Source organism: Balaenoptera acutorostrata, chromosome 18 (assembly GCF_949987535.1).
Source record: "Balaenoptera acutorostrata chromosome 18, mBalAcu1.1, whole genome shotgun sequence".
Lineage (NCBI taxonomy): Eukaryota > Metazoa > Chordata > Mammalia > Artiodactyla > Balaenopteridae > Balaenoptera > Balaenoptera acutorostrata.
The window spans coordinates 60,264,335-60,532,518 of record NC_080081.1 but is presented as its reverse complement, the minus strand read 5'-3'; the positions used below and the strand labels follow the sequence as shown (position 1 = coordinate 60,532,518).

The 268,184-nt window shown below is 40.2% G+C and overlaps 2 protein-coding genes across 7 annotated transcripts; one reads left to right on the top strand and one right to left on the bottom strand.

The window, feature by feature from the left end:
• The first annotated feature begins 26,274 nt into the window (after positions 1-26,274).
• Positions 26,275-48,353, top strand: ESD (esterase D). Of its 2 annotated transcripts, none has more exons than XM_007186839.3 (10): positions 26,275-26,379; positions 29,566-29,614; positions 31,937-32,011; positions 32,610-32,698; positions 35,351-35,449; positions 36,903-37,027; positions 38,093-38,212; positions 38,865-38,963; positions 40,936-41,103; positions 48,123-48,353. In XM_007186839.3, the coding sequence occupies exons 3-10, from the start codon at positions 31,944-31,946 to the stop codon at positions 48,201-48,203; spliced, it is 849 nt and encodes a 282-aa protein (XP_007186901.1). In that variant the 5' UTR covers positions 26,275-26,379; positions 29,566-29,614; positions 31,937-31,943; the 3' UTR covers positions 48,204-48,353. The 2 variants fall into 2 exon arrangements, with proteins under 2 accessions (XP_007186901.1, XP_057389143.1); XM_057533160.1 differs by having other exon boundaries at positions 31,937-32,026.
• A 13,924-nt stretch (positions 48,354-62,277) lies between these two features.
• LRCH1 (leucine rich repeats and calponin homology domain containing 1) lies at positions 62,278-261,961 on the bottom strand. 5 transcript variants are annotated; one of them, XM_057532870.1, is made up of 20 exons: positions 261,291-261,961; positions 170,562-170,706; positions 149,063-149,189; positions 137,025-137,130; positions 131,721-131,857; positions 130,800-130,927; positions 129,541-129,604; positions 126,353-126,455; positions 123,775-123,902; positions 119,425-119,492; positions 117,609-117,695; positions 113,011-113,100; positions 112,873-112,909; positions 108,899-108,952; positions 108,096-108,168; positions 105,108-105,212; positions 90,255-90,364; positions 85,696-85,833; positions 82,906-82,983; positions 73,024-74,094 (listed from the first exon to the last, which is right to left on the bottom strand). In XM_057532870.1, exons 1-20 carry the CDS (start codon positions 261,595-261,597, stop codon positions 73,888-73,890), a joined length of 2,292 nt encoding a protein of 763 aa, XP_057388853.1. In that variant the 5' UTR covers positions 261,598-261,961; the 3' UTR covers positions 73,024-73,887. The 5 variants fall into 5 exon arrangements, with proteins under 5 accessions (XP_057388852.1, XP_057388851.1, XP_057388853.1 ...); XM_057532869.1 differs by lacking the exons at positions 73,024-74,094; positions 105,108-105,212 and adding an exon at positions 62,278-62,959; XM_057532868.1 differs by lacking the exons at positions 73,024-74,094; positions 105,108-105,212 and adding an exon at positions 63,525-66,051.
• Between the last annotated feature and the right edge of the window lie 6,223 nt (positions 261,962-268,184).

Sequence of the window (268,184 nt, the reverse complement as noted above, 5' to 3'; positions counted from 1 at the left end):
CATCTTAGCTTCCCTGTACACTGGTTCCATGAACTTGGACAAGTCATTGAATAACCCTGTGCCTCAATTTCACTGTCTCTAAAATGGAACTACTAGTACCTGTCCTGGCTAACAATGTTGCTTAAATGAGATCATGGCTATGGCTGTGCTTGATAACCTGTAAAACACTGTATAAATGTTGTAAATGTGTTGTTATTAAAAAGAAAAAAAAGCCTCTATACATTATTAGCCATCAGAGCAAATTCTAAACAAAACTGTGGGATAAGCAACATTATTATTCAACAGCTTCTATCCTTTCTCTGAATGCTTCTCATTTTTTACAACTAGTTGCTTCTGCTTTGTTCTCACCATAATGTAGAGTTCCCTTCATTGGTTCTCTGCTGCTTAACATCAAAACCTATTTACTTTATGTGCCACTCCCTCAGGTTTCTCCTCTTTGCTAGATCACTAATAAGTGATTCAAGCTGGTAATCCATTGTCTCTCACTGAGATCCCTTTAGCTGTCCACCATGAAGATGAACCAAAAGGCAGTAACCAAAGGCAAAAATTTTAGGCACCAGAGACACAAGTGAGAAAGAAATTGGGGGGCAAGAAACATCCTCCTGGTATTGCTCAAATGACTCGCAAAAAAACAGGTGCCTTCAGACACTTCATAATTTATATAAAGTTTTATAACTTAACATTGAATTTTAATCCACAATAATAACGATGATTTTGAAAGAAATATCTGTGACTTTAAAGATTTCATTCTAAGCTGAGGACGATAATAATATTACTAAGCTTTCTTTCAATGGATATTTGCCCCAGTAAATATGCAGTAAGACAAAACTTCTTTGTTAATTTTTGATTATCTTTGCAGGCAGCTTGCAAAAACAGAGCTTCCTTATTTTCCCTTAATAGTATTCATGTGAATCTTAGCTCTGTTCTTCCTTTTTGATGTTTAACACCAGTATGTACACCTGAGCCAACACGTTATGGGAAGTTTTCACATCCAGTTGGAGCCTCAGGATTTGATGCGATCCCACTGGAGCAGAAGCCTGAGGCAGGAAACCTAGGTCTGCTGTTGCTGTCTGACACTGGACAAGTCAAAACCTGTTTTCCCTCAAGAGTATTGTGAAGGACTTAGAGTCAATGATCCTTTCAGGGTCTAAGTCTATGCTTCTTTGAGTGCTAGGGAGTCCAGTCAAGACAGCTTTGATGAACCTTGCACATGAAGACAGCTTCATGTGCAAGGAATATTCTGGAACCCACAATTCTCACATTTTCTTAAATTCTTTAGATGAATTTCAAATAAACGACAGCTTTAATTTTATATGGGAATCTTATGAGAAAAATCAAGTTGTTAGTGATTTAAGGAGTTTCTAAGATATGAGACCAAGAGTCAGATATCAACAGGTGGGATTCCTGCTGTGGCGTTTTTCTCAAGGTCAGCCTTCCTTTTGTAGTTTCTAGCTGCTCCAAGATATCGGGTTACTCTTTTTAACAGCCTCTAGGCTTGCTGTAGAACAAATGTTCCCATTATCTGAGTCCTTGAGCAGTTAAAATTTAAAAGCCCAAATAGATTTAGAATGCACACTGCAGAGAAAATCTTTTTCAAAAGCTAAATTTTTGTTGAAAGTGAGCCAAGGTTATTTAAGTTTTTATTTATAATTAAGATTATGAGTTCTTACAGGGGTGTTTATTCTGGCTTCTAGAGAACAGTACAATTTGTACTTCCTATCCTACATTTATTTCAAATGTTGAAAGGTAATAATATGTTATTATTCAGATGATCTTGTCTTAGTTGGGCTGACCCCAAGTGCAGAGCTGAGACAAGAACTTGAGCGCAGATTATTTTATGTTGGAAGTGATCCCAGGAAGCAGACAGAAGTAAAGAAGATGTAAAATTCTAATTAAGGGTGTGGTATCAAGGGTACTGCAGACAGTTAGGACCCAATTCCACCAGCAGTAGGAGATGACTTGGAACTCTGCACCATGGGTACAACTAAAATCAAAGGTGAGCCAACAGCACCTGGTCAAGATCTTGCATGAATGTTTTATCCAGCTGGTAATTAATCATGGTCTTAAAAATCATTATGCTTCCTTAATAGAAAGTGGTATTATTATGGTTAGTAACAACTTTTAAATAAACATATGTTCGTATCACACAATCACATCTAAACTTACATTAAACACTTAAACACAATCACATCTAAACTTATTTCTCTGATCAGCATACATGTTTCATACAGAATCAAACTCAGAAGCATGCTGCAGATAATTCTTTTCAGCTCTGCTGAGATGGTTACGGTCAGCCAATATCATTCCTACCGGAGCTGTAGAAGACCTAAAAAAAGCACTGTATAGTCTGAATATGTAAATGATAAATTCTTTGTATGAGTTCTATTTATTTAGCCCCATTTTTTGTATGAGTTCTATTTATTTATCCTAAGTGATCGATCTAAACTATTGAAATGGAATGAATAAAAAGAAACATAGTCAGTATATTTAAGAGCTAGAGGAGCTTAAACACCAATTAGTCCAGGCTCTTCATTAGTGGAAGTGGTGATGAAGAGCCAGGAAATTTAAAGAAATTATCCAAGGTCACCCGGCCTACTAGCATCCAAATCAGCTATGGGATTCAGACCTCCCTCATGGTACCCAATCTCTACTTTTCTCCTTTTATATGAAAAATGGGTCTAAGAAGGGCCCATTGGTTTATGGACCATATGGCTTATTTGGTCATATCACCAAATATATATTTAAATCAGGTTGAGAGACCAGGATTGCAAATTCACTTATTCTCTCAACAGGTTTATTAGCAAGGGTCTACTATGTGCATGTTATACCTAAGACATTATTAAGTGTGGGAAGTCTGGGGATGTGGGAAGTCTTTTTTTAAAGAATAGAAATAAGATGTTTCATGAGGAATTACCCTGTCTTCTTTAAAAAATTCATGTTGATTTTGCTGAACTCACTACATTTGTCAAAAATTAGCCTAATTAATATGTTGGTAACTTGACACACCTACCCAATGATGCCTCTTGAGAAACTGCATCTGATAGAGGTCCCCTGAGGCAATGCCACCACCTTTGGCAAAAGTGTTAAGAACATAGCATTTGGAAATTAGTTTTAAAGGGAAAAAAATTTAAAATTAGATAAAATGTTCAATATCACCATCTCCAGGCTCCACTACTAAAGTTCTGCATTCTAAGACCCAGGGTTCACAATGGGGTATATAAAAAAGAATATCCAAAAGACGGGAATTAAGTCAACATAGAAAAGTAAACCAAGAAGAATTTTTTAAAGAGAAGAAAAAAAGAAATTAAAAAACAATGATAAAAAAATCAAAACTAATTTGCTCAGCATGCACACATTTAATAATATGCCTCTCTGACCTCTAAAAATGGGATATATCTACAAGTATTTAATTTCTAAAAATGATGTGTTTCTTTTCTGAATTAGCAGGAAGACAGGAAGTAGTTATTCATGAGTGATTTTGAGTATGACAAATTTAGGAAAACTAAACATTTTTAAGACTGAAGAGAAAGAAGAGTGATTTGCATGAAAATGTCACGTTACAGTCAGCCTTTAAATATAATCACCAGAGAACTCGACTATGATTAATTCATCCCTGCACTTGTCTGCAGTAGAAAGTGGAAGCTATGACCACATTTGTTCCTCTACCCATTCACCAGATGGATCGGACCAAGTCCAGTAACCCATTAGGACCACTCAAAAGGAGTAAGCTTGTCAACCTTAGAATTCTAATCATAACTATGATGCAAATATCAAGTTATCTCAATTTATATTAAGCATAATGAATAAATATTGAAGCTATGGGTGCATTTATCTAATGTTCTTTAAGAAATTTGTTTTAATGACTTTGAAAGACAAATTATTTTCCCCTTGGAGAAGAATATTTTTAATTTAAATTTAGTAACAGCTTATGCTGCTCATGGCTTTGAGCAATCCTACTTGGTTCTAAGAATTCAGATGAAGTACAACTACCCACTTATAGGTAAATGATAATGTGTACATAAAGCATAAATTAGCAATGTTTTGACCTTTTTTTTTGGAAACAATTAAATTAAACCCAGAACCATCAGCCTACCTTCCTGACTACAGGAGAGAAATGCAGAAGGAATGTAAAAAGAAGATAGGGATGTAAATATTTATACACATTCCAACAACCATATGTAATCACAGTAACATCTATTTATGTCTCATTGTAACCAATGAGGAAACTGAGTCTCAGAGGGAAACTTGCCCAATTTCACCAAACTAAGGGGTAGAATCAGAACTCAAGAGCAGATCTGTATGACTGTTAAGTTTTTACTGTTTCTTGTTTCTACTACGCCAAAGATCAGGAAACATTTTCAGTAAAGAGCCAAACAGTATATATTTCAGGTTTCGTGGGCCATATGCTCTATCCCAACCATTCAACTCTGCTGTTGTAGGGTGAAAGCAGTCACAGACAATGAGCAAATGAGAGGATGCAACTGTCTTCCAGTAAGACAGTATTTCCAGAAACAGGCCAGACAAATCCCATGGGCCATAGTTAGCCAATCTCTGGACTACGCTAATAATTACAACTAATACAACACTGTAACACATACAACTACTACCTTCACAACTATGTATCTGAGCCCTTATTGGATGCCAAGTATTGTGTTAGGTCCTTTTATATATCATTTTATTTAATTCTCACAAAGCAATACTACATGCTTAATACTACTATCATATCCATTTTGTATATAAGGACAGTAGAGATTAAGTGATGTGCCCAAGCTCACACGTAGTAAGTTTTAGAGCCGGGTTTTGAATCAACATTCGTATTCTCTGTTCCTTGCCCTATTTCTTGCCTCATTCAGAAATGCAAGAGCACACCACCATCAGGCCTGCATTATGTCTGAGTCTGCTTTGCCTCGGTTAAACTGAAGAATGAAGTTCAACAGAACTCTAACCTTGTGAAGGTACAGTTTCTCCCAAAGTCCCTGACTTACAACACAGGTTAAATTAGACTTTGCTGAATAAGCATAATTTCAACCCATAAATATAGTTCACCATCAACATGATTAATTCTCTCTATAAAGGATCGTTCCTGATCTTATAAGATACAGTCATGATAGATTGATTGCTGTCTTTTCTCTTGATTTACCTTCTTGCCCGGAGAATATAACTAACATTAAGTTCCTCTTAAATGAAGGGAAAAATGAGTAAACTCTATGCCCTTCAACCAGTAGAATTATGTTCAAAAGTAAATTTCTGATATATCCTTTCTATTTCTTGCACTAACAAATAAAAGAATAAATTTGGGCTGAGGGTACAAAGTACCATTTAAAATGAGTGTTAGACCTGCCGCTTTGTTGAAAAATCTCCATCAAGTTCCTCCATCAATAAATGGAGTTTATTGTCAGGATATACATAGGAACGAGCAAGTAGGAATCACTGATGTCAAAGAGGCCCCGCAGAAGCCTGGAAAGAAAAACACAATCAGCTCTGTACCAAACCTAAGGCTGCCTGAGGTTACACAGGTCCAAGTTCCCACATCCTCACTCATGGTCCACCATGACCTCATTCATCTTCTACACCTGCCACTCATTACTTGATCTTTTCTATACTCCCCTGTTCAGATTTCTAAGAGAGGGTAATCAGGTTGGTCCAGGTTCTCTCGGTTTGGGCAGAGATTTTGTTCTGAGCCCCTCTTATAGTCTTCTCACCAGATTATGGCCAGTTGCTGCAATCCAACCAGCTGTGGTGAGTGGGGCAGAATGTTCCCCCTGCTGGATCCCTGGACAGAAAGAGTTTTCACACAAGGGGCTAAGAAGGGTCAGCACTGTGTCTAGTCAACACCTTCTCAAAAAAAGAGAGAATCTATTGACTCACTCTTCTGGTAAGTGTTGCTGTCTCTTTCAAATAGCACTCCCATTTCTTACTTTACATTATTTTCCTTCCAGTACAACTATTTCCAGTTTCCTATCTGTTACCTAATCTATAAAACAGAAGATTCACACTTTAAAGAATGTCACCAAAAAGTGAGCCAGCCAGTTTTCTTTTACGGCACAATCTGCAAAAGAGTCATTGCTTTAAAATACAGAAGCTTAAATATGAAATCCGGGAAATACAATGGACAGGAAATAAACCAAACTCAGGTGACGCTTTTCCAACACTTGCCCTGGGAATCGTGATTTGATGACCTCAACAAGCAATCACAGTGTACTGTGATTAAAATAGCCATGTTACAATCTAAAGAAAATTAGACAAATCAGGAGGAAAAATCTGCAAAGACTGAGAGAGAAGAAAATCATTTAGTATTTGAATTAGAAACATTTATGTCATGGGGCCGACATAGGCCTCCAACCACTTGATCCCCCAATGTTATGAAGATATACCTAGGAGAAGAAAGGCACAGAATGATACATGTACCTGCAGCTCTCAGGAAGATGCTCAATTTACACCTGTAAGTAGAAAAGAGCATGGATTTAATTATCTACAAACCAAAACTCTAAGAAGAAATGAGAGAATTAACTATAGGACATAAGTAAAAATAATCTAATAAAATACTTCCCCCTGCAGTGCAGCAAGAATTGTTTGAGTTGTTCCATACTCCTTAGGTTCACAAAAACAAGAAGTTACATAACAGAGCTTGTGAACTTTATCTTAGTGAATTTTGCAATGAGTTAAAGTTCATGGTAAGGCCATTAAGGGAAGGTTGTATTTTAAATCTCATACTAAAAGATTTAGGAACATGCTTGAAATTTCATGGTCTTTCAAGAGTTACATAGACATTACTTCAAATTCTGCCTCTGCAGGACATTCCTGGTGGTCCAGTGGTTAAGAATCTGCTTTCCAATGCAGGGGACGCAGGTTCGATCCCTAGTCAGGGAACTAAGATCCCACATGCTGTGGGGCAACTAAGCCTGCACGCCACAACTACTGAACCCATGTGCCACAATTACAGAGCCCACGTGCTCTGGAGTGCCACAACTAGAGAGAAGCCCATGTGCCACAACTCAGACCCAACACAGCCAAAAATAAATAAATAAATATTTTTAAAAAAAGAACAAATTCTGCCTCTGCCATTTACTGGAAATATTAAAATGAAAAAATTACTTAAACTTTTTGAGCCTCATCTTTTAAATGGAGACAATAATATCTTGTGGAGTTGTGAGAATTAGAGGTAGATCCTTGAACAGGATTTGGCCAATTATAGAACACTTGACAACTATTAACATTATTAACTAAAGAGCAAAGAGGTAACTGCTTGTTAGGAGGACCTGCGTGACTATATCCCACAGAAAGGGGGACAAAAATGTAGGCAAAGGAACCTCCAGAATTAAAAACCATAGGCAGGAATTCCCTGGTGGCGCAGTGGTTAAGAATCTGCCTGCCAATGCAGGGGACACAGGTTCGAGCCCTGGTCCGGGAAGATCCCACATGCCGCAGAGCAACTAAGCCCGTGTGCCACAGCTGCTGAGCCTGCACTCTAGAGCCCGTGAGCCACAACTACTGAGCCTGCACTCTAGAGCCTGCGAGCCACAACTACTGAAGCCCATGCACCTAGAGCCTGTGCTCCACAACAAAAGAAGCCACTGCAATGAGAAGTCCACGCACCGCAACGAAGAGCAGCCCCCGCTCGCTGCAACTAGAGAAAGCCCGCGCGCAGCAACGAAGACCCAACACAGCCAAAAATAAATAAATAAATAAAATTAAAAAAAAAAAAAACACAGGCAAAATTTACACGTGAGGTCTGGCAGCCTGTCAAACTAATCTATCCCCATCTTGGTTTTCCCTTGGTGTTCATATAATAGGAAAAAAACAACAACAATCTACTATTGTTTGGGACTCTTTTATCAATATGGACTTAAAAAGGAGGCATCTCCTTTCCTTACCTGCACCTGTCTCTAAAGGTCTGAGGTTCCTTCCCAGAGGGGGCTGGTCCATAGGCCTGTTTCAGGCGCACTGAGGGTGTGTCACTTCACATGCAGAGAGGCTGGGAACGATCGCTTTAAACTGCAGTTGGGAGTGATGGCTTATGCCAAGGTTTTCCTGAAACTCAGAAAGTAAAGGGGTGAGTACTTCTACAAGTGCGAAAGATCTGCCAGTTAGTAAGGCCTCTGTTAGGCGCCTTGCCAAGAGCACTCCAAGCCTGATGCTGGCATAGAGGGAGTGAGCTTCCCAGCCTCCCTCCACTGCACAGCCGTAGACACGAGCATCTCAAAGTTTCTGGACTAGGACCTGGATTCTTCTAAAGTAGGGGGATTGTTGCTTCCTGGCATCAGTGACAAAACTGGACTTTCACCAACTTCTGACAGGGGAAATCAGGCCCAGATTTATTTTTATTTAGAAAATTAGGTGATATTTTTCTCTCAAATGTTATTGTATAGAGAGGCAATAAGAAGGAAGAATGAGGGAAAGTTACATTTCCTTTTCAGATCTGCCTTCTGATGATAGACTATCAGTCCTGCCTGCCTGTGCAGAAGGCAGCCTCGTTCTGTTCTAGGTAAGCCGTCCCTGGGCAGAACGATCCTGTTCTAACAGGGAAATTCTTACACCATGGCTGACACTTTCTTAGCATCGGCTGTCCAGCAATCTCATCATTCTAGAACAGGGCTATGAATAGAAATGACTAAAAAGAACTTCTGAGTAGCTATAGACCAACTCTGCCCTTTATTCCATAGAAAATGCCCTCAAACGCTGAAGCAGAGTCACTCGATCGAGATAATGGGCAAAATTCTCTCACCCACAACTTTTATAAACTTGAAGTCCCAGGCGCCTCGAGATTGTTGTGAGGAGCAGGGGATAATCAAAGTCCACTGGTCCCTTGTTACAAAGTAGGTAAGAAACAAGAGATGGGGAGATAGAGAGGAAGTCAGATCTAAAGAACAGTTGATGAATTGGGAGATTGGGATTGACATATATACACTAATATGTATAAAATGGAGAACTAATAAGAACCTGCTGTATAAAAAAATAAGTAAAATAAAATTCAAAAATTCAAAGAAAAATAAAAATAATAATAATAATAAAGAACAGTTGAGGTATGGGACTGCCATTGAAAAAAGTAGGCAGAAAATCTACAAATTGGTGCCAGTGGAAAGCCCTCTGTGGAAGGTGGAGTTGATGATGGTTACAACCGAACAGCCCAGTTTTATCGAAAACAATGGTAGCAAAGGTGAAGAAGCACAAAATGTGGAAATTGTTTGCTAATATAAGGGATGAATCGGAGATGGGAGAACTGTAGCATCAAGCCCTCTGGAAACCATTACACAACAGGCTCACAACCTTTTAACCTCAATTCCAAAATCCTTTATCCTCAATTCCAAAGCCCAAAAGTTCTGGACACTAAAAAATAATTCTTAATAACTGATTTGGTAACAATACCTGACCTGATCTAAAGTCTTTTGTGGCAAAATCTGCCCTGAGCTATGAAACTATGCATAATTTTTAGTTACCCATTTGGTGTGACTACTCATGTTTCACTGCAGAAATATTAAAGTATATGATTCCTGGGAGCTGTTCTAGACCCTGTTGGAGACATGTTTTCTGGAATTATAGGGTTTAGATTACCTTTCTAAAACCCAAACAATCTGAGTTTACAAATACATAGCATCAGAGAGAAGAGGAGATCAACAAGACTTAGCCGTGAACATGATGGAGAGGAAGAAATTTTGTTTCTGGTTTGGGTTTAAGACAATAAAGATTATCACTATCCAGAATGAGGAAGAAGGAGCCTCCCAAATTAAGGAACCTTCCCTTGGAGTTTAGGAATTTTCCAATTCAAATTATTCATTTTTTAAAACCAGTGTTTAAATGCATCATTATACATATCTAGAACACCATGTGTCTGGAATATCTCAAACCTCTTCAAAAGTAGATAAGTGAGATGGAAAACAATGCCTTATATCACTGTAGTGCTTTAGAACTTACGGAGCACTTTCCTATAATTATTGCACTGAGTCCTCTGAACTGCAAGGCGTTTTTGTATGCATGTGCTCACACTTAGCTAAATCTTAATTTCAAAAAAAGCATTCAGTTTATTTTTACATATGTTATGTTTCAAAAATTATATTCAATACCAGAAAAACCTCTCTGTTCAGAGAAAGGCTTGATATTCTGGGAAAAAGAATCTACAGAGCCACACTCATTCTAATTAGTTGTCCTTCCACATCAATATGAAAAATGTGGAAATATATACTGAATTTATCAAATAATACTGCACTATGGGACTGCTGTAAAAAAAAGGGGGGTAGCCTGTACCTCTCTCCCTTCAAGCATTCTAACAATATGGTTTGACCACTATTTTCTTTTCAATCAGTAAACTTTTCTCCCTTCTAAACAAATGCACCACGATCTATAATCATGTATCTGTTAACCTCAATTGTATTTACATCTCAATCTCCTGAGTCAATAACAAATATAATTGTTCCATTCTTGATTGAATTTTTCTTTCTAATGCTATATTTATCAGATGGTTCGATGGCACTTTGCAGTGCCCTTGCTAACTGTAGATGCAAACTATTTCTCTTGATTAACCTGCATATCTGTAAAGCTCATGTTAAAATGGCATACATGTTGCATAAATGAAGAGAAATGTGTCCTTGGTAAAAGTTGTCAGTCTTACCCATAACTTTTAAAAAACCTATGCGAGTAACATAAAGCTATATTGTTGTTGTAAAAGATTCAAATATACAGCTGCACACAGCAAAATGGGAAGGTTCCTTTTGCAGCTGTTGAGACTCTCCTACTTCACGCCATTGACAATAGTTTTGTGTAAGCCTCCACACCCTCCACACCTGTTCCTATGCTCCAGGAGTAGTTCAAAGGGAGAATTCAATTGTTTTTCCTTTTATATTTACATTTAGAGAGAGAGAGAGAGAGAGAGAGAAGAATACATTTAATATCTTCTCCATCAGGAAATACCATTGGCTCAATCTGCAAAATATATCCATCACCCCACACTGCTACCACCTTTGTCCAAACCATCATCTGTCACCTGGATGACTGCAATAATCTGCTTCCTGGTCTCCTGGCTTCTGTTCTTACCCCACCCTAAACAACTGTTCACACACAACAGTGAGAGGGATCCTTCTGGAAATAGTCTTCTGCTCTCAAGCGTCCAACGGCTCCCCACCTCATGCAGAGTAAAAGGCCCAGTCCTTTGGGGCCTAGAAATTCCTGTACAACCTGCCCCAGCCCTGTCTCTCTGAGCTCATGTCCTGTAACTCTCCTGGCTCTGTCCAGCCACACCGGCTTCCCTGCTGGTCTGGGTCCGAATCCACTTAGGGTCTGAATCCACTTAGGGTCTCCAGAATAACGCATCTCCGCCAACACCTTGATGTTAGCCCTGGGGGACTCATTGCAGATGTCTGACTGCCAGAACAGGAAAATAATAAATTTGTGTTGTTTAAGCCACTAAATTTATGGTAATTTGTTACATAAGTAATAAGAAACTAATACATAATCTGCCCTTCATTTCATAGTAGTCACAAAAAGCACTCCTTCTACACACAAGTGGTAAAAGTGCTTCAAGGTGCAAGGCTGAGATGAGGAGGAGAGTCTCTACACACAAACCAGCATTCTTCTCAACAGTCCATTGTTAACTTATGCATAAGAAAAGACATGTTTCTCGGTACTTATGTACTCTCTTGCTAACCTAATGTGCAGAAGAACAATTCATTCAAAAAGGTTAAAGAGTCAAGGGAATAAAAGACCTGGCAATTGACAAAAATTCATAGCCCAAAGTAAATCTATTTCCTTCTTCAGTAACTGGTAGCATTCATTTCCTGAATCAATCATTTATTTTCTTTGGAGAGAATAAAAAGCTGGGATACAAAGATTGGTTATTTAAAAGCAAAGATGAAAGAGAGGGGATGTATGTTCATTTTCATCTAAAATAGAAAAGCAAGTGGAAAGCTAAGTGGCAGATAATTTTAGCAGCACAAGGCCATCTTTAGTCATAGCCCTTGATTCAACTATGAATGAACAGAACTTTTAAATAAATGATATATTTGTTTTACAGCTAAGTACAGAATATAAATGTTTTCATTTTGCTTTAAAATTCATTTTATAGTTAATAGATTCATGTGTTTCAAAATCAAATGAATATAATTAGGAATCTCACTGCTTCCTGTTCCCTCATATCCACTCCCTATAATTTATTTATAGTTAGCACACTTTAGTAGATTTGTGTATTCTCCCAGTATTTCTTTACACAAATACAAATACGTATTTGTATTTTTTCACTTTTAAATACAAAAGTTAGCATACTACATACACTGATCTATGCTTGCTTTTTCTTTGAACTAGAGGTCATTCTACATTTGTACAAAAAGAACTTTCTCATTCTTATATAAGGCTGCATAGTATCCCATTTTGTGATGTAACATGGTTTATTTAACCAGTCCTTTACTGATAGAGATTTAGGTTGTTTCCCTTGTTTTGATATTATAAACAATACTGTAATTAATAACTTTGGATATATAGTATTTCATACATTTGCAGTCATATCATGGGGTTTATAATGTATGTAGATAAAATATCAATCATAACAAGAGCTAAAAGGATGAGGAGTGGGGAAATGGAACTATACTGTTACAAAATTCTTATATTTTTTCATAAAGTGGCATAATATTAAATCAAGATAGGCCATGATAAATTAAGAATGCATATTGTGATTCCTAGAAAAGCCACTTGAAAAATATAAAGAGGTAAAACTCAAGGGCCAGTAGAGGAATACTGGCCAAATACTGAAAATGGAATACTGAAAAATAGTTAACAAACCTGAAAGAAATCTAGAAAGAAGAATTAGAGAAATAAAAGAACAGGACAAATAGAAAATAGATAGCTAAAGACCAAAATCTAATCACATCAATACTTACATTAAATATAAATAGACTAAACCTTCCAATTAAAGGACAAAGACACTTCATAATGACAAAGAAGGTATAATAATAATATCAGGAAGGTATAATAATAAGAAATGTTTACATGCTTAATACCAGAGTTTCAAAATACATGAAGCAAAAACTGACAGAACTAAAGGAAAAAATAGATAAATCCACAATCACGGTTATACATTTAAACATTCTTTTCTGAATAATTAATAGGACACTTTTAAGACTAGACAAAAATTAGTAAAGATATGTAACATCTGAACAACATTATCAACTAACTTGACTGCATGAATATTTATAAACCGTACAATCAACAACCCCATGATACATATTATTTTCAAGGGCAGATGGAATATTCATGAAGATAGACATTATGCTGGGTCACAAAAATGTCTCAGTAAATTTCAAAAGATTGCAGTCTTTCACAGTATGTTCTCTGACTGCAAGGGAATTAAACTGAAAATCAGCGACAATAGATAGAGAAGATGAAAAGGAGAATTACAAGTACAGAAAGTGGGGAAGACTAGACCTATGATGTCGGATAGGTATTGGGGATCTCAGTATGAACCCATTAATTTTAATATGTATAGAGAAAAATATAGAAATAAGTATAGGAATATATACAGACAGGAAAGTGTGTGTGAGTGTGTGTGTTTGTGTGTGTGTGTCCATCCTAGTCTGGTCTCCTGAAAGGACCCAGAAGCTATTACATACCGGAAGCAACAAGCACATTTAGCTCCCAGATCTTAATTTATAGATACAGGCCTCCTTGGAGAAAAGTCTAATTCTAGCTCTGGGACAGGGATAAGCCTACAACATCTTGTTACTCCAGAAAGTAAGGAATTGCTTAAAGAATGATGGGAACATATCAAAAAGACATGGGAGCTGCTTGCAAAATCTGGCACAATTCAAGCATTAAAATAAATAATCTTAGTTGTGGATTACATAATCCACTGAAAAATAAAAATTAATGAGTACAATATGATAAAAAATAGTGAATGAATGAATAGACAAACAAATAAGGGAGAAGGGAAAGCTTTTCTTTACGGTAGAATGGCAGCTAATAAATAGAGAAGAAATAACAGAGTTAGAAAAGCATCAGTGAGTACTAAAACTAGTGACTAAAAGCTTAATAAGAGGAAAGTTAGTCTGGTGGATGCTGTGACGTGCCTCTCAGATCCTACTTCAGGTGTGAAGGACTTTTTACCCCAGCTGCTGGAGGTCTGTGAGCAGGCCCGACTCCAGCTGTCAATAAGCCCTTTTTGGAAACTGCTCCAACCAAAGAGACCCATCTCACCCAAGGTCATACCTTTTATTTTGGGCACCTGACAATCAATATCTAATCAATGCAAGTGTATAAAAGCCCAGCCCTCTCAGCAACTCAGGACAGCACTTCACAGTCATCCCATCTTCAGAATATCCTGTAGGATCCACTGAGGCCCATTTGAGACTGCACTGCAGTTTGACTTCTCTCTGCCCAGTCCTGTATCCTTCCCTTCCTTTCCACAAGTATTATCCCAAGAGCATTCTCTGTTAAAACTTTTGCAGGCTAGTGTCCATCTCAGAATCTGCTCCCTGGGGAACTCAATCTTTGACATTTACATAGTCACAAGGCATACATTATTTCTTAATTACAAAGGTAAAATTATTAACTTTATAATCGAGAAACTTGGAGAACACCAACTTAACGACATGATCAACATTAATCACCGATATTGGAATAAACAAACACTATGTGCCTCTGTGCCTTCTGGTATGATGCTCTAAGGATACAACATTATTTCAGAGAGAGTTCTGCTGAAAATAAGAAGAAAAAAAGCCTGAGTATAATCATGAGATATCATCAAAAAATCCAAATTACAGGATATTCTAAGACTAAAGTAACTGGCCTGTATTCTTCAAAAATATCAGGATCAGAAAAGACAAACCTGAGGAACAGCTCTAGATTAAAGGATACTAAAGAGGGCTTCCCTGGTGGCACAGTGGTTGAGAATCTGCCTGCCAATGCAGGAGACACGGGTTCGAGCCCTGGTCTGGGAAGATCCCACATGCCGCGGAGCAACTGAGCCCGTGAGCCACAACTACTGAGCATGCGCGTCTGGAGCCTGTGCTCCGCAACAGGAGAGGCTGCGATAGTGAGAGGCCCGCGCACCGCGATGAGGAGTGGCCCCCACTCGTCGCAACTAGAGAAAGCCCTCGCACATAAACAAAGACCCAACACAGCCAAAAATAAATATAAATAAATAAATTAATTAAAAAAAAAAAAAAAAAAGAGAAAGGATACTAAAGAGATGTGGCAGTTAAATGCATGATACTGGACTGAGAGGGGTAGATACACACTCACACACACACACTCACGTACGTACATGCATACACACTTTGAATAATCAAAGGGAAAACTGACAAAATTTAGATGTGAACTGTGGATCAGATAATAGAGTTATTATCAATGTTAATTTCTTGATCTCAATAATGGTACTAGGTTATTTCAGAATTTAAGTACTAAGTGTCCTTGATAAAGCAAAAGGAGTAAATGATACACAGGAGTTTCTTATATTAATTTTGCAATTTTTCTGTAACTTTTAAATTATATCATAACAAAATATTACCGAAAATGAATATCCCAAGTTGCTAAAATTCTTTTAAAATCTCTTCTGCCGCTTTTGCAATGCACCTCCTTGAGACTGGTTTCCCTGCCTTGGTGCCATTAAAACAAAACGTAAAAATAGTTTAGACATCCACTGTCCCCTGTGTGTAACATGGTTATCAATTCATCCTAGATTAATAAGGTAACACACAAGAACCAAACTCACTTGCCACATTGAAACTTTTAGTATTGATATGCATTATGTTCATTCAAAGTATGCATATAAGCATTTTATAGATGGAAATCACTATTCGATTCAACTTTTAATTTACTTATGATTGTGGAATTAAAAAAAAGTTATTAGTGATTCTATTATCCACCTATAGCAACATATTCAAAAAAGAACATTTTTCAGGATTATTTTCTTTTGGGCTCTTTGTTGTTCGGATTATATTGACTGAAATGTAATTTACATCATTGAATATAATAATTAAAAATTGGACCATGCATTTTGGCCTTTGTGGGTTTTTTGGTCTCATTTTACTAGAAAGTCATTTTTATTATATTGGTCCATGACACTGGAAGTTATATATGCATAGTTAACCACAGACAGTTTCAGAGGTACTGGTTGGTTAAAGGGCTGATTAACGCATAAACAAGCCAGCCTCTCAGGGGTATTTGCTTTCTGAAAGGACCTGATCTCATTCACTAAAAGGACAAAGCATCCAATGAATTGGTAAGGATTTTTATTTGTTTATTTGCTTTATTTGAACAAGTATCCCCACTATAACTGAATTATGCCGTCAGTAGTGTCCATTTTAAAGAGTGGTGCTGGGCTTCCCTGGTGGCGCAGTGGTTGGGAGTCTGCCTGCCGGTGCAGGGGACACGGGTTCGAGCCCTGGTCTGGGAGGATCCCACATGCCGCGGAGCGGCTGGGGCCGTGAGCCACAATTGCTGGGCCTGCGCGTCTGGAGCCTGTGCTCCGCAACAAGAGAGGCCGCGATAGTGAGAGGCCCGCGCACCGCGATGAAGAGTGGCCCCCACTTGCCGCAACTGGAGGAAGCCCTGGCACAGAAACGAAGACCCAACACAGCCATAAATAAATAAATAAACAAATAAATAATTTTTTAAAAAAAAGAAAAACCACTAATATGCTTATAAAAAAAAAAAAAGAGTGGTGCTAAAAGAGCCCAAATGTGTGGGTTTCATTTTTTCTTTTTTTAATTAATTAATTAATTTTATTTATTTATTTTTGGCTGTGTTGGGTCTTCGTTGCTGCATGCGGGCTTTCTCTAGTTGCAGCGAGTGGGAGCTACTCTTCCTTGCAGTGCGCAGGTTTCTCATTGCGGTGGCATCTCTTTGTTGCGGAGCACAGGCTTAGGCGCATGGGCTTCAGTAGTTGTGTCACATGGGCTCGGTAGTTGTGGCACACGGGCTTAGTTGCTCCACGGCATGTGGGATCTTCCTGGACCAGGGTTCAAACCTGTGTCCCCTTGCATTGGCAGGTGGGTTCTTAACCACTGTGTCACCAGGGAAGTTCCAGGTTTTATCTTTGAAAGAATCAGCTACCCTTGTTTACAAAGATATCGTTCAAGACCACGAAATGTACACACACCTGTACAGCCATATGCAGTTATTTTCAGGGGACTGTATACTTAGCTCAGTATTTGGGGGCCTGAGGAATGAGAAGTGGGGTACTGTTCAGAGGTTAAAATCATAGACTATTTAAATCTACATGGAAATTTATTTTTAATTTTGTTTAACTAGAAAAAGTTTTTTCTTGCAAGTTCTCGTTAAAAGCCTTAAAACTCTTAAATCTAGTGGTACTGTGCTAGGCCTTTGCCCTGGCAAGCTAAACCCAGTGGAGACTGGGTATTGTCTAAGGACACTCTGGGTATTATCCTATTTCATGGGGATGTGCATCTGTGATTGATGTTCTCTTGACTAGGCTGTTTTACAACCCTATACAGGTAGAATTTAAACTATAAAAAACTTACAGCAATGCAAAGAATTACAGTTAATAGCAATGCAAATGACTCCTGTTCATAGTAATTAATATGAATTGATTTTATCTAGCAGAAAACATAAATCTCTGTAACTCAAGCTCCCATTTGAACAGTTTTAACATCTTACTGGTCCCTCATTTAATGAGTTGAATAAAATCTTTGATTCATGTGCAGTTTTTATTTGTATAGGAATCATGCACATAACCTTCTTAAAATTACATGGGAAGTACTATAAGGTAACAAGTGTTTCCTCTAAGGAAACCAAGGACAGCAGCATGGTTGAAAGAAGAGGGAGGGGTGACACCTTTAACAGTAACAAAAAAAAATTTCCATGCAGAGAAGTTAGGCTTATTGAAAAGGCTGAAACAGCCTAAGCATGTGTTGATCAAAGCCCCTAGATGAGGATGTAAGTCCAGAAAAATAAAAAGTGAGAAATATTTGTGAAATTCTTTGAAAAAAATGCATCATGACTTGGCAATTGATGGGGGAGGTATTGATAGAATAAAAAGCAGTCAAATGTAAAATTGCTTGGAGTTTCTTGTTTGAGAAATGGGTGATACTATGGTATTGAAAACTAAGATAGAGACCTCAAATGATTAAGGGAACGTAAAGAGTTAAGGACTTTATTAACAGAAAAAGATTATGATTGGGTCTAATTCAATGGGAACATGACCAACCCTAAACTAGATCAATATTTCCCAAATTGTGTTCCAGACGACACAAATCTATCAGAATGCTCAGCAACAAAAACGGTACCATACCTCTCAATGGGAGATTCATAATGCACACTAGCACCTTAAATTTTCAGGGAAGCCTCCCTTGTTTAGCCTACCATTCTCATATTTAATCACAGAAACATGAATCTAAATAAAATCCTATGGAATTAGAGTTTCTTAATGTCACTTTGAGAAATGTGGGACCAGATTTATAAAGAAAGTCTGTTTATTAATCAAGTTTTATCAAGTGATGATAAAATTTACAGTGAGATATAAATTCTTATGTGAGCTCTGACTTCACCTAAGTGTATTCCTGAAACATCCTAGCCTATAATTTTATATAACTAGTTTGTGAAAATACCAGAAATCTGTCAGTTTTGCAGGAATAGTCTTTTGTATACCAGGTAATCCAAATGTAATAATAAAATTATCACTGTTTTCCTTACCATTTATAATAAGTTCAAAACGGTCCTGGCATTTTTCTAGTTCTTTCATTTTGAATCAGGTTTCAATCTATAAAAATCTCTCCTATTCACACATCTTATTGTCTTATTACTCTTACTCTCCACTCATTTTGCTCACAGTTTTAAAAACTCCTCTCTTCTTCCCTTGTTGATCCCAATAAAAACATTTTTAGAACTGGCTCATTCCCCCTGTTTCCTATTCAGAACATAATGTTTCTAGAGTGTTTATATAACATTGCTGACTTCCATATTCTATGGTTTAATTTAGTTGGAGGTAGACTGGAAAAAATCAGAATTTAAAAGAATCAGGAGATACTGGCTATGTCTTCTCAAATTCAACTGAGCTAGTCTGGGCTGAAAGCAATGGTCATTTACAAACACTTACCAGGTTTCATTCTGTGGGATTGATTTTGCCTTTCTTGTAGATCTTGGTCTGCTCCAAGCTAACACATACTAATAGAAAGATAAAATTCCAAACACAGTAATGTTTCAAAAATATATATTTCAGGATGTCAACCTAGGGTTGCTAGATCTATCACTGCTATAAATGCAAAATGTTAAAATGTACAAAACTTTCTTCTACAGATAGTTTTGTGTTATAAAAGAATCCATTAGATGTTTTATTAAATATAGTTTATGAAAACAAAATTAGATTAAACCTAAAATAAAGCCTTTTATTAATCCCAAATTCCTATATTCTTTTGCCAGGCACAGAAAGGTGAATAGCAAAATAACTCACACTCTAACTTTTTAAAATTATTTTTTTATTGGAGTATAGTCACTTTACAATGTTGTGTTAGTTTCTACTGTACAGCAAAATGAATCAGCCATACATATACATATATCCCTTCTCTTCTGCACTTCCTTTCCAGTCAGGTCACCACAGTGCATTAAGTAGAGTTCCCTGTGCTCAACAGTATGTTCTCATTTGTTATCTATTTTATACATAGTATCAGTAGTGTATATGTGTCAATCCCAATCTCCCAATTCCTCCCACCACCCCCCTTTCCCCCTTGGTACCCATACATTTGCTCTCTACATCTGTGTCTCTATTTCTGCTTTGCAAATAAGATCATCTGTACCATTTTTCTAGATTCCACATATATGCGCTAATATATAATAATTGTTTTTCTCTTTCTGACATACTTCACTCTGTATGACAGTCTCTAAGTCCATCCACGTCTCTACAAATGACCCAATTTCAATGCAATCTCTATCAAATTACCAATGGCATTTTTCACAGAACTAGAACAAAACATTTTACAATTTACACGGAGATACAAAAGAGCCCGAATAGCCAAAGCAATCTTGAGAAAGAAAAATGGAGCTGGAGGAATCAGGCTCCCTGACTTCAGACTATACTACAAAGCTACAGTAATCAAGACAGTATGGTACTGGCACAAAAACAGAAATATAGATCAATGGAACAGGATAGAGAGCCCAGAGATAAATCCATGCACATATGGTCACCTAATCTATGACAAAGGAGGCAAGAATATACAATGGAGAAAAGACAGCCTCTTCAATAAGTGGTGCTGGGAAAACTGGACAGTTACATGTGAAAGAATGAAATTAGAACACTCCCTAACACCATACACAAAAATAAACTCAAAATGGATTAAAAACCTGAATGTAAGGCCAGACACTATAAAACTCTTAGAGGAAAACATAGGCAGAACACTCTTTGACATAAATCACAGCAAGATCTTTTTTGACCCACTTCCTGGAGTAATGAAAATAAAAACAAAAACAAACAAATGGTACCTAATGAAACTTAAAAGCTTTTGCACAGCAAAGGAAACCATAAACAAGATGAAAAGACAGCCCTCAGAATGGGAGAAAATATTTGCAAATGAATCAACGGACAAAGGATTAATCTCCAAAATATACAAGCAGCACATGCAGCTCAATATCAAAAAAACAAACAACCCAATCAAAAATGGGTAGAAGACCTAAATAGGCATTTCACACTCTAATTTTTAAAGTGCTTCCAAGTTGTTCTAATACAAAAACAAATACATATTTAGCCCAACCTCCAAATCATCTGTATTACTAATTAAAGATGTAATTTTTACCAACTGATTTATAATTTGAACTTCCCTCTCCATCTTCTAAAAATTATTGAAGGTAGATTAATTGTAGTCAGAGCCGAAGATTCCCAAAAGAGAGAGAGAAATAAGAAATAAAGAAAAAGAAAAGAAAATCTGTATTTATAAAAATCTTGATTAAAGTAAACAGTGCTACAGTAATTGGGTAAAACTTAGTTATGAACATCCTAAAAAACAGGACAAAGAAGGAAATACAATACATAGCTCTTACTGATGGACAGAAGTATAGTAGTTTATTGGGGATTTTATTAAGCAAATTTTATTAAGACCCCTAGTGCTAAGAGAAATACTTACAGGAGACTTTGTAAGAGGGCATTGAACTGCTTTATAAATATTATATAAAGCCATTTCAAATGTTACATGTTTTCATTTCAGCTATCTGTATAAGAAAATAATGCCAAAGCATCATTCTGAAAATGCAGCTATAGTGGGAGCAGGGAGATAATGACAATGGTGTAGTCTAGGTATTAGGTTTTCTAATTTTTTTAACACATGGTATGCAGCAAAGAGACACTCTATTCATCAAAACATCCCAATCATAAAGAATTACAACTAGACAGTTATTCTATGTGATTTCTGAATTCACATTGGGAATTTGTAGTGAAATGTGCTTTGGGTTATACATTACAAAATGCAAAATATCCCACTGTTGAAGAACATTGCCTAATGGGGGAATTCCTTGGTGGTCCAGTGGTTAGGACTCCATGCTTCCACTGCCGGGGGCAAGGGATCAATCCCACAAGCCGAGCAATGTGGCCTAATGAAAGGAGTATAAAGAGAATGGAAGATGTTGATGGGAATGTAAAATGGTATAAAAGTTCTGTTATTTTGGCACTACATATCAAGAGACTTAAAAAGGAGAATAAATTTCAACTTAGAGATTCCACTTCTAGGACTGTGTCCTTAGGAAATAATTAAGAAAGTGGGCAAAGGTTTACTTACAAGGATATACATCATCAATTCTTTTATAGTAATGAAAAATTAGGAACAATCTAAACATGCAAATGAGAGTGGTAAAATACATTATATGGAAAACTGTTTACCCATTAAAAATTCCTTGATAGAAAAATATTTTTACCTTGGAATGTTCAAATACAGGTTGGTGTAATAAAAGGGATAAGGAAACAGTTTCTTTCATATGCTGAAGGGTGCACAAATTTGGCAAAGTCTTGTAGGAGTGTTATTAGGTAGATTTATCAAAATTCTAAATGTGCATGCCCTGTTCATGGGAAATATACCCTGTAGGAATCCTTGCAGTGTGCACACAGGTATGGTATGTACATGTGCATTGTTCTAGTGTTGTAATGAACAAAACCATAAAGAGTCTACATGTTCATAATAGGTGTGGTGGTTTTAAAACACATCCAAAAATTCTTTGACACATCAAGAGATGGGGGTCTATGTCCCCTCTCCCGAAATTTAGGAAGGCTTCTGACTACTGTGACCAATAGAATGCAAAAGTGGCCAGAAAAGGGGACGCAGCTTCTGCCTGATTCTCTCAGGACAATCACTTTTAGAGCCTTCAGCCTTCAGTAAAAAGTCCAACTTCCCTCTAGTTGTCATACTGTGAGGAAGTCAGACCACATGGAGAGGCAGGAGCTCTGGACAAGAGCCAGCACCAGCCACCAGGCATGTAAGTAAAAACGTCTACTGGTGATTTCATTCCCCAGTTACTGAGTCACCTCAGCTGTTAGTTCTCCCCAGCTGAGGCCCCAGACATCACGTATCAGAGACAAGACATCCCCACTGTGCTCTGTCTGAATTCACAGAGTGAGTGCAACAAAATGCTACGTCACATGACTAAGCTTTAGAGTCATTTTTATGCAGCATTGATAACCAGAGCAATAAGGCATTGGTTGAATAAAATATGGTATATGCACAGAATGAAACATTATACAGCTGTTAAAAAGAAAAGATGGGGAATTTTAGAACAGTACATATAATATGACCCTGGTCTGTTTTTTTTTTCCAACTTTATTGAGGTATAATTGGCAGTTATGACCAATATATGAAAGGGAGAAATAAAGATAAACAAACGCTGCACATAAATCTTAGGAACTTTCTAGAAAGCAATTTGGCAGTATATTTCAAGAATAGTAAGAATCTTCAAAACAGTTGACCCAATAATCCCTCTTGTAGGAATACATTTTAAATTTCCATTTAAAAAATTCATACACAAATCTAAGTATTGTTCTTTGGAAAGGCCAACTAAAAAGAATCATCTCTGAATGAAAGAAGCAGGCTAAAAAGAGAAAGAACCCAAACACTCAGCACTAACAAGGGGAAAAGTGTGATAACCACAGGTGTGGAGATTTTTATTTTTTTAAATAAAATGCTACAAAAAATATAAAATCTGGATGAAAGAGATTACCTTTTTGGAAAACATAAATTATCAAAATTTACCTTAAAAACTTAAAAAGTCTAAATATTCATGTTAGAAAGTGAAAAAGGTGTCACTACTGCTTCCAAAAATTCGTCAGCCACAAAAGTTTTGCAGGCAACTGTTTTCAAACTTTAAATGATCAGATAGAGACAGGCTGGGACCTGGGACCCATGCTGCAGTGCTGCAGGGCTTCCACCTGGACACACCTCTCTTCAAGCAACAAAATACAAAGAAACTATATGGGACTAAAAATAACTGCATGCAAGCTGCAGCTAGGGCAAATTTTGGACAAAAGATACAAAGAGACCAAAAAACCCAACTGCCACTTTTGAAGAGTCTGGAGCAAAAGCAGGGGGTTGGGAGCAAAAGCAGGGTACTGCACATGCCCCCTGCACACAACACCGCCTAAGCGGTGGGCAAAACACCTAAGCCACCCTTCCGGCCGACCCCTGGACACACCCCTACCCTCACCCCATATAAGGAACAAGCTCGCCTCCCCCCCCCCCACCCCCACTCGGGGAGCAAGCAAGCGAGGGAAACCATTGTTTGTTCTCACTCCCCCCTGCTGCAGCAGGGGCCCCAATAATGCCTTGCCTGAATTTCTTGTCTGGCCTCTGATCAATTTCTTTTAAGAAGGCCCAGAAACCTGGTCCATAACAAAATGACCTATCAGAAAAATTAAATGAAGTTCTCTCTTAAATAGTAGGATTATTGGTGATTTAATTTTTATTAATTTCTATATTTTAAGTGTTCTTTTCAAATATATATTTGTATTAATATAATCAATACTGTATTTAATAATATAATTAAAATTTATTAGACCTTGGGATGAATCTAACTGAAATCATGAAAGTGGGAATATGTAATTTTTACTTTGTGAAGCTTTGAAATTAGTGAAAGACAGGTAAGGTGGAAGTGGTATCAATTTGGGGATGTTGAGATGTTAAGAAAGAGAGGAGAACAGCATTTTGGCTCTCATTGTTTTCAAAGCCAGATGTTTGGGAGACTCATTTCTCAGATGCAGGTCTTAAAAGTTGGAGTGCCTGAAGCAGGGGATAACCCTTCACTCCTGGGGAGAAGCTCAGGGTCTGTGAGGTCCCTTGGGATTGCGGGCTGCCATGCCAGGGGTTGGGTTTATGGCGAGACTCTGTCTCAGCCTTTCCTACCTGCTTTGATGTGTTTGCTGATGTGAAGGAGTTACTCAGCTAATTTTCACGTCTTTTTCAGAGTGAACTGTACCATAAGTAGCTGTAGACTTGGTGTGTCTCTGGGAGGAGGTGAGTTCAGGCTCTTCCTACGTCATCATGTTGAACTGCTTTTTAGAGCCTACATATAAATGAAATCATTCACTATTTGTCTTTGTCTGATTTATTTCATTTAGCATAATACCCTCAGGTTCATTCATCTTGTAACAAACGGCAAGATTTTCTTCTTTCTTAAGGCTAAATAATATCCCATTGTGCACATATACATAAAATCTCACATTTTTTCATCCATTCATCCATCGATGGACACTTAGGATGTTCCCTTGTCTTGTCTATTGTAAATAATGTTGCAATGAATATGGGGGGGGGGCGCATACTTATATCTTTTCAAATTATATATTACAAAATTATATATATAACATTAAAGAAGAAACAGAAATTTATTGGAGCTATATATTATAATTGTATTTATGTTGGGTAAAATAAATTTTAAATTTTACTTCTGGTTGTCATCACACTGTATCAACACAAGAACGTTTCAGTAGAAGACTTCATCTCACAGTTCTTAGGCTAGTCTGCACCCCACAGCACTCAATTTATTAAATAAATCCCCTTTAAGTTTCTCCAAATATTTCCTATCAGTTCTAAGTAACTTGCAAACTTGGGTATTCTATTTTAGTTGTGAAACTCAGTTTGAAGAAAATTCCGTTTTCAGTGATTTGTATTAAAAAACAGCGCACCACAAGGAAGAGTAGCCCCGTATCGCCGCAACTAGAGAAAGCCTACAGGCAGCAACAAAGACCCAACGCAGCCAAAAATAAATAAAATAAATTAAATTTTTAAAAATAATTAATTTTAAAAAATAGTAGAAAGTAAAATGAATTTTTCACTTCAATGCTTCCTCAGAATAAAAATATTATTTTGATTAAATAAATACTATCTTCAGCCCGAATTCCAGTCAATCCACAGCTCCAAAGATTAGTTCAGTCCATAGGTCACTATGGCCAAATGGGCCTGGGCCACGGGGACAAATGCTGACAGGTAGCCTCCTGAGTGGCATCTGTATTTATAACATCGGTTCCAATAGAGGTCACTTCACCTATTACTCCTTTCATTAGATCGGCCACAACATTTGCAGAGCCCAGTGCAAAACGGAAATATGTGGGCCCTTTCAGAATTTATTAACAGTGCAGCACAGGAAAGAAACTAGGACCTCAGACTCCTTCTGAGGTCCTGTTCCCCTGGACAGGTTGCATGCCCACAAAACCAGCCTTGGCTTTCAGAAGATGTCATTTACAATATGTCTGTTTAGCTGCTGGTTCAAAAAAAATTTTTTTTTGTAATCATGTTTAATTTTCTCAACAGGCAAAGTACACTCACAATTAATTTCGTTAAATCAAGCAACGGAAGCAAAAGGGCAAGCATTTGTTGTTAAGTCAGCAACCAACAACTGTATTGCTCAATTCAACTAACATTGAGAGAAGGGAGAAAAGAGGACACTGGGGAAGCTTCTACTATGTTCCCAGCACAGGAGATTTTTAAATGGCTCCTATTTCACTCCAGCTACCAAGTAGGTGAACTGGAACGACTGGGGAGGCGGGGGGGAGGGGATTTGAAATTATGTCCTGGTTTCTAAATAACTTCAAAAGGCTACGTGGAAACATATTCCACGAGTTAGCGGGGCCAGAGCTCACGTTCATTCAAGGCTGGGCCTTATCCCGCGCCCGCTGGTAAGAGTCTGGGCCAACGCGACTGGCGGCTCCTTGACGTACGACTCGCGTCAGGAAAAGGAGGAGCCGCCCACAAAGCGCTGCGGGGAAGTGAGAGGCGAGGGACGGGGCGGGGACTGTGGGGGGCGGGGCCGATGAAGGGCGGGGCTGAGGAGAAAGGACTCGGGAGTTAGGATCCCGGAGTGGGCGGGTCTGGGGGGGCGGACCCTAGAGGGGCGGGGCCGAGACGGTGGCCCTGGCGGTCATGTTGAGGCCCCGCCTTTCCCTTGCGGCTGCTGCTCCTCTTCCCTACGCGGCCCGAGGTAAGACTAGGTCTGGATAGAGGCCCAGATGTCCTCGGCCCATCTGGGTCTCGTGCTGCCCCGGTGCCACGACGGGGCCCGGTCGGGGCGCACGCTGAGGCCTGCGGCGAGTCGCGTGGGTGCGATCGCGAAGAACGCGGCCCCGGGCCCAGAGCGCGACGAGCCGCGGCAGGAGGCCGAGGGAGGGGCGCTGAGCCGAGGACTTTGCCCCGAGGCTCGGCGCCTCTTCCCGAATCCCTTTTCCTCACTGAGCTTCCAAGAATGTGTAACCCGGGGCGCTCGGGCGTGCGGTCTCGGAGGGCATCTGCCGGTTTATCAAGTACCCCACTACGTTTGCGTAGCTGTTCCTGCGTCAGGTGGATGGGTACCTCGGTCGTGGAGGAAACAGACCCCAAAGCGTTCGCAGCCTCCACGGGCGCCTGGGTCAGGGGGCCGGGCACCTGGGGATCCCGCTTCTCCGCACACGCTCGCAAGCACTTTGGAAGGCTGATCGTATTTGTAAATGCGCTGTCAGTTGTGTAGGGGTCTGGAGGCCGTCCGTGACTGGGTCGTCAGGGCGATGGCATTTGCGCGGACCTTGGAGGGCATTCGAGGTTGCAGGAATAACAATAGCTAACATTTGTGTGCATATCATGGCCAGCAGTGTTCGAAGTACGTGAATTAACTCAGTCCCGGGAACAACCCTATCAAACTGATCCTATTAATATCCTTACTTTACAGATGGGGAAATGAGGCATAGAAAGATGACGTAGTTTGCCCGAAGTCACTACCACTACCAAAGAACTACCGTGTAATAGTACGTGGTGAAGCCAGAATTTGAACCTGGAGGGTCTGGCTCCACAACCTGCTCTAAAACCATTGTACCATGACACCCAGTAGAAACATCAGGGCTATGCTAGAATCATACATAATTGGGTTTGACTAAATTAAGATAACAGAAAACAAGGCCAGACAAATACTGTGGGACCATTGAAGACAATTTTGAGAGCTAATTTAAGGTGCTTGGAGTTCATGGATGTTATGTTTTTCCCCAGGGTGGATTAAAAATTCATCTATGGGCAAGCCATGTGAATTTTTATGAAGGAAAAGCGATTATGCTTAATACACAGTTAATAATGTGACCAAAGTATATATAGAGTTATGTTCATCCTTTTTGTCAGTTCATAGTTTCAATTTTGTGAAGTTTTAATGGCATCAAGCTTTTAAAAAAATCACATAATTACTGACACTATCTTCCATTTCAGTGACTTATTGGTTTTCAACTTCTGCCCTGACAGCAGAGTGAGATTAGTTCTGGACACCTGTAGCAGCATCCTGGAAGTGGGCAAGCATTTTTCATCTGCTAGTTAATGTGGGCAAGCTAACCAGGTTTTAAAATTGACAATGTGCTTAACACTACTGAACTATACACTTAAAAATGGTTAAGGCAGTAAAGTTTATGTTACGTGTTTTTTATCACAATTTTTAAAATAAAATTAAAAATAAATTTAAATGACTGATAACTCCAAGTAGATCATGTTAGGCCTGAAGATGTGTCGTGTATAGGGATCCATTGAGCAGTAAGTTAAATGGATTAAAGCCCTAGGCCTCCATGCAGGATTGATTTTAGTGAGACATACAAGAAGGAAACAAAGTAGGAAGGAAAATTTAATTTCTTGCGTATAATTAGGATGGTGGCAGTGGGAATTCAGAGACGGGGTAACTTTAAGACATTTCAAATGTAGGTTGGCCAAGACAGGCATAGATGAAAAGAGAAGCAAAAAAAGCAATAGGAACACTTGGTTTGAAGGTAGGAGACAGAAGCTTAACTTCAGATGCGTTGAGTTTTACTAGCCTGTGGTACATCCTGTGAGAAGGTTCCAGCAAGAAATTTAAATTCTGGCACCAATGCCTGAGAACGATTGAATCAAGAGAGGCAGATTTACATTGTTTCAACGCAAAAACAGAGCAGAAACTTAGGGAATGGAATCCTGTTTTTTCACTGAGGAGAGGATTTGAACAAAGAAGTGACGGTCAGCAGTTCCCATAATCGGGTGATGTTGGGAAGACCTGTGTAGGTCATTGAGAGCCAGTGGGGTGGGACACGTTGCAGATGGAGAAATGGATCAAAGTCCATGAGAGAATGAGAACAAAAACCCAGGTAGAGATAGATTGAAAACTTTTGAGGCTCATGGGAAGAAGGAAAGAATGGGTGAAATACAAAGAACACAGACTTCTGGAGATAAATAACACTTAACTTCAATAAGTAAAGGGAAGAAAAGTAAGATTTGACAGTTTAGGCTTTTGGGGGAATGGATGCTTTGTGAATAAAGATGACTTTAATACTTTTTACCTCATTGGCTTTCTATGTACCATGCACTGAGAGAAACTTTGTTCTCTGAAGACTATTGATGTACATTTCATTGACTTTCTAGGAAGACTGGCACTGTGAAATTTTTTTTGCCTTTGTTTTTGGTTTTTCTCGGGGGAGGGTGTTTATTATTATTCTATTCTACTCTGTAACTTCATTTCTCTCCCAGAATCTGTTCTAGAACCGAAATGAAACGTGTCAGACAAATGACACATTTGGTGTCATTTGGTGCACACTACTACGTACATTTCTATTTATTTGTTTATTTCTGTGTATCAGTAACTTCACCATCATTCATAAGCCCAGTCAGTTTTCTCACCAGTTCATCCTTTCTAGCCAGTCAGCCCAGTAGTCCTTAAACCCTCATCTCTTCCCTTCTTTATCCTCCCCGCATAACAAGTTTGACCTACAACTCTTAGGTGATGAGTCTAGACTTCTTATCTTTCTCTACTTTTCTAGTCTCCACTCCTGTTTTCTTCACTCAGCAGTTGACTATATATCTCGTACTTTCAAATTACAATCTAAAAGTTTTTCTATTTATTTAAGAGAAAAAAAAAACTGTCTTCATAGGACTCTTATTCCAGGAAAAGTTTTTAACCAAACACAAGGCCTTGTGGCAAAATAGGTGTTAAGGTACTTAGATTATGGGCCGAGGTAAAGCGTTGGTGCTGTTCCATCAGCTGCCCTTTTGACACTGCCATACCCAGAGTAGATAGTCATCTACCTCACAAGGGGAAAATGTCTCCGTTGAGAATGTGTAGTGTACTATACATGTCTGTATAACCTTTGTTGTGAAAAGTATGTCCCATTTATACACCATTTGATCTTTTTTTCAGGATCACCTACCCTTCGGTGCAGATAAAAAAGCAAGTAGCAATTGGACAGGTACATTAAAGTTTTATTTTTATGTATTACTTTGGAAGTTGAATGAAAAATCTAGTAACTTGGTTTAAAATATGCTATTTTTCACATAGAAAAATTTTAGTGAAAAATGTAATCACCTAGTATATCATTTCACGTATCATAGTATATCATATCTAGTTCTTAGCTTATGTCTTATTTTTTATTGAGCCTAACTTTCTTAATTGACAATTGAAGATAGTTTCTAAAATGGGTAGTTAGGGGGGGTAAAAAAAACTTTAAAAGCTTTGATTTTATTTTTATTAATTCATTCTACCATTTTAAAAAAACAGTATTTTAACTTTGTTTTCTCTGGCCCAATGGAAAGTGTTTGATTTTGAATTTTAATTAAGAACATTCAAAGAGCAGAAGAAATAGACTAGTTACGGATTACCAAAATAGATGAATAACAAAGTATAAAAACAATAGAGGTAAAGAATAAGCTAATTTTTAAAACTTTCACATAACTGGTAGTTAGAAGTTAAAAATTTATTCATTAGTTCAACAAATAATTATTAGGTACCTCTCACGTACTAGATATATGCTCAGTGTACCATGTTTTGGGAAAGCAGACATAGTCCCTGCTAGATCTAAAAAAATAGGATTTCCTTTAAGAATAATTCAGGTAAATTTTATTCCTTAACACTACTGTGTATATATTTTGTGTGTATATTTTGTGTGTGTATATTTTAAAAGTATACATCTATCTCTGTTAATTCATTATTTAAGATAGTGTCATAAACAAGAATAGCTGAAGTTAATATTCAATAATTAATAACATTTTGTGGGCAGTTGTTTAAAAATTGGTCTTTTAAAGGTTAAGAGCATAAACCTGTGAATAGAAGGTAATGCTACCTCTGTGTATAATTGTAATACCCTAATGCTATAAAATTAGTGAATCTTTTCCGAAAAAAAAATTTTTTATGAGTATTTAAAAACCCTCTCAGGAGGCAGGAAAGCATAGCAGGAGAGTAGGGGCTCTGATGTCAGACCTTCTGGTTCACATCCCAGGTTTCCAATGCAAAGCTCAGTATTTGGATTTACCGAGGAGATTACTTAAGCGTAGGATTGAAACTAATCTTATTTAGAATTTTGCAAAGACGTTACCAAAATAAGCTTTCTAAGATTATTGCTACATATCTTTTTAGAGTAACCTTAACACCACAACTGATCAGCATACAGTAGAACATTCACTGAGAAGACCACCAGAGAGGTCATACCTGTTCCTGGTATCTGAGGATTTTTTATTTAGTGTGTATGATTTAGTGATTTGTAATAAGGAGAGGAAGGGAGTCCTGCCTCGAGAGATACAAATCAGAATCAGTCTGGTTTCTCTTTGCTCAACAGGTATTTACCATAAAGATGGTGTTCCAGTTTTTTTGGTATTTATTATTAAAAATTAATAATGTATGGTATTTTAACATTTAAGTTTAAAATTATTTATGAACACTTTAAAGATGTGTTAGAGAGAAAAGAATTACCAGACTTCAAAATTTCCCCATGACAAACTGTACTTTTAATTCACTCAGCACAGGCTTTTGTTTTACTTGCTGGTTTGTTTTAAAAGGAGAAATGTTGATCTGAAAATTGTATATCACTTTCTCTGAAACACTCCTAGGATGAGTAATTTGATCTCGTTCAACATGTAGGAAAGTGCCTGTGACACTGTGTTCAGTAAATGTTACCTGTTATTATTATCAAAATCATTATTGTTGCACCATTTTCCTCCCATTTTAATATCAACCATAATGTCATACCATTGCCTCCTTTGTTACAGTTAACAGGTAAACTATTAACAATTTTTAATCTTCTAAGCTAAAGTTAATAACTTATTTATATTCTGCCTCTTTCTGAAAAGAATTTGGAAAAAAGTAAAAAGGAAAGGGACTTCCCTGGCAGTCCAGTGGTTAAGACTCTGTGTGTCCATTGCAGGGGGCATGGGTTTGATCCCTCGTCGGGGAACTAAGATTTCACATGCCACGCGGCACAGCCAGAAAAATAAATTAAATAAAAATAAAAAGAATTTGGGGCAGTCCACAGTCATACAGACAAAAAAGCTTGTTAATAAATTAGTAATGACATTCCAAAGTACTAAAGTTTCCTAAAGTGAGTACCAAGTGTAAGTGTATGTATCAAAATTAGTCAGTTTCATAATATTATTTATGAGAGTAAATTAGCATGTGAAAAAAATTCAGGGTGGCAGACAGTTGCATATTTAGATAATTTATCCCCAAAACAGTTAGTTTTGTTTCAAATTTTTTAGGAACTGGTTCTCTAGAAATTAATGAGATTAATCTTCACTAATAGGAGAAGAATGGCATTGAAACAGATTTCTAGCAACAAGTGCTTTGGGGGATTGCAGAAAGTTTTTGAACATGACAGGTAACTACTAAGAAGGTACAATTTTAGATATCTGTAATTCTGCTTCTGTCTATTTGATTCTTTAAATAAGCCCATGAAAGATCACTGTTGCATGAATTACTGTTTACCTGTAAAAAATACCTGTGATTTTTATCAGCTTTATCTTATCTAGTTTTGATATTGGTGATGGTAATAAACTCTTAGTGATAAAAAGCAAATTAAGGATATGATGCATTGCAGTGCCCATGAACAAACATGTAGTTTAAGAGCTTTAGAATTCATTTTTTATAAAAGCTGATTTATTATTTCATATATCTCTTTAGAAACAATTTTTCTTTTAATAATTTTAGTGCTACATTGAGGATGTTACATTTATTCTTTTAATTCAGCCTGCTCAGAATGACTGTGTACCATGCACAGCCTAGGCTCAGTTTGGTTAATATCAATAGATCAGTATGCTAAATTGGCCTCATTCTTTCTTTAAGGGCTATGGTATATTCCTTAAATGTTGGTGGAATCACTTACTTTGGACATTAAATCACTTATTTTATGTTTCTGTCTTGACTGATGGGGGGGCAACTGATTTTTTTTTTTTTTTTTGTGACTGTTAAAATTATAGTGTTGAACTGAAATGCAAAATGAAATTTGCTATCTATTTACCACCAAAGACAGAAACTGGAAAATGCCCTGCACTATATTGGCTGTCTGGTAAGTGTTATGCATTTGAGTTTTATAAAGGAGTTTCTTTTTCTTTTTTACTAGCTTATCTTATTCTTTAATCTTTACTTATTGGTGTGCTTTCTGAACCATTTATAAAAGACCTTAGGAGCCTGTCATAGTCTACTCTTACTTTATCCTGAGAATAATTTCAGACCTACTGAATCACATTTGTTATACTTCTTTTTCAATTAGACCAAGTAATTCAGCAGAGAATATAAAGTTCTAGACTCAGTGACAAGAGCTTAGAAAAGTTGTTTACTTTGTACCTACTCAAGCGTTTCTTAGAGACTTTACCACTCAAATAGAACAGTATCAGGTAAAACCAGGACACCTGTGATATGCTAATTAGAAACCACAGCCAAGGGGCTTCCCTGGTGGCGCAGTGGTTGAGAATCTGCCTGCTAATGCAGGAGACACGGGTTCGAGCCCTGGTCTGGGAGGATCCCACATGCCGCGGAGCGGCTGGGCCCGTGAGCCACGGCTGCTGAGCCTGCGCTTCTGGAGCCTGTGCTCCGCAACAAGAGAGGCCGCGATGGTGAAAGGCCCGCGCACCGCGATGAAGAGCGGTCCCCGCACCGCGATGAAGAGTGGCCCCCACTTGCCGCAACTGGAGAAAGCCCTCGCACGAGCCAAAGACCCAGCACAGCCAAAAATAAATAAATAAATAAATAAATTAATTAATTAATTAAAAAAAAAATTAAAGAAACCACAGCCAAGTAACTTCTTACAGTGTTCTCTGAAATATTTTAATTGGACTGACCTTCTCTGGCTACAATCTGGAACATCACAAAAGAATACTAATGCTTCTAAATCAGAGGTGAATGTTAAAGATTCTTGAATGGGCTGTGAGAGAGTAATTTTGAACCTCTGTGCTAACTTTTCTTTCACAGGATGTTGGCACTTCATCTTTAGAAGCAGACGTTATAAGAGACTCATAGAAACCAAATTATGTCATAGCGTTCTATTTTTGTTTCTTTAAAACTGCTTCTTATAACTTTGATTTAAATCCTCCCTTATGTATGTCTCCTCAAGGATATGCCCCAAATACCAGTCTTTAAAAATGAGAATAATATTTAATTTTAAAAGGTAAAAATTAAGTGCCTAGTTTTTTTTTTTAACATCTTTACTGGAGTATAATTGCTTTACAATGGTGTGTTAGTTTCTGCTGTATAACAAAGTGAATCAGCTATATGTATACATATATCCCCATATCCTCTCCCTCTTGCGTCTCCCTCCCACCCTCCCTATCCCACCCCTCTAGGTGGTCACAAAGCAACGAGCTGATCTCCCTGTGCTATGTGGCTGCTTCCCACTAGCTATCTATTTTACATTTGGTAGTGTATATATGTCCATGCCACTCTCTCACTTCGTCCCAGCTTACCCTTCCCCCTCCCCGTGTCCTCAAGTCCATTCTCTATGTTTGCGTCTTTATTCCTGTCCTGCCCCTGGGTTCTTCAGAACCATTCTTTTTTTTTTTTTAGATTCCATATATATGTGTTAGCATACGGTATTTGTTTTTCTCTTTCTGACTTACTTCACTGTGTATGACAGACTCTAGGTCCATCCACCTCACTACAAATAGCTCCATTTCATTTCTTTTTATGACTGAGTAATATTCCGTTGTGTATATGTGCCACATCTTCTTTATCCATTCATCTGATGATGGACACTTAGGTTGCTTCCATGTCCTGACTATTGTAAATAGTGCTACAATGAACATTGTGGTACATGACTCTTTATGAATTATGGTTTTCTCAGGGTATATGCCCAGTAGTGGGATTGCTGGGTCGTATGGTAGTTCTATTTTTAGTTTTTTAAGGAACCTCCATACTGTTCTCCATAGTGGCTGTACCAGTTTACATTCTCACCAACAGTGCAAGAGGGTTCCCTTTTCTCCACACCCTCTCCAGCATTTATTGTTTGTAGACTTTCTGATGTGCCTATCTAGTTTTAACTCAACAACTAATTTCTTTGATTGGAAAAAGCAAACCAATTTTGCTAGAAGAGCAGGGTATTGCCAAAAGCAACAACAAATTACATGTTTGTTTTAGAAACATAGTATTGTGTAGCTAAAGATGCTCTTAGAAATCATGTAACCTGTAGAATAGGAAACTATTCTATAGTACCAGGGAAATTATATATTACCCAGGATCACATAAAAGAGTGAACAAGTTTTCTGATTCATGGTCCAAAGCTGTATTCATTCTTTTCTCCTGTTCTTTTTACATTTTGTTTCTGGTGAGAGCTACTGCAGTCATATCTCTTGTTAAAAGAATAACACACCATTAGGGTTGTAATAACATTTGTTTTATGCACCATATTGCCATTCTACAGTTTGAATAATTCTAAATTCCCAAACACACCTGGTCCAAAGGATTTCAGTAATTGAAATTTTAGTGAGTGACTTTCAAAAGACAGCTATGGGAGCATTTAACCTAAGACAGTTCTTGGATTAATACTGTTACATATTTTATGAGAAGGGAAACTTCAGTGTCTTTTTCAGCATTATTTCTTAAAACAAACAAACAAAAAACTTTTTAATAAGTGAGCTTGTTTTCCTGTGTTATAAGAAGATTAAAGCTTATAAACCATTCACAGGTCACAGCGTTATCATGAGATAACAATATTTTTGATCTTTAGGTTTAACTTGCACAGAACAAAATTTTATATCAAAATCTGGTTACCATCAAGCTGCCTCGGAACATGGCCTTGTCGTCATTGCTCCAGATACCAGCCCTCGTAAGTGTTCTTGTTCCAGAGGTCCTTTGTAAAAATATAAATCTTTAAGACTTAAGTTACAATATATACACAATTCATTTCATTTTTTTGCTATTTATTAATCTTTCAAGCAACATCATGTCTCTAAAATACCATGCTGTAATTTTCCTCACTGAATTTTACTCATAACGTCACCCTTACGAGAGGGGACAGTTTTGCTATTCCCATTTTACAGATTAAGACACTAAGACACTTTAAAACAGAGACTGAGCAACTCAATTAATAATGTATCATATTGGCACTAGTGCCAAAATAACCTACAATGCATAGGAAATAATTATTTTTATTCCCTGGGTAAACTGCCTTGTCACGTGGTAATTATCTTTTCTCATTTCTGTTAGTCATCAAATAGTCGTACAGTTAAACAAGTATTAGTTTTAATGTAAATGATTATAATGTTTACATTAGAGAAATGAGAATATCAAATATTTGAGAATTCAATCCATCAGATAGTTGAAACTTGTTTTGGGACCCTATAAGGGTCAGGAAATGGAATTTAAATGGTAGCTAAAACTATCTGGAAGTTGAATGGCTGGCCTTGGAAGTAATGCATTTCCTTTCACAATCCATATTATGTAAAAGTAAGACGTGTCACAGGAAATGTAATAAAATGTTTAATTCAGAAGAGCATCAAAAATATAAAATGCCTTGGAATAAACTTTTAAAGTATGAAGATTTATTTTAAAAGAAAACGTAAAATTTCCTAACTGTTGTAAGTGGAAGAATGCCATGTTCCTGGATGGGTAGACTGACTATTATGAAGAGGTCATTTCCATCAAATTACGTATCACTATAATTTTATTCAAAATCCCAGTGGTTGGCTTTTTAACTGTATGCAAGGATATAAAATAAAACGTAATTAGTTAAAATAGAATATAAGAAAATCCCATTGGGGGGGGTGGGTAAATAGGGGAAACGTGATGGAATGATTCCAAAGTACATAAGGAGACATCTTCAGTTCAAAATAGTGAATTGAGCACAAGCATTTGTTCCCCTTCCCTTCTAAGATCACAGTGGTACAGAGAAGTAAAGAAGTGTTGGTAATGAGGAGGGTCATCAGAGAAGGAATCTTAACACATTTCTGAAAGATAAAAAGAGAGTATAAGCCCTTTGACAGGTAAAACAGAGTGAGGAAGGATATGTTCAGAATACATAGGGGGGAGCTTCGTCAGTGAAGAAAGCCAGTGAATACCCCAGCCTGGAGGGCCATTCCCTCTCTTGCCTCATTGGCTAGAACTAGTCACGTGACCCCACTCAAGGGGGCAAGGAAGTATGTGCCCTAAAACGCAGAGAGCCCACAATACTTGGTGAACAGCTCTAATGCAAGTGAAATTTCAGGTTCATTTTAAAGTGTGTTATTAAACATGGGCCATTACTACAGAGTAGATGAAACCACAAGATTTGTCCTTCATAGGTGGCTGCAATATTAAAGGAGAAGAGGAGACCTGGGACTTTGGCACTGGTGCTGGATTTTATGTGGATGCTTCTGAAGATCCTTGGAAAACTAACTACAGAATGTACTCGTATGTAACAGAGGAGGTAACTTAATTTACAGTGTAATTATTAATTGATAGCTGCCAAAAGTTTGATTTTGGACACAAAGTCTTTCCAGTCCCGAGAATTTTAAACTAGGGTATGGTATTGATGAATCTATTTGGTACATATTTATTAATTATCTTAGTAAAAATTCCAACGTTTACAAGTACTATAGTCCTATTGTCTGCAATTTAAATGAACACTAAGTACAATTTTAAAGAGTTTAATAATTATATTGATACCTGTATACACTACACAGGTTATACAAAGAAAATAGTATATGAAAAAACTGTATTTTCTGGCAGCTGGTTGGTTCATCCAGATATATTTCATAGTGATTAAAATCAAAAAGGATAAGTGGTAAAGCATTGCTTCTATTAATAACATTTGTGTGCAGTTTATGCATTTTTCTATGATTTTAATTGTTAATGTGCACATCATAGAAACTCAGAAACGATAATATAAAATTTTAATCACCCATAATTCTGTCACCCCAAACAACAACTATATTTTGGTATATTCCAGACTTTTTCTAATGACTAGTTTTCATATAATAGTAAAACATTTTTATCTTGTTCTTTTTTTAGTTGTATAAAGTAAATATTTTCTAATATTCTGATCTATTTGTAACATAATTTTAATAATTGTATAGTATTCTGTCATATGCCGTGATTTACTTTTTTCTAATGGAGGCTATTTATATATTTACATATATTTTTTTACCATAATACGTATTACTGCATTGATTATCTTTGTTTATAATTTTTTACCCATAAGGACTTTTCCCTTAGAAGAGATTCCAGGAAGTGAAATTTCTAGATCAAAAGTTTACAACATTTTTAAGTTTCTTTCTGCATTATCTTCTTCAAGTTGCTTTCTAAGGAAGATGTAACATATATTCTCCAGTGATATATTAATGATCATTGTCTAGCTGACTTTTTTTTTTTAATCTTTACTAGTGTAAACCATTGTAAGACTGTGAATATGGAAGTATTATTTTAGATGACTTTGAAAAAGTCTAAACTTATTTCTGTCATATCTCTTGTCCCACTATTAAATTCTCTCTAGCTTCCACAACTCATAAATACCAATTTTCCAGTGGATCCCAAAAGGATGTCTATTTTTGGCCACTCCATGGGAGGCCATGGAGCTCTGATTTGTGCTTTGAAGAATCCTGGAAAATACAAAGTAAGATTACCTAAGCTTCTAGTGACAAGATATTTCTCTTGAATAGTATAATATTAGGAACTTTCAAAGACTGAAATTAAGATACTGTTGTTTTAGTATTGGGACTAAACTTTTCTAGTGTTGGGAATTTCAAGGGGTTTGTGGGGAAAGAGTATTAAATTTGACCATACAATATATGCTACAGAATCAGAAGTATAGGAATTTTATCCCAGTGGTTTCTCATTGGTCTATGAGAGGTATTATAAAGCAATTTTCATTGCTTCTATTCAAACTATAGTTTTCTAGACTTTTTTTCCTAAAAGTTATTATTGATTAATGTTATTGTGACAGTATGTTATCATTTACTTTTACCGGGAATATTCTTGTAAAGTTGACTTTGATTTTTTAAGTGGAAAAAATGAGTAGAAACGCTGAACATAAACTTTCATTTGTGCCTTATTTAATGAAAATGTAGCTCTTTTAATAGAACACACAAAGGATGTGGTATCTTGGAGAGGCATACAATCTAAGCCCATAATATAGCAAAAGGAAAATTGTTCACAGGGATTTTCATGGCAAGTCAGAGTTTTTAAGCAAGTTGTAAACACCTGTTCATATTCAGTTTAGCAAAGTATAACTTGTTTTTAATTTGTTTGTTCGTTTGTTTCTGAAGTCTGTGTCAGCATTTGCTCCAATCTGCAACCCAGTGCTCTGTCCTTGGGGCAAAAAAGCCTTTAGTGGATATTTGGGAACAGATCAAAGTAAATGGGAGGTAGGTACCAGATGGCGGTCTTCATACTCATTCTTAAGTTTTCAAATTTGTTAAAAAAGCTACACACTACAGATGTTACATTCTTAACTTACTCAAGTTAAGGATCCAAAGCAAAAAATAATTAACTAAAGTGTATACATATAACAATAAAAACAACAACAGAGAACAATTTTTCAGTTGCATTGAATTATGGCAGATAATTCTGCGGCTACATTTTTTTTCTGCTAATGATTCATTTATATGTTTATTTTCTAAATTAACATTACAAAAAATACCCCATATTACTAAATTTAGACTTACCTCATATTAACTGTGTGCTTAATTGTGTGATAAGAACCACGAGGCCTGGCTTTTCATTTCGTGTATCTGTTTCAAAGTCTAGCATCGCTCAGATTTGGATTTTAAATTCCAGACTTAAAAGCTCTTAAAAATAGATATTGTGTATGTAATATACATTTATGAGAATATTTCCAACAGTAAGATTGCTTTTTCAAGCATAGGAGCAGATGCTTCTAAATGAAAATAAAAATGGTAAAAATGGCCCTTTTTTCCTGAGACTGATTTGTGCACTCTTGTGCAGAAATGGGCTATTTGAAAACTCCACCAAGAGTTTGAATATTTTGCAGATGAACTCATCATCATGTGCATGTTAGCAAGTAGAAAATCGAGTGGGAAAAAAAACTTTTTTGTCTTATTGCTGTTTATTCAAAGTCATTTACACATGGACCCCTATTTTATTTAAGATTGGTCATTGAAATTCTGACAAATTGGAAGGTTAATCTTTTAGTCATTAGAGTTTTGTTTTGCTTAGGCTTAGATTTTTATTATATTGGAAGAATGCTGAAAATTATTACTATTAGTTACTTCGGGGCCAATGCATTGACAATGCTTGTGCCTCAGTGTTTTGAGTCCTCACCATGTGCAGAGTTTGTGTGGGGTTTTGAGATCTTATGTCAAGAAGGTGATGACCCTTTCCTGTCCACAGGGGCCTTATGGTCTAATAGAAGTTTTGAGTAAAAGACCAACTGATTGGGAGAAGTAGGGGAGAGGTACCCTATAAAGGAATCTGTATCATTTTTCTCCAAATGGCAGTAGATTTTACTATTTTAATTATGCAGTGTTTAGGCTATCATTTAATTTACTCTTGGAATAAGGAGGCCATGCAAAATTATGAAATCGTGGAACTTTGAACTAGTTGGACTTTATAGGTGTCCTTCCACTCTCTCCTTTTAAGATTAAAGAAAGCAAGTCTTAAAAAGCATGCTACTTTAGAAGGGGAAATCTTTTGGTTTTTGTGTGTCTTGATCAATGCATAGAAGTTGTCATTAGTGAATATACATGACTAATCAATATTTAAAGATGGATGTAATATAGAAAATTGTAACTAGCGGCAGCTCCTCACATAATAAATTTGAGTTGTTAATATGATTCAGATTGTTCAAATCAAGTCTTCCTGAAAGTTCCTGGAGACAGTAGACATTTGGTGCCATTCAGCAGATAGCAAAAGAGAGATTTATGTCTGGAATTAGTCAAAAAGAAGGGACAAAAAATAGACTATTTGAAATAGAGAATATTTGGAAATAGAAAAAGGTAATGGAGTTAGAAGAAATAGTCAATTTGTAAAAGGATTTACAAAGAAAACAAATTGGTTTTCTTGGAGTTGAGAGGTGATTAAACCTTAAAGGTTTGGAAGAAAAAAGGCTATATACTATGAAGAATACTTGAGATATAGAATTCTTGCCGTTGGTCTAGGACTGGTTGAAAGTAGAGAAGAAGCTGTAATTGAGGATAGAATTCTGAAGGCCTGTAAATAAAAACCAGACAAGCCAACTTAAAAGCATGTTTTCAATTTAATCAGCCTTAGAGCTGAAATGACTTTAAATTTCTATTCAGTTCTAGTATAGGGTATTCTGCAGAATATCTTTCTGGGCACTTTGAAATTTATTTTTCATTATTTCTCCTCTTTTTATAGGCTTATGATGCTACCCATCTTGTGAAGTCCTACCCAGATACTCAGCTGGATATACTGATTGATCAAGGAAAAGATGACCAGTTCCTTTCAGATGGACAGCTATTACCTGATAACTTCATAGCTGCCTGTACAGAAAAGAAAATCCCTGTTGTTTTCAGATTACAAGAGGCAAGTACTGGGAAACCTTAGCTTGTTCTAAATTAACTATTAAAAAAACAAGATTCCATAGTACTTTCTTAATTTTATTTTAGAATTTGAAAAGCTACCTCTAGTAAAGTATTTTTTAATTATAATATGACATTTAAAGTGAAAGCCTTCCTGTTAAGTTAATGATATCTAAGACCAAATTCCATAGAAATAGGAAAGCTTTTGACAGTGAAAAGTATTTACAATTTTCTGTCCCACTGTAAAATCAGTAAATAACACGAATTTAACGCTTGAATAGTACTTAATTGTCAACATTATCGGGTATATCTTTCTTGACACATGCGGCTATTGTTGCAGTAAAATAAAAGGACAAGCTTCCACCTTCATTACTCTTCACTTTATGTACACATCTTAGCCTCAGAAGCTGTGTATTATTTGTCTCTCTCACACACACACACACACACACACCACTTTATATTGTTTGAGTTAGATGCTAATCTATTTGTTGTGCTACTTGCTAGTTGTTTAAGAATAATTACTGAATTTCAATTGGTTCGCAAATTTTCCTTGACTAAAATACTTTTGACTATTCACTACTCACCTAACTCTATGCTAATACAGCTATAATTAAAGAAATTCTACCTTTATTTTTTTTTAATTATGTATTCATAAGCTTCAGAACATAATAAAAACAAAATTTTTATTTCAGGGTGAAAAGTGAACACTGAAAAGTATATATGGTTGTGATTTTTTAAAACATTTTTATTCATGTTTAAGGGTAATATGTCAGGCACATTGATCTAAAACCTATACTTATGATGATAAGTGTTCAGATAAATCTAGATCAATGTGTAATGTGGTATATTTCAATTTACAAAAATGTTTTCACAGCATGAGCTCATTTTAGCCTTATATGACCAGATAAGAGACCATTCCTAGCCTATCCACCTGTTTGGGTTTTTTTGGTTTTTTTTCAACTTTTTTTTTTGTTGTGGTAAAATACCACAATACCACATAAAATTTACCACCTTAACTATTTTTAAGTGTACACTTCAGTGGTATTAAATACATTCATAATGTCATACAGCTATCACCACCATTCATCTCCACGATTCCTTTCATCTTGTAAAATTGAAACTCTGTTCCCATTAAATACCAACTCCCCATTTCTCCCTGCCTTCAGCCCTTGGCAACCACCATGTTACTTTCTGTCTCTCTTACTACTCTGAGGGTCTCATATAAGTGGAATCATACAGTATTTGTCTTTTTGTGACTAGCTTATTTCACTTAGCATTGTCCTCTTAAGGTTCATCCATGTATCATGCGCCAGAATTTCCTTCCTTTTTAAGGCTCTTCATTGTATGCATATACCAAATTTTGCTTATCCGTTCATCTGTCAGTGGACCACTTAAGTTGCTTCCAAGTCTTAGCTATTATGAATAATGCTGCTGTAAACATGGGTGTACAAATATCTCTCAGGATTCTGCTTTTAGTTCTTTCGGTTATATACCCGGAAGTGGGATTGCTGGGTCATATGGTTGTTCTATTATTAGTTGTTTGAGGGACCTCCCTACTGTTCTCCAGAGCGGCTGCACCAACCACTTTGAAGTCCCACCAGCAGTGCACAAGGGTTCCAATTTCTGCACCTCCTCCCCAACACGTCTTTTCTCTTTTTTCTTTCTTTCTTTTCTTTTTTTTTTCCTGGATAGTAGCCATACCGGTGGCTGTGAGGTGGTAATGTGGTTTTGATTTAAATTTCCCTAATGATTACTGATGTTGAGCATCTTTCCGTGCTTATTGGCCATTTGTATATCTTTTGAGAAATATCTATTCCAGTCCTTTGCCCATTTTTCCATTGGGTTGCTTTTTGTATTGAATGCTATTTGTATTGAGTTTTATGAGTTCTTTATGTATTCTGGATACTAATCCCTTATCAGATAAATGATTTGCAGATATTTTTCTCCCATTTTGTGGGTTACCTTTTTACTCTGTTGATGTTGTATCTTGATGCATAAAATATTTTAATGTTCACGAAGTCCAATTTGACTATGTTTTATTTTGTTGCATGTCCCTTTGGTGTCATATCCAAGAAACCACTGCCAAGTCCATTGTCATGAAGCGTTCGTTCTATGTTTTCTTCTAAGAGTTTTATAGTTAGTTTTGTAGCTTTAGGACCTACATTTAGTCTTTAATCCAATTTGAGTTAATTTTTGTATATGGTGTTAGGTAAGGATTCAACTTCATTTTTTTGCATGTGGATTCCAGCATCATTTGTTGAAAAAACTATCCTTTCACCACTGAATGGCTTAACACTCTTGTCAAAAATCATTTGACCATATATTCCAGGGTTTATTTATGGGCTCTCTATTCTATTCCATTGGTCTATGTCTGTCTTTATACCAGTTACCACACTTTTTGATTACTGTAGCTTTGTAGAAAATGTTGAAATCTGGAAGCATGAGTTCTCAGGTTTTTTTCTTCTTTTTCCAAGATTGTTTTGGCTATTTGGGCTCCCTTGAGATTCCACATGAATTTTAGGATGGTTTTTTCTGTTGCTGCAAAAATTGCCTTTGGAATTTTGATAGGGATTGCATTGAATCTATAGATTGCTTTGGGTAGTCTTGACACCTTAACAGACCATGAACATGGGATGTGTTTCCATTTATTGTGTCTTCTTTAATTTCTTTCAGCAGTGATTTATTCATTGTACAAGTAGTTCATCTTCTTGGTTAATTCCTAAGTATTGTATTCGTTCTGATGCTATTGTAAATGAAGTTGTTTTCATAATTTTCTTTTCAGATGATTGTTCATTTTTAGAATATAGAAATGCAACTGATTTTTGTGTTTGACTTTTTATCCTGCTACTTTTGCTGAATTATTAGCTCTAACAGTTCAGGGTTTTCTACATACAAGATCATATTATTTATGGACAGAGATAATTTTACCTCTTCCTTTCCAATTTGGATGCCTTTCTTTCTTTTTCTTGCGAATTGCTCTGGCTAGAACTGCCAGTACTGTGTGGAATAGAAGTGATAAAAGTGGGCATCCTGTCTTATTCCTGATCTTAGAGGAAAAGCTTTCAGTATTTTACCATTAAGTATGACATTTGCTATGGGTTTTCATACATGACTCCTGGCCATCTGTTTTACAGATGAGGAGACAAGCTCAGAAAAGTAACCTACTTATCTAAGGTCACACAGCTAGTTTATGGTGGAACACGCCTGGAAGCAAGGTAGTCTGATTGCAAATACTATCCTCCTGTTATCTGTCTAACCATTCCAAAGCAAGGCAAAGCAGTACTCCTGAGGAGCCAAGGGATGGAATTAGAGCTAACATAAGGGGAAGTTGTGCATAACCTGCTACTTGTCTAACTCATGCAGCAGATCTTAGCAATTTCCCTGATGTCTTTTTAATCTCCTTGATATTTTTAACATGGAAACAATACATATATCATGTGGGAAAATAAGTCCAAAACCAATACATTATGTATACCTTGTTTGTGGGTATCCATCATATAGAAATAGATTTTTTTAGATTAATTTGAACATTTATCATCAGAATTACATTTTAGATCAATAATCAACCTTATGAAATTTGATTATAAATATAATAGTATGTTTAACTATATTAACTATTGCTATAAGTGATGTAACAAAGCATGTTTTTTCCAAATGACGTTAACTTCTTGGCTTTAGTGGTGTTGTTGCCTCTTCTGCTTCCCTTGTGTCTATGCCAGGAAATTTCATTGTTACCACGAACAACCAAGTTTCAGCCTGCCAACAAAGACTGAAAAAACTCTAGAGTTTGTTATAAAATCAACAGAGTTAGAACACTGGTGAAATTCTTGGGGGGAGAAAATAAATCAACTTATTTCTAAAATGACTATATCCCAAGCAACTGAAAAACGTAGTTGTCTGTACTTAATGAAGAGTCAGTACAAAGCATTCAATTCCTTAAAAAAAAAAAAGTGAGAAAGTATTGAAATCATCAGTCACAATTTTTAGCTCAGGCACAATTTTCTGTTCACTTTCCTTCCAGCATGGACAGGTTAAAAGTGAACTACACAGTCTGAAGCAGATTATGTTTAGGTTTGTTGTAATTGAATGAGCAACTGAATGGACATACCTGGGCACTGGCTCCAGGGAAGCAACTTTTCAGATTTTCAAGCCAACTTCTGTTGACTTCAGATTACCTCGGGTCTGAGGGCACTTGATTATAAGTACAGTTTATCTGTATTTCTTTATGAAATGGGAGCTGTGAAGGATTAAATAAGCTGAAAATAGTAGGGGGTAATATAAATAAGTGATCTAGGGAGGGAAAAAAATTATTGCAATCATGTACATGGTTTACCCAACTTCATTCATTTTCCTCTTTTTAATGGTGTTAAATGCTCACAATCTACATTTCTATCAACTGTCAAAAAAAATTGAGGGGGAAGTGTGGTCCATAGGGATATTTATTTGGCTTTTATCATACTTCATAATTTTTCTTTTTCTATTTTGAATCTAAATTGAAAATGCACAAGGTAGCAGAATTCTGAAAGCTAATATACACAGATCAAGTCTTAGTCTGAAGAGGAAAGGCCTAGTATGTCTTATTATCAGTTATTGAAGTAATATAGTGAAGAAACATTTTCAGTTTCAGACCTAATGGAAACTTCCAGAAACCAACATTGAAGCAAGGCTATAGTACCTTCTCAAGTCTCAGGCCCTTTTTGAAGATTCAGAGGTTGTTTTGGCCTCTGTGCCTCCCTGTTAGAGAAGAGTACGAACATGGCACAGAATTCTAGAAGTGCAGGGCTCTCTCACTCATCTGTATCCCCATGCTTAGCACAATTACCTGGCACATAAACTTTCAGGAGGTGCTTATTGAATCAACAAATGAGCAGCTTTCAGCCATCTTCTTCTTTGTACTCTGAAGAGACTTCATAACTCGGGAATTCATATCTGAGCTTTGCTAATTGGGTCTGGAAAATATGTAGGAAAATACTGCCTGTAAATATGTAGGAAAATACTAGCCACTGAAGCACTGCTTCTTTTTTTGAGAATTGAGCAAAGAATAAAAGAGTGAGTTCGTTTATTTTTATACTCTAAGAGAGTTGTGCTACCAAGGATTTTTCCATTTCAAGTGTGAGGTAGAAGAGGAAAGGAAGGCCCTTTCAAGTGTCACTAAATGAACGTAGTCACACAAGCTGCTTAACATACAAACCAATTCAAAGAATTTGATGAAAGGAGCTACCCCCGTTTAATAATATTGACCAGCAGAACCTGAAACTAATCAAGAATGACACAGCTCTAATTATATAAACGTCTTACATCTACCAGAATGGCAGTAATTCAAATGTATTCTCTCTTTATATTGACATTTTAAAAAATCTTTCTTTCTTGGTCCCTCATGATAGGCATTTTCTATTTTCTCGTGAAGGTAGACCTTCAGTTAAATATCATTATGGAAGGACATTTGCTTTGTATTTTAGATGAAATACACTGTTATCTTGCAATACACCCCTGAGAGCTCAAAATTGTCACTTTGGTTTACTCTGGGACTTCTCTGATAAAATAGTAATAATAATAAATAATAACAATAATAATAGTGGCTACCCAGTATGTGCCTGAAACTGCAACACACTGAACATACGTGCGACGAAACATGAAAATACAGCATACGCAGTCGCGTTAGGATTTTTGTTAACAAGTGTTGCGAGGCATTGATTTCCTTGCATCTACACCTGTTTTCAATCAGATCCGTCTTCCATCTGTGAAAAATGGCAGGTACTTGGTACTATATTTCACAGGTTTTGTGGCCTGAAAATCACGGGCATATTTAACCTCTTAACAACTCAAGAATTCCATGGTGGAAAATGCTTTTCTTTAACTTTCTTTATGTAAGAAACTGTCCTTCAGCTCTGAATTTAACTAATTTAACTGGGACTGGTCTGATCGTTGAGAGATGTGAAACCAAATAATTCCAAGGCTCAGCCTTATTTTGACAACATTCCTATCAGATTCACTTCCACAGTTTGGCCACTGAAAATAGAAGACAGATTGCTTTTAAGTTACTTTGATGATTTTAAACTAGAACTCTTAATTAACTGCTGTTCCCAAGATACGCACTGCATACCCCTGCCAAGTAAGAGGTAGAGAACATTTACTGATTCATCAAAACCTTAGGGACTTTACCTTGTTCCCTGAAACCCAGGTGATATTTTTATTAGGTTTTTTTGTTTCTTAAGTGCTTAGAAAAATTCGTTTTTCCTCCCATCAGAGACCATTCGCTCTATCTTAGACTTTCATCTTTCTCAGATTATTCTATTTTGTATTTTAATTGTGTTTTGGCAGGGTAAGGGCTGTCCCCAAAATTATCTGGTTTTTAACACTCTCTGATTCTTCCCACCCTATTTTTCTTTTCTTTTTCCTTTGAGAGCTACTTATTTTGTACTCAGAGGACACCCCGAGAAAGGATTGCCTCTCCATTTACCACTGATTACCTACCAATGATTTTATTTGACCAGATAGAAATCTGTTTCAACTCAACTACTTGGCACATTTTCTCTCTGCTTCATGGTAGTTTTCAAAAGTTTACTGACTTTTTACCCAGTTTGATTTATTGCTGAGGGATGTCAGAGTGTAATGAATTATTCCTTTTTCCTCAAAGATACGATATGCTTTTACCGTGCAGGAGGTCGAATTCTTAACGTGATTTATGATGGCTGTGTTTAACTTCCCAGTGATAGGGCATTTGGGCGTTCTTCATGTTCTTTCTCTGTATTGTTTATGTGTGCTTATTTTGTATCTTAACATTCCCTTATTGATGGTGGTGCATTGCTTTTGTGAGTTGAAACTTTTTTCAACTACTCTTTTTTCAGTGAAAATGTTGAAGTACAAGTGTAATAAGCTTTACTTTGATTATAAACCTTCCACATGTTGTGATAGTTTGATTATTTACAAGCAAATTAAGTGACATGCAAGATATATTTAATGTCCCTAATATCGATTTTTCTGAATAGTAGATAAATGTCTTATCTCTATTTTGTCTTCTAGGGTTATGATCATAGCTACTACTTCATTGCAACCTTTATTACCGATCACATCAGACATCATGCAAAATACCTGAATGCTTGAAAAACTTCGGATAAGAGAATCTCTTCAGGATGATAAAATTGTAATAAACAGACTGGCAAGGAAAAAAGATTTTAAAACATTGGATTTTGTAGTGCTAAAAATGCTTCATTCTGTAGTTGAATCACCCTCTGAATAAATATATCAAACCTGCTTCTGATTTAAAAAGTTACTTTACCATTGTTCACATGGGAAATATTTAATACTTCACAGTTTTTTCGAGGTAATTTGGAAATCATTGTTGTGTTGACCTCAGGACACAGAATTTGAATATAATCCCATTGAAATCATGAAATGCTAACTCTGGAACAGAGAGTTTAAAGGTAGTTTAGCCTAAACTCCTCACCTTTCCAGACTTTAAGCCCCTGAAGGCGTGGACTGTCTTCTTCCTGTTCATTGTTACACACCTAGTGTCTAGCAACTGCTTGGCTTCTAGTAGTCATTGAATTGAATAACTATTTGTTAGTTGTTGAATAAGCAAGTAGGGTCAGAAAGGTTAAATGAATTCCCCATCATTACACAGTTATTTGTGGGAGAACTAAGATTAGAAGTCATATTTCCAGAGCCCAATCAATGATATTTCTTTTCTTATCTGTTGAGTCAAATAGATTTGTGGACATTGGTTTATGGACCTCTCTCAAGAGACAGGAATTAAATACTAGATTCAATCTGAAATTAGATAAGGAAACTTGTTTCATATGTTACTGTAGAAGATATTTTCCTTTAGTTACATGCAGAAATTTAGCTTGATGAGCTCGCCAAGAACTTGTAAATACCAAAGTGTGTTCCTTTAAGAACTTAAATGGACACTCCCGATGACCAGGGATGGAACCTGGGACCTCAGCAGTGAAAGCACCGTGTCCTAATCACTGGACCGCCAGGGAAGTCCCCTGGTTGTTTTAAAAGAAATATATTTTTCTGTTAAAGAGCACAAAAGTTATACATTTTAAACATTCAGTAAGAATGTGTATTACATGGTAATTGAGGAAGACATCAGGTTCTTAAAGTTATAAAATAAGTACTATGTAAATGTGAATTAGACAGTACTAAAATTTTTTAATTCGTACTATTTAAATTATCAGTAGTCAAGGGACTTCCCTGGTGGTCCAGTGGTTAAGACTTCACGCTCCCAATACAGGGGAGCCGGGTTCCATCCCTGGTCAGGGAACTAGAGCCCACGTGCCACAACTAAAAGATCCCACACGCGGCAACGAAGATCCCGCGTGCTGCAACTAAGACCAAATAAATAAATATTAAACAATAAAAATAAATATTAGTAGTCAAGATTGAGCCCTACAGTGAGCTACACACAAAATGGTTCTAAGTCTAAACAGACTTGTGTCCTCTAACAAGAAACATTTTTTAATTCACAAATTTTTTGCACGTTGTTGGTAATTCCTTTGTAAAGAAAAACAGTTGTGTGATCCTGTGATCTTTGTATTAGTTGAGGATTTAACCAAAGAAACAGAACTAGTAGTAGATATGTAGGTTAAGAGATTTTTTTACAGGGACTTGGCTTATGTGATTGTGACGGCTGGCTAAGCCAGTCCAAAATCCGAAAGACAGGCCATCAGGAAGGGAAGTTCAAAAGCAGGATGAGACTCCACGGGCAGGGCTGAAGCTGTTGCCCATAGGTGGAACTTCTTCTCTCAGCCTCATTCAGTCTTGCTTTTAAGGCCTTCTAACAGTAAGGCCCACCAGATTATCCAGGATAATCTTCCTTATTTAAATTCAGTTGATTAGGGACTTTGATCATATCTGCAAAATCCCTTCAGAGTAACACCTAGATTGGTGTTTAATTGAATAACTGGGAACTATTACCTTGCCAAGTTGGCATATCTTTATAAGAAAAGAGTTGCTTTGCCTTTTTGCAGGGTAAATGCAAAAACATTTAAATACTCAGTAAATAATTGCTAACATATAGCCAATGATAACTAAGACAAAAGCCTTCAGTTACAATACAGAATTGACCATTGAGGATATACAGGGAGCCAATAAATTTTAACTTGCTTTTATGTGGCACAAATACTGACCTGGGGAGGTATGACTTCTCATATATACCTGTAAGATGTTTCCCCCACCAGAAAAAATTCTCAAAGTCTCTCACATAATAAGGAACCATCTCAATGACTTTATAATAAACAACAAATAACCTACAAATGAACCCCTAATACTAGTTTTGTTTGCTTCCAAAAGTCACCTGACAGAATCAGATATAAAAGGAGGCAAAGGAATTGACAGATTTCCTGGATCACTATAAATCTAAAACCCTCGTTAAGATCCCTTTAAGAAACAATACGATACAGTAAAGCCACCATTACTAGTAGCGGCAAGCCATGAAGTGGGTGGAGGTGCTTACAATATAGGTATCTGAAAGAACTTGTATCTAGAATATATAAAGAACTCCATAAATTCATTTTTTAAAAGATAAACCAATAGAAAAATGGGCAAAAGATTCAATTAGGTACTTAACAAAATAGGACATAAGTATGATTAATAAATACATGAAAATGTGCTTAACTTCATAAGATTAGGGAAATGCAAACAAAAAATGCCACTACAAACCTACCTGAATGGCTAAAGTTAAGACAACAGAAATCCCAAGTGTTGGCCTGGCTGTATGATGACCTGCTAATGGAAGTGTAACACGCAGGGTTTGCTGAGATCAAACATACGGCCCTTCCTAATGATTCCACCCGAGGTTTACCCAACAGAAACGTGTATGTAAAACCTACATGAGAATGTTCAGAGCAACACTGCTCCTAATAGCCCAAATCTGGAAACAACCCAAATGCCCATCTACAAGAGAATGGGTAAAATCAGAGTATTCATACAGTGGAATAGTCCACATTAACGAACACACTAAAACTAGATGCAGCAACACGGAGGACGTCTCAAACACAATCTTGAGTGGAAGAATCAAATACAAAATATAAACTGTATAAATCATTTTGAACCATTTCATATAAGGATCCAAGCCAGGCAAAACTCATCCATGATGTTAGAAGTCAGGATGGGGTTACGGATACCAGGGGGAGGGGTGGGGCCCTAGACAGAGGTGATTAGAGAGTCGCATGCAAGGTCCTTTAGGGGACTAGTGACGCTCTCTTCACCTAGGTACTTGTTGCATGGGTGTGTTCACTTTGAAAATTCATCAAGCCATATACTTAAGATTTATACACTTTTTCATAGGTGTTATACTTTAGAGAAGTTTATGTTAAAAATCTATTCAGTAGTCATGATGTGGAGATCGTAGATATACTACTGCGTGAAGAAGAAAAAAATCCTTATGTTATACCAGGATGTTTATCTAAGAGGATACAACTTCCAGTGGCCACATCATTTACAGATTCAAGTAATGTTGTATCTCACTTAGAAACCACTTAGATGTGAAGGTGATGCGTGATGGCTTGTGAGTTCTCTAATTTTGAAGATCGCAAGTGAAGAGTCTGGATAAAATTATTTCTTGAAAACTTACAGTGGAAAAAATTCCAAGCTGATATTTTTAAAAATATTTTTAATACGTGTCATAATAAGCTGTGACAAATAGACACGAATTTTGTATTGAAGTGTTCATAAACATATTTCAAATTAGCCAAACAACTTTTTTTGCATATTCTCATCAGAAAAATGCAGACTTCCTCCTGTTCAAGGTTGTCTTGTATTTGGCCACGTTGGACATACACGTTGGATGATAGTCAAAGGGGGTTTACTTTTGATGGATGAGATCATTTTCACAAACAAGTTCTTTGTGTATATTTTGAGTTGTAAAACATGAATTTTAAACATTAATGTTTAATAAATGTTGAAAGCCAAGAAGATGAAACAGTGCTTACACCAATCTGTGTCAACATCTTCGTGCTTCTTACTTTCTTTACAGTCTTGAGAATTTAAGTTCTGATTCAAAAACACTTTAAAAAAAAAGAATTATTATAATGATACTTTCAGAAGAAGAAAACCTGATATGTGTCCCACTTCCGTAGGTACCTTCGGCAGCTCATTTCATCCTTATCAGGCTGATTCCTCATCTGAAAATGGCGTAGACAAGAGCCCCTTCACCCTCTAACTCACAGGACCGTGGAGCATAGCAAGACAAGATGCCCGTATGAAATCACTCTCTTCCTACCCAGATGTTAGTGACCAGTGCTTTAGTGCCAGTGGACTTCAAAGCGAGGAGTGCTAAGGAGAGTGGACAAGACCGTCCACGGGAGTGTAATTGAGCTTCTGCCTGTGTTAATTTTTATTTCATTCCCTCCTGCTAAGATGTGTATTTTTCTGCATCCTTTATAATATACATAACACTGTGGTACGTTAATACATACAATTATACAGAAAGAGTTCATACGCTGGGGATACATGTGGCAAGTGTGAGACCCTCAAAGGTCCCTACCACAGCTTTGTGTGTAAAAGAAAAGAACCTGTGAGGACCAACACAGAATATCTGCTGTGCTATTAATTTGTACTTTGCCTGTTCCCAGGCTGCTTGGCTGTAGAAATAAAATATTTTCCTCCAGGAAAACACAGTTCATAAACTTCTTCACATCTTTTAGTAGCCCTGGCCAATCCAGAGAAAATGACCTTTCGGTCTTCAAAGATAAGAAAAGGAACCTAGATCCTTGTAGTATTTGGCCTGAGTCCGGGACTCCAATCCAAGAGCACTGAATTTCCCATTTCCTTCTCGTCTCTTTAGCACCAGGTGTCAGTCTTCCGTCACCGGTGATGCTTAATGAGTGACAGTAGGGGTGAAGAAGAGAATCCTAGCACTTCCTCTTTGGGATGATAGCAGTACGTAGCCAACCAGTCAAATAAATTAACATTTTCATCTTATTGGGTTTGTTGGACAAATTCAAATATGAATGGAAAATGAGGCTTGGAGGTGGGAACTGAGTGAGACAGGAGACTTTTTTTTTCTTTTTTAAATTTATCAAGATGGTATTTCAGAAAACTTTCTGAAATCTAGCTAGGGATGTGTGTGTGTGTGTGTGTGTGCGTGTGCCCCTGTGTGTTTAACCCCTGCATGCAGAGTTGTAATATTGAGCACAGGTTGTTCAGGTGATGGATTGAAGGCGTATTGCCTTTTCGGTCATTGCTGGATAAATAGGATTGTTATTCTCAGAAGACTAAAACCTAGTCCTTTTGGCTTTCTTCTAAAATCATTTCAGTAAAAACACTGCCACCCAGTGTTTTGATTAGGAGAAGCACAACAGACCACACGCTAAAAAAAAGTTTTCCAGAACAAATAGCAAATAGCTCTTTTTTTTTTTTTTTTTTTTTTTGGTTATATATAAAGAAAACCTGACGGACTGTAGAAATTTGCTGCCTTCAATGTAGAATAATGCAGCCCATGTCTTACTGCATGGTGCAGAGAAGCTGTACACAGCTGCTGGAATGATCCTTTCGATTTTTAAATATAAATTCTAAAATAATCCTCCTAATAGTCCAGCCTTATTCAGTTGTTCTGATCTGGCTCATTGTACGAAGTCCAGGCTGAGGGATTATTGTAGGTGCTCCCTCACGGGGTAGCTGTGAGACTTACAGTACAAACCTTGAACAGGGCCAGTCAGGTCAGAACTACTCAATAAGCATCAGCTGTTGTATTTAGTTTTCTTCATCACTTGGATCTGTGACTACTCTGATTATTAAGTTTTCTATAAGAGAACAGATAAATTATTGTGGGTCTTATTATTCCCTTTTCCCCACTGAAATTATTATTTGTCTAATATGAACTTGATAAAAGAGGTTTATTAGGAAACAAACATTCAACTACAGCAGAATGGATTCTTTTTTCAGGAGTGCCAAGGAGAAAGAAATCATGTGGAGGGGGAGGGGAAAGCTCACCGAAATGAAAAGCATTGGGCCTACGTCTTCAAGCCTGGGTAGCACTTTGCAAAGTCAAGAAGAGGTGAGAAGACATTCTAAGCAGCAAGCATAGCCCAGGAAACAAAGACATGGGAGACCCTGGCAGGGTTAGGGGGAGAGGAGACTGGCAGAGCTGCACCAGACGACGTTAGCCGCAAATTGTCAATAGGTTGGAAAGGCATCCATGGCACTGAAACCTGTTGAACAAGTAATAGTGAGGTACTGAAGGTGTTTCCAGTAGGGAAGAGGCATGCTAAGACTTGTGCCGTATTCACATTATTGTGGTCGAAGGGGAAGGTAGTAAAGATGAGGGAGACAGGGAGACCAGATGGACCTCATCTCAGGGAGAGCGGATGAGGGCTGGCACTAAGGTGGTAGGGACGAAGAGAGGGTGCTGGGGCTGAGAGACATTTCTGGATCTACATGGTTTAGTGACCAACTGAAAGGGACACACCAGTGTCTAGCCTGGGAGGCTGGGGAGGTGGTGAAAACACTGAATCAGGAAATACATGAGAAAAAGAAGAGGTTTGGGAAGGTAGAGAGGGAGTTCAGTTTCAAATACATTAAGTTTGAAGAACCTCCAAGTGGATGACCTTCACAAGGACATCCAAGTGAAGACACCCAGAGCTACATCATTCTGGATCTCAGAGAGGAGGCAGGATCTAGAATTGTAAAGATATGTAGATTTATACATCATTGCCGCTGTTGATCACCACCAGATATCTCTGGCATGGATGCAAGAGTGCCAAGCATTCCTCCTTAAAGAAAAAAAAAAGAACAGAAAGTGGAGACTATGAAGAAAATGGGGGGGAAAAAAAAAACACTCTGAGAGAGAAAAATAGCACCAGGAGAGAACTCTTGGGTTTCAAGCAGTAAGGGCTCAACCATCCCAAATTCTACAGGAGGGTCAACTAGAACAAGGACTGAAAAGAGCCCACTGGATCTGGCAGTTGGGATGGGACCCATGACGTTATTATGAGTGTTTTCAATGGAGTGGTGAGGATAGAAGGGAAAATGAATGGAAAGTGAAGGCATTTGTTCATTTATTCCACAAATATTTATCAAGCACCTATTATGTATCAGGCACTGTCCAGGCCTCAAGAGTAGGGCAGTAAACAAAACACAGACTCCTGTACTCATGGAGCATGGACGCCAGTACTGTTCACAGACTACTCTTCAAAGAACATTCCCTAAGGGTCTGGGAAGACAAGAGACTAGATAGTTTTTTGAGCAGAAAGGTGAAGTCAAGGGAAGTGTTTCTTACAGGCTGGTAAGGCTTGAGCTTGTGGCTGAATCACGATAGATGGAGAGGAGAGGTTGGAGAAGACGGGAGGGAGGAGGTAAGAGACAGAGAGAGACAATCACACAAAATCCCCTGCAGTTGCGGAGTGGGTGTTTAACCTTGGAAGGGTGAGGGGTCATTTTTTTCCTCCAAGACAGGAAATGATTTGACAGTTCACATCTGATGGCCTCCATTTTCCCTGTAAATGAAGAGACAAGCTGAGGGCAGATTGAAGGAGATGGTAGACAGCAATTTGAAGAACTGAATCAGGAAGTAGGAAAAGAGCCAAAGGACACAAAGTCAACCTTAACTTCCAAGCAGAGTTGTATCCAGTTAAGCAATAAGAATATGTAGCGGTGTGTTTGCTTAACACACACCTACACATTCATGCTCAATAGAGGCTGCACTGAGCCTTCCTCAGGCAGCAAAGGCGTCTTCTCCTCTGTCCCCAGCCCCCAGCTCTTGTGACTATAGCAGATATTTATGTGGGGATCAAATTCCAAGAGATCAAATACTTTCTTTTACTTCTCAAAGAAAAGCAATAGTTGTTAGGGAGCATTTATTGGCCACGTACTCAATTTTATTTACTTCGGCAGGTCTAATCACAGGGGAAAGCAGGCAGCCTACCCTTACCCACTATTCCTCCCTAGTCCTACCCCACCCTACCCGATTTGATCCTGCAGAAATACCAATGACTGCCCCGCCGCACTCTCTAAATCCTCAGCCACTTTTTTTCATGAGTGTTGTTGTACCAATTGACCTTCAAATCCAGCGTTTGAAAAGCACAGAGAATAGTAGTAAGATGGACTTTCTCTAGGTAACTGCCTCCCATTCCTTTGGTCTCATCACCTGAGTCAGGAAAGGCCTCTTCGCCCTCTTCCTGAGGACGTTTGTCTCGCCTTCTCAGTGACCCTGTGCTCAATGCAATGATTCTCAGCTCCAGACCTGCCTGACAGGACAGTGTCCTCTGCCCATTAATATGTGTACTTCTTGGGCTTCCCTGGTGGCGCAGTGGTTGAGAATCTGCCTGCCAATGCAGGGGACGCGGGTTTGAGCCCTGGTCTGGGAAGATCTCACATGCCGCGGAGCAACTAGGCCCGTGAGCCACAACTACTGAGCCTGCGCATCTGGAGCTTGCGCTCCGCAACAAGAGAGGCCGTGATAGTGACAGGCCTGCGCACCGCGATTAAGAGTGGCCCCCAATTGCCACAACTAGAGAAAGCCCTCGCACAGAAACGAAGACCCAATACAGCCAAAAATAAATATAAAATAAATAAATAAAAGATTACTATTAAAAAAAATATATATGTGTACTTCTTAACACCAAGATCTTTTGGTTGAACACAGCTGTCTTAGCCCTGGGTGTATATTGACACAGATTTCCAGTACCACTGCGGGAAGGTTCTGCTTACCTATTTAGGTGATTCTCCTCAAGTGCCTTTACCAAGTGGACTGATCACCCATTAGCAGGCAGCACTGAGAAGCCTGGGCTCTTGACGACAAGGGAAGCCATCTCAGCCCTGGCAGCTCACCTCTGGTCTAGGACTTCTTTTACATGTAAGAAAAATAAATTTCTATCTTGGTTAGGCCACTTGAGTGTTCTGTCCTTTGCAGCCAAATTTAATCCTTTTTTTTTTTTTAATGTCTGAAACATTTATATTAACATATTTCCATACATATTTCCATACAAATACAAATATAAGATTTTTAGAAATTTCATGTAATGTCTGAAACATTTATATTAACATATTTCCATACAAATAACCCAATGAAAGTTTAGTATTAGTTGTTTTGTTTGATTTTTTATACTGCAGGTTCTTATTAGGCATCAGTTTTATACACATCAGTGTATACATGTCAATCCCAATCGCCCAATTCAGCACACCACCATCCCCACCTCACCGCAGTTTTCCCCCCTTGGTGTCCATATGTCCATTCTCTACATCTGTGTCTCAACTTCTGCCCTGCAAACTGGCTCATCTGTACCATTTTTCTAGGTTCCACATACATGCATTAATATACGATATTTGTTTTTCTCTTTCTGACTTACTTCACTCTGTATGACAGTCTCTAGATCCATCCACGTCTCAACAAATGACTCAATTTCGTTCCTTTTTATGGCTGAGTAATATTCCATTGTATATATGTACCACATCTTCTTTAGCCATTCGTCTGTTGATGGGCATTTAGGTTGCTTCCATGACCTGGCTATTGTAAATAGTGCTGCAATGAACATTCGGGTGCATGTGTCTTTTTGAATTACGGTTTTCTCTGGGTATATGCCCAGTAGTGGGATTGCTGGGTCATATGGTAATTCTATTTTTAGTTTTTTAAGGAACCTCCATATTGTTCTCCATAGTGGCTGTATCAATTTACATTCCCACCAACAGTGCAAGAGGGTTCCCTTTTCTCCACACCCTCTCCAGCATTTGTTGTTTGTAGATTTTCTGATGATGCCCATTCTAACAGGAGTGAGGTGATACCTCATTGTAGTTTTGATTTGCATTTCTCTAATAATTAGTGATGTTGAGCATCTTTTCATGTGCTTCGTGGCCGTCTGTATGTCTTCTTTGGAGAAATGTCTATTTAGGTCTTCTGCCCATTTTTGGATTGGGGTGTTTGTTTCTTTGATATTGAGCTGAATGAGCTGTTTATATATTTTGGAGATTAATCCTTTGTCCGTTGATTCATTTGCAAATATTTTCTCCCATTCTGAGGGTTGTCTTTTCGTCTTGTTTATGGTTTCCTTTGCTGTGCAAAAGCTTTGAAGTTTCATTAGGTCCCACTTGTTTATTTTTGTTTTTATTTCCATTACTCTAGGAGGTGGATCAAAAAAGATCTTGCTGTGATTTATGTCAAAGAGTGTTCTTCCTATGTTTTCCTCTAAGAGTTTTATAGTGTCCAGTCTTATATTTAGGTCTCTAATCCATTTTGAGTTTATTTTTGTGTATGGTGTTAGGGAGTATTCTAATTTCATTCTTTTACATGTAGCTGTCCAGTTTTCCCAGCACCACTTATTGAAGAGACTGTCTTTTCTCCATTGTATATCTTTGCCTCCTTTGTCATAGATTAGTTGACCATAGGTGCGTGGGTTAATCTCTGGGCTTTCTATCTTGTTCCATTGATCTATGTTTCTGTTTTTGTGCCAGTACCATATTGTCTTGATTACTGTAGCTTTGTAGTATAGTCTGAAGTCAGGGAGTCTGATTCCTCCAGCTCCATTTTTTTGCCTCAAGACTGCTTTGGCTATTCGGGGTCTTTTGTGTCTCCATACAAATTTTAAGATGATTTGTTCTAGCTCTGTAAAAAATGCCATTGGTAATTTGATAGGGATTGCATTGAATCTGTAGATTGCTTTGGGTAGTATACTCATTTTCACAATGTTGATTCTTCCAATCCAAGAACATGGTATATCTCTCCATCTGTTGGTATCATCTTTAATTTCTTTCATCAGTGTCTTATAGTTTTCTGCATACAGGTCTTTTGTCTCCCTAGATAGGTTTATTCCTAGGTATTTTATTCTTTTTGTTGCAATGGTAAATGGGAGTGTTTCCTTAATTTCTCTTTCAGATTTTTCATCATTAGTGTATAGGAATGCAAGAGATTTCTGTGCATTAATTTAATTTAATTTTATTAAATTTAATCCTTTTATAAAAGGATAAGTCATTTATAAAATGACTGATCATTTTTGTCTGACTTTAATATAGCTTTATTGGCTTTCTTTTTATTTATGTTTGGAACACAAATACAAATCAATGTGTGGGCCTTTTACTTTCAACTATTATCCTTACATTTCAATGTGTCTGTAAACATCATACAGTTGGGTTTTTAACCTTTTAGCTATCTAGTACATTAATATTTACTGTGACTGCTGATATATTTGGGCTTATTTCTACTCTTATCTAGGGCCACTCTGCTTCTTCATCTTCTTCTTCCCAGTCCACTTCCTTACGGTGACTTTTGGAAGGGACTTTTTAACTTCATATTTTCTTCTTTACCAATATAAAAGCAATAAACTCTCTTTTCTTACATTAAAATGTCCACATTTGCATTTAACACAGTTGAGAATAAATCTCTCTACCCTCCTCCAAAGCAGTACCAGGAACTAGAATGTTTGAACCCCCATAATGCTTTCTTGTCTTGTGTAATAACCAGCTGGTACTTTCTTTCCACTGTGCTTTACTTAGCAACCTCCTATTCCAAATCAAACAGTAATATATCATTGTTCTATAGCCAGTGTGTATTTGGATATGCTTACATAGTTATATATTTATTTTTCAGCCATCCTTTTTTGAATTTTAGACCTTTTTCTCCCTGAAATACATAATTCAATGAAGGTGAGTTGATGGTAAATTCAGTTTTTGTCTCAAAATATGAATAGTTTTCTCTCAGCACTTTATAAGGAGTAATCTCCACTGTCTATTGGCTTCTGATTGTACTATTAAGAAGTCTGCTGTCAATCTAATTGGATTTTTCTTCTTTTTTTGTAGGTAATCTGTCTTCACTTTTAGGATTGCCTTTGTCTTTATCTGTAGTTTCACTGCAGATATGGATTGGTTTTTACTTATCCTGCTTGAAATGTGTTGTCTTCCTCAATCTGAGCATTCAAATGCCTTATCAGTTCTGGGAAGTTCTCAATCACTATCTCTTTATATACTGCCTCTCCTATATTATATCTGTTCTCCTCTGAATACTAAGAGGATAAACTAAGAGGATTAAAAAAATGTTCAAATAGCTTCCGGCCAGTTCAGATCACTTGCCAGCAAATAAGTTGCCAAAAAAGCTTCCAGGCTTCACATTTCAAAGCTTATTTTGTAACACTGGATGGTAAACCCATGCATGGTTGGGTATAATCCTCAGGAATTTGTGGGGTCTGGGTGGTGGATACCTTCCTTCAGTAAGGAACTCTTTTTCATCTCCCTGGTGTCCTGGAGTGTGACGAACCTGAGAAACTTTAAGTGAATATTCTCATCTTGGGGTTTCCAGATTGTATTTGTGGTAAAATTCAAATCTTAAATCTATGGTAGATGAGAGCTGTTGTGACAAAGTCACAGGAGATAATATTTCCCCATCTACTCTCAGCCAACAATGATGAGTTTTCTTGTCATCTCCCTTTGCAGACAGGCAGATTTTTTCCCTATGCTTTCAATGAACATACAGCTTTTTACAGATCCTAGCTTTGCGCAGACATGCTTCTAGGTGCTTCTAGAAGAAGCCTCTAAAATATCCTGTTAATGCCTGTTAGTGCCCACAATTTCTTTCAGCAAACAGTACTGTCCTGGAAAAATGCGTATGCTCTACCATTAACAAGGGGGAGAAAAAGGCCAGTATATAAAGTTGTACTGCGTAAAAATGCATAGGAATATCTCAAAGAAAATATTTCAAAAGTTTAACAGTTACCTTAAGGTGGGATTATTGGTGATTTTCCCGTACCTCTTTATATTTTCCTAAGTTTCTATGATGAACATGAATCACTTTGATAAACAGAAAGAAAAATTCCCAAATTAAAAAAAAATTACAGCAATGTTTTATTAAATTGGGAGAGAAAAATGGCAAGGAAACGAGAGGCTTCTTCCTGGACCTCACATCAAAGTGAGGAATGTGTCCTCTCACTGTGCTTGTCCTGTAAGTCTTTTTTTCCTGCACTTTTTGTTCTCACCTTGACCTGTCTTACAGCATTTGAACTGGTCCCAACAAGCTCAGCTTATCAGGTTTTATTATATAAATATGCTTTCTTTTGTATCTCCAAACATCTTAAGTGTTGTTGACTTTTTTTTTCTTTTAACTCTAGAAACTTCACCTGGGTTAGCTCTGCTGGGAAGCCCTTCTGTATGGTGAAAAGGACATAGGCCTGACATAGCTGAACTTGACTCTGCCTTGCTCTCTCACCTGCTGTGACCTTCAACGAGTTACTTGAATACTCTGAGTCTCAGTTTCTCCTTGTTAATTTGCACTCTTAGATTAGAAGTGATAGAAGCCCAGTTCAAGTTGATTTGATGCAAAGTCATAGCCTCTTGGAAGCACTCATGGAAGGTTTGACTACCTATGCTCCAGAAATACAGGACTCTTTACTACTGGATCCAGGAATGCAAACAGCAGGGTTTTCTTTGCTACTTCTCCCTGCATGTCAGTTTTATCCTCTAGGTGTTTTCCAGGTTTTATGACTTCTGTCTTCAGTCACCAGGAAAGAATTAAAATCCTGGAAGAGACTTATTGGTCAATTGTGAATAAGACGGCTGCTCCTGAACCAGGTGGGCAGCATAAGTTAAGAACCACATAGAGAGGGCTTCCCTGGTGGCGCAGTGGTTGAGAATCTGCCTGCTAATGCAGGGGACACGGGTTCGAGCCCTGGTCTGGGAAGATCCCACATGCCGCGGAGCAACTGGGCCCGTGAGCCACAACTACTGAGCCTGCGCGTCTGGAGCCTGTGCTCCGCAACAAGAGAGGCCGCGATAGTGAGAGGCCCGCGCACCGCAATGAAGAGAGGCCCCCGCTTGCCGCAACTAGAGAAAGCCCTCGCACAGAAACGAAGACCCAACACGGCCAAAAATAAAAAAAAAATAAAAAAAATAAAAAATTAAAAAAAGAACCACATAGAGAATGCCCTGGCAGTACAGTGGTTAGGGCTCTGAGCTCCCACTGCAGGGGCCACGGGTTCAATCCCTTGTTGGGGAACTAAGATCCTGCATGCCACGCAGCGCAGCCAAAAAAAAAAAAAAAACATACAAAACCTCATGGTATACGATGCAGGGTTAGTTCCTAGAAGCATGTGGTCTTAGGGGGCAACCCCACGGGTGTCTACTACAAGTCCCTTCCTTATTGCATTTTGAGATAATGTATGTAAAGTTCATTAACTCTTCTAACTGGCATCTCTCCAATGCCTACTACATGGTAAGTACTGTTCTAAGCAATGGAGAATCAGCAGAGAATCAAATAGACAAGCAGCCTTGTTTTAATGGAGCTTATAGTTCAGAAGAAACACTTGACTCACAGGAACCACTCAATACATACTGGCCATTAAGGTGGCCCATTAGTACATGAGTGTGGGGAGTAAAGAGAGTTCTTTAGAGTGAAATCCTGCATACACATATCCACCCTCAAAGGGACCTGATGTCTGCTAGCTGACTTCCAATGGAAGACGGAAGATTAGATAACCAGTCCCACTGGGGTCATTGCTGTCCTGTCTCTCAGGTTCACTCAGGAAGAACCAGGAAGTCCCCAGATGCAGCTGTTGGCTAGAATTCAGTCTCTGGGACAGTCCCCAGCTGTGGCCTATGCCATATGGCTGAGCTGCATGGGCGACCCTAATGCAAACATGCCCCTGCCCGGCTCCCCCAGTACTCCCGCTGCCATCCCTTCCCTTGTCCTTCACACATTCCCAGTTGCTCCAGCCAACTTACAGTGCAAAGTGTCTGTGAAGCACTGGACTTCTGTAATGTGCAGGAGACCAAGAGGGCTAAGCTTTTGGAGGTGGGCACAGTTGCAGCACTTCTAGTCAGAACATCACAGGCAAGGCATAGCTCTTCCTGACTCCGTAGATATGGGTCTTAAACGTAGAGGCCATGACACTGGTCCCTGCTGTCCCTGCTCAGGCTGTGAATCTCGAGTCTTGTGTGCTCTGTGTGGGTTGGGACGAGAAGGCAGAAACGACATGTCACTGTTTTCCCTTGAATTCCTCAAAGCAGCTGCTCTTCTACCAGAGGTGGGCGGGACGTGTGGGGAAAATGGTAACACCGACCCGGATTCATGGGAGCTATAATCAGGCAGCCACTTTACTCCCTGAGGGTCAGATTCCACAGGACACAGTTGAGAGGGAGGACCAGACCCTGGGGTTTCACAACGTGTACCACAGAACCTTCAGGTTTCCTTGAAAACACTTCTGGAACCACCACCCGAGGGACAGGTGGTGACACCTGACGTACACCTGGACCCCACTCCGCCCCCTCCACCACAGCAACTCTGCTTTTGAGTGCTGCTTGTTCATGGGTCCAGAGAAGATTTTAGTTTGAATAAAAATTGTCTTATCCTATATATACATATTATATGTATATTTCATACACACACACACACACATAGATGATTGCTACAATCTGTTTCATCAGTGACACTCTTTGTATGATTTCTTTTCTGCATCAGATGGGTAAGTCAATCAGAAGATGGTTTGTACAAATTCAAAGTTTTAATGGCTGTCAAATCATAAAAGGAAGGGTATTTGCCCTGTGCACATTGTGTTCACTTAGGGCGCTGTCAGCCGACCATGAGCATCTTATTGCACGTATGAACAATGGATGAAGATCTTGAAGACGTCTTAGCCATACAGGGACTGCATTTCGAAGAAAAAAAAAGCCATTTTACAAAATATTGAAGCCATTCACATTATACAGCCAACCGCAAGAAAATACTGAAAATGAATATCAAAAGAAATATTTTAATTTTGAAAAAAAGTCTCTCAAAACAAGGATTACAGAGCTTCATGCTGCCATATATACATGTAAAAAAAAAAATATTTCAGAACCCTGCATTCTCAATGCCCATAAAGGTGCAGTCATCTAAATTCCTATTTCTATAATCAACCTTTGACTGTCGCTTACACTGAATACGCTCTTTGTTCAAAGTGTTTTCTTTTTTACATCATTATGCTATTGGACAAAACAGGTATTTGTGCAGTACAGGAAAATATTAAAATATATTTTAAACTCGGTTAAAGTGCACAGTACATTTGATAGGAAGTAACTGCTAGCTGCCAATCCAAACGACTATTTTCAGTAACCCCTCCCTCCTTGCCTAGACCGGAGGGCAGCCTTGGCGTTGGCTGATGTAAGTCTGTGTTCCATTTCAATGCATACTGTCCTCCTGGTGTCTTTTCTTTTGTGTTCGTCTTTACATTTGGCTTATAACTTGTGGTTGCTGCTCTAAAAACTTACAATGGCTTTTCACAGAGCTGACGATGCAGTCAGCATTCGCAAGATTTTGAAAGACGAATTACTGGGCTGTCTGTAACTGCAGGGCGAGTGCACATGCACGTAACTGCCTAAAATACGTTGTGTGTCTGTGAAGTCTTATGTGACTCTCTCAGACCAACACGGACGCCTTTCCTTAGCTGGGTTTTCTCTAGTCATTGCTTTCTTTGAACTTGCTCCCTCCTGGGCCACTCAGCCTCACAAACGCTACTTACTTCACCTTCTCCTGAGCCCGCCTTGCTCTTGCATGTACCTACTCCACCAATTTACTGACTCACTTCTGCGGTTTCACACCAGAGGCTGTGAATCTTGCCGTGTTTGATGGACTACTTTGAAAGCCACCAACTAAGCTGCCATAAAATAAGCACGTCTACATCTCAGAATAGTTTCCTCTTTTAAAACGGGCAGCCGCAGGAAGTGCTGGTTTCCTGATCCAGGTCCTATACGCCTTCAGTTAATTCTTGATCACTCTCCGCCAAAGCTGCCCTTAAAAAACTTTTCGGTTAAACGATAATCTTTTTCTCATCTCCACTTTCCTATACCACTTCCTTATTATCTACCTTTGGTGCTAGATTTTTAATTACCCAAGTTACAGTGCAAAATTACACTACAAGACACATGATGCCAACACTTGTTACTTCTTCGTGTTAAAACGTGAATGTTTTGTGCATAGCAAAATAAGTATGAACCCAAAAAAATAACTGTTCACATTTTATCTTCAAGTTTAATATGTCTTTTTTTCTCCATCACAGCTATTTACAAACAACTTTGGGGCGCTCTCTTGATTTCTGTCAGCTCATTATATCAGGGGACAACAGGGCTGCTGGAATGTAGGAAGCTGGATGGAATGCAGAAATATAAATAAGACCAATGTTCCAGAAACCAAAGTATAAATAATGCCTCCCCAGAAAATAGTTGTCACAGAAGCACCTGCTTTTTGCTTAAAATTTTTTTTTTTGAGTCATATACACCAGAAAACATGACTATGGAGACCTAGAACTACTTGCACACCAAAGAGGATAGAAAATAACTCAATATTTATAATATTAAAATAAAGTGTTTAACCACAAAAAAGCAGTAATAAAATAGTTTCCTAATTTACAATTTGCATCCAAAGGATGAATAACAACTCACTAATAAATAATATTTATATAAATATTTTGTATGTCGAAAATAGTTTTTTTAAAAGGCAATGGTCTCAAGAAACTTCTTGAAAAATTTGGTGGCAAAAAACCTGACTGCATGTTCCCCTCCCCACCCACCCCCAAAATACACATCGCGTTTGGTTTTAATAAAACAAATGCATCTTGCTGCGAACGGTTGTGCTTGGTGTTTTGGTAATGGCAGTGGGTGAGCATGGAAGGGACGAAGGAGGTTGTAGAAGGCATTGATGAGCTTCTTGGTCCTTCACAACCAGCTCCCTCATGGGGTTTTAGGCAAATACCTGTCAGGTCTTAATGTCAGAGTCAGTTATGAAAGGTAGAAAAATCTTCTTTTGTGTCCTCCCGTCAATTCAACTAGAGTCGGGGAACTGACAAGCAGTGAGTGGGAGGTTGGAGGGGGCAGGTGCTGAGAGGAGAGTTTAGGATCTCTGACCGGAAAAGCGTCTGAGCCACGACCCAAAGGACAGGAGTTGGTCTCATGTGAATAGAGCCTTTGTTACAGTTACATCTAGCAATGCTTGAACGGTGATGCCCACTTTGACCAGGCCTTTCTCTTCAAGGATGTGATGGGGCAGACACAGTTTTTCCTAAAAGGAAGAAGAACAAAGCATTGATTTTTAGATGACTGGAATCTAATTATAAAATCTCGAGACACCACTGGCTGGAGTTAAATCGAGCTCTGAAGTATGCCTATCTAATCACTTCAGACTGTGCTCTCTCCCTAGCTTTCAATTCATTTTGCAAAGACCTCTTCTGTATTTGCAAAGAAAACAATGATTTTCCACAAGTGAGGGTTGTTCTAGAAAGACTTCCAATCATCCTGAAATGTGCAAAAGAGCTAAACATTTTTTAAAAACCTTGACACTAGATAAGTGAGCTACATACCGTCAGTTGGAAACCACCCACCAAGAACATATTAGCTTATATTCTTATAAAGCAAAATTTCACATAGCCTCTCACACATTTTAAAGGAACTTGAATACTCATTTATACAGACCACACACCATTCTACTGACCATAAATCTTGATTTAGTTCATTTTATTTCCTGTGATCTCTGGAATGGAGGCATGCTTTCTTCACAGTTTATGAACAGCCTTGTAAATAAGTAATTTTAACCACAGCATTTAAGAGCCTCCCTTTTAAGACCCTTTTATAAAACTGTCAACGACACAAATATCCTGCTACTTTCTCATATTGTATTTTTGCTCGTGGGAAATGTCCAGCACATGCTACTCAAGGAAGATAATCAAGGCGACTCACTCCCTGTGTATGGTACCCTGCACGCTCAACCACCAGTTTACAAAAGAGCAAAAACAAAATAATTTTACACTTTTGTCATTTGACCCTGGTCTGATACCATACAAGGGAATCTCCTTCCAGAGTGTGTCTCCTTGGCTGGGAAACAACTCCACAGCGAACACTCCCTCTCATCTACCCAAAGATGGTGTGTTTTCCACAGTCCAATAACCACTGGTCTTAAGAACAGTTGAAATTGGGAGTTGCGTCAAGCCCCAGGCGGTGGACACAGTGCTTAACGTGAAGCCAATCAGGTCTCTCTGGTCAGCCCTGCTTCCTTGCAGTTCTCTTGCTGGAGCAATCAGATATTCCTGCTGCGTCAATGCACGACTCTCCACTAAGTACCCCAGATGCAGGCACTGTGCTCTTAAAAAGATCATCCAGAGACACATCATGACATCTCCAAGAACCTGTCCCACAACCTCGAAATGTTGGTGGGCTCTACGCTCGCAGTCTTACCATCCCCCATCCCTCCCACTTCCCTAATTTATGGTAAATTCAGAGTATCTCAAACTCTGACTCCAGGCCTTGAGAAATGGCCACTTGTCAATATAAAACAGCCAATCCTTTAAAATATAATTTTAACAATTATTTCAAGTGGCTGCTGTGTATCAAATAGGATTATCTTGTCATCAGTGGTGTGTTGAGGGGAGGCAAGTTTATGCTGCTTGCCAACTTAGCAGCCAAATGTCAGCCTGAGAAAGAATAGGAGGTTCTGCCTGAGTTGTGAACTGGGCACTAGGCCAGGATGGACGGTGCTTTCTCCTTCTGCCACAGCCAGAGGTCAGTGGGTACCCTTTCCTGACACCTCCTGCTTACCATGGGCTTGTGAAATCACCTGACTCTCATTTCATTGGTAAGGCTGGTCCCATGGGGGCAGGGATATATTTTCCTCATTCTTATGGCTTCCACAACACCCCAGTAGGATATTATAAATGGCTGCTAATTATGGTTAAGTACCTGGTACAAGGTATTACTTGGGGAGAAAAATAAGTCTTCACTTTATATCATATGCTAAAATCCATCTGAGATGAGTTGAAGAGTTAAATGTTAAAGTCCACAACATTCCTCCCAATAAAATATAGATACGTATTTAATATTTTCTCTGGTAAATGGATGGGGATGAAAAAGTGATATAAAAATCACAAAGGAAAAGATAAAAACAATTGATCACCTGAAAGTATACAGCTTCTGTGTGTCAAAAAAAAAAAAAATTAAAGGATAAACAACAAACTGTAAAAAAAATTATTTGCATCAAATTACAAAGGGTTTTATATTGACACATAAAAGCTCAACAAATCGGTGAGAAAAACACCAAGACCAACAATGGAGCACTGGGCAAGGAACGTGAATAGAAATTTTAAAGCAATAGATTTGCCCAAGGCATTCTGAACAACATATTTTGCTTCTTGACCTCAGTGGTCACCTATGTTTAGTCACAAACGTTCCTGAATTCTAGAATATTTGCACAAAGCCTAATCTCTGTGCAACATGGCTTTGAGGGGGCTATGCTGAGTCCTGCTTGAGCTGTGACATGTCTAAACTGATGAGTGGTGGCGCCAGTGGTCTGCAGAGTTGAGTTTCCATGCTCGCGGTCATGCCTGGGAAGGGCTGGGGCTCCAGAGAAACAAGGATGGGAAGATACTGAGGCCTTAGCCTCCTGCTAACAGGATGTTGGAGTTAGCTCAAGGTCATCCCCTCTCCCAGGTATTTCTCACCTTCCTGGTCTCCTCATTGCTAAACCAGGTGCAGAGTTCAAAATTCTCCCTTCCACCCTTACAGCTGGTGACAAGGAGTAAATAAAAGACATAAAAAGGTATCCCTTGCATCCTTTCTGGCTTTCTCTTTTCATTCAGACTTCCTAAGAAGCCCTGAGGTGCCCTCAGATTACATTATAGGGTTGGAGGTACCTACGAAGACTAGCGTCAGATCTTAGAAACCTTATGAAAACACGGCAGTTGTGGTTGTTCTGTCACAGGACTGGGAGAGAGACTGATGGGAATCGTGACTTGAGATGCTGGTTAACAAGACAAGCAAGGGGAGCCTGCCAGGAATACGGAGGGGCTTTGAGGATGGCCAGAAGGCCATTTCCATCACACTAGCCCTGTCACTGCATATTCCATGGGGGAGGGGATCCCTGAAGTGAGCTACAAGTCGTGATGGGGAAGGAACTGCTGAGAATTTATAGCTTGATGGGAAATGACAGAGGAGGGTCACCTCACCTTGTATATAATGGACCTAAGGAGAGAGGTGAATATTTACATTGAGTTTAAATGCATTAAAATTTCATTGTTAGAGGACATGAGTGGCTGTCACTGAGAATGTAGCAGCAGACTCTTCTAGGATACCCATGAGCTCCTTTTGTTGTGTTTTTTTAAAGCACAGAACAGAATCATAAAGTAGTATCCTGCATAAAAATATTCTGACCCCCCCCTCTGAAGGACTCGTCCTGTCCTTTGCATTGTTTCTCCAATGGCGGAAACAAATATTCACTCTTATGCCCTCACCCACCCCTCTTCTGAGCCACAACAAGCAGGGTTGGAAAAGGAAGCCATAAAGACTAAACTCCAACTTTGCAAGACGTCTGGGGGTACCTCCTACAGGCCTGGCACCAATGCTATGGAGTTGCATTGGTTTTTTTCTTTATGACAACTCTGTGAGGTAGATACAGTATCTCTGCTTTGCAGAGGAGAAAACTGAGATGCAGAGAGTTTAACTTTGCTGAAGTCACACAGCAGGTAAGTACTGCAACCAGGATTTGAACTTGTGTCTCATCTTACAGATGGGGCCCCTTCCACAACATCATGCTGCTTCCCATAAGGTCCTTGACCAACCAGCGAGCAGGTCCCCTCTGTGCCCAGGAGATAGGAAGAGGCCCCTGGCCCCTCGGAGTCCTCTCCAGGCCAGTCCCACCAAATTCAACGTCAGGTGGGCATCAGAGAACCCTCAACTCGGGGAAGGGCGTTAGCTCTGCCACTTAGCTCATTAGTTTCTCTTCGTAGTGAGGGCCGGACGTCTTGTTCTGGCGGTAAATGCCTCATGGGAGCAGGCAGATCGCCATCACCGCCTGGCTCTCCTTTTTCTATAGTTTCTTACGGTCCCCAGCAGTCACAGGCCTCCTGCCAGGCCACCCGCCAGACAAAATGAAGTCACCCGTGCAGCACTTTTCATGTTGTTCAGCCTGCTTCTAAAATGTAAAGTCCTGGCACTAACTGATTGAACCTTAAAACAAAACTGTCTGCATCATTTTAATGTAAGAGAACTTCAGTTCCTGCTTTGCTGTGTGAGGGCTCCGAGGTGCAGCTTCTTCCAATGTGAAATGCAGACCATGTCAACCTCTTCCAGACAGAGAGGATTTCTTGTCACTCTTCATTTGATTCTCTGCTTTCCAGCTGTGCTACTTTCTAGTCCTTCTTTCCACAACATTTATTCTCTACACACAACTACCCCTTCTCTCACCTCCCTAATCCATACACCCTTCACCTGGCTATTCCTACACATCTTTAAGGCCTCAGTGCAAACATCAAGGTTCTAGGAAGGCTTCAAAGACCACCCACTCCCATCAGGGTTGGGCCCCCTGTCCACGTGTTTCATATACAGAATCTTGTACCTGACCTACCACAGGACCTTATCACATTGAATTCCTCTTTATTTGTCCACTAGATCCACTACACAGGGTCCAAAAGCCTGCAGGCCAATCCAGCCCATAGCCTGTTTTTGTAAATAAAGTTTTATTGAGACACATTTACGAGTGTCTGTGGCTACTTTCACACTCTAGCAGCTGAGCTGGGTAGTCCTAACAGAGATGGTATGGCCCACAAAGCCTAAAATGTTTACTGGCACTTTACAGAAGAGGTTTGCTGACTCCTGATTTTTGAAGGTACAGGGTCATGTGTCATGGTCACCTTTTTAGCCCCAAGATGGGGTCTTGTACAAAGGGTGCTCATTCAGTATTCAAGGAATGAATGAATGAACACAATCATAAACAAAATCCAGTGAAAAAGCAAGGAACTGGACCCTCATAGTCTTAAGGAGAAAAGCGTACATTCTATTATATATACCTGATAGTTTATTGAGAACTAATTTCAAAATCTGAAGCCTAATTTTAACAACCTAATCTCCTGAAAGAAAATTGCATTAAAATATTTTTCACCCCATCCCGAACCACTTTCAAGCTCCTGAAATTTTAATCTACTGTCCATGACTTTTACCCTGTAGGTGAAACACCCTTTTTCCTTATGACAGAGACCAGCATGGATTTTAGAGAGACAATCCTAGCCACTATGCACTAAATTTAATTTCTTACTCACAAGTAACTAGTATCAGGATATCAAGTGCCTTTACTTATCTACTCATTGATGAAACTCCCACTCAGCTGTCTTGCTTTTGAGTTCTGTAGGGCCCTTCCCACCAGCACCGTTTTATACGTCTCTCCCCAAGTACAATGAGCTACATACGAACCACAAATCCATAACGAGAAGGAACTAATAGAACTTACTTAGTGGTCACATATTTTGGAAATCCTGACACAGAGTGGCAAGTTGCTACCAATTGGAAGAACTGGAGAAAGAGAACTTTCTATTTCAAATAGATCTTTCTATTTCAAAAAGAATACGTAAATAAATACTTGGTCATTTTTATCAGGCATTGTAAGTACTGAATAAAATGGTCTTTCTTGTGAGAGGAAGATTTAGTATGCACATATAAATCACCCAACCACGTCTCAGATGACAAGTGGGTTGGCCAAGTATCCCTAGTCACGTGGCAATGGCAGGCATCATGCTAGCCTATGAGTCGGTGTGTGGGTACCTTGGGGAAGAACCATGGGGAGGCTTAATAATATTCTGAACAGAAATGAGCAGTAATGGGTAAGACAGTTCATTCCAAGCTTTGCTTAAAGGGTTAAATTAATTGTGTTCTGCTTGTTACCAGACTACTTGATGAAAAAATACCACCTAACAGATCCCCAGAGGAGCAACACATTAGGGTACAGATACACTAATGACATGAGAAGTGAAAGTGCATCCAAAAAATACACTGGATGCCAGAACTGAAATATGAACACAGCCAAAGAACTATGTCAAGTCATCACTGAAAATTAAATCTGATCTCCCAGGATTGTGCTACTCAGTTTTCATTGACAGAATTTTCTTTCAGGTGGTCACCCAGTAAGTCATCTCTCTTCTTCCCCTGTGCCCCCCACCCGCTTCAAGAAGAAAAATCCAAACAGCAGTGATCTTTGAAGGGAAACCTCAATGCGCTGCAGAGCTGGACAGAAGCGCTGAGCGCGACTCTGGATACACACAAATTAACGTTATCGATGGGCCCATAAAAACTTGGATCTATCACCCAAAATGTGTTTATTAAGCAACTTATGGCTCAGGGTGCTCGTTAGACATCGTACAAAGGGATTTTATTGTGTTACAGATTGAAGAGTACAAGATAGCACCAAAGGCAATTCAGTACATCTGCGGGTTACTTATTACACAACTGACGTTAGATACTTCCACATACCCTGTATTTCACCAATCAACCCAAAATCAGGAGGGAAAAGCTCAGTTAACTCAAGATATTATCATGTAAAGAATATCTCCTGACAGAAAATCTGATCTGATTTACCAACAAAGGATCTTTATATAAATATATTCTTCTAACTATGTGAGCTTTCCACAACCTCAAGTCCCCTGGATTCATGGAAATGTTCAGAAAAATAAAATTATCTTCTTAGTAGCCATCTATAAAGACTGTTTCCATGTGAGTAAACTAGAAATTTATCTTGAGGAAGTGAACTCAATCATCCCCCCCACCAATTTAAGAAACAATATTTGGCAACCAGATGTAAATTGAAGCATGGGAGAGTCTGTCTTCACCTTGGAGCAGGGCCGTCTCATATTATAAAACGACATCCCAGAACCAGGAATATCTTGTCCTAGATAAGATTCTAATGTCTTTTTTCTTTAATTGCAAACTGATCACATCGCTCCGAAAGCAGATATAGTTATTAACATATAATCCTTTAAGCTTAAACATAAAAGCAGGTTGCTAATGTCACTGGAAATCAAAGATTAAACGGAAATTTCAAGTCACTGAAGAAACTACATTCTTCTAAAATAAGAGCAATCTTATTGGCTCCTGTCATAGTAACCCCAGCCCTAGACCCAAGAATGTTCCATGACTCATGGCTTTATTTGAAAATAAATACTGTCAAATCCATCGCATTCTAGACCTGAAGTTATGATGTGATGTAGCAAAAAAAAAAAAAAAAAAAAAAAAAAGCGAAATGACCCATTACATTATTTAAAAATAGAAACCCTTTTTGGAAAATGCTTTCTAAGAGCCTCCGTCAGAGTAGACCAAACAAGGAATAAGTAAAACTGTGCAGAAAGAGTGGTGTGCCGTGGATCCTCCAGGGGGCGCACTCTGACTGCGCCGGACCCTTCCTCCCCAGCGCCCTTCTGCACAGCTCTGTCTCAGGCAGCAGGGCAGAGGGGCTCACTCAGGGTGGAAGTGGGGGGGTCACCCTCCCTGGTGCCCTTCACAGCTCCCGCTGCGGGAAGCAGGGAGGAAGCCAACTGGATGGCCAGCAAAGCAGTCATTCTCCAGATGGTATTTTTCAACTTGGTCAATGGTGGCATTATTAAAGATTGTAATAGACCAAATTGGACCCCAAATGCTGGCTTTCTGTCTTCCCTCTACAGTTAAATTGCCCAATCCTGAATTAGGAGTCGACTTAAATACTGACCCAATGGAAAGATTTTCATACGCTAAATCCCCTCTGCTCCTGTTCTGGAACCTTCTTCGGCTCTACCCAGGGCAGCAAAGCTCACTGGGAGAGAGAAGAGGCACTGCAGAGCACCGCTGCTGGCACTATGGGGTGAGGAAGCAAGAGGTGTGGATACCCTCTGTCCTGTTTCTCAGCAAGTGAGAGAAACTATCTAATGGGAGCTGCATTCTATGAAGTTTGTGCTTCTGGAAAATCTGATGTGGAAACGTTCGGCTTCGAAACTCCAGAGACTACTGAAGAGATGACAGGGATGTAAGTTTGCAAGGCAAAGGCCCAGAGGGAGGAAGGACCCTGTCACGGAGCAGGGCAACAGAGCAGTGTGTAGGGATGCACATGCGGGCATTATGCAGACAGAACATTCCAGCGGTAAGTGATATAGATCAGCACTACAAAGAGAATATGGACAAGACAGAAGCTTATAAGGTCCCTGGAGCGGAGGGCAGAAGTTGGTTGTGGGGCTTTCTCCCCGAGTGCCAGCAGAGTGTCAACAGTCTTTCGAATGTGACGAAAATCCAACTGCAGGATGTCATACGGAGAGCAGAGGTCAGCCTATTCCGAGGGCAGCCATCAGAACAGAAAGAGACAGTGCATACAATTAAAAATACACAGAACAACGGCTGAAAAGAAGCACACATTTTTAGTTACTAGCAAATGGCAAGAGTAACCCCTTATTTCAAGCAGGTAAAACCCGTTCCACCACAGATTTTTTAATTAATTACAAAAAGCAGCATACCCAACGCAGTCTATGCAAATAAGACAAAGAAATTCCTCACCCAGAATCTCACTATCGAGGAATAGAAGGTTCTGTAATTTATACATCCTTCTGGTATTCAAACAGTTTTAATATTTAAGTGGTATCATGAGTCAGCAATGGCATAAAAATAAGAGCTTTGCACCTGGGACATTTAGGTCTTCACTTTACTAAAGGGAAAAATACAAACTTAAAAATTTAATCCCCACCTTTCCTCACCGTTCTCTTAGTGCCATTTTCTACCCTGGTCTATGAAGACTGAATATAAAGTATTTCTCTCCGAAAGGTAATACATGCGCCTAATTTGTTTTCCTTTTAGGATTATTGATAAACTCTGGGGAATGCTAGTTTTAATCATGTCCCTACATGTGCCCAAAAACTACATTAAATTTCACTTTTTTACAACTGGACATAAACCAAAAGTTTAAAAGAAGCTTCTTAGATCTGCAGTTAGAATAAAAGTACATTCCTGCATAGAGGAATTATGTAAATTTCTTCACCACTAAACAGGTATGTGCAGGGGGAGGGGCGGGGAGAACAGGCCTCCCCGTGTTTTGTCTACTTGACAGTCACCATGTAAGGAGGCAGAATTCCTACTTTATCAACTAAACACACAAATAAGATAGTCCTATGAGTTGACCTCTGGATGCCTACTGCTATCAGGAAGCAGACGGTTTTCTGATACCCTGAATTCCTGAACCAGAAATGACCGCAGCTTCAAATTAAAAATGATTATAACTGCTGTGTCAGTATGTACCAAAGTTCTGGCTTTGCTTCCAAATTAAACAAGGATTGAAAATATCTGTGATATATTTCATAAATGCAGCTTTATGTCCAAATTAGGCAAAGCATTTAAAATATATATATTATATATTTTATAATACACTTTGCAACAATATTGCCCTTTGTTTTAGCATCACTGCTAAGCAGATGCAAATCACAGAGCAACTGAAAGATGATTCTAAGATAGAGATTCTGTCTTGCCCGTATCTTCTGCAGTTAGCTTGATGCCCTCTGGTAAAGAGGGGTAATCAACGTAAGTGCGTTGAATAAGATTATAAACCTCCTAATCTTAATTTATGAAGATAGAGATCCTCTTAACAAAAGATTTTTTTAAGGATATTAATAAATCACGTTATATCTATTCAGACTGTGCATCTTTTCTCAGTGCATTTAGAGGAATCAAGCTACCATGGTTATTTTCTCAAGAATTAAAATAGCTACACATAGAATGGATTTCACTGTGACACAGATGCTGATCAGGAATTAACAGATGGGGAAACATCTACGAGAAGTAGTTTTCTATTGCATTAAGAATTTTCTTTTGCAATGGTGTGCTTAATCAGTGAATTCTGAGCAAAACAGACATAAGACAGAAGGCATATGCACACTAAAATGTGATTGTCACCAAAGTGGTATCTCCATGTTAAAAGCAAGTCATTTTATCTCCAGGATATATTTCAATACATTTCCCAGAACCCTATGGAAAATGTCTGGTTTGCTCCCCAGCAACTCCGTCAAAGAACTAAGAATTAGATTGTCTGCAGTCTCCAGTGTATTTATTCAGCAGTACACTTCACGCATGGGTAGGCAACACAGATCATTCTTCTCATTCTGGAAATAATTTCATGATGCCACAGATTCTGGGCTTTATTCAGATTAAAGTGGGTAAAGCCTAGACTCACAGCCCACAGCGGGTGGTTTAAATTAAATCACGATCTCTGAGGGAAAAAGTATGGGTCTAAGATTGGCTGGGAGGCAAAAATCTTAAGCATCATAATGTGTGGAGTGTGGGCTACTCTCTGATTCTACCCCCCGTCACACAGCCCATGGCCGTCAGATCAGTCCCTCAAGGATGCTGTGATGGGAACCAGGGCTGAAGTTGCCAAGGGAACCTGGGAGTTTTCTGGCCCTTGTGCTTTCCAAATTTCAGTCTTCATAAGAGGGACTTACAGATGATGCTTTATTTTTTTCTTATAATTAAAACAGGAAAACGCTAAAAAGGAAGGAAATTTAAAGAGGCCAAATTTCACCATGTATTTACAGAGCATTAGTAATTATTGCAAGGCATTTAAAAAACACAGTTAATACGCTCAGCGTCCCGAGAGGCAAGTGCAGATGCTAATTCCCGTTACAGTGAACAGAAATCACAATCTCCAGAAGTTAACCGATTCTCATACAAGTCAACACAAGAGTGTGTGACTAAGATTACTATTAAAGATTAACTCCGGTTCCCCAAATACAACAGATAGAAACAAAAATGTACACAGATCTATCAAAAGGTCTAATTTACAGGCATTCTGAGTATAATACAGACTAAATTCTAAGAAATTTAGAATATATTGTTTATTTAAATTTGACTTTGAAAGGCAGTATGCTTACAAATATTGTTTATTTAAATTTAATTTTGAAAGGCAGTATGCTTACAAAGTATTTTTAATCTAAAATGTCACAGCACAAGAATGTTGATGGTCATTCTGAAAATGTAAAGCCCTAACTGACAAGGTGTAATTTGGCAGAGAGTGGAGTGAGGTAGGAAAAGGCTTCCAGAGTTTTCTCCAGATATATAAGAACTAATCACCAATTTTATGCACTTAGTAACTCTAATATCAGTAAGCTAATTCATCTAGAAATGCAATTTCAAGCTCTTTGAAGATGCTGCTTCGAGAAAGTATTTGTTCTCAACCATGTACCAATGTCAGACCATTGACCGGAAGTGGCTCTACCACCAGGAGACACACAAGGGGAAAGGATTCTTACATGAATGGTGATACACACCTACTAACCATTGGAGATGACTGGTTTTACAAGCTAGAGACTGGCTCTTCTTAATGCATTAGGGATTTAAAAATTTACGTTAATAAAATAATAACTTGGTGTCAATCTGCACCTCTGATCATCCAACCTTGGAAGTAACCAATGTAAATAGAAACTTAAAATAAACCTTGTAATAAGAATCTCACCATCCCCCAAAAGTGTTTATTAGTTATGACTTAAATTGATACTAAAGTCATTGATTTGGGGGAAAAAAGAGACATAAGGTTCAAAGAGGCGAAGGAATTCATATCTCCTATTCTCAAGATTAAAACAAACAAACAAAAAAGGTAGCTTCAATTTATAGGATGTCTTTCAATTTAAAAAATTCAGATCATTTACATAAACTGTCCTAAACCCTTACAACAGGTATAAAGTAGGAAAAGTTTTGCAATTGCTTTCAAAAATAATATCTCCTTATAAAGGTCAACAAAATACAAATATGAAAGGCACTGAAAAGAAGACTCAGCCATAATCCCACTTGTATCAATGCAATCATCGTTAGCATCTCAGCGTACTTGAGGATTTTATTTTTAACTCCATCTGGCTGATGCAGAGGCTGGACACCAAGGGACCTGTCCTTGTAGATATGGAAGGAAAACCTTCCACCTCCCACAGTCTAGTGAGGACCCCTGGCCTCTGTGCTATCCGGCAGGCAAGAGCCCTGTACAGCTGATGGAGTTGCTACCCTGACCCTCCTGCCCAATTCCTCTCTGGAGACAGTAACGAACAGGAGGGGCTGGGCAGCTAGAAAACAAGGTGCATTTCTATTCCACGTTCCTTCCTCCTCTAAACAGGGCAAGTCTGTTAAATTAAGGACCTCGCTCCTTACAGAGATTGGAGGCCAAGGCTACTTACTTAACATCGAGTAGACAGACAGAGACCAGGGGGTCTATTCTCAGACAGAGACCAGGGGGTCTATTCTCAGACAGAGACCAGGGGGTCTATTCTCAGACAGAGACCAGGGGGTCTCCCCTCAGAAAGGGACCAGGGCATCTTCCCTCAGACAAAGACCAAGAAGGGACCAGGGCACCTCCCCTCAGACAGGGACCAGGGCAATTTCTCTCAGAAAAAGACCAGGGTGTCTCCTCTGAGAGAGCGAGACCAGGGGATCTCCCTTTAGAAAAAGACCAGAGTGTCTTCCCCTCCAAAAAAATAAAATCAAGGTGAAATACTTCCCTGGTGAGTAAAAAAATATATATCTATTTTCTAATACTTTTGATGCTTCACAAATGAGAGATTTCGCTCCACCTGAGACAATACTAATAAGAGCCCTAAAATAGCCCTAAATTTGGATCAAACTGGAGACCCCCAGTAGCCAATCGTAAATCCTCCACATCAAGATCAGAGGCCAGGAATGACCAAGCGGACTCAGAAAAGGCAAAGGAAGCCTCAGTATGTCCACAAATAGCCTCATGACCCCAAGGCTTAATTGAAGTCAGATTCCTGGGCGATACGAAGAGTATATAGTGAAGAATTTGGAAGCCCGCCAAGGGTAAGCCTGTGCTCAAGATCAAGTTGACACTTGCACCAGAGGTCAGAGACAGCTGCACAGTCTGACCACTGGCATCAACACTACCAGGGGCTATGGGATGGTGCCAGCAATATCACCTGACCCCCAGATTTGCCAGGGTGCCTTGAGGCACGTGGGGTAATTTTCCTGCCTCAGAGGAGCTGATGGGGGAAAGCAATCATGGCGCTGCGGGATGGAGCTGAGCGTCCACGGACTATCAGCTCAAAGAAACCTTAAGGGTCTAGTGGTTTTCAAACTATAATTAGCAACAGGACACTTTTCCCCCAAAGGAACTCTTAACTGGGAAGCCGATACATGCCACAGGCAAAAGAGAAACTGCCGTGGCTGAATCAAGGGGGTGGGAGTGATCTGCAGCCCCGGCTTGGCTTCCGAAAGAATCAAGGGCTCTGGAGAATGTGGTTTAATCCACTGCTGAAGTCCAACACCTGCAGTTTTTGCAGAGCAGGGAACTGCTCACATACCGAGAGAACCCCTGCGTGTGCCAGAAAGAAGGCAGGCGCTGGACGCGGACGGACCGGGGCTCGAACGCCAGCTCTGCCGCCTCCCAGCTGCGAGCGTGAGCTTAGGAAATTGTGTAACGTCTCTGGGCCTCATTTTCCTCAGAGCATGGTAATAAAAAATATTGGCCTCCGGGCCTCAACCGTGAGCATTTGAGAAGATGATGCAGCTGCAAGAAGGTCCCAGAGAGTGGTTCACGGCTCCAGGCTTTAATGGGCTTGCCTCAGGGCACATAACCAGTTAACAGCACAGGTGCGGCTAATTCACCCCAAACTTCGTGTCCCTCGCTCTGCTCACAGAGCCTCTGCACTCGCCCTCACGCCTCTCCTTCCAGGTGGCAGTCACTCAATCTGTCCCTTTAGTTAAAGAACTGGCCCCAAACAGAAAAACAAAATCAAAAACCCCAAGGCACTGGAAATGGGCAGCAGGAAGTGACCCAGGCTGAAATAACTACCTGAAGAGATATTAACTCTGCCACCAGAAAAGGAACTTGCCGGGGCAGGGGGCAGCATTTCTGATTCGTTTTTCAGGATCTGCCCTTGGTATTCTCATCAGCAAACCTCTACCTCTTCCCAGAATCCCTCACAGATGATGGCAAATACGCCTACTGTCGCCCTAACAGAATTTCTCCAGAAACCCAACACCGACTTCTTTCTGTGATGTCAACTCCTTTCTATAGGTGGCGTTGACTGCCAAGTCCTGTCTGCGCCCCTGGACTAAGAAAGGTATAGATCTAGCCTCATCCAAACGTCAGGAATAACAGACAAGAGGTCTAGAGCCGCCGTATCCATCTACTCTTGACGCATACTCTAACCTTCTGCAAATAAACTAGGCCACTTACACTGCGTGCAGTTCTGAATGCAGCCAATTCGAAGAAGCCACACTCACAGGGAAGCCACTCCACTCGGCACACAATAAAATGCTTCATGAACCTTGACCAACCCTGAGGCAGGTACCTGGGATTGGGTTCCTGGGGACTTCTAGAGAAAATATAATAAAAACTATAACAACTGGAACAATTTTAAAATTGCTTCCTTCCCATCGTATTAATTTATATGTAATCATTTGACTGCTCAGTGACCACATTCCACCCAGATGAACCTGATAAAACTAAGCTGCCGACCCTGACTTTGGGTTGTAGTTTCAAACTGTGATTCTATTACAAAGGGCAACAAACTCGGGCTGAGAGCACAGCTGTGACTTCTCAGTCTCTACAGGATGATTTATCATTGTCAATTAGCTATTTAGCTTAAAATAATACAGAATTCCAGATCTCCGTGACGTATCGGTATGTGTATGTAGATAAGTTATGGATGGAGAAGAAAGCAGGGCAAGCTTGCAAATTAGGAGGAATTCACTAAGCTGCCGGGAAATCAGTGAGTATTTTGTTACCCAAATATTAAGTTTGAAGCAAAAAAAGAAAATGTAACGTTAAAGGTCCTCCGCTTTTAAGTACCAGGCTTTTACAATGTCTGACTGCAAGGGGAGAACTCCTGCAACTAGAATTGCAGTGTGCCACATATACACTCAAATCATCAACCTTCTTAAGTAGTGGAAGAAGGGGTTATTTCCACCCGTCCCCCAACTTAGTATCGCATTCCTAGATGAAAACATTTCCTCATTTCCAATAATTTATGACTCATTTATTCCAAGAGATGAAAGCACGTTCCTTTGAGTATATATAGCAAGATTTGCCAGCTGCACTCCAATTGCAATTTCTGGTTTTCCACTAGAATACTCCTCCCTTCCTTTAACATATCTCATTAAAGACATTCAACTGCTAACCAACCAACAGACTTTTTCTAGTAGCAATGAACTTAATTTAACTCTAGTCACCAGTAAGATGCTATTGGATTATCCATCAGGATGGATATAGATGTACACACAATCACACACACACATACACAATGCAAACTTGAAAATCACCTCAAATCTTAAAAATCGTTGCAAAAATAGCCTTAGTGATATATTTCTTACTAAGCATAGTTAAGTTGGGACAGTGGCAAAACAGATGATTTACTTCTTGTAATTCAATTGTCTCTGGAATTATCAGTTGCCTATTAGTGCCAGGGGCATAATTCAGATATTAGGATAAAATTTTCTCTGCATTTTGATGCTAATTTAATTTCCTTTTCCTCACTTTAAAAGGAAATCATAATTACCAATCTTTACTCACAAGAAATGGTTAAGGGCATTTCCACTTCATTTTGTGTCATCATAAGCCAAGAAAAATGATGAGTTTTAAAATATCACAGGGGATTGGTCATAACTCATCAGCGCTTTTGAGTACAGACACAAATAATTTACAATCTGAAACTTGGTGTGATAATTTTGATTCACACATGGGGAATTTTATTAACCCATGACGGAATCAAATCATTAAAAATGGTAGGCGTATGAGAATTTCACGAACATTTGAAGCCAAGAATGTATGGGCAATAGTGAAATGCACATATATAATACAGATACACAGATTAACATTGCTGAAAGACATTTGGATTGATCATAAAGACATTTAGTACCATATATAAAGATTACACTCTATTTAAAAACGAATTTGAAAGCTTCTTTTAATTGGTACAGTTTTGACTTAAAGATGCTTTAATAATTCTCTCCTTTTCCTCAAATAAGATTAGAAGCCTACCACTTAACTCTCACCTTCAAATGTCACCAAGCTGAAAAATAGGAAGGAAGGAAGGGAGGGAGGGAGGAAAGGAGGAAAGGAGGGAAGGAGGGAAGGAGGGAAGGAGGGAGGGAAGGAGGGAGAAAAAGCCTTACTCAATTCCAATAACTAACTCCTATCAATGAGCAGAACTACATGAAAATGTAATTCCTTCACATACGCAAAAACAGTATCTCATGATAGAGTTTGTAGTTACTTTATTCCTGGAACATTAGAAAAGACAGAAGAAAATTTTAAGAAATGTAGTTTCTGTCTATTTCCCTTTATCACAATGATGAAAAGCTTGTCAACTTATCCCCAAATTCGGAGTGAACTATCTTTTATCTCCCTAAGAAATCCTTTTATGTTACTGATAGTAAAGTCATTAGAAGACCCAAATCAGCTATCTGGCTGAGGCTAAGGCTGGGCCTTAGCTTGGGAGAAAGAAAAAGTAGCAAATCATTGCTGGGCTGGCTACAGGGAATTGCCAATTGGGTCTACAGTGGACTAAAGGGGAAAATGTAAATGCAAACAGTTAACAAACTATAAAGTAATATACAAACATTGTTATTATGAATGGTTGTGATTAATGATAATAATAATAATTATAATATTTTCAATGCTTATTATTTTGAACTACATACCCCAAACCTACAAGGAGCGCAAATCAACAAATTAGTGGTCATCTACAGGTCTGCTCTGCTTAAGAGCTTTGGATAGGGAAACAACATTACCTCCAAAATTCTACCCTATGTAACCCACAGAAGGCTCACTGAAGCTTCAGCAATTTCTGCTCTTTGAGAAGAGAATCAAGCTGACTAAATTTTTTTTTTTAAGTTTGGAATTTCATATTTCAAAACCTTAAAAAAGTTATATTCCCCTTTTCTTCAGAATTGACCATACCATTTTAAGCCATTTTTATTTCACTGCAATAGAGTAATTGAAACTAAAATTTTATATAACTTATTCAACATTATTCCTCAAGAAAGACTGAGATGAAAAAAGATGGACAAAGGTGTATATCTATTCAATAGGTTCAAACACATATATTAAGTAAAATTTTTACTCAAACATAGTTACTGGAATTAAGTTTGATATTACCTCTGGTACTCCTAATTTTCGGCATGCTTCCAAAAAGTTTTCCACGTTTCTTCTGCATTTGGCCATGCTAAGTTTAGGCTATGAATGCAAATATTCAGAAATAAAGAATTATTAAGAGAAATACTTGTAATAACAGGTTAAATTTTAAACTTTCTAAATGGCAGAAGTACTACACGTTTATTGGAGAAAAATAATACATAAGCAAACAGAAGACAATAAAAAATTATCCAGAAACAGTCACCTAAATAAAGAGCTGTTAATATTTTGGATTATATTCTTCTAGACACTGTGTGTATACACAAAGATATGCATATATATATATATATATATATACACACACACACACACACAGATATGTGTTTATATGTAGAATTTCTGCATACATGTAAATATGTATATACGTGTGCAAGATTTTATGCACATGTATGTGAATGTATATGTGTGGATACACACATACACACACACACAGTTTTTATGAGATCATACTGTTGTGTAACCTGCTTTAGTTTACTTAAAAGTACACCATAAACATCACCTTTTCCCATCAGCAAATATATTTCTATATGAAGGGTTAAATTCACCAGGCCAATGACTCTCTTTCTCGCCAAAGCAATCGGTTTTATTAGAAAGCTGGTGATGCTGCAAGGCGAGAGATTTAGAGGCAGGGTGGGGAGCAGGTTAGAGTGAGCAACTTGCAAACACGGGAGTGGACAGTGAAGGCACAGACTGGAGATGCAAGCGGGTTCTACCGCTACGCCGTGGCTGGGTCTGGTCAATGGGAGCTCAAGATGCTCAGTGAAGAATTTCTGAGAAGTGGACATTTAGAAACATTTCTAGAAAGGAAAACTACAATATAATAACATAAGCTAAAATATTTCACAGTTGTTCAAATGGATATTTATGAAGAGTTTTAATGACTTGGGGAAATACTTAGGTTTTCATAAATTTTAAAAACTACTAAATAGTATATATGAGAAGCTCACAATTCAAAAACAACTTATATGTAGGAGGAATGTTAGCAGCATAAAAGCCAAAATGTAAACAGTGGTTGTCTTTGGGTGGTGGGATAGAACGTGATATATTTTCCTCCTGCATCTCTCCATTTTCTCCAAGCATTATTCCCATTATATTTTCAATTAATTTTTTTTATTTGAAAAAGATAAAAGGTGACAACCAAAGAACGTAGCATTTTTTTCCTGAAGAATTGATCAAATATACAAATGTGTGTAGATACATGATTCATAGTGTCCTCATACCTTATAACACAGTAACTGTATATTTAAATTGGAGGCTGAGGAATCGTACTTTCTTATAAGTTGGGGAAAAGTACTGAATGAGAATCTGGTACACAGCTCAAACAACTTAACAGTAGTTTGGACTTCAAAACTTTTTCATATTCAATTATAGGACAGAATTTACTGCCCAAACTAAGGCAGATAAAGCAGATTTGAATCAGAAGACAAATTGTTTTGTTTTGGGTTTTTTTCCTGTGTTTTCTGAGGCAAAAAAGTTGTCAGTCTTTGGAAGGGAAAAATATATTCAACTGTATAGAAAGAAAACTGACAGTTGAAATGCAATCATCAGCTAATTTTTCCTGCTGCCAAGAGAAAAGAAACTAAGAAAAATAATGCCACTACGATGTTTTCCTGGGCAGGGAGTGGGGCTTCACATGAGGCTTTCACTCCACACATTCTTCATATGGTATTTTATGAACACTGTGCCTTGAGGTTGGGGGCTCTGGCTTTTGAAAAATCTGTTCATAAACACTAATGATCACAATGGCTCACATTCACATTTATATCACATGTAGGTCCTCATTTCATCCTCATGGGAGCAGTTCCATGACAGAGAAGAGTCAATCAAGTTAAAGAAAGGTTAAATAACTTTCCCAAAGTCATACGGATTATATAGATGTGGAATTGGAATCCAACTCCTACATTCTTAGCCCCTAAACTCTTCTGCTTCACCTAATAGTAAATAGTATGGATAGAGGTTCTTCTCTACTTGTCTGAACCCTACGTAGGCTTCAAAGACCAGCTTATCTTTGATTCCCCCTCCCTCATCTGAATGACCATAAAAGATAACTCCATAGCTCTCTTCTGGATGGTGATATGGTCCATGATGTACAGGAAGAGGATGCCAGTGCCTGCTTTATCTCCCCCACATGGAGACGAGGATTTTTAGGGACTAATGGCATCTCACTCGGTCTCTTTCATCTTTCCCCAGTTTCCTTGGTATCTCCAACCTACCCCTGAGCACAACTAGTGATCAAGGAATTGTTGAATTAATGACCAGCTGACCAACCTCTGGCCTGACAGGTTACTAATGGTATTTTATACAGAATCCACATCTTTTCAGAGCTATCCTAAAATCCTCAATAATTAATAGAGGAAACAGTTGCCATTTAGAAGAGAACTCACCAACCAAAAGAAGTTTTCCAAAAAGACTTCTCACTGTTTAAATAATTCCTTGTGAGGAATGAATCTTTGTGTCTCTACAGTCTTAAAGTTAGCACCCCAAGCATTTCTTTAACGTGTTTTGCTTTATATTTGAAGTAAGTCCCTTTTCTGTCATTTACATACTTACTTTAAATATTTTCCCTTTTTACAGTGAAAATGTTGCTTCATTCAGAAATGCTATTCCTTTTCTGCTCTTCTAGTTGTTTGGGGCCCAGCACAGAGGATTTGAGCAGGGTCCTGGAGATCCCATTGGTATCTTTAACCAGCAACACTGTCCCAAAGGAGTTTGTTTGATGTAAGAGTTAGTTTCCCTTTATATGGTGTTACTTACGACTGCTGGTGAGGGGACATGGATGCTTGCGACGGATCGCGGGCGGATGTGGTTGACCAGATGGCAGAGGACGACGCCATCCATGAGGGCAGCCCCCAGGTCTTCGTGCAGGCTGACCTTGAGTCTCATCTCGATGCTCTGGGAAGGAATCAGAAGGAAGCCAATTGCTCTCAGGCAACTGAGGGTAAAATACAGTTATGGGTATTTATGAATTGAGACTTAAGTTTCATTATAGAGAAGGATAAGAACACGTGGAAAACACTGACATGATTTCAACCTTTTCGAAAGATATTAAAATAAAAATCCCTCTGTAGAAAAACAAATTCAGTTGTGTCTAAAATTTTTAATTAGTTGAATTTTTAAAAGAATGGGCTTCTTGGGACTTCCCTGGTGGTCCAGTGGGAAAGAATCCGCCTTCCAATGCAGGGGAACGTGGGTTCGATCCCTGGTCAGGGAACTAAGATCCCACATGCCGCGGGGCAACTAAGCCCACGCGCCACAACTACTGAGCTCACGCACCTCAACTAGAGAGCCCGAGTGCCGCAAACTACAGAGCCCATGTGCTCTGGACCCCACGCCACAACTAGAGAAGAGAAAACCCACACGCCACAACTAGAGAGAAGCCCATGTGATGCAACGAAAGATCCCACATGCCACAGTGAAGATCCCATGTGCCACAACAAAGACCTGAGACAGCCAAAAAAAAAAATGGACTTCTTAAGTTCAACATTGCCTCAGTCTTAGCCAACGAAAATAGAAAAACAGAATGAGCTGAACAATAAAAGCCAAATCCATAGTGATCGTTTTGCCATGTGTAAAAATATCACATCACTATGTCATACACCTGAAACTAAAATCGTATTTTAAGTCAATTATACTTCAATAAAATAAATAAAATAAAATAAAATAAATAAATTAAAAAACCCAAATCCAACTGGTTCAGACAGACTGCAAGGGGCAGAAAAGGGATTAAGAGATGCTTTTCTCTGAGACCATGTTTTAGTTCAAAAATCAATTTTTCTCTCTTTTTAAAAAAGTAAACACTTTGAGATAATTATAAATTCATATGGAGTTATAAGAAGTAATACAGAGAGATCTCATGTACCCTTTACCCAGTTTCCCTCTAAGGTAACAACCTTCAAAAATATATACTACAACTTCACAATCGGGACATTGGCATTGATAGAACACGTCCATCACCACAAGGATCTCTCACAATGCTGTTTTACAGCCACACCCACTTCCCTCCCACCCCCAAGTACCTCTTTGGCTCTACTCCCCTTCTCCTCTCCTTTCAGGACTCCCATGACATGAATGTGTATCACCTGTTACACTCCCACAGGTCCCTGGGGCTCTGTGCGCATTTATTTTCAGTCTGGCTTCTCTCTGCTACTCAGGTTAGGTAATCCCTATTGTTCTTTCTTCCAGTTCACTGATTCTTTCCTCTGTTACCTCCATTCTGCTGTTGAGCCCACCCCCTGGGCTTCTTCTTTTGGATAATGTATTCTGCAGTTCTAAATTTCCATTGGTCTTTCTTTATGTCTTCTATTTCTCTGCTAAGATTTTTTATTCCTTTGCAGAGGTATTCTATTTTTTTCTTCATTTCACCTGTGTTCGTAATTGCTTGTGGAAGCATTTCTATCACGAACAGTATAAAATCTTTGTCAGATGATAACATCTCTGCCACAATAGTGTTGTCATCTGTTGATTATCTTTTCACATTCATTCTGGTTCTTGGTAGAATGAGTGATTTTTTTGGTTGAAACCTGAACATTTCTGGTATTATGAGACTCTGGATCCTATTTAAACTTTCTGTTTTAGCTGGCTTTTTTGGACACTACTCTGGCAGGGAAAGGGAGGTTACCACCTTGTTACTGCTGTGTAAATGCAGATTCCCACTTACTGTCAGTGACTGGGGTGGGTGTGGAAATCCAGGCTCCCCATGTGGGCTCCACTGACACCACGGGAGGGGACAGGATCATTCTTAGCTCATGGGACTGAAATTCCTGGCTCCCAACTTGGCCTTCTCTGATACCGTCCCAGCAGAGGTTAAAGTCTAGCTGCCTACGCCATTTTTGCAGGCATGGGTAGGGGTGGGACCACGGGTTTTCTGTAGTGTTTAGCTGGAGTAGAGCCTTTAATGTCTAAAAATTTTCTATCTCACTAGGCTGCCCCTTTTCTGGTCCTTTGACTAAAGTAAGCAAGCTTTCATCGGGACTTTTTTTTCTTAATTTGTGCCCATTAGCATTTCCAGTTTCCAACTACTTCACCTTCAAGTCTGAGAAAGATAAGGCAAAAAAGAAATCCCACTGGACTCACCACCACTGTCATTCCTAGTCCCAAGGAGCCCAGCTAGTCTGAATTATTCTCTCCACTTTTCAGAGTGTTCCTATGCTTATTTTATATATAATCACCAGGGGTTTTAGTTGTACTTAGTGGGATGAATGGGGAAAAGTACATCAACTCCATCTCCTCAGAAGCAGAAGTAGATAGATCAGTTTTTAAAACTTCAAATACAAATTTCTGCTTTACAGCAGAAGCTCCTTGTAAATGGATAACAGCGTAAGAAAGGATGACTTTATTGGGAGATCTGCAATAAGTGAAGCACTTGAAAATCAGTGCATGTAACAGTGTTGCATAATTCTCTTTCAGAACTGTCTTGTATAGACACCTCATTTTTTTCCAAGCATGCTTTCAGTCTCTAATTTAACATCACTAAATTAAAACATAAGCTATCAATATGACCCAGGCTTTAAGATAAAATTATATCACTCTTTGAGAGGCATAGCTCAACTTCTGATCTTATTTTTACATATCTCTGAAAGTTCACCTCCCAAGTTTACAGCACATCCAAATATCCTAGGCAAATGACAGAGGTCTGACTTGCCCTATGTGACTGTTGAGTCAACCACAGTGGCTTAAAGTGGTGGTAAGAGGGCTTCCTTGGTGGCACAGTGGTTGAGAGTCTGCCTGCCAATGCAGGGGACATGGGTTCGAGCCCTGGTCTGGGAAGATCCCACATGCCATGGAGCAACTAGGCCCGTGAGCCACAACTACTGAGCCTGTGCGTCTGGAGCCTGTGCTCCGCAACAAGAGAGGCCGCGATAGTGAGAGGCCCGCGCACCACGATGAAGAGTGGCCCCCGCTCGCCGCAACTAGAGAAAGCCCTCGCACAGAAACAAAGACCCAACACAGCCAAATAAAAAACAAATAAATAATTAATTAAAAACTTTAAAAAAAAAAAGTGGTGGTAAGAGGTTTCTGGGTTTTTTTTCTTTCCTCCTGACTACATGCTAAACCGTATATAAAGTATCATCTGCAACAACAAAGATTCTGACCTACCTTATTTCAGCTTTAATTTTAATTATAGGATTCACTGCTCATTTGCAGAACTCATTGCTCTCTGAAATTGTGTATTTATTTGTTTCCTTCTTACTTACTCTGTCTTCTCAATAGACTACAGGCTTCATGAAAGCAGGGACCTTTTTGTTCTTTTCTCTATCACCTAGACTATACAGCCTGGCACAGAGAGCAGTCAATAATCATTTGCTAGTGAAGGGAGAAGATGTAGTATAAAATCCACCCCCTCAAGAAGCTTCTTATATTCGTCTAGTTCATGGCTATGGTACTTCTCTTTAAATATAAAGAACTTATGTAGTAATTCATGATGTACTGCCTTTAATAACTAATACCAGTGTGTTCTTTGGTGACTGACCCTTGTCCTGTTGTTTGATCTTCCACATATTTACGTACAATCCTCCTAACTAGACACAAAGACCATGAGGGTAGAAAAATACATACACAGTTCCCACTAGGAGCTGTGCTGGGGATAGAAACACAACAAGGAATAAGACAGCCATGGTCCCTGCCGTCACCAAGCTTGAAATCTTCCCTGGCACCCAGCACAAGACTTCACCCTTGGTAGGAACTCAAACGGTTTGCCTATTATGACATTCGAAAATTCTGGCCGGTTTGGGGTACGTAGTAAGGATAATTATAAATATCTTTAAATTCATGGGATATTATTAAGTAAATTAATAACAGCGCATTTTTAAAGTGTACCAGAACTGAAATAATACTAGCTTTTATACATAGGTATTAAGTATTTCTACTTACATTATCTCATATATTTCTCATAAAATCCCATGAAGGTAGACGGGAACTATTGTTTTTAATACATGAAAAGACTCAAACTCAGGGAGGTTAAGTGACTTGTCCAATATCAAACAGTGAGCTGGCTAGATTTGAAACTAGATATTCAGTCTGCAGTGCTTCAAAGTCTACTTTTTTTTTTTAAAGATTTTTTTGATGTGGACCATTTTTAAAGTCTTTATTAAATTTGTTACAATATTCCTTCTGTTTTATGTTTTGGTTTTTTGGCCACGAGGCATGTGGGATCTTAGTTCCCCACCAGGGATTGAACCCGCACCCCTTGTATTGGAAGGTGAAGTCTTAACCACTGGACCACCAGGGAAGTCCCCAATGTCTACTTTTTAAAAATACAGAATGCTGCTTCAATTCTGGAAATAATTATTCAGTTATACAATGTTTCCCGGTACCTCTCTGAGCTGTTCCACCAGTTCTTTTTCTTCTCTCAACTGTTCCATTTTCCGTCGAATTGTAAACTGTGGGTCTATAGATTCCAAATTTCTCTGTGGTCTAAGAAACACTGTAACAGAAAGGGAAAAAGGCCTTTATGGAGCGCCTAGTACAGGTTGCCGTATAGGGCTGCTCATATTTAAATCAAATAGTTTATTTATCCCAAATAATTCATTCACCACTCACAAAACAATAAATTCTGACTTCACATGAAAAGCTTGATTCGAATATTCTAGAGAAGATTATGTATTCAATTATTCTGGGTTGTGGGGACGAACCATCAGCTGAATCCAGGAAAGGGCTTGGTCATCCTTGGCACCATTCCAGACCCCTTCTCTCTCATTTTTCCACTGCTTTTATTCCAAGTTTTCATCTACACTCCAGGTTTCACAATCCTTTCATTAAATTTGGATACTCTGTTTCAACTAATAAGACAGAATTGCTTTACAGGTTACAAACAAGCACAGGTTAAGGATTCTGTTGGCTGAGGTTTTTCACCAGCCTGGGTTAGGAACTAAGTGATGATATACACTATCCACTCAGATAGGTATCTGAGTGTGGAGGGAAAAATTCTGCCTTCTATCATGTCACTGACAACATATCCCCAAAAGTCAGCTCTTCAGAGATGACCACAGACTCCTTTTAGAAAAGCTGGCAAGATGGGAGACAGTTTGAAGAGATCATCTCTGGCTGCAGGTCCTTAAAATTACAACCTCCAGAAACAGCAACTCACAGTGGCAACTCTGGAAGGAGTTAAGGCTCTGGCTGCAGAGAAAATGAATGCTCTCAACCTTTGAAGGATGACATCTTTTAAAGACTAACAGAGAAGGTACAAAATATGCTGTGTACGGGCAGAGTGATTATGGCAATTTTTATTAGGATACAAAGCCCGGGGCGAATTTAAACTTGAATCTTTTTCTTCCTTGAGATTCTTATCTTATGAAGACTGTCAACTTTCCATGCACACCAGAGGGGGCAAAGAACGGTTAAGAGCTGTAGTTGGTTCCCCGTGTCCCATAGATTTTCAGATTGGGGGCGGTGGGGGGACGAATGAGGGGGGCACTTCAGAAAATTTGGGGCAGAGAACTCCAATTTTAAAAATCAATACCACGTAGAAGGCGGCACTGACATACTGCAATTCTAGGAGTTTCAATCACCGTATCTTCAATAATGTAGAATAAGAAGATTATGTAACGTTTATTCTATTCTGCCAAACATTTGCTATGAACCACTTGAAAAGCATTTCAATTTGTTTTTTAATTAAATATGGTTTACAAATATACTTCGAATGAAAACAACTGGAGTCCACCATATAATCAATTATCCCATATTCACCCAACTACGTCGTTTTAACCTCAATTTGTATCTTTGAACCAAAACACTTTAATAAGTGTCTTGCACTATACTTCTCACATCTCAGTATTTTCTTTCTAAATCAGTTCTCGGATATCTGAATCAGCACTCTGGTGCTCTATAGAGGACCAGAAAGTTGACACATCTTAAGAAATCCGTGACTTACAGAAGTTAATGGAGCGAGGGAATGATCTATTGTATATGTTAACACCTTCTGGAACCTCAGAGAGAAGTCAGCCTGGGGCCTGGGCTTCTGCCTCAAGCCACCTAAGGAAGTCACAAGCAAAAAGAGCCAAAGTCTTGTCACCGAGACCTAAAAAACCAAACCCCACAGGAAGCGAGACCAATTGTTTCAAAAATAAAGGCAAGGCAGGCAAAGGAAGTAGGGTACACCAACCAGCAGGGAGAGATGAGAAGTTCACAGAGCAAAGGGAAATGAGGAAGAATTTGACAAAATAAGAAGCATGGAAGAAACTGGAAATGCATTAAATTTGCCTTTGCACCATACTGAGACCAACCAAAAAATCTATCCATTTAAACATAGTGACCAGAAGAGATATATATTAAAATGTAAAGTCTAGAAATAATCCACACCCCCAAAGAAAAAGTCAACCAAATTTACCAAAAAAGTCAAGGAATGTGGACTTAGCTGAGTAATACACACACTGGCCAGCAAGGGGAGCCCCAGAACCGTTTAAACAAATCTAATGTTTTCTTTGGAGGTTTTATTTTCCTTTGCCTTTTTTTCTGGGGGAAATCTTATCTAATACTACATGTTTAATATTTTCAGTATGTTTTTACTGGCAGATTTCATTCTGAATACGAAGCTATCAGGAAGTTAAATTAACCGTGAGCTTTTGGCTAACAGCACACTCTTCAAGTATCTATACCCTGTTAGAGCCCTGTGTATGACACCAAGATAATTCAGTGGTATCTGGGTTTTAATTTCCTGGCATTGCTTTTCATCTTAAATTCCCATACGTCTCAAAAAATACAAAATGCATGCTTGGGTATTTGCTTTATGAATGTATGCAGTCAAAAAGTGTTAAAACATATGTGAGCCATTATTTTTAAAATGAATACTTCAAATGTACATAAAATTACTGGAAACCTGACTATAATACTACTAGTTTTCTAAATAGATTAATTATTGTAGAATATATTAGAATTTAAAATGAACTACTTAAACGAATAATAAATCTACAGAGCATGTAAGTTTGTTATGACACAATAATTTTGATAGGACCATTATGGTAGCTCTGATTATTTTATCCACAGTTGTTTTTTTTTTTCTTTCAAGTCATATTTAAATAATAAATGCAGTGACCAGCCTGGTCAAAACTTCAGGAAATTGATCTATGGAGGAATTATTCTGGTCTTCCTTAATTTCATATCACTACATTTCAAGAACTTCCTTACTTAATTCAGGGGAATAAAAGTTTAGCTTGTGGCTGCAAGACAATATTAAGAGCCGCCCTGTTAGTAACTGTCTTTCACATCAAATGTCACACTGATTGTGTAAATAAGAAGAAAAAAAGAGGGGCAAGGGAGCAGAGTGAGGGTGTGTGTCAGTGTGTGTATGTGTACACACACATATGCATGCACAAGGGGTAGGAAGAGACAAGGAAATAGGTGATTTAAGATGCAGGAAAAAATGAGTCCTGCTTAGCTGTTTAATTACTGTATATCAAATATTGATAACATTCAAAGAATGAAAAGGACGATTTGTTCATATTTGCAATTTCTTTAGCTGAAGAGACAAATTTCTAAGAAAAGACTCTGCAGGGAATGGTGAATATGCTTATGCAGAATATCAAACGCATCCTTGCAGGTACACGTCCAACTCCACTGATTTTTCCGTTATCTCTACCTCCTCCTTCACCATCCTCCTCATCTTCATCCCTGACCTGGGAGTGGTCTGTCAGCTGTGAATGTACAACATGCTTTATCTGTGTCTCTCATGACACTCTTCACTTTCTGTCTTACAGGAGAGATCTGCTTTTCTCCATTAGGACTCTGTAAGAGTTTATGTTTATTTCCAATTTAAACCTCAACCCCTGCCCCACAAAGCAGTTTGTTAGATGAATAAACAAACAAGTGTTTCAAAAACTCCCTCATTCAAAGATCACTTTATATGGAGAACACCTTGTCAGAGATTACCCTACCCTGATAATCAGTCATCTCAGTTTTTTTTAACATGAAAAATCTCCTAAAACTTAGTCTCCAGGTCTGAATGCATTAGACTCTGAAATAAAAGTTCCACGAAGGCAGAGATCTAGTCTGTCTTTTTCAGATCTGTATCCACAGTAACGAGCATCATGCCTAACACACAGGAGGCACTCAGTAAATATTTAAGGATGTGCACAAGAAACTTTCTCTAAATGTTGTAAAAGTATCTTTCAGTTAAGCAAAGAAAGCTCCCTCCTCTAAAAATTGCCTGAAATGCTACTTATTTAATTATTAAGTGAAAGGAACTTTGCATAGAAATTAGCAGTCTATATTATTAACCTTTGTTATCTAAATTTAACTCTAGATTTCTTCTCTGTGGACACATGAGGTTTTGGAATTTGGCTCTCAACTTCTCCTTGGAAATTAAAAACCTGGACTGGGTGTGATGTTGAAGACATACAAATTCAAGGGCGGCAATATGGTGGCTTTGAAAAAGTATCATGAGCTGTAGATCCAGGTTAATGTGAATCAGAAATCTGATTAGTGCATTCATTTATTCCCTCTGGTGCCCAAAAATGAATTATGTAAATCCTCTGCCCTCAAAATGCTCAAATTTGCTTTCTATGGTCTTGGGCAGTTTATTCAACCCAGTGGTTTTCACCTACTTAAACATAACATAAAATCAGTAAAATAATAAGAATAATAATCAGTGCGAAGACTCCATGCTACTCCAAATAAATCAGCACAGGCAGTGTGGGGCATAGGCAGCTATTGTTTATAAAATGCCCAGGTGATTCTAATATGAAGACAGGTTGAGAACCACTGAAACACCTCTCATCTCACAGCTTCAGTTTCATCATTTTTGTAATGGGGAAAATAATACCTAGAAGTGCAAGATTATGGTAAAACAATTCCAGAAAATATCTGTAAACTGGCCCAAGATAGATGTGTCCATTCATTCACTTTCCAGTGATAGTTTAAAGATCAATTTTAAGTATAAATTAGCACCCACCAATTCACTGCAAATGAAAAAGGGAAAATAATTCAAAGGAAGATAGGAACGATTTTAATTTCAAAATGAAGGGGGAAAGGAAAGAAAGATGCAGAGTAGTAAGAGGGCACAAGAAAAGGAGCAGAAGAGAAGTTTTCAAGTTAAGAACAACTTGAAGTGAAGCTGCCCCATCCAGCTCCAGGGGTGGACAGACATACAGACACACATCCACATCCTTCCCCATCCATTTTAGGAGGCAGAACTTTGGGGACTGTGGGAATTCAAACTCCCAAGGACCTTCTAGCCAGTTTGCCTTTTTTTTATTTCTTTGAAGAATGAGTTTTAGGGAAAATAGGGAATTTGAAATGAGATATATTGGAAACAAAATATTAGAAACCTATGTTTATTATTTTAAATGTATTTCTTTAAATAAAATTTAAATTTTACTTAAATATTGAAATTTAAAAGAAGGGTAATTTTAACATAAAGCAAGACAGTGAACAAGGTATAAAAATGCCAACTTTACCAAAAATAATTAATACAAATATAAATGGAAGGCAAGCTACATTATGCTGGGTTGAGTTGGTAATATGATGCCATTTATTTACACAGGGTGAGATAGCTGCAGATATTGAATAATGGAGAAAATATGAGGAAACAGAACTGCTGGGGTAATCAGCTTTGAAATGCCAAGAGAGGCCACTGAATAGGATCTACTATTTCAGAGGAACCAGTAAGAACAACATAAAAGGAGGCTGTATTCCTCTTCCAACCTTAGCGCATATACTTGGGGATACATACAGTGCTTCTTCATTAATTTAAAAAATTTATTGGAGGGGGATTGGAGAAGATGGCGGAAGAGTAAGACGCGGAGATCACCTTCCTTCCCACAGATACAGTAGAAATACATCTACACGTGGAACTGCTCCTACAGAACACCCACTGAACGCTGGCAGAAAACGTCCGACCTCCAAAAAGGCAAGAAACTCCCCCCGTACTGGGGTAGGGCAAAAGAAAAAAGAAATAACAGAAACAAAAGAATAGGGACGGCACCTGCACCAGTGGGAGGGAGCTGTGAAGGAGGAAAGGTTTCCACGCACTAGGAGCCCCTTCGCGGGCGGAGACTGCGGGTGGCGGAGGGGGGAAGCTTCCGAGCCACGGAGGAGAGCGCAGCCACAGGGGTGCGGAGGGCAAAGCGGAGAGACTCCCGCACGGAGGAGCAGTGCCGACCAGCACTCACCAGCCCGAGAGGCTTGTCTGCTCACCTGCCGGGGCGGGCGGGGCTGGGAGCTGAGGCTTGGCTTCGGTTCAGATCGCAGGGAGAGGACTGGGGCTGGCGGCGTGAACACAGCCTGAAGGGTTTAGTGCACCACAGCTAGCCGGGAGGGAGTCCGGGGAAAAAGTCTGCAGCTGCCAAAGAGGCAAGAGACTTTTTCTTGCCTCTTTGTTTCGCGGCGGGCAAGGAGAGGGCATTCAGAGCGCCGCCTAAACGAACTCCAGAGAAGGGCGCGAGCCGCAGCTATCAGCGCGGATCCCACAGCAACAGGGGCGCAGAGGGAAAAACGGAGAGATTCCCGCAGAGAGGCTCGGCGCCGAGCAGCGCTCACCAGCCTGAGAGGCTTGTCTGCTCCCCCGCCGGGGCGGGCGGGGCTGGGAGCTGAGGCTCAGGCTGCGGTCGGATCGCAGGGAGAGGACTGGGGCTGGCGGCGTGAACACAGCCTGAAGGGGTTGGCGCACCACAGCTAGCCCGGAGGGAGTCCGGGGAAAAAGTCTGCAGCTGCCGAAGAGGCAAGAGACTTTTTCTTGCCTGTTTCGCTGCGCGCAAGGAGAGGGGATTCAGAGCGCCGCCTAAACGAGCTCCAGAGAAGGGCGCGAGCCGCGGTTATCAGCGCGGACCCCAGAGACGGGCGTGAGACGCTGGGGCTGCTGCTGCCGCCTCCAAAAAGCCTGTGTGTGAGCACAGGTCACTCTCCACACCGCCCCTCCCGGGAGCCTGTGCAGCCCGCCACTGCCAGGGTCCCGGGATCCGGGGACAACATCCCCGGGAGAACGCACTGCGCGCCTCGAGCTGGTGCAACGTCACGCCGGCCTCGGCCGCCGCAGGCTCGCCCCGCCTCCTCCGTACCCCTCCCTCCCCGTGGCCTGAGTGAGCCAGAGCCCCCGAAGCAGCTGCTCCTTTAACCCCGTCCTGTCTGGGCGGGGAACAGACGCCCTCAGGCGACCTACACGCAGAGGCGGGTCCAAATCCAAAGCTGAACCCCAGGAGCTGTGCGAACAGGGAAGAGAAGGGGAAATCTCTCCCAGCAGCCTCAGAAGCAGCGGATTAAAGCTCCACAAACAACTTGACGTGCCTGCATCTGCTGAATACCTGAATAGACAGCGAATCAGCCCAAGTTCAGGAGGGGGACTCTGGGAGCAGGAGATATTAATTCTTCCCCTTTTCCTTTTTTTTGTGAGTGTATATGTATATGCTTCTGGGTGAGATTTTGTCTGTATAGCTTTGCTTTACAATAGCTTTATTTTACTTCACTATATTATAGCCTCTTTCTTTCTTTCTTTCTATTTTTTCTCCCTTTTACTCTGAGCCGAGTGGATGAAAGGCTCTTGGTGCTCCAGCCAGGCATCAGGGCCGTGCCTCTGAGGTGGGAGAGCCAACTTCAGGACACTGGTCCACAAGAGACCTCCCAGCTCCACGTAATACCAAACGGCAAAAATCTTCCAGAGATCTCCATCTCAACATCAAGACCCAGCTTCACTCAACGACCAGCAAGCTACAGTGCTGGACATCCTATGCCAAACAACTAGCTAGACAGGAACACAACCCCATCCATTGGCAGAGAGGCTGCCTAAAATCATAATAAGGCCACAGACACCACAAAATACACCACCAGACGTGGACGTGCCCACCAGAAAGACAAGATCTAGCCTCATCCACCAGCACACAGGCACTAGTCCCCTCCACCAGGAAGCCTACACAACCCACTGAACCAACCTTAGCCACTGGGGACAGATACCAAAAACAAAGGGAACTACGAACCTGCAGCCTGTGAAAAGGAGACCCCAAACACAGTCAGATAGGCAAAATGAGACGACAGAAAAACACACAGCAGATGAAGGAGCAGGCTCAAAACACACTGGACTTAACAAATGAAGAGGAAATAGGTAGTCTACCTGAAAAAGAATTCAGAATAATGATAGTAAGGATGATCCAAAATCTTGGAAATAGAATAGACAAAATGCAAGAAACATTTAACAAGGATGTAGAAGAACTAAAGAGGAACCAAGCAATGATGAAAAACACAATAAATGAAATCAAAAATACTCTAGATGGGATCAATAGTAGAATAACTGAGGCAGAAGAAAGGATAAGTGACCTGGAAGATAAAATGGTGGAAATAACTACTACAGAGCAGGATAAAGAAAAAAGAATGAAAAGAACTGAGGACAGTCTCAGGGACCTCTGGGACAACATTAAACGCTCCAACATTCGAATTATAGGGGTACCAGAAGAAGAAGAGAAAAAGAAAGGGACTGAGAAAATTTTTGAAGAGATTATAGTTGAAAACTTCCCTAATATGGGAAAGGAAATAGTTAATCAAGTCCTGGAAGCACAGAGAGTCCCATACAGGATAAACCCAAGGAGGAACACGCCAAGACACATATTAATCAAACTGTCAAAAATTAAATATAAGGAAAACATATTAAAGGCAGCAAGGGAAAAAAAACAAATAACACACAAGGGAATCCCCATAAGGTTAACATCTGATCTATCAGCAGAAACTCTGCAAGCCAGAAGGGAGTGGCAGGATATACTTAAAGTCATGAAGGAGAAAAACCTACAACCAAGATAACTCTACCCAGCAAGGATCTCATTCAGATTCGATGGAGAAATTAAAACCTTTACAGACAAGCAAAAGCTAAGAGAGTTCAGCACCACCAAACCAGCTTTACAACAAATGCTAAAGGAAATTCTCTAGGCAAGAAACACAAGAGAAGGAAAACACCTACAATAACAAACCCAATACATTTAAGAAAATGGGAATAGGAACATACATATCGATAATTACCTTGAATGTAAATGGATTAAATGCTCCCACCAAAAGACACAGGCTGGCTGAATGGATACAAAAACAAGACCCATATATATGCTGTCTACAAGAGACCCACTTCAGACCTAGAGACACATACAGACTGAAAGTGAGGGGATGGAAAAAGATATTCCATGCAAATGGAAATCAAAAGAAAGCTGGAGTAGCAATTCTCATATCAGACAAAATAGACTTTAAAATAAAGACTATTACAAGAGACAAAGAAGGACACTATATAATGATCAAGGGATCGATCCAAGAGGAAGGTATAACAATTGTAAATATTTATGCACCCAACATAGGAGCACCTCAATACATAAGGCAAATACTAACAGCCATAAAAGGGGAAATTGACAGCAACACAATCATAGTAGGGGACTTTAACACCCCACTTTCACCAATGGACAGATCATCCAAAATGAAAATAAATAAGGAAACACAAGCTTTAAATGATACATTAAACAAGATGGACTTAATTGATATTTATAGGACATTCCACCCAAAAACAACAGAATACACATTTTTCTCAAGTGCTCATGGAACATTCTCCAGGATAGATCATATCTTGGGTCACAAATCAAGCCTTGGTAAATTTAAGAAAATTGAAATCGTATCAAGTATCTTTTCCGACCACAACGCTATGAGACTAGATATCAATTACAGGAAAAGATCTGTAAAAAATACAAACACATGGAGGCTACACAATACATTACTTAATAACGAAGTGATTACTGAAGAAATCAAAGGGGAAATCAAAAAATACCTAGAAACAAATGACAATGGAGACACGACGACCCAAAACCTATGGGACGCAGCAAAAGCAGTGCTAAGAGGGAAGTTTATAGCAATACAAGCCTACCTCAAGAAACAGGAAACATCTCGAATAAACAACCTAACCTTGCACCTAAAGCAATTAGAGAAAGAAGAACAAAAAAACCCCAAAGCCAGCAGAAGGAAAGAAATTATAAAGATCAGGTCAGAAATAAATGAAAAAGAAATGAAGGAAACAATAGCAAAAATCAATGAAACTAAAAGCTGGTTCTTTGAGAAGATAAACAAAATTGATAAACCATTAGCCAGACTCATCAAGAGAAAAAGGGAGAAGACTCAGATCAATAGAATTAGAAATGAAAAAGGAGAAGTAACCACTGACACTGCAGAAATACAAAAGATCATGAGAGATTACTACAAGCAACTATATGCCAATAAAATGGACAACCTGGAAGAAATGGACAGATTCTTAGAAATGCACAAACTGCCGAGACTGAACCAGGAAGAAATAGAAAATATGAACAGACCAATCACAAGCACTGAAATTGAAACTGTGATTAAAAATCTTCCAACAAACAAAAGCCCAGGACCAGATGGCTTCACAGGCGAATTCTATCAAACATTTAGAGAAGAGCTAACACCTATCCTTCTCAAACTCTTCCAAAATATTGCAGAGGGAGGAACACTCCCAAACTCATTCTACGAGGCCACCATCACCCTGATACCAAAACCAGACAAAGATGTCACAAAGAAAGAAAACTACAGGCCAATATCACTGATGAACATAGATGCAAAAATCCTCAACAAAATACTAGCAAACAGAATCCAACAGCACATTAAAAGGATCATACACCATGATCAAGTGGGGTTTATCCCAGGAATGCAAGGATTCTTCAATATACGCAAATCAATCAATGTGATACACCATATTAACAAATTGAAGGAGAAAAACCATATGATCATCTCAATAGATGCAGAGAAAGCTTTCGACAAAATTCAACACCCATTTATGATAAAAGCCCTGCAGAAAGTAGGCATAGAGGGAACTTTCCTCAACATAATAAAGGCCATATATGACAAACCCACAGCCAACATTGTCCTCAATGGTGAAAAACTGAAACCATTTCCACTAAGATCAGGAACAAGACAAGGTTGCCCACTCTCACCACTATTATTCAACATAGTTTTGGAAGTGTTAGCCACAGCAATCAGAGAAGACAAAGAAATAAAAGGAATCCAAATCGGAAAAGAAGAAGTAAAGCTGTCACTATTTGCAGATGACATGATACTATACATAGAGAATCCTAAAGATGCTACCAGAAAACTCCTAGAGCTAATCAATGAATTTGGTAAAGTAGCAGGATACAAAATTAATGCACAGAAATCTCTTGCATTCCTATACACTAATGACGAAAAATCTGAAAGTGAAATTAAGAAAACACTCCCATTTACCATTGCAACAAAAAGAATAAAATATCTAGGAATAAACCTACCTAAGGAGACAAAAGACCTGTATGCAGAAAATTATAAGACACTGATGAAAGAAATTAAAGAGGATACAAATAGATGGAGAGATATACCATGTTCCTGGATTGGAAGAATCAACATTGTGAAAATGACTCTACTACCCAAAGCAATCTACAGATTCAATGCAATCCCTATCAAACTACCACTGGCATTTTTCACAGAACTAGAACAAAAAATTTCACAATCTGTATGGAAACACAAAAGACCCCGAATAGCCAAAGCAATCTTGAGAACGAAAAATGGAGCTGGGGGAATCAGGCTCCCTGACTTCAGACTATATTACAAAGCTTCAGTAATCAAGACAGTTTGGTACTGGCACAAAAACAGAAATATAGATCAATGGAACAGGATAGAAAGCCCAGAGATAAACCCACACACATATGGTCACCTTATCTTTGATAAAGGAGGCAAGCATATACAGTGGAGAAAAGACAGCCTCTTCAATAAGTGGTGCTGGGAAAATTGGACAGGTACATGTAAAAGTATGAAATTAGAACACTCCCTGACACCATGCACAAAAATAAACTCAAAATGGATTAAAGACCTAAGTGTAAGGCCAGACACTATCAAACTCTTAGAGGAAAACATAGGCAGAACACTCTATGACATACATCACAGCAAGATTCTTTTTGACCCAGCTCCCAGAGAAATGGAAATAAGAACACAAATAAACAAATGGGACCTAATGAAACTTAAAAGCTTTTGCACAGCAAAGGAAACCATAAACAAGACCAAAAGACAACCCTCAGAATGGGAGAAAATATTTGCAAATGAAGCAACTGACAAAGGATTAATCTCCAAGATTTACAAGCAGCTCACGCAGCTCAATAACAAAAAAACGAACAACCCAATCCAAAAATGGGCAGAAGATCTAAATAGACATTTCTCCAAAGGAGATATACAGATGGCCTACAGACACATGAAAGAATGCTCAACATCATTAATCATTAGAGAAATGCAAATCAAAACTACAATGAGATATCATCTCACACCGGTCAGAATGGCCATCATCAAAAAATCTAGAAACAATAAATGCTGGAGAGGGTGTGGAGGAAAGGGAACACTCTTGCACTGCTGGTGGGAATGTAAATTGATACAGCCACTATGGAGAACAGTATGGAGGTTCCTTAAAAAACTACAAATAGAACTACCATACGACCCAGCAATCCCACTACTGGGCATATACCCTGAGAAAACCATAGGTCAAAAAGAGTCATGTACCAAAATGTTCATTGCAGCTCTATTTACAATAGCCAGGACATGGAAGCAACCTAAGTGTCCATCCACAGATGAATGGATAAAGAAGATGTGGCACATATATACAATGGAATATTACTCAGCCATAAAAAGAAATGAAATGGAGGTATTTGTAATGAGGTGGATGGAGTTAGAGTCTGTCATACAGAGTGAAGTAAGTCAGAAAGAGAAAAACAAATACAGTATGCTAACACATATATACGGAATCTAAGGGGGAAAAAAAAAAAAAAAGGCCATGAAGAACCTAGTGGCAAGACGGGAAGAAAGACACAGACCTACTAGAGAATGGACTTGAGGATATGGGGAGGGGGTGGGGTGAGATGTGACAGGGTAAGAGAGTGTCATGGACATATATACACTACCAAATGGAAAATAGATAACTAGTGGGAAGCAGCCGCATAGCACAGGGAGATCAACTCGGTGCTTTGTGACCACCCAGAGGGGTGGGATGGGGAGGGTGGGAGGGAGGGAGATGCAAGAGGGAAGAGAAATGGGAACATATTGTATATGTATAACTGATTCACTTTATTAAAAAGCAGAAGCTAACACACTATTGTAAGGCAATTATACTTCAATAAAGATGTTTAAAAAAAAAAATTTATTGGAAAATGTATTCAAATCAGAAGGCAATATTTAGCACAAAGAGAATGAAGATTCTCTTTGAAAGGTCAGATCTGGGAACCTACACAAATATTTGCAAAGATTTCTGTTGCCAGAAAATTAATAGATAATTAATAGAAAATCATCTCTTGCCCAGGGCATACTGTAGACAAATTGCAAATAGGGGAAAATAACAACTATCCAATATCTGACATGATTAACCCAGGTAGATGAATACTGAAAACAATCCTTTTATTATTTGTGTGTGTGTGTGTGGTACAGCATAATAGCTACACATGAATCCCTGGAATTTTCACTCAAACAAAAGCTACCAGAGAAGTACTGCCAGGTTATTTTATTTTCAGAAAGATTTTCACAATGATTATTTTTCTATGGAAATCTTAGGACTTTCAATAAAAAGAAGGCCATTTGGCTTAGTAGCTTGCACAAAGAACCCTCAATAAATAGCTGTAGATGAAGGTAGATATGGTGGAGAAGAGATGATCAGAGAGTTAGGAGCGCTGGGTGTGACCCCACCTCCCTCTACCTAACAGCGTGACCCAGCGTGACCCACCTTTCTCGTTTTATTTGGTTCATCTATAAAGATAGAAATCTTACTGCTACGTATGATGTCTAGATCTTACCCAGCTTAAAAAAAAAAGTCTTTGGTTTCAGATATCACTCCTAAGGAAATACCAAATCACACATAAATCTTTCATTCTAGGCTCATTTCCTTTAAACAACATCAGATCTATAAATAGCCATGCTTTCTGAAAAACAAAAATGCCTCTCTCCCCTTTTTATTTTTAAGTAAAGGAACAGGTTTATCAAGAAAGTTTCCATTTAGCCTTCCTCAACTTCCAGAATTTAAAATGGGATGATATAAGAAGGGACTTTGGTCTCCCTGTTGTTGTTGTTTAATCACACTTGTTTTCAGTTAAAAATTTTAGACATCTATGAAATGATGAAATTCCTTTTGTAACTAACCTGCCAAGATATACATTATCCTTCTACATAAGGAAGTCTGGAAAAGCAATTTTTGGTTGAATTATGACCAGAAATCACAGCAAATGTTTTAAATATATGGTTTCTATTTATTACATATAACATATTGATACTTAGATTAAAAAAAATAAGTATTATCAGAAAATACATCTTCTTATTGTGCTTGCATTGTGGTTTTACCCCACATATCACTTCTCTTCCCTATAAATCATACTCTCTATTTCATTTCACGTTACTTTTATCTTTTGGTATCTTGGAGTAATATGTTTAAAATCTGAAGTAACAGACCAGTATGGAGATTCAGATATCTGTGGTAAGTATATCTAAATAACTATATTTATTTTATTTTCATCTTTTAGGCTACTTCAGATATTTAGTGGCATGAAATCAAATGATATCCACATTAATCCTAGCTAGGTGTCCTCAATTTTTTATTTGCACATTTGGTTCTCAAGCCAAGTTACCATTCTTGAATATCATGTAGATGAAATTACACTCAAAAGGGCTGCAGGTATCAAAAGTCAAAATGTGCAAATAATTTGCAAAAAAGCAAGTGATTTCTCTTCATTTTTAGGAATTTCTCACTTTTAACTATTTTCAGTGCAGTCCTCTTGGATCAGCCACAGTATGTCTTGATTACTTTAAAAATTTCATATGGTAAGCATAGATGATAAAAGATGAAACTCCGAAAGCATTTAGTTCAGAAGCAGGAGCGGCAGAGATTATCCAAATGTACAAACTCCCATTTTTTATAAACAAGCAAACACACCAAAAAAAGAAACAAAACCCCGAAGCAGAAAGGATAGAGAAGAAATTATTGTACAGTCCTTCCAAAATTCGGAATATTCAAGATAATTAAATGTAGTTTGACAAACTGCCAGAGAACAATGCACATGCACTTTTCTGGACTTTCCAGGTTTACTATTATCTCTTATATCAGGCATGCAGGAGAATATACACTCTATCTTCAGCTGCACAGAAATGAATGTTCAGTATATTCATTCATTGGCTTATTAATGAGCACATCGAAGAATAGGTACAAAGCCACCTACCATTGTCACTGTCTCCTTCAGATGGAACACTGTAGCTAGAGTTGTCCCATGTTTGTGCCTGTGTAAGTTTGTTGAAGGAGATAGGAGGAAGAGTGAGGGCTGGGTCTGCAGGAGAGCGAGAGAGCCAGTCCGCGTATGGTTGCACAAGGACCAGGAAAAACCAAAGGGGCAGCAGCATTTCACAAATGGCATAAGGATTGTATGGAAATGAAGCGAATTTCATATTATGGAATTTAATTTCAAATGTACAATACAGGAGAATGAAAGATGGCGCATGGAATAAAAAGAATGATAAAAAACTGAGTGTTAGTACTTATCAATCATATACTTGGCATGCAGTTAATACCGTTAATCGTTAACAGTTCGCAAGCCCACAGACTTAGAGTACTAATGAATCATGTCAGCGGAAAGAAGGAGTACCCATAGATTATGCAGATAAAAAGCAGAAGACCTTCCAGATACCTTTTCCAAAGACCTAAATAACTAACAATCTTAGCAAATATGATTCACACAAAAAATTTGTTTACATAGAAAAAGCTTAATATGTATAAATATGTCTATTATTTAGAAATAAATCTATTATAGAATCAGTGTTTACCACTGGTGGATTTTTTTCCCAAGGTAATGTAAAATTTCTCTTTAAAGACATCTGTAAGTCTGCTGGCATGCTTTATTGATAACTGAATCTAGCCAACTCTGCTCAACCCTTGACACACAGGTATACCTCTCAATACTGTCTTAGATATTGATCAGTATAGAACCTATTTCGGACACTGGTAGAGTCTCTTTAACAACAAACCTAATTAACCAATAGATGTCAGTCAATTCAAAGCACTTCTAAATTGGTCATTTATGAAATAACATCTCTTTTTTTTTTTGTACTAACTATCCATATAGTAATTTTTGATGTTTAGGAAATATCTATACAATTTTGATTCAATCACAAGGCAGGGCCAGTAAAATACAGGGACATGATTCTAGTACTGCATATTTGGATATATACAGTTGTCTTTCTTGGGAGGAAAACACAGAAAAAAAAATTTCTTTTGAAGAAAACTATTAGCCTACTTTAAGAATCTAAGTTTCTATTCCCACTTGCTAATTTGAGCAATCTGTTTTTATTTTTAACACAGAAATCACATGAATTCATATACTTAACTTTAAAATAAAAATTAAATCACTTTTTAAAGTTCCAAAGCTACTCAATCAAAAATAATTTCGCTCTTTTTTAGTCATGTGATCTTCAATTAAGATTAGTATGTATATTATTTTCTAGAAAATGTGAAAAATACATACTGTAATATTTTAAAGTCACTAAATAAAAATTTCAAAATTCCCAATACATGATGCTAGTTTCATAACGTTCCAACATGCCACTTGATGTTCCTGAAGAAAAATCAGCATTACTTACGACAACCAAACTCCACAAAGCTTTCAACAACTGGCACAATTTCCACACTGGTTAGTCAGCATTATAGAAAGGTTGGAAGCTAGGAAAGGAAATTATCTTTGTTTCCTGCTATTCAAAATAAATACTTCATTTATTTTTCACCACCACAAAGAGTCTGAAATGGTTCAACAGTGTGGGTATGAGGTTGATAAGTTGAGCTTGGACCCCATAAAAAGAATTGAAAAAGTCACGGAGACAATTTTGCAACTAAATTGCAAAGATGCACATTTGAAAGAATATTATCTCTGGAGATTCATTCAACTTTTGATGTGCTCAATTATAAGATATTTTTAAATCGTGTAAAAGTGCTTGTAAGGGATAGGAGAAAGTCTGTAGCCCAATATGAAGTCCTCGGTGTATAGAGAACATTCCTGGCAGATCATCACTCAAGGCATGGAAGCCTCCATTCCTCCCAGCACGATCTGAGACCTTGGAAATGGAAGCCCAACCCAGATCTGGCTGCATACGCTCAGCTCCATGAATGGTGAGGCCAGCCATCTGAGTCCTATTTCATGCACAATTTGGTTCTCCATAAAACACCTCTTAACCCTTGCCACACCCAAGCATCTTCTCAAATGGCTTTGTCTTACAGCCCATTCAAAATGTCAGGAAGCCATTACACCTGGCCACATGTGACCCATCAATCAACTTTCTCCAAAAACGAAAAAACATTCCTTTATAAAAGAACCATCTTCATTTTTTTTCCTATGGGTACCCTTTTTCAAAATATACACATGTATAACTTCAACTGTTGCCAAATGCTTTATTAAAAAACCCAAGAACATCTGAGTTCTTTACTACCTTTTGCTTAAAGCGTCTGAGTCCTTTCTTAGCACTTACTGAAAAGCATTAGCAGTGAGTGTATGCAAAACACTTAAGAATCAAAAATATTAAAACAAAGAAGCACCTAAAAGAAGGTAGATAGAGCTAGAACTTTAAGTACGTGGAGAAATCAGAAGAACCAAATTTTTCTATACATAGTCCTTCTTTTTAAAATCAGTAGTTGTTTTGCACATTGCTATAATTTACATTTGTGAATATACTAAGTTAAAATAAAGCAGGTAATATAAGCAGAAATGCTCTTAAAAATGTCTCCTGACCACTCATGTGAGACTTGGAATGACCACCCTGTCACATGAGTAAATACACAGACCTTACCAAGGCCCAGAGAGCAAATGAGGGGTGTCTCAGAAAAGAGTCATCAGCCTTAATTCAGCAAGGTACCAGGAACCACCGGGGCAAAGGGGTGGCTATTTTATTAACAGAATATTTCTTTCCCACTTACATGTCCCAACATCTTTTTCTCTTTGCTCTGATTCAAAAGAAGGTAAGATAATCTATTACTGATAACATGGCGTTAATAGGTGATTCACGACCACAAGGCTCGAAAATATGGCCTCCCCACGCTGTAGTGGGGTTCTGATGCCATGATCATCGGAGTTGACAAGGCTGCTCGCACTGTAATGTATGCATTTAAAAGGCTAAAGAGAAACTCCTGAGCTGTTCACACATGCAAGAACACTAAGGTTTCAATTTACCTGATCGAGGCTTCAGGCCAAACAGAGCTGTGCTGGCATTGGTAGGAGAGATGGCAGGGGAGTTCTCTCTCATCTGTGGTGTTAGAAGGAAAGGACATTTTTTAAAGAACTGGAGCAGAACTAGGCATGCTTCTCTATGATCAAGGATTATAATAAAATCACGACCTCCTTGCATTTGCTGCTGTGAGGAAGTCCTAACTAAATGATAATTGACGCATCTTCACATTGCTAATGCTTTAAGTGGTAGATTCGACAGAATGTTGTTTTGGGGGAGATCCGTTCAATCGTTTATGGGCTCATTATAAAACCAGTTCCTAGTTGTGTGATACTGGCAATCCCTTTCTGCTCCCAAATGGATGCGTGCATTCACGTGCAGGCACGCACACACACAAGCACGCACTCACATCCACCTCACAGAGGGCACATGGGATAAAGAATTTCTAACACAATGAGATGAGAAAACAGGTAACACTGAACAGATGTCTCAGCTATACGGAAACCACACACTGAATCATTTATGGATAACGAGACATTCTAAACGTTGTCTACATGAGCTATTTTCACTTCATTTTCTATAAAAATGTTCCCACATTTGGTCTTCAAAATATGTCTTATAAAATGAGTCTTTAATTATGGATAGGGCCGGATCAGGCTATGAGAGCTAATAAGAGATTCCCTCAGAGATTCTGCAATACAATTAATTCATGAATCATCATGGTCTCAGATTATAGATTTCTGTACAAGATATTCCAATTCAGGCTTCACAAAATACCTCAGCTTTCAGTAATCTTCAGGAAACTTACCTCATTGGGAGAATACTCGCTCCCATTACTCTGTAATGTTAGATCATTTTGAACCTTAAGGAAGAAAAAAAATGCATGGTACGTTCCATCAGACTATAAAATTAGTGAGGCAAGAACTGAGTTTTTCTAACTTCCATCATATCCCTGGCACATAGGGTCACAATGAATAATACGCTGAATTAATTAATTAGTAGTTAAGTAGGCCATACTTACATTTTCTAAAAACATGCAACTATATTCACAGAAAAATACAACTAAAATATCACACAGACTAAGAAAAGGGATTTCCCAGAGCAAAGAGCTCAGTCCAAAGTACCTGTGAACACCAGCTTTCCTTGCTAGGTTACCAAGCAACCTGCAGGCTCCCACCTGCTGGGAGCATAAGGGTTTTTATAAATGGTCCAAGGCAGTAGTTCCCAAATACACAGAGTCTCATTGGGAGCTTTTTAATAAATATACATACCCAGACCTAGGAAAATCCTGCGCTGTCAATTCAACATCAGTTTGCTTTGTCAACGAGTGGGGAAACTCGACAGTTTATTTTACCCAGATCTGCCTTCTTTATAAGGTAATCAAGAACCCCACTGAGGGAATTCCCTGGCAGTCCAGTGGTTAGGACTCCACGATTTCACTGTTGAAGGCCTGGGTTTGATCCCTGGTCGTGGAACTAAGATTCCATAAGCCGGGCGGCACAGCCCACAAAAAAAAAGCATTGATCCACCCTAATAAAAAATTTGGTGATAGCTAATATAAACATCTTCATATATATCACCAAACTAGTATAAATTTAAGATGTCTGTCCCTATTCCTATTGTTGAGGAGTACTATTAAAAAATATTCCCAACTGTGACAAATCCAAGGGAGTAACATATTTTTAGAATAAACAGTCATTAATTTCCCTACTCAATTAAATGTCTGAACTGCTAACAAGTAACTTGCAGGTTTGATTCTCTCTGTAGGAAGCTCATTCCTCTAATTTTCCCTGTTGTCCCCTCGGCATCCTTCCCTATTGGATATTATTTACATATGAGAGCATAATTTGCAATTCTTCCTGAGTGGTTGCCAGCGCTGCCCAAACTTGATGTGGACAGTCATCTAAAGAGTGTTAAAAGTCAGATAATGTGATGTGCTGACAATTACAAACCATCTCATAATCTTGGCCTCACCTGTCTAACTGGGCACCAGCCTATCCCCCTCAGTGTTTCTTTCCGGTTCATGCTCTGTGCTGATTCAACCACGGCCAAGCTGCCTTGCTTGGCACAGCCTCCTGGGACCGATCCAAACCCTAGCTGCCCCCCAAATCTAGGTTTATTTCCCTTTCCTTAACCTCTTATCCTTTCCCCAGTTTCCCAGAGCACCTAAAACACTCAGGATTATGGACTATCTCATATTCTTCTCTAAGTTTTCTCAATATCTAAGCCTTCTTTCCTTCACAATTTTTAAAATGCCTTAAAAGTGAGGGCAACTTCATCTTCTTCCTATCCCAGTCTTCGACACCCCAAACAAGGCTGAATCCAGCACAAGGACTCAACAAACAGTGGCTAACTGATTCAAGACTATGCTATAGATACTGCTTTCTCCCTGAATGAGGTGGAAGAGAGAATATAAAAATAACCAAACCATGAAGGAGGGTCCCACTTAAGTTCCACATAATCATCAGCACTGGCCTTGCTAATCTAACACTTTCTTTGCCTCCTCCTTGTGACTTTTTTCCACCAGAGCCAGCAATTCCCCTCCCTTTTTAAAATCATGTAGACGTATGTCATGGACAGAGAATTGCCCAAAGAAGGAAGACAATGTGTAAGAATTCCTTACACTGAACGTGACTCCTCATTCAACCAAAAAGGGGAAAAAAAAATATTAACATTGTAAATCAGACATGGAATGGAGATCTTTTTTTCTAGAGGCTTGGTGTCTGCCTGATACTCCTGAAATCATGCACACAGGAGGGCATCTATTTTACTGGAATCAAAAGTGGGTCTGCAGCAGGATTCTAACATGGTCTCAAAGTACCTCTTCGCTGACTGATTGTTCATTGCAAGGGGAAAATAGAATACTTAGATGGTGGAGAAATCAGATTCTATCTCGATTGGGTAATCAAATTAACGTCACCAATGAAGCACAGATGTACACAATGTGCCTCCAAATGTGGTACCCTGAGAAGGACACCACATCACCTGTGCAGTATCCCAAACAAGAATGCAGGGACTCAATCTAATCATGAAGAAATATGAGGGATTTTTGTCCCACAAAATAAGGGGCAGTTCATTTTACAAAAAGAGGAGCACTATATTCTTCAAAATTTTATGGTCATAAAAAAATCAAAGAAAGGTTATGGAAATGTTCCAGAATAAAGCAAACTATAGTTACCTGACAATTATTGCCTCTAGACTGGATCCTACACTGAAGGGAAAAAAGTGCTACGAAAGACATCATTAGATCAACCTAAATGTTTGGAATATGGATAGCAGATTAGATGAAAATATTTTATCAATGTAAATTTAGGAAGTTGATAACTGAAATGGGGTTATATAGGATAAAAGCCCTATTCTTAGGAAAGGTACACTGAAATGTTTAGAGAAAAGGACTATGATGTATAAAACTTTTCCTCCAATTTTCAGAAAAAGAACTATGTGTGTGGAGGAAGAGAGAGATACTACAAATGTGTGAAAATGTTAATCACAGGTAAATCCGGGTGCTAGGTTATAATTTTTTTATAATCTTTTGTAGAATCTTGCAATTTTTTAAACCTTTTATAAATTTTAAATTATTTCCAAATAAAAAGCTAAAACTAAAAGTGAGTCTGTACAGAATCAAAAGCAGCATGTCTCTAAAGAAGAGCCTGAGGAAATGGGCCCAGGGCAGCCTTCACATAAGCGGCTTCCTGATGTCCCACTACTGGGTCATTCAGTGATGCCTACACCTGGGGAAGAGGGAGTGCAATGATTCTAAGGACCACAGTGATGACAATCACAGGGCAGAGTAACAGTAACAGCTACGTTAGGTGTCCTGGGTTCCAAGATGGATCCCAATTTATAGAAAATAAAGGTGAAGTTAGAGAGGTAGCCCACAGGAGCTCATAGTTATGGCAAGTCTTTGAGATAGGGCCGAAACTTAACATAATTCCAAGTCACTACACTCAACCATGAAACCACACTCTCTGGGAACATGGGTTTTTCGATTACAGTTCTTTTCCTCATTTAACACAGAGACTTAGCTAGTTAAGAGGGTGAAACTGCTTTACTATGGTACGTGTCCAGACACCTCAGGGGACATAAATTGGTTGTACTGAAATTAGTCATCCTAAGCCTATTCAGTAAGAAGGGATAAAACGGGTCGTATATAAACAATGTTTTACTCCCATGTCGCTGACTTAAGCCTCTCTCTATATGCCTGCTTCTTCGGGACCTTCCAGGCTCATCTCTAGTTAATTATGTTAAATCTGCTTTCTTTACAGACACCCAAATTTCACCCTCTGTAGCTAACTGACCTACCTTTACTCTGTCCCCAAACCCCCCCGCCACCAGTTTCTCTTTGCTAGAGTCACTTATTCCTCCTAGGCATATCCCAAATCACTCATTCTTGTCTCTCAAGTCTTTCCTAGTTTATGTTCATCTGTGGCTGTAAAACTTGCATCAGATGGTCCTACCTCCAGTTTTTGACAGAGGAGGTTTCCGTGTGGGTCTTAGTTGGAAGGGCCTGACTTAAGACCGACCGTCTGACATAAAAAATTTAGAGAACTTAATGGAAACAGCCAACTCTCATCTTTAATGGGAGGTGAGTATAATAGATAAGCAGGAAAACTAAAGAAGCCAGAACTATAAAAAAATTGAAAACTAGACCTTGAACAAATTTGAATATTGATCTCACTAATGAATGTCCCACCCCACAATAAATCTTGATAAAATATGGTGGCCACTCTTCTGTGGCAGAGTATAGCACCAGAGCTCTGGTGAATCCAAGAGAAGCCTTACCTCACATTCTGGAGATGTCTCCAACTGTATTTGACCACTGTAGGAATTAGAGAAAAAAAATGACACAAAGTGGAATTTAAAGCAAAAATATTTCAATGTAAACAGGTAAAATATATTGTTATAAAAAGGTCAACATACTTTAGTGCAGAGTCTTGTAATTCTAAGTCTTCTGCTGAGTCCACAGGGTAAAAGTTTACAACACTTCTCTCTGTAATATCTGTGCTTAATCTAAAGAGTAAGGGAAAAAAAGTGTTACCAAATTTATTAAACTTCTAATAAATTCTACTGCTTTTAGTCATATATAAAGTTATGTCTATTGTTAAGATTTAATAATGAAAGGTTTATGGTAGAAATTTCAAACTACATGGTATTTTCCCACCATGTGCCAAATACAATATAATGTAGTTTTAATATAATTTTCCATCTGCTTTGGTATCAAAATCCAACTTATTTGAAATATTCTAGTAATTTCTGATAAGGTCATAATATTCATAGGTAGCACACACTAAATTTTATTCTAGAACTTTATTAGTTTACAGAAGCAAGTAAAGTTGTTCTATACTATACTATACATGTACTATATTATGGTATATGTACCAAGGGCATTTGTTTTAACAGGAAGATCTCTTTGATAGACCCTAATACTCTCGATTTAAAAAATAAGAATTCATAAGCAATTTGATATGCATTTTTACTTCGGAAATTGTCTTAACAGTTTCTGAATTTCTGTGATTTTAAGAGCTGAACTTTTTTTTTAAGAGCTATAAAATAAGGAATTTCTATAAGTCATATACAATTTATAAAGCTATTTTAAAAAGTAGGGATAAGTTCATATTATACATGCCCATTGAAAATGGTATCAAACCAACAGTCAGAAATCCTTAAGAGAAGAAACCAACACAAAAGCAAAACAGGATAGCAATATTCGACTCAATTTTTTGATGTTAAGGTTGTGTGAAAGATAAAGCTCTAAAATTTAATCCTGTAATCAGCGGCTTGACTAAAACAAAGATCTGGATCTAGGAAATACGAGATAAAGGAAAACCTTAATGTGTACATAAACTTTTTATTACTATTATTCAAAAGCAGCTAGAAATAAGTGACCTCTTGAAGTGCCCTCTCTTTATTAGGACAAAAACAGGACTCTTTCTTTATCCCTATTACACTGGCACAAAGACACGTTATTATCAAGTTAGGATTGTCGTATTATAATATCTATTTCAGGATGTACAACAAAGATCTGCAGCAGCCAAATTAGTGGATTATTTTAGGGAGGAAATCAAATCCCTATAAAGTTTTACAACGTAAATAATTTAAAAACAGCAATCCATAAAGACGCAAATCAACTATCCCTTGGAAGGTTACTCAAGGCTGTTTTCTTCCACGCCCACCATGCTGACTTGCTTGACATCCTTGGCGGCGACTCTTTGCCTCCGACCTTTCCAAGCTGGAGAGGCATCTCCAGATCCTCAGTTCATCCCACTTCTCAGGACAGATGATGCAACTGAGGTCCGGAGCGGGGAGCCACGCCTTCCGGGTCACCCCGATCTTACACTTGGTCCCAGTCCCACATTCCTCACCGCTGCTATTTCCATCAAACAAGGCTGTTCTTTTCCACTTTGGGGCTCACATAGAAATCTCGAATTCGTAAGGAAAGTTTATTGGAAAAGTAATACAAAAATGTAGAAATATTAAAACAATATAAAGTTTGAGCCCAAGTGGGGCCTTCTCTCTGTCACATCATGTCTTCCAGGCTCTGTCCTGGACTCACATTCCCTTCCCATTGATATGCTTGCCCTTGGGAACCTCATCCCCTTATACTACTTCTGTTACGGCAGCACCTTATGAAAGTAACTTTTAAACCTAAGTCTCGAAGCCCCAGACCTAAACATCTGGCCGCGGAATGGACGTTGTCACATTGCCACCTTGGATTCCGCTCAGCAGGTGCTAAACTGACCCCAACATCCTCCTCCTAAAAACCTGCTGTTCCTCTTGGTTCCCCGTCTCAGATGGGGACATGAGGGGTCAGGTCTAAAACACCTGGGACCATTCCCTCCCACCCTCACCATCCACTTCAAACAATCACCAGAGAATTACCACAGTACCTACCACTGTGTATCTACAATATTTAAAAGTATAAAGAAAAGTAGTAATTTAGAAATACCCACAGAAAAAAAATCCATCTTAATATATTTCTTTCTAGTTTTAATTTTTCCTAAGCTTCTTATACAATTGGGACCTAATTCTATTTATATCGTTGGGATCAAACTTTATGCATTTTTTAATACTTTTTAAAGTTAACATTATATAATGAGCTATCTAAAATATAGTGGAAAGTTTAAAAAACATTTTATGGGTCACATATTCCATCTTATTAATGACCAAAATTTAAGTTATCTCCAAATTGTTAGATCATTTCCTTTTTTGCAAATATTTGCTATTAAAAACACCCCTCCCTCACAATTGCTGTTCATATCTCTTTGTCCCTTAGGATATTTTTTTAGAATTAATTCAAAAGTTTTATATCTATTTTTAGACTATGGCTACAAACTACAAGGATGCCTTCTGGAGTGGTTCTGCCTGTTTACCTTTCCACCAGCAGTTCATTTATTATTTCAAATCTTCACAACACTAAAAGATAAGTACTTATAGCCCATCTTATAGATGAGAAAACTGGGGTACAGAGAAGTTATATAACTTACCCAGATGAACTGGTATTAGAGCTGGGTTTGCAACCAGTATCTGGTTGATTAAGGTATGTTCTTCTCCAGCCATGCTATTTCCCCATTCCTTATAATTTCTGTCTCTCTCTCTTAGGATGTGAAACTCAGCTCTTTAAGGAATATACCTTGGTTAGGTGCTTACTAATAAGCCAGGCCCTGAGCCAAACATTAGGGAGAATTAACAACATGAATAATCATATTTTTAAACCATCATTACCTCCCCCTACATATAAAATAAAGTCTCAGCTCCTCCACACAGCATTTGAAGTCACACCTGCATCCCTCCAAAAGGTCTCTCTGGTAAGTCTCAGTCCTGGCTGCACATCAGAAACACCGGCAGAACTTTTAAGGAATAAAAACGGCCAGACCCCCAGCGCCACAGGTAGTGTCGGGCAGAGTGTCTGTGTTCTGAAACTTCTACAAATGATACTGAAGCACAGCCGGCATGGAGATCACCTTTGCTGCCTGAGATTTTCCAAGCTTGCTCCATTCTTTTTGACCTCTGTACCTTTGCATAAGCTTTTAATTCAATCCAGAATTTGCCTTCTCCTTGAAAATGCCAGCTATTAAAGGCCCAGGTAAAATACTCCAACCTTCAGGAAGGTCAGCCAAGCCATCTTCCTTTCTCCATCTGGGGTCAGGCATTCACTCTAGTTATCACTCTTCCCCTTCATTTCAAGCACTTAAATCAATTATACTTATAAATCACTACTCAAAGCAAAGTCTATTACTATAGTTTAAGTTCCTAGAAGGAAGAGATGTGTCTTGTTCATCTTTATATCCCCCAAGGCGCACACTGTAGATCTTTCCATGCTCTAAGCACTCAACTAATGTCTGCAGAATTGAAATGCTTTTCAAATCAATTGCTAAAGATTTCCAGCCATACTCAACCCGAGCTAAAACTATTCTTTTAGAGCCAGACAACAGTGGTGGTGTGCTCTCACCGGCACTCTGGGACTCACTCATCACCCTGTTCATAAATTCCCAGAATGTGGTGTGATTTCCACGCTCACCATATTATCAATACAAGACCACATTATCTTCACATTTAAATTCCCAGGATCCCTGAACAGTTTACCAGGGATAAGCTTCGGATCTATTTCTCTATCAATACGGTAGTTATTACCTGATACCAGGTATACTGCTTTACTGAAAAATATTTTGTCTGTGGGAATTCCGTTATCCTCAGCTAAGAAACCAAAAAATATACCTATATATAAAGTGCTTATTATTGATAATGACTAATTCAATTAAAAAATTATCTTGGGGCTTCCCTAGTGGCACAGTGGTTGAGAGTCTGCCTGCCAATGCAGGGGACACGGGTTCGAGCCCTGGTCTGGGAAGATCCCACATGGCGCGGAGCAACTAGACCCGTGAGCCACAACTACTGAGCCTGCGTGTCTGGAGCCTGTGCTCCGCAACGAGAGGCCGTGACAGTGAGAGGCCCGCGCACCGCGATGAAGAGTGGCCCCCACTCGCCGCAACTGGAGAAAGCCCTCGCACAGAAACGAAGACCCAACACAGCCAAAAATAAATAAATAAATAAATTAATTAAATTAAAAAAAAATTATCTTGTCACCCAAGTCTTTAGAAATATATGATTTAGTCAACATATATTTGGCACCACCAGAAATAAATATGGTAGTACTTGATAAACCAAGTCTTTCCTTTTTGGAAACTCTCTTATATTTCTCTATTCCAGGGGTTTAAACTTCAAGCTATATAAAATACGCACTTTTACCGTATTTCTGTTGTCTAAGAATTATACAAAAATTGCCCTGAATTCCATGAAGGGATGGAAAGCAGGGAATTGATCTCAGTCCCTCCAGAAGTTTGACTCTTTTATTTATGGATCTCGGCAAAACAGGCAGTTAAAATGACTTTTCTTTGTTAGTGATTAGTGGTTAAGCCCATACCGTGTGTATAAATATCTTAAAAACTGAGATAATGCACTCAATACATTAGTGTACATTACTGACACCTGAAACCTGGGCCAAGGAAAGACACACCTACCTGTTGGGATCTTGCAGCAAATCCACTGCTTCTCTCAGCTGTTCAATCATTGCTATATTCATGTCCTGGTCTTTGGATGAACTTATTCTGCAACACGAAACCAAGCTTTAGACTGAAAATGATCACTAGAACAGGAATAGCACCTAGGTTCTTAAGAACAAACTTATACAAATCCATCTGACACTGTAAAAATGATTTTTGACAAACTCAACATTTTAGTGAAGGTGTGTCAGTACCCTGTGGGGTGGGCTGCCAGAGTGTAGCAGGAAGAGTTGCTGGCTGCGGGGAGCCAGCTAGGCTGTAAAGCAGCTCACACAAAGTCTCAATGCCCGTGGGCACCGCTCATCTGTAAAATCAGGGCAATGGACCGGCTGGGTGGTTCTCACACTGTACTTTCCTGAGCCTTACGGGGATTCACAGGGGTGCTCAGCTACGGCGGGTCTGCACTACTTCCAATTCCAGTTCAACCAGCCTGGCTCAGTTTTATTGCTTTCATATAATATGGAACTTCAGTGTGGGATTCTGGTTCCCAGTTCAGGCTCTTTCAGCAGCAAAATCACCTATGGTGCTTAAGAAAATATGCCAGGTCTGATACTGCTAAGTAGATCTGTCTGGGGCTTGGACATTTTCTTAAGCTCTACAGATGATACTGATGTACAGGCAGGGTTGCGAACAATAGATATAAGCTTGAGAATGGGGTTTCCAAAGCTTTACACAGTTTAAAAACTCTTTCCCTATAAAATCCTTTTCCCTATAATTCTATGAGCAAGCTAGTCCTCCTCGGCATCACAGAAATATATCCAACAAATAGCTGGTTATACTGGACAGTGGTTTGAACGGAACTCTGCAATATTTTTAAAGGGCAGGAGAGATTTGATCACGGTTACTGCTTTCCACTACAGAATATAAGCCAATGTCTTTCTGTAAGTGGAGAAACTTTTTAACAATGGAGTAAATTCTCACTAAGGGGAAAACCCTCATGAGGTTTGATGGACGGTCCAGGCCTACATGCCAGATCATGGAAAACAAAATCCTGGGAACCAAAAACCTACCCTCTGCCATATGGTCCAAACTCAATCCCCCTGAGTGGTAAACCAGTAAAGTGGTTTACTGTCTGTTAGATGGATCACTCATACCCTCCTGTGTAAATCTTTATATGCAATAGAGTAGAAGCAATGTCCATCTGGTACGAGATCCCAGCCCTCTGTAACCCTGGGGCAAGATAATCAATCTCCCTGTGCTTCAGTTTTGTCATCAGTGAAGTGAGGGATAACAATAGGACTTATAGGATTGTTGTAAAGAGGAAATGAGTTACTACCTGTGAAGTATTTAGGACAGTGCCTGGCACGTGGTATTTAATAATTGTTAGCTATTACAACTATTAGACTTAAGACCAAGACATTGAGGTCTATGGTTTTCTCAGATCTTGAACTTGAAGACTCTGGGGAAAGAAGTGGGAACAGGACCACGTTATCACTTTAGGTCCAGTTGTCGGTTTGTTCAGAGAAAGGAAAGTAAGCTAGAATCTCTAGTCTAGAAATTCTATCTAACTTCCTGAATCACATTCTACCCACAGCCTCGAATCAGATAAAACTCAAGGCCAAGGAACAGGTATGACCTGGCACAGTATGGCCCCAATACTATGACAGTAAGCATGAGACAGAGGAAAACTTGCAACTTCTGATCAATATCGTTGAGTAAGGTATCAGCTTGCTCAAAGAAAAGTGGACCAAAGTTCTATGAGGACAAGGCTGCCATTCTGCTTGAAACATGAACTTCACAGGATGTTGGCTCATCACCAGCCTTCGGTACTCACATCCCCTCGGATGGCCAGTGCGCGTCCTCTTCTATCCGTAACAGTTCTTCACAGGCCTCAGTCCTTTCCTGTGGATGGAACACATGGGTCTTCTGAGAGCCACTGGCTGTAACAGTCAACAGTCTAAACCTGCCCTCATCCATATCCACAACAGCCAAAAGGTGGAAACAACCCAAGTGTCCATGAACGGATGAATGGAGAAAATGTGGTCTTTCCATACAATGGAATATCATTCAGCCTTAAAAAGGACAGAAATTCTAACACATGTTACAACATAGATGAACCCTGAGGACATTATGCTAAGTGAAATAAGTGAGTCACAAGAAGAAAAATACTGTATGATTCCACTTACATGAGGTTCCTAGAATAGTCAAATTCATAAAGACAGAAAGAAGAATGGTAGTTGCCAGAGGAGAGGGGGGAGGGGATTGGGAAGCTATGGTTTAATGGGGAAAGAGTGTCAGTTTTACAAGATGAAAGAGTTTTGGAGATGGATAGTGGTGATGGTTACACAACAATGTGAATGTACTTACCATTGAACTGTATACTTAAAAAACGGCTAAGATGGTAAGTTTTATGTTGTATGTATTTTGCACAATTAAAAATAAAATAAAATTTTTAAAAAGAAGAAAAGAAAACCTGGCCGAGGATTACAACACCTATTAACTTAGAAAAGAGTCAGAAATGCAAAGCTTAACTCCATTCATTATTGCCCTCTTAGCACCTCCTGATGTTGACAGGTTCCTCAGTCGGGCTTGTCAGTCACATGAGAACGTGCATTCTGATGTTGGTGAGAGGAGCAGTGTGTGTGTGTGTGTGTGTGTGTGTGTGTGTAGCACGCGCACCCGTACACACGCACACTGTTAACAAAAAAGTCTCTTAACGACAGAAAAATGCCTCAAATTGCATCTAATAGCTTTCACATGTACAACATGCAGATTTCACTGAAATGCACCCCCCTCTTAATATCCCAAAGAAGCACTGTGGTGGGAGTATTTAGAAAGGCACTTCTAAAGGCATTTAGAAATGTCCCACTGTTGGAACTTCCATGCGAGTCTTTCCATTTTGATCTCTGACACAGAGAAGTGCTGCTTTAACTCAGCTGACAGCTAAAACGGAAGCCATCCCTGAATGGGCAAACATTCCCCTAGCGAGGAAGGAACAACAGACAAAAGGACTGTTTTCTGTGTCAAAGTTCTGACACTTCATTAACTAACTCAGGCCCAGCCAATTCTCCAGATGTGTCACAGAAAATAAGTCTTTTTCTGAGGAGGTATCTAGCTGCATGATGTCAACCTCTGGCTTGAAAAACACTCAGACTTTTTCTATATAGATTATACTTTTAGTGCATAATAAAATCAATATATAAATTACTGTGCCTCTACCCAAATGCTAGTGAAATTCATGGGTGAAAATATACTACAAGAAACAACCAAGAAAACATGTTCTTATCTCTTCCTGTTGGGTTTCAACTATAGGAGCCATGGGTATTTCCTTCTAATTTTCAGTTTCATAATAAAAAGTAGCCAATAGTAGAAAATATACTTTTTTTCAGTATGCAAAATAGAGGTATACCGGGTTTCTTTTGCTAGGTTAGATGGTGACACAGTTGATACACATTATTCATGGATTCCGTATTTATGAATTTGCCTCCTTACTAAAATCTATTTGTCACCCCAAAACCAATACTCGTGGTGCTTTTGCAGACACACACAGAGCTTGGCGAAAAATTGGAGTTCCCAACCCCAAAATGCAATTCCCAGTTGAAGCTGAACAAGGTAGCGAGCGACCTGCTTTCTTGTTTCGGCTCTCAGACTGTAAAAAAGTGTCCTTTTCAGAGCCTATTTAGTATCCCATTTTCACACTTCTGTGCCTTTGGTTGGTGATTTTGCTGTTTAAAATGCCCCCTAGCACAGTACTGAAGTGCTGTCTTATCCTAAGCACAAGAAGGCTATGATATGTACTGTACCTTACAGAGAAAACACCTGCGTTAGGTAAGCTTCCTCCCCGCATGAGTTAACGGGGCTGCTGGCCGCAAGTTCAGTGTTAATGCACTAACAGTACATATTAAATAGGGTGTCTTGAGACAGAAATACACATAAAACCAGGTTGTGTATTGACCAGTTGACAAAAATGTGTGACCAGAGGCTCGTAGGAACCTAACCCTGTATTTCCCATGGGGGCAACAGTTCAGGATTGGATATTTCAGTGTTTGAGGAAACGCTATCGAATAGAACTGCTGTGAATAAGGATCAACCGTAGTTACAAAAGCACAAGATGCTTACTCAGCGGACAGAAAGCAGGATTATATAAAACACAGAACTCTTGATCGTCGAGGACTGAGTAGTTCAGCACAGTGGCTGACAGTCAAACACATTCTCACAGACTTTAAAAGTGATGCAAGTCAAGGGTAAAATGGGCCCGAATTGCAGCATACAACTTTTAATTGTAGATTTATGTTTTATTTTATGATCAGCGTTCTTCTCCACTTGCCAACGGAAGCCTCTTGTAGGAACTCAGGAAACATTTCCTGTAGATTTCTATACCCCATTTGCTCCCCTAGATTCGACCCACAGGACCCATGCTGTACAGCAGCCATTCCCACGGAGCCCTGTGCATCCTGAAATCTCTAAATCTAGAAGAATCTGCTTTTTTGAAACAACATGTTTTATTTTACTAATCACTTTAATTGCTTTCCTTCAAGGCTTCCATCTTTACTTTAGACCCTCAACTTAAGATAAACTCTTCATAAAAGAAAGACAAAAGCCCAATTTTCCATGTTTCGCTGACGGACTTGTCTCAGAGCTGATAGACAGGCATCAAATCTGGGACAGCCTTGTGAGAACCACTGGCTGGAGAGTCACAGGATGAAGTTATTTTGTTTTTTAATTAATTTATTTATTTATTTATTTTTGGCTGTGTTGGGTCTTCGTTTCTGTGCGAGGGCTTTCTCTAGTTGTGGCAAGTGGGGGCCACTCTTCATCGCGGTGCGCGGGCCTCTCACTGTCACGGCCTCTCTTGTTGCGGAGCACAGGCTCCAGACGCGCAGGCTCAGTAGTTGTGGCTCACGGGCCCAGTTGCTCCGCGGCATGTGGGATCTTCCCAGACCAGGGCTCGAACCCGCGTCCCCTGCATTGGCAGGCAGATTCTCAACCACTGCGCCACCAGGGAAGCCCCACAGGATGAAGTTTTTACTTTAGGAAAATGTCTGGCAGCAGCGGGGGCGGGATGCTGGATGCTCAGCTGGGGTCGGAGGGACTCCTGCTGTCCTAAGAATAAGCAATGATAAGGCTCCACTGAAGTCATGTCAGTGGAGGCGGAGGACAGAAAGGAGGCAGTGGGTGTGAGATATTCGGAAACAAGAACTGATGGATTTATGATGGATTAAATATACAGAATAAAGAATTAGGTTTTCTACAAATGTATGTCGTATGAGAGGTTCATTATTTTTGTCTTGAGTACACCAGAGTCTCCTACAGTGTACGATTCAGCTGTTTTCCTCCCAGTTCCCTTGAAGGTGATGCCCAGAGACGTTAGTTGAGACAGAGCCCAGCCATCCTAACACCATCCGCAGGAAATAAGAACCAGCACCTAGAGAGCCCGGGCCCGACTTCAACACAGTAACTCAGAGACCACTGTCTCTCACAAGCCACAAGGAACCTGAATTTTACCGGAAGGATTATCTTCGTGATCCTTGGGTGCCACGACCTGAACCAAAAGGACCGGCAGAAACATACCAAGGCACCTAATTGTGTCACAAAGTGGAACCTTAACTGCCAGGTTTATAAAGGGCTAGTTTTCCTCTCGTTTTTGCCACTCCTATGACGAAGGTTTGCCTGACAATTTAGTGACTTCATCTAAGATTTCAACACCTCAGCGCCACTATACCTGTTTATGAACGTGTCCTCAGAGTGACCCTTCTAAAAAGGGAAGACATTCATTTCCAGATTTTAAAAGTCTCCATTTTTCTTCTTTTACTATGAATATACTCCCAAGAAAAACCTACGTACCTAGAATATGTTGAAAAGCATGTGAAACTTTGTTTTAGCTTTTACTGGATGGTCATGGTAATTCTGATAACTTATACAATGCACTGACTACCAGAGAGCTGAGTAATTTCTGAATACAAAAGAAAATCATCCATATACACAGTCAAATAGAGAGGTACGGATGAAAGGGACAAGCTCCTAATATCGGCAAATAAACACATTGGACTTTGAGAAGATGTTATGAAGGCCCAAGGAAGGTGGTAGCAAGCTGACATTTAAGGTGATGGATTGGTAACCTTGAACATAAATTCTACTTATTTACAGAAGTAAATAAGTTAAAAAATTATTATCCTCCACTTGCCTTAATATAGTTTATAAATTCCGAATGGAGAACGTCTGTTCCGTGGGAAAATTGGTCTCTTTCTTCTCCTGAGTTCTCATTGTCACTCACAAGGGAAGGCGCTGGTTGAAATTCCTGATGAAATTCCCCTATTAGGAAAACACAGAGAAAGATAGAAAGCATGATTTCATAAGCAGATGAGCAAAACATAGATGACTCTAAAATACATCACCTAGTTTTTCAATCTTCTCCCTGACCTCTTCTGGAGGTATATGAATGACCCAAGTTTTCTCTTTCCGAAAGGATGTGAGGAAAAGGTGAAAAAAGGAGGAAGAAGAGGAAGAAAAGTAAAAGAAATGGAAAACCCCAAATCAAATGAACTTAAAAGTCAAGGCCCCTATATGGCTTAGTTCCTTATGAAAGAAATGAAATTTCCTCTAATTTTTTTTAAGGAACAGAGAATAGAAAGTATAAAAGAGGGCTTTATGTGCTCTCAGCAACGTGTGACAAGTAAGTATTTCAAACTCAAAATTCAGTAGTTACCGAACAACTACTAAATGGCAGGTATAATACTAAACATTTTGGGGATTTAAAAAATTAGTGAATGGGACTTCGCTGGTGGTGCAGTGGTTAAGAATACGCCTTCCAGTGCAGGGGACACGGGTTCAAGCCCTGGTCCGGGAAGATCCCACATACCGCGGAGCAACTAAGCCTATGAGCCACAACTACTGAGCCTGTGCTCTAGAGCCCGTGAGCCACAACTACTGAGCCTGCGTGCCACAACTACTGAAGCCTGCATGCCTAGAGCCCACACTCCACAACAAGAGAAGCCACTGCAGTGAGAAGTCTGTGCACCACAACGAAGAGTAGCCCCCGCTCGCCTCAACTAGAGAAAGCCCGCGTGCAGCAACAAAGACCCAATGCAGCCAAAAATAAATAAATAAATAAATTTATTAAAAAAAAAAATTAGTGAACAACTGCAAGAAAGAGTGTGGGAAAGGACTAAAATAAGGACCCCAAATCATAACAACAAAAGAAGTGACTATGATGAGGACCACATGGAGGGGAAAGCACAGTCAGAGCTCATCCAACACGCCTGTGTTCTAGATGATGCAGGAGAGGTGAAAGGAGGAAAAGCACATCTCTCCTCTCTGATCTGGACACTGGGAAAGAAACAAGCAGGACCACACCACCTTCAAGGACTCCTAGCCAGCAAAAAATACCCACTTCTAGAACAGAGGGGAGGAAAACTGGTGACAAATGATATAATTCTTTTATTTTAAAAAATTTGCCTAAAACACTACCTCTTACACTGCATATACTGTTACAAAGCTTATCTAAATTAATAAATTGGCAGTCATATTTTTGCATAACGTATACAGTTATATTTGGGGACAATGTATGGTTCCAATCATCATCTCAGATAAACAAATGCTAACCTTAAAAACCTGAGCATAAGTGAAAGCAAACACTAGAGTGTGAGTTGGTTTAAACAGTTCTCCCGTCACTAGGGAGAGCAAGTCAAACTATTAGGGAGATAATCTGCACATTAATCTAGTTCTATACTATCCACACGTCATCAAACAGCCTCTGCCACAAATGTAAACATTACATTTTATAATTTACTTAAAAGTCACTGAATAAACAGAAGCAGTCAAATTACTGTCATAATGTAATCGAAGGAGGGCTACTCACCAAGATATGAAGTGTATTACTAGGATTTTAAAGTAGGCAAGACGTAGTGTTTAGTGGTCATCTGGTGATTATCAAAGAATCACAGACTTTTAGAGCTACACAAAACATTACAAATCACCTCATCTAATCATCTCATTTACAGGTGACAGAATTAAGGTCAACTGACTTGTTGAAAGTCAAGTAGATTCCTGGGCACACATCCCAACTACATTTCCCACCCTTGCATGTAGTTAGATATGACCCCTGGGCCTGTGAAAGGCCCAGCCCACGCTTTCTGCGTGGCTGGTAAAGTTCTGTTTCTCCAACTGGGAGCTGGACCCTTTGTTCCCATTCCTGGAGCGAACCTCCATGCTCTTTCCCCTTTAGCTTGAAACAGATGGACTTGGAAATATAATTTAATATAAAGTAAAGATGGCAGAGTCACCAGATAAAAGGAACTTGGGTTCTTGAAGCACTGAGTGGAGGAGAGTTGCCTGGGAATCACTAACTCCCCTTTGGACTGACTTTGGATTGTGTTAAGTCAATGAAATTAGGGGATTTTATGTGTTACAATAGCTAGAGTTGTCCTAAATAGTATATCTACATATCAATATTTTTTTCCAATAATGGATTTAAAGAATCTTAAATAAATCTTCAGAATGAGAATACCTCTACTATTACTAGCTACGTGACCACTGGCTAGTTACTTAAACCGAGACTCACCTATAGAATGGAGATGATTAGAGTATCCATCTCAGAGTTTTGAATTTTAAATGAGATGACCTTCACAGATTAGCACAGTGCCTGGGGCATATGAAATGCTCAATAAACATTAACTATTACTGTTGCCATGTTTCTGCATATTTTAAACATAGCATTTGAAACTTAAAAACAAGCTCTTTCTCCCCATCCTTCATTCTCAGACCTTTAACTGGACTAAGGCGATGGCAGGAGTCCTCCTTGATCTGTTCTTCTTCCATGATATTTGACATTGGCACATTGAGGCTAACGGTGTCTTCATCAGAAGGCTGAAAAGAAACAGGACACTGCCTCATTCAAGGGAGAAGTGTTATCAATATAGATTAAGAGAATGCTATGTGATTAAAAAAAAACATACTGTGATTCTCACAAACATAATATTGAGTAAAAGACACCAAAGGACAATGCCACTTATATAAGTTCAAAAATGGGCAAAACTAATCCATGGTGTTTGAAGTCAGGATAACGGCTGCTCTTAGGTTAGGGGGGTGGGCGCATGATGGGGGCTTTCTGGGTGGCTGGTAAAGTTCTGTTTCTCTAACTGGGAGCTGGTTATGAGTGTGTTCACTTTGTCAAAATTCATCAAGCTAACACTCACGTACTTCTCTGTACATATGTTTTGAGCTGAAATTTTTTCAGGTACCTGATGATATTTTCGAACCTAAGACCTGAGAGAACAAAGAAATAACTGGAAATACACTACCATACCAGCCCTAAGTCTAATCGATCGCTTCAATAGTAATGGTGCTCTGAGATCTGACAACACAAATTTACCAAAACTATATTAAGGTTTCATGTGGCCAGTCACAGGAAGCAGGCAGTCAGCCTCTGGGACAACATCTCATTTATTTACAGTGCATCTTACACGCAACATCAAGCTTCAGTTTATTTCCCTGTCTAGGCTGAGGAAGCTGCTTTAAATATATAAGAAGCTACTTTAAATATATAATATATAGTACTTAAAAGGAACAGGGGTTCTGTGCAGTTTTCAGAATAATGCTTCGATTTAGTAATCAGAGTTAATTCTCCCTGGGGGTCTTGTTTCCCACACTAACTGATGAAGTTTATTCAGATAATCTATGATTCTGTCACAAATGAAATATGAAGCCTCATTTATTTTCCTATGTCTCCGTTTTAGCGTCGCTATTTCATGAAAAGCTTTTCGAATCACAGGGATCAGGAACCTTCACAGAGCACGTTTCTGTGGCTTGCTTCTAAACTCCTGAGGCTATAATTTTTCACAGTACAGTGTTCGTTTACTTTTGGACACGTGCACAGATTGTTCAGAAACTGGCAGAAAACAAATGTACATTTCATTCATTACACAGCTATTCACTGAGCCTCACATTTTTTTGCTTGTTTATCTGAGTGACAAATGCTAAATCAATCAGAGTGACAAATGCTAAATCAACCAATGGCAACAGCCAAAGAAAGGAATGAGGTGTGATTTCTGAACCCCACAATGAGATGTAAGTAGGAAGCAAGACTGACTGACCACAGATAATAAAATATTTGCCAAATAAAGTGAAAATAGAAAGCTACATAGAATAATCCAGAACCCTTATCCTTGTAAAAAAAAAAACACTTCTAGGAAGTGTTCTCAGGTAAGGAGGCCACAATGCAAGACAAAAAAAAAAAGCCAAAGGGAAAATGTATACACTTCATTCTGTTGAACATAATCCTTTCTGTCGTCCTTCCTTCCACCCTCCTCCCATCTTAAAAACTTATTAGCAAAATTCCAAGATATGCATCTAGTTAAAAGGGAGAAAATAAACCCTTGGCCTCCTCTGAGAATATTAGCATCCTACTTATACTAAGTGAGAACAAAAGGATAATGAAGTTCTTTGTGTAATGTTTTATTAATGAACTTAATTATCCTTAGAAGACAGATAAAGGATAAAGCAGAGTCTGTTTTAATTTAACAGAAAATAAGCTCGGGTGAGTAATTTCTGAAACAAAGGGCTATTTCAGGGGACTTATGAGTTTTAATAAAGTTAAGGGAGTAGAATTAAATACAACTTATAAAGCAATGTGTTGAGTACTTTCTCCCCCAGGGAATCATAGTAAACTATTCATGTAGGTTCATGAGGGTAATTTTATTTTATTGATACTGGCCTTCTTTTTCTGCCTACTACTCTTCTTCCTTTTGAAATATTCTGTATTAGAAAGATTTTAAGGTATCCTAGTGCTTTATGAAGTATTTTGTGGAAAATAAATTCAAATATCTTAGCTACATATTAAACCTCAAAGGCCTTAAGAGAACGGGGAAAAGGCAATTTTCCTGGACTTACATACAGTAAAAATGTGGATTTCTTAAGACAGGGTAATTGACCTACTAAGTACATCTTCAAAGAATATTACAATGTTTCAAAACTCAATAACCACAAAAACTCAATAAGTTCCCTCAAAAAAGGAAGGCCTGATAATATATACATACCCTACTCCAGCTATCCCTCCTAGCTCTGCTGGTCAAGAAACCCCATTTAATGGTTTATTAGTGAAAGATTTGGGGGAACCTAATAGACTATAAATAAGATAACAAATGTTCTAACTGAGCTATACATAACCACTTTACAAAGCTCCAGTGTGGGAGGCCTCTTAGCTCACAAATAACCAAACTGTTATCCAATTATCTGAAAACAACACAATCTAAGAATTTCAGGAAAACAAATATTGATATAAAAATTATGGCTACTCAAAAATGCATTTCCTGTGGGTAAAATGCAATGTACATTTACAGTGGGAAGCAGCCGCATAGCACAGGGAGATCAGCTCGGTGCTTTGTGACCACCTAGAGGGGTGGGATAGGGAGGGTGGGAGGGAGATGCAAGAGGGAGGGGATATGGGGATATATGTATATGTATAGCTGATTCACTTTGTGATACAGCAGAAACTAACACACCATTGTAAAGCAATTATAGTCCAATAAAGATGTTTAAAAAAAATGCAATGTACATTTGATTCCTTAACATTTATGCAGGCATATAACAACTTTTTCCTAAGTTACTCTGTCATTTAAAAACAAACATATTTATAAAAATGCCTTCCGGGTACTTGCACACCACTTAATCATTTCATAATATTTATTAAGCATGCAAGAATATTCCAGATAATGTGAGGGGTGTGGTAGGAGGGGAAGGAGATAGGGACTCTATTCTTGAGACATTTACAAAATATTAAAGATTCAGAAAAAGCTAACAACAGTTAATATTTACATAACAGAGGATTTCAAATCACTTTCACAAACATTATCACATGTTCTCATGCAACTGCCTTTTATCCGAAAGGAGTACAGCGAATGCAGGTAGATATATCTAGAAGCACAAAAGGAAAAAAATCTGATCACGAATTTACCTCTGTGGCAGATAATCGCTTGTCTCCATTATCACTCCCAACGCCCGAGTCAGAATCCTTCTTGCTGGGTTAGATGCCATCGATATTGAATTCATTTAGAAAAAATTAAAATCACAAAGTTCACAACAAGAGACATCAACTTATATTCAAATAATGACTTTACTAAACAAATTTTTATTATTACCAAAAGACAACAAATCCGCCCAGTACTGAAGGTTGTTAAGACAAGGGCCTAATGAAAATCAGATACTTGTACCATCTAAATATGGTACAAGATAAATTCTTTGTGTTCAGAGTTTCATGGATTTATACTCTACCTGAGTGGCCCGTTCTTTGAAACAGTTAATAATTTTCTTATTTTATTGATTCTAGCATATGAAAAAGCAAAAACTACCAATTGCTTTTACCTCTTATGTTATGAAATTTCCTAACTCTCAATAATTCTGTAAACTTTTATTCAGTGACTAAATAAATTTGATAGTATGTTTAAAACAATAAAATAATGAATACATATTTTAAGCATTATATAAAGGTACCATTAGGGTAGGCTGAGATTTTAAGTCACTACAGTATATTTACTTTTTTTAGTAAAAAGTTCAAGAAAGATTTCTGCAATGAAGACATTTCAAAAACAACCTGCATTTCTACAAGAGTGTTCAGTGTGAGAATTTTGTTCTCTGAAAATTCAAGGCCCAGTTTACACCACCAAATGGCCAAGGACATGTTAAACGATTCTAAAACTTCCATTCTGAACAGGAAATGGCAAAAACTATGAACAGTGCATTTTTAAAAGACAATTAAAAAAATAAAGTCTGCATTTTTTCTTAACAATGTTCTGGAAGCACATTAAAAATTAACTTAAAAAACCATGTCTCTAACACAACACTGTAAATCAACTATAACCCCAAAAAATTTTTTTAAAAAACCATGTCTCAGTTTGATGTGGTTATTTTAACTGATAGGTAAAAAATACATATATTTATATTGTAGATCTTATTTATAATATGTGCACACACACATATGTTGCACTCAGGAAGGACTGATTCTTGATTGGGAGAGGGTAGATGAAACCTGAAAGAGGCCAAAATGTTATCAACAGCATCCATTTTCCCTTTTTTGTTCCAAAAGTGTTCGAGACTCGGATGTATAAATCTGCATTAGCTGAGCAAAACAAAAGGATTTTTGGAGTTAGTTACCTGGAGCGCCTTGGCCTAAGCAAACTTTAAACGGGGGCTTCTAGCCGAGGGGGTCACACTCACCTGTCTTCCACGTGCTGGTGTAAATGTGGCCTCTCCATGGTGTGGAGATAAAGGGAGTCGGTTGTCTTAATCTGGCATGCTTGGATGCTCAGATACTTAAATATGTGCACTTTGCCCTTGGTGCAAATCTACGGAGAAATTAATAATAAATATATTTTTAACGGCAACACAAAATGTAAACACTGGACATCTCACTCTGTATATTTTAGTTTTTGCATTTTCACCTTAAGTAACACGTCAACAATGACCACCAAATTTGACCTCTCCAAAACAGGTTAAGATTTTAGGCAATCATTTCCTCCAAATTCTACTTCAATAGAAAACCACGTTCAAGAAATTTCTAGTTTCTCTTGCACTTATCCGCAAAATTCTAACAGAAATACATTTAAGTATAAATAGTGTAAAACGTATATACGTCAGATAACTAACCTGGTAACGTTCCAATTCTGAAAGCATATATACTTCATTCTGTTCTCACATAGTTTAATATTTGAGCTTGAATCTTGTCTCTAAATGACTGACAATCATATTTTAAAATGGTTAAACTCTATTTTCCAGCTGACTTCAATGTAAGGAATCTATTACTCCTTTTGTAATCCATAAACTCCATGAAAAAATTTCAAATGCACGTACAAAATGATAAACATAACTGAATAAGTGAAATCATCAAACATCATAATTCTGGGATTGCGGTGACCAGAACAGTGAGGCAAATGGTGGTAAACAGGTTTCATGTCACAGAAGACAACATACTGTAGTCAGATTCACCCGAGGTTTCATGTTTTAAGAGATTGTGACTGTTTATGATTGTATCCATACATTAATTCTGCAAAATATCAACAAACCAGTTCTGCTGAGAGTTGCTTAGGTGCTATTGATAGCGTATCCCCCCGGCAACAGCTTTGCTGTGAGACCCCTCACCTGAGCTGGAGGAGACTGCAAAGGGTTATTCTCAAGCAGTAATACTTGCAGCTGCTTCATCTCTCTAAAACAAATGGGAATCACGAGCACTTTATTGCAGGAAAAGTCAAACTTTACCAAGGGAAGATCTACTAGTTCTAAAAGAACAGAAAAAAAAAAAAAAAGAAAAGAAAGAAAGAAAAAAAAAACTCAGAAAGCAACAAGATTAAATGGCTAAACACATTCAAAAATTTTCTGCTTATCTGGAAATATATCATTTAGCATAATTAAAACCAAGTTGTGTATTAGGAATATGTTATGTATATATAATACTTTACTAAAGAGGAGAGGAAAGCTTTCATTGGGGGCCCAACAATTTTTAATTTGTTGTTATTTCTGGTACGAGCTGGAAACGCTTGACATACACAACACCTATTGTTTAAAAAGGCTTTTTTTCCAGTGAAACAATCACATAAGCCACACCACACAAGATATGCTTATGTTTTAACTTCAAACTGTTTTCAAACAGCTTGCTAGCTTATGAATAATATGTTAATTACAACATATTCTTATGCATTCCATGTATGTGGGCTGGCAGAATCTCAGAACGAGTTACTAGAAATATGTTCATGATTGTTTTAACTCCACTTTAAAAAAGAAATGCTATCAAATTTGGAGCTTTGCAACAGACCCTGTAATCCTGATTTGATTAGGCTTTATTGTACTGCTTTAAAAAAGTCTTCTGTAGCTCCACAAACAAGACAGAACATTATATTTAGCTTAAAATCCCCACCCAGTGGCATAGCAAACACTCAGTAATTTCAAGCATTCCAACCGACGTTGGCAGCTGCAAGAAACGAAGTCAAATATATTCCATAGAGCAAAGACGCTGAGCAATGCCAGAGTAGGGTGACACGGAGCAAGCCACCAAGATCTCCACGTGAGAGGCTACGGAGGGTTCATTTCAGAATGGGCCTCACCACGTTTGTTATGAAACCTGGTAAGGGAGGATACACGGTGCTTTCAAATACTCAAGGAATTCCCAAGCAGATGAAGGGCAGGGACTCTAGGAAGAAGAGGAAAGGAAGGCAGTGACCTGGAGAAAGAATTCATACCATCCCTCCGCTCCCCCTGTACTGCTGGAGGGTTTTCAGGTTACTCAGCTACTTACTCAGACTACTTCATGTTCCCCCAACAAAGGTTCACTTAGCAACCAGTCTCTGCAAATTCAACTCGCTCTGGGTGTGGAAGGGACTTTCCTTCTTTCATACCTTAGTGAACTACTTTGTATTAAAGAAAAGAGTCACGAGATTGAAATGCAAGGACAGAGACACAGGAGCATCTGCTCAGCAGCTCCCAAACTCAGGTCCATGATAGGCAGGCGGCTGTGTAAGAGAAACTCAGGATGTGTATTTTTTAATTGTTTTAATTGAAGTATAGTTGATTTACAATGTTGTGTTAGTTTCAGGTGTACAGCAAAGTGCTTCAGTTATACCTATATATGTGTATAGATGTTCTTTTTCAGATTCTTTTCCATTATAGTTTATTATAAGATATTGAATACAGTTCCCTGCTAGGTCTTTGTTGTTTATCTATTTTATATATAATAGTGTGTATCTGCTAGTCCCAAACTCCTAATTAATCCCTCCCCCGCTTTCCCCTTCAGTAAGCATAAATTTGTTTTCTATATCTATGAGTCTGTTTCTGTTTTGTAAATAAGTTCATTTGTATCATTTTTTTAGATTCCACATATAAGTGATATCATATATTATTGGTCATTCTCTGACTGACTTCACTTGGTATGATAATCTCTAGGTCCATCCATGTTGCTGCAAATGGCATTATTTCATTCTTGTTTATGGCTGAGTAGTATTCCACTGTGTGTGTGTATGTGTGTGTGTGTGTGTGTGTGTGTATACACATTACATCTTCTTTACCCATTCATCTGTCGATGGACATTTAGAGGTTGCTTCCATGTCTTGGCTACTGTAAACAGTGCTGCAATGAACATTGGGGTGCATGTATCTTTCTGAATTGGAATTTTCAAATTAGAATTTTTGAATTCTTATTCAAATTGGACGTGTATTTTTAAAATCGCCCCAAGTTAATTCTCTGCTCGAACTCAGCTCTCCCACCAATAGCGGGATAAGTGATTTGCCTCAGGTCTCCCTCGTCCTGGTTGCCTGGAAGAAGCACATGGAGAAAAGTGGGAGCTGGAAGAGAGGAGGTGAAGCCAGAGGATGGCACGGAATCAAGACAGTCAAAGGGAAAGGGAAAGTAAGATCTTTCCCTTTAATAGTTTGTTTTGAAAACAGGGCTGAGAATTAGGGGGACTCTATGTAAAAAGAATATCTCCTTGCTATAACTTCCAGAAATATGAATCCATCTCTCTGATGGCTAACGTGACTCCCTCAAGTTAGGCTGGCAAATCAGGGGTGAAGTTTAACTGCACTCTGGCTCTTCAGCAATTTGTCACTTAAAATGAAGACTTTTAAGCAAGACTAGAGAGCTAAGTGCTTGGAAGACATAGCAGGAGGGGAAGGAAGGCGACTTACAGTTAAATAAAGTAAGAAATGGTTTTTATAATGACAATTCCTTTTAGTGCCTGTTGGGGACACAATTACCATCTTAGTTTAGGAAAGCTAGAATCTGACATTTTCACAACAAGGAAATGAAGGAGAAAATGATAACTCCAGCTCCGAAAAAGCCAAAAGAGACAGAGCAGGAAAAAAGGGGTAAGAGAAAAACTAAAAAGAACAATGAATCCCACTCCTCTTTCTCCATTGCAAAGAGGGGCAATGAATGACTAATCTTCTGTCCATCTTGGTGCCAGAAAGAACAAAATAGAGTCTCCCCGTTGCATTAGTTGTAGTAAAACCACCACAAGATTGATGTGGGCAATTAGGCCACAAACTTTTCCCCCCTCCTCAAATTGAAAGCATATGAGGAGGGGTACTAAAGAGGAAAAACAAGTGAGTAAATATGAAAAGTCTTTAAATTCACTGCCTGAGAGCATTATCAATGCTCTTTTGTTAACAGAGTTCTCCAGAGTAAAGCAAAAAGAAACTTGATATTCAGGAAATTTTTTTTTTTTTTTTAAAGATTTTCCAGTAAACTGAAGTTTTAGCTCCAAGTGTATATTAAAATACGAAGCCTGAGAAAACATAATTATGAAAAGTATAGAAATTTGTAAGTGATCTTTTTAGGAGAAGGAATGCTTTTAAGTTAAGAGAGCAAGGAGTGATGACAGAAACAAATATCTTGATTTTACAGATGCACCTTCTTCCCACATGTTTCTAAAGCACTACAGGAAACTGTTAAATGATTAAATTAAATTTTTCTTTTGAAAACGAGAGTTCAATAATTTGTGATGACTTCTCAATAATTAACCTAAGAGCTTAAATTTCGATGAAAGTTTTCTTTAATGCTATGAAAGGCTATATGATTATAAATTTGCTGTTAGTAAGAGTTTTCTCTTTGTACTTGCTCAAACCAAGAAAAACAATTTCATCCATTCAGAACTGGAACCGCACAATGACAAAATGAAAAATCAATGTTTTTATACCAAGTCATCTCAAGTAATAAAGTAATAAATCTTTAGGCCGAGACAGTTTCTAATTCTTCTTTAAATACTAGCCAGCATGAGAAAGGTGAAGATGGCAGATGACACTTGAAATTCCCATCTATAAAGCACATTACATTTTATAAAGTTCTTTCCCTTTCCTGAGCTCCATTTTCTTGCCTTGAATAACGAAGCACTTCAAGCCAAAGATCATGAAGCAGGAACAGAATAATAAAAATCAGGCAGCTCTCAAATAGCTGCATTAGAGTCAGATTAACCAAATGCTGACTGTTCCCAAATATACGCTTTAGCTTATCAGGCATCCTAATGTGCTTAAATGAAAATGATAGAAACCAAGGTGATCTTTGAGAACCAGAGTACGTTTTGGAGAAAGCATTCAGTGTCCTGCTGTTCATCAACTCATTCCTGATTAGGTCCAAACGAGGATCCCAAAATGTGAAATTCAGTTCCAGCATGATCTACAAGGCTGCTTATCAACGTTCTTAATGGTATAACATTTCTGAATAAATATATCTTTTTTATTTTTAATTTATTTTTGTTTTATTGAAGTACAGTTGACTGACAATTTTTTTTTTTTTTTTTTTTTTTTTGGCTGCGCTGCATGCGGGATCTTAGTTCCCCAACCGGGGATCGAACCCATGCCTCTTGCAGTGGAAACACGGAGTCTTAACCACTGGACCGCCAGGGAAGTCCCTGACAATTTCGTTATTGAATACCTTTTTACTTTAACTTCAATGCAACATATCAGAGGGACACACTATGGAAGCCCAGAGCTGCAGGGAAGGGTTTGCCCGCATTTGGCTCCTGGGTGGGGCTGTGTGAGGGGCTCGGTGTTCGTGCTGTTTCAGGGAAAACGAGTCTCAATGCTGAGGCCCTGGAGCCATCCTTGCTCCAGGCTTCAAGAAATTCATCCAAACAACCAGTGATATCAGTTCAAGTTTCACTGCAGCAAAGGCATGCCCTCGCCTGAAGCATGGATTCGAGACACTCAGAGTTCCCAGTCAGGGCTCCCAGATCCCCAAAGCCCCAAACCCTGACTTCTGGATCTGCAGGACCAAGTGCCGCAACTAACTATTGGCTGGATGTTCCAGGACATCACACGTCCATCCATACCAAACGCAATTCATGTTGCCTCCTGTTAGGAGCTGAACTGTGTGCCCCCCAAATTCATATGTCGGAGCCCTGACCCACAGTACCTCAGAATGTGACTGTATTTGGAGATAGGGTCTTTAAAGGGTAAATGGGTTAAAATGGGGTCATTCGTGTGGGCCCTAATCCAGTATGATGGGTGTCCATACAAGAAGAAGAGATTAGGACACAGACACAGAGGGAAGATGCAGGGAGAAGACGGCCATCTACAAGCCAAGGAGAGAGGGCTCAGGAGAAACCAAACTGACCAACACTTTGATCTCAGACTTCCAGCCTCCAGACTGCGGGAAAATACATTTCTGTTGTTTAAACCACTCAGTCTGTGGTACTTTGTTATGCGAGCCTGAACAAACTTAATACACACACATACACACACACACAGCTTTATACAGGGGGAATGATTTTGTTACTGAACCCCTGCCTAAAATTACAACTTGAATATAACTTTTCTGTTATCAGCACATGACATTCAAATTATAATTAATATTAATAGGCACACACAAACATGACTAGAGCTACCTTCTTCACAAAGGTAAACAAAACGTAATAAAAGCCTCCTGTTTGATTCATTTTTCCCTCTTTCTTTTTTTTACCTTGTGGTAAAACTTTAAGGTAATTTCTTCTGACATTCAGTTCTCGAAGGGATTTCAACTGCCCTATCTGCTGAGGCAAGGCTGTGATCTCGTTGCAGCTGACGTCCTGCATTGAAAACAAAGAGAGAAATAGTAAACGCCTTTTGCTGGGAGATCAAGCATTTCATGTGAAATCTCCTTACGGAATTTAAATATTAGGACAACTACACAGGTACATTTTTATATTGGTCTCCGGGTCCGAGGTCAAGTGAGGCTTAGCACAGAGAAGAAAAACGAAAGTGCAACATTTGAAACATCCTCTGAGAGAAAAGGGAGAAAAGAAGCATGTCAGTAGCCTTCGGGAGCTACTCTACCAGCCTCGAGGGCTGCTCTTCTCACATGCTTCAGTCTTATTTCTCACAACAAACCCATGAGGTAAGATTACTGGCCTAATATTCACAGATCAGAAAACTGAGGCTCAGGAAAGTTCAGTCAATTGTCCAAGGCTTGCAAGTACCAGGGTTAACACCTGGAACAAATTTCCAGCCCACTGTTCCGCCACTACCTTAACCTTACCAAATGCTCATATTTTACAGCGTATACCTGTATATATTACTGCATTGTTTGGATGCATTATTTATTTAAAATGGAGTTCTTATCAGAAGGCTGGAAACTTTGGACCTGAACACCTTTACAAACATTTTACATGCAAAACTGTGGGGTATGCGGACTGTGTCTTCTTTGCTTTGGAAAAGTAATACTCTATTAGTAATCATTGATCGGAACCACCTCTTGACACATGCAAAATGGTGGCCGTGACATTTTTAATCTTCTATATCATTATTACCTCCCCTAACCCCACCCTCCCTCCTGCCCCTAGTAGCTCTGCCCAGCTCTCCACCTCCCTTACCCCAGCTACTCCTTTACTCCAGACCAGCAGTATCTCTCAGCTAGACACTATAATGATCTTCTGGTTGTTTCCAGGCATCAATCTCCTCCTCGGTTCCATCTTTCACAGAGTGAAGATTTACAGAGTGTGAATTTCACTCTATCATTCATCAGCTCAAACACCTGCAATGGCTCCTCAGGATAAAGTCCCAAACTCAAATCTGCTCAAATGTTTGCCTTCTCCTGTGAGCCTGTGAGCTCCTAGATGGAAGAGACTGTGTCTTAGTCACTCTGCCTCCTGTGAGGAGCAGAATGCCAGGTATAAGGTAAGGGATCAGGGGCTTTCCTGGTGGCGCAGTGGTTAAGAATCCGCCTGCCAATGCAGGGGACACGGGTTCGAGCCCTGGTCCGGGAAGATCCCACATGCCGCGGAGCAACTAAGCCCGTGTGCCACAACTACTGAGCTTGCGCTCTAGAGCCCGTGTGCCACAACTACTGAACCCACGTGCCACAACTTCTGAAGCCCGCGTGCCTAGAGCCCGTGCTCCACAACAAGAGAAGCCACTGCAATGAGAAGCCTGCGCACCGCAACCAAGAGTAGCCCCCACTCACTGCAACTAGAGAAAGCCCGCGCACAGCAACAAAGACCCAACGCAGTCAAAAATAAATAAAATAAATAAAATAAATTTTAAAAATAAATAAATAAAGTAAGGGATCAATAAATATTGGATAAGACTTATGAAGTCCTTTTATGTTGACGCTCCATAACGGTACAGTTTATTGTCTCTGGCTGGGAGCCCAAGAGGCCCCAACATACACACCAAATTTCTTGCAGGTCCTGCTCGGTGTCACAGAACCACAAATATATTTGGGCCACAAATGATCCCAATGAGATCAAGTCCTTAAACATCCCACATCACTGCTGAACCTGCAAAAACTCCCCTTCACTCATCCTTTTAGAAAGCAGCAAAGCCTTGTTTCAGAAATTGGTTTCATATTCGCTCAGATGAGAACTCACCATTGACCAATTCCTTGAAACCTCTGTGCTCCGTGTAAGAGCAGGGCTGTACAGAACACAGTGGATCACTGCCCTCTAACCTCATCTCTTATATATCCTCAGGTGACCTGCCAATCTGTCAAGGTCATGAAGGCGCTAAATGGATATCACTTGATGAAGAGGAATAACATCGCTCCTATTAAAGGAAATGAAGCTGTGATCTGTAAAGCCTGGGTGTACGCATTGGAATCAGCCCGCCATACTGTTCCATACTCAGCTGTCTGACTTGGGGTTGGGGCAGGGGGCTGGCGTGTGACAGGTGAAGGACATTAGGTGTTCAATGGCATCACCCGCAAGCTGGCTATTGCTGCATTGCTTCTGGCCTAGAAAAGTCACACCAAATTTTATGAAAGACATCCCTAATGTTAAAAAAAAAAAAAAAACGACAAGCGCATCTGCAGAGACATAAATGTCTAAGGAAGCAATTACATAATTAGGAGGTCCAGAGATTTGTTCAGTCACTCTTAGCCCCTCACTGAATCAGTAAATTACTCTGCCTTTCTGAATATACTTCCATATATGAGAAGTGAAAAGTAAAATGCCGCCTTTTCCCAGTTACTATGGCATTTCATCAGCCGCAAAAGTCAACAACCAAACCCTTTCAATTAAAGTTTTATCTTTCTTTGCTTCCACCAAGTTACCAATAAGCAAGAGGTACCATTTTAAAATCTAAGAGTCCTCACACAAATGGTACACAGGTAAGCCCTAGAAATATATGAAATTAAATCATTTTATTGGACTCAGGACCAGGCACAGTCATGTTGGTGATGGCTGAGAGGAGGAGAGGTCATAGGAGAAGAATTAGTGAGAATTATTTTCCACCTCTAAGGAGAATTTATGTTGACACCTAAAATGTTTTATAAGTCTGTGAGTGATAGCATGAGAAAGACCCTTTTGCAGACTACGGGAATCACATATTTTTCAATGTGAAACTGATGATTTTCAGAAGTTTTAAGGACATAATTTTTCAAAAAAACATTTCTCTTAAAAAAAGAGAGGTGGGAGAGGAAAGCTAAAAGAGAACAGATATATTTAGGCAGCACAGTCTCGCCATGAAATCTCCTGAGATGAAATGCATCTTTATTCTATTTTTTTCCTGTGTACTACACTCACCTTGCACGTTGTTGATTAACCCCGGCTAGCCATGAAATTAGAGTATGCTGTTTCCATAAATATAAGGTAATTTTTCCAACATATATTTCTAAATGGCCTTATCAAAGAAAATAGACTCCCCTCAGCTATATTTAAACACTTGTTTACCTGCAGGGAAATGTTTTCCTAATTTATTTTTTTTAAAGAACTTCACATAATGATAAAACAAGTTTTTCCTTCTAACTTACAAGACAGGACATCTGTAGACAATTAGAAACATAAAGTCCAATTGTCCATTCACATTTTGAAGGGTATATGGTGAAGGTCAAATTATTTTAATAGTTCTCTGCACTGCTCTCAGTTACTTCCTGTCCTGCCAAAATAATGAGGGAAAAAGCAAGATAAAGACTTTTCACTCTTGTATGATCAATATAGCAGAAAACTGTGCAAACTCAATGCCCTCCCAGCTATTGAACCTTGCCAAGTTTTAAAGAGGTTATGAATTTCATCACAAAAATAAAACCCCATAGGTAATTATGTCTTAATTAGTTGGGAATGAGGAGGAGTACAGAGAGGAAAATAGTCTAGATGTTTTCAGATAACGTATTTCAGGTTAAAAAGTGTAAAAGCAACATTCCTAGAATAGCCTGGTTCTCTAGAACATGTCTGTCCACATTTAGTCTAAAAGAAATAATGGCTTTTTTTTGTGGGGGGGGGGGTGTTCATTTTAAAAAGATATGATTTAGGAAAATAAATTTTAAAAATAAACAACATTAATGCCCCATATTTCTGCAATAGTGAGAATTTATCAAGCTATGAGTTCCAGATCCAGTAGCTTCTTAAAACAGTCAAATGAATCCCCTCTGAATTGTCTATTAGCCCTAAGCTATGTCTTGGAAAATAATTATTCCAAACCACGGTGAAATCAAATTACCATATATTCAACATTATGAAGTTATAAATATACAGGTAGGCCCAATTCTATTGTTTGATACAGAAATGAATCTAATCATTATGCATTATATAATCACATAAATACTCAAACTTAAGTTTTATGAACCAGCCAGTCTAATTTTGTCATTTAGATAAAAAAACAAAATAGAGAATTTTAGCTATGACTTAAAATACACTTATTTTCCACTGGTTTAATCAAGATGCATTTAAGCAACCAAAAGAAAAACTTTAGAAGTTAAGATTCTCATTTCATCACAACTCTTTTGGGCAATTAAGAAAGTCTCTAGAAGGGTTAAATGCATGTTGGAGATTAATACATTTTAGCTGACTGACTGCTAATTGCTGCCTTACCTTCAGAATGCAAAAATGACAAGGATTTAAAACATCAGCGTAGGTTCAAGGATTATTAAACTAGGAAATGTTCACTTTCAGAATATATTTTTTAAAAGACTAGACATGCTTTCTTAAGTCGTGACTTCTAATGAAAGTCAACATAACTACTGCGTCAAGATGATCTTGGATAGAGAAGGTTTCCAGTGAGACCAGGCTAAGCGGCAGAACTGCACATGGTATTCTCATGAGCTACCTTCCCCTGACTCTTAGGTTTTCAGAAACTTAGCGTGGTTATACTACAGCTTAAGTCGTATTTTAAAATCTACCTCTTGGTCTTCCCTGATGGCACAGTGGTTAAGAATCTGCCTGCCAATGCAAGGGACACGGGTTCGAGTCCTGGTCCGGGAAGATCCCACATGCCGTGGAGCAACTAAGCCCATGTGCCACAACTCCTGAGCCTGTGCTCTAGAGCCCACGAGCCACAACTACTGAGCCCACGTGCCACAACTACTGAAGCCGGGGCGCCTAGAGACCATGCTCCACAACAAGAGAAGCCACCGTGATGAGAAGCCCGCGCACCACAACGAAGAGCAGCCCCTGCTCACTGCAACTAGAGAAAGCCCACACACAGCAACGAAGACCCAGTGCAGCCAAAAATAAAATAAATAAATTTATTTTTAAAACTCTACCTCTTTATTTAATTGAAGAAAATGCAAACGTTCTAACAGGAAATACAAGCTATTAATACTGGCCTCCCATCATGTGACCATGTCCATTTTTGGAAATGTCTTTTGTATGACTCACTGTGTAACTTTAGGTAAATATCTTAACCTCTCTGTTCCTAGGTAAAAAGAAGAGGTGATATTATAAATAATTACAATTTCCTTCCAAGATCAGGAAAATCCATCTACCATATCAAAAATAATGAAGAGACTTTGTTTGAAAGATAGATACTTAACTGACTTAGGAGTAATGTCAATTTTGATTTTTCAGCAATCAAAAACCTAAATGCCTGTAGTGAGAACTTTAATTTTAAGACAAATCAGTATGTTCATTTAAACTCAAAACTTTTTCAAGCAACCTCTGCTATGGTAAATTATTACCTCTCAACACTTACTGAGAGTCTCCTTCTAGTATAAAACCCTACCTCACACTCTTTCACATACCCAGCAAGCACAAACCTTGCTCTTCATAAGAAACGCGGAGATAGAAGCAACAGAAAGGACCCTGCACAGGCCATGAGTTTCCAATTCCCTCACAGAAACCAGCGAGGTTAGGCGGCATCTCCAGAGACTAGGAATGGACCTACGATTACAGCAGACATGAATTCATGTCTCCATTACGCCTACCTCAGAGACTGGAATGCGACACATAAAAAAAAAAACGAAAAAGAGATTTCCATCAGAAGTTCCTCAATACATCCCGTGTCTATAATCAATCCCTGAATTCCAACTCTCCACACAACCAAACATTTCACAAAAAAGAGAAAAAAAAAAGTAGCATGTCTAGTCAGGGCCAGGAAATGCGCCTTCAAGTCAGTTATTACCTGAGTCAGGTCCAGTGAGTTTGGGGTTGTAAAAGCAGGTTTCTGAAACAGTGATATTATGTTCTCTTATATGAAGTCAAGAGCCGGAAGACACAATTTTCACACACGGCATGAGTTGGGAGAGGGCAGAATTGAGAAAAACCAAACAAGAGATGGACCCCAGTGTGTCAGCATGTACAGAGAACTGGTGAGAAAATTTCTAGACCTTTGGCAAATGCCCCATAAAAAGTTCTCAAATTTATTGTGTTCTTACTTAGTGTGCCTGTCTTCTTCAGAGCCGGCTGTTAATTATAACATGGCATTCATACGGTATTTCTTACCAAATATTTAACACACCTTATCCTTCAGGTATGATTTGACAAGTAAAAAAAAAAAAAAAAAAATGTTTCCAGGATGTTGACACCGTCTTTATGAGTAAAATGAGGTTTAGTCAACCCAAGAGAAGTCTGCTGACCCTCGGGCCTGGCTTGAGGTTCTTCAGTGAGGGAACTCTCAGACAGACATGGCCCATTTGTACCACACCCTACTTTTGTAACATTCTCCCTACTGTTCACAGCCTGCCCCAACTTGAATGGGAAAACCACTGCAAGTTGAAACAGAGCAACTGCACAGAAAGAAATCATGGCTCCTCTCCACGAGAGGCTTATGATCTAGATGAGGACCCAGTGAGCACAGCTGCACTGTACTCCGGAAAGGCCTTGGGCTTTCAACAGACAAACCTGGTTTTCACTCCACTCCACCACATCATAGCCCCACGTCCCTTGGGTGAGTAATTCTGAAACCCAAACTTGTCTGTGCAAGGTAGACAGGATATCCACCTTGCTGGGTTATTGTCAAGATCGAATGATAGAACACATGTCAAGTACCCAGCAGAGTGCCTGGCATACAGTAGGTGCTCAGTAAATGCCAGTGCTTTATCTCTTTCCTGGATAGAAAGAACATGCAGATACGAAGACTTACAAAGCAACACAGACACACAGCTACAGCTCTAAGGAGACAAGCGGTACAGAAGTAATTCAAAGTAGCTGAGGTCAGAAAGTTCTAGATCATTCTCATCAGAAATGACCCTTGAGGGGCAGCTCCATAGAGCTTAGGTTCCCCTAAGTTCTCCGGCACCCGAAACAACGTGGAAATATATCCTCGCCTCTCCTGTGGACTCAAGAAAAGACGTCTCAGAAGTGTTTCTTAATGAAAGTCTTCATGGAAGGAGGAAAAACTGCTCGTTCATATTCTTTGCACAATCACAATCACTAAATGGCAATGCTTTATGTTTTAAGATTCTTAGATAATTGTGATATATTCAAGAAAGTAAGATACTGTTTTCCAAATGCAACTCCTCTCAAAAATCAGAGAGGGCACCCTTCTTGCAGATGGCCACGGTGCTCTGGTGTTTGTTTTTTAAGCGAATGATGACTCTGGAACATTCGCTCATACTTGGAAGAGAAGAGAGTTTACAACTCAGTTTAGGATACTCTTTGAGTCTAATGTGAAAATTTCTCAAATATTTCTACCAAAATAGTTCAACAGGGCTCAGAGCCTAATAATAAGCTGAGAGATTTTATCAGCCCTACGTGACTGAAGGTACTCTGAATGCTTCTGGAGCAACCAAATGTTTTCAACAAGTCAGTTACTATGTAACTACAAAACATGAGCCTCCCACGCAATTCTAGAATTACTTCAGGCTCTCCAGGGAACTTTTTTTTCCAATTGATAGCTAAAAATCATCTGACATGGTTACCTGTAGTATCACTACTATTTTAAGCAAAAAGATATGAAAAATAAATAAGAATGGATGGAAACTAATCTTTTTTAGTCTGTGACCTTAAGCAAGGCCAGTCAGCCCTTGTGGTTAAACAATGGCAAGTTATTAAACATTCACCAACTTCACAAATAATTGCTTTTTGTGAAGATCACACTTGCCCATAGAGCAGAAAGAACACAAGCTACAGAGCTGCCCTGTCTGGAAGGGTGGCCACCAGCCCCATGTGGCTATTGAGCAGGAGAAATGTGGCTAGTCCAAACTGGGCTGTGTCAGTGGAAAACCTCAAAAACTTAGTAGGAAAGAAAGACTCCAAAATATCTCATTAATTTTATATTGTAGAGATGTTGAAATAATATTTTAGCTATCTAGGGTAAACTAAAATATAATTACTAAAATGAATTTCACTTGCTTCTGTTTTTTTTTAATGTGGCTACTAGTACATGTAAAATGACATTTGCAGAAGAACAAATATCATATGATATCGCTTATAAGTGGAATCTAAAAAAAAAATGGTGCAAATAAATTTTATTTACAAAACAGAAACAGAGTCACAGATGTAGAAAACAAACTTATGGCTACCAGGGGGGAAAGAGGGGGAGGGATACATTGGGAGATTGGGATTGACATATACACACTACTATACATAAAATAGATAACTAATAAGGACTTACTATATAGCACAGGGACCTCTATTCAATACTCTGTAATGACCTATTTGGGAAAAGGATCTCAAAAAGAGTGGAGATATATATATATATATATATATATATATGTATAACTGATTCACTTTGCTGTACAGCAGAAAGTACACAACATTGTGAATCAACTATACTCCAAAAGGGAGGAGATTTGGGGATGTATGTACATGTATAGCTGATTCACTTTGTTCTACAGCAGAAACTAACACACCACTGTAAAGCAATTATACTCCAATAAAGATGTTAAAAAAAAATACATCAAAAAAAATTTCTTTTTAAAAGGTAAAAACAAAAAACAGAAACAAAAAAATAAAATGACATTTGCCGTCTGCATCATGTGCTGGGTGAGGGACAGTGCTGGGTGAGGGTGTTTCTGCTTGGGTTGTAAGTCAGCTACGCCAGGGTGACCGACCCTCTGGGCATCGCTCACCGTCTCTCTGCCTTGGGTCTCTTCTTTTGTAAGATGTTGAGAGCTTGGACTAGATGTCTTTTTTTTTTTTTTTTTTAAAGATTGCTTTTTTTTGATGCGGACCATTTTTTCTTTTGTCTTTACTGAATTTGTTACAATAGTGCTTCTGTTTCATGTTTTGGTTTTTTGGCCCCAAGGCATGTGGGATCTTAGCTCCCCGACCAGGGATTGAACCCGCACCCCCTGCATTGGAAGGCGAAGTCTTAACCACTGGACCGCCAGGGAAGTCCCGGACTAGACGTCTTTTAAAACCACTATGGCTTTAACATTCTAGGATTCAAGCGTGCAAGAGTTATTGCTGGTGGAGAAAAGACACAGGACAGGCTGATGGCAGTGCTGGAACCAGGAGGCAAAGCAGCTTCCCTAGAGTTGAGCTCCGGACGGGGGCCTAAGAAAAGCCCAGGGCATCCCTTACAGCCACCCGGCAGCTCATGTGCCCCGAGCCGAGAGACAATGCTCTTCTGCCTCTGCCGCCTGCCACCAGCAGCTGACGGGAGAATTTGAGGGAAGCCCTGCCCCGTGTGGGGCTGGCTGCAGGGCTCACCGCGTGCACCACCTATTAGCAGATGAGCTGGTCTGTAGCAACACAGCCGATGGCCGGCACGCTGTCAGCTTAAGCCCGGGGTGCAGCGGGACAGAAACACATTACGGCTGCCAAAGGCTGACCTCACCGATGTACCACACATCCACTCCGCAGGAGCCCGACAAGGGGAAAAACACCAACGCTGTACTCATACAGTGTTTGCAAGACCTAACCCAAATTCTAGCAAACCCGGATTTGGGGGTTTATCACACTCCTGAAAGAAGCATTTTTTTTAAAAAGCAAATAACTATCAGTTTCATCCGAAGTGTTATTTGCTATATCTTTTGTTTTCCAGAAATCAGTTAAAATGGAACCTTCCGAATTAACTTGGATTGAAAGACAGAGTCGCCCCCTCACTGGCACGGCACTTGGGAGTCCTCGCAATCGGTCCCAAGCCACCTTCTTGGTCCACTGTCCACGATTTGACAGCAGCCTTCAGCAAACATTTTTTTGGGCATCTATCTTGTGCCAAGCACTGGCATAACACAGCAAGTAACATGCAGTTCCGGTCCTGAAGCAGCTTTCAAGGTGTAGCGGGTGTCGGCCTGGAGAACGCCAAGTGAGAAGACAAATGTGGTTCAATGAAAATTCAGTGATACGTAGAGGGTGCTGGCCTTCGGAGCACCCAACCCTGGCTTGGCGGATCTGGGAAGGCTTTCGGAGGAAGTGAAATCTACCTTGGCTAAGAACTGACCAGGAGAAGAAGAGAAGGAAGAAACAGTCCTTGTGGAAAGAGTGATGTGCTCAGAAGTCTAGAAGTGAAGATGAACAAGGCTGGAATTCAGAGGGTGAAGGGGCCAGGGACAAGAGACGAACCTAGAGAGGCATGCAGGGGCCAGACTCAGCAGGGCCTTGAACACTCTGGGAAGGAGGTGACGATGGCCTAAATCTAAGCCGTGGCCTCGAGGATGCAGCGCCCCGCCTCACTCCACGTAGCCTCAATGGGATTATACTGCTTCACACTCCCCAGGCATGCCGTGCACTGCCGGGCTGTCGGGCCTTTGCACAAGCCGTCCCTTCTCTCTTGAGTGCCTCCTCTGTCCCTTACATGGACTTATGTAAGGCGCCTCTCAAAGGTCTCTTCCTGTACAAACCCTTCCCAACCCCAAGACTGAATCAATCAATCAGTTCCTACGCCATGCACTTACTTCTTGTAATAGAGACTTTGTGGAGAGGAGGATGTCTGCCCAAATTAATATCTGTCTTCTTTCAGAATCACCCCTCTCGGTGGCAGCCGAGCAGCCATGTCCGGGCAACGTGACCATGTGCCTTGGGCATCGCTGGCCGAGTCAGGAGAGGACGCTGGAACCAGGTCTCGTCTCTCTCGCTCAGAAACCAAGGCCGAGACATGCTAGTAGGTCCTGCTATGTGCTTTATCTGGGGGGACATTTAAACTTGGGATGTATGGGCCAGGCGACCTCTCCACTGTATGGAGAAGTACAGAAAGCTGAGCAAGAAAACCAGTGGCTTCCATGGTTCTTGACAACTTTCCAGTATCTTGTTCTAGTCACTCACGATCCCTGACCAGATGTCACGGTGCTAGTGACGTGAAGACCCCTGTATCCTTATGACTCATCCCAACTCTTGGTGTGAGCTAGTTGGAATGGGTTTCAGATACTGCTGTCCTGGAAAAGGCACTCTTTTTAGGGCTCTATTGCCTTTATACAGAAATTACTCACTTCTGTCCTAAAATCAAAGTGGATACATATGTGTCATGGGGCTGTCACTTTCAGAGCCAATTCCAGATGAACACATGACCGTGGAGTCATAGCACTCTTTATCTGGGCCTCACAAGCCATCACCCCAGTGTTCCAGGTGGCCCTGAAAAAATTAACTGGAACTGGCACACAAGAGAAAAGTTATTGGCCATCAGCGTTCTAGATTGGAGTCTACTTGAAGGAAGGTTTTATCTCCTTTTCATGGTTGTAATCACAACATCCAGCTTTGTGCTTGACACAAGGGCAGTATGGACGAATGCTTGTCGGAGGATAAATTATGACTATTATGGTTTAGACCAGTTGCTCATTCTGGCCTCTCATTCACCCAAGATATCTTAGCTCAACAGAAGTACAGAAAGAACTCATTCTTTCCCATTTTAGAAACAAGGTCAGTAATTCAATTAGTAGTGAAGGAGCTGACATCTCGGCCTCAGGTACACACAAGCCATCTCTGCCTATGTATAACTTGTTCTTCTTTCTTCTCCCTGGGGATATGGACACATTTTTAAAGTTACATCAATTTGGAGCAAGGGTTCCTAAAATCCTTAGAGAATCAGAGCATTCTCTTCTTTCCAAGTTAATTATATACATTCATAAAATTTGGCCTACTAACTTATTTGCAGATTATTTTGCCAGTGTATCCATAATTTATCACAAATTTATTTATGCAATCTGAAAAAAAAGTGATCTAAATACCATAGGATAATCTGGAAACTTCAGGAACTGTAAATCCTGCAAACTTCAGGAAGTGTAAACTACAGGAAACCTGTAAATTTCAGGAACTCTGTCACAGCAAACGCATGATTATTCCTTTCCCCACTTAATGTCTCTATCCTATACAGACCTCCCACGACATGATCCCCTCCTTGACCCAGTGGAGCAAAAAGTCTTTCTGACTACCTTGATAGGCTACAATTAGCAAACAAACAAAAAGGGCATCTTAAAAATCAGTAACATACCAACTCCATTAACTGTTTGAGCTGACCTATCTCTTCAGGCAGCGATCCAAGTTTGTTGTTACTTGCAATGAAGACTTTGAGAGGCAGACCACACAGGCAGGCCGGCAGGGCGGACAGCTGATTCCGACTGCGAAGAAATACAAGAACTCTGGTAAACAGGCAGGCTACTTCATACTGTTTGTGAACATGCTTTTTTAACAAACAAGGAGAAAAGAGTGACGGAAGGAAACATTTTGCAAATATAAGAAGTCTGATAAGCTTTTATAAAAATGCAAATCCCAAGTGTATAAGAAAATAAAAAATAGTTTTTAAGAAAGAGAGGCATAGGCACTTTTGAGGGAAACAACTTTCTCCAGCACAAGGGACCCTATCAAGCCCCCTGCAGATGCTGTTGGCCAGCCCGAGGGCATATGGGCAACACAGGCTGTACCACCAATGGCAACGGGAAGCTGGTGCCAACTGTGCCCTCTCTGGCAGCGCGAGCGGGAGATTCAGCGAGGACGAAAGCAACCAGCCCGGCATGGGGAAGCGTCGTTGCGTCCATCTTAGCAGTGACGAGGAAGATCGTTTTGCTGTAACTCACAAAACCACCGGGCCCACTTCCAACATTTTGATTCAGCTTCCTTTTGTTAAAGCAAGAGCTCTGTGGTTAAATTCTGCTTGGGTTATCTGTGAGAGAGCCAATTAAAAAAGAAAAAGGAAAGTCGGCCTTCTGGCAAAAGTGCAGCTGGAGCCAAGAGGGGTTCAGTTGCACAGAGGAGCCAGGAAAAGTGTAAGTCCAGGCCTCACCTCTGCTCTTCATCAAAAGGTCTCTACTCTACTTAATGGTCCGCATTAAGAAGTCTTTAAATTTCCCATCATCAATGCTAGTTGACTGAGAGCCGGGAAAATATCGGGTAAGTGAAATCTATGAATCACCCATAAGTATATGTCGGCCATTTATTTACCTTCCCCTCCACAAGGAGTCCTTTTCCTGCTATCAAGTAAGGAGACAGATGGTTTTCAGTTTCCCTTTCTTTCTCAGCCATTCTGCTGAAGGAGCCAACCACCAGGCAGTGAAATACCTACAAATCTGTATTTGGAACTTCTGTGTGTATTCGCACACATGTGTGAGACTTCGGAAGCCGTGGTACCATGTGCGTATTTGTGGGTGTGCATATGTCTTTGTGTGTGAGAGAAAGGAACAGGCAGATAGACTGGAAACACACCAAAATGTTAGCAGTAGCCATTTTTTGGGAGTCGGTACGGTGAGTGGATTTTATTTTCTTTATTATACTTTGCTGTATTTTCCAAAATTCCTACAAAGTGCTTTCATAATTTGGGAAGAAATATCATTATAAAAAGAAACTTCACTTGGATACTGGTTACATGGGTGCTTCCAAGGTGTGAAAATTCATGAAGATGTACACTTACAATCTGTGCACTTTTCCACACGTATGTGATAGTTCAGTGGAACCTTTTACGCCCTCACCCTACCATGTGAGGGGGTGGGTATCTGATTAGGAAAGGGTGTCTCTAATGGACGGGCTCAGAAAAAGCAGGTGCTGTGCTGTCAAAATAGCCTTTCCAACCTGGGTGCCCCCCTGTGACCACCGTGACCAGGTGCCTGTTGCCAGGTAACCATACGTTAGCAAGAAAATGTAGAGCCATGTCTTCTCTCCCCTGCCCAGATGTGAAAAGAAAGCTCTTCGCAAAAAGCCACAGAAGGAAAAGAGCTTTCTCTCAGGGGGTCCACCAGAGGGGGAAGGAGACTGAGAGCCCTGAGGGTGGAGGTTGTATCCTGGTCCTGGAAGGACCAGCTGGTACTTAGCTTCCCCCCTGGCTAGGATAACAGGCTAGAATAGCGGCAACGGGCTCACCCTGACACTCTCTCCTGATGTCTGGGGGCAGCGGAAGGGGGGACCAGGGCTACCAGGCCGTCTTTCTGTGCTCTCACACCCCTCGCGCTGCCCCCTCTCAGCTGCAAGAGCCCACTGGGGCTCCTCGGTCTTGAAGAAGGGGCCTTCCCAGTGCCCTGCTGGGACAGCTTTCTTCAAGCTCCAAAAAAGTTTCCTGAGACACTCCCTCTGGAAAGGAGAACTCAGTTTATTAAAAGGCGGCAAGTAAATAATTTGGCATTTGTGGTTTAAAATATTTCTTAATATACAATTTCACCTAGTGAGGACGGGTAAATTAAAACGTTAATACGGTAATTCTCTTATTCTGGAGCCATATTTGAACTTCCTTTGGAAGAGAGGATAACGGGAACAAAGATAAGTATTTTTAGAAATTTCTACGCTCCTATTTTCCACAGAATCAACAATTACAGTTGGAGATCTTTCCTGTGTCTCTCTGCTTGGAAACTCAGATTTAAAGTATTCCCAGTCTCACTACCTCAACGCAGGCATCTAATCAGATTAGCAGGTATTGCATTGGGAGAGCAACTATATACCATTTAAGCAATGCAATGAAGTTTCTGCTCCTTCAGACACATGAGCATTTGAAATTACATGGGATTATTCCCACTGCAGTTCTTCCAGGATGGGTAACTAATTTAAAATAAAATTTAGGCTTGTGAAAGCATTTGGGGATGAATGCTTTTTATGCTTAAAGCAGCTGATGGAATTGCCTATTTATTTATGCCCTACACATTCCTCTATCTATACTGTAGTTAATCACCTGTAGGCAAATCGAGATGCCAGGACTAGTCATAATACATGCCACAGGCCTGGGGCACATTTCTTCTATTTCATCCATCCGTTCCCTCAGCCTGTACTTTGTATATTTTATCACAGGATGTTCCTGTATTACTGGTAATTTCCCCCATAGAAAAAGGAAATACATATGCACACAAAAACCCATTAGCTCTCCAGCAAATATTTATAAAGAAGAGGAGAAACTGCACGCCCTTTAATCCTCTCTCCACTAAAGACCACATCAGCAGCCTGAGCGTTTTGAAACTACTCATCTGGCAGCAATTTTTCTCAAGCAAGTAAGTGCCTCAGGCCACAATCCACCACTCCGGCCCCCACTTGTCTCTTGCAGCCCTCTGCACTATGAACAGGCCCTTGAAGGAAAGAATGGTTAAAAATAAAACCGTACAGCGTCTGATCAGGTAATGGCCAACATTTATTTTCAAATCCAGCCTGGGAGTCACATCTGAAAGCAATATTTTTTTTAAAAAAAAAATCTTTTAAACTCACTCATTACAAAAGAGTAAATTAACGGGGGAAAAGGGCCACTTATTCAGAAGTAGAAATTACAGATTCGGTCGTGGTGGCCTGAGTTTTCCTGCCACCACAGAGCAGGGCCTCCCCGGTGTCCCTCGTCACTCTCCTGCTCAGGCTGGTGGAGGACGGCGTGAGGAGGAAGGAGGAGGGGCAGGAAGGCAGTGGGCTCTTCCCAGTCTGTGATTACTGCTAACGCTTTGTCTTCTTTCTTTCTCGGCTGAATGACTTCCTACTAGACTTACCGGTCTGTTTCCTCATTTCAGGGTGAAACAAGGCAGCTCATCATAACCTGAACAGTTCTGACGGCCTAAGTTTGCAGGCTAAATTCCTCTTCAAGTATTACTACCCTCGCTTAACAAAAGTCCTAAATTAAGGAATTCACAAACCAAGTCACTTCTGCATGGTTTCACTTTTATTTATTTTTTAAATAAATTTATTTATTTTATTTATTTATTTTTGGCTGTGTTGGGTCTCTGTTGCTGCGCGTGGGCTTTCTCTAGTTGCGGCGAGCGGGGGCTACTCTTCGTTGCAGTGCGCGGGCTTCTCACTGCGGTGGCTTCTCTTGTTGCAGAGCGTGGGCTCTAGGTACGCGTGCTTCAGTAGTTGTGGCTCACGGGCTTCGTTGCTCCATGGCACGTGGGATCTTCCTGGACCAGGGCTCGAACCCATGTCCCCTGAGTTGGCAGGCGGATTCTTAACCACTGCGCCACCAGGGAAGCCCTGGTTTCACTTTTAGAGAGTCTTATTTTAATGTATTTTGACTATGGCCTTCCTTATCAATATCCATGCTTTCAGACTTAATTTTGGTATTTAACATTATTTATTACTGGTTTATCAGAAAGTTATATTTTCCTTAATGTATGTGATGATAAAAACATGCTATAGTCTTACATGTGATTTTATTATCAGACATCATATGAGTTTTTTATTCTACTGGAATAGATCCTTTTTGCAAGTGAATGGGTTCACTTAATAATGAAACATGGAACTCACTTAAAATAATTTATAGAAAGATTTCTATAACAGATTCACCTACTCAGTTGGTACAGAGATCACCAGCTGTGGAATTAGAAAACCTGGGTTCAAATCTCATCTCTGCCATAATTGTCCATAGAACTTTAGGTAAGTCACTTAACCTCTCTGACTCTGTCATCCATAAAACATAGATAATAATACCTACCTAACATGATACATGAGATTATGGATGTAAAAGTGCTTAGCCCAACACTAAATCCATATATTAAGGTTAAACCATTCCCAACACCACTAACGTGGCAAAGTAATGGGAGGTGACCAAAAAGAGCTTAATTAGGTTTCAGTTATTGATTTTATTTCCTAGCTGCTAACATTTGAACCACTCTTAAACTATGGTTGCACGTTCAATTTGTCGAAAACATATGCCAATTAAAGATGATGATTCGGAGGCATGTTGGGGAAAGCCAGGCTGGTTTCAGGCCAAAACAAACCAAGTAACTCTTTCCAATCTGGAGAACCAGGACTAGAACAAAAAATATCACACGAATGACATTTTCTCTCCCATCTTCTCTAATTCCAAGATCCTACCATTACTCTGGGAAAACATGAATACCCAGGGATCATCATCTCTATTTACTACTTAGTTTCCAAAAACTAACAGAAATAATAATGTGAAATCACAAACCTATTAAGAAAATGTCACAGTGTGCCTCTAAAGGGCATAGATAAGCAGGGCAGGTTTCATGGTATTGGCACCCCAGGCTCACCCTGTATAGGTCTCAGCCGAGGAAGGGAGTAAACAAGCACACAGGAGTTATTGTATATTGCTTGTTTGAATCACATTGTCTGTGCTTTTGGCACATGAACTACAGTGAAGAGCAGTTATTTTACTTGAGCCAAATAAGTTTCCTCTTGCACAGGGTACCTCACCTAATTTTGTTGTATGTTCTTTTTGCATAAGCTGTTCGCCTTTAATTACATGCAGAGTGATATTTTTCTGGTGTGTGTTTGCCACTTGACTGTTACTTGTCTTCATGCCCACACCAACAGTGAACAATATCCATAGAGAACTATTTCCTTTTTCCTGCTTGCTTCATTCTGAAAACCCACCATGGCAAAATTTCTCACCCTCATTTCCTCAAATGACTAAATACTTCCCCTGCATGGCCAGGCCTCCCCCTTCATTCCCACCATCCTCATATGCCTGAGACAAGGACCAAAAACAACCAGAGCCTGGCTTTAAGCTGCCTGGAGATATCTTGGCCAACTTCAATTTTGTAAATATAAATTCTATAAATATAGCTTTAAAATAATGTGTCACATGACTTTTCTAGATAGAAATTCTATTGAAATTATGTATACGCATAAAATCTGGGAGTCCACATCTACATCTAACTTCGAAAGCAGTTCTGCTACCTACAACTTGAGGGTGACAATCATTTGAAAACTTAAATGTTGCAAAACTAGAAACACAGAGTCATCATTTCAAGTGAATCTTAAAACCAGTTTTGCACCCTATACCAATCCATTTCACACACTACACAATAGGGCCATTCTTTGAGAAAGTAAAAGGCAACTTTAGAAAACTAAAAGAAAAGGAGGAAGCGAGCATCTAAAGCGGCTCAGAATTCAGGCAAATTGCTGCACCAGCCATTTTGCTGTGCATACCTGCACCATATTTGGCTTCTGCAACTGAACTGGTTTCCCACAGTAACAGTCTATCAGTCTTCTCTTGAGTATAAATAAACCCTTGCTTAAAATATTCTGGTTTTTTACACCCCTAGCAGTCAGCAATCACCACTACCAATGTCTATAATTAGATTTCAAAGTGCAGTTATTGATAACTTGTCCCTTTCTCAGCTATTTCCTCTCCTTTTTTCTAAGAGCTCTTCAATTCTATAAGGACAAGTCTCTAAAAACTATTCCTTAAAGTTTCCTCTGTAATATTTATCATTTCCTTCCTTCATTGTAAAATGGAGCTAAGTGTTCAAAATCAAGGAAGCTTTGGATTTGAAAGAGAACTCAACACCTGATACTAGTAAGAATAATAATTGGCCAAACACCTCCAGAGGCAACAATGTAGATCTGAGGTTTTAAGTGTTGAGACTGTAGAGGCCTGAGCCTTATGCAAAACATTGTTCCTGCCAAGTGGGAAAAGTACCACTAAATGTCTGGAAAAGATGTACTGGCACTGAAGAGAATCCTCCCACTTTCAGGAGCCATGTCCCAGGCAGAATGGACACCACCTTTCTGTTCCCAGGAAGCTACGCCTACCTTACCTGCCTTCTCCTCCATGTCACTCCACACCAAAGCCAGGGAAATAGATATTTTTTACTTTAACATTTTTCCCTGCCAAAAAAGAAAGGGCTATTGATACTGACTGAAATGAGAAGAGGCTGCTCAGATCAACTTCTACCCAGGGGGACTGAGTTAACAAAAATCATTCATAATAAAATTTAAGGTGCCTGAGCATTTTTGTTTATCATTTGAAGACGTGTGCCTCTCCATCCATTTCCAGGAATTTTTGAATGTGTAATGCAGGTAGACATGCATGAATATATTACTCTATATACATCCTCTTCTTCCCACGTATCCTTCCAAGTAAGTGAGCCTTCAGAAAGCTTCTCTCATGTAACTTGACAGCCAATAATAACTCAGTTCCACTTAACTGCTCTAAAACTTAAACAAATCAGAAGCATATCCTCTTTACTAAAAATGCTATAAAATCCATTTACTTTACTCAAATACTAGACCTCTTGCCACTATTTTTCTTAACCCATTTTGGAATCCATAAGATATAGTATGCCAGAAACTTCATTCAACAATTCAACAAACATTTCTTGGGTGGTTATTATGTACAAGGCACTGCGCTAGGCACTTAGACAACTATTATTTTATTTATATTCACAATAATCCTGTAACATTAAACCCCCTACTTTTCAGACACAAAAACTGATGTTATTCAGTGAATTTAAATCACTTGCTCCAAGTTGCCTAGCTAATGCTCAGATATGAAACCATGTGGGTTGGGCTTTAGATCAAAGTCTGTGGTCTTCCCTCAATACAATACAGCCTCTTCTCATTCTACTTTGGAATAAAAAGTACAGGTAAACCAGGAAAACAGTAGGAGGAGGGCTCTAAATTCCAAACGGAGGCAACTGAGACACTAGACTGACAATTCATATAAATTGACTGATTTATATAAAAAGGGATGGAGGAAAGGGTCGAAGATCATCTCTGAGATTCCAAGCTGGAGGATAGGATGCCGGAGAAAAGCAGTAGGAGCATGGCTAGGAACAAGGTTCCAAATATGCTCATTTGGGAAAGAAAAAAATGGGCTTAGTTTAGCCCATGTGGAACTTTGAGGTGTTCCATCTAAGAGGAATTGAATTTTAGGCAATTGGGAAAATAAGGACTAGTGTTAAAATAAGTCAAAGTGACAGAGAATGTATTGGGTACACACACATAAGGCATGAGGTCTGAGAGTGAAGATTTAAGGACCAAAGATGGGGCTTTGGGGAATACTAGCATTAAGGTGCAGGAAGAGAAAGAACATCGAGATACAGGAATAGAGAAGAGACAGAAAGAAGTAGAAAAGTGAGCAGGAAAGCATGTGACCAAATCAAGGGAGAAAGATGCTACGGTGTCAAACGCTGAAAGGAAGCCAATTATTTCCTACACTTACTGAGAGCCACTCTGCCCAAGAACCTGTTTTAAGCGCCGAGAAAATGTGAAATGTACATGAATCCTAAAGCTTAACTCCTACCAAGATAGGCAACATCCCTCAGAGCTGCTATCCCCTACCTCCGACTTGAACGTGGATCTTATATTTTAAAAGTGCTGGAGCAGCAAATATTTCCTACTGGGTTTCTCAAATTTAAGATAAAAAATGAGTGACTCTTCAGGAATAAAGAAAGTGAGACTTCCTTTATGGGTCTTATCCTGTAAGGTGGAATGAAGGACTCCAGGCTCGTCCTAAACAACTCTTTAAACAAGTGTCTGCAGATTTGGACACCACTGTCAGATGCTCAAAGGTTGCCTCTGCCGAAGTCCCCAGGTGTTCTCTCCAGGTACTGAGGTCACAGTGGTCTCTGGCAGGGACTAATGCACCAGAGGGGCCACCCCTCATATCAGTTTAATTAAATTCCCTGAAGATCATCCATTTAAATGGGCAAACAAAAGTGAAAGCAGTGCACTGCCTTCAAAGCACTCTCACTATATCCTCAGTCCTCCCTGCCCACCTACGTGCAAAGAGCCTCTCACAGTCTTTAGAACACAGAATCTGAAAGGAAGAGTTTCACAGTCCCCACTGAACACCTCTTTATTTTTTTCTTCTACCTACAGTCCTGTTCAAATAGTTTACAGAGCTATACAGTTCTTGCACATGGTGATATAAATTAAATTATCTGGTGTATCAGGAAAAACCGTGACTTTGAAATGAACAAAAACCATTACTGGGGGTCCTGTCTAGCACACCCTTCCAGATTATCTCCACTATTCATTGTCCTTGAGTTACTGTACAACTCTGTGTTTGTAGAAATGGATTGTAATGCAAATCATTTTTGTCCACAGAAATACAGATGAATCATGAAGAGTGTAGAGGAATTATAACTGACTACTGCCCTCTGGATACTGACCAGCTTTGCAACTATTTGTAAATTTACTTCAGCAAGCCCACTAATGTGTGTGTGTGTGTGTGTGTGTGTGTGTGTTGAATTCTCCTTTTAACAGGATATAACATTCTACTGGTTCCTTCATTAATTAATGGGTTAAATACAATCTTCGACAGATGTACATTTTAGATTTGTATGAGAGTCATGATTTTACCTTTTTAAAAAGAATTACCCTTTAACAGGTGATTAGTTTTAGCCATAGCGACTCTGGTGTTTCAACAATGACATTTCAGGGCAAACAATTTAATTTAAAGACCCAGCTGCTTTAGACTTTTGGTCAAGGTCATTCTTTTCCTCATTATATAATACAGAGCTCTCAGAAACTGAAAAAAATCCCCTCACGCCCTCCAGAAAAAGTTCAATCTTATTAAGGAGCTGGGGAGAAGAAAAAACCTTAAACTTGAGTACTAGTGAGTGATTGATATATTCTTTGCACTTTTCAGTACTTATTTCTTCTCAAAATTAACTGCATATTTTAATTGATCATTAATAATAAACAAAATTCAGATTTATACATATTTAAAAGGTGCTCAATAAAGAATAAATCAGCCTGGATGGCAGCTGTGTGAACACACTCTATGCTGTAGTACTTCCTGGGCCTTTCTCTTTTCTACTCACATTTCATCGTGTCTTTCAACACATCCAGTCCATACAGATATCTCGGCCTCTGAACAGGGCATCACGAAGGCACACACTTTTTAACTTCATCTTTTTTTAGACATGAGGTCAGTTCCTAAATCTTTAGGTGATAAACATTCTTCTAAATCAGTGTTTACAAAATGGTGTTCTGCAAAGCACATTCTAGGAGATGCTAATAGGCAGACCTCACAAAAAAAGGGAGGAGAGTTCTGATAGCACAATACCGTGGACTTTTTTTTAAAGCAAGCATACCTATTAACATCCAACATAACACTTTTCCATAGACTATACTTTTAGGAAATGGTGTTCTACTTACACCCTAATGTGTCTAATGGCATCAGTGTGGTTAGAAATATGTAACTTCTTTTCTCCTAGGGAATTTGGCAGGCAGGTTTTCTCCAGTTCTATTGCTCTCTATTCATGAACAGAAGGACTAATCATTCAGTAGAATGGATCAATTTTCTCATATTATTTTCCCATCCCTTTCTGTGATGGTTTGCCAGTTGCCACATGTGAGTTTCAGAAAAACATTGCCTGATGTCATGAGGATAAGGTAGATAAGCTGGGATTAATAGATAATACAGTTCCACACGATCCAACTCTCAAAATGACCCAAATCTTCTGGTTATTTGGATCTCACCATTCAGAGAGATCATCTCATTCCATCTGTTCTGACAGTCCGTCTGGTCCAGAGAGGATAAAGGTATTCCAAGAGATGACAGGAGATGAAAAAAATGCCTTACGGAATAACCTGCTCACCTCACAACCACTCCTTTTGTACCCTAAGCACCCAATCCCTTGACTCTTTCTAGATAAAGCACTACAGACTATGCATTGATTCTTGACTTTATTTCTCGTCCCTGAAAAAAAAATGTTATTTGGAACTATTACACATGTTGAAACTCCTGGCTACATTATTTTATCGAGATTTCCCCTCCCTGAGTTCTCAGAGCACAAGCATTCCTCTACAGAAGTAGGATAATATTTTTAACATAATATTCTGCAATTTTCTAGCCACTACAGTGTATGTTTTATTACTTTTGAAAATGAAGGGATGCATTTAGATCTGGATTGGGAAACTCAGAAAACCAATATTGCGTCTCTTTTTCTCAAAAGCAACTCTTATAAAAAACTTTATTTGTCCAGTTACTGTAATTGTTACTAACAAGCAACAAAGAACACTAAGAGAACAAAGGGATGCCCTGGGTTGGCCATTATACCTCCAGACTGCAGTCAAATCCTACTTCCTTAAAGCCCTAATTCCAGGGAAGAAGGTATGGAGGATGCTGACAAGATAGAAAAGGCAGAGTTCCACAAAGAAAGGATTGAAGATTAAGAAGTCAAATTCTCACAAACTTCAATTTAAGGTCGAAGGCAACAAGACTGATTCTCATCAATTTTTATAATAAAATAAACAACTCAAAGGAATTCAGGATTAAGTTGTTTTTAGGCAACCAACAAAGTATACTACTATAAGAGTAAGAGAGTGCATAAAATTTCACTAATGAGTCAAAATGTATAGTTCCTGTGCTACACATCTCAATCACTAAGAGTCTTTTCCATTAAGGAATCCCATGGTGCTACAATTTTTCCTGCTTTCAAAGTATTACTGTACTTTCACTCTCAATATGTTAAAGGCATATTCATGCTTGAAAAATACCCCAAATATAAAGAAATAAGAACAAAGAGACTAAAAAATGTGAAAGAATGAGAGGTCTAACGTATAACTAATAGGGAGTATACAAAGAAGACAGAAATGATAGAGAAATAGAGGAAGGCACAATATTAAAAAAATAAATTTTTCTAGAATAGATGAAAGACATGAATCTTCAGACTCAGGAGGCAAAATAAAGTGTATAATCAGGTAAATCAAAATAATATATGCCTATACATATCATAGTATAAAAGACAGAAACACCAAAGACAAAGATATGGGAAGAAATCAAATGGAAAAATATAGAAGATTTTCTACAAACTTAAAATATGTAGACAAGCAAGGATGTTTCTATAGCAAAACAGAGGCCAGAAGGCATAATGTCTTTGATATACAATAGAAAAGAACTGTCAACTTAAAACTTTATACTAATACAAATGAAAATTTTGTACAAATAATTGAATCTTCTAAGAATGAGGAAAGACATTTCAGAAAGAAGACTGTATTTATGTACCCTCACTGAATGAACTACTTAAGGATGCACATTATAAAGGAAGGAGAGTAAACCCTAAAATAAGTGAGATGCAAAAGCAACAGTTAAGTTATACTTAGTGGATTTACTAGAACCCAGTACACAACATTTAGCATACATTCTTTTCAAGCTCATGTGTAATATTTATAAATTCAACTATGCATAGACTATAAAGCAAATATCAACCAATCTAAAGAATCAATATCAAACAAAATATTCTCCAAACACAATGCAATTAAATTAAAAATCAATTTTAAAAGATAACTATAAAAATATATTCTATCTCCAAAATATACAAACAGCTCATGCAACTCAACATCAAAAAAACAAACAACCCAGTCAAAAACTGGGCAGAAGACCTAAACAGACATTTGTCCAAAGAAGACATACAGATGGTCAACAAACACATGAAAGATGCTCAACATCACTAATAGAGAAAGTCAAATCAAAACTACAATGAGATATCACCTCACACCAGTCAGAATGGCCATCATCACAAAATCTACAAACAATAAATGCTGGAGAAGGTGTGGAGAAAAGGGAACCCTCTTGCACTGTTGGTGGGAATGTAAACTGGTACAGCCACTATGGAGAACAGTATGGAGGTTCCTTAAAAAACTAAAAGTAGAACTACCATGTGACCCAGCAATCCCACTACTGGGCATATACCCTGAGAAAACCATAATTCAAAAAGACACATGCACCCCAATGTTTGTTGCAGCACTATTTACAACAGCCAGGACATGGAAACAATCTAAATGCCCATCAACAGAGGAATGGATAAAGAAGATGTGGTACATATATACAATGGAATATTACTCAGCCATAAAAAGTAATGAAATTGGGCCATTTGTAGAGACAGGGATGGAACTAGAGACTGTCATAGAGAGTGAAGTGAGTCAGAAAGAGAAAAACAAATATCGTATATTAACGCATATATGTGGAATCTAAAAAAATTGGTACAGACGATCTTATTTACAGAAATAGAGACACAGACATAGAGAACAAACGTATGGATACCAAGGAGGAAAGGGGTGGGGTGGGATAAATTGGGAGATTGGGATTGACTTATATACACTATTGATACTATGTATAAAATAGATAACTAATGAGAACCTACTGTATAGCACAACGAACTCTACTCAGTGCTCTATGGTGACCTAAGTGGGAAGGAAATCCAAAAAAGAGGAGATATACGTATTCGTATAGCTGATTCACTTTGCTGTACAGTAGAAACTAACACAACATTGTAAAGCAACTGTACTCCAATAAAAACTTTGAAATGTATATATATATTCTATAGGAAACTCATGGGTCAAAAATGAAATACTGGAAATCAGAAAAGATTTAGGAGTGATTTTTAAAAATACCGTACATCAAAACTTTTAGGCATCAGCTAAAGCACTAAGTACAGGGAAATCCATGGCCTTAAATGCTCTTATGAGAAAAGAAAAATAACTAGAAATCCCAGAAATTAGAAAAAGAATAAAGCTATAAGAAAACAGACCAAAGGAAATATGATAGATAATATCAGAAATTAATGAAAAGGAAAATATCAACAGTTAGTCGTTAAACTTAAAAGCTGATTTTTTTTAAAAAACACAATAAAAACAGACAAACTTCTGAAAAAATGAATAAAGGAAAAAACGAAGGCACAAATGTATAGGTGTTAGAAATTTAAAAAGGGAATCGAGCATGAATATAGTAGTATGAATATTTTTAATTTCCTTATTTAAATATTTAGGTTGGCCTCCTGGAAAATTCTGTAACAACTATGTTTATGATTCTGAAACGATTCAAAGGAGCATGGAATGCATCAGAGCACAGCGTTAAGCAAGATGACAACGGTGAAAGTGCGGAGCAAATAATAAATGCCATAGAAATAAGTTCCACTAATTCCTATTATTCTTATTTATGAAATAGTGTATCCTAGGGATAAATCACTTTCCTATTTCCTACCTAAAGTAAAGGGCTGTTGGGACTTCACTGATGGTCCAGTGGGTAAGACTCTGCGTTCCCAACGCAGGGAGCCAGGGTTCAATCCGTGGTCAGGGAGCTAGATCCCACACGCATTCTGCATGCCACAACTAAAGATCCCGCATGCCACAGTGAAGATCCCGCGTGCCGCAACTATGGCTCAGCGCAGACAAAATAAATAAATAAATATTTTTAAAATAAATAAATAAATAAAGTAAAGGGCTGTTGAAGGGCTCAAATATGATGGTGTAACAACGAAATCCTACTTAGCTATTAAGAAGTGATGATGATGATGATGATGGTGATGACGATAATGGTGAAAGTTATTTCAAACTTTCACATGTTTATGCTCTGTTTTTCTTCCTTTCCCTCTTCTCATCTACATTACTTGTTATAAGACTTGGTAAACTGTAATGCTCTTGGAGTAAATATAAGTTGATGATTGATTAAATGGCAATGTTTCAAAGGACTTTGGTCTGTCTAGTGAGAAAAATAAACGTAATTTGCAGCTTGCTCATTTGGAGCTTGCAGAAAAAATTTTGAGAATTTCCATAAACAAAAAATCTACACAATGAATTAGGAGTGAGTGTTCACCCTATTTTCAGAAAGCAAATCCGCAGCACAGAGATCTTAAAAACTATATTAAGATCAGAAGCAGAACTGAAAACAAAACCAACACATTCTGACAGCAGTCTGGCTATCAAAGCTATAATGCCCCTTTTGTGTCTCTCTGTTCTTTTTTTTCAATACAAACACTGATCTAAAGCAACGTCTGTGATCAGGTGATGTGTAGAATGGAAAAATCCCTTTTGGAAGTCTTGCCAAAGCACGGGTTATACTAAAAGGAATGGAATCTGATAAGAAATACCTATTACGAACTCATTCGCATTTAATAAAGCCCTTCAACTACCAACGCCAATAACTTCACAGGCACAGGAATTTATAAGTATACTAAAAATTTTAGGGACTGTTTACTCAAGGTTCCACCTTAAAAACAAATGCCCAGTGAGCACATTAGAAAAGGCGAGGCTTAAACCACAAGTTGCTGCTCCTGCAATGGGTGACTCTGGTGACCACTTCCAACTCCAGCATTCTACGAAAAATACCTTCAAATTTTAAGATGATACTTCCAAATTCCAACATGGTTCATTGTGTTCTGGTGCCTTCCTGCTGACTGTCAATTCACAAAGCACAACCTAGTCACCAGAAGCCAATTCCAAAATACATACACTAAAATATTCTCCCTTCCCCTTTGAATGTGATAAGATCTTCACAAAAGAAAGAGGGATACAAGTTTGAAATGAGCAAAATTCCTCCCCTTTTCCAGTTTAAGAAGACATCATCCATTTTCTCCATTTTTAGAAAGAAAAAAACACTGTCCTACAACTGAGACTTTCTTCAGAAAGGTCAGTCACAAGGAGAAGGTATATTTCCTAGGGATAAAAATCAAAATTCTTAGGAACAATGAAAATTAATTTTTTGCTCATAACAAAAAATATAAAATCTGTGCTTTCTAAGGCAATCCTAGCATGTAGGATGCTTCTCCCAAGTCCTGCAACTACAGAGCTATAGTCTGAGGATTAAAGATTAATTCTCCAAATGAGCCCCCAAAGGAATGTGGGGATACAGGTTATACAGCCATCAGGAAGTTGGCTCATTCTGCACATTGTTTAGCAGCCAAAAGGATGCCAGGCTTCAGAAAAAGCAGCCAAAAAGGATTCCTTGTATGGCATGGTAACATTTTGCTCAAGAGACGGCCCCCTTCTCTACAGACAAGGCCTCACCATCCACTCCTAGGAGGCTGGGAGAGAAAGGGGCTTCTAATGAATAAACCAGCTCCTGGCTCTGTGCGTTCCACCCCAGGAAAGTAAAACCACTCACTGAGAGTTCTGGAAGCACTTCGATCAAATGCTGTAAAGAACTTGCATTTCCTGGCTGCTTCTATTCCAGAACCTCTCTGAGATGAAACTTTTAAGCTAATCTCCCTACTCTTAGTTGCATTCATAACACCATTACACCTGCCAAAAGCCTCTCTGCTCTGGATTCTTCTATTTTTCTAAGGTACATTTTCTTCATGAGTCTCATCAACAACAATCTCTCCAACAATTTAAAACAGATTTTACATTTTGTGAGGTTTTCCTGTGTAACCCAGGTTCAAAGCGTTTGTTCCGATATAGGAACAAGTCTTGCTTAATCACTTTTATTGTTCTTGGCCACATTTCTTGGATTAAGACACTTTCTAACAGGAAGAGACACAGTAGCACATACATTAAATCAACATAACCTTTTGTTGTGAACACCAAGATGCAAAGATTAAAAGCCCAGTTCCTCAGACGCAGGCTACATAAACACCGATAAATTAATGTTTTCCACAAACAGGACATTTCTATTACGAGAGGAAAAACTAGAAAACACTTCAGTATTTTTAACTGTGTTTCACAGTGAAGGTTTTCTTTCCATGTGCTAAATAAACCCGTCTCTAGTCTAAGATGGGAATTGGGTTGCTGGTACCAAGCAGCCATCTGACATTTAAAGATAATGTTGCTGAGAGAAGCCGTCAGCCAAGAAGCTGGTGAGGCAGTGACTCACCATCACCACCACCATCACCTCCATTGTCATCATTATCACCAACACCATCAAGTATTTATGACTGTTTACTCGGCTGGAACATGCAATGTATCCCGGAGGGTGTAATCAATTTTGACTGGTTCCCATGCATTCAAAGTCACTTCACAGGATATCTCTCTTATTTTGGAACATACAAAATCAGCAATTTCTACCTGTGATTTATTTAAAAAGAGAAAAATGTTAAAAACACAGTGAGATCATGTTTAATTTTAAGTACAGAAACATGAAATCTGTGGAACCTGAAAAGCAGTTTCTCTGCACTATTTTATCGAGCAACTCTTTTTCTCTGGCTAATAGAAATAAGAGGAAAAATCCTAAGTACTACAGAAAAGAAAGTGTTCGGGGTATTTATTGATAAAGCCTACTGAACTTGCCTATTTGTTAAAGCTGTTTCACACCATGCTATATCTGAGCCAATCTACACTGTGTGCTCAAAAGTAATTTACAGTATTTCTTTAATTTTCTGAAATTTATACAGACTTCCCCAACACATCTAAATTAGTGACAATTTGATTAAATGCTTGATTTGATTAAATGCTTCTGTCTAGAAAATGTCTTTTCAAAATCTGTATGATATTGTTTATATGTGGAATCTAAAAAATAAAACAAACTAGTGAATATAGTAAAAAAGAAGGGGCTTCCCTGGTGGCACAGTGCTTGAGAATCTGCCTGCTAATGCAGGGGACACAGGTTTGAGCCCTGGTCTGGGAAGATCCCACATGCCGCAGAGCAACTAGGCCCGTGAGCCACAACTACTGAGCCTGCGCGTCTGGAGCCTGTGCTCCGCAACAAGAGAGGCCGCGATAGTGAGAGGCCCGCGCACCGCGATGAAGAGTGGCCCCCGCTTGCCGCAACTAGAGAAAGCCCTCGCACAGAAACGAAGACCCAACACAGCCAAAAATAAAATATATAAATAAATAAATAAAAGATTACTATAAAAAAAAAAAAAAAAAAAAGAAACAGACTCACAGATATAGAAAACAAACTAGAGGTTACCAGTAGGAAGAGGGAAGTGGGGGGCAATATAGGGGTAGGAAATAAAGAGGTACAAACTATTATGCATAAAATAAATAAGCTACGAGGACATATTATACAACACAGGGAAAATAGCCAATATTTTATAACTATAAATGGAGCACAGCCTTTAAAAATTGTGAATCACTATATCGTACACCTGTAACTTATATAATACCGTACATCAACCATACTTCAATTAAAAAATAATCAATCACTCAATCAAATGGACTACTAAAAAAGAGAATATGAGTTTTTTTTCACTGCCATAATATCTCATTTGTAACTATCACAGAAAAAAATTCGATTGAAGGGGACTCAGCAGCTCTCCTACAAAGCAGTCCTTTTGCAGCATCCTGAGTGCCTTGTTTCTTTTGCAATTAAATGGATTGGCAGTTTCTCCTCCAAAGGCCAAGAGTCAACAGAATTCCACCATGCCTCTTCACCATACCCAAGAAGAAATACCTTTTATTTTGTTGACTTAGTTTTCATGAGGGGTAGAAAAGACATGAAAAGGCCGCAGTGCTCAACCCTGGTTGTTATGAAGGGGACGTCTGTCATGATCACACACAAGCACAACATTCTAAATTCCTCCTGGTTACCCGCTTGGGGGGGAGGTGGGGTGTGGGAGTGGAGGTGGGAGTTTGAAGACAGGAAGAACTCACATAGACAACACGACTATCATGTGATGTTATTACTCAGCATATCTTAGAAGACTTACAATTTAATTAGATGGCACTGGTATTTTCTAGATATTATTATACATTTGGAGATAAACAGATAAGTCACCTACCATTTCACAAGCTACAAATAAATCTTTTACGCAAATATAACATTCCACCTTAAATTATTCCCAAACTGAGAAATAACTCAACTCCAAGGGTCCAATTCCTAGAGGACATGTTTCAACTAAACCCAATAATCAAACAGGAATTAAAGGCCTTATAACTGAATAAGCAAGATGGCCATCTCCTGGTCACTTTACACATTGCCCTATGTTACTATTTTATATTACACGTTTACATTCATGAAGTAAATTTGACAGAAGGCATCAAAAATAATTATATATGTATAGGGACTTTCACTGGTGGCTCAGTGGATAGGACTCCACGCTCCCAATGCAGGGGGCCTAGGTTTGATCCCTGGTCAGGGAACTAGATCCCACATGCATGCTGCAACTAAGAGTTCACATGCCGCAACTAAGGAGCCCGTGTGCCACAACTAAGGAGCCCATTGCTGCAACTAAGGAGCCAGTGAGCTGCAACTAAGACCTGGTGCAACCAAATAAATAAACAAGTAAATATTTTTTTTAAAACCTAGTGAATTTATTAAAAAAATAATAATAATAGTTATATACGTATATATAGTACCTGGCTTTCAAAGAGATTAGAGGACACACATACATTTTTCATATACCCTGATACAGTATCTCTGAAAAGTAAGAGACATACTTTTTCTTAATCTTCTCCATTTAGTTATCAATTCCTTTATAAAGAGTTCAACACTAAAGAATATGTCTTAAAACATGGTAATATTAAAGTAGGAGATGTGAGCAAAGAAAACCAAAACAAAATAAAAATGATCTATATAAATAGGACCAAAGATAAAGAGATATTAAACCCAATGAGAAAGCAAACCATTACAAGCAGAAAACAAACTTTAAAAAGTTGGGTGCTCGGGCTTCCCTGGTGGCGCAGTGGTTGAGAATCTGCCTGCTAATGCAGGGGACACGGGTTCGAGCCCTGGCCTGGGAAAATCCCACATGCCGCAGAGCGGCTGGGCCCGTGAGCCACAACTGCTGAGCCTGCGCGTCTGGAGCCTGTGCTCCGCAACGAGAGAGGCCCGCGCATCGCGATGAAGAGTGGCCCCCGCTTGCCACAACTGGAGAAAGCCCTCGCACAGAGACGAAGACCCAACACAGCCAAAATCAATCAATCAATCAATCAATCAAAACATACGCATCTGATTCAAGATCCTCATTAAAAAAAAAAAAAAAAAGTTGGGTGCTTAATGATACCTTTATTTCTTTCCTTTCCTTTACTTAGAAATTCATCACAAAACTTTGTTTACAATACTCCAAAGACTTCCTCTTCAACCATTGTCAGTTTCAACAAATTCTCTCTGTTCTTGAATTAAAGACTCCTGAGATTCATATTCCAATATAGTCTTTCTACCATCTGAAGACAGCAACATTATTCTACCCTCAACTAGGCTCAACATAAAAATCATCCTACCAAAACAAATTTTATTAATGCTTTTAAAGCAAAATACAAAGTTAAGAATAGATTCTCTAGTATTTGTAGAATTTTATAGTTTACATCATGCCAGAAGAAATATGTCATCTATATCCAAAAGCTTCTCAGTGTATATATATTTAAAACAACAATGCAAAGTTAAATCTATTTACTTGCTGCATGCAGGGCTGCTGGAGGTGAAAGTGTCAGGAGTAGGTAAGTGAAGTAAACACACCAACTACATAGCTCTTGGGTTATTTCCCCTATATGGGTTGGGACTAGAAGGCAGATGTTTTAGGGAGATAATGAGCCAATATCTATAGACACCACTCTACTGGTTCCATCAGGCAACAAGGTAATCAACATTCTGTTGCATAAGAAACAGAATGAATGGTTCTTACACAAGAAAACTCAAATGAACTAGAAACCTGGAAAAATGAAAGTTACATATGTTGAGCCTCTAGATTATCCTAATAGTAACCTACATCTTATTTACCAAAAATAAGTAAGAGCCACTTAAAAACATGACCAAGATTTATTTTTCACTCCCAAGGAAAAAGATATGCAGCCCTAACGAAATGCAATGGAAACCCATTTTTTTTTAATTATTTATTTATTTATTTATTTATTTATTTATGGCTGCATTGGGTCTTCATTTCTGTGCGAGGGCTTTCTCTTGTTGCGGCAAGCGGGGGCCACTCTTCATCGCGGTGCGCGGGCCTCTCACTATCGCGGCCTCTCTTGTTGCGGAGCACAGGCTCCAGACGCGCAGGCTCAGTAGTTGTGGCTCACGGGCCCAGTTGCTCCGCGGCATGTGGGATCTTCCCAGACCGGGGCTCGAACCCGTGTCCCCTGCATTGGCAGGCAGATTCTCAACCACTGCGCCACCAGGGAAGCCCTGGAAACCCATTTTTGACTGCAAAGAAAGCTGCAGAAGACTCCTAACTCTCAGTGGTCAACCAAAACAAACAAACAAACAACAAAAACTCTGAAAAAATAAATGACATTATTATCTATCATAAATTAATGCTATACTTGGTTTATTGGGAATTCTGCACTTTGAAGTTTGGCATATTGTTACACAGCACAAGCCTTGCTAGTTAGGTCTACTCTTTGCACATTAAGATAATGCAACTGACAAGAGTGAAGGCTGCACAAAGGCTTGAACTTTGCAACTTTAATAGTAGAGATAGATTTGATAAAACAGCTCCCCTTGTCTCCTGACATCCCAGATGTGAGTCAAGAATTTAGGAAACAAGGAGTCAAAATCTGGCCAGAGAAGTTGACAGTCACAGCAGCAAAGTCTAAAAGTTAGACCTTAAAATAGTTAGCTTTCTTAACTTCAGGGCTACTTAGTGCATTAATAGGTTACACTGTGTTGTGCTTAATCAGAGTCAATACAGACCACTGACGCATCCTCAGCAAACACTGACCTAATTTAATGGGCTAAAGACAGCAAACTTTATATCTTGCTGGAGTTGCTCAGTGCTCCTCCTTAACTTTCTCCAGTGGCCTAAAGTAAACAGGCTCAGTCAGTGCTGGGTAGCAAATCTAATAGCACCAATAGCCCCCCAAACCTGCAAGGCCCTAATTTGTCCCAACCCCCAAACCTTCTCCACTTCCTTCATCCTTCCTCCTCCAAAATCTACATCAATAACCGAAGAAAATATATCAACAAGTTTCCAAGTACCAAATAGTCACAACGCATAAATGATGCTGTATAAATTGTTTTAAGAAACCAAAACATCTTGTCCTATTGACATTCAGAGAAGTCTAGTGCCAAAACCGAAATTAACAGCACCACAAATGTATTAGAAAAGATATTTCTTCAATGATCTTCATGTGATTTACTTCAAAGGGTGATCAGAAAAGATCAAAGAGAAAAAAAGAAAAAAAAACTGATGGAAATGCAAGCAATTACTTTTTTTCATCGAATTTGATTATAACCTTTATAGTCAACCTACCTTAAATTTAAGTAAGTCAGCATCTGCAGATTAATGATGGCCTCCGGAATGACTCTGATACAATTATGATACAGATTAAGAATTTCCAGTGATACAAAATGGCACAATTCCATTGGAACTTCAACCAGTCTGTTTTTAGATAAATCTATGAGAAAAGGAAAAAATATCTTGTTAATAACTCTTCAACATAATCCAATACAATCTTATCAACTATCAATACTTTTTCCTTAACACATTTTAAAATAAACATTATCATCTACATTTAGATCAACACTATCATTTTTTGCACCATTGTTACTATGGCATTGTGATTCCCGTTTCCTAGGGTTGTATAGGCCAATTCCTATAGAAAAGCAAAAATACTGCTGAAATAGTTTTAGCTCTATTTTTTTTTTAATAAATTTATTTATTTGTTGCTACACATGGGTTTCTCTAGTTGTGGCAAGCGGGGGCTACTCCTCGTTGCAGTGCACAGGCTTCTCATTGCGGTGGCTTCTCTTGTTGCAGAGCACGGGCTCTAGGCACGCGGGCTTCAGTAGTTGTGGCACATGGGCTCAGTAGCTGTGGCTCGCCGGCTCTAGAGCGCAGGCTCAGTACTTGTGGTGCACGGGTTTAGTTGCTCCGCGGCATGTGGGATCTTCCTGGACCAGGGCTCGAACCCGTGTTCTCTGCATTGGCAGGCGGATTCTTAACCACTGCGCCACCAGGGAAGTCCTAGCTCTTTATATTAATTTGTAAATTCAGACCAGGTATAAGGGCAACCGAATCAACATTTACTTTTCGCTCCATCTGAAAATTATGTTTCCCCTGGACAAATATGTAAAATTGAATCCTTTAATATATCTGAATACACAGTTACCTTAATATTTCATTTATTTAATTCAATTTGGCATTCATAACATATTATCTCTCAGAACATGTCTTCTATACCTTTCCCAAACAAACACATAGTAGATACTAAGGTATTTCATTCACTAGAATTACTGAGCATGTACAATGTACAAGAAAGAGATAAATCAGTTGTGTCTGTGAAGGATGGATACTATGTCTGCCGCATGACCTTCAGTAAAACTGGCTCCCTTGCCAAGTGTACCAAAGACAGTAATAATGGTCTACGAGATAATGTAAACATACAGTACAGTTTACAGTATCACCATCTCAACAATAAAAATATGGAATTGTCCTTAACGTCCAAATCTGGGAATGGTAGACATGATTGTGAAATGCCATGAAACACTGAATATAAAAAAGAGCCACCAACTCTTGAAAACAGTAACTCAACAACAACAGAGCACCTCACCCTTATTTAGCAGGGGCTTAATCAGTATGAATTGAAGATGTTCAGTAAATAATATTTCAGATACACTTGAGGAATCACACTATGTGGGTGAGGGACTTAAATAGGTCAATATTATAATGAAATGTAAGTCAAAAAGCTACCTTGCTGACTGACCTTCCAATAGATAAACACATAAATCAACAAAAACAGGTCTAGATTGCTTCAGAGGGGGAATTCCAGGAAACTTTTAAGGGATAATTCTGATAATATTTAAACCATTTCAAACCATATGAAAGGAAGGGAAGTTTCCAAATTCTTATTTAAACAGCAAGGTATAATATTGATACCATCACCCAACAAAGAAAGTACACAAAAGGGAAACTACATATGAATCTCCTTTCTAAATACTGATGTGAATCCTAAATTAAAAATGAGCAAACAGAATTAAGCACTTACATAAAAAGATTAACATACAATGATTAAGTGGGATTTATTCTAGGAATATAAGGATTTTTAAATATTATTTCAACAATTCATCATATAAAAAGAGTGAAATATGAAATAGTATATGATCATCTCTCCACTTTCAACCTTGTTTTCCCTTCCCCTTCTTCTGTGATTCACACTGCAGTAAACTTCTTTTAAGGTCTCTCAGAATTTCAATAGGAAAATCACATGCAAAACTATCAGCTGTCCAGGGTCTGGCCACCAATATCGCCCTAATCCTTTAATTGAGCTATTTTGTATTTTTCCAGGAATTCTTTTTTTGAGAGTATTATATTATCCACTATAAATAAAGTTATAAGGTGTTAATGGTGGGCACCTGTCATGCCCGAACCTACAATGCTAGCCAAATGAACAGACCTCCGTGTCCACTGAGTTAGTGAGAACTTACCTATGCAATGCGCCCCTATCATCCTGGGTTTATGTACCAGTTTCTAAATTAAAAGGGAAGAAATTACAAAACCTACATGTAGCTTAGATTCTTTCAATGCCTGTATATCAATAGAAACAGTTGCCTAGATTAAACTAAAACAAAGCTGAAAAACAGAAAGAAACAAAAGTTTTCCTTTCCTGTTTGTTTAGGATCCTTTCCTGTTTACTACCCAGATTATTGACATTTTCAACAATATTTACTAAGTACATGATTTCTGCAGAAATGAAAAACACAGAGGGCTACTTTTAAAAAGTTTATCATTTGAAAGATGAAAGGCGCAAACCCTGAATTGAGCCATAAGGTAAGAGGTTCTAATTGTGCTTAAAAAAAAAGTACAAATAAAGAGCTAAAATCCAGATGGGTAAATGTTATCATCCCTTGAGCACTTCCATCAAGCCAGGCATTATGCCTGCAGCTTTGCATCTAGTACCTCATTTAAACCAACCAAGGAGCAGTGTCACCACCAACGTAAAGATGAGTAAACTAGGCTCAGAAAGCTTATGTGACTTGTCCAAAGCCACAGAAATAAGTAATCATACTCACACCTAAGTATGTCTAACTGCAAGGCCTGACTGAGTTCCCCACGTGAGACCACTCTGCAAGATCATGATGTGTCCCACAGCTAGATTATTAGGAAGATATGGTGATTAAATCTTCATTGCATTTTTATTTGCCCAAAATGCAATAAAAACAGAGTCAACATGTTCTGTGTAAAGACTCAGAGGATAAGAAAGTTACAAACATTAAGTTCAAAAGAGAAAGTAATGAAAACAATATGTCACCTGATGAGCTAAATTCTGGAAGTGGCTATAGGAAACTTGGTAAGTAGATTCTCTGGCTTCAACTGCCAATTATCCTAATGTTACATAAGCACTCTGTTTCACTAAAGAGTTTAGAATGAGTTTTCAAATACGTGACTTACTTTTCCTGCTTGGGTCTGAATATCATTTAATTCTCAACTAACTTTCTTATTGGAAGAGAAAAAGAGGGTGCGAAAAAACGAGCAGGTTTGCTTTCCTATAATTTACTTAGGCTCACGCAGAAATCATCTTGGATCCTTGGGCATCCACTAACTCGCAATGGGAAAGATGCCCAGAAAGGCTGGGGAAGTCAGTCTGGATTAAGATGTTTTGACTTTGATAATCCACAGTGGATAATCCGATTATAAACAATGGAACAAATGACATACCAGTTTGTTCAAAATTCTTCCTATCAGCTGAAAGCAAAGAACTAAAATGGGGTGTGGTGGAGGCAATTTGTATCTTTATTTTGAAATACAACCCAAACCAGCTTGGGCAAACGGGTCAGGAGCTGTGAAAAGCCCAGTACTTTCCGAGTGATAGAAAGATAAGTAAGCTTTTAAACTAGAGATAAACAGCCATGAGGAATTTGTGTTTATTTTTGTTGTTTATTGCTCTAATTTTGTTATAAATACATGGAGGTATAAATGAACCCACTTATGAGCTATTTCCCTAAATAAAGTATTTGCCTAGTATTTCTCAATCTCGTTGGTATACTGGAATCACTTTTAAAAATCCTGAAGCCTGGGGTCCATGGCCAGAAGTACTAGGGTGTGACTTGGGCATCCCTGTATATCCAGTTGATCCCCACTAGCCCAGGGGAAACACTGGTGGATCCACCCTCTCAGCTTCCTATCTAAAGCAAGACCCACCAATAGGTGGCGCTCTCCTAGGAACAGGCGATCAGGCCCAGGAAGGGTCCGGTTTAGACAACAGGCTTGGGAAAGAAAGCCTGTGCCAGTCCTGAGTTAACCACTGCTCAATTAGATTCTCACTCTAAATTCCAACTCAACTGTTTTTTGGATACAATCAGAGCAACAAAAATCCGATCTGCAGTAGAGTTTTCGTATCATCGGTTGGCTACGATCAGAGAAAATTTGGTTTTTTCCTCACTGAATCTTCACCATAACCTAGGGAGGCAGGTGCTGTTATAACTCCCTGGTATGTGTGGACACCAAGGCCCAGAGAGGTTAGGTCACTCGCCTGAGGTCACAGAGCTAGTAAGTGGCAGAGGCAAGAACTAAACCAGTAGGTAGTTCTGAACCACTGCTGGGTCAGCCTTGTAGGACTGCGATTAGGGAAGGTCAGTTGTTCTTGTGCGTATCTCTAATTTTAAAAAAAATAATCATAACAGATCTGTTTCTGATGCCTGATCAGGAGGCATTAAATGATCCCAAAGCTCTGGACTAAAAGTAAGTGATCTTGGACCAGGTCCTCATATTTTCTCCGGGAAGAAGAGCATGTGTCATGGTGCCCGGTTGCCTACCCCCGAGCTGGACTCCGTCCTTCCTTGCTGGAAACCTGCCCGGCGGTCTAGCCTGGCCCTGGGGAGCGGGGTCCACCGCAGCTCTGGGCAAACAGCGGGGCAGCAAACCGGAACTCCAGAATCACGGCCTCCTCGTGTCTGCTTCTTAATTGAAACGTTCACATGAGAGCAGAGCAGCCAGAAATAAAACAATAAGTTTCGACCCGGCCAAAACAAGCTTTGCAAAGCCCTAAAATAAAGTAGCCAAACGAATAAAAATGAGCAGAGGAGGGTAGAAAAACAGTCAGTGGAATCTGGGATGCAGTCAGCACCCTCAGAGGCACGATGTTGTTTTTTGTATAAAAAAGGAAAGTGGTGCCTCAGGAGGGACTGGACGGGGCCTCCCACTCTCCACCGACGACATCCTGAGCTATAAGCCGCCACAGCCGCCAGCAGAAGCCTAATGGACCAGCACAGCTGGCAACCTCATTTGCAACGTCTTGCTTTCTGGTCAGAAGAAAAGGGCTGATCACTGGCGGTCGAATCACGCCCAGTTCCGAAAGGACCAAATGAGACATGTTTTGAGTTGAAGGTTAAACATGTTATCATGGAAGTTTAATTTTAGCCTATTAGCACCTATCATGATGCCTCAATAATTGGGTGAAATATGTGTCCTTCACATATAAATCTAAACCCCTGACCCACAGACAAGCATATGGGACCCACTGTCTTCCTAGTACTGAAGGGACACTCTGTGCCAGGCCATCTGCACCCTCTTGCTTGGTCCCTCCTGGGTCCACTGTTCAGAGATAATCCTTGGGTGGAAGGATGGTCTGGGGCCACTTGCCCTGTCTGGACATTCCATATCCCTTTTCTTCTAGGTAGGCAAGGGTCTCTCCAGAAGAATCTCAGCTACATCCTTCTACAGGGGAGCGCTCCACAACGTCCTGGGTGTCGGACTGCCCCTCCTCTTTCAGCACAGACGCCCCATCCAGCCCCGTGATTCAGCCCCCACGGGCCACTCCCGGGACAACTGCACATTTGGAAATGCTCTGGAGTAAGGAAGCCTACTCCAGGCAGTGAAGCAGAGCCCACGGGCTGACTCATCCTTGACTCTGGAGACAAAACCACCAGACACTTCCAGTTTTAAACAGGCAGAACTAATAAGAGGATTCATAAAAATTTTGAGTGAGTCAACCAAGATTTCATGCCACATCTCTAAGAGATCAGTAAAAAAAAAATCTTGTCAAACGCTAGAGATTTGTTAAACAATTCCTCCGTGTGAACCAGGAAGTCTTCCCTGATTGCCTACTTAAAATGTCAGCATGTCCATCTTAACCCCCCTCCCTCTGTTCTACATTTTCTTTTTCGTCTTAGCACTTGGATAACCTTCTAAAATAGCGTACAATTTACTCATGTATTTCGGTTGTTAATTTTCTCTCTTCCTCTACTAGAATGAAAGTTCCACGAAGGCTGGGATCTTTACGCTGTTCACCGGTAGACAGTAAGAGCTTAATAAATATTCACTGAATGAATGTGGTAGGAAAGCAGATTCTTAGGTCAGACAGCTGGAGTTCAAGTCCTGATCCCACCACTTAGTGTGTAGACTTGGAAATAATTACTTAATGTCTCTATGCCGCAGTTTCTTTGCCTGTAATACGAGGATAATAATAGTACTGGCTCCGCTGAATTATTGGAAGGATTAAATGGGATGATACATATAAAGTCCTTACAGCAGTACCTGGCACAGAGGGAAGGACTCTAAGAATAGTCTCTATCATTATGTCAGCTAATGCTGGGTTCCAAATGCAGTATTTCTAGCAAGAAAAAAGGCCTGGGCTGCGAAGGAGTTTAAAATCTAGCTGACAAGCACATGAAGCACACCATATGTACAAATGCCTCATGATAATAATAAATCAGAGATGAAAGAATAGAAAAAAACAATTGTGTATTATGAGTGAAAAACCTGTGAGTTGGTTTGAAGGCTCCCTTTCCCAAGCTGAAGGAGGAAATAAGATACAGAAATTAGTCTTGGGAAATGCCAAAAAGGATATAATGACAGACTCTTGGCCTGGGGATTTTATTAGCAGCTGATACCTATTTAGCCCACAAAGTACTAAAGAGGTAATTACCTATAGGTGGCCTTTTCCTGAACAACTGCATTACTGAAACGTTGATAGCAAAAATTTCTTTCTTTATTGTACTTCTCCTATCCAAAGTGTTGCCAAAAAAATGAGGAAATAGTATTTTAAAAGACCACCGCAGATGGAATTGGCGGGTGCGGGGGAAGTCCTGTTCCAAAGTATAATCATTTTACTTAAAGAATCTCTGAAAGGCTCACTCAGAGGCTTTTACTCTTAAACACAATTCTAACAAACGCTATTATTGACTGTTTCAGTCCCACTGCACTTCAGAAGCAACAAATAGATTTTTTAAAGGGAGGTAGCCATAAGAAAGTGTGCTTCTAAAAAAAAAAATAGTAACAAAGAGTGAAATACACAGACATATTAAAATCTAAGGATTTTAAATGTAATGGTCAGAGCCCTTCTAAATATTATAGCGCGATGTACTAGTAGCACCAAAATAATACTCACAATGCTGAATAATCTAGCAATAGTTAACATATTTGGGAACTAAACTGTCTTTATTTATTTATTTATTTATTTATTTTTGGCTGCGTTGGGTCTTTGTTGCTGCTCACGGGCTTTCTCTAGTTGCAGTGAGCTGGGGCTACTCTTTGTTGTGGTGCATGGGCTTCTCATTGCGGAGGTTTCTCTTGCTGTGGAGCATGGGCTCTAGGCACGCAGGCTCAGTAGTTGTGGTGCACAGGCTTAGTTGCTCTGCGGCATGTGGGATCTTCCCGGGCCAGGGCTCAAACCTGTGTCCCCTGCATTGGCAGGGGGATTCTTAACCACTGCGCCACCAGGGAAGCCCTAAACTGTCTTTAAAATGTTCTGTTCAAGAGAGCAGGGCAGTGTCTATTTTTAATGTTTTTGTGTAAAATTACTCAAAACAAAAACATTTTAGGTGGTTACAGTTTCTCTGAAATGACCCATTCCCTAGTGATTCTGTTTAGATAATGAATCATTTCCCATTTGCTTAAACAAAACTTTCGCTCTGAGGCATAATAAAAACAGCCCATCAACAGTAATAATCTTTAAAATGAGAAATACTAATTTGAAAGGAAAACACTGATCTTCTCATGGAACATGGTTGCTTTAAGTAGCATTATTTGCAATAGTCAAAAGGTAGAAATAACCCAAATCTCCATCGAAGGATGAATGGATAAGCAAAATGTGGTCTATACATACAATGGAATACTATTCAGCTTTAAAAAGGGAGGAAAGTTTGCCATATGCTACCACATGTCCTTGAGGACATTATGCTAAGTGAAATAAGCCAGTCACAAAAAGACAAATACTGTATGACTCCACTTATACGAGGTTCCTAAAGTAGTCAAACTCATAGAGACAGAAAGTAAAATGATGGTTGCCAGAAGCTGGGGGAAGGCAGGATGTTAAGTTATTATTTAGTAGGTACAGAGTTTCGGTTTTGCAAGGTGAAAAGAGTTCTGTGGATGGACGACGGTGATAGTACACAACAACATGAATGTACGTAATGCCACTGAACTGGGCACTTAAACATGGTTCAGATGGTAAATTTTATGCTACATGTTATTTTATCACAATTGAAAAAAAAGAATGCTTTTTAAAATGGTCACAAAATACAAACATTATCCTGGAACTTACAATTTCCCAGAGTAACAGAAATTGCTAACCATGCCAGGCTGGAAGCCTGAGTGAAGGGGGCAACTTTGGGGAATTACACAGGGACAGATGGGCACATCTACACCATCCATGTTATTAGGCAGCTCTATGACCAAGTACCACTAAATCAGCACTTACCTTACCTAACGGTATTCTCTAGCTCCATCCACTCATCTATATACACATATACACTCATCACACTGCCAACCATTGTTAGGTGCTTGATACAACTGCACCTCATAAATGTTGGGAAGAAGAGTGAATAGCAGTGCCTGGAACTCAACAAATGACAGTTGAGAAAAGAAAGAAATTAGGGCATGGCTTCGGCTTTAACAATCTCACAGAGCAGAAAAGGAAGAGAGACACAGAGCCCAATGGTAAAATTCTAGAGAGACATGTGAGAAGAGGCACGGTCACAGATAACTGCAGGAACGGGGGTCCCCGTTGAGCAGCTGATGACAATCACTCACCAGCCAGTTCAAGGATAGTCTCTGTCACATTGTAACTAGAGGAAAACTAGTTACTAGTGATTAAGGGATCTGGCAAGTGCTGCACAACGAGTAACTGGGGAATGCAAAGAAAGTGAGTCCCAAGGGCTCTAAGGGCTCAAACTCACATGAGTGTATTGGAGTTAAAGGAAGAGAGTGGACTTTCTGTGAACAGAGTGGGGAGCAGGCAGGAAGACAGAGTGGCCAACCTTGAACTCCATGGCCTCAGTCTGGCTGGAGTTTACTAGCATTCCAGGTTTACTACCCAGAATGAAACAAGGCACAGTTGTGAGTTGATTACATAAATATTAAAACTCTCAACCAGGGGCTTCCCTGGTGGCAGAGTGGTTAAGAATCCGCCTGCCAATGCAGGGAACACGGGTTCAAGCGCTGGTCCAGGAAGATCCCACATGCCGCGGAGCAACTAAGCCCATGCGCCACAACTACTGAAGCCTGCACTCTAGAGCCCGTGAGCCACCACTACTGAGCCTGTGTGCCACTACTATTGAAGCCCGCACACCTAGAGCCCATGCTCCGCAGCAAGAGAAGCCACCATAATGAGAAGCCCGCGCACCACAACGAAGAGTAGCCCCCGCTCGCCACAACTAGAGAAAGCCCACGCGCAGCAACAAAGACCCAACACAGCCAAAAATAAATAAATAAACAAATAAATTTATTTTTTAAAAAAAGAAAAAAACGCTCAACCATAAAAGAAATGTTATTTGCTGGAAAGAAAGCCCTTTATAATAAAAATGACCTTACCATAATTTTTTTCCAGGATTTTTACCTTTGTTAGCTTTTGAAATCAAATATACTGTGAAAGAGTCTCCAGAACGTCAGAAAACCATAAGCATCAAGTAATTAGATTCTTTTATTATACATTTTAAAAATAGCAAATAAAAACATTAGGAAAGTTAATATTACCCCCCCCCAAGGTAAAGAGGATGGAATGCTTTTATATTTTTTATTATTGATTTGGTCTCTCATTAAAAGGAGGCTTTTAGAGGCAAATCAAATATTATCGTTTTTTGCAATGTTGTAAATAATCTCAGGCATGAGACCATGTAAGATCTTTAATTATCAAAGATAAAATTATTGACCCTCCAAGAGACTTCCTAACTGGTATGGAAACACATTAGTACATTTTTAAAGAGTTCTAAGATAAAGAAATGAATCTTTCCTTTTATTAACTCTGAACTAAATCACAGTTCTACTAGCCAGATAATCTATTATTCAAGTTCCCCCAAATACTTGTGTTAAACATCAAGGAGAGTGAGGGTAATAGCCATCACTTTGAAATAGAAATCATACAGAATTCAAAATTTATATCATATGGTGTCAATTATATCAGTGGTTGATTAATCTCAAATGAGACAAAATTTTAAAAGCTACCCACAAGTTCTGAGCCAGTTTCAACATATTGCTGATAATGTCAAAGGAGGAATCATTGCCACAGACTTAATTTTAAAAAAAAAAACCCTTAAAGATATTGCTAGTGATATTTTTAAGTAGATATGATTCAAGAAATCTGAAGTTACTATAATATTTAAATGTAATATTCCATAAGAAAGCCAGTCTTATACATCAGTCTGTTTGAAAATCCATAGTAATCTTCTGATACATAATAAAAATACTATTTTTACCACTAATGACATTTTATGTGTATAAAAATGCTCAGAGCAGCCTTAAATTATTGTTTCATTTGTCTGTCCTTTGAAAATAGACACATTATTTGGCGGACTTTTAAATTCAACTTTGTTATCTTTTGGATAAAATTGAAACTTGAAATTTCAAATGAAGCCTATAGTTTTAAGAGAGGAAAAAGGACAATTTATTATGCTTTTCTGTTTGGGAAAGCTTCTTCGCAACAGAGTCACTCAACAAATACTTTTTGTGCACCCATTGGGTACCAGGAATAGTTCTAAGCAGTGGGCAAACAGCAGTGAAGACTGGCAAAATCCCTGCCCTCCAGAGCTTACATTCTAGTGGGGTGTGACCTAAACAAAACTAATAGAGAAAAATAAAGTAGAATAAAGAAATAGGAAGTCTGGAACAGGGGACTGCAAATTTGAACAGGATGACCAGGGAGAATTCACCAATAAAGTGAAAATGAGTGAAGAGCTGAAGGAAGGAAGAAAAGAAGTCATGGGAACATCTGGGGAGATGAGCCTCTCCCCAGGATGAACAGCAAATGGAAGAGCCCTAAGGTGGGAGGAGGGGCCATACGGCAGGGACACCAGGGAACCTTGTGGGGCTCCAGCAGAGGGAACCAGTGTGATGATCTTAAGAAGGTGGAGGTGGCAGCCTTCCATAGGGCCGTGGACAATTCCTCTGCAGCAACGGAGGTAAGGCAGCAAGCGGATCCGGGCACAGATGCAGATAACTGAGCGGATAGGGTGGTGGGCACACAGCGAAGTTCCCTTCTGATTGCCTGCAAGCCCAAATAGCTGAGAGGGAGGGAGGGAGAAGATGTTAACGGTTTTAGGAGAGACAAAGTATGAAGTCGTCAATAAGAGAGCAGGAAAGTGACAGCACTAGAGAAACACAGAGTGAGTGCCGGGTGACTTGAAGACTGTGGTCATGAACTGAAAGTGAGATGGCTGGGATGGCCACAGGGCATACAAATGCCCGAGAGAAGGTGCATATTTCACTGTGTTCATTTGGTCATGTCCAACCTCAGTACCTTTGCCTATCAAAAAGCTCAACATAGAGATGAAAAAAAAAGTCTTGGCTTATAGTTTGCAGCTCTGGTCCCAGAGTACGTATCTAACTGGAGAGAGTCAAGCAAAGTCACCACAGGTGAGCTGACTCAGCAGTAAGTCCCAGATGCTGGCGAGGTGGGGGGGACTCCCAAGGCTGTGTGGCATCTTCCCTATCCCTTCCCACCACAAGTAAAACCATCTACACTCACTCAATCATTTACTGGATGTCTCTACAAGCTGGGCACAACATGCCAGATGTTGTATAGAGCAACATGAATTGAACACTCAATTCATAACCTCAAGTAACTCAGGGTCCAACAGGGGAGGAAGAGAAATCAAAGAAAATGTACAATGAATTAGATCTATATTTATCAGCATGGTTAAACATCAATTCTGTCTGAAAGGTGGAGAAGGGCTTCAAGGAGGCATTGACCTGTAAGCTGAGTCTCCGGACAAGTGTCTGGGAGACCACCAGAGGCAGAGTGGATAATTCACTCCAGACCAACAGGCGCAGCCCACTGGAAGAATGGAGGGACGGGGGTAGCTCGCTGGGGAACTGTCACTGGCATTATGGCTGGGGCACATGGGGTTGATGTTCAGCAGGGATGCATGGTTAAAAAGAGTGGCGACAAAAATCCAGGTGAGCAATGAGAAGGGCCGGAAGTGAGGCAAAGACATTGGATAGGGAAGAATGGTCATCATCCTGGTCGTCACCATCACCATCACCACCATCGTCATCAGGAGGGAATGGATAAGGGAGACATGTATGAGGCAGAATTGGCGGTGCTTAGTGCTCTGTTAAATACAGGAAGTGAAGAGAAAGAAAGAAAGCTGAGGGCATCTTAGGGTTTCTGGCTTGGGTAAATGCCCGGAAGCATGCTACTTGCTCAAAAAAAGAACTAGGTTTGTGGGTAATGGTGGGAGAGGAGAGTCATGCTGAGTTTAGTTTTTGATACATTGATGTAACGTATCTATAGAGCAACAACGTGGTCTGTTGGCCATTGGAGTTTGGGTCTGGAGCCCATAAGAAAGGTCTTGGCTAAAATGTAGGTTTGGAAGACATCAGCATATAAATAAGGAGTGGTCGTATATGACATGACCCTGGAAAAAAGTGAAAACTGACGAAAGAAAATGAGCTAGCAAAGGATCTCCAGCAGCTGCTACCATAAAGCCAATGTCCTTCTCTTTCCAATCACAACTACTTGAAACCCAAAGGCTTGGTTCCATGGCCTGAGAGCCAGGATGAGTTCTGGAATTCAGACTTTCTGAACCAAAATCCAGTGTTATTTCCACTATAGCATTCTGCCCCGTGTGTTATTGTACAGTTCAATGATAATGATAGTTTTATACTGACACCCTGACCAAGTGTGTGTAATACGATGACAGCATTTAATTGCTACATTATCACTCACCTTTTAGGAACAAATCATGATCCATGCTTTAGAAATGAGTATCCTTTCAGTTATACTTAGGGTCACGATCAATTCCTCAAACAACAAAAATACTGTAGGCTAAACTACCAAGGCAATTGAGAAATTTGACTCCTTCCAGAAACACTTACTTGGGCAATTTTTTTTCTTAGCGCAAAAATAGGAAACAAAGTGTGGACTGTCTACAAAGTGCCTGATTTCCAATTTTTAAAGTTCACACTTAGCTAGGGCAGCACTGATAAGAAAGGCATTTTTGTGATGGTGACTGAATATAGTATATTCCATTGTAGGAACATGAATTTTAAGTCTAGAAATAGTTTCAGATGATTTCTGTATCCTTTTTACAGATCTAGCTGGAAGCTTCTTGCTGAACCAAAAAGTAATAAGATTGTTGATAATAAAACAGAAACTGCTTCACATTATCACTTATTAGAAACTATAATAGAAATGCAGTTTATCTAAATTATTTAAGAAAATATATTTAACTGGTATATTATTTTCAAATATATGGTTTCTGGAAGATTTAAATGTAAACAAAATGCTCATTTTCTTGGGACTTCTCTTTTTCCTCTCATTTTGGTCAATTTACTTCATCTACAATTCATGCGTAACACATAATTGTTGCTCACATTTTTGTAAAGCAAGAGCTTTTTATCAAAGGTTCTGAAAAGACCTAGTGTGCATGGAATATATTCAGAAGTCTACCCACTTTCAGCCTCTTGAATTATGCTTTAAACTTGAAATCAACATAGGTTTTTATCTTTTCATTATTAATTGCTTCACAAACAATTTGAAATCCAAATCTTAGAAAATCTTTTTTTCCTCCTGAAGTTCAAGCTGCATATTAGTCCCATGCTAAAGTGAACACAAAAATGATGGATGCAAAATTATCCAGTGTCTGCAATGAGAATTCTCTGGTCTTCACACTGAGTCAGTGGGCAATAATTGCCCCACCTAAGCGTTCATACATATATATGCACCACACATACGGCACTAGTTCATCGACGGTTCCTACCAGCAAATGCGGGCCCTGCCAGTACTATTAAGTCGCCATGGCCACTAATCATTATTGAGCACTTACTGTCTCCCAGGCACATGGAGTGTTTTCTATGAGCTTATCAGCTCCTAAAAACTTAGTGGGGATGTTATCCCCACTGGATAACAGTCTCTCAGATGAAGAAACTGAGACAAAGAGGGGTAAAATAATTTGATCCATAACACACAGCTAAAAAGTTGTAAATGTACTTAAAGCCACTGAATTGTACACCTAACAGTGGTTAAAATGGTAAACTTTGTTATGTAGTATTTCACCCCCAGAATAATTTAAAATATTATTTAAAAAAGAATAAACAGCCAGAGCCAAACTTGACTCCTTCTACCAAAATAAATTCCAGGTAGGTTAAAAATTTAACAGTGAAAAGAAACAATAAAAGTACTAGAAAAAAAAGTTGCAAAGCTGAGATTCAAACCCAAATAATCTAGCTTCAGAGTCCAGGCTACATGCTAATGGTCTTCCACAAATTGCTATTTTATGGGAAAAACTACCCAAAGTGCTATTTTATAGACCACCCTCATCATCATAAAATTAAGTTTCATAATAACTCAATAGCACCGCATGGCTTACTGGAAAATATGGAATGCACTGGGCAGGTCTATCTTCTGAACACATGAGGGGCAAACCCCAACGCAAGGTTGGAAGCCACCTAGAAAGCCTCAACATTGTAAAAAGTTGTTCATTCCAAGGGAGACTGCCAAATGCACCCGAGAACCCACTTTTGGAACCTGTAGTTTAGGGGGAAATGTTTGCTATGGAAAGGACGCAGAAAATAATCACACGCATGTTTTAAGAAACCACATGCATACAGCGGAGAACAAACAAAATTACAGTTTTCCAAAATACCTCAGAGTTGAAAGCTTGCAAAAAGCCTCAAAACTTTACTGCAGATCTAAAATAGAGTTCAGAGAGAGGAAGAAGAGGACAAATCCCAAGCTGAGGTCTGCTGGTGGCCTTCAGACAGAAAGAGTCCCAGACCTAGGGAGCAGAACTGGAAGGGAGCTAGAGAAAAGCAGAGAAAAACAGAGCTCCCCAAAGCCTGCAGTTTCACAAATGTCTTCTGTAAATGACTGCCCACCTCATTTATTTTACCATCTATCACATATTAAGTTAATTAGAACTTTCTCATCATTGTTCTAAATATCAGTTTAACTGCACTTGAAAAAGGAAGACAAGTCAAAACGCCCCTCTCCCCATGCATTCAAAGCTTCGATGCTGAGTATAATTTCCATTTGACAAACAATGTGGTCCTTTCCCAGTCCCAATTTCTTAACACACACAAAAGCCTGGCAGAGAACAACTGATCGAGAAACAGAAGGGACTGCTGGGTGGACCTCTCATCAAACTGTGGGACTGCTGAGATGCAGTTAAGTGAACCTTGGATTCTTGGACAATGGGTCATCTTATGATGACTGGCATACAAGATAACACAAAATACCTTTCCATAGGATTAGTCAAAATAAAAACAAGTGAGATGTGAAAAGTAAAAGACAGACATGGGCTACAGACCCAGAAAAGACAGTTTTTATCAGTACTGTCTTATTAATTGGGGAAAGATGTCTTTTTTTTCCTACAAAGGATCCTATCCTGGTCTCACCAGTTTGCTGTTCTGCTCACTGATTTTGCCCAGGTTTGAAACCCTCGAAAAGCTCTGCAACATGGTCCTTGGCCTTTTTTCGTTTCCTTAGCTTCCCAGGAACGTGGCATTAAAGTTCTTAGGAAAGGTCTCTGCGATATCTTTACTTTCTGGTATTGGTGGATATTTAGCCCAGGCCACTGTCACATTCACAGTGAATAAGACATTCAAAATACTTTGTAAAAATTACTCTATGGGTAATCCAATGGGTATGTTCAGTGATGTTTAGTGGCGTCAGCAGCACTAGATATTGTTTGTCGCTACCCGGCATTTTCTGTCATGTGAATTAGACGGGCAAGAGGGAACTGGCTGAGCAAAGCGGGAGTCACGCTCGTTCATACCTGTTTGCCCCACATCACTGCTTTGTACGTGCAAGTGACAGCAGCTGGACACGAAGTGCAAAATGAAGCAGACACTCCGTGTAGCACCAGAGCCCACTGTGCCCGATGCCCACCGTGGTCTGAGCCTGTTGGGCCTCGCGTCTTAGGCGTGCCCTCTGTGCCATGCACTCTGCGTGACTCTCACAGAGCTTTGGGCTTTTCTCTTGCTCCCAATACTCACCAGTCTCACCTCCTTCCCTACGTCCCCCTCCATCAAGCAGCCTCCCATCTTTTAATAAGTTAAAGTCATATTTACCAAAGTGTGTCTGTATACAGTAGGAATTTAATATGTCTTCTGAATTGTGCTTTTTATTCAGGTTTTTACTGTTTTCTGTTAGTGCTCTAGTTGCAAATTAGCATAGATTTAGAGTGGTCAGCCCGACCCTCTATTTTCTGTAAGCCGTAGTCTTTCGAATGCCTGATTTTGTGGAACTTGAGGTTTTCAGGAATGTGTGTATCAAGCTTTCGCTGAGATACCTGTCATGGTGATTCGGTCCACAGAAACTGAGAAAAAGAGAAAATAATGCAGGTGCTTCAAAGATATCACATGGGTCCCAAAACTACAGATGAAAAGGAAAACCTGGGAAGAAAAAATTATATTTAGCTCTTCAAAATAAGCTATTGTTGTAAGTGACCAACAACCATGGGCCATGTCTAGCCAGGAATGGTATTGGCAGCTCCCGTGGAAAAGGAGCCTGGACGCTGCATCCTTCTTGATCTCTGCCATTTGTGTGTGTGTGTGTGTGTGTGTGTGTGTGTGTGTGTGTGTGCACGTGCACGCGCCCTAGTGGAAGGTGGACCAGGTTGAGAAGGAGGGAGAAGGGGAGGGAAAGACCGCGGGAAAACAGTAGAACAGGCAGTGAGCTAGCAATACAATAAAACACTGGACAAAGTCCCCAACTCCGCCTCTCACGTGTTACAGGGACTTGCATGGTTCATTTAATCCTCTGGGCCTCAGTTTCCCCATCTGTCAAATAAAAATCCTGTCTTATCTAAAACTCTATGATCCTAAACAAAAGGAAAGAGTTAGAACCAAGCCATCCCTTCTCACTACCTTAGTTTCCAGGGAGATGGACCTGTCATCACATTTACATTTACAAACACCAGAATACACAGAAGCACACAGATGCCGGAGACCAAAACGTTACTATCAAATTTCAAATATACACACATACTTTCAGACACGGGTCAGCTGGACTGAACTGAATCTTTCCAACTGGCCAAGAGAAACTATTATTATTTCTACTTTTCCCCTTTTTCCAAGTAGTATGCTTACAAGTAAATGACAGAAACAAAACCCAAACCTAAGCCCATCTGACTCCAAATCCAGCGTTTATTCCATTTTACCATCTGTCTATATAAAAGATGTATATGGGTTATATGAAAACTCCCAACCATTCCTCAAACATTAATTTGAGAAAAACACATGAAAAAATTAAAGGAAATACTACCTGGTGTTTATCTAATTTACAATAAAACAGGAAGTCAGGATTTTAAAATCACTTTCACTTTTGTTTTTGTTCAGGGGAGTTTTCTTTCTTTTTCTTCTTCTGCGTAAACCCACTGCTAGGGGCAAATAATGAAAGAAAACAAAGAAAAGCAAGAGTGGCTATTTATTTGCTATATTAACATATGTCCTCTTTCCACCCATCTCAGCACATGAAAAGGGCTAAAACTGATCTAACGAAAATTGAGTCTAACATCACATGGTTTACACATAATATGTCATTATCAAGGTTGCCAGGCTTAAAATGTAATTAAGTAGAAACTAACCAACAAACAAAGGAAGTCATTCTACTTCGCCACTCCTTGAATGACCCAAGGAGCCACTGTTTTAGGGTGATCTGTTCCACAGAGGTGGAAAGCTGGAACACAGAGGTCCACAGAGGATGTGAGGGGAGTTTGGAAGCAGGCAGTCCTAATGGGGACTGAGGAGACAGGGAAGAGGAGACACTTAAGCTTAAACCCCACATGCCAATAGGACATCACTGAGTATGTGGGCGGGGAGAGGGCTGGGCTTCCACACAGGCAAAGCAGGCATGTATGGTCAGAACAGGGGCAATGCCTAATATGAGGCCAAACAGATTGTTAAGGCTCTCTGTGCACATGACCCAGAGGCTGCCTGAGCTACTGAAGGTTTTTTGTCTTCGTTGTTTTTAAATTTTTGGCTGCCTTGGGTCTTCGTTGCTGCACACGGGTTTTCTCTAGTTGCGGCGAGCAGGGGCTACTCTTCGTTGCGGTGCGCAGGCTTCTCATTGCGGTGGCTTCTCTTGTTGCGGAGCACGGGTTCTAGGTGCGTGGGCTTCAGTAGTTGTGGCACGCAGGCTCAGTAGTTGTGGCGCACGGGCTTAGTTGCTCTGTGGCATGTGGGATCTTCCAGGACCGGGGATCAAACCCGTGTCCCCTGCATTGTCAGGGGACAATGCGGCACCAAGGAAGTCTGCTACTGAAGGTTTTTAAGAAAGTAACAGAATGAGTTTCAGTGGGAGGAAGATCACTGATCATAATGAATCTGCCTCATACAACATTCCACTCCACAAGTAAATGCTGTTGTCACAAGGGTTAAAGTGTATCTTGAAAAAGTAATTCACACATTTGGAGTGGCTGGATTAAGTTCACAATATTGATATGTTTCCCATCAATAATATCACTAGGTCATGCCAAAGGTCTTAGTAGCGTTTTACTTTTTTTTCTTCATCTTGGCTAAAACAGATTGTGTCCCCAAGATAAGCAGCTGAATTCTAACTTTGCAAGGAATTCCCCCTACCCGCCCAGTCGTGCACCTGTTCTGGGACTTCTCAAAACAGAATCCCTTCAGGCTCCACTGATTCCCTGCAAGACCTCTCAACTCTGTGGATCTCCTGATATTCAAACCATTTTAAGAGGCATTTGTGTCCTCTTACCAAGGAAAAATGAAAAATTTCATTTCCACTGAAAATGGAGCTTTAGGGACTTCCCTGGTGGCGCAGTGGTTAAGAATCCGCCTGCCAATGCAGGAGACACAGGTTCGAGCCCTGGTCCAGGAAGATTCCCACGTGCCGCAGAGCAACTAAGCCTGTGCACCACAGCTACTGAGCCTGCGCTCTAGAGCCCGCCAGCCACAACTACTGAGTCTATGTGCCGCAACTACTGAAGCCCTTGTGCCTAGAGTCCGTGCTCCGCAACATGAGAAGCCACCGCAATGAGAAGCCCACGCACCGCAACGAAGAGTAGCCCCCGCTCGCCGCAACTAGAGAAAACCCGTGAGCAACAAGGAAGACGCAACGCAGCCAAAAATAAATTAATTAATTTTTTAAAAGCCTCTATACAATTCCTTAATGAAAAGAAACAATGTCATGCATATTAAAAAAAAAAAAGAAAGAAAATGGAGCTTTATCAGCTGTAACAGCCCGTGACTTGGTGAGCAGGTATGGGTTAGCAATGGGGAGAGACTGACGGACTGACTGCCAAAGGGAGGTCATTCTGAAACTCAGTGTAGCGGGTCCTGGCGGCCTCTCAAAGTGCTTTCCTTAATGAGGTATACAGCACACCCGTTCTCAAGCTTCACACCAGCCAAATCGAACACCAGAGAACAAAATCCAATGAAAGAAGCGATTACGACGGAGTGTTCTATTTTATCCACATAAACTCAGTCTGCAGAAAATGTACTGCAAGTTAAAAACAGAGTCAGCGTTGCATAAATTACTCTTTAAGTCAAGGAAAGGGGGTGGGGCAGCAGAAGGGAAAAGAATGATCAAATGGGCACAATCACTAATGGAAGATGATTAATTAAACATATCCCTGGAGGAAAAGGCTGACTTTGAACAACAAAAAAAGTCACCCTCCAAGGATAAAGCAGATTTTTATAAAGGAAGCTAGAGATTGGACACCTTCTCTTCCTGGTACTTAAAAGCTATCACTTTATAAACATTTTTTAAGGCTCTTAATCATGTATTTGTAACTTTCCTTATCCAAAATATTTGCCTTCCCCTCATCACTATCCTTTTACTAAATACTTGCCTTCTCCCACCACTATCACCTTTATGCCAAAGCCCCTACTCAGTCTGCACATTCTAATAAGCACAAGCATTATCTTTCACCAAGAATATGCTTATTATCATTATTAGGTCCCAGAAATTGCTCCCAAGATGAGGCAGGATTGCATTAAACACACCAGATGATAGGTCTCAAACTCACATGGAATCTGCAGCCCTTCACCAGCTGCTCTCAGCGGAAGTAGAATATAAAGCTCAGTCTGAAACCTCTCGCTCAGTTTCAATGGATGCAAATGACAGATCGGCATCTTTTAACTACACTAAAAGCTTCCAGCCCTGCTTTCTCTGGGACACGTACCAGTGGGATCAGCTATTATACCCTGGGTCTCTCTGCAAATGCTGTTTTCCCAGAAGCCTTCAGCTCGATGAGCAGTATGACACAACAACAAAGCTGCTTCACTGAAATTACTAATTGCAAACTTTTTACAAAAATGAAAGGGAGTGTTAAAGGATCTCAACGGAAATGCCGGCTTTACCAGTGTTCTTGAACATTGGTGGAAATTTCTGCAGGCTGTCTGGTTGTTCAAATTAGAAAGTAATTTTCTTAGCTTAATTCATACCATAAATTAATTTCAATAAATAAACAATCTGAGAATTTCAATTTCCCTCTCATTTTACAGGTTCTTCAGTTCTTTGACAGTTCCCCTAGGGCTTATTAAAAGATCAGCATTTCTTGAATGGTGCTACTCATGTCTTACAGGACTAAACTTTCAAGACGGCATGAAACAAGTGAGGAGGCTTCACTGATACTGGCATCACAACCCACTTACAAGGGTTCTGCAAGTTAATGCCTGCTGCTAGAGACGCTGTCAGGATTTGCACTGATTTTTAATGAGCTTCTGCAGGCGGAACACTTGCAGATGCTTGTCTGTTGGGAAAGATGCAAATCACACCCACCCAAGCTGAAAAGAATGAAAATCTATTTCATAGCTGAGACTGTACAACGCTAGATGATTTACGTCCTTTGGAGGGGTTCCGGTGTCATTGAGTTGACAATTAAAAACTGGTTAAAGCTATACTCTATTAACTAAGCAGGAAGTTGGCCAACTAGAATTCAGTCAACACAGAAGAGAACAGAACATAGAAAGGAGAGTGTGCTTATTTGGATTTCAGTTTTTTTTAAAGTTCTTTATTTCACAAAAGTTTCATCACAGGGCTGCTTTAAATAGCAACTTCTGTCAGCACATTCCATTTAATTCAATTTACCCAGGACTGATTTACACACAACCTTGCATAAACATTTCTGTTACCTAAGGAAGAATAATGCAATACTTGTTTCACGTTTGGAGTCCACTGTCCGGAACACAAGCATAATAACCATGTATCTTATCCATCTTTTAAGTCCTTCTAGCTTCTAAGAGCACAGAGAAGGGACTAGATGAAGGTCTGCGGGATCAAGAGGTGAACGCAAACTTCTTAAATCAACACTCCCACCCACTTGATGAGTTTTCTATTTTACTATCATAAGACAATGTAAAAAATATCAATTGTTTTAAAAAATATTATCCTTTCTAGGGCTTCCCTGGTGGCGCAGTGGTTGAGAATCTGCCTGCTAATGCAGGGGACACGGGTTCGAGCCCTGGTCTGGGAAGATCCCACATGCCACGGAGCAGCTGGGCCCGTGAGCCACAATTGCTGAGCCTGCGCTTCTGGAGCCTGTGCCCCGCGACGGGAGGGGCCGCGATAGAGAAAGGCCCGCGCACCGCGATGAAGAGCGGTCCCCGCACCGCGATGAAGAGTGGCCCCCGCTTGCCGCAACTGGAGAAAGCCCTCGCACGAACCCAAGACCCAACACAGCCAAAAATAAATAAATAAATAAATAAAATCAAGGAAAACTTTAAAAAAAAAAAAAAAAAATATTATCCTTTCTGATTATAAGGTGGTTACTAACTCCCTATATTCCTTATTTTACTAGCCTTTCTATAACTTTATAATATGAAGGGTATTTACAATGTCAAATTTATTATACACTTCTGATAAAAAATTTACCTTTTTCTGAGCAATTTAGCTAGAGCAATGGGAAATAAGTACTGCAGAGCTCCATCACTGCTCACCTAGACTTTGCCAAAAGCCTTACCCCAACCTCTCCCCTCACCTAATGCCACGAGAATTAACTTATGAGGATGCACATGGAAGCCTGTCACTCTCCTGATCAATAACCTTCTACTGTTTCCTACTTTGGTTTCCAGACCAAGTCTAAACTTGCTGTCTAAACCTGTCTGTATGGCATTCAAACGCCTACACTCAGAACTGAACTCTGGAGAATCAGCTTGGTCTCCATTCATTCAACATGTGCGGCGTTCCCACCGCATGCTAGACGCTCGGGGTAAGCACAGCCCTGACCCTGAAGCCACTCAGGGCTAAGTGGGAAAGATGGATTTAAGGACAGACGCAGAGAACACATGGTGATACCTGCAGTGCATCTCCCACAGGCTGGCAAGTGCCATTTTGCAGGTGGAGAAAATATCTGATTGACTGCATTTACATGATACTGGAAGATCTGTCTGGGCTGGGGAAGGGATGTGAAAAGGCTGCTAGGTATAAGAAAACGTGCTCACACATAGCTCTACTTTAATGACCCCAAAATGTCTTGGGTGCTGAGGCGCAGAGCATGAAGAGGAGGGTCTAGGGGAAAAGGAGCGTGTGTGGGCGTGGCAGACCAAGACCCAGAGCCTGTTCTCAGAGCCCATCATGCCTAAACCAGTTTGCCTTAAATGCAGTCAGAGCTCAATGAATGACACATTTCTTACAGAAGCCAAGAAAGGTAATAAGTTCCTCACAACATTACAGCATGCGATATAAAGTAATTATCATCAGCTAATGATTTACTCAACATCCCTGTAAAATGGAAAAAGAAGTAAATGCGAATTGAGTATAGTCATAACTAAAAGTTAAATTAAATGGGAGGCATGGAAATGTCCAAATCCAAAGGCAAAATTATCCCTAAATAATGAGGTAAAAAGCAGGTTCCTGTAGACTTCAGCAACACAACTCCTCAATGCTCTAGAAAAATATGGCAGATCATACACAGACCACTTCACCACTGCACAGCTCCACACCTGATAAATTACCTAAGCAAGGTTTCTGTGATGATTACAGCACTGTCCTTTGAGGTCCACACCTGTTTCTAGTGGAGAATACTATAGACTTTCAATTTATATTTTCATTTTTTCCCTCAGGAATTTACCAAACATAAACACATAAACCATAGAACAGTGAACACAGCACATCATCATTAGTGTAAAAAGAGGAAGAAAATAATAATCTTTTGTATCTGTTGGTACGTATAAGGACATACAAGAATCTGGTAACACTGGTTGCCTGGAAGAAGTTGAACTGGGCGGCTGGGGATAGATCTGGTAAGGACTTTGCACTCTGTACCTCTTCGTGTCTGTCAAATCTGAAAACATGGAAATGAATTACTGAGTCCAAATATTTTAACAGCCCAACACAGACACCAGAATTACATGATCTCCATTCATAATTTAAATTGTTATTGAACCAAAAGGAAATTAACTGTACTCTTTCTCTTGAAAATAGACTTCATCCGATATTAAAAGAAGTCAGATGCAATTCTGGTGTTCTGGAAAATATGTTGCCAGCAGTAATACCAGGACTGAGTATGTGGGTGTAGAATTTAGGAAATGTTTCAACATAAGGACCTACTTTAGCTAAAATTCTCAACACATGAAATCCACAAGGCTCACAATTTGCTACATCTTCCAAAGGAAAAACAGTAGTAAAATTCATGCCAATCCAACAGCTTCTTCATCCAAATGTTCGCTTTCCTTTCTCCTGACTTCAAACACTGAGCTTTGTGTGTGATCTCTTTTTAAGAATAAAATTACCCCAAGGATGGTTTCCATACCGGAATATCTTCTCTTTCTAGAACATTACCATCTCCTTGCCTCTGTCCTTCAAACCGGGGCCCTCATTTTGAGCCTGTTTTGCTGAATAATTCATTCCTTAATGGATTCTCTGGAAATACTTGGTCACTGCTTCAAACCCAACTTCTTAAACCAAAAGAAGTCAGAAGAAAATGTTTTAAATGGATACTTAAGACATGAAGCTAAAGATCCCAAGAATCTGGGAGGATTTTTCTAAACATCTTTGTCAACTGTGAAGCACCGTCCATATAACAGTTATTATTTCACCTAATAACAATACATTAATAAAAGCCACACAGGGAAAACATGCCATAGGGAGAGCCATCGAGGCAGTGAAGTTCTATGTGGCTACGAACAGAACTCGACTCTGTACCTCCTCATGGCCAAAACTAAAATTAAAAAAAACAAAAACAAAACATAACTGATGAAGTAGAAAATGAACAGTTACAAGGGGGAAAACCCTACAAATTACTCAGGGTACACTAAGTTTTGTTGTTGTCGTTGCTTTGTTTTGTATTAAACTTAGGCTTTGAAGAAATGCCCACTGAGGCCTTCCTGAGGGGCCGCTGTAACCTAATGTCTCAGGTTCTCAACATCGTCTTCGCGCGAAATGCGGAGATGCCTCTATATACTTAGGATTTGGGGCAGCAACTTTTCTTTTTTCTTGTAGATTAAGGGGAAAATATCAAAGCAAAATTCAGTGCAGCCAACACAAAAGAATAATTTTCCTACATACCAGGTTTTGCTAAAATTTGAAGTAGCTATCATTTCAGTAGAGGAGCACGCATATACACAGCCTAAGTAACACGCTGAGGGTGTCACTAGCAGGGTATGAAGCTTCTAGAAGAGAGGGGCTGTGTCTGATTTATCTCTGTGTCCAACTATCTAGTAATACCTGGTGCTCAGCGGACTCTCAAGAGTATTCATTGAATGAATATCATGTGATATCACTTCTATGTGGAATCTAAAAAATATGATACAAATGAACTTATTTACAAAACAGAAACAGACTCACAAACATAGACAACAAACTTATGGTTACCAAAGAGGAAAGCAGGGAGCGGGAGAAGAGGGCTAAATGAGGATTTGGGGATTAACATATACAAACTACTATAAAATAGATAAGTAACAAGGACCTATTGTACAGCACAGGGAACAACATTCAATATCTTATAATAACCTATGATGAAAAAGATTCTGAAAAAGAATAGATATATGTATAACTGAATCACTTTGCTGTACACTTGAAACTAACATAACATTGTAAATCAACTATACTTCAATTTAAAATTTTTTTTTAAAAATCTAAAAAAAATAATGAATGAATAAGTGAACAAACAAATACGAAATGAGGAAATGACATACTATCAGGATGAAAAGAAGGCACTGGGGCCCATCTTGGAGGAGAGCTTTTATTTTTTCTTCAGGAACTTTCTTAAAATGATCATTTTCTAAGGAGAATCTGAGCAAATAATTCTAAGACAGTGAGACCACTTAACTGCAACACAGAGAGGGCTTGATGTCTGTCTTCTAAAGAGAAGGGTTAGGCAAGGACCAATGACATCCAAGATTATGAGACCTTCAGGGGACTTGAAGTCAAGACTGGCCCTGCAAGGACCCTGCCCTGGGTCACATAGTGGCCCCTCTCAGCCTCCCCAGCAGCACAAAGGAATGCATAGCTCAGATGACCCTCTGTGAGCTCCTGCTTCAAATGTGTGGGCTCCAACTCACAGAAACACAGTGTTGGAAGAGACCACACAGATTAGCTGACATCCTGATTTCACAAAAGAAAACAGGGACACTCAGACAAATGAAGTGACTTGCCCACTCTGCTAGTAAGTCACTGGCCCCCAGATGAGAACCAAACTCTTCTGGCCCTGCGTCAAAAGTTGTGTCTAAATTCACCACACTCCTCTGCCTGAACGGATGACTCCCGGACTACTCCCGTCCAAAGCATCCAAGTACAAACAACCCAAAACACATCTGCCATCAGCCAGAAGCCCGCCTGGAAAGCTCTTCACCTGACACAGACGGTCTGACCGTTCTGAACACTGGGTTATGCCACCTCTGAAAAACAAGTATAAAAAAAATTTTCAGATCACCTACCCTCTCAACAGAAAAGAGATTTATTCTGGGGTATTTTTTAAAAAACAAATGATAGTTCACTTCTGTTTTTCAATACAGTACCACTTAAAGCTCTCTGGGAAAAATCTGGAAGCAAGTGACTCAAGAAATTACACTTACTTTCATTTTTAGAAACTCACTAAATAATAGATAAACATCAGCTGCCCGACCCCCACCAACAGGCACTTGCACCCCACCCACCCTGTTATTTTTTTACAGGTCAGGCTTACAACCAAGGATGAGGGTGAAGGATGCTGTCCTCTTAAGGGCATTGGAAAAGCTGTCTCTCAGACAGTGGTTCTGTTCTGACCTTATTTTGATAGCAAATAAATTATTTTTATGGAGCTGTAGCATAAAAAAACTTAGTTTATAGGGCTCTGTTTCTGTTTTGTGCCATTTACTTTCAAGTTTTATTTGCAAGTTGGTCTTGTGACCAGGTAGACTCATCTAGGAAGAGAAAGTACTGACATCAGGGCACCATATCTTGTATTGTTCCAATTGGCTAAATAAAGCCAGTTTCCTTATCTACAAAAACTGAAACTCACTCCAGGATATTTTTCTTTTTCCAATACACGATTCCTCTGCCAAGTGCATTACCGCAACTTAATTCTAAGTCTCATGTTTACATTTCCAAGAAACAATGTTTAATTACTCCAGGAGGGAAATGTGAAGGAGCTACTCAAATTGTTCACAAACTGTAAGGACCAGGGTCGCCTTACACGGGGTGCAAACAGAGAGGAAAGGCGGGAAAGGACCCAGGATCTGCTGTACTTCATCTGGTGGGTTCTCCTCACCAGCACTCAAAGCATAAAGCCTCCTGGGAAATTTTTCCATCAAACCCCCTTAATAATGATACTTCATTTCTAAAACATTCCACACAGACTACCATAGTTGGGAATGTCTGTATATGTCAGAAATACTCGAAGAAAATACAATTGAAAAACATCCAATCTTGGAGACAAAAACATTCCTGAAACTCTTGTGCTTAAAGTCCCTTTTGCTCTTGGGAAACAGTAAGACAAAAGCAGGTCCCAATACACATCCACAATGAAGGTCTGGATGAAGGAACAGAAAGACATTGAAAGCTGGATTTTAAAACAGTAAAAATTGCTAGAGTTGCATCTGATGGTACTTAGCCACGGAAGAAATGTTTTTAGGAATAAAAAGAAAAAGAACCAAATCATCAGTAGCAATAATAACTCAGGTTCATTGTTACGCAATGAATTCATCAATGTGGACAAGAAACCAGTTGGAGCCCTAAAAAGAACAGCACCCTCACAATTAAACTTATAAGGAGGTAGGGCCACGGAATGAGGTCAGAGTCCCAGGTGCCCAAATGTCAGACCGTGATTCTGAAATGGTTTCTTACATTATAATTCAACTCCAACCGGATTTTCTGAGTCACTGTCATCTCTTCCTGGGACAAAATGTTTTGATATTGCACTGATATCCAATAGAGGAAGTCCTTCTTACGTCATTATCTCGAATGTCATAATACCCTTCATCTGAGTTTGGCAGACAGAGTTAACACAATAAATAGGAGACTTGAAACAAGGAGAATCCACTGATTATTCATTTTCAAAAGGAAAGATGAACAAAACTGTCAACCAGAAAACATGATTCAGGGTAAAATTATAGATGTGATCGGGAAGTAGCATCTACCACTAGAAATCAGATTTTATTAAGACTTCCTTTTTAAAATGTTTTCTTCATTGTGCACGCTTTTCCCTCTAAGAACATTTTGGTTATTTAGTCTTTTATGAATTCAACATTTCTTTTTTATTTTTTCCTTATGTGGATTTGTTTGGCAGATGTTTATGACTTTAGTTTTATGATTTTGTTCACAGATCATCTTTAAGCTCTTTTCATATTCTTTCCTCTAGTCTTTCTCTATCAGTTTCATCTCTGGAACCAGACAAAGCTTCCCAGAATTCAGTAATCAACAACCATCACAGTATGTTACCTCAAAAGGCATAATTAACGAAGCCAGGGTCAAGAGATTAAAATACATACAATCTGGTGCACCTAAGAAAGTGTTGATGAAGCAAAACAACCCACTAATGTTTTTGATGCTGAAAAAAAAAGTGTGTTTGGACCAAGCCACTTCAAAAGCCTAAGAGTGGGAGCTAGGAATTCAGAGGACGTTGAGGAACATATCAGAGTTGAATAAATTCTGTGGTCACCTTACTTATCTTGTGTCTATTCGAATGCTTTCAGCTACAAGTTACAAAGAACCCATTTCAAAATGGCTTAAGCCAGGTCCTGCACCAGACCAATAAATCAGAATCTCGGTGGGTAGAGCCCAAGCATCTGTATTTAAAGCTCCCAGAGCGATTCTAATGAACAGCCAGAATTGAGCAATCACATCTCTGGCCAGTCATGTTCCAGCCCTCAGGTCTTACACCACTTACCTAAAGAGCATAGAAGGTAGAGGCCTGAGCAAAGTTGGGGTTTTATTATTAAGGAATAAATGATGGGGATGGAGGTAAGTGATGGCTGAGGGGGAAGGAGCAGAGAGTGGTAAGTAAAAATTTAGAGGTCCGTGGGGTCTTTTTTCCAAGGATACAGAAAACCTGATAACATTTATTATGCTGATCTGAAATAATAATGTACAAATTACAGGTTCCTGAAGCTTTTCTTTGGCTTTCAATAAATTACATTACCCATCAATGCACATACATGTATACAGACTTAACCAGAAAACACTTAACAATTACTTAAGCTTTACATTGTATGATTTCAATAGGTCAAAATGAAAGTGGTTTCCTTATACTGTGGTTCTTCACAATTAACCAAGTGCATAAATAGCAAACTGTATTGCCTTGGAGATGAGCAGGAAATACTGGCTTTCAATAACTTACGTGATCCACCAATGTACATATATTCTTAACCAGGAACCCTCGCAGTTACTTAATCATTTCATTCTATGATTGCAATAGGTAAAAATGAACAGAATCTTCCTTAAACTGCTGTTCTTAACTGACCAAATAAATAACAAAATACATAGCCTCAAAGATGAGTAAGGAAATAGCTTTATTCTTCAAAACAATATTGCAGTGTTTTCTTAGAAATCATCTGCTAATCTAAGAAGCCATGCATAAGGAGTACAGAATTTTCCTTCTTTCTCTGATTTTGCTTTGAAAACACAAAACTAAACCTACTTAAAACAAGCAACTCCAGCATGCTAGCCTATACATTTTCCCCAGGAAACCCAAAGGTAAAAATAGAGTGGTTCTTCAAGTGATCCGCCTGGTCTCAGACCAAGAATGGAGGCTTCAAAATCAACACATACAGACCAGGCCCATCTCTCCTATGAGGTGAGAGTTTCAACAAAACCATGGGCTCTTTTTATGAATTTACACATGGAGCCCATAATGTAACAGGCCCAATACCAAAGCATTATGGTGCGTCAAGTTATTTTTTGCCTATACACATTTAAAACTATGGAATAGATATGTAATGCTGTTGTATGTTGATTATACCACAATAAAAAATAAGTGAAAAATTTTTTAAAAGAAAAGCAAATTGTAAAATGATGAAGCTGTGTTTTATCAAATAAAAGACTCTTGGAATTTGTGCTGAAAAAGTAAAAAATAAAATATTTTAAAAAGTGAAAGAAAACTCTACAAGATAGAAAGAACTATTAATCATTATTCTACTCATTAGTATGTTCATACCTTTATAAACATGTATATAAAATACACACATTTTTATTGAAGGTCTTCACTTTAAAAAGCAGCAAACATAAAAGTTATTTCTTAAACGACCTATTTTATTTCATTCTCCAAAAGGTCTGGTACATACCCCGCCACCCAAGACCACAGCAGCCCGAGGAAGGGAGGAGCTATGGCAGCTTGGCCCTAAATAGGTTTCACCAGTGTGGGCGCGTTGAGAAAGGCTGGCCCTCATTAGTCTAAATGGGTGCTGTCCAGTAATGCCCTTGGAGGACCTACATGGGGGTTCAGAGGGTGGAGATACATCTCATTAGGTGACAGCTGCAAAGTTGGCCCTCAGGAGCAAAGCCAACAGAGGACACTGGGACCAGAATCTTATCCTAAAGCTTCCTAAAGCACGGGTGGTTAACTGCCACCAAAACGCTAAGGCTCCTGGACCCAGCACCTCTAGAGCAGGTTCTAACTTTGGTTGTAAAACACCTCCCAAATAACATTTTAAAATTAAGAGTCACCTCTTCAATACCAATGTTAACAGGATCAGCGATTACCAGGTAAATTATATTCCATGCCGTTTACCTAAGCCATTACCAGTCGATTTTGTGAACGTTGCAAACTTAAATACCCTGCATCGCGGCGGATGGCAGAAAGCATGCAGATAAATCCGTATCTGAAAAAATATTGTGTTATTTCTGGGGAGGAAGATTTGGGTGAGTAGATTAATAAAATGTTACACGATCTTAAAGAAAAAATATAAATATAGTGACCATATATTTTCCCAAATTAAAAAAAAAGAAAAACAGGATGATATGGTCTGAAAGAGGCAGAATAAATCAGTTACTACCCTAGGAAATTTGCCTTTGAACATAAAAGAATGGGCAAAAAAATACAATAAAGTGTTAAAAACAAGTTAAATGATTAACTTCTACAGATGTCCCAAGGGAGAGATCATTTTGGACTGTCATTGCAAACTCTCTTCCAAATAAATCCGCACCAGGATTTAAAGTAAACCCTAAGAAGTGAGCATTCCACTTCCTCCTCTTTTGTTTTTGTCTGATGTTGATGGTGGAGCTAGTGAACAGTACAAAGGTCTAGCTGGCAGCCATGAAAAAAAGGAGAAAAGAGAAATGGAGATCTTGTCCAGCTGGCTCTCAGACATCCTGACAACCACAACTCATAAAATACTGCCTTTTCGGGGCTTCCCTGGTGGCGCAGTGGTTAAGAATCCGCTTGCCGAGGCAGGGGACATGGGTTCGATCCCTGGTCCGGGAAGACCCCACATGCCACGGAGCACCTAACCCACGCGCCACAACTACTGAGCTTGCGCTCTAGAACCTACAAGCCACAACTACTGAGCCCGTGTGCCGCAACTACTGAAGCCCGCGCGCCTAGAGCCCGTGCTGCGCAACAAGAGAAGCCACCGCAATGAGAAGCCCGCGCACCATAACGAAGAGTAGCCCCCGCTCGCCGCAACTAGAGGAAGCCTGCACGCAGCAACGAAGACCCAGTGCAGCCAAAAATAAATAAATAAATTTATTTATTTAAAAAAAAAAAATACCGCCTTTTCTCCTTTCCTCACTTGACTTCCTTCTATAAGGACACTGGTTTAAGACTTCAAGAAGGTCCCTCTTCCAGACTGCCAAACCCTTGGGTAGATCCCCTTCCCTTCCCTCCTCCCTCCTCCCTCTTCCGATTAATTCCTCCTCATCCTCTTAATCTGTTCAAACATCCACGGCCCCCTTCCCCCCGACTAGATCTGGTCCCCTCCCCTCACATGCTCTCAGAGCTCCCTAACCTCTCCTACGGTGGACTTGCCATAGTTTGTTTAAGTTTATGATGAGAGATTTTTTTCCCCAATTACTTGAACATTGTCCCTCACCCCCTGAAGATGAGCGCTGGGGGACAGGGACCACTGCTGTTGTGTTCAACGTGTAATAAGCAGAGCGCTCACAACAGAAGCCTCTACCCAGTAGGTGTTCCCTAAGTCTTTCTGGCTGAATGAATTAATTGGCTGTTTGGTGAGTTCATCTAAGACCCCTTTTCATTCTGAAATTCTAAAACTCTCTATGAGATCTTCCTTAAATAATGCTTTCAGCTTCGAATAAAGAGAAAAGATCAGCAGCCGAGTGTTTATAAAAAAATACGATTTTATTTCCTCGTTACTCTTGTTGCCGGCTTTCTCAAAATGCAGTTTTTAATCTTAAAGATTATACATGAATAGCAAGGAGGCACAAGTGGTATGAAAACTTAGGGAAAAGTGATGTCCAGGTCTTGTCAGCAAAACCGTCCCCCTCTGAGGATGAAGAATGTAGATGTTCTGTTTAAGGCAATGGCCCTGGACTTCCAGCCCAGAAACAAAACGGGGAAAAAGGCACACAGGTCTCATGCCTTATGCTCGTGCCCAAATGTGGAGCATGTGACAAAGTGGCTGGCCTCGGCAAACAAGGTAGTGCCCAATGCCCTCTCTGTGCAGAAATTACTGACCCCTTTTAAATTATGGTGACAAGTTAAAGGTCACAGACAACTAACCTGAAGTCAGGGAGGCTCTACGGACACTAAGAAACCATAGGGAAGAGGCTGCTTCTCCCTGGTTCACTCAAGATGGTTATACAGCTTGGCTCACACAATTACATGCTATGCAGGATGGACAACTGAGGGAAAACCAAGTTCCAAACAGAGAATGATATTGCATTCTGTCCATTTTGCTTAAAAGAGGGATGTATACAGTGTACAGTAATTTCTAGAAGAATTTAAATCACTAGAACGTAACTTAGGAAGTGAATTGTCAATTATGTGGAAAACTAACCTATCTTTAAAAATCCATTATGTGGGGACTTCCCTCGTGGTGCAGTGGTTGGGAATCCGCCTGCCAATGGGTTCGATCCCTGGTCCGGGAAGATCCCACATGCTGCGGAGCAACTAAGCCCGTGCGCCACAACTACTGAGCCTACGCTCTAGAGCCCACGAGCCACAACTACTGAGCCCACGTGCCACGACTACTACTGAGTGTGCGCTCTAGAGCCCGCGAGCCACAACTACTGAAGCCCGCGTGCCTAGAGACCATGCTCCACAACAAGAGAAGCCACCGCAATGAGAAACCCATGCACCGCAACGAAGAGTAGCCCCAGCTTGCCACAACTAGAGAAGGCCTGTGTGCAGCAACGAAGACCCAATGCAGCCAAAAAAACAAAAAACAAAACAAAAATCCATTACGTAATTATATACAATGCTTCTTAAGTCTTTTAACAACAGACTGACAAATGTCACTAAATTTTAATGTTACCCACTTGGAATTCAATTTTGCCCTGTTAATTGTATAGAAAGAAAAGAAAAGTGGGAGGAGGGAGGAGGTATAGGGTACACTAAAAACCCTCTAATCTGTAGACTCAGGAAGAGAACTCGATTTGCTTTCCCAGAGAAGTACAGTTCATAAAAGCATGTTCATCAAATACTTATTATGAAAAGACTCTACTAAGCATATACTTCTTTTCTTCCAGAAACTACTCCAACTGTGTTTTATGATCTTTTCCTCACACTGAGTGGAAATAAAAATCAAAGTTACCCGTAATGACACAAGGCACTGCCCGTGGAAAATATGATCAGCAATGGACACAAAGGCCTAAGCGTCTTTCATTCCAAAGCAAATCACCTCTACTGATGAGAGTCCCTCCCTGTGTTTGTACTACATCTGGAAAAGACACGGGAACATGCCTATACTTCTCTTCTGCCTTGCAGTGAACTAGTGTTAATGCAAAGGATCAGGAAACAAACTTGAACTCGGACTAAGAACTAAATGTCCACTGGGCCCAACATTCTGGCATTGTTGGAAAAGCATCCATGACCTACGACTCCCCTCCTCACAGATTCCTCACTTCTCTGATTGCCCACACAGTCAGAGTACCTCTGCCGGCAACTCCCAGAAAGTAACCTATCACCTTCAATTCTGACTATAAAACTGGTACCTCGTGGGGAGGGAAGTCTCCTGACTGCCCCACAAGCAGAGAAGATGCCCTGCCTTCAGCTCTGCTTCAGAACTAATCAGTAATTATTAAGTTTCTTAGAAATGAACAGGTGCACTCGTTGCCACAGATCCTTCTCCCAGAGCCTAAGTGTCTCATTACAAAGGGAACCCCGCTTCTCCAGCAGGCCTCTGAGCCCTTCCCCACCCAACCTCTCCCCTGCACTAAGCTGCTCACCTGGTTAGCAGACGAGGAATGACAATCATTTTCCTAAAGCATCTGAGGACATTTCACAACATGCTTTAAACGATACCAATAAAAGCGTTTAACATGCCAAGCATCATTTAAATGTTTGCATGGAGAGCAGAAATTTTAAAAAGGGAAGAGTTGGTTATTTCTGACAGAAAATGTCTAATGCTGACAACGTATTGATAAATGAAAGGTTTTGGTCTCAACTGTGCGAAGGCAAAGGCTGTATCTTCCTTTACCCGAGCATCTCTCAGAATCCGGGCAACATCTGCACACTGGGGGCATCCACCCAGTTAAAACCAACCGAAAACACACATTCTTTCTCTCATCTATTTCCTCTAAAGTAAGTGCAGGTGTGTGTGTGCGTGTGTGTGTGTGTGTGTGTGTGTGTGTGTGTGTTGCTGCAGAATGTGGGGCGTAGTTTGTGTGTGAGGGGGTCTTGTTTTGATCATTTGAGAACATGTAGAAATCAAAGGCTTTTTAGCCGAGCACCATGTGTGAACCCTTTCTTTTCATTCAGTCCAAGTATCTGCAGCACTCATAACCCAACAGGAATTAGGAAATTATAAATTTCTGACGCAGACTGTATTAGTTTCTTGCTGTCACTGTAACAAATTACCACAAACTTAGCATCTTAAAACAACATAAATGTATTAACTCACAATTCTGGAAGTCAGAAGTCAGAAATGGATCTTACAGGTCCAAAATGAAGGTGCTGGCAGAGCTAGGTTCCTTCAGGAGGCTCATTCCTTGCCTTCTCCAGCTTCTAGAAGCTGCTCGTGGCCCTGCATTACCCCAACCTCAGCCTCTGTCCTGTCATCACATCTCCTCTGACTGACCCTCCTACCTCCCTTTATAAAGACCCTTGTAATTATGTTGGGCTCACTGGGAAAATCCAAGATAATCTCTCTGCCTCGACATCCTTAACTTAATCACATCTGCAAAGTTCTTTTTGCCACGTAAGGTAATATATTCACAGGTTCTGTGATCAGGACCTGGACATCTAGGGGGGGCGGGGCGGAGGGGCGGGGGGCAGGAGAACATCATTATCTGACCTACCACAATAATGAATTCCATTTCAGTGTTATTCATAAAGGTTTTGGCACCGGGGATTTTCATTCAAATAAAAATATAATTTCTGCCTACTAATGAATAAAATTAGGTTGAAGTATTTTTGATTCAATATTTTTCATTATTTGACCTCGGTCACCCCAAACTCCCTTTCTCTGCCTCCGTTAGCCCACCCCTAAAATGCAGGATGACCCCCATTAGACCCAGAAATGCTGAGTAAGGCCTGTCTAATGCCTTATAACATTTTATATATGTAGGCCGATTAACAGATATTACATAAAGTAGTTTCTTACATTCCAGGAGTCCCTCAGCAGACAGCCTCAACTATCAAAACAAATCTGACATCCAGCAGGTAAGTAACAGCAGCAAACAACAAGCCACTATACATGTCAGTCAACAAATATTTACTTATGGGCACCTATTGAGCACACAGCTCAGTACCAGACACTAAGGGGAAGACATAAGATAATAGAGGACCATGCCTAGTAGAGGAAGGAACATGTACATGGCAAAAAAAACAAAAAGTAGGAAATATCATATTAGAAGTACAAAAACAGTGCTTGCAGTCTGAGCTGACAGAGGCGGTCAGAGGTGGCTCTTCAGACAATGACATCACTGCTAAGATGGCACTTGGGCTTAGTTTAAAACATTAGGTAAACTTTCACTACAGAACCTCTCCAAGGAGAAGAAAGAGAATGAATCATGGGTCCCAGGACAAGAAAATCCTCACTTAGAATCTATTCATCACTTATGCATACTGTGTTTCCAAATAAAATAACCTTGTTTCTAATTATAAAAATATCTAGTCTTTGTTTTTAAAAAATCCAAATTTACAGAAAAGCACAAAAATAAAGTAAAAAATCCATCCCAAACCCCACCACTCGCAAAAAAGTACCCACCCTTCCAGACATCTCTCTATGAAAATATATATAAAATATACACACCTCCAAGAGGTTTGGGATTTCCTGGTTCACCACGGAAATAAATGTAGCTAAGTGAGACTGGGAAGTGAGACTTAGAAAGTGCTATCATAAGGTGGCAAAAAGTGAGAAGTGACAATGAGGAAGAATACCAAAAAGTTTTAAGTTCAGATCTATGCATTAATGAGCCTGACATGCTGGAGTTTTAGCATACCTAAGGGCCCAGAGTTTTTATATACAGTAGATGCTCCCCATCCATGGAGGACGCATTCAAGACCCCCAGTGGATGCCTGAAACCACAGATAATACCAAACCCTAAATATACTGTTTTTTCCTATACACACATACTTATGATAAAGCTTAATTTATAAATAAGGCACAGTAAGAGAATAACAACAATACTAATAAAATAAAACAATTATAACAATATACTCTAATAAAAGTTATGTGAATGTGGTCTCTCTTTCTCAAAATATCTTATTGTACTGTATGTACCCACCCTTCTTGTGATGACTTGAGATGGTAAAATGCCTACGTGATGAGATGAAGTGAGGTGAATGACGTAGGCATTGTGATGCAGGGTTAGGCTACTATTGACCTGATCTGTCGTCAGAAGCAGAGGATCACCTGCTTCAGGTGATCCTGGATCACAGAGCCATGACAACGTTGATGGCTGGGGGGCCTTGGCAGGACAAGCAGGATGGTGGGAGATTTCTTCACGCTACTCAAAATGGCATGCAATTTAAAATTTATGAATTGTTTACTTCTGGAATTTTCCATTTAATATTTTTGGACCGCAGTTGACTTTAGGTAACTGAAACAAATGAAAGCAAAACCTCAGATAAGGGGGACTACTGTATTCACAGTAGCAAAGGGTATCTATGTGTTAAACCACTAACAATAACTGATGCTCATAAGACAATGTTGATAATGACGAGGCTTAGAAAAGGTTAAAGTGCATGCTACATAGTCAATTTTGACTTCAGAAGATAAAGTATTTCAGAAAGACTTCTACCAAAAACTGTCAAAATTAGAGTTTGGACATTTAAAGGAGTATTTCAATTTTAATACTGAACTCCTTTTTCTTCAACAGCTGGGAGAAAGCTCTGCTCTGGAGTTGGGCAACCCAGGTACCTACTCTCAAACTTTACCACTAACTTTGCTGTGTGACTCTGGGGAAGTCACTTCATGTCTCTGAGTCTCCATTTCCTATAATGAGGGAAAGTGCTGGACTAGATCAAATCTAAGATTTCTCCTAGTTCTGACATCTTATATTTATAAGTGAATTGTCACTATTAAACTTAAAATGTGAATTCCAATCACCTGCTTCAGCCATTATCACCAATGATAGCTTTGTTTTTGCCTCATAACCAGAGATGTAAGGTTTTTATACAGTAAGGAAACTGAAAGAAAAAAGAAAACTCATAGGTCAAAACCCTTCAAATCCTTCCTTAAGGAATGTATCGTATGAAGAAATACCCAACTTCCCCTATCAGGATGTTTAGAAATCACAGTCAAAAGTTCCCAACAAAAATATTTAGAGGCACATGATGAGGAAAAATATCCTTGTGATTATTTTTTAAAAAAAAGAAAAGAAAAAAGGCTGCCCAAGGAGGGAGGAGGGGGAGAGAAAGAGGGGGGGAAGGAGGGGGAGAGGAAGAGAGGGAATGTGGAGGGAGGGGGAAGGAGGGGGAGAGAAAGAGGGGGGGAAGGAGGGGGAGAGGAAGAGAGGGAATGTGGAGGGAGGGGGAAGGAGGGGGGAGTTCTCTCTTCCTCAGCACATGGAGCCTCTAAACATAAAATACTCCACAACTCTTATACCTCTGCTCCTGCAGGACCCAAGTGTGTTTTCCAAATGGATATGAATGGATAAAAGGCACAGGAATGCCATAAAATAAATACGTAAAGTAGCATGGAAAGAACCCATTATTGTTCAAGAGTCAGGAAGCTTTGGAGCCCAGCCCAGGAAAACACTCTGTAACCTAAGGTGTGCCCTTCTAAGTCTTGGCCTATTTATTTATAAAGGACTCAGAGAGATAATTCCAGACACGTGTGTTATTATGTCAATCCCACTTTTCTTAACGAAAAAGTGCTTTAAGCTCAGAATAGTTAAGATGTGCAAAGAGTAGGTGGGGATTACTATTTCCACACACTTCTGGGTGCTGCTCTCTGCTAAGAAAGCAGAGGCCTACAGGACTAGCCTTTCCTAACTGAGGAATGAATGGATCGATTTCTTGAGGAAATAGCACCATGATGTAATTGCCTGTTAACCTGCCATTCTTCCCATCCACGTGAGTTTTTTACTCATTACCCCTCAACCAATAGCCAAAATGGCCTAGAACATTTTCTTATGCACCTTCTCCTCTCATCAAAGCATTAGGACTAAAAGAGCTTGGCTGCTGCTAATTCGATAATGGTCATGACAATGTCTGGTTCCTGAGAATAAGGGTCGAAAACTCTGTGGATAGTCTGTGATGAGATAAATGACATGAAAGTCCTTAGGCCCTGAGCTCACCTAGCTCAAAGCATTTCACAAATCCCCATCAGATCTTTCTGGTATAGCTCAGTCTTCGGGTCTTGGAAAAAAAGAGAGGAAAAGATAAATCTTGTAGGAAGTCTTCAGGCTGAGGGCAGAACAGGACCAACACGACCCAAGTTCTACCTGCTCCGCTCCAGTTATAACTCATGCTTATTCAGTATCACGGGGAAGAAAAGGCAGACAACTGATAATTCAAAGAACACTATCATGACGTAACCTTAATGTGTTCCTTCAGAATGAAGCTATCCTATCACCTCGAGCCATCCCCTACATCCTATTCTGACTACAGGAGAGGACCCAGGACCGCAGACTCAGCGAGTAAAGCTACCACACCACAGCCATCTCCGGCAGCCACAAGAACCTGCTGCGTTTCAGAGCCCTCTCCTCCTGTCACACTCAGGGCCCTCCCCACCGCTCCCTACCCCAGTTAGGGCTGTCAGATAAAATAAGGGACTCCCAGTTAGATTTGAATTTCAGATAAACGACCAACAATTTTTTCAGTATAAGTATGTCCCAAATGTTGCATGGGACATACTTATACTAAAAACATGTTTCCTTGTTTATCTGAAATTCGAATTTAACTCTTGCATGGGACATACTTACACTAGAAACATTCATTGTTTATATGGAATTCGAATGCAATTGTTGTCCTAAACTTTTATTTGCTAAATCTGGCAACCCCTCCCCCAGTTCTTTCACTACTCCTCTATGGTAATCTACAATACGAGAAGAAAAATTAGTTCCTGCCAGCGAAACAAATGGGGAGGCGGGGGGGAATCAATGAGTTGGTTATAAAAAATTCAACAGTAGCAACGTCAAATGATTTTAGACATGATCACTGTACCCGCCCCCTCCAAAATCTGAATCTCATTGAAATTAAAGGGTTTACTATCATTATTTGAAACAAACAAGGCACTGGGGTCTACAGAACATAACCTCTTTTCAGAGTACTTTGAATATTAAATCATCTGATTAAAAAGCTGAGGGTAGATTAGACAGTGTTTTTAAATGCTGAAAATTCACCAATACTTAAAAAGTTTTCTAAGACAGTTGACTAAGTTGCCTATGGTAGATATAATTTTCAAATCTGTTGATGGCATTCAGTGTTAGCATTCAGCACTTTCCACTTACATTACTCGCTTTGGTGACACATATGAACCCCCCCCCCCCGAAATTCTCGTTTAACACAGAACACCTCTGCGGACCCCAGCCTTGGAAACAACCCATTTGGGTTATGTAAGGAGGGCAGCTGATAGAAAGAGAGTGGGGCTGACAGAAGATTTAAGGGAGACCTGAGTCAGGGTCAGGAGGAGGAAACTGGATGGTTTCCCAGCACCTCAGATCTCTGCGTTGCGGCTTTATTCCTCCCTGAGTGGTCAGACACACCCATATTCAAAATACAAAGCCAGGACAAAAAGAAGTCATCTGGAGATCGTCCACATCTCTGTTTGATGCATATAATAAAAAAGAAGGCGCCTCCTCCCTCCTGGATGATGGAAAGTGCAAGAGGTACAAAATTATTTAAAAGATGGAGCCAAAGATGTCTGCATAGAATGCAGACATTCTATTATAAAAATAAAGCCATTTATTCAACAAGATATGAGTGTATTTAAATGTATTTAAATTTACTTATTATTTTTTTAAAGTACTGAGCAATGACTATCAATAACCAAGTGACTGTCAATAATCAACCTTCTGACCATGCAGAATTTCAGCCTGGTGTCCAAAGAAGCATGTTGGGGGATCAATAGCAATGCCCTTTGATTAAGAAATAATAATGATGCTGAGTGCTTTCTGGGTACAGCCATAGTGCTAAGAGTTTTGCATAAATTTATCTCATTCAATCTTCATCACACTCCTATGAGTTAAAAAAAAAAGTATTCTTATTTCTATCTAATCTCACAGGAAGACTAAGTTCAAGAAGTTAAGTACCTTGTCTAAGGCTACAGACACAGTAAACTGCAGGTGAGTAATTCAGATCCTCGGGAGACCAATCCAAAACCCATGCTCTTAACCTTGAGTGGACACCCTGTCCCAGATTAAATGACATGTGTTCTGGGTGGTAATCATGACACTACCACTGACACAGTAAACAGAGGAAACACACTTCAATTTCTCTGACTCTCAGTTACACACTGAAGCTAGATCATCTCCAAAGACCTCCCAATTCCAAAATACAGGCTCTATTCAATTTGAACCCAAAATTCCTCAGGGTCAGCTATACCTAGTCACGTTTCATCTTCCTGACACCTTTAAGGCATGGAGATGTTAAGTGACTTCCTCAAGGCTACACAGCTAGAACAGAAAGAAACCAGACACAATTTCTGATCTTTTGAATCCACATCCAGGGCGGTCACCATTACACCACAGGTGGATCCATGATCTCTAATTTATATGACAGTGGTGCAAATCGGTAGACACAAGACATCCAGCCTACAAGCCCGACTACGACACCCCAGCTATTAATGCTCGGGTTTCTCAAACAGACTCTTTCCTCCCAGTAAAAAAGAAAGTACCGTAGATGAAAACTCGGACTCATAGCTGGATTCCAAGAGTTAGGTGCAGCGCTGACGCCATGATGCGAGCCTAGCTTATGTCCCTAATGTCCCAGGCACTGGTGACCTTGCCAGGAGACCTGCCACTCCATGGCCCAGCCACAAAAAGCACATTGGTCCTACTGGGTCTTCACAGGGTGAAAACGAACTCAACAGGGCTGGGCTTGACAGGTGCTGGGTAGTGGGCCACCTGAACATGGCGATAGAAATCCAATTAGCCTTATTAACCTAAGACAATTCATTAAGGGTTTTGTGATACTTCATATAGATCCAAGCCCCATCTGGATTTAAAAGGATCAGATAAGAAAATTCAGATTGTAAGAGGACACTGAAAGAACCTTAAGGGACAAGTCACTTAACATTTTTAAAGCCTCTATTTACCTATGACCAATGAGATAATTAATAATCATTCTTCTGTATTCACTACAGCATTTAAAATTTTTTGTAATCTTACTTTTCCTTAATTTAAAGAGTCTATTGCCCCAATTTGCCTCAAACATAAACTTTCACATACAAGTAGTCTCCACCTCCCAAGCAAGTCACCCCCCCAGGTCATTCCACACTGTCTCTTGCTATATATAATTCTGTTTCCTGCAGGGAGGAAGAAAAAGCACTAGAGAAAAGAAGATGGAGAATGAAGACTCTACCAGACCCGAGGCTGATGTATCTTCTCCACGAGGCGTCGCGCTAAGGATTATTAATAGAGAAACCAGACACAGCCCCTCTGCTCAAAGCACCCATGAGGTAAACGATCGTAGGTGATCACAGCTGATCGCAGGTGACGCATGCTATTCCAAGTGGCCATGAACTACGCTTTTGAGGTCCAGAGTGGGCTGACATGTGATTTCCTTCCTGCTGAGTCTTCCTCTGTGAATACTGCCCCCGCCCCCAAGTATAAAGCTGTTTCTATGGAACGTTCAATCTGCTCTGAGAGTCCCACCTCCTGTGGAGCAGCTCCTGCACAGGTGAAACTGAATGTACAGCCAGAGCTGGCATGACATCTACAATCAAACTGCTTTAAAGGGCTGACAGCATCCCATGGCAACAGGCAATCAGTCACCAGGAGAAAAGACTGGCTGTTGTCGTAGAATATGAATAACAAAGGTTTACGATGCCAGTACTTGGTGTTTGTCAAACTGTACAACAAAATGAATCAATTCAGTGATTGGCATTTTATGCAAAGACATGGAAACACATATCCTTAGAAAGACCTGTATGCACTGCAACGAATACTTTAGGTTCAGTTGTCTGTGAAACGGGTCAGGATGTAAAATGATTTTAAAAGCTTGCTGTCTTAGGCTCAGTGGAAAACTCAATTCTGAGTAATAGTAGCAAAAGGGACCCAAGAAAAGGCAAACAAAAATGAATAAAAATAAATACTTCCTTGGAAGGGCTGACCATACAGTTCACTGTCTGGACCCTCTACTTTATTACTCTTGGCTCAATGGAATTCAACTATCTGAGAAAACTATGCAAAACACCTGAAAGATTTCAAATGCAGGTGTTTAGAAGGCACACACACACACACACACACACACACACACACACACAAAAACCTCATCAAGGGACTTCCTTGGTGGCGCAGTGGTTAAGAATTCACCTGCCAACGCAGGGGACACGGGTTCGAGCCCTGGTCCGGGAGGATCCCACGTGCTGTGGAGCAACTAAGCCCGTGCGCCACAACTACTGAGCCCATGTGCCGCAAATATTGAAGCCTGTGTGCCTCGAGTCCGTGCTCTGCAGCAAGAGAGGCCACCGCGGTGAGAAGCCCGCGCACCGCAACAAAGAGTGGCCCCCGCTCTCTGCAACTAGAGAAAAGCCCACGCGCAGTGGGAAGAACCAACACAGCCAATGAATAAATAAATAACTTTATTAAAAAAAAAAAAAACCTCATCAAGTTTTAAAAGAAAGGAAGCCACATTCCCAAACCATAAAGATATTACTAGAATAAAAATGTTTATGTTTCTACATATAAAAGCCTGGCCAAGTAGACAATGCATACTAAAAAAGCATGAAGGTGGCCGCTGGAAACGCCACAGAGATAAATGTCACATGGGCAATGGCCTAGTGTGGGAAAACAGAATGGGATCATTGTTTTTTAAAGCACTAACACATTTAACATTTAATATAACTAACACATTTAACATAACTAACACATTTAATGTTGGACTACATTCACCTAAATTCTCTTTTAAATTTATTAAATGTTTACCTTTGAATATTTAAAGTGAATATTTTTATGTTTTTGAAATAGCTAAGGAGTTAATAAAAATTTACCCTGAATCTTTTCTAACCTCAATATGTATCTCCATGACAAGTAACAGCTCAACTGACATCATGGTCACTGATTCAATCGTTTAACAAAAGTTCAGATGCAGACCTGGAGAATGGACTTGAGGACATGGGGAGTGGGAAGGGTAAGCTGGGACGAAGTGAGATAGTGACATGGACATATATACACTACCAAACGTAAAATAGATAGCTAGTGGGAAGCAGCCGCATAGCACAGGGAGATCAGCTCGGTGCTTTGTGACCACCTAGAGGGGTGGGATAGGGAGGGTGGGAGGGAGACGCAAGAGGGAGGAGATATGGGGATATATGTATATGTATAGCTGATTCACTTTGTTATAAAGCAGAAACTAACACACCACTGTAAAGCAATTATACTCCAATAAAGATGTTAAAAAAAAAGTTCATTGAGCATCTACTAGGCATCAGCCACAGTTCTAAGGTAATACAAGGTAAACTGGTTCTATCAGGTTTATTTGTAACCTACATAGGGGAAAATCTTCAAGACACTGGATTTGGCAATAATTTCTTGAACATGACACCAAAAGCACAGGAAACAAAAGAAAAAAACAGATAGATTGTACTTCACCAAAACCAAAAACTTTTCTACATCAAAGGATACTAGCGAAAGAATGAAAAGGCAACCCAGGGAATGAGAGAAGATATTTTAAAATTATATATCCGATAAGGGGTTAATATCCAGAATATATATATAAAAAAAAACTACAACTCAACAATAAAAACAACAAACCATCTGATTAAAAAATGGGCAAAGAGGGCTTCCCTGGTGGCGCAGTGGTTGAGAATCTGCCTGCTAATGCAGGGGACACGGGTTCGAGCCCTGGTCTGGGAAGATCCCACATGCTGCGGAGCAACTAGGCCCGTGAGCCACAACTACTGAGCCTGCGCGTCTGGAGCCTGTGCTCCGCAACAAAAGAGGCCGCGATAGTGAGAGGCCCGTGCACCGCGATGAAGAGTGGCCCCCACTTGCCACAACTAGAGAAAGCCCTCGCACAGAAACGAAGACCCAACGCAGCCATAAATAAATAAATAAATAAATTTTAAAAATATGGAACTCACCATCTAAAAAAAAAAAAAAAATGGGCAAAGAACTTAGACATTTCTCCAAAGAAAATATACAAGCGGCCAAACAAACACATGAAAAGATGCTCAACATCCCTGATTAGTAGGGAAATGCCTACGGGAAAAAGAAATAACAAGTGTTGACAAGGATATGGAGAAACTGGAACCCTTGAGCACTATTGGTAGGAGTGTAAAATGGCGCAGCCACTATGGAAAACAGTATGGCAGTTCCTCAAAAAATAGAATTATTATTCTATTATAATTATTATAGAATTAGTATATGATCCAGCAATTCTATTTCTGGGTATATATCCAAGTATATATACCCAGAAGTAGAATTATTATATGATCCAGCAATTCTATTTCTGGGTATATATCCAAGTATATACCCAGAGATAGAATTACTATATGATCCAGCAATTCTATTTCTGGGTATATATCCAAGTATATATACCCAGAAATAGAATTATTATATGATCCAGCAATTCTATTTCTGGGTATATATCCAAGTATATACCCAGAGATAGAATTACTATATGATCCAGCAATTCTATTTCTGGGTATATATCCAAGTATATATACCCAGAAGTAGAATTATTATATGATCCAGCAATTCTATTTCTGGGTATATATCCAAGTATATACCCAGAGATAGAATTACTATATGATCCAGCAATTCTATTTCTGGGTATATATCCAAGTATATATACCCAGAAATAGAATTATTATATGATCCAGCAATTCTATTTCTGGGTGTATATCCAAAGAATTGAAAGCAGGGACTCAAATGGATATTTGTACACTCATATTCATAGCAGCCTTATTCACAAGAGCCAAAAGTGGAAGCAACCCAAGCGTCCATCAACAGATGAACAGATAAACAAAACGTAGTGTACACAGCTAAGGGAATATTATTCAGTCTTAAAAAGGAAGGAAATTCTGACACATGCTACAACTTGGATGAACCCTGAAGGCATCGTGTTACATGAAATAAGCCAGTCACAAAGGGACAAATATTATATGATTCCACTTATGTGAGATATGTAGAGTAGTTAAATTCATAGAGACAGAAAGTAGATGGTGATTTCTAAGGTCTGAGGGGTGGCGAGAAGGGAAAGTTAGTATTTCATGGTTAGAGAGTTTCAGTTTTGCAAGATGAAAAGAAAAATTCTGGAGATTGGTTGCATGACAACATGAATAAACTTAACACTGCTGAACTGTATACTCAAAAATGGTTAAGCTGGTAAATTTTTATGTATTTTACCACAATTAAAAAAATATATAGCTAATATATATAGCCAATATATACATATATATATACATATATACATGCAAATTAGCTCTGGGGATTTGTGCACCACAGTGTTCCCCATGATTCTGGATGTAAAGAACAACTTTTCAAGTGTTCTGTGGAAGCTGAACCCCTGGTTTTGCAGTCACACACGTTTCCCTTCCAAAAAGCCCATCCAGGAAGTTCTGAATCTTTAATTCATTGTCTAACCAAATAGCCTCACAAAAGCATTTCCTCAAAACACAGAACAGGGCTGTTTTGTTCGTGTCCTTTCTTTTTTTTCTTTCAGGGGCGGGGATGGGGTGTGAAACTGCAAAAAAAAAAAAAAAAGTCATAGGGACTCTAAAAAGGCAGACAACTTTTTCCCTTGAATTTTCTGAAATTGGATTTTTTTTATCCTGTAAAATTTCATCCTGAAATTGGATTTTTTAGAGCCTGTAGCATATCATCTATTCAGATGCAAAAGCTTCTAAAAGTCTGCAACCTTCTCTTTCCCCCAGACAGGCAAGTTCCTGTGTTGCCTATTTTTACTCTGATTGTACACTGGACTGGATCACCCTGGCTGCAAGAAGGCCAGAGGAAACCACCCCAGAGACGCTCAAAAGAGGCCATTTTACACATAAAGAAAGAGCGGTGTTTCTGGAACCTGTGGAGGAGAGAGTGTACTATGTATGCACTGACTTACTTTGAAACTGCCTCAAAAACTGTGAATTTTGAATTCTTGTGTCATTTTACCATATCTGTGGTTCTGGACCAGCACGCTAACATAGAGCCACACTTGCAGTGATGGACCAACTACAAAATGGTATCAAGAACCTTCCAGAGGTTCCCAGAACTTTGGGTGCTGTTGGTGAGGTCACGTGGTTTATGATCTAACTACTGTCGTAAAAAGTCTAGAGGAAACAGGTGGGGGAGAAGGAAAGAAGCTCCTACGTATAGCTGATCCTCGTTATGTGTGGTCGTTCTGTTCTAGAAAGTCACCTCGAACACTGAATTAGCAAATACTGAACCATCGCTGCTGGAGGAAGTAACAGGGTTAGGTTCCCTGAGTACGTCTGGTCCCCACATTCTAGTCAACGGACCTTGTTTTACGTGTGTTTCTGTTTAACAGCATCTTAGCTGATATATGATGCTGACTCCTTACCACTGCACTCACGGCCAACAGCACTGTGACTCAGGCCTGAACGAAGCTTGCCTAACTTACGTATTTTCTCCAAAAGGTACATCATAGCCTTCTTGCACTTGGAAACACAGACAGCACTTCAGTACTACGCTTGGGGGGCACTTAAACAGTGACAGCACCACTGGAAAGCACAGAAATGCAAAGAGTGTGGTGCGACAGCAAAAAGGATGCTTGTTTAGAGTGAGAGCTGAAACGAGAAGGCAGAGCATTGCCTCCAGCGACTCCAATGTTTTGCCCATCTACACATCTGCAAATGAGCACAAGAGCACCAGGGGTACTAATGGGGAGGCAATAAATAAATCTCAGCAAGCAGGAGAAGAATTCAAAAATACAGAATTCTTGAATAATGAGGATCCACTTATTAGCCAACTAGGGAACTTTCCTAGACTTAACCTTCGAGTAATAAATACAAAGTCTATTCAACCTATTAGTGGCGGCCCTTTTAAAAACCACTTGAAAATTCAGGTGTTCTGAGCTGCATATACTGCACACAAGTGACTGCCTGCCGGAGATGGTTGAAATGCTCCCCTCCCTCCCCCAAATTCAGCAGGCCAGCAGGCACTGGGCAAAGTGCCAATCACTATGGACCTAGCAGTCTAACTACCAGCATCTACCACCACCACGTCTGAGGGACTTGGATCCAATCACCAGCTGCCCGTCTACCCACAACGGGATTTCCCATCATCTCCAGAAGGCACTTCCTCAAAATCATTCCCTTTGTCTATTCATGCCTTTAAAGTCTCATCTGAATGTAACTTCAAGTTAGAATTTGCTGGCATTCTTTCACACTCTAACAAAGATATCTCTGTTCTTCCGAATATTTCATTTCCATACATATGCTTAAGATAAAACTCAAGATTAAAAGATGCCCAGTTTTTTCCTATTTACTATCCATGGCCTCACCAAGTGTCTCCCATCACAAAAATGGAAACACACGACAGACATAATGCAACTAATACGGGGTCCTTGCAAAATAACAAATGATTTTTTATCTCTCTGAGAAGGAAAGACTCTGATTTATCATCACTGTAGCAGACTGCACCAAATCATGCTGCCTCTCTGCGGCAGAAAATGTTTAGGGGCATAAGACAGGTCCCAGGTGCCCTGGGAGTTCATTAGGGTCACAGTATTTCTTCAGAGCTGTAGGGAAAGTTCAAAATTCACCAACCCAACACTCTGCTGGAATGAGAGCAATAAGCACTCAAGATGTTCTTTGGAAAGGAAACCTTTAATTGTGTCTCAGCTCCCTCCCCCATCACCACCGTCTAGTTCTCAGCTCGCCCTCTTTCCAGTCATACTAAAATAGGAAGCACTGCTCTCCAAAACTTCTGCTTTTTAAAAGTCTCGAAACCGGTTACTTTTTTAAAGACTTGTTTTCAAACAAAATTCACCTCTATCCATTCTATTCCTGTGGAATCTAATAAATCACTGGGCAGGAGAAGATGAATTCTCATATAAAGTCCAGAAGGAGAAATTGACATCATGTTTCTAACAGCCAACAATTTGACAAACACCATGGAGAAGTTATGTCGGTTTTTAGAGTCTTTTCTAAAGTTGTTTAAAGCCTTTTTGACATCACAACTAAAAAAGCTTTTGAGCATTAAAGTTATGATTTGCTATGTTTAAAGATATGTTTGTTGTTCTTAATTACTTTCCCACCTTTAACATCCCCTTTCCTTCATAAAATAGTCAAAGAAAAAATGTTGAGCCATGGTTTAGTTTTCACATGGCCGATTTTGACAGTCACCAGCAAAATTCCGTGTCTGGGCCAACCAGTATGCGCCTAGGGCCTTTCCTGTTCTTTCTGTTTCCTTGAGTCAATTCCTGTCAGGTGCAAACACTCCAGAAATGTAGAATTAGGACATAGGAACCCACCCTGAGTCATAGCTGGAACCCGTCTTTCTCTCCTGAGTTCACCATTAAAAACAAACGAAATCTAAAAATGCATTTAAAGCAAAAAGGTAGGTGGAAGTTTAAAGTGCAGATGTGGCTTCAGCGCCAGCTGGAGACGGTTCAGGCAGAACAGATGTCAGTAATAAACCTCAGAGAGCAACAAAGGTTGTTTTACATCCATCACGCACCCTAAGTGAAAACGCTGACACGAATCTAAAAGCAGATCACAGTTGCTTCCTACACATTCTGAGTGTGCCGTGTGGAGGCAGACACACAACCTGGAACAGAATCCAGACATGGGATGGAGACAAATAGCAGGTCTGTCGCGACGGAGTGAGCGTATTACATGATTAGGGGCAGTTTTACAGGTGGCACAATCGGGAAAACTATGGCTTCTCCTAACAGTTGCACCAGTCACCCTCTTAGCTCCCCAGAGAAGAAAACGTGTAACCCACCGTTACGTTCATTCCCCCCATGTACCGTGAGGGAATATCGTTCTCATGGAGTCTGCGGGGAATGAGAGAACCAACTAGGAAAGACCAGGAAGGGTATAAAATTAAACCTACAGTGACCTAGGAGGAAAAGCAAACCTAAAAATGATCGTCATGAAGACGGTAATTAAATAAAGACTGTAAACTGAGAATAAGGTAGGGAGAAGACCCAAAGCCTGAAAAATTAGAGGAAGTTAAGGCAGCAGTACTGAAAACAACGTGAATGGGAGTCAGATAAAATCTGTTATGAGACTTTCCTGATAGCCTGGAGGCAATCAGGTTTTCCGAAATGACACTCTCGTTATTTGATCTTATTACAGTCTTACACGTTTCAGACTGAGATGTTTTATTTCTAGAAGGCACAGACTTGAAAGTAGGGGTGAGTGTCACTTCAGAATTTGCAGCCACATAATTTGGTGGTTTTATTATGCATCAAAAGCTAAGTGAAGCAGTCACTTATGAAGTCATATGTGCTAACTTAGTCAACTTGAGAAACTTCAAATATTAAATTCTCCTGTAAAACTCAGCTGGAAGCCAGCTCTCCTTCCACCAAAGTGCCAGAGTAGCTGGGACCTGTCCCATGGCCCTAAGCATCTCTACACCTCAAGGAGAGAGCATGATAGTGGCTTTAAACCAAAGGGTCTTTACTTTTCCAGGGGGATTTAAAAAAAAAAAATCACTTGTTATTCTGTAAGGATCCCCTCATTAAATTTTTCTCTGGGTGAGTAGCACTCGTCAGATAACAAGGGTCCCATATCTGTCCTATGGTGACATTCTTAAAAACTGCATCCACAAATATACTTTTTTTTTTTAACATCTTTATTGGAGTATAATTGCTTTACAACAAATATACTTTTTCAACAATCCCCTATCAGTTTGGAAATTTACTGCAGTCTATGCTTAGTTTGCTTAATTGTTAAACATGGATTTTCCACTTTTTTTCCCTGAAATGAAGGCGGAGTCCAGTGCCAAACAGTAAGACTATAGGTAAGAAAGTAAAGACAATGAATGTCTTGACTTGTCTCCTGGAGTCATACTGCCTGGGTTTAAATCACAACCCTGCCACTTACTGGCTGTGTGATGTTGGCCAAGTTATTTAAACTCTCTGTGCTTCAGTGAGGATACTAATAGCCACAACCTCATAGGATTATTATGAGAATTAAACGGGTAAACCAAATATGTAAAGCACTTAAAACTGTTCCTGTCACGTAGTAAATGCTATATGTGTGTTATTCCCTTGATGATTGATGATGATGATGATGACTTTAGCGTTCCAAATTCTGCACCATTTGAAGTTATAATACTTAATTCATAACGATATCTCTACATTTTACCATATCAAATTAAAATTAGCCTTATACAGGCATACCTTGAGGAGATATTGAGGGTTCAATTCCAGACCACCGCAAAAAAGCAAATATCACAATAAAGCGAGTCACACAATTTTTTTGTTTTCCCAGTGCATATAAAAGTTATGTTTATGCTATTCTGTAGTCTATTAAGCATGCAATAGCTTTATGTCTAAGAAATGTACCTACCTTAAAAATAATTTATTGCTAAAAAATGATAACCGTCACCTGAGCCTTCAGCAAGTCATAATCTTTTTCCAATAGTGATATCAAAGATCACTGATCACCATAACGAATATAATAAGAATGAAAAAGTTTGGAATTACCAAAATGTGACACAAAGACACGAAGTGAGCAAATACTGTTGGAAAAGCAACACCAATAGATCTGCTTGATGCAGGGTTGCCACAAACCTTCCATTTGCAAAAAAAAAAAAAAAAAAAAAAGCAATATCTGCAAAATGCAATAAATCAAAAGCAGTAAAACGAGGTATGCCTGTATGGACAATGAGAGATGATAAAAATACCTAACAAAAAAATGCAGTGGTTTTTCTCTATCATTATTGTGAGCCAACTGAACCAAAACTACCACAGTAAACAAGTATAAAATCAGAGCAAGGTGAGTTTAAATTTCAGAAGGGCAGGAGAAGAAGCTGATAGGGATGGGGAGTGAAATATGGGTCCACAGGGCAATCCCATGCTCCCTAGACTTGATCTAGTGGGAGCACCGGCCTCGCCTCAGGGCCTCACCGGCTACAGGATGGCCCCCACCTGGGTCGTGTCCCTGGCAGGGCAGCAGGATTAAGGGCGCACTGCAAATGCACAGGTGTGACCACTGATTCATGAGGCAGCACTAGGAAAACTAGCCATTCGTATCAACCCACAGAACAAAGTTATTCAGAACATCACCTCACTTATCTGAGATTGTGCTTGATTCAGATCACAGTGATAATTCACGAAAGTCACTTTGGTTTCTCCTGGCTCTGAGATTCAGTGACTCTCTGGGTAGATTTTTCATTCTGCCTTTGTATTTTGCAGCATGACCTAATCAGCTACCAAGTACTGGGATTCCCAGAAATGTCTGAAGAATGGCATGTTCCAATTAACTACATTTGTCTCATCAAATTCAGGTCTTAGGAAGACAAAAAAAAAATAAGTAGATGAAATAAAATAAACTCCTAAGGAAAAACAAACATTTGTTTCAATTCTCACTGAAAATGTTTGCAAATACACTGATAAACTTTCATATTACGTAAATGGAAGTCCTGAACATTGTTTAATATTTTTAATGACTTGAATTCTAAATAAACTTTCTTAGGGTTTTAAGAGAACTACAAATATAGAGTTAGCAAGTCAGAGGAGGATGACATTATTTCCAATTTGGAAGGAAACAAGAAAGACTCTCTGGGGGTGCAAGTCTCAGAAGGTACAAGGGGATTTGAGCAGGTGGAGACTGGAGGGGGCAGGGCAGGCGGCTGAGGGCGCGAGAACTCAGGTGATGAGGGAGCTTTAGGCAGAGGAAAGACACAAACTTACGGAAGCCAGAAATCCAGCAGTGTGTTCGGCAAGACAGCAGGTCCAATGCAAGCAGGAAGGGAAGTCTGAGTCTAGAAAGGTAGGACAGGGCCAGATCACAGGGGGCCTCACAGGGCACACGAAGGAGTTTGGATTTTAGCCCACACGCAGTAGGGAATCACCAAATGTTCTTCAGCTCTAAGACCAGGGATTGGGAAGAGGAATGATGTGATCAAATGAGTGGTTTTGAATAATAAAACTGGCAGAAATGTAAGTGGACCGTCATGCTAAGTACCAGTTGTAACATACTTGCTAAGTGCTTGATATACTCTAGCAATTTAATCTCATTTTATAGATAAGAAAGTGAGACATCGAGGATTAAATAAATTATTCAGATCACTGTGACTCCAAAGTCCTGTAATGACTGTCATAGGGAATCCTCACGTCCACAAGGCATCACAGCACCTTGTGAGCAAGTAATAAAGTTCTTCCTTCCCTTGCCCTGCCTATTCTGAATTGGAAAAGGCAAATACAGAAGCGAAAAGGATGGAATGACACAGTGTCATGTATCACTGGGACACATCGCAGGCACTACATTTTCAAGGTCCATACGTGATTAACTGGGGATGCAATCTCCCAAAAACTGCTGCCTCTGAGCTGTGGCTCACGCTGAAACAGAATTAGCAATCCAAAACCAGGAGACCCTCATTCTCTATTTATGTGAGGCTTTGATGAGATGATAACACTTTAAAAATCTATCCAGCGGTTCACACCAGTCACAGAAAACTTTGAGGGGCCTCAGCATTGCACTGCTACATTCAAAATAAGGACTGAGCCACAGACAGCACTGCTGGGTGGGAATTTTGCCTATTCTGACCGTTTTAAAACAAGATTCTATTTTTGATTCAAATACTTCGTGACGCTGGGGAGGCCTTGAAAACCAGGGATGTTTTTCACCCAGTTCCATTCCAAAGTTCAAGAAGGACTCCACGACAAAGTCTTAAGTTGCAAACAGATGACTGAACTCCTCTAATTTCTCAAATTGTAAATATTATTTTCCTTGATATTAACCAAATGAATTGAATGGAAAATAAGACTATTATTAGGGAAGGAAAAGTGCAATACAAGAAGACAACACAGGCTCCAGTTTGCTGTGCTCCTTCATTTTTTTCAAAGCACATTTGCATTCAAATTCTTACCTGGGAACAGGGATGAATATCTTACTGGCCTAAAGGCAAGGGTCTTGACCTACTGGTTTTCTCCGGCCCCTTCCAGATCTAAGAACTCGGATTTAATTAGGTTTGGGAAACTGAGAGCTCTCCAAAATCCTGACTCTCTGCTTAATTGCCTTCAGGAACCTGGTGGGTAGCCTGGAGCTCTAGCTGAGAAAACGATACTTAGAAGTGAATGCTGACAGCCGCCTTTCCTACTCATCAAGTGCACATTCAGAGTAATATTTCTCTTTCTTCGAATTTGATTAAAGTATCCATTTCATTATGCCTTTCCAGAAGGGAGTCGCAACGAAGTCATAATAATCCTACTGGAATCACTTCCATTCCGACAAATTAGATATTAATGAAGGTTTATTCTTACAGCTGGAAAAAAAAAAAAAGGAACTAATTCATTATGAAAATGAATAGCACACAAACGTGCTTATCAACGGCCCGTAAAATAAATATTTTCATATGAAAACTGTGTTTTTAGATCCTAAAATTATTTCCAGCATTTGGCACAGACCCACAGCAACTCAGTAACGTTGCCATTTATAGCAAAGTTTAGTCTAAGTTGCAGGGCACACAAAAAGAAGTAGACTTACTTGACATTTTAAGGCCATAGAGCCAATCAGAATGTCCGTGCAGGAAGGAACTTTGTCTAACCTGGGCAAGCGAAAGACAGGCCACGTGTTTCCACGGCTACAGCTGGCAGAGCCCTAACAGAAAATAAAATGCCACAGGCAGCGGAAAATTGACACACATCAACTCCTGAGAGCTAGGGCATCCACTGATAAACACATTTACTTATCACTTCGCTTGGGAGTAGCTGAAGACTAGAAACACACATGTATCACCTTCCAATGAAGCTGTTATTCTTCTCCACCTTACTCAGTAGCACAGAGGCCTGGGTGTTAGGGAAACTTGCCCTGAAAAGACAACATTCGCTTTTTCTTAATCTTCCTCCCCCACCCCCAAAAAAGAGTAAAAGAAGTAATAACCTCCAACCTTCGTGCCTAACTTCCAATTGGTAGGAAATACAGGAACGAGAGCAAACTGAATGGCCCCAGGGGAAACAACCCATCAGACACATCCTCAAGGTGGAACATTCTCCAAGGCGAGCAGTCTGGTCTCTTTAAAAAGTAAGTGTCATAGAAAAAAATGTGAGAGAGCTTTTCTAGATTCTAGAATAAACGAGCCCTTCGGGCCATACCATTGCAATGCATGAACACTGACTGGATTTTAGTTCAGGGAAAATATAAACAATCATAGAAGACATTCTGGAAACAACTGGGGGGATGTGACTATGGACTGGCTATCAGGAATCATGAGACAGTTATGGCTAATTTTCATATTTTGAAATATTACTGTGGTTATGTAGGAGAATGTCCTTATTTTTAGGAGATAGATATTTAAGAACGTAGGGGGTGAGTATCATGATGCCTGCCTACCCCTGCCTGCCTCACATTGTTCAGCAAAAAATATACATGTATTGGGCTTCCCTGGTGGCGCAGTGGTTAAGAATCCGCCTGCCAATGCAGGGGACACGGGTTCGAGCCCTGGTCCAGGAAGATCCCACATGCCGCAGAGCAACTAAGCCCGTGCGCCACAGCTACTGAGCCTGCGCTCTAGAGCCCGCAAGCCACAACTACTGAGCCCGCGTGCCACAACTACTGAAGTCCGTGCGCCTAGAGCCCGTGCTCTGCAACAAGAGAAGCCACTGCAATGAGAAGCCCGCGCGCCACAACAAAGAGTGGCCTCCACTCGAAGCAACTAGAGAAAGCCCAGGCGCGGCAACGAAGACCCAACGCAGTCAAAAATAAATAATAAATAAATAAATAAATAATTTTATATTAAAAAATATATATATATATATACACATGTATATATGCACCCACCCACCCACACACACAGATAAAGCAAATGCTGGACAATGTTAACAACTAAGGAATCTAGGCAGTAGATACACACATGGATGTTCAATGTACTATTCTTTCAATTTCTCTATGCTTGAAATTTTTATAATAAAAAGCTGGGAGGGGCGGGAGTAAGAGAAATGCTGCTAAGACCTTAAACATGTGAAAAGAAAGTTAATCTATCTCTAAGGCAACTTCAAAGAATGAACAAGTTATGTATTATTTATCATGTAACTAGCAGAGACATTTAATCAGACTAATAAGTAACTTATTGATCTCTGAAAGTTGCTACCACCTTCAGTATCTGAGATTTGTAGGAGCTGCCTACAGTAATCTATCCCAGATTTACTATGTACATAAAAAACATGTCATGACTTCAGATGGTGACGAAACTGTATGGTCCTGGTTTTCACGCTTTCCTGCACAGCATGTTGTAAATGTTAATTACTCCAAGGTAAGTCAGTCTGGAAAAAGCAAATAACTCTGCATTTACAATTCTATCAGAGATATACGACTGGATTTACCCATAAGGGAGAAATACAGCCTCAAGTTTGCACATTCCTTTAATTTCCTCACGTCAAATTATATTTAAATATCCCCATAGTGCTAATAATCATAGCCCCACCATTTCTTAACTACTCGGTGGTACTAAAAATGAAATGGAAATGCTAAGATTAATTTCAGCAATAGAGATGGGGAAGGAGAGAAATTATTAATTTCATACAGTGCATAATAATGGAAGTGATATGTGTATTTTTACTGTTTCTCACAGCTCTCTGACCTATGCTAAGATTATAGTTTCCAGTCTATATTATCACAGATGTTAACACTAAGGTAGAGTTGTTTCAACTTTTCACCAACAAAACCAGTGGCATTTAGTGAAATTTACCTCCAAAAGTCTGCTATAAAACAACAATAGTAACAATGCACTCCTCTAACATTTGTTAATTCCTAACTAATCAGAACTGCCAAAGAAAGCATTTATTAAGAGGCCCATTCACAAATCAGGGACAACCTAAAATTTAGCTTGAGTCAAACATTTCCTCTCAGGAACCCATAATATGTTCCAACACCCTCATTTTCTTCTGATCCTTCTTCAAAAATGTCTTTCACATACTGCAAGGTTATCAAAAGTGTCCTGAAAGGCTGTCTAATCCGCCTTAATTCATCAATGCCAAAAATCAGTTGTCAAGCCTCAACATTTTTCACTTAATCAGCATTACAATCTGCACATTCTATGTGCAGTGCAACCTACCAGGCCCTTGTGAAGGCATAGAGCCTATTTGAGGACAGAGTTTCCTTTCAAGGAATTGCCACTGACTAAAGAAAGTGTGACACATAAACAGAGCCAAGGACCAAGATGGCGCTGAAGACCATGCTTCCACTCTTCTCTAGAATCAGGGCAAATGGAGATATGAAGCTTTACCTTCAGCAAGCAGCATGCTCAGGGTGCTGCTGTTAGAACATTTACAACTCAAGCAACTTGGATGGGTAAAGAAAAGTCTAGACTTCTAAGCCTCTTCCAGTATCTGTCATGAGCTGTTTGATCCTCAAAAAGCCACATGACATCTCAAGGGTCTGAGCTGGAAGCCACTGCTGAGGTCATTTAATGGTCAACTCCTCATTTTCCTGATAAGGAAATCGAGACCCAGTGAGAGCCACGGTCCCTCTGCTGAAGCTGAGACAAACCACATCTATATAAAACATCCAACACCACTTTCTGCTTGGGGAGATCACAGGTTAGGAAAAGCTGCTCATGACAACAAAGTATGGCAAGACCCATCCTGACCCCCAACACTTACTGTTACAGCTGTAACATTATTCCTTAGCCCAGGGAGGGATTCAATAAAAGTTGGCCAAACGAAAAAACAAATGAACGAAGTTCTCCTCAGCCTTGGCTGGAGCTGTTCTTGACTGCCAAACACACGTGACAGGTGGCCTTGGACCCCATGTGTGGCCCTTCCTCAGACCTTCCTGGGTAACAATTACAATGCTGAGTTTAGCAAAACATGCCATCTCTGTGGTCATACCCACTGATCTCTCTCCCTGTCTGTCATTCTTTCTTGCCCTCTCTTTATTTTTACGACCATTGACTTTGCACCTCCTCTAAGTCAAGCTATTTCTAGATGCTAGACTGGCAATAAACATGTTATCCTGGTGAGGAAGATGCAGGATGTTTTTAAGGTTTAAAAACTCGAAATGAAAAGTCAAAATAAATTTGAAAGGGCAATTTTTTCCCTGGGACTGGACTGGAGATCACAAAGTCAAGGAAACTGTAAAGTGGACACCTGTGCAGCACAACCAAGCCTGAATGTATGGTTTCGATTTAAAAGGCGGAAAAATACATTTACAAAGACTTAAACCACAGTCTTTGTGGTTTGTTCCTTCAGCTGGAAAGGATTTCTTAGTACTGCAATTACATTTATCATTCCTAGGGGAGAAAAAACGACAGTGTTCATTCTTATTCCCGGTAAATTCAGTTACAACCAAAAAGAGAGAGAGATGTAACCTAAAGAATGAAAATTACTTAAGTGAACAATACCTATGTAGGTAAAGCGCATTCAGGAACACTAATTTCAGATCACATTGATTTCTACAAAACTGCTGCAAGTTACAGAAATGCTGAAAAAAAAAAAGAAATGCTGAATGTATTCTTATGAGTAGCAGAAATACAAGTGCTAACACCTTTTAAAACATCATACTTAACAAGTAGATCCAAAATGTTTTGAAATATATGTCAGGAACTCTACCAAGTTGTTCCTACTCATTTCCAAATCCTTACTAATCATGACAGAAAAAGACATCTGTTCATTTTAAAAGCTGGAAATGTTTCCAGTTACCTATGAAAAATGCAGTTCTCTTAAAGAACTACTTCTTTTCAATGTCACTATTACCCCATAAATTTCTTTTTACTTTTCAGTAGTGAAGCAAATTGCGAATTCTCTGTGCTTTCATTGCTTAGTTGTATGGAAGCAGTTCCAGGAAGGAACTTTTATAACAGACCAAAATATACTTCTCCATCAGTTCCCAAATGAGGCACGAATTCCATCCCTATTTTACATATAGCCTCATCTCAGGAAGATCTGCTTTTTTTCAGAACAAGTGGAGGTTTATAAAACATTATTAAATAGGTACCATGTGGGTTTTGACTATAAAATTATCACCAGACTGAAACGCCATGTTAAAATTAAGAAATAAAAAGCTTAAGTTCAAGAGGACTTAAGAAGAAATCAAAGGGACAAAATCTTAAAGGACAAAAGCACACGGGGGCATAGCTAAAAAGCCTAGCGAGAGAAACACAGGATACAGGGACCCTCAGAGGCCCCATGGTGGCAGTGGGGTTTCTGCGGCACTGTGGGAAAGAAAGGATGGGTATCTCTGCTATATCAGCAACACAAGCTACGAAACCCAGACTAGTCTGCTTGCCATGTGACTCTGAAACACAGTTAACTTTGGTGTCTTGAGTGGTGCTTTGCAAATTTTAATACGTACTTGAATCATGAGGGATCTTGTTAAAAATACAGACTCTGATTCAGGAGGTCTGGGGTGGGGCCTGAGAGTCTGCATTTCTCTGGGAGCTCCCAGGGAATGCCAATGCCGCTGGTCCAGGGAACACACCCTGGGTAGCAAGATCTTAAATCAAATGTAAAAAAATGGGAGTCACATAGCAGGATGCTATAAGGAAGGGATGAGGCAAGGTACTTTAAGTTCCCTGGAAGAAAGCCACTCTGTAAGTAAAATGAGAATTCCACCAGTGATGAATTGAGCAGACTATAATTTAAGTGTCTTAATTATCCTTATGTCTTTGAGTACAAGTCCTGTTGCCTAGAATTTCAGAATCAAGCATACTTCGGATAAAGTTATAGAGAGATTAATTTTTATTAACAAATGTAATGTGTTTCCAACCTTATGTGGACTTTCTGATAGTTAAAATAAACTTATAATAGAAGGCGTGCGTTCCCCTGAGATACTGGAAAACAGTTACCATAGTTTCTGTATTTCTTTTTTCTTTTCTAGGCTAAACATCTGGTTTCTTCAACCATTCTTTGAATAATAAGGTTTTGATTTATTTCACTATTTTAGTTGCTCTATTCAGAAAATCACTGTAGTGGTCTACATGTGTCACTCTCCTGTTTGCTATTAAAAAGCTATAAAATAATATGAATAGAAATAGTAATATTAGTTCCCATTTATGGAATGTTGACTGTCAGGCACCTTAGGTGGATTATCTCACTTAAATCTCCCAGAATCCCTTGTCATCCTCATTTTGCAGAACAGAAAAACAGGGCCCAGAGATATTAAGGAACTTGCCAAAGGCCACACAGCTAGCAAGTGGCCAGGCCAGGATCTGTGTAAAATAAGGAGTCTTCAGAGGTCACATCCTTAGCCTCTACTCACATCATCTCTAAAAAATACCTAGAAAATAGTCTTCCACATGAAGGGAAAACACATTATGCGAAAAATACGTTTCCCAAGCTCATGGCGTTTAAACTCTAGGTGACTAAAAAAACAAACAAACAAAAAACACCTTAGTTGAAACATTAACAAAAATACAAATCAATAATTAAGGTCAAAAGTTTGTAGTAGTCTGGTCGGATCAAATCACATCACTAACATTTATTCTATTAAATAGAAAAGAAACCTAGGGAATGTAGTTACTCTCAATTGCCTAGAACCTAAAAGCTAGATATCCTGCCCAGAGTGAGTAATGATATGTGCACATGCAGCTAGGAATCTGAAAGCATCTTTTGGAGCCAAAAGCTCATGCAGTGGCTTCCGAGTCCAAGAGCCCAACCAAGACCTCCAGCGCATGAGAGAGGCCATGGACTTAATTTACCAAGGAAAATTGTCTTGGTCCAGTGAACCTCATCCTTTTTAATTTGGCCAGTATTCTCACTGGCTATATTTCTATAGTACCCAAAAAAGGAACAAAATAGTCACGCTTTCAACATGGTTGATTGAAGATGGGCAGGAGGTGACAGCAAATTTCACCAAGATCTTGCAGGGAAGCTAGAACTGATTTGTCTTCATAGCTATCAAATTAAGCATTTAATGTGAGAATTGGTAACTTTTAAAAGATAAAAAGGTTTTCAGTTTTATGACATTAAGATCGGTCCTTGGAGACTCTGTGGCAGAAGCGTCCTTGAGATGGCAGTATTACAGACACTGGATGGTCTCTGGCTTAGATTAAAGTGCAGTTCTTGGGAATACATTTTTGAGAAATGTGTTGCGCTTCTGGTTCCACCCTTGGCTGAATAGAAGAACTGCCATTTGTTTTCTTTCTGAGAGCGCAAGTCTTTGTGATGTGAGGTGTTATAAGAGTTGGAGGCTTTATACTGAGCCCAGAAACCTCTGGAAGTGCTTCGTAGCACTTACGGCTTAATTCCATCAAACAGCAAAAGGCTCATCCCCGTTAAGACAGGCAAAGGAACGCAAAACAACCACGGGGCGTCTCGTATTGGTCTCAGCTACTGGAAGGATGCAATGGCAAAAAAGATGAGAGCAACAGTTGTTTTCCCAGTGGTGGAAAAACCTGGTAATAAGGGTCCTTTGTATCTTAAAACACACTCCAATTTTTAAAACTGCCAGCATCCCATGGAATGAGCAGCTTTTAACTACACCCTTCACTTTCTTCAAGTAATTCTTAAAATTCTTTTGGATTATATAAAGGAAGGGCAACCAATAATGGAGAGAAGGGGAAAACAAAAAGAAGAACACGAGTACGTGGGCTTGAAAGGATGGAATACTAACGCGGGGGCAGGGCTGGGTGGGTGGAATAATCTGAAAAATCACCACCTTTCGCTGTGATTTTCGGCCCACCCTTTGTTCAGTCCGTATAATGCTTAAGGGTATAAACAAGAGTTTAATCCCTGAAAGGGCTACCTCGCAACTGAAAAATGACTTCCTTTTCACGCTGCAGATTCCTCACATCTAATACGAGGATGAGAGAATTCCCTGGCAGTCCAGTAGTTAGGACTCCACACTCTCACTGCCCAGGGCCCGGGATCAATCCCTGGTCGGGGAACTAAGATCCCACAAGTCCCTCGAAAGGGCCAAAAAATAAATAATAATAATAATAATACGAGGATGATAATGATAGCCTTTTAGGGTTCTTGTGAGACTGAGATGAAAGAATACATCTCCTGTGCTGGGCACCACGCCTGGCACGTGGTACATGTTCAGTGGATGCTGGCGAGTCTTACCTACCACTCTCTCAATCCCTACCTCCAAATCCTCTGTGCCGCATTTCCTTTACTCCAGCTCCCACTTCCCTTTTGCTGCTGTGGTTATCGTTGCGTTGCCTTCTTTTCTGTCCGTGGCCTTCCCAGCCTTTCCCTCAGATGCTTCAGAAACACAGTCAACACTGGATTCCATTCAGCCCACAAAGGTTTGGGAGACGGGGGGCAGAAACAGGAGGCAAAAGCCTCCAGCTGCAGTGGGGTTCACCGAGGCAATGAAAGAATGAGGAGACCGAAGAAGCAAACACAACCCCACCCACGAGGTTCCAAATGTCAGCAGGGGGTTGACACATGAACCCACTTTCTGGTACAACAGTGCCACAGGGGCTGTGTTTTCCTTTATTTCATTAAGCAAAGGCCATGCTTAGATGCTCACCGGTGATGCACCTATGAACACCGGGATGAGTTCCAGCTACACGCTTCAATTCCGAAGTGTCATGAAAATATTACTGCTGCTGCTACTACTACTAATAATAGTAGAGGCCTAGAGTCAGCCCTTGTACATAAATTCCCTTTCCTAGAGCTTCATTAGAGCCAACCCAGCACTGAAAACTATAGAATTTTTACCAATTCCCTTTGTGCTCCGCTCCTTTTCGGTAAAAAGAACTTTGTCCCAAAAGCTCTGTCACTTCTGATGTCATTGCAATGTATTTAAGCTTTTCCATCTCAGTCTGCTGCATATCAGGAAGGTCTGACAGATGACAATAGGTTTTGTCACTATGTCAGCACTAATGAACCCACATTATAGGATCAATAATAGCAAAAAGGGAAGGGGCTTTCCTTCTGGTCTCACAAACAAGTTCATCTAACAAGCCCTGCTTCAAAATGTGAAGTAACCGGTGATTTACCAACCTTAAAGATTTGTGCCAGATCAGAAAGTCCCCAATTCCAATGTTAGTGCCCCTGAAACAGAAAGCAGGGTGCACTAACCCTAAACACCGGCATTACAAGAAGACATAGGTTCCTTTTTTCTTAGCAGTTTTGCTGTTGTTTCAACTGCCAGGTAGGATGCAAACTGCAAATTACACTTTGGATAATTTCATATCCTCATTCTAAAAACACACGATTCCGGGAAAGAAGTAAGAAGAGAAGGGCCCTGTAAGAAAGAGTAAAATAACTGAAGCATTTTTAATTATTTTGGAACCTTAGATACAGTCTATAGTCAGCTTATAATTTGATGACAAATGACAGAATTAGTTTTAAAACTCCTTCTTCTTTGAAAATAGTTCTATAAAGCTTTTCCAGAGCTAGTTCACAATCAAACAAGAATGTCAGTGACATGGGACTGAATTTTTTTTTCATTGGAGGCAGTTGGAGGGGGGCCTGGGAGAGGAACAAATGCTATAAAAGGGCCTTGAGCCAGAAACTCAAAACAAATGCTCCAGGAGCTTCCCTGGCCCATCCCACTTGCCTGAGAGGTTTCACTCTTTGGTGAAGCCACTTTCTAGACCTGCCTTGCCCAGGTACAGACTGTGAGTCTTCCCAAATTACCCTGAAGCTCCGCAAGATTAACAATGTTACAACACTGAGCATCTTAAGATCAAGCACCTCATGCTTTTGCATTTTAAGTTGCCAGGTGATGAACAATTGGACAGGTGTTTCTGAAACCAGATTTTTTTAACTGATGGTTATTTTGATGTTCACATTGCTTAGGTACGGAAGGGACAAAGAAGCAGGCACCTGCCTTCAGATGAGTCCACAGAAAAATTAACTCTGAAACGTATAAAGGTGGTGAAAAGGTAACTTAGGGAAGAAAATACAGATTATTTACTTTGTTCGATTATGGAGGTGTTATTACCACTTTATTGATCACACCATCAGATCCGTAGTGATCAACCCAAGAAAAGGAGCCGACCCTACCCTCTATTCAACTTGGCTGAAAAAGGGATTAATATAAGGAAAAATCATCTCTTTCCCACCAGCTAAAAGTTGTCATATATGGAAAAACTGTCACCAAGAAAGAAAAAAATAACCATCAGCAAAAAGACACAGGACCTATCAATCCATCTGAGGTTGACCTCTTGTTCCATGGAGTTCTAGGAAGCTACATGCATAGTCAGGCCACTTTGCATAGTGATAAACATTTCTCTGATGAGTTAAAGAAATGAACACTGATGAGGGCTGGCAGTCAGAGCTGGAGTTAAGTTGTGTTCTGCAGGTTCACATCAGGTGACCATCCAGGCTGCAAACTCTGCCCACAATTAGATGCTGCAGGCGAGCATATGACGACACTCCAGCTCGGCTGAGTCAGCCAGACCAGGGTTTCAAAAGAGCAGTCCTTTGGCATATTTTGTTTTTATTCCAAGGTCTACATACAAACTCTTGAAAATGCAGACTTGCACAGGGCAAGTCCCCCACCTTCACACCAGGGAAAACGTCTCAACGTTCTCATGAATGAGGCCACTTTCACTGGCATTAGGGTTTTTTCTCTGCAGAGTTGGGAGGCTGCAGTGTGGCTCTCTCAGTTAAAAACATGAATAAGGGCTTCCCTGGTGGCGCAGTGGTTGAGAATCCGCCTGCCAATGCAGGGGACACGGGTTCGAGCCCCGGTGTGGGAAGATCCCACATGCCGCGGAGCAACTGGGCCCGTGAGCCACAACTGCTGAGCCTGCGCGTCTGGAGCCTGTGCTCCGCAACAAGAGAGGCCGCGATAGTGAGAGGCCCGTGCACCGCGATGAAGAGTGGCCCCCGCTCGCCACAACTGGAGAAAGCCCTGGCACAGAAACGAAGACCCAACACAGCCAGAATAAATAAATAAATTTTAAGAATTAAAAAAAAAAATTAATAAAAGTAAGAGAGCACCAACCCCTCCTCCCCAGGGAGGTCCCCCAGAGTGTGGTTCCCTGTCCTTTCTGGCAGGAGGGCCAAGCCCTGTGCTTCCAGCTCCCAGGCTGTTAGCCTCTGACTGCACAATCCAGATGCTCCCAAAGCCAACCTAGCAACTGCCAATGCTGCACTGGCTTGCGGGGACCAGCCACCAAGCTACTTCAGTTCTCAAGGAAGTCCAAAGGGCCGGCGTATTAATTTTGGAGGGAAAAAGAGAATTGAAAAACAGGGGTAGGCTATCGTAAAGAAGAATAACATGGTCCTTCCGGCTGAAATGCTGGTTCTTACCATCCACAAAAGCACTGAGAATGTATCCGACTGTGAATCAGATGAGACAAAGATTCTTTTACTGTTTGTACATTACCAGGCTCCAGCCTTCATATTTTCCTCCGAATTCTAATGACATTCTCCAGCTGCTATTCATGTGTCATCCTTTAGCTTCTGCAGGCACTGAAAGCAGCCGTGTTTACACACAGTGGCACCCACGCCTGGGAACTGTCAGGGAAGCAGGGCCATTGTCTGCACGGGAAGCTTCTAAGGCTGGGCAGAGTGGTAGTATGTCATGGAGACTCTTCTACCATGTGGGCATCATAAAGCACACATCCTTTCTGCCCTTCCAAATTAAACACAGACGGCCACAGTTCAATTTGATTTTTTATAGCCAACTGCAGCCAGGAGATTTGAAATTAAGGTTTCCTTTCCACACCTTAATGCATCTCACTGCCAGAGGATTCCAAGGGGATACGGCATGTGCATGTGGTTATAAGGGATTGAAGAAACACACCAGGTTTTCATTTCAGCCAAAGGCAGAGAGGCCGGATCTCTGGAAACTAAAAACAAACTTGAAGGGGGTTCCCTTTACTGGGTGCCTCCACCCTTCTGTGTCCACAGTGGCTGTGCCTGGGAGCAGAAGTGAGGAAAGACTCACAGCCCTTGGTCTCTGACCAACTATGAAAGTCAGCAACCTGGCAGGTGTGTAGAGCTCCTGGAACTGCCGCCTGAAATCAGCCCAAGACATGATTTCCTTCTTCTTCTCATCTTCCTTCCTTCCTTTCTTGCTGTTTCCTCTCTTCTGCTTATGCCTTTATAGTTCCAGGAAATAGCTCACACTAGTGATCAAGAAACTGCTTGCAACTGCATTTTGCAATAAGGAATTCAGCACCTTCTCACTCATTCTACCATAAGCTGCTTGCTTTGTTTGCCACGCACCAGAACTCATTCCTTTATTCTTTCAACACTATTGAGCATTCTGGTAGGTCCCCAAGATAGCTGCATCCCCCCAGGATAAATATACCCTGTATAAGCTTCTCCCCTTGAACGTGGGTGGGACCCACGAATATGATAGATATCACTCCCAGGATTATGTTAACTTATTGAGCAAAGGGATTTTGCAAAAGTAATTAAGGATTCCAACAGTCGACTTTGAGTTCATCCACTGGGAGGTGATCCGGACTGGCCTGACCTAATCAGGTGACGCCTCTAAAAGAGGGACTTGGATCCTTTTTTTAAAAAACTTAAAAGCCACCATGAGTTGTATGAGTTCTACAACCACAAGGAACTGAATTCTGCCAATAACCTCATGAACTTGGAAGAGGAGTCCAAGCCTCGGATGAGAGCAGCCCCAGTCAATACCTTGATTACAGTCTTGTTAGACCCTGAGCAGAGAACCCAGCAAAACGTGCCCTAACTCCTGACCCAGGGCAACTGTGAGATAATAAATATATGTTGTTTTAGCCACTATGTTTTTTGTGGCAACTTCTTATGAAGCAATAGAAAACTAACACAAATGCCAACGTGGGCCTGGGACTGTGCTGGGATGTTGGGACAAAGAAAGAGAGAAGGGGGACACTGGGAGGTGTATACATATGATAAAGGGTAAGTACAGAATTCAATGGGACCAGCGAGGGAGCCTCTAATTCTGGTTGGTGGAAGAAGAGAACATCTAAAGGCAAGCAGCCTGCTGCCCAACTTTTCGAAGGTTGATAACCTTTTAAAACTCAGAGCTCTAATCGACAGCAGCCTTGTGACCATGTAGTGAAAGCCCTCTTGGGTCTTGAAATACAGAGAATCAGCATAAAGGATGCAATTATTTCTGTTGAGTTTAGCACCAACCGACAACTTCAGGTCATCAGAAGGGCATTTAAGGTATTTAACTTGGGAATTCTAACAAGTTTTACACTGACAACCTGAACCTTACAGAAGAAAAAAAAAAGTGTTCTCATTTAGGGCCGGCATAAAGGAAGCACTATTATTAAAACACGCTGCCATGCATCAGAACTTCGCTGAAAGTGCCTTTCAGTTTCTTGTTTCTCCGACTTAGGGAGAAGTTACGTGAACACAAGGTCCATGGCAAATGTCTAATCCAGATGGCTTTCCCCTGGTCGCCGGCATGCCTCGGGGCTGCCACTTTCTTTGGCCATAATCGGCATGTGCTTCAGGAGTACCAACTAATTCCAGTGTCTGTGCAGGCAGAACATGGGAGGTAAATCCACTGCCAAAAATAAAAATGCGTTCCCAAGTCAAATATTCGTTACTCCCGGATGACGTACTGTTCTGTATCATCCCTGCCAGGGCTTTCCTCCAACTTCTACTGATCACGTTCATGCCCTCTGAACTCCCCAGCACACCTTCGAACTATTCCACCAGACATGTGAGCTCAAGGGCTCAGGAGCCGACATCGCTCTCTCATTTCAGCCAAAAGGAGGTTCCTGCCGGCATTTCAAGAAAAATTTAAATAGACAGAGTGAAAGAAAATATAAATACCTACATATAAATTTACTTAAATACAGATTGGGCAGTGGTTTCTGTATCTTTCAATTTCAATGGAATCAATCTTTCAATTCAGTTTCAATGGGTCCCTGAGCACACACTGATCTTCAACTGCTTTCAAGGCACTGGGCAGGGTTCAAGAAACTTTGCTAATATTTAGTCAACACAAGAAGCTGAAAATCACCAGCCCTATGCAAAGCTTTGGAAATCCCTGCCTGATGATTTTTACAAGCGGGACAGAGGCCACTCTGTATCCCTCTCCCAGACACACACAGGCACAGCTTTCTGTTTTGCAGATTTGTGCTACAGAGCAATGTCTCCTTCAACTTGGAGAGAAAACCTTTTGTGTGCAGAGCAGATGAATGAAAAGCCCTCCCCAGCACGGTTCCTTCTTAAGATAATCACACACACATCTCCTGGCTGTGTGAAACGAAGCTGTACAATAGGCAATCTTCACCAAAGTTTGGGGTGCAGAGCTGAAGCTAACCTCCCCATCTATAAAATTACTGACTGCAGCAGGGAATATAATCATTTGTGCTGGTGATGATGGAGAAGCAGCGGCAAAGAGCCAGCCCTTCTAGCAATTCTCTGCTGCCCATGGTCAGGGTCATTCCCAAGGTAGGACAGGAATGAAGGAAGAGTCCACCTTAACGAGGACTCCCATCTAATAAGACATTATTATAATGGACATTGTCCATGAGACATTTTGGTTTGATTTTTTCAGTTATCTCACTATCCATTGGCCAAAAGAACCTGTAATGCTAACATTCAAGAATGTACGTGTAAATATTTAATGTAAACCTCGTCCTAAGACTAAGACAGAATCTCTATCATTACTGCATCCAGACAGAATTTTACTGGCTGAATTTATCCAGACAAGGGAAAGATGAAGGAAAACCAATAAATATCCCATATACCAAAATAGAAAAAAAAAAATACTAATTCCAAGCAACCAAAAGCAAACAAGTGAGTGTTTCATAATCAGTTTTAAGTTCCATGGGTTGACTTTTTAAAATCTTTTAAATCATTAAAGTTTGTTTGCCTTCCTTTTAAAAACTTTAGAACATGCAGATAATAGTTTATGTTTGAAGGGAGGGAAAAATTGAGTGGAAATGCTTTAAAAAGCAGGGGGAGGAACCCACAAATAATTATTTTAAGTCTTCGAATGGATGAAGGGAAAGAGATATCCTGTTTATCAGTCAACATGCAACATAGTCTGAAGATGCTACTTCCTCCCAGACCACGCAATCCAAAACAGTCCCACCTGGTTCTCAGCCTGCACGTCCCCCGTCGCCATTTGTCATTATACATCTCCAGTTTCCCCTCCCTAGACTAACCCCCAGCTCCATGAAGGCAGGCACTGCATTTGGTTCACCAGTGTAGGTGAAGCGTCCAGCCTGGAGCCTTGTGTTCATTCATCCATTCATCCATTCACTCATTCATTTCTTGAGCTTGAATACTTACTAAGTTCCCACCATGGGCCAGACTAGGGATCCTGGGAACTAAGGATACTAGTTACAAGACAAAAAGAAAGACAGGGTCGCTCTCTACATCTGATGATATGGAGGGAGCGAATGACCAGAAAGAAGGGAACAAATAAATAAGAAACAAGTAATAGCTAACAATGACTGTTTCTCATATGCCAGGCACTGCTCTACACGACTCCCTCTGAAATAGGTGCTATTATCATTTCTATTTACAGGTGAGGAAACTGGGCCACCAAGGGATTACGTAACTTGCCTGAGGTCACTAGGCCAGGAGGTGGAGGAGCAGTGAAGATCGGGCCACGTGCACGTTGCCGTTCTTATCACAAAGGGAGATAAGCAGAGGGAAGGGACCAGCTCGTCAACAGTCTACATATGCTGGATAATAAATACATGCTGGATGAATGACTGAAGAAAAGCACACAGCGTTGCTTACTTTATAAAGCGTGAGCTGTGAATGCAGAACTTAAAAAGCCTTTTAAAGTCCTGGTGAGGTTTCACTACCTCAGTTCGCCCGTGTCCCAGCACACTGCCTTCTCACGCTGCGTCCTGCATTGCGCCCCCAGAGGTTGGTTAACATTTTATTGAGCTCTTTTTTCTCTAGTCAGTGTCATGAAAATAATGCTCACAAATAGTTTTTCCGAACTATATCCCTGTCCATCAAGCATCATCACCCTAAGCGTTCATACCGCTAAGCAGAATGGGCCTTTACATCACCCTGCTCTCCGGCTAGCACCACTCTCTCTCGCGCGCGCTCTCTTTCTCTTTCCCTCCCATTTCATCTTTACCAAGAGCTAAGACGCCATGCCATATCATAGTTGGGCCCCAAATTAAAGTCACAGGGCTCAGGGGACTTCCCTAGCGACGCAAGTGGTTAAGACTCCGAGCTCCCAATGCAGCGGGCCCGGGTTCGATCCCTGGTCCGGGAACTAGATCCCACATCTATGTCGCAACTAAGAGTTCACATGCCGCAACTAGGGAGCCCATGTGCCGCAACTAAGGAGCCGGTGAGCCACAACTAAGGACCCTCGAGCCACAACGAAGGAGCCCGCCTGCTGCAACTAAGACGCGAGGCAACCAAATAAATAAATAAAAATAGAGAAAGAAAGAAAGTCATGGAGCTTCAAGGAGTATTGCATTGAGTTCCCAGACGGCTCAAATAAGATGGTCAACGTAACTGGTCAGGGGACCACAGCCTCACTGGAGCTGCAGCTGACCAGGCAGCCATGGAGAGACAGTCAAAGTCCTCCCATTAACAAGCAGCAAGCTCCAGGCTGGCTGAGTATCACTGACACCCTGTGTACAGCAGGGAGTCCTCAGGCCCTGCCTGGGTTGGGGGAGTACAAAGAGGAGGCAGAGGGCTGGCAGAAGGGAACAGGGAGACAGTTGTATCAGCCATGAGATATGTTCCCAGACTAGTGACAGAGACAGATGCAGGTCCCCAGCTCGGATGGGTACTGGAAGCAGTGAGCAGATCAGTCGTTTAAAAATAGCTCTCCCTTTGGGGCCACCGTAGTTCAAAGAACAGCTACTACTAATGTCTCATACATACACACGCACACACGTGCCAAGTGCCATGTATTTAGAATTTGTTATTTTAATCATCACAGCAACCCCAGGAGATAAGTTTTATTACTTTCATTTTACAGACGAAAAATCAGAGCTCAGAATTGCTCCAAGTCACCCAACTAGTAACTGACAGTGCAGGGATTTGACCTTGATCTGTTGGACTCCAAGCCCATTACCTAAACAGCCATGATCATTTTAAACCTCAGCAAGCAAGAGATGGAAGCCGGTGACAAAGACACGGTGATGTGAGCCCTTGGTGCTTCTTTCTGGGAGAGCTCGCCCATCATGTACTGACACAGTTCTAAGAGGCTCACAGCCAGCGCTGGGAGATGCCATCCCTAGCACACTTTGAGAAAACCCAGCGCACACAGCCAGAATTTCTCCAGTCACTGAGAGCACAAAGGGACACGTGTGGAAGGCAGAGCTGGTGCCCGTCACTCAAGAGTCTACACTGCAGTCCCCTCTGTCTCCGTGCTAACACACATCTCTGCGAATACCACCGACAACTGCTCCCTTGGCACGCAGCACACTCGGCAGAAACGCTCTGCTGACAAAAACGAAAAGTGGAGGACACACTCCAAGACCCAGGAACTACACCTCATGCAGACCTGTCCTCTCCACACACTAGGTTCCTTGTACTAAGAACGATAAGATGTACAAGATGTACTGAGTAGTCAGAGTGTGTGTGTTTTGAACAACAAAATTCTAACATATTTTTAGAATGTAGAGGAGTTCCTTTTTGGCTTAGTTTTGTTGTTGTTTTTTTTAATTGTTAATTACTTTGAAGGGTGAGCTCTAGGGTGGATTTCAATGGTCTCCGAATCCACCAATGAAAGGGCCCAGGGTAACCGGCCATTAGCTTTTATTTCTGGACCTGAGAAGGGCAGTTGGAAGTAGGGAGGTCAGCTGACTGGAGAAAGCTAACAACACAGCATCTTCAAAACTGGAACCAGAATACTAAGTCATCCTCTCCTGTCTTTTAATTTTAGACATTCTTGCTCCACCAGAGCAAAACTCAGGAAGGGATAAGGTCACTCTCTCAAGATAAACAAAATTCTATGGTTCCTCCATGCATTCGAGAATCTATTCCACCTCATCTTTGTTTTTATACTGTCCCTTCCCTAAAGCTAACATTCTTTGTGGGCTCTACGCTTCCCCACTGGACTACTTCTCACATGCTCATGCTTCTAACAGGATAAAAAGAACCTTTGATTTTTTTCAATCAACGTGTAACTAACTGAAAAGTTTCACTAACATCCAGCACTGAGCTAGGCCTCACAGAGAATTTAAAAAGGAATATATAGTAGGAGTTCCTCATGCACAGAGCGGGCATCTCTAGGGGCGGAAAGACCTGCTTTGATTTTGATGTCTCACTTATCAGTTCTTTGACCTTGAGGAAATTATTTACACTGAGCCTCAATTTTGGGGAGACCACGATATCTAATTCTTAGCATTAGAATAAGGATCCTGTGAGATAATACAGTAAGCCACCTCTACGACATGCTGTAGTAAAGGCACAATAAATGTCAGTTTCCTTTCTTTCCCATGCTTTTCAAGGGATTTTCAAGGGGTCAGTACAGAGTAAGATGGGATCACTCAAGTCAAACTGGATTTGACTCCCAGTTTCAACTGAGGTTTGAATCCTAGTTTAGTAGCTATGCGATCTTAGGCTGTTTTCCCTGAGCCTCGATTTTCTAACCTGTTAAACAGGGAAAAAACATGTACCGACATCCTAAGATTATCTGGCAGAATTAACTGAGAGAAATACATAACACAATACCTGTCTCAAGAAATACAGCTATTATCATTCTTCTTGCTGTTATTATCAATTTGGAGAGAAAAGAAATGAAGTTAAAGAACAATTAAGGATCAACTCAATCAATTAAACTGCCAGTTACAGATCAAAAGCCTAAAGTTCAGAAAAGATGGGGGTGAAGCAGGAGAGAGAGAGGCCAGGGTTTGGGACATCACAGAAGAGGCAGGTGTTGAGATTCTGGGGTGACTGACAGGGACTAGAGATCTGGAGTTTTATTTTTTGATTGTTTTGTTTTCTGTTTTATTTTCTTTGGCACATGCGGAGAGGAAAGGGAAGGCATGATCAAAGGCAAAGTAGAGGCACTTCACCTGGAACATACGGAGGCTAAAGACAAAGGCAGCTGGAGCCATGAAGGCTGGAGAGGAGGGTGAGGGGAAACCCAGTGGGTAAGCAGGGTGGCGCTGATCCCAGAGGCCTATTAGACCAGGCAGCTGACCTGGGCGGGCAGGAGGGAGACACGGAGGAAGCGGGGCAGGGAGTGTGCCTGGTCAGGGCTGTCACACAGGAAGGTTGCGGGTGATACGTCACACCATCCCAGGCTCCAGGGGACAAGCAGGGAGCTAGCCATAAGGCCCTGCTTTCCCCAGCAGAAGGCAGTTCTTTCTAACGACTGCTCTCGGTGGGAAAGGCAGACGCTTTAGAGTCAGGCTGCTGGGGGTTACACCCGCGGCTCCTCCACTTCCCACGTGGGGATCCTGCAAAGTGTCTGGCGCCCAGCAGGTGCGCAGCAAACGCTCTTAGGCCCTGGATTTCATTAGCCAGCGCCATCCCGGGGATGCCAGGAAGCCTGGCTCAGTTTCAGTTTTTTCTATCAATACACTAAACTGCCGCTCATAAAGAGAATCAGAATATCTGATTAGTATGACTACGTAGACGGTTAACAAGCTGTTGTGAAATAAAGAAGATGAAGATCAAAGAATCTGTCCGCTAATACAGAAATATCAGTCTTGTAGGAGGCACTGATTCAGCCATAAAGCCCCAATTATTCTGTGCTTTTAAATGGCTTGTTAATCAGGGATAATGCATTGGTATGGGAAATGTTCCACTTCTCAAGTTGAATAATGGGTACACAGGGGCATTTTTAGTCTACTTTAGTGAGGTATAATTTATATACAACAAAATGCAACCATTTTATACTCAGAGTTTGATGCGTTCTGACAAATGCATACTTACCTGTGCGTTCACTGCTAACTCAAAACAGAGACTGTTTCTATCATCCCTTGTACTGCCCCAGGCAATCACCTCCCCACCCCAGTCCCAGCTCCCTGTCTGCTCTAGGTCTCTATGCCTATTTTACTATCATCATTTAAACCATGCTTACGTTTTATATAGACTCCTTTCTACGCATGCTATATTTCACCATTTTTAAATGAGTGCTGTATTTTGCCCACTAAAATTAGAGACAAATGCCAAAGGCCTTCCTGTGAGGGTTTCTTGGTGTGAAAGTTAAAATGAGAAACCAGCCAAGCATTGTCATTCCCTCAAAGGGCAGCAGTATGGGCAGTTGACAGAGATGACCAGGATAAACTGTTCAGATCCTAGACCTGATTTGACACTTAAGTGGCCAGAGGGCCTGGGCAAGTCATTTACCTTGTCTCCACTTCAGTTTATCTTAAAACATGGTGTCTATGTCCCATGAGTAGAGTGATCATATAATTTATCATCCAAATCGGGATGTGTTAAAAAGAGGTGCTATTATCCAGTAGGCCAGGGCAAAAGGTACAAACCAGACCGTCCCCAGCAAACCTGGACTTAGGTTGACACTATTTAGGAGCATCCTATAAGAGTACTTCTGGTGATGTCCACAGTGACCTAATGTTCTCTTGAAAAATGAAAGAGCGTTGCATAGAATTATACAAAGCAATGTGTTTGAAAGCTGAAGTCTTTCATCCAAAGGTGATGGAGCTCCCAAGGTGCATGGCAGCATTAATTACAACTGCCAAGGTATGGAAGCAACCTAAGTGTCCATCAACAGATGAATGGATAAAGAAGATATGGTGGGCTTCCCTGGTGGCGCACTGGTTGAGAATCTGCCTGCCAATGCAGGGGACACGGGTTCGAGCCCTGGTCTGGGAGGATCCCACATGCCGCGGAGCAACTAGGCCCGCGAGTCACAACTGCTGAGCCTGCGCGTCTGGAGCCTGTGCTCCGCAACAAGAGAGGCCGAGATAGTGAGAGGCCCGCGCACCGCGATGAAGAGTGGCCCCTGCTCGCCGCAACTGGAGAAAGCCCTCGCACAGAAACGAAGACCCACACAGCCAAAAATAAATAAATTAATTAATTAATTTTTTTAAAAAAAGAAGATATGGTATATATATATACTATAGAATATTACTCAGCCATAAAAAAGAATGAAATTTTGCCATTTGCAGGAACATGGATGGACTTGGAGGGCATTATGCTAAGTGAAATAAGTCAGAGAAAGACACATACTATATGATTTCACTTATATATGGAATCTAAAAAATACAACAAACTAGTGAATAAAACAAAAAAGAAGCAGACTTGCAGATGTAAAGAACAAACTAGTGGTTACTAGTTGGGGGGAGGGAATATAGGGATAAGGGGGGAAAGGGTTATTATGGGAGTATATGAAACCATATATGTGAAACTTTTGAAAATTGTAAAGCACTAAAGAATTTAAAGAATCTTTCATTCAATTTTTTTTAAAAAAGTGGACTTCCCTGGCGGTCCAGTGGTTAACACTCCTCGCTTCCACTGCACAGGGCACCGGTTGGATCCCTGGTAGGGGAACTAAGATCCCACATGTGGCGTGGTGAGGCCAAAAAGAAAAAAAAAAAGGTGATGGGGCTCATCCAACCCAATCTACTATGTGGTATTAAGAGATCACAAACAACGAGGCCTGCCTGACAGAAGAGAGGAGATTTCTAAGACACTGAGACACAGAGACGGCACACACTGAAGACATAAACCAACTTTAGAAAGACCCAGGCAGCCTGACTGTGAAAGCACTTAGCTGGCCTATCCTGTCTTTGTCATTCACTCCCTAAGAGGCAGACATTAAGGGCTCTGTCAGGGCACTTACCTCGGAACTCCCACTGTGCAAATTTCATATTGAGATACCAAGTCTTCATTAACATACTGATTCCAAGGACTTTTGGGAGTGAGGGGGGGGGGGCGGGGGGAAGCAACAGCAAGTCTTCACAGCTGCCAAATGAATTTCATAAAACAGATCAGACTCTGGCTCATTAACACTCATAAAGTTATGGCATGGCACCCTTTAAAGTACTGCACGGACACAAGAAAGCATTAAGTTCAAATATCTGAACCAACCACGGTTAAGAGTTTATTACAAGACTATAGCCACTGGAAGGGCTGGTACAACTAAAATTAACTTTGATTTATCCAGGCTTCCTGAAGACAGAAAAAATACCCATAATTGCCTTAAATTGCATGCAGAGATTATCATCCCCACCTCCAAGGGAACTGCACGAAGAGAGGTCTATTTGCCTTCAAATGCACAATCAGATTCCTTTGAATTAGATCAATTTGCATAAACACAACAAATTTTGGATATTTAGCCATAAACTGTGCTGCCATTTTAGCCGAAATGGGCTGCTGTGCTACTTCATTTATAAGATTTTTTTTTTAATTTTATAGCTACTTTATTTATTTATTTATTATTTATTTTTGGCTGTGTTGGGTCCTCAGTTCGTGCGAGGGCTTTCTCTAGTTGCGGCGAGTGGGGACCACTCTTCATCATGGTGCGCGGGCCTCTCACTATCGCGGCCTCTCTCGTTGCGGAGCACAGGCTCCAGACGCGCAGGCTCAGTAATTGTGGCTCACGGGCCCAGTTGCTCCGCGGCATGTGGGATCTTCCCAGACCAGGGCTCGAACCCGTGTCCCCTGCATTAGCAGGCAGATTCCCAACCACTGCGCCACCAGGGAAGCCCTATTTATAAGATTTTAAAAGCAATTAATGAATGCATTGAAGGATCTTCATGACAATATAAAATGCATTAGAAATGGACTCAATGATTATTACTTAAAAAAACAACTTTGAGAATGTAAGCACTTGTGTTACGGAGGGAATGGTCTAGAAAGTAAATTACTTGGTCACTCACCCAATGGCTATTCATTCATTTCTCATTGGAGGGAATAAAATAAAGTAAATTTTAAATAGGCTGTTCAAAGTTACGTATTATAAAGTCTAACACAATTTTATACCAAAACTAAAAACCTGAAGGTGTTATTTAAATTTTTAAATAAGAGACATGTTGGAGGATTTTTAAAACTAATACTGTTGCTTGCTTGAAAGCACAGTTCTTAGAAGTGGAGCTGTTATGATAACTGGCCACTAGCAATAGGTTAGATTAGGTTAGATTAGGGCTAGAACTCCCCATGCATGCACCATGGTCCCCTGCATCCACTTTCAGATTAATGAGCGAAATAACATTAGGCTGGAATCTGACTCCTCAGTCTGCAAGTCACCCCGAGGACTGCCTATCAAAATGCTCTGGGCTCGATTCTCATTGCAAAATCTCCCCCTCCCCGATATGTCCTTCCAGCTCTAAATATGCCGTAACGCTACAATAGAGCACGGCATAGAGGAAGAAAACGTAATTCCTTTTTTCTTTTTAGGTTCTTTGGCTGGCCTAATAATCAAATTGATATGAAACAATTAACAGGAAAAAAACAAATTCCCTATGTACAGGAGCTCAAAAATATATGATACTGAAAGAAGTGACCAAAGCAGGCAGCTGTTGTATCTTTTAGACAAAATAAATAAATAAATAAATCTGTGAAAAATTGACAAGACAAAGGGGTTTGAGCTTGGGGTGGTAAATGAGTGAAGAAGTAAATTTGTTTATACAGCCTTCTCGGCCCTGGATTCCCTATCTCTGGTGATAAGAATGCCTTCTACCCCTCTTTGGTACAGGAAGAGTACCTTTCACACAGGAGATTTATTTCCTGCTTTCAGGGAGACAAAGGAGGCCACAGTGTCCCTGCACCGCCTGTTTCTTAAGTAACTTTCGGTTCAAAATAATCAATATGCCGAAGTGGCATATTTTGGGGTGGCATATTCTGCTCCCCTTCAATGGCAAGAGACTCCAGCACTTCTTCAAGCAGAGTTCTGAACCCAACTTTAGCTCTGGCCTTACTGGCTCTACAAACGTACTCAGATTGCCTAACCGATGCTTCCTTCTCCGCTCCAAGGACACTACCTACCTTGCAAGGGTAGGGGTTAACCCTTAAGGACACTACCTACCTTGCAAGGGTAGGGGTTAACCCTTATGAGGGTTGAAGGAGGAAATACCCTGAAGGGCCCAGACCATATCCCCCTTTCAGTTCCCTTGTCAGTAACTTCAGGGTGATACTGAACCTATCACCAGGCTTTCGATGAAATGACTTCTGATTAAAGTCTAAAACAAATGCCGGATGCCAGAACAACAGTGAGAAAAGAAATGATACGTTTAAATCCAAGTATTTATTCTTTAACCTCTGCTTCCTCATAGACATGTTCTCACTCCTTAGAGAAGTATCTGCTACACATCTTCAGAGCAGTTGCCGGGAACATAAAAAGACTCACAAATTGTTTTTTGCCAAGAGCATCAAAGGTGATCAATTTGTTTATTTTGATCTGGAAGATTTCTTAAATCCATGGCAGGACTCTTGCAGAGGGCGGACAGCTGTGCTACAAGCCCTCCTCTGAGGCCCCACCCCCTCCTTCCTACCCCTCCATCCCAAGGCCCAAAAACAGCCTTGGTCCCAGCACCCTTTGCAGGAATACATAGTGTAGACCCAGAATACGCTCCCCATTCTCCACTGGGGAGCACTCTTCTCTACCAGCCTTGTCGCCTCAGGATTTCTTTGTCCTGATGAAATCAAATCAAACCTACGAAGGCTATTGTATTGAGGAATGAATGGAAATCACATAAAAACTCAGAAGATACAGTCCTGGCTCAACCACTTCCTAGTAACATAACCCAAGGAAAATGATTTCACCATCTAGTCTGGGTTTCCTTACACGTAAGCCCTGAATGTTTAGAGCTGGAAGAATAAACAGCACCTACTCCATCACCTTCCAAAGACTGTCAAAAGAATATAATGCTTACACGTACTTAAACCATGTATATTGAAGCTTTCTGGATATCAAGATTATTTTATTAATGTCACAATATTTCTAGGAATTTAGTCTTTTTGTGCCTTAGAAGATTGACTCTCTTTTCTACAGATAATGGACTATAATAATAATAATGGCGGGGTTTCCCTGGTGGTCCAGTGGTTAGGACTCCAAGCTTCCACTGCAGGGGGCGCAGGTTCAATCCCTGGTCGGGGAAGTAAGATCCCGCACGCAGCTTGGCCACAATAATAATAATAATGGCGAACGTCAATACCCGGCATTGACCTGAGCACTTTACACATATATTCATTCATTTCCTCCTCACAATAATCCTATGATCATTATCCCTCATTGTATGACCAGGCTCAGGGAGCTTAAGTACTAGCCATATCCTGGCAGAACCAGGACTGAGACCCAACCACGTATGCTCTTAGCCACTATGGCAAAGACAGGCTAACCATGTCCAGTTATTTATTTTACTGAAGTTATATTATTTTACTATGACACATAACCCCATAGGAATCTAGGAAGGCAAGTGACATCTGTGGACCACTCACTCTGAGCCAGGCCTGAACTCTGCTTACCTCCGCACAACAGCCCTGAGTGGGGAAGAGTATTTTCACTATTAACAAGTTACAAACCTGAAGTTCAGGGAGACTCCATAATTTGCTTCAAAGTCTAAAATAAATAAGTTGGGGAGATAATACGTAAAAAAAATACAACCATTAGGCAGAGAGGTGTTTAAATCCCTGCCCGTCTCCCTCAGGGGGCATCTCCTGGGCCAGCTCCTCTTAGGCCTGAGGCCTCACTGAGTCCCAGAGCTGACCCCCAACTTCTGCCAACCCTTGTTCCCCACACCAGGGGTAAGGGACACCCAGTCTGCTGGGCCCACTGACCAAGGGGCCTAGAAGGGAGGGGAACTTTCTGACATTGGGTAGGAATGGCCGCAGGGGAGAGGGTTATCCCCAAGAGGCAGGAGTTTCACATCCTGATGCCAGGATCTCCAGATTCAGAATTCCTTGTCAGAACGGAGCTTACATTTTTCCGAAGAAACACCATCAACACAAAGGCCCACCTCTGCTAGGGTTAAATAGAGGGCTGGCGGGGGAACCAAACCACCACTTACTACTGTATTTCCACAGGAAAATGTATTCCAAGTGCCAAGAAAACCCTTGCTATGATAGGCGGCTGTGGACCTCCAGGTTGTGAGTCTGGGTGGGACTTCCCAACATGTCTTTTAGTACTTGGGAGCCAATTTACACTGAGCCCATGCATGTCCTCCAAACCACATGCAGTAAAACCCTGAACTAACACATTTAATCTGTAACCACTCTTAGTTTTCTATCTTATTCTCCCCCAGCTTTGGACCACATGTTATTAAAGGTTTCACAGCATTTTTTCTTTCAGGGACCTTCCTCGTGGCTGGTCTGGGTGGGGCTGACCTGAGAAGTCTAGGAGGGAGGGAGGTCTTCCGTCCATCCAATGTAGCCTCCTGGCTCCACAGAAACAGCCCTCTGCTGGGAGCTGCCCACCGCCCTGCTGTGTGACCTTGAGCAAGTGGCTTAAGCTCTCTGAGCCGCAGTGTCCTCAGCTATTAAATGAGGGAGGGATGTGAATGGGTGGCTTCTAGATATCTAAACTCCCTCTTCAGGCTACAATGGTCAAGAAAGGGATTTCAGAGGCAGATGAATTTCAACCAGATACAGGTGGCTGAGTGGAACCTAGCTAACAAAGCAGAACACTCAGCAAGAATTAAATGAGGTAATGTATATATTACATATATTTAATATATATATTAACATATAAAGCACTTGGAAGAATGCCTGGCACAGAAAGAGCACTTGACAATGTTATCTATTGTTGTTATAATCATTGTTCTCACAACTCAGCTAAGTACGTATTGTTCCCATTTTATAGCTGACATCAGTTAACAGAAAACTGTTATCTGGTCACAGTAACACAGTTTATAATCGACAAAGCCAAGATTTGGACCCAGGTCTTTGAGGCTCCAGAAAGCTGACGTTTAACCTCTAATCTACACAAGATGGAAGACAGACTGAAAGGCTTTATCTGGAAAAGACACTTGTAAATGAGAATACTATACATGTATAGTACTTTCAAACATGTTATTTCTTTAATCCTTATGCAATTCTGCAAAGTATGTACTGTAGAACTATGTCTCTAATTTTTTTAATCATCCACAGCTCCTATACATGATAGGTACTCAAAAACTGTTTACTTTCACTTTACTTGTTAATTTCAAGCAATATTTAATACAATAAAACTGCACCCATCCCCTTCAGAAGTCAGGATAAGTCTACCTCCGGACGTAACCTGGCTTATCAAACACTTGCAAATGTTGAAGAAAGCAACCTTATCTTTCTTTTTACTACTGTTGAGAAAGAATAACTCTGGGGACCCACCAACCACCAAAAAGAAGATTCTAAATTTGTGAGAGATGGTGGGGAAAAGGGGGGCCCAGACTAGCCAGAGTCACCCATTTTTAAGTATGAATGTGGCCCCTTCCCCTTTCACAGCACATAATGTGCTCAATAACATTTATTGAGGGTCTACCTTGGACCCAGGCGGGATCAGCATGGCATCGTGCTGGGTCCTGGGGATGCAGTGGTGAATAAGACAGGCCTGGCTCGGGCCTCCTGGGAGGGCAGACTTGCACAGCACAAAGTCACTGTATCCAGGCTGGGGGAGGAACAGTAGCTAGCTACCAGCAACACCAGAGGGAGTGCGTGCTGGGCTGAATCGTGTCCCCCTAAATTCATGCCTAGAAGCCCTATCCCTCAGTCCCTCAGAATGTGACTTATTTGGAGATTAGGCCTTTCAAGTGGTACTTCAGGTTAAATGAGTAGGTTACGGGTGGGCCCTAATTCGGTGTGACTGGTATCTGTATAAGAGGAAATCTGGACTCGCAAAGAGACACCAGGGATTCTCAGGCACAGAGGAAGGGCCATGGGAACACACAGGGAGGCTGGCCATTGACAAGCGAAGGAGAGATGCCTCGGGAGAAACCAGCCCCGCTGACACCCTGACTTTGGACTCAGCCTCCAGAACTGGGAGGAAATAAATTTCTGGTGTTTAAGCCCTCCAGTCTGTGGTATCTTGTTATGCGGCCTGAGCCAACTAATACAGTGGGTGATCCTGAGAAGATGTCATGTGAAAAAAAATAAGGTCAGCACTGAAAAGAAAGGCAGCAGATCAGCAAACTGCATAGTGGCAGACCCAAGATGATGGTTTGAGAGTGTAGGGACTAAGAGAGGGCAGTGAGTAGGCAAGAGGAGACAGAACAGTGCACTGATGTTAATCTAGCATTTTCTGTGACAGGCATGAAGGGCACATACGAAAATAAGGAAAAACCCCTGCCTAGCCAGACCTCACAGGCCAGCAAAGGAGGAAAAAGCTGAAACCTGGGGAAAGCACCAAAGAGGAAGGCAATAATTAACAAAAAATGCCATAAGGATATAATGCAAAAGTGCCTTAAAGCTATGCCTGATTCAGTGCTCAGATCTGCAAGGAAGGGACGGCAGGGAGGCCCGTGTCTGGAGTAGGCTGGGGACTGGATAAAATAGGAGCATGGTTAAGGAGACTCTTCCAGGGCAGGGAGGAGGGCGAAGTGAGGGAAATGACCTGGAAAACCAAAACGAAGGCAATCTAAAGGAAGGCCAAGTCAGGCAGTCTGCCGGTGATGCTATCTTTGAAATTGTCACTGTTGCCCGCAGAGCTAAAGTGCGTCAAATCAGAGCCAAGCTGACAGAACCAGGTCAGATGCGTTCATGCTCCTCGTAACACTGTACAGCATCAACATCAAAAAATAGGAAAGAACGTTAGGGAAATACACTGAGTAGCAAAATTCCATGGCCTGCGCTGCAGGGGTCAGCTGTCAAAAGCAAGGCCACAGGAGAAGCCAGAAGATTAAGAAAACTAAAATGGGGCCTCTCTCTGCCCATCTGGGGACAACAGTGAAGGGGAAATTCAAGGCTAACTGAGCCAGAGGGATCCCGGCTCTGCTTCAAGTCACACGGTCTTAGGGCCCCTCCAGCAAAGAGACTGAGAAAACACAGCAAAAGGAAGAAAGTGAGTATCAAGGCAGATTCCAAAATTATAAAGCCTGACCTTGGTGACTAAAATATCTTGGAGGGACTTCCCTGGTGGCGCAGTGGTTAAGAATCGCCTGCCAATGCAGGAGACACGGGTTCGAGCCCTGGTCCGGGAAGATCCCACATGCCACGGAGCAACTAAGCCCGTGCACCACAACTACTGAGCCCACACTCTACAGCCCGTGAGCCACAACTACTGAGCCCGCGTACCATAACTACTGAAGCCCTTGCGCCACAACTACTGAGCCTGCACTCTAGAGCCCGCGAGCCACAAGCACTGAGCCCACGTACCATAACTACTGAAGCCCGCACGCCTAGAGCCCATGCTCCGCAATAAGAGAAGCCACTGCAATAAGAAGCCCACGCACCGCAACAAAGAGCAGCCCCCGCTCGCCACAACTAGAGAAAGCCTGAATGCAGCAACGAAGACCCAATGCAACCAAAAATAAATAAATAAAATAAATTTATATAAAATAATCATTTCTATATATAGCAACAAAAAATGAAGATGAATGCAAAAATTAAAAAAAAAAAATCCTGGAAAAGTTCCAGGTACCATAAGTCAAGCTGGCTCAGTAACAACATCATATTAACACAGGAGCAATAATGTCTCACCAAGCAAAAAAATAAAATGTTTCTGTGATGCAAATCAAACACTGTTGTTCTCTGATTTTTTTTGTCCCCCCTATACTCCTCCTCTATGGCCAGTGAAGGAGGACAGGGATGGGAAAAAGTACGAGCGCACAGAAATCCAACTATAAAGGCATTTCCCTCCTACAGCCTTGCTGGAGTAGAAGCAAGAGAAGCCACATTCTCACAGCTCCTCAACTTTCTGTTCATGTAAACAGTCTCACTCGATTTTTGAATTACTCTGTGGGAACAGATGGTTTCCAAATGTATGACTTCTTACTACAGTTTATGGAAGCAATACTACTGAACTCTGAAATTAAGATGAAGAAAACACAGACATGCTTCAAGTTTGCATCTTTATTGGCAGGCCTAGTTTTCCTGAACTAAGACTTACATGGAATCCTGACTTTTCTTATTTTTTCTTTTCTTTCTTGCTTTTTTTTCTTTTTTCGTTAAACAATTCACACGACACACACAAAAACTTGTCTGAAATATAACAGCAGCTGAAAATTCTGCGGCAAAAACACTTCCACGCCGCAAAAAACAGCAGCGGTAGCAGAGGCCTCTAGACTTCCTATAAATTATACATAAATAAAGGCATCAGGTATGGAAATATAGCTGGGTTTTGGGTCTTACATCCTTAAGCCTTTTATGATAGATTATAATTTTATATTTGAAATAAACACTGCAATTAACACCAAATTACCTTAATTCCAACAAGGGACACAGTCACTGAAAGAGTTCACAAATGGTGATCTTGGCGGCAGTACCAGATCAAAGCCCAGGCCAGTTTTCCCGGATGTTTTTCTAAGGCAGAAGTCTAATTTTCCAAAACGCTAAACCAAATCTGGAAAGCAGCATCACAGACAGGTTTTTGCGAGGCACAGACAAAAGTTCAAGTCATGTGGTCTGACTGATGAACCCATAAGCACCTTAAATAGAGTTCATAGCATTTCTGCCATTTAAATTGCCAAGTCTCTGGAAAAGCATACTCAATACAGCACCTGGGGGGAGATGACTCTGGGAAGAGATGAAGAGAAAGTAAATGCTGCCCAGCCTAAAGATAAAACATCTTTATACCTATATATCTATGTACAGAAATTTATAGAGCAAATGAAAATTTTGGTGCAAAAAAAATACTTTCATGCAACAAAAGAACCGTAGCAATAAGAGATGTCTCTAGACTTCCTATAAATTATACATAAATAAAGGCATCAGATATGCAAATATAATTGGGCTTTCTTTTTTGGTTAAGCAAGTCACACACCTACATAAATTTATATACATATAGATATATACCTATAAATACAAGTATATAAATATACCTATAGACATAGGTAAATAGATACACCTAGAGATATAGGTAGACAGATATAGGTAGGTAAGTAGACAGATAGATATGAAAAAGGGGAAATATAGAAAAGTACACACTAAAGAAGGAAACAACTTATGCTTAAATAAGTAATGATGAAGTTGAATAACAGGACAGAAAAAGCCTTTGTTCACACCAGTAGGACAGTAAGAGCAAAAGGAAATTAACCTCTGCACTGATCAACACCAACATGGATTTCAAAAGGTACCTACCGTTTAAATGCTTACACCAAAGAACTGCTAAAAAAAAAAAAACTCAGTCAACAATCGAAGTTAAAAATTTTAAACAGTGTGGTGTACCGAATTTTTGCCTAATAACATACACTCACCAAAAATCAAATACGATGTCGCAGTGACTGACAAACAATCCGGTAGAATCCTTTCAATGATGAAGGTCAAACCTTAGGCTGACCTTATAAACTGGCACAGATCAAAAATCCCCAGAGGTTTTGTTGCCTATGGTTGTACGCTGTTATTCTAGAAACACGATTAGTGTGCCCCTGCCTTTTCAACAAAAAGCAGCCCATAATGTAAGCAATGAGAATAGAGGTATGTTTGTGGAGATTGTTTCTGCCACAAACAGAAACATGGAAGAGCACATCTGGATATGGTTCAGAGACACCATATATATGGAGTCTTAGTAGTTCTAACAGCTTTTACTATTAGAAGTCCTCTGCGTGGAAACTGATCAACAAGAAAAAAATAATAATAGGAAGGAAAAGGATGTTACTCGTTTATGAATGAAGTATTCAGAATATATGTCATTAGTATAGCCATTTAAATAATGACTACCACAATAAACAATCATTACAGCAATGACTAATAAATTTAATTCAATAGCAGAAACACAATTTGAAACAAGATATAACTATAAAAGAACACACGTTCTACGAAAACACATGGGATTTCAAGTTTCATTACATTTGTAATGAAAAATCTTTATGACCGAAATGGAACGGTTTTTGAGACCAAACAGATATCACCAAGTCCTGGGTGCATCCCAATGACTAAAGGGTGCTAATATCCCAAGGATTCGGTTGCTACAGGATGGGAGTGGGGCGGGGGAAAGTCAGGCTTCAGCAGATAAGCCTGCCCACAAATCTCAGAGAAGATTCTTTGCTTCTGTAGACACTGGAGAGAGGTATCTCAGACAGACTAGGGCATTAGTCCCACAGGCTGACATATCCCAGGCCTCAGCCATTCCCAGCATCCTCAAAGGGTCCTAAGAGCCCTGTGCTGTTACCTCATTACACGGTGACAGTGGGGTGGGAAAATGTGACCGGAGGAACAGGCCTGAATGCCCTCTCTTACTGTTTTATTCTCAGCAAGTCTTAGGCTGTCAGGTTCTCACTCCACATGTTCAAACCATCTTTCCCACCACAGAATGTGCACGTGCACTTCCATCCGAAACCTAGCCATCCTACAAAACCTGACCCAAATCCCACCTCTGCTATGAGTCTTTCCTAACCCATTTAACTGAAATGGCCTTTTAGTTCCTGAATTTTGCAATGTCTATCTACGCTATTGGCATCTCACCTTGACCTGCCTTGAGAGTCCTGTGGCTTCCTGGACCTGTCGTGGCGCTCCTGTCGTGTCTTACACTTTGCACCTCCTCCAGCACCTGCACTGGCACATACAGGACCTCGATGAGTATTTGTCCCCCGCGCTGGGGAAGCCCTTCATTTCCCATATAGACTCTTCTGCTTCAAGCCACCCCAAAACGATATTGGCAATGACACACCCCTCCCTCTCCTTAATGAGACCAACTTTCAACAACTGTTCTGCACATCAAATCCAAGAGCTTCCTTTTTATTTTTCAGGACCTCCTGCAATCAGCCTGAGACAGACGCTTTCTTTTCTTACTCTTCTTTTCAATCTGCTTTATTTGTCATACAAACACCCTTTGGAACTTCCTTAGCCCAAAATGACACTATTTAAAATATCAGCACTAGGGACTTCCCTGGTGGCGCAGTGGTTAAGAATCCGCCTGCCAATGCAGGGGACATGGGTTCGAGACCTGGTCCTGGAAGATCCCACATGCCACGGAGCAACTAAGCCTGTGCGCCACAACTACTGAGCCTGCGCTCTAGAGCCCGAGAGCCACAACTACTGAGCCCATGTGGCACAACTACTGAAGCCCATGCACCTAGAGCCCGTGCTCTGCAACAAGAGAAGCCGCTGCAATGAGAAGCCCGCGCAACACAACGAAGAGTAGCCCCCCTTCGCGGCAATTAGAGAAAGCCTGCGTGCAGCAAGAAAGACCAAACGCAGCCAAAAAAAAAAAAAAAAAAACAGCACTAGAAAAAAAAAGTTTGCTTTCCTGATGCACATATCTGTGTACTTCTTTTTATCGGGCAGATTTTCTGCTCCAGTTGATATTTATTACTAGTCATCGTTTGTGCCGCTGTTGTTACAAGCTGCTATAAGTCATCTTTAATACGAAGCAGCATGTATACTTCTAAACAAAGATATTAGAAGTAAAACTCTTCCTACTCAACCTGCAAAACCTACTTCTTCATTTATCTCCTCACCCACCTCCAACTAGAATGAAAACTCCATCAGAAGGGATACAGGGATTCTCTGTTGGTCCCTGCTGTAACCCTAGTGCTTAGAACAGTGCCTAGCACTTAGCAGTGCTTGGTGGGTACTTGCAGAATGAATGTTGGTTGAATGAATCTCCAGATACCCTCCCAGATTCTGCTCCTCTCCACCCCTTCCCTGCTTAACAAGAATATGGTCAAGAACATGTACACTAGGGACTTCCCTGATGGTGCAGTGGTTAAGAATCCGCCTGCCAATGCAGGAGACACGGGTTCGAGCCCTGGTCCGGGAAGATCCCACATGCCGCGGAGCAGCTAAGCCCGTGCGCCACAACTACTGAGCCTGCGCTCTAGAGCTCGCGAGCCACAACTACTGAGCCCACGTGCTGCAACTACTGAAGCCCGCGCGCCTAGAGCCCGTGCTCCGCAACAAAAGAAGCCACCGCAACAAGAAACCCGCACACCGCAACGAAGAGTAGCCCCCGCTCGCCGCAACTAGAGAAGGCCTGCGCACAGCAACAAAGACCCAACGCAGAAAAAAAAAAAGAACATATACACTAGAGTGAAACCACCAGGGTTCAATCCCTGATTCACCATTTAAGTAGGGCTATTAAGTAGGGCTATGATCTTCAGCATCTATTACTCAACTCTCCCCAGCTGTACACGAGGATCTGAAGAGCTTCTAGCGAGGACCGGGCAGGATAATGCAGGGCACACACCCAGTGCTTATCGTGGCTCTTTTGTTCAGGTTTCTCCCATTCAGCCAGTATCACCTGTGCCACCACACCTGCGTAGATCAGCCTTTCTTTCCCCTTCTCACCTGCAAAAAGACTAGACCCTGACACAACCAAACTATTTTCACTCAAATATGAGTAAATCGATAGGCTCAAAGGGAGGGGGAGAGCCTGAGAGCTTTTTTCCTATGAAAAATATGTATGCACTTGATTGACAGAGCTTAAACATCTACTGAGCAGCCCAGGGCCTCTATATTTTTGTGTTTGCATCTGGGTTTTCACAACTCCTGTCCAGATAAGCTACATTGCCCAAGAGTGCAGTTCTGCTTAGGTGGCTTCCAGAAGAGTTACTTTTACAAGGCATAAACCAAATGGTCTGTATTATACAACTGAACAGTGAGAGAGAGCGTTCTATGTCACTCGCTGTCTTCCAAAATTTATGAAAAAGTCCACTTTACGTCTTAGGTCTTTAAGGATCTTCATATGTCCTTCTGATCTTAAGAGATATTCTGTAAACTAAATTTTAACCCCAGAGAAACCACTGTCTTTATTGTATATGTTACTGTTCATACACTCCACTCTACTAGAACTCTTTATATGCAGGAAATGTCAACACTGTGCAAATGGAGGTAATTTTAACTCTTGCTTTATTTTGAGTTTTGCTCTTCCAAATAAGGAACAGTGCTCAGTAAATAGAACAAAGGGCAGAATACATTTGGTTTACACCCAGTTTTGACCTGAGGCAAAAATGTGTTTGCAAAAGCAACTCTTTAACACATTCAGGTACTGAAATTTCATGTAAAATAGCTGTCTACATTGAATTCTCTTTATCTTTATAAGGTTTTCCTAACTTTCTACAAACTTCGGTGACACTCCCCCTCCCATAATTAACACTGCCTTTTTTTTTTTAATTAAACTGTTTATTTTGAGATAATTGTGGATTGACATACACTTGTAAGAAATGATACAGAGAGATCCCATGTACCCTTTACCCAGTTTCCCCCATGGGAACATCTTGCAAAATTACAGTACAATATCAAAACCAGTATATTAACAATGATACAACTGAGATACAGAACACTGCCTTTTTTGACGGCGAGTTAAGCCTCCAAGTTTTAACTAGTTAGAATTTTCTGAGCATCAAACACGCGCAAGTGAGGTTCATAATTGTAAAACCTGCAGAACTCACAACCACAGCTCGCCACAAGCAAGCAAGAGAGAACAGAATATTTTTAAGCATTGCCATGCCTCACATGGTAAGGCCTTCACTGAAAGAGATGGTCTCTGCTTTTAAAAGCACAGGTCTTGGGCTTCTCTGGTGGCGCAGTGGTTGTGAATCCGCCTGCCAATGCAGGGGACACTGGTTCGAGCCCTGGTCAGGGAAGATCCCACATACCCTGGAGCAACTAAGCCCCTCAGCCACAACTACTGAAGCCCGCGGGCCCTAGAGCCCGTGCTCTGCAACAAGAGAAGTCAGAGCAACTAAGCCCCTGAGCCACAACTACTGAAGCCCACGGGCCCTAGAGCCCATGCTCTGCAACAAGAGAAGCCACCACAATGAGAAGCCCGTGCACCACAACGAAGAGTAGCCCCCGCTCACCGCAACTAGAGAAAGCCCAGGCAGCAACGAAGACCCAACGCAGCCCAAAAAAATTAATTATTTTTAAAAAGTGCGGGTCTTCTCAAAGAAATGCCAACAGAGCAGTTCACCCATCTTGAAATAAACGTCAGCCTAACTGAATTACAAGAACAACTTTCAATGCCTCCATCCTGAACGACAGACACATATATTATTATTGGTCATGCCAGCTCCATTTTCTGCAGTCATATCCAATCCTTCCACAGCTCACTGTACACTCTATAGCAAAAGGGAAGTCGAACTTAACAACGGATTTTTTTTTTTAAGTTAATGATTCAGGCAATTCTTGGAATAACTTCCACTTGAGAAAATGCAACTAAGAAGTCCTATCAAGAGACTCCCCAGCTGTTGACAGCTCGACTCTGGAAACTCCCTCCTTTATGCCCATTCCTGACTATCCCTGAATCCAAATTACAAAGTTTAATGACCCTTAAGAGCCCTTTTTGCCTCCAGTGAACTCAGAACTCTGTCTAAATATTCGTTAGGACTCAATAAAAGTTTATTGAATTAAAGGAGGGGAGCACTAGAAACCAAGCTCCAAAAGGCTGCCCCCACCCCCGAACCCCTCTTCCCGCAGGAGAGGAAACTGGGAGATCTGCAGCTGACAGTCAAGCCGTCCAGGATCCTAGGGATCTGACACTCGGCCCTTTATGTGATGACAGCCACGAGGTCTGGGCGGTGGTTCCAAATCGGGGCACCCACTGCTCTGGGAAATGCTAGGCGCTTGCCAAGATACAAACCCTCCCCCAAGGAGCTGAAACCGGACGGTCGGGAACCGAGTCAGTTCTGTAGGGATCCCAAGGCCTGAATCGCATTCCATCAGCCTCCTTCCTGTTTATAGATCCCACTCCAGTAACTCCAACTACCAAAGAGAAAGCAGACCTCTCAGAAATATGTCAACACATGACATAACTTGAAAACGCTGTATGCTCACTGGCGCGAGTTGCAACTTGTCGGGCTCACGAAGGAAAACCGGCTCACTTTACTTTCTTTTTTTTTTTTTTTTAATATGCCATGCCGTCTCTTCCAGGGCCCCCTCAAAGATCGGGTTACTGAAAGCTAGGTAGCCTCGGTGGCAGGAACCAAACCGCGTGGGCGGTTAGCTAGAGGCAAAGAACCGGGGAGCCGACCACCCAGCAAAGTGGCGGCGATTCGGTTTCGCTGCGATTCGGCGGCCGCTCCTTCCTCGCACAGGCGCAGGAAGGAGAAGCCTCGGCACCTCCTCGCAGTCGGCACCAAGTTGCTGGAGCGCTCAGTGATGTCGCCGCGGGGGCCTCGCGGCACCGCGCCGATGCCCTCGGGTCGGCGGAGGGCGCGCCACCTTTGTCTGGGTTTCCCCACCAGGACGGGCGACGCCTCGACGCAAAGCGGAGGCGCAGACACCGCGGCCGGGTTCCCAGCCCCTACGCGGGGCCCAGAAAGCGGCCGCGGCCGCCTCAAACCTCCCACTTCCACTGCGCGCACCGGGCGCGCCCGCAAGCCCCAGCCCAGCGGCCACTTCCCCCACACGGCCGCCGCGGGTGGGGAGCCGGAGACCCACGCGCTCCCACACGCTAGCGGGCCGAGCGGCCCGGAGCAGCCCGGCTCTCCCGGCGCCGCAGCGCCCACGCGGGTCCCTTCCTCGGGAGAGCACGGGCCGCTGGTTCCTCGGCAAGGCCAAATCTCAGACTGGCCACCGCGTCGGGGAAGGGACGCCGGCCAGCCAGACAGCCACCCACGCCCACTGCCCGCCCTCGGCCCTCTCTCACCTGCCTGCACCGTGTCCGAGAGGTCGTGCGCGGGGGCCGCCGTCCTGGGAAATTCCTTCAGTTTCCTAGCACTGAGGTTCAAGCCCCCGGAGTTGGCCGCTTCCTCCAGCGCGCGCTCCAGCGCCCGGTTCAAGGGCAGGTTGAAGCCCCCGCCGCCGCCGCCGCCGCCGCCTCCTCCGGCCCCGCCGCTGGCTCCGGCTCCTCCGTGGTGCTGATGGTGGTGGTGGGGGGGATGATGATGGGGGTGCAGAGTAGCCACTGACAGGGCAGGGACGAAAGGTTGGGGTTCGCTTCCCGGCGTCGCCATCTTCTCCCGGGCCCCCCCACCCCGCCCCGCCGCTCCTGCGGGGGGGGTCACAGCTTTCCCCCGGGTCGGGGAGACGGCAGCCTGGGCCGAGTCCCTGCAGTGCTCCACCGAGAGATGCTGGGAGAAGGGGAAGAGGGTGTGGGAGGCGCGCGGAATGGGGGTGGGGGGGCAGAAGCGGAGGCGGCAGTGGCAGCTCGGTCTCGAAGCTTTCCTGTCCCTGGCAAGCTAAGGACTGCGGCGGCGGCGGCGGCAGCGGCGGCAGGCAGCGCGCATGTGTCTCCTCCCGCCTCTGCTCCCTCCTCTAGGCGGCTCTCCCCTCCTCCGCCGCTTGCTCTCCCCTCCTCCGCCGCCTGCTCTCTCCTCCTCCTAACCGAGAGCCGTCTGTCCAGCCCCGCGTCTTCCTCCGCCGCCCACCGCGCTGGCCCTGCTGCTTCCCCGCGCTCCGCCCGGCTATCCGGGGACGTGGGGGGCTGGACGCCGTGAGATCACGGGGAGGTGAGAGGTTATCTCAATTTTGCAAATTATTCTGGTTCTTTGACCCAGAGTTCCCCGAAAGGCAGTTTTTCACTGTGGGGTCAGGCCAACAGACGACCCCTGGCATTTGGGCACCTACGACGAGCCAGTCGCTGGTCCAGGTGGTCTGCATTCGTGATCTCATTAATCCAGAGACCCCGTCAGCGGAAAAACTGTTTCCCCCAGGCCACAGAGGAAGTTAAGAAACTCGTCTGAGTTCACCCATGCAGTCAGAGGCGGAGCTGGGTTTGAAAATAGAGCCTTCAGACTCTAGGGTTGCCCTCCTTCCTGTAAACGCCCTCCCCGGCCGCACCTCGCTGCAAACAAATAGGAGTAAGGCAGAGGGTTTTCTGAGCGACGGCAGAAAACTACAGACACAGAAAGGAAGGACTTTTCAAAATGCAGGTCGTCTTTATGGTGGAGAGAACCCGTTGTCCTATGAGGAAGAGGGGCTGGCTGTGGCTGTCTGAGCCCAGAATTGGGTGGGGCTGGAAAGGTCAGAAAGTCAGTGACCCCAACTAGCCAATAACTCAGTCACAGTTGGAGCCTGCGCACAGGTGCCGTCAAGGTATCCTCGTGCGCTTCTTCTAGCCCCTGTGGGGCATGGGAGCTGATGTGTCCGCCTGCAAGCGAATTCATGTTCTGCCCAGAACAACGCTGGCACACCAGGGGAGACAGAACATCTGACACCATAAGAGCAGACCAGCTGGAAGATTAATAAAGTCCCACTCCTTTACGAAGTTTTGGCTCCAACTCTCTAGGGCCTTTATTTTTGCTCTATACCCAAGGCTTGAGCAGCGTCCCTGTGAGCAACTTAGCTAGGGGAAGTGAGGATGCGGGTCAGTACGAAAATAATTCAACCCTTGGAGTAGAGGAGGCGGTTTTTTAAGTGGTGATGCAGAAAGGTGGTGGCCTGAGCACCAGGCTGGATCTAAAGTACCGCGTGATCTATGTCATTTGCATTGACTGCGTGCGTAGTACGCAGCCCTTGAGTCCTACAGGATTCTAGGTTGAGTCCAGCATTGTAACCTCGGAGGGGGAGACAAGCGCCACCTGCTGGTTGCCTCCCCGAAAACCTCTTCTGTCATCAACTTTTTCTCCTCTGCCTCCCAGACTTTTAAAAGCCAGGCTTGAAAATAATAATAATGATGATGATGAAAGTGAAAGTGTACTTATAAAAAATAACCTACCATTCCCTTTTCTCACTGGTCTTTTCCCAAAAAGCCAGTGAGAAACAGAGAGACACAGAAAAAAATTTCATTTGAAAGTCTTCAGCTAAAACCAGGTAGTAGTCTGTGTGATCAGTATGCAGAGTATACTGGTATCTTCTGGCGACTGCAAATGTAGTTCAGACCGTGAATTGTGGCGTTGCATCATATAGAGCATAATTTTTTTAGGACCACAAACTCTTTTTTAGAGGAAAAGATGGGATATAAGTTCAGGATTTGCTTTGTAGTAATCTGTTCTTATGTTAGGTTGACCTCGTTATTATAGCTTTCTTTATCTTCTCCAGATTACTAAAATGTAAACTCCTTGAGGGAGGGACTTATTCATCTTTGCAACTTCTTCCCCATATCCCAGAATCCAAAAGAGTACTTTGCATATAATGAGTGCACAATGAAGATTAGTAATTAAGCATTGCACAATAGACCAGGTGTTTTACAGGCTGCCATTTGTTGATACATCTTACAAACGATGTCCTTGAATGAAGGAATTTTTCCTTCAAATGGGGGAGAGTACTTTACCCTTGAAACTGATCTTGGTTATTCATAAATATTCAAGAAACTTGACAAGCCATTTTCTCTTGCTGGCTTGTTTCTTCACTATTTTTTTAAGAAGGTGCACATTTCTGCTTTGTTCAATACCCTTTTTATTTCTTCTGAAAACAGAACCCGCTTCCTGTTTCACTCTCCCCACACCCTACATATAGTCCTCTGATAACAGCTGTGTTATTACATCAACCCAGCTAACCATCTTGGTTATTCCAGAAGTGGCCTTCTGACCAAATGACGGAACACCCAGAGGATCAGAGGATCCAGATTGTGTTCAAACCCTAGATTCTGACTGTTCCTAATTCACATCTTTAGTTGCTATGAGATAGCTAGTAGTGTATTGATAATACATTCTGCTGTTTGCCTAAGTCAATTTTATTTGGTTTTCTGTCAATGCAGCAAAGGGTTCTGATTAATATATTTAATTTACCATATTTTAGTCTTTATTCCCCCTTGTTTTCCTATATAGCCTCATTTTTGGATGGTCCACAAATAATCTTTTACAAATTATTTGGATGATGGCAGCAGATTCTTTCCATGCTTTGTCTTTAGTACCTTCCAATCATTCAAAGTTAACAGAATTCAAATGATTGAGAAAATGGGGGAAATGGAAATATTTCCTGCCTAAAATATTGGCTATTAGGAGAAAATTGATCAGTTTCATCAATAAATCAAAAAATTTTAGAACCTATCTTTTTTTAATTCTTGTGCTCAGAAAACATATCAGGTCATTTAGAGCCTTCCACATTTAAGACCCAGCTCTTTTATTCTCACCTGAAAATGGAGTTGTGGACAAGCTTATAAGAATCAAACTTATTAAGAATAGCATATAGATTTGAGCAGGGCTATTCAGCCCATATCACCTTCTCAGAAAATCACTGGGAATTATCTTCTGTAGAGTGATCAAAACATTTGCTCAAGAAGTGGGCATGGCCAGCCAGGTGTGTCTTTTTTTTTTTTTAATTGAAGTATAGTTAGATTTACAATGTTGTGCTAGTTTCAGATGTACAGCAAAGTGATTCAGTTTTATATATATATGTGTATATATATACATATATATATTCTTTTTCAGATTCTTTTCCATTGTAGGTTATTACAAGATATTGAATATAGTTCCCTGTGCTATACAGTAGGTCCTTGTAGATAGTAGTGTGTATATGTTAATCCCAAACTCCTAATTTATCCCTCCCCCCGACCCCCCACTTTCCCCTTTGGTAACCATAAGTTTGTTTTTTATGTCTGTGAGTCTATTTCTGTTTTGTACATAAGTTCATTTGTATCATTTTTTTAGATTCCACCTATAAGTGATATCATGTGATATTTGTCTTCCTCTGTCTGACTTACTTCACTTAATATTGATAATCTCTAGATCCATCCATGTTGCTGCAAATGGCATTATTTCATTCTTTTTTATGGCTGAGTAATATTCCATTGTATATATATACCACATCATCTTTATCCATTCATCTGTCGATGAACACTCTAGGTTGCTTGCATGTCTTGGCTATCGTAAATAGTGCTGCTATGAACTTTGGGGTGTGTGTATCTTTTCGAATTGGAGTTTTCTCTGGATATATGCTGAGGCAGGTGTGTCTTTCATGGTCCTGACTGCCCCCTCCAGCCACAGGGTAGATAAGTGCATCTACCAACTCTCCTGAAAATTTAAGCAAAAGCACTCCAAAACCATAGGCAATTAACAACAAACGTTTGACCCCAAAGGCAGGAAGAATCAGGGCTTATTTACATCTTTTACCTTGATATATTCCAACCTCTCAGCTTTTGTTTCCTCTTTTCTAAAAAAGGAGCAAGAATATTCCCCGATTAACACCGCACTTTTTACTCTCTCCACACTATCTCAGTACTAAAATTTTCTCTTTGTACTGTATCTGTAAATATTTATCAGGTAAATATGTATCTGTAAATGATCAGGGTACGTAGTTTGTATTCATTATCTTTTAAGTACGTCAGATGCAGAGCGCAGTCCTTTTTTTCCTAGAAGACTCAATAAATAACGCTGTCTGAGTTATTTGTATATTGTAAGGCAACTAATAACACCAATGTGAATTTCTCTGAAGATAGTCAATAATACTATCTTGGGCATGTTTAGATTTTTTTCTAACATTCCAAAACACTAATCTGACAAAGCAAACCTGGCAAAATGGAAAGATTAGAACAATATCCCAAGTTTTTCATTAAAACTGAACGCATTCAATTTTAAGAATTGTATATAAATGTTGGACTATGTATGTAAATGTGAGACCTGTGCTTTCCTATTTTTTTTCCTAGTAGAAAAAAATAAAACAATGGTAATAATAAATTCTAGCCAAATTAGTCTATACTTATTTGGAAAAAAAAAAAAAGTAGGCTGCTAGAGTCAGCTTCCAAAGAAGTTTTTTTTTAAATGTTACTTATCTGTGAAATCAAAAAGCCTACGAACCACTTGCTTAGATTCTTGGTTTTCTTAAAAGAGAGTTAGGGCTTCCCTGGTGGCGCAGTGGTTGAGAATCTGCCTGCTAATGCAGGAGACACGGGTTCGAGCCCTGGTCTGGGAAGATCCCACATGCCACGGAGCAGCTGGGCCCGTGAGCCACAGCTGCTGAGCCTGCGCGTCTGGAGCCTGTGCCCCGCAACGGGAGGGGCCGCGATAGTGAAAGGCCCGCGCACCGCGATGAAGAGCGGTCCCCCGCACCGCGATGAAGAGTGGCCCCCACTTGCCGCAACTAGAGAAAGCCCTCGCACGAACCGAAGACCCAGCACAGCCAAAAATAAATAAATAAATAAATAAAATAAATAAAATTAAAAAAAAAAAAAAGAGAGTTAGTCATACTGAACTCCAGCTACCTGCCTTCAAGCTGTGCTCACACCAACTGTAATTTAATGTAAAGCCTAGTATCTTTGTGAGAGTGTAGGGTTTTTTTTGGGTCGCCACCCCTATCTGTTTTTCTAAGCATTCTCATTCCAGAATTTATCATAAGTCTGAAAAGAAAATATTGCCTGCCTTTTTTAAAATTTTATTTATTTATTTATTTATGGCTGTGTTGGGTCTTCGTTTCTGTGCGAGGGCTTTCTCTAGTTGCGGCAAGCGGGGGCCACTCTTCATCACGGTGCGCGGGGCCTCTCACTATCGCGGCCTCTCTTGTTGCGGAGCACAGGCTGCAGACGCGCAGGCTCAGTAGTTGTGGCTCACGGGCCTAGTCACTCCGCGGCATGTGGGATCTTCCCAGACCAGGGCTCGAACCCGTGGTCCCCTGCATTGGCTGGCAGATTCTCAACCACTGCGCCACCAGGGAAGCCCCTGCCTGCCTTTTTAAAAATATTTCTCAGCTGGCTATTGTCCAGATCCAGCTTTTTTTGCCCTCTCCACTCCAACCTCCCAGCAATAATCCTCCAACCCCTCACAGGGGCTCATTTTTACTTCTCACAGAGAAAAGCACCAGAAGCTCCTCCCCTTGTGGCCAGGCCCTGCTCCACTCTTTCTCCCTGTTCTCTCAGAGACAAAGCAGAGCCCTAGCTCTAGACCAGGGAGACTTTATTTACGTCGTCCTTTCCACGACAACTCCTATTCAATAAAGAAACCACAAACTCTGGGCCATCAAGGCAACAGTCACAAAGAAGCCGCCTTCTAGAACCATTCTCTGAATGACAAGAGGGGAGCTGTCCGTGAATTAGTGGATTTTATGGGCTTTAATCTGTGTTCTATTTCAGAAGTTTACTTGGGCTTAGGATAGAATGCCAATTTTGTGTGATTTTTATTATTTTTAAACAATATTTTTAAAATTATATATATAATATACAATTTTTAAAATATATATATATGACATTATAACCAATTGTATAGCAGAAAGACAACATGCTGACCAGTACTTATGAGACATAATAGCATTTGAAACTATGAGGCAAGAAACTATGAGGGAAAATATATTTTGGACACACTCAGGTGAGAAACTGATTATAACAAAAAGAATTTCTTTGGCTTTATGAGGTTGATATCTTCTTAAGGAAAAAAATATCAGTGACCAACAGCTGACCGTCTGGTTCCTGCCAGAAGTTTCTTAAGAGGATACCAGGGAAAAAGTCACTGGAAAGTAAGGATGGAAGGATCCCAGCTAACTGGACTGCAACTTACAAAGAAATGTATTTTTAAGTAACTGGCTTTTTAAAGATGTGAATATAATATTAGATCATAGATAATAATAGATAATAGTTTTACTGTGATTGGTTTCCCTAAATAATTCACCTATTCATTATATTATGTTATTAGTTGATAACATAATGCATGTTATTGGTCTGTAATATAATGGA

Bases quoted from the DNA above. Each gene is read 5' to 3' on its own strand.
- ESD (XM_007186839.3), top strand. From the start codon at position 31,944: ATGGCATTGAAACAGATTTCTAGCAACAAGTGCTTTGGGGGATTGCAG. The intron at 32,012-32,609 runs GTAACTACTAAG...TTAAAATTATAG, and splicing joins AAAGTTTTTGAACATGACAG to TGTTGAACTGAAATGCAAAA. The intron at 38,213-38,864 runs GTAAGATTACCT...TTGTTTCTGAAG, and splicing joins AGAATCCTGGAAAATACAAA to TCTGTGTCAGCATTTGCTCC.
- LRCH1 (XM_057532870.1), bottom strand. From the start codon at position 261,597: ATGGCGACGCCGGGAAGCGAACCCCAACCTTTCGTCCCTGCCCTGTCA. The intron at 170,707-261,290 runs GTGAGAGAGGGC...CTTTTCTCATAG, and splicing joins CTCGGACACGGTGCAGGCAG to ATTTATCTAAAAACAGACTG. The intron at 137,131-149,062 runs GTATGTTACTGA...TTTTCAATGCAG, and splicing joins TCAAACAGTTAATGGAGTTG to GACGTCAGCTGCAACGAGAT.